The sequence below is a fragment of the Phocoena phocoena genome, chromosome 4 (assembly GCF_963924675.1).
Source record: "Phocoena phocoena chromosome 4, mPhoPho1.1, whole genome shotgun sequence".
In the NCBI taxonomy this organism is placed as follows: Eukaryota; Metazoa; Chordata; class Mammalia; order Artiodactyla; family Phocoenidae; genus Phocoena; species Phocoena phocoena.
The window spans coordinates 89094457-89382814 of record NC_089222.1 but is presented as its reverse complement, the minus strand read 5'-3'; positions in this window follow the sequence as shown (position 1 = coordinate 89382814).

The window sequence follows — 288358 nt, the reverse complement described above, 5'->3', positions numbered from 1 at the left end:
CCCCATGTTTGGAATCCTGACGTGGGTCTCAGAACCTTCACTCCAGTGGGTGGACTTCTGTGGTATAAGTGTTCTCCAGTTTGTGGGTCACCCACCCAGCAGTTATGGGATTTGATTTAATTGTGATTGCACCCCTCCTTCCATCTCATTGTGGCTTCTCCTTTGTCTTTGGATGTGGGGTATCTTTTTTGGTGAGTTCTAGTGTCTTCCTGTCAATGATTGTTCAGCAGTTATTTGTGATTCTGGTGTTCTTGCAAGAGGGAGTGAGAGCACGTTGTTCTACTCCACCATCTTGGTTCAGGGACCCCTGGTGATCTCTTAAGTTTGAGTATATTCTAACAACCCTGCATTTTTACTCTCCCCACCAATGTTTAATGTTTTTGACATTGTATATTGTATTTTTTTATTTTGCCTATTCCATCAGTACTTATTGTGGATACAGATGATTTCACTGCTTTCTTCATTTAACCTTTCTACTAGCTTTATAAGCAGTTGATCTGTTTTTACTCTATATTTGCCTTTACCAAAATTTTCTTCATAATTTTCAAATTTCTAGTTGTGGCCTTTTCTTTTCTGCTGAGAAAAGTCCCTTTAACATTTCTTGTAGAACTGATTTAGTGGTGCTGAACTCTTTTATCTTTAGCTTGTCTGTAAAACTCTCTATCTGTCCTTGAAATCTGAATTACAGCCTTGTCTGGTAGTATACTCTTGACTCTAGGTTATTTCCTTTCATTACTTTGAATATATATTTCCATTCCTTTCTGGCCAGAAAACTTTCTGCTGAGAAGTAAGCTAGTTGTGTTCTGGGAGTCCCCTTATGTGTAACTAGTTGTTTTTCTCTTGCTCTTTTTAGGATTCTCTCTTTATCTTTAATTTTTGCCATTTTAATTGTAATCTGTATTGGTTTAGACCTCTTGGGTTTGTCTCATTTGGAACTCTCTGTGCTTCCTGGACCTGAATGTCTGTTTCATTTCCCAGATTAGGGAATTCCTTTACATCTTATTTCTTCAAATAATTTATCTGCCCTTTCCTTTCTCTCTTTTCCTTCTTGGACCCCTATAGTATGGAAATTAGTATATTAGATATTGTCCTTGAGGTCTCATGAGGTATACTCATTTATTTTCATTCTGTTTTCTTTTTTCTGTTCATCTTGGGTGATTCCCACTACTCTGTCTTATAGATCACTGATTTGGTCTTCTGTGTTGTCTACTCTGTTGATCCCTTCTAGTGTACATTTTATTTCAGTTATTGTATTTTTACCTCTGTTTGCTGCTGCTTTATATTTCTTCTTTATATTTATGTTCATACATTCTTCTCCTGAGCTCAGTGAGCACCTTTATGATTATTACTTTGAACTCTCTACTTTTTAGATTGCTTGTCTCCACTTCGTTTAGTTCTTCTGAGGATTTGCCTTGTTTTTTCATTTGGAACATATTCCTCTGTCTCCTTATTTTGCCTAGTTCTCTGTGTTTATTTCTATGCATTAGATAGGTTGGTAATGTTTCCCAAATCTTGGAGTAGTGGCCTTATGTAGGAGACATCCTCTGGGACCCAGGAGCATCCCCTCCTCTGGTCACTAGAGCTGTATGCTCTAGGGGTGCCCCCTGTGTAGCCTGTGTAGGCCCTTATAGTGTGGCCTGTGTAGGCCCTTCCATTATGATAGGGTCAACTACTGTGGGTGCGCTGGTAGGTGGGGCTGGCCGCCGGCCCAGTTGGCTGCAAGGCCTCGCCTTGTGTGGTGGCTGTTGGTCTGCTGGGTGGTGGGGCTAGGTGCCTGTGTACCTGATTGCACAGGTTGAGGGACCAAAGAGCCACGGGGTTGGTGTCCACCTCCTGGGTGAGGGGGCCAAGTCCTTGTGGCTGGCTCTGTGGCCAGAGGGCTGCAGTGCTGGTGCCAGTCTGCTGGTAGGTGGTTAAGCGTCCAGCACTAATAGGCTAGAAGGAGGACTGCAGAATGGCACTTGTCATGTTCATGTGGTTGAACAAGCTTTTAAAAATGGCTGCTGCCAATGTCTCTGTCCCCAGGCAGAATACCAGTTGCCTCCTAACTCTCTGGGAAGCTCTCCAAATCAGCAAGTGGGTCTGACCTAGGTTTCTTTCAGACGACTGCCTCTTCACTGAGACTTGGAATGTGTGAGATTTCGCACATGTTCTTTAAGAGCAAAGTCTCTGTTCCTATAGCCCTCTCGCTCTCTCCGACATAAGCCCCACTAGTTTTCAAGCCAGACATTCTATGGGCTCATCTCCCTGGTGTAACACCCCAAGGATGGGGAGCCTGATGTGGGGCTCAGAACCCTTGCTTCTTGGGGAGGACCTCTGCAATTGTGATTATCTTCCCATTTGTGGGTTGCTGACCCAGGGGTGTGAATCCTTACTATACTATGTCTCTGCCCCTCTTACCCATCTTGTTGTGGTTCCTTCTTTTTAAGTTGTGGAAACTCTTTTCTGCTAGTCTTTGGGTTGTACTCATAGATAGTTGCTCTGTGAGTAGCTGTGATTTTGGTGTTCCTGTGGGAGAAGTTGAGTTCAAGGTATTTCTAGTCTGCCATCTTGGCCATGCCCCTTAGCCAGTCTGTGTTTTTGTTTTTGTTTTGTTTGTATGTTTGTTACGGCAGCCTGAATGAGCTAAGAAACTAAGACAAAAAGTGGGGATATTACTGTAACAAATGCCATGGCAGAGGCTTTGGAAATGGGTATTGGGAAGAGGATGGAAGAGTTTTGAGATGCATACTAGAAAAAAACCCACATTACTGTGAACCAACCATTAAGCGCAATTTTGGTGAGAGCTCAGAAAGAAAAGAGTAGAGTTGGAAAGAAAGTCTCTGTTTTCTTAGAGAATAGCTAAGTAATCCAGAACATGACTTGGTAGAAATATGACGGTTAAAGATCATTTTGGTGATATGTCAGTTAGAAATGAGGAACATGTTATTGGAAACAGAAGGAAAGGCCATCCTTGTTACAAAGTAGCAAAGAACTTGGCTGAATTATGTTCCTATTCTAGTATTTTTTAGAAGGTAGAACTTGCAATTGATGAAATTGGTTATTTACCTAAAGCTATTTCTGAGCAAATTGTTGAAGATGTGCCTTGGCTCCACCTGACTGCATATAGTAAAACATGAGCAGAGAGAAATAACTTATAGACAGAATTGTTAAGCAAAAAAGCAACCAAAACTTAAGGACTTGGAAAATTCTCAGCCTATCCATATTATAAAAAATTAGAATGCTGTGGGTGTGGCCAGGTGACCACTCGATAAGAAGATTAGTATGTATCAGCCATCTCAACAGAAGCTAGGAGCTATTCTCCAAGACAATGAAAGAATGCCACCAAAGGTGATTTGGAGATCATCAGAGCTGCCACTCATGTCACAGGCCCAGAGTGCAAGGGCCCAGAGGGCAGAGCAATTTCAAAAGAGGGCTTGTGGGTATCTGTGGGACCTAGGCTTGCACTGCCTGATACTATGTAATTCACCAGTTCCTCTCCCTACACCTCAGTGCTGCACTCCTCATCTGCCCCAGGTTTGGTTCTGGTGGGCTCTAGGTATAGCACACAGCCCCTCCCCAGGCTGCAGGCAGCTAACTTTGTCAGCATCTGTGTGGAGCAATCTCTGCCAATGACAGAGTGCACAGGCTCACGGGGCATGACTACCTCTACCTAGATTTCAAAGAATAGAGCTGCCTGGAACCAAGGTGGGTACAGGACCCCTACCCTGGAGAACCACAGGCACAGCCCCTATAGGGAGCCACCCCAGGGTAGGGCCCAAGCAGATTTGACATGAAGCTGTTCTGCTGAGCCTTGGGGAGGATGTTGCCACTCCACTAGGCCTGGTGGGCCTAATGGAATTTGCCTTATTAAGTTTTGGACTTACTTGGGACCTGTCATTTATAAAAGAGACCCCAGACCCTTATCCCAGCCACCATGTGAGGACACAGGGAGAAGATAGCAATTTATGAAGTGAGCTCTCTCAACTGGCACTAAATTTGCAGATGCCTTGATCTTGGACTTCTTAGCCTCCAGAACTGTGAGAAATGTTTGTTGTTTAAGCTACCCAGTGTTTGATATTTTTGTTATAGCAACCTGAGCAGAGTAAGACAGCTACCCAGATAGTAAGTTTTAGAGGCTAGGCCCCAAAGTAAGTCTGAGGATAAAGTATACCTTACTGGCTCATTTTAAAATAATTATCAAATTTGTTCCAAGGTTGGTTTTTTCAACACTTAACTATTAGAATATAATGGTGAGTGAAATAAATTTCATAGTTATGAGCCCAATTTTACTTTATTTCTACCACTTTTTGTTTAAAATTTATGTGTATAAGTATATACACGCACATTAATATATACACATATATGTTTATAAGTACATACATACATTCAAAATATGTATATACACCACACAAATACACACATACATGTATAGAAAAGTTTTAAAATTTACCTTCTGTCATTTAAAGGATTTTATCCTAGGCATTGCTACGACTTGTAAGTATATAAATTATTTTTTTATTCTTATAAAGATGTTTGTCTAAAGACAGCATTCAAAACTCTCAAAATGAAGAGGCAGCCTGTCTTCTTTTTTTCTTCTAAATGAAAATGTGCTTCTATTTTCCAGTTATCAATTTTGTAGGATTATGGCATGACTACCAGCTATGAACTAGGAGCTTTCTTGAGTGATGATTGTCTCTGACAATTATTTTGGTACTCATTGAAATAATATGGTATACTGTTATTTTTATGTGTGTAAGTTCTGTCTTTCAAGCAGATTCTAAGTTTCTTGATAATGTATCCCCTCATCAACCCCCCTTCCCAGAGACTATTATGGGAACGGGCTCATTGTCTTCACTGGGTAATGTTTGAGCATAAGAACAGAAGGTCACAGAAATTGGTAAAGTAAGTAGTTGGTTTATTTTAATACTATGTCTCACAGAAACCAAGGACAAGAAATAAAGCCGGTTCTCATAAGAAAAGAAGCTTAAACAGTAGAGTCAGTGTAAATGATATAGAATGAGACATTTTCTGATATTTTGGAGTTGCAGTTAAAGCTAATTGTAAATTAAGCTTACAACAGACTCCTAGTGCTTTATATTCTAAAGAGAATTCCAATGAACAACTCATAAGGGTGGCCAGATTTCTCTCCACAGAGCTTACCAATGATTACTCCACCACGCTCTCCCTAGAGAAGAAAAAGAGAGACTTGAGGGTATATAGAAGAGTCAGATTGTCTTGGCACTGCAAGTGGGCAGAGTGTACAAAAAATGGTAAGAGGCTGTTAAGTATCCTCTTGCATCTCTCCCTTCTTCTCAACTACGGAAGAGAGAAAGTAAGAGCCACTTACCAGTAACATAGCCAAGTTTGAGGGATGGTCGAAGAGAATCACTAGGAGAGACTGGGTATACCTCTAACAAACGGAATTGGGCATCTCATTACCTGAGTGGTTGTTGGTCAAATTGTAGAACTTGAAAGTCCATTCTTGTGATCACGAGAGAAGAGAATAATGAGGCAGCTCTTGAAGACCTTGATTTGTATGCTCTGAATTTGGGGTGATGTGCATTTATTGTCTACAGCTTTTGGCAGGCTGAGGATCATCTGGAGAATCCCATGCTATTAGGACTTGGAGAAAGCATGATGAAAGGTATTGGGAAGAACATGGAGGCAACCTCTATTCCATCCTTATTGTCTTTGACCCTCAGTTGATGAGAGAGAAAATCTCAGCAGTCACTGGGTGTTTGATTGAAGGAGAAAGGGAATTAATGAAGGGACAGAAGACAGAGCTGACCAGACAGCTGCCAGGCAAAACAGTGGGATGCCTAACATTACAAAAAAAGGATCAGAAATTGGACTTCAAGCAGGATCACTTAGGGACAAAGCTGCCTCTGTCTGAGAGGGTAATCTACAGTGGAATGGTCTAGGATCGAGGTGATGCCCATTCCAGAAAATCACACTTATCATCTCCTTGGGGACATCCAGAATCAGATAGAACCAGATTGAACCAAAATGTCCAGGGATATTTATCCCCAGAGATAACCTTACCAAGTTAAGTATGGGAACATTTTCTCATGTCTTTCCACCCACAAGCTATTAAAAGAACAAGTGACTAGAAGGTGTGAATGGGAGTGGGGCAGTGTGGGGAGTAAGTTCTTTGGATCAGATGTGTGACTGGAATATTAAACTAGACTGAATTAAATTTTAATGACGGACAGTGACCAAAGCATCTTTCTAAGGCAAAGGAAAGGGACCTAGTAGAGCACATTTGAAAGGAATAATTAGGGCTTCCCTGGTGGCGCAGTGGTTGAGAGTCCGCCTGCTGATGCAGGGGATACAGGTTCGTGCCCCGGTCCAGGAGGATCCCACATGCTGCGGAGCGGCTGGGTGCGTGAGCCATGGCCGCTGAGCCTGCGCGTCCAGAGCCTGTGCTCTGCAACGGGAGAGGCCACACCAGTGAGAGGCCCGCATACCGAAAAAAAAAAAAAAAGAAAGAAAGTGAATGAAAGGAATAATTAAAAACTAAAACCAACCAATGTTAATGAAATCTAATCTTTTTAAAGTCAATGTCTACTTCTCTCATGGGTTGTTTACCTTTTGCCTCTTTCAATTACAGGTGTGATACAGTCTCTCATTTTCTTCTTTTCTTTACCTTTATCTCCTCTTTATCTACATAAGTTTGTCCTGCCTGAATATAACTTAACATGGCCCCAAGGTTATATGACCCCAGTGCAAATCACCATCTGACTATGTGTCTTCTAATATGCATTTTCAAGAGAAGATATTAACTTGCTTAACTCATCTAGCAAATTGATTCTCCTTAGGTGTGTCATTGGTCCAATTAGCTTTGGATATGATGTGGACATATGGTACAAATGGCAGAAAAAATTGAGGATCCTTGTAAATTTTCTTAGGAAGGGACGTAGCAAGTAGGTAGTCATTACTTAGAGTGTTCACTTAATGTTTTGTGGATTGTGATGAGTCAATGACTTGAACATATATCTGTAACTTTCTCAAATCACAGAGTGGCTCTCTGGTATTATGTCAGAGTAAATCATAATAGATCTATTTACCTACCTATTGCTTATGAACAAAGAGGAAGTTTTGTTAAGCAGGTCAAATCTGACATCTGTTCTCCAACAGGAAGAAGAAATGAAACAAGCAAGATAATCTTCCTTCAGATTACTTGCTCACGATTAAGCACAGAGCTTCAAGTAAATGAAAAGTGCAGTTGCATTAGTAATGTACTTGTTTCTCAAAGTGGAGTATAAAAAATTATATATACAGCTGAATATCACAGTTAGAGAAGCACTGAACTTCATGGGGTCAGACGGGCTTGGAACTCCTGTATCGCAGTGTTCTGAATATCTCACACCATGTCCTTGAGAGCAGCAGAGGGTTTTGCATTTGATATGCAACTGAGGAGACACACGTATATGCTGGACAATGTATTTTCTTGTTATATACAAGAAACCTTATATATATATTTGTTATATATAAACTTGGCAACAGTTTCTTTTTCCTCTTAGCAACAGTAGAGAGAAGAGCTTTTAGAAAACTTACAAAAAAGAGAAAACAGAAGAAGTCAAAGCCTTTCATATTTCCTTTGGCTGTAGGGCATATTAGAAGGAAGTGGATTCAGCTGTGGATAAAATGAAGTATATTTGTTACCTAGTTATGGTTATGTCCCTATTGAAATGTAACCAAAAGTTTTAATATCTTAGTCATATAATTAGTTCACTCCTATACTACAGTTCGTTAAGTATTATAAATCATAGCCCTCTTAGTCAATTTATATTCATGTCGGTTTTCCCACTATGTGTTACTCACACTGAAAAGAAACTTATCAGGAAAGGTAATGATTTTCAGGTGACCTGTTATTATTGGTTAACCAGCCACTGCCTGGATTTCTCACTTATACTACAATTCTTTCTTTTATATTTATAGAAACCTTGTTTCTACTTATATGTTAAAAAGGTGACTTTTTAATTACTGAATTTGAGTTATGTAATGTTTACACATATACCTGTATGTGTATATGCACATATACACATACATGTGCCTTGACAATGCCCATTTTTTTCAGCTTTTCAAATGCCTCATTCTCCCTTCATGCCACTTCATATTCTGTAAAAACCACCATCACCTCTTCTTAAAAGGAAGTATAGTATTGTAGAAGACCATGGACTCTAGGAGCAGACAGCTGAGTTCAAACACTAATTCTGCTCCTTACTGGCCCTGTGCCTCAGTTTCCTCACTTGTAAAACGGAGATGATGATAACATCTTTAGGGTTAATATAAAGATTAAATGAGTTAAAGTATGTAAAACATTTAGAACAAATTGTACCACATTATGAGCACATATGTACTAACTACACCATATTATGTTTCCAGGCTCTGCTCCAGTAACACCTCCACTAGGAAGCCTTTTTTTAGTGCTTCCTATCTGGGTAAGAGTCACCTCCAAAATTTGCATATGGTACTCCTCTTCTACGCCCAGTGTGCTAGCATACATCTACCATTTCCCCTAACTTAAAACAGATATAAAATACAAAACCCTGAGACCAATCTCAGCAGCACTAGTGAAAGAGATATACAATTCAATATTTGAGTCTCAGCAGTAGGTATAACTTTTGCTTAATCTCTGCCCTCACCCTCCACAAACTGGCATTGCCTTTTATTAGTGTGTATGTGAGGAAGATCTCTGCTCCCTCTCTGCTTCTTGCTTCTATTATCCTCTTTTATTCTTTTTCTCCCCAAGCACACAAAAGGAGCAATTAATAAAATTGTTGGTCAGATGCACAAAAAATTGATTAGACCACTTTCTCTAATGGGCAACTCTGTGTAAAAGCTCACTGTGTGTGCACCCACTCTTCTACTCCAGGCAATGGTGAACCAATTCAGAATCCTCTTAAGACTCATCCATCTTGCTCTCCACTCTTCCTTCCAACTGACTCGAAGAACGTTCATGAATACTTACACCTCCTCTACTAACAAACAATTCAACCCAAGATTGGTAAAATGCCAGAATTTAATTTTGTGCACTTAGTTTTGTACATCTCTTGGGCATCTATGCTTGCCCATAGTTTCTAACTGGGCTTTACCAGGCCTCTGCTTTAAGCATCTCAAACATGAGACTAATTAATGTCAAATTGACATTTTATACTTATTCCTTATATATGGAATGAGTCTTATAGTAAATTTATAAGAAAGGTTGCCTTGTCAAGACAGGGTTAGTGTATTCCTAGATTTCTTTAGGATATTGGGATGAGGCTTTATTCACAGCTTTTCTTTTAAGTTAAATTTTATCTTGAATTCATTGTGATACAGAAATTACTATTTTGTAAAATAGGGGTAAATGCAGTTAGCATTCACAAATCAAATTTGTAGAATCATATAATTCTCTGTCGGAGACCTGGGCTGTAAATTCAACTCCACAAGCAAGAACCTAGTATTGTGTGACATTAGGCAAATCATTTAACCTGTGACATATTTCCCTCAAAGAAAGAGGTATAAAATACATTCTACTTACTTTAGTATGTTATAGTGGTTGTTTAAATATACATATATGTAATATATATATATACATATATATATATAATAAATGTTTATGGCATTATTTTCTAAATGAAGAAACTGCAAAGTTAACTAAATTGTTTAAAGGCACACGGTTTTTCAGTGGAAGGAACTAAATTTCAGGCCATTACTCCTTGCATCCATTTCCTTATCCTTCTTCAAAATGAAGAAAATTCCATAATGTGAGGGAATTCAGGGCAGCCAGGAATTCTGTCTTGTAATTCTCTATCATCTTAAGTGTGGGAACCATAGTATACAACAGTTTTCGACAGAAGGTTTTTACTTCCAGAGTTAGATAAACACCCAAGCAACACCACTGATGAGTCTGAGTACCAGTTATATCACCTACTCACCTACACAGTGATGTATCTGGTTGGCTGTGTTATGGGTTGCCCTAATCTCTCAATCTCATGACTTCCTTCTTGTGTCCTCCCCAGAACAACTATCTCCTCTGCACCTGTACCAGTACTCCCATGACTATGCTCTGGACTTTTGAGGTGAGTGAGTTCTGACATGGAACAGTCCTCAGTGATGAATGTGGCCTCTGGACTCCAGGCCCTTTGCCTGTTAATCTCATTATATACAGGTCAGGCCTCTCACCACACTTGAGAGTCAGTGGAATAGCAACCTCAAAGCCAGAGCCACACAGTCTGTCTAGACAGAAAGGGACCCCTTCCAGAGAGGATAGAGTCTCATCCATTAGAGCCCCCAAATTCCTCAAAACTGGAATCCACGCAGGCTATGGCAGTCTTGTAATATTCTCTTTCCATCAAACAGAAAACAGCCCGGGCTATTTTGGCAGCTTGTCAGGACCTCACTGTCCTGGCTAATCCGTCCATCCTTACCCTCATTCCATTTGTATCTTTTCTCTGGAAAACTCACTCACCACTTCTTCCAAAACTTTTTCCAAGCTTATGTCCCCCAGATTCCATGTTTTACATTTTATAATCTCCTTTGTAATACTTAATCATCAAAGTGGCTGATATTTACAAACTTCTTGGTCTCACATCATTATTCTTGAATTTTATCATCATCCTGGCTAATTTTCACGTTTGTGTGAAAGACTTGTATAAAACCCTAACCTCTCAATTTCTCGACCTCCTTTTCTCCTGGATTATTACCTTCCCTTCATTTGTATTAGTACTCCCACAGCTGCTCTCTGCATCTCTTGATCAAATGTTGAAACATTTAGCTTTCAGAGCTCTGAGATGGAACAGTTGTCAATGATGAAAGCTCCTATACTTCCAATTATCTAACTCAGCTATGCTCATTTTACATGTTTAAGGTAAGTCAGAAGGAGGTGAGAAAAAGGTAAATAAAGGACACCAGGGATTAGAGGCTTTACTGAACTCAACTTTCATGGTTTAGCATCTCTTAGACTATATTGTAGACTTAAATAAATATATGTTCAAATATATTTTACCTGGGTTTCACACTGCTTTCAGAAAGCCATTTTTGAATGCTTACCCTCTTCCCTCTCTCTCTCTCTATATATATGTAAATATATAAAATACAATAATAAAGTAACATAATATTAGTTTTAACTTATTTCATTAAGTAATTAAATATATTAAATAATTATTTAAATTACTTTAAAATAATTGGAAAATTGGTAAGATAAAATTTATAAAAAGTACAAATTTAAAAATTTTCTTGTGACACCACAATAAATCAATCCCTACTTTGGAGACAGTGCTCTACTTTTTGTCCCATTTTCCTTACATAAAACCCATCTAGAAAACTCTGATTCTGAATCTGATCACCAGGCAGTTGAGCTCTCCTAGAGTAAGAACCACAAATGCCAATCTTGCTCTCTGTTATAGGCCTGCTCTCCATTTTAACTGAGCGCTCAATACCACCAATTAATGTTTACATTCTAGTTAGCGTTCTCTCATTTCACACAGCTGGCAGTTCAGTGCTTTTCTGCTCTCTGAACTCTGCCCTAGCTACTCACCTTTCTTTTCACTAAATGACTTTATCTCAGCTTTCAATCTCACTAGATGACTATATACTTCACAGAAGGTATAGAAACCATCAAGTAAATTCTCTCAGCTTTCTGCCACCTTATCCACAACATGTCTCTGCAATCATTTTTTTCTTTCTCTTTATTAGGAAAGCCCCAGTTTTCCTAGAACAATCTCATTTTATGCAGGTCATCCCAGGATAAATATTAATAGTGCCTCCTTACATTATGGAAATGTTACCCTAACTATACTGGAAGCTCCCCTCCCCTCTACTTCTGTCTTAATATCAGGATATTATCACCTTTTCCTTATCGGTTAATTATACCATCCTTTTCTTGTATCTTCCACATTTGAGTATCCTCTGGCTTTCTTCCATCAGTATTAATGTTTTTCCCATAGTAAAAGTCAAAACTCTTTTTTTTTATTGGAGTGTAATTGCTTTACAATGTTGTGTTAGTTTCTTCCATGGTTTCTTTAGCTGCTTCTCTTTCTCAGCTCACACCTCTTGAAAGAGTCTTCAGATTAAATATAAACTGCTTATAGTTTACAGTATATAAACTGCTTGAAAAAGCTTCCCTGATAGAGAAGTTTGGGCATCCTCCCTATGTACTTTTCTTATAATACTTTTTCCAGGGAAACAGAGATATTAAGATATATATATATATATATATATATATATATATATATACACATACACACACACACATGTAAAAAAATAAGGCATTGGCTCATGCAGTTATGGAGGCTGAGAAGTTCCAAGATCTGCAGGAGGCAACCTGGAGACTCTGGAAAGATGATGATACAGCCCTAGTCTTAGTCTGAAAGCCTGAGAACCAGGAGAGCAAATAGTGTAAGTTCCAATCCAAGTCCGAGTCTGAGGGCAGAAGAAGACTAATGTCCCAGCTTGAAGGCAGTCATGCAGAGAGAATGAGTTCTCCCTTAGCATTTTTGCACTATTCAGGCCTTCCATGGAGTGAATGAGGCTCACTCACATTGGGGAGAGCAACCTGCTTTCCTCAAGTCTACTGATTCAAATGTTAATCTCATCTAGAAACACCTTCACAGACACACTCAGATTAACGTTTAAGCAAATATCTGGGCCACCCATGACCTAGTAAATTTGACATATAAAGTTAACCATCACAAGTCTATTCCTTGTCAACATGGCATCCATATACATCCCCTTTAGCTATACGTAATTTCCAAATAAAAAAATAACAAGGCCACAGTTCTACCTAACATGATACAACTATGCTATATATAACCAAACATGCACTAACCTCTTCCCCAGAAGATTGATGTTTACTTTTCTCCTTGATATCCCATAACTTAAATACTATGATGTAAAGTTAACAATACTTAAATACTGTGATATAAAGTCAGGACATCTTATGTTCCATGATAAGGAAATAAGACAGAGAAGAAAACAAAGACATTTGCTGTACATTCACACAGACATATGACAAAAGAAGGAGGAAATACTCATGACAGTTGCAGTCTTCATTTTTCTAACAGGTCATGTGGTTGAAGCTGATATTTATAACTACCTTCTTCCACTATTCATTCTGCATTCCCTTTGCTTCAGCAAGTACCTCAACTGGTTGTGCTTCTTTGCCTGGTGGGGTGGGTAACTAGTAGTCCTGTCTGGATTGGATTATTATAGTTTAACATTGACCTTAATCACAAGTCATGGTATTACTAAGAGATGCCCTATGGGATCTCCTGTATTCCAGACATACTCTTCCTTACCTCCATTGTGGAGGAGCAGTCCAGTTTCCCCTTTGTAGCCACAATCAATCACTCCAGTCAACACAGTAACAACCTTTGTTGATTCAGAAGCACGGGAGTCCGAAGTGTGTGGGGAGCCTTAACTTCCAGTTCAATACAGTTATTGTTGTGTCTCCAGGTTGAAGCATTCCTCCCTTTGGAACCAATACCTCTGGGTCAGCAGAGCGTAAGATTACGGTAACAGCAAGCAAAACTTTTGCTAGAGCATCATTAGGGGTAGTAGGGAGTGGTGCCACTCCCATTTTTACACCTTTATTCCTGGACACGTGAATCCTGGCTATGGTAGAAATAGCACCAAGTATTGGATGCTGATTCAGCTAAGAAGATTGTCCCAACCCTGCAAGGCATTGTCACCTAGCTGGCACTGGATCTTCAAAGGGCCATTCTACTATTCTGTCAAACCAGCTGCTTCAGGATTGTGGGAAACATCGAAAGACCAGTGAATTCCATGAGCGTATAGCCATTGCACTCACTTCATTTGCTGTGAAGTGAGTTCCTTGATCAGAAACAATGCTGTGTAGAATAACATGATGGTGGATAAGGCATTCTGTAAGTCCACAGATGATATTTTGGCAGAAGCATTATATGCAGGGAAGTCAAGTCCATATCCAGAGTAAGTGTCTACTCCAATAACAACAAAACATTGCCTCTTCCATGATGGAAGTTGTTCAATATAATCAACCTGCCATTAGGTAGTTGGCAAATCAACCCATAGAACTGTACCATATTTTAGACTTAGTGTTGATGTCTGCTGTTGGCTGATTGGGCACTTAGAATTAGCATATAGTCTGCTGTTGGCTGATTGGGCACTTAGAATTAGCATATAGTCTGCTGTTGGCTGATTGGGCACTTAGAATTAGCATATAGTCAGGTGAGTTTTGGTGAGTGAAAGTCTATGCTGCTGAGCTCCTGTGTAGCCTCCATCTTTGCCACTGTGGTCACTTTGATAAGGAACCCCCATTGGGCAATGACAGGGATGGCTCAGGAGAAAGGCTGATAGGTATACACAGAACAGGTTATCCTATCCACTTGATAATTAAATTGTCTTCTGCTGAGGTCACCTTTTGGTGAGTATTCATGTCGGAGACAAATATCTTCATGTTTTTTACCCATTTATGATACTTCTTCCCCAAATGTGCTTGTCATCAATTTTCTAATCATGTTCCATTTAGTTCCCTTACCATACAGCCAAACCATTGGCTACAGCCCATGAATTCAGAATATTATTGCACATCTGGCCATTTATCCTTCTGAGCAAAGTGAATAACCAGGTATACTGCTTGACATTCTGCCCACTGGGAGAATTTCCTTTCACTACTGACATTCAGGGATGTCCTATAAAGTTGCTACAGTGCTATAGCTGTCCACTTTCTGCTGGTTCATGTTTATTGTGCAGAACCATCTGTAAACCAGGCCTGAGTCTGCTCTTCCTTGGTCCAGTGATCATTGGGAACTACCTATGAGGCAATAGGTTCAGGCTGGGAGAGAGACCCCTGTGTGGCAGTGTAGCAGGAGTGGGGACCATGGACATTTAGGCTACTTCTCCATGTAACTTGCATGAGCCTTCAGGGCCTTCTTAGGCCTAATCACTTATATCCCACTTCCATTTCATGATGACATGCTGCTGTACAATCCACCTTTACGGGTTGATGGGTCACGTAGTATCTAGTTCATGATGGGCAGCTCAAGACACATGGTAACTAAGTGGCCTGTCATTAATCATTCAGTTTTTACTAGGGCCTGACAGGAGGAAAGGAGCTACTTCTCAAAAGGAGAGTAGTCATCCACAGAGAATGACAGGGCTTTTCTCCAAAATCCTAAGGATCTGCACTGTGATTCATCTAAAGAGACCTGCCAAAGATAGCAAACACTATCCATATCTGCCACTGACACTTCAAACACCACCGGATCTGCTGGATCATTTGACCAAGCAGCAGAGCAATTTGTATGGAAACATGCACCTGTTATTGAGTCTTCTCTTGTTTTGGACCCCATTCAAAACTAGCAGCTTTTTGGGACACTTGGTAAATGAGCCAGAGTAACACACCCTAGTGATTAATCGGTTGCCTCCAAAATCCAAGGAGGTCTACTAGGTATTGTGCCTTTTTTTTTCTGGAGGACGGGACTGATGCAACAACTTAATCTTCACCTTAAAAAGGATATCTCAGCATGTCTCACATCACTGGACCCTAGACATTTTACTGAGGTAGAAGGCTTCCTAAATTTTTGTTGCATTTATTTCCCATCCTCTGACACAAAAATGTCTTACCAATAAGTCTAGAGTAGTTGCTACTTCTGCTCAGTAGGCCCAATCAGCATAAGTAATGTAATGGACCAGTGTAGTGTCATGTGGAAAGGAAGGATGATCAAGATCTCTGGAAGCTAAATTATGACACATCAGTTTGGAGAGCTTGTACACCCCTGAGGTAGGACAGTGAAAGTGTATTTCTGGCCCTGCCAGCTGAAATCAAACTGCTTCTGATGGGCCTCATTGGCAGGAATGGGGGAGGGAAGGCATTTGCCAGACCAGTAGCTACTTACCAGGTACCGGGGGTTTGTTGATTTGCTCAAGCAATGAAACTACATTGGATACAGTAGCTGAAATTGCTGCAGTTGGGGTCAACACCTAATTAAGTTTACAGTAATACACTGTCACTCTCCAAGATCCTTCTGTATTTTACACAAGCCAAATGGGAGACTTGGATCAATTTATTGATAGTAAACCAAAAGCAAAACTGAAATCCCCTGAAGAGATTGCAAGTACTGGAGGCAGAAGACTAACACCGCAACTCAAAGACAGGTAGAGACAGCAAATTCTTCCTTATTCAGTTTTTGTTCTATTCAGGCCTCCAATGGATTGGATGAGGCACACAGACATTGGGGAGGGCAATCTTCTTTACTCAGTCTACCAATTTCAATGTTAATGTCATCTAGAAACATCCTCATGGATCCACCCAAAATGTTTGACCAAATATCTGGGCACCCTGTGGCCTGATCAAACTGACACATAAAATTAACTGTCTCAACATTAAACTGTATTGATGGGTAACATGCGATTCACATACATGATGAGAAAACCAATATCCATTCCAGTATACATATCTCCACTAAATGGTTGATGCTGATTTTGTGCGTTGGCTCTTTGATGTGTGGTTCTTTTTTCTCCAGCATTGCACTGCTGGAAACCACCTAAGTCCTGTATATGTGATTATATATGCATTCCCCAACTTTTCTTCCTGATATATCACTGATTCAAGACTGTATGACTGAATTACGATATGAAGAAACTAAGTGAATTTAAATTATAGCCAGCACAGAACAGCACCAAATTAAAAATCATAGACATTCCTGAATGTTAAAGTCCCTCACTATACACATTTCTAGAGAAACTGACTGGTCTAAAGTTCTAGTCCCCTCTCATATTCTCAAACCCTTCCTCAATCCCATCTCCTTTCTATTCTTTCTTCATCCTTCTAACTGTCCAGTGTTTAACATTTCAACTATCTCTGATGCCTAGCCAATTCCAATTATGATTTGAAGGTTATTTCTCCGTAAGGTATTTTGCTAAGCAAAATAGTCTGCTTTTTAAAAAGGAATTCTAATGAAAAAAAAAAGAAAAGAAAAAATGAATTTTGTTGCCAATAGTAATTTAGACTAGTTTTTTTTTTTTTTTTTTTTCTAAACCACTCGTCTATATTTTCCACATCAACATAAGCTATTTCAGAGCTGGGTCCGTATCCTGCTTTGCCATTGGTTTCGCCAACAGCTTTCCTAGTGTCTGGCCTGTTTTAAACAGTAAATAAATATGTGCACAGTGAGTGTAGAAACCTGAAAAATCTTAATACTAAGGCAATATGACTACAGCAAAATACACACATATATACATATGTAAGTGGGTTATTTCTTAAGTTTATTTTAATTATTTCTTGGATAACACAACTTAGACCACCTGACATTTTCAAGCAGTCACCTCATGGAGTCACCTTTAAGGTTAAATGAGAACCATAAAAGGGCAAGAGTTCTCATATGGAGCTCTGGTGACATAGAAGAATGGCAGCACATGTCTAAGCATGATCCTTATTGGTTAGCCCTAGACTAAGGTTGCATGAACTTAAATATTTTTGATTTACTCTATTAAGAGTAGTCATGCTTACTCAAGTCTGAGTACTCTGCAGCCAATACTGACTTCCATGATCCGTTTCCCCCAATTGTTACTTCTTCCTACCTTTACAGTTAGTAGCATGTCTATCAACCACAGCTCAGCGAATCCCTTCTACTCAAAATAACAAGCTTATCAAAGATGTAAATAGCTAATTATAATTTATAAACATGGCCTGAGTTTATAGGCACACACACATGGCCTGAGTGTTTGAGCTGGAAATATAGGTATTCTTACATCTGATCTAAAAGAGTTCTTGGACTATCATTACATTTTGTATATCTTAAATGTTGCATATAATGGCCTATTCTCTTGTTATCTCAATTATATAAAATACAGTAATTAGAATTTTGGTTTTACATTTACTTAGGTTTTATATTACATTTTTGTGTTATGTAGGTTGTCATATGTCTATTCATTTTTCACTATGTTCTTATATATTCTGTAGATTTAAAACAGAAAAACTTCTTAATTTAATGTTTTCAAATATCCCTTTATTTTAATTTTTATTTATACTTTGGTTTAATATTAATGACAGCAACTTCTAAATATTTCCTGAAAAGGAAAATCTGAAATACATCTGCAAACTGCAGTATGGAATGATTAACACAATGAAACTGCATAGTTTGTACATTACAGTGTTTCCTCTCCTACCAAGAGAATCTCTCAACGTTTTTGGAGAGCAGTGACATTTACGATAAAGACATTTCTCAAAAAAAGTGATCCCAATAGTCTTCTGTCAAACAAACCAATAATGTTTCAGAAATTTGGTAACTTCATCAAAGTTTACAAACTTTTTTTAGTGGTTATTTTTATGTACGTTTTTATGTAGTTCTGCACGGAAACATCCTGTTGCAGTGAGAAAAGTAAGGTCTTAAAAATTAGTTGGATTCAATCAGTTGAAATCCCAACATTAAACTCTCTGGCTATAAGAATTTGTACAAGTAACTTATGCAGAAGTTTTCAGATATATAAAGTTAGAATATCTCACCTTGTTGTCTTAAACGTTTGGAAATAATACATGTAAAACATTTACCAAGTGTCCAGGACTGAGTATATTATTACATTCTTGCCAAAATATAACTACTTTTTCTCCTATAGCATGTTCTTTTGCCTGTGGTGGCCTCCAGTAACTGCCTGGTTTAATCAGGCAGTAGCTCTCAGAGGTCTGTAGCTCTCAGAGCTGCATGCGTAACACTGGCCATGCAGCCCTCACAGCAACTGTCTTCCAGAATTATAACCAAGGTGTTGCTTTGAATACGAAGAGACCCTTTTCATTCAGCAGCCATGCCTCCCTCTATCAGCTGAAGCTAATTCAAGTAGTATTTCTTCTCTTTGCACTTGTTTCTTTTATCCATCCATCAGGATATTGAAGGTCAATTTAGCATTCAGTAAAATCAGGAATGCTGATTTTACTAAATGCTAAATTGACCTTCAATATCCTCAAGCTCAAATTTGGTATCTTATATCTGGCCTCCAATTTCAGGATGAAGTGCTTCATGAAACATTGACCTTAAATTCTAAATGAGGATTCTTAGTTTGGCATCCTTGGACACATCTTCAATATCTATGAAAGTGTGTTTTAAATAGTATTAGAAAATAGAATGTTGAAGGAAACAGAATTTCTGTGTTCAATGTTATCACATGTTGCGTTAGTGAAATTTTTAATTTCAATTTATTTTATTTAATTTCTAATATAAAGTTTATTTTTAAATCTAAAGTTTATTTTTATTTCAATTTATTTTATTTCATTTTTAATTAAGAAACACTTTTATTGAAGTATAATTTACCCACAACAAAGTATACCCATTTAAAACATACAGTTTAGTGAGTTTCTACAGATGTATAACCTCATGAAATCATCACCACAATCAAGATACAGACTATTTCCATCGTTCAAAAGTTTGAGTGAAACACCTCTAAGAGTTTTCTTGTGCTACTTTGCAGGTCCTCCTTTTCTCCTTCCCTCCCCTGTCCCAGGCAACCACTGATCTGCTTTCCATCATTATAGATTAGGTTGTATTTTCTAGAATTTTATGTAAATTAAATCATAGGGTATATACTCTTTTGCCTCTGGCTTCTTTCTCTCAGCATAATATTTTTGAGATCCATATTGTTTTATCAGTAGTTCATGTCTTTTTATTGCTGGGTAATATTTCACTGAATACTAAGGCAATATGCCACGACTGAATACAAAGGACATATCATAATTTATCATTTCACCTGTTGATAGACATTTGAGTAGTTTCCAGGTTTTGGCTTTGTGAAATAACTTACTGTGAACATTTGTGTACAAGTCTTTGTATGGATACATGATTTGGGGCTTAAATACTTAGGAGTATAATCGCTGAGTTATATGGTAAGTATATGTATATGTTTAACTCACAGAAACTGCTAGTTTGCCAGAGTGGTTGTAGTATTTTAAGTTCCCACCAGCAGTGTGTGAGAGTTCTAGTTGTTCCACATCCTTGTCAACATTTTGAATTTCTAAACTTCAGCTAATCTGGTAAGTGTGCAGTGGTATTTCATTGTGTGTGTGTTTTTCCCCGTTTTTTTTTTTTTTTTGCTTTTGATTTTTGAGGTATAATTTACATACACTAAAATTCATCCTTTAGTTTAGCATATAGTTTTTAAAAAAGAGATAGCATTTTTTAATCATTAAAAAGTGAATTAGATAACCAAAGTTTTAACTCTTGATCAGCCAATTAAAACATTGATTAATTCCATATCAACATATATGATTCAACATCACACTTTAATGTTTGCTTTTAGTTATATGGTGGATAAAAAAGTTTATTTGCCCTTTCAAATACTGATTTTTTTTAAAGCACTTTACTGAAGTATGAATGACAAACAAAAAGCTGTACACATTTAAAACTTGATGAATTTGGAGATAAGTAGATACCTATGAAACCATCACCACAATCTATGCCATAAATATATCTATCATCTCCAAAAGTTTTTACTCACCCTATTTATTATTATTATTAATTTTTCTAATAAGAACACAAGATCTACACTTTTAGCAGTTTTTAAGTATACAATACAGTATTGTTAACTATAAGCACAGTGCTGTACAGTATATCTATAAGACTTATTTACCTTGTATAACTGAAACATTGTGCTCTTTGATTGATAATCTCTCCATTTTTCCTCTCCTCTGCACCTGGCAACTACCATTCTACTCTCTGCTTCTAAAAGTTTGACTGTTTTAGATGGCTCATGTGAGTGTTGTCATGTAGTATTTCTCCTTCAGTATTTGCTCATTTCATTTAGCTTAATGCCCTCCAGGTTTATCCATATTGTCACATACAGCAGGATTTCCTTCTTTTTTAAGGCTGAATAATATTCCATTGGTTGTATATACCACATTTTCTTTATCTGTTTATCCATCAGTGTACATTTATGTTGCTTCCTCCATGTCTCAGCTGTTGTGAATAATTCTGCAGTTAACATGGTTGTGCAGATATCTTTTAGAGGTTCTTATTTCAATTCCTTTGGATTATATACTCAGAAATGGGATTTCTGGATTATATGGTAATTCTATTTTTAATTTTTAAAGGAACCTTCATACTGTTTTCTATAGCAGCTCCACCAATTTACACTCCTACCAAGGAATGTAAAAGGGTTCCCTTTTCTCTACATCCTCACCAGCATTTGTTATCTTTTTGAAAAATACGTCATTCTAATAAGTATGATTTTGGCTCACTGTGGTTTTGATTTGCATTTCCCTGGTGTTTAGTGATGTTGAGCACCTTTTCATAAACCTGTTGGTATATCTTCTTTGGAGAAATGTTTATTCAAGTTCTTTGCCATTTTTAGTTATTTGTTTTTTGCTATTGAGTTATAGGAGTTCCTTATATATTTAAGGTATTAACCCTTTATCAAATATATGGTTTGCAGATATTTCACCTGTTCTCTAAGTTTCCTTTTCAGTTTGATTGATTTTATTCTTTACTGTGCAGAATCTTTTTACTTTAATGTAATCCTACTTGTCTATTTTTGCTTTTGTTGCCTGTGCTTTTGGTATCATAGCCAAGAAATCATTATCAAGGCCAATGTCAAGAAGCTTTTTCCTGTTTTCTTCTAGAAGTTTTATGGTTTCAGTTGTCAACATTTAAGTCTTTAATCTCTTTCGAATTGTTTTTGTGTATGGTGTAAAATAAGAGTCCCATTTTATTATTTTGCATATGGATATTCAGTTTTCCCAACACCATTTATTAAAGGGAATATCCTTCCCCATTGTCTATGCTTACAATCCTTGTTGAAGATCAGTTGACTGTGTATGTGTGGTTTATTTCTGGGCTCTCTGTTCTGTTCCATGGTTTGCATGTCTGTTTTTATGCCAGTTCCATACTGTTCTGACTACTGTAGTTTTGTAATATATTTATAAGTCATGTATTATTTTCCTGATTTCATTTAGTTGCTCATGTTCTCTTGTAGTTCACTGAGCATCTTTAAGATGATTACTTAAATTCTCTGTCAGGCAGTTTGTAGATCTCTGTTTCTTTAGGGTTGGTTATAGGAATTTTATTTTGTTCCTTTGGTGATGTCATGTTTCCCTAACTCTTTGCAATTCTTGTAGCCATGCATTGATATCTCTACATTTGAAGAAGCAATCGAGCTCTTCTAGTCTTTATAGACTGGCTTCAGCAGGGAAAGCCCGTCACCAATCAGCCTGGCCAGAGCATGGTGTGTGGGTGGGCTCACTCCCAGGATCTAGATGTGGGCAGGCCCAGTGCCAGACTCCCAGAATGGATGGGCCTGCTTCCTGCAGGGGTTGAGGGTGGAGGAGGGATAGGCCAGCTGTTGAGATCCTCACTCTAGCCATTGAGAGGGCCCCCCCTCTTTCCTTTGTTCTTAGATAACCCCAAGTGATTTAGTCATGCTGATTCCCTCAGTGTCCTGGGTGAGGCTTTGAGAGAAGCAGGTCTTGGAAGGTCTGGGATAGTTAGATGCTAATTTTACTCTCTCTTTCCCTCATGGGGCTGTGCTCTGCTGCCTTAGGGGAGGGGTAAAGCAATACTGTTTTTCTTACCCTTTTCGAAGCATCTTTTCTTATTTCTGTGCTACTCCAGGGTGCTGTAGTCTCACCTGGATTCTGGAGCTTTCATTAAGGCATTATTGTCCAAGGACGATTGTTAAATAGGTGTTTCTGTGGGAAGGGCTGGAACTTCCTATTATTCTATCTTGCTGACATCACTCTCTCCGGTCAATTTAATATATATATATATATATTTATTTATTTTACATCTTTATTGGAGTATAATTACTTTACAATGGTGTGTTAGTTCCTGCTTTATAACAAAGTGAATCAATTATACATATACATATGTTCCCATATCTCTTCCCTCTTGCGTCTCCCTCCCTCCCACCCTCCCTATCCCACCCCTCTAGGTGGTCACAAAGCACCGAGCTGATCTCCCTGTGACATGCGGCTGTTTCCCATTACCTATCTATTTTACGTTTGGTAGTGTATATATGTCCATGCCACTCTCTCGCTTTGTCACAGCTTACCCATCCCCCTCCCCATATCCTCAAGTCCATTCTCTAGTAGGTCTGTGTCTTTAGACCTGTCTTACCCCTAGGTTCTTCATGACAATTTTTTTCCTTAAATTCCATATATATGTGTTAGCATACGGTATTTGTCTTTCTCTTTCTGACTTACTTCACTCTGTATGACAGACTCTAGGTCCATCCACCTCATTACAAATAGCTCAATTTCATTTCTTTTTATGGCTGAGTAATATCCCATTGTATATATGCGCCACATCTTCTTTATCCATTCATCCGATGATGGACACTTACGTTGTTTCATTTTCTGGCTATTGTAAATAGAGCTGCAATGAACATTTTGGTACATGACTCTTTTTAAATTATGGATTTCTCAGGGTATATGCCCAGTAGTGGGATTGCTGGGTCATATGGTAGTTCTATTTGTAGTTTTTAAAGGACCCTCCATAGTGTTCTCCATAGTGGATGTACCAAATCACATTTCCAACAGCAGTGCAAGAGTATTCCCTTTTCTCCACACTCTCTCCAGCATTTATTGTTTCTAGATTTTTTGATGATGGTCATTCTGACTGGTGTGAGATGATATCTCATTGTAGTTTTGATTTGCATTTCTCTAATGATTAATGATGCTGAGCATTCTTTCATCTGTTTGTTGGCAGTCTGTATATATTCTTTGGAGAAATGTCTAGGTCTTCTGCCCATTTTTGGATTGGGTTGCTTGTTTTTTTGTTATTGAGCTACATGAGCTGCTTATAAATTTTGGAGATTAATCCTTTGTCAGTTTCTTCATTTGCAAATATTTTCTCCCATTCTGAGGGTTGTCTTTTGGTCTTGTTTATGGTTTCCTTTGTTGTGCAAAAGCTTTTAAGTTTCATTAGGTCCCATTTGTTTACTTTTGTTTTTATTTCCATTTCTCTAGGAGGTGGGTCAAGAAGGATCTTGCTGTGATTTATGTCATAGAGTGTTCTGCCTATGTTTTCCTCTAAGAGTTTGATAGTTTCTGGCCTTACATTTAGGTCTTTAATCCATTTTGAGCTTATTTTTGTGTATGGTGTTAGGGAGTGATCTAACCTCATACATTTACATGTACCTGTCCAGTTTTCCCAGCACCACTTATTGAAGAGGCTGTCCATTCTCCACTGTACATTCCTGCCTCCTTTATCAAAGATAACGTGACCATATGTGCATGGGTTTATCTCTGGGCTTTCTATCCTGTTCCATTGATCTATCTTTCTGTTTTTGTGCCAGTACCATACTGTCTTGATTACTGTAGCTTTGTAGTATGGTCTGAAGTCAGGGAGCCTGATTCCTCCAGCTCCGTTTTTCATTCTCAAGATTGCTTTGGCTATTCGGCGTCTTTTGTGTTTCCATACAAATTGTGAACGTTTTTGTTCTAGTTCTATGAAAAATGCTAGTGGTAGTTTGATAGGGATTTCATTGAATCACAGATTAGATTGCTGTGGGTAATAGAGTCATTTTCACAGTGTTGAATCTTCCAATCCAAGAACATGGTATATCTCTCCATCTATTTGTATCATCTTTAATTACTTTCATCAGTGTGTTATAGTTATCTGCATACAGGCCTTTTGTCTCCTTAGGTAGGTTTATTCCTTGATATTTTATTCTTTTTATTGCAATGGTAAATGGGAGTATTTTCTTGATTTCACTTCCAGATTTTTCATCATTGATATATAGGAATGCCAGAGATTTCTGTGCATTAATTTTGTATCCTGCTACTTTACCAAATACATTGATTTGCTCTACTAGTTTAATGGTAGCATCTTTAGAATTCTCTATGTATACCATCATGTCATCTGCAAACAGTGACAGCTCTACTTCTTCTTTTCCGATTTGGATTCCTTTTATTTCCTTTTCTTCTCTGATTGCTGTGGCTAAAACTTCCAAAACTATGTTGAATAAGAGTGGTGAGAGTGGGCAACCTTGTCTTGTTCCTGATCTTAGTGGAAATGCTTTCAGTTTTTCACCATTGAGGATGATGTTGCTTGGGTTTGTCATATATGGCCTTTATTATGTTGAGGAAAGTTCTCTCTATGCCTAGTTTCTGCAGGGTGTTTATCATAAATGGGTGTTGAATTTTGTCAAAAGCTTTCTCTGCATCTATTGAGATGATCATGTGGTTTTTCCCCTTCAATTTGTTAATATGGTGTATCTCGTTGATTTATTTGCGTATATTGAAGAATCCTTGCATTCCTGGAATAAACCCCAGTAGATCATGGTGTATGTTCTTTTTAATGTGCTGTTGGATTCTGTTTGCTAGTATTTTGTTGAGGATTTTTGCATCTATGTTCATCAGTGATATTGGCCTGTAGTATTCTTTCTTTGTGACATCCTTGTCTGATTTTAGCATCAGGGTGATGGTGGCCTCGTAGAATGAGTTTGGGTGTGTTCCTCCCTCTGCTATATTTTGGAAGGGTTTGAGAAGGATAGGTGTTAGCTCTTCTCTAAATGTTTGATAGAATTCGCCTGTGAGGCCATCTGGTCCTGGGCTTTTGTTTGTTGGAAGATTTTTAATCACAGTTTTAATTTCAGTGCTTGTGTTTGTTCTGTTCATATTTTCTATTCCGTCCTGATTCAGTCTTGGCAGCTTGTGCATTTCTAAGAATTTGTCCATTTCTTCCAGGTTGGCCATTTTATTGGCATAGAGTTGCTTGTAGTAATCTCTCATGATATCTTGTATTTCTGCAGTGTCAGTTGTTACTTCTCCTTTTTCATTTCTAATTCTATTGATTTGAGTCTTCTCCCTTTTTTTCTTGATGAGACTGGCTAATGGTTTATCAATTTTGTTTATCTTCTCAAAGAACCAGCTTTTAGTTGATCTTTGCTATTGTTTCCTTCATTTTTTTTTTCATTTATTTCTGATCTGATTTTTTTTTTTTTTAATTTATTTATTTATTTTTGGCTGCGTTGGGTCTTCGTTTCTGTGCGAGGGCTTTCTCCAATTGCGGCGAGTGGGGGCCACTCTTCATCGCGGTGCGCGGGCCTCTCACTGTCGCGGCCTCTCTTGTTGAGGAGCACAGGCTCCAGATGCGCAGGCTCAGTAGTTGTGGCTCACGGGCCCAGTCGCTCCGCGGCATGCGGGATCCCCCCAGACCAGGGCCCGAACCCGTGTCCCCCACATCAGCAGGCAGACTCCCAACCACTGCGCCACCAGGGAAGCCTCTCTGATCTGATTTTTATGATTTCTTTCCTTCTGCTAACTTTGGGGTTTTTTTGTTCTTCTTTCTCTAATTGCTTGAGGTGCAAGGTTAGGTTGTTTATTCGAGATGTTTCCTGAATCTTAAGGTAGGATTGTATTGCTATAAACTTCCCTCTTAGAACTGCTTTTGCTCCATCCCATAGGTTTTGGGTCGTTGTGTCTCCATTGTCATTTGTTTCTAGGGTTTTTTAATTTCCTCTTTGATTTCTTCAGTGATCACTTCGTTATTAACTAGTGTATTATTTAGCCTCCATGTGTTTATATTTTTTACAGATCTTTTCCTGTAATTGATATCTAGTCTCATAGTGTTGTGGTCGGAAAAATACAATTTTAATTTTCTTTAATTTACCAAGGCTTGATTTGTGACCCAAGATATGATCTATCCTGGAGAATGTTCCATGAGCACTTGAGAAAAATGTGCATTCTGTTGCTTTTGGATGGAATGTCCTATAAATATCAATTAAGTCCATCTTGTTTAATGTATCATTTAAAGCTTGTGTTTCCTTATTTATTTTAATTTTGGATGATCTGTCCAATGGTTAAAATGGGGTGTTAAAGTCCCCTACTATGAATGTGTTACTGTCGATTTCCCCTTTTATGGCTGTTAGTATTTGCCTTATGTATTGAGGTGCTCCTATGTTGGGTGCATAAATATTTACAATTGTTATATCTTCTTCTTGGATCGATCCCTTGATCATTATGTAGTGTCCTTCTTTGTCCCTTTTAATAGTCCTTATTTTAAAGTCTATTTTGTCTGATATGAGAATTGCTACTCCACCTTTCTTTTGGTTTCCATTTGCATGGAATATCTTTTTCCATCCCCTTACTTTCAGTCTGTATGTGTCTCTAGGTCTGAAGTGGGTCTCTTGTAGACAGCATATATATGGGTCTTGTTTTTGTATCCATTCAGCCAGTCTATGTCTTTTGGTGGGAGCATTAATCCATTTACATTTAAGGTAATTATCGATATGTATGTTCCTATTCCCATTTTTGTAATTGTTTTGGGTTTGTTATTGTAGGTCTTTTCCTTCTCTTGTGTTTCTTGCCTAGAGAAGTTCCTTTAGCATTCGTTGTAAAGCTGGTTTGGTGTTGCTGAACTCTCTCAGCTTTTGCTTGTCTGTAAAGATTTTAATTTCTCCATCAAATCTGGATGAGATTCTTGCTGGGTAGAGTAATCTTGGTTGTAGGTTTTTCTCCTTCATCAGTTTAAATATGTCCTGCCAGTCCCTTCTGGCTTGCAGAGTTTCTGCTGAAAGATCAGCTGTTAACCTTATGGGGATTCCCTTGTGTGTTATTTGTTGTTTTTCCCTTCCTGCTTTTAATATATTTTCTTTGTATTTAATTTTTGACAGTTTGATTAATATGTGTCTTGGCGTATTTCTCCTTGGATTTATCCTGTATGGGACTCTCTGTGCTTTCTGGACTTGATTAACAATTTCCCTTCCCATGTTAGGGAAGTTTTCAACTATAATCTCTTCAAATATTTTCTCAGTCCCTTTCTTTTTCTCTTCTTCTGGAACTGCTGTGATTTGAATGTTGGTGCATTTAATGTTGTCCCAGAGGTCTCTGAGACTGTCCTTAGTTTTTTTCGTTCTTTTTTCTTTATTCTGCTCTGCAGTAGTTATTTCCACTATTTTATCTTCCAGGTCACTTATCCATTCTTCTGCCTCAGTTATTCTGCTATTGACCCCATCTAGAGTATTTTTAATTTCATTTATTTTGTTGTTCATCATTGCTTGTTTCATCTTTAGTTCTTCTAGTGCCTTGTTAAATGTTTCTTGCTTTTTTCTATTCTATTTCCAAGATTTTGGATTATCTTTACTATCATTATTCTGAATTCTTTTTCAGGTAGACTGCCTATTCCTCTTCATTTTTTAGGTCTGGTGGGTTTTTATCTTGCTCCTTCTTCTGCTGTGTGTTTTTCTGTCTTCTCATTTTGCTTATCTTACTGTGTTTGGGTTCTCCTTTTTGCAGGCTGCAGGTTCGTAGTTCCCTTTGTTTTTGGTGTCTGTCCCCAGTGGCTAAAGTTGGTTCAGTGGGTTGTGTAGGCTTCCTGGTGGAGGGGACTAGTGCCTGTGTTCTGGTGGATGAGGCTGGATCTTGTCTTTCTGGTGGGCAGGTCCACGTCTGGTGGTGTGTTTTGGGGTGTCTGTGGACTTATTATGATTTTAGGCAGCCTCTCTGCTAATGGGTGGGGTTATGTTCCTGTCTTGCTAGTTGTTTGGCATAGGGTGTCCAGCACTGTAGCTTGCTGGTCGTTGAGTGAAGCTGGGTGCTGGTGTTGAGATGGAGATCTCTGGGAGATTTTCGCCATTTGATATTATGTGGAGCTGGGAGGTCTCTTGTGGATCAGTGTCCTGAAGTTGGCTCTCCCACCTCAGAGGTACAGCAGTGACTCCTGACTGCAGCACCAAGAGCCTTTCATCCACACGGCTCAGAATAAAAGGGATAAAAAGTAGAAAAATAATTAGTAGAAGTAGAAAGAAGGGAAGGAGGGAGGGAGGAAGGAAGGAAGGAAGGAGGGAAGGAAGGAAAAAAGAAAGAAAGAAGATAAAGTAAAATAAAATAAAGTAAGGTAAAATATAATAAAGTTATTAAAATAAAAAAAAATTATGAAGAAAAAAAACGTACGGCTAGAACCCTAGGACAAATGGTGGAAGCAAAGCTATACAGACAAAATCTCACACAGAAGCATACACATACACACTCACAAAAAGAGGAAAAGGGAAAAAAACCATAAATCTTGCTCTCAAAGTCCACCGACTCAATTTGGGATGATTCGTTGTTTAAAGGAGGGAAAGAAGGAAGGAAGGAAAGAAGAGAGGGAGGGAGGGAGGAAGGAAGGATGGAAAGAAAGAAAGAAAAAGACAGAAGATAAAGTAAAATAGAATTATTAAAATAAAAATAATTATTAAGTAAAAAAAATTAAAAAATCAAAAACAATCAAAAAAAAAAAAAGAAGGATAGAACCCTAGGTTAAATGGTGGAAGCAAAGCTGTACAGACAAAATCTCATACAGAAGCATACACATACAGACTCACAAAAAGAGGAAAAGGGGAAGAAATCATAAATCTTGCTCTCAAAGCCCACCTCCTCAATTTCAGATGATTCGTTGTGTATTCATGTATTCCACAGATGCAGGGTACATCAAGTTGATTGTGGAGCTTTAATCCGCTGCTTCTGAGGCTGCTGTGAGAGATTTCCCTTTCTCTTCTTTGGTCTCACAGCTCCCAGGCGCTCAGCTTTGGATTCGGCCCCGCCTCTGCGTGCAGGTCTCCGGAGGGCGTCTGTTCTTCGCTCAGACAAGACGGGGTTAAAGGAGCTGCTGATTCGGGTGCTCTGGCTCACTCAGGCCGGGGGCGAGGGAGGGGCACGGAGGGCGGGGCGGGCCTGCGGCGGCAGAGGCCGGCGTGACGTCGCACCAGCCTGAGGCGCGTGCGCTCTCCCGGGAGAGCCTTCCCTGGATCCCGGGACGCTGGCAGTGGCAGGCCGCACAGGCTCCCTGGAAGGAGGGAGTGGACAGTAACCCGCGCTCACACAAAGCCCTCCTGGTGGCAGCAGCAGCAGCCTTAGCGTCTTCTGCCTGTCTGTGGCCTCCGCGCTTTTAGACGCGGCTCGTGCCCGTCTCTGGAGCTCCTTTAAGCAGCGCTCTTAATCCCCTTTCCTCGCGCACCAGGAAACAAAGAGGGAAGAAAAAGTCTCTTGCCTCTTCGGCAGGTCCAGACTTTTCCCCGGACTCTCTCCCGGCTAGCCGTGGAGCACCAAACCTCTGCAGGCTGTGTTCACGCTGCCGACCCCAGTCCTCTCCCGGTGCTCCGACCGAAGCCCGAGCCTCAACTCCCCGCCCCGCCCGCGCCGGCGGGTGAGCAGACGAGCCTTTCGAGCTGGTGAGTGCCGGTTGGCCCTGATCGTCTGTGCGGGATTCTCTCCGCTTTGCCCCCCGCACCCCTGTTGCTGTGCTCTCTTCCGCGGCCCCGAAGCTTTCCCCCTCCACCACCCGCAGTCTCCGCCCACGAAGGGGCTTCCTAGTGTGTGGAAACCGTTCGTCCTTCACAGCTCCCTCCCACTGGTGCAGGTTCCAACCCTATCCTTTTGTCTCTGTTTATTCTTTTTTCTTTTGCCCTACCCTGGTACGTGGGGGGTTTCTTGCCTTTTGGAAGGTCTGTGGTCTTCTGCCAGCGTTCAGTAGTTGTTCTGTAGGAGTTGTTCTACGTGTAGATGTATTTCTGGTGTATCTGTGGGGAGGAAGGTGATCTCCGCGTCTTACTCTTTCGCCATCTTCCCCAAAGACTCAATTTAATATATATTAATCAGAGATGACTATGTGATCAACTGAACCACTCATGATTAATATCAGTTTAACTATATTCAGTAGTTAAGTATTACAAGTAAAGCTATGATGAATCTTTTGCTAAATTAGTAGTCATTTTAAACATAAGTAAAATTTTAGTTATCTGATATATGGATATTTGCAGATTAGATATTATTAAAGTGATCTTAAACCTGAATTTTGAGTAGCTCTATCCATTTCCAGATATTTGTTGTTTCTTGAAGCAAACTGCATTGCTTTGCTATCTACTCACGTTCCTCTTTGAAAGTAAACAACTAAAAACTTGGAACTTACCCATGGGGTAAAGGGTTAATTAACAATATAGATTTACATTTCTCTTTGATTGCATAAAGTTCTTATTTTACCTGGCTTACATCAAAGATAAAGTGTTTATGTTCATTTATGTTAATTGTTGACCTTTTCTTTTGATTAACTAAGCCTGTAACCAATTAGAATTGGAGACATATTTCATGTTCACCTAACATGGTGTATATCTAGTCTAAATGTGGAAATGAATGTCTTATGTAGGTAGCATAAAACAGGCACATAAAGGAGAGATTTTCAACAAACAGTTCTTCATTGTGAGAGCAATTGTTTTAGCATTCTAATTCACTACAAAATAAAACTGTGAGAATTTTGAGAAACAAACAAAAATTAACATTGATCAAGTGTTCCAGGCGTACTCAACCAAAGGACTAACAATCTAATTGTTGAATATGCAATTCTAAGACCCCTTAGGACCAAATTGTGAAAATATAGAATTGTCATAGTTTAGGAAGATGATCTTCTCAGTATATTTAATACCATAAAGGCCAAACTGTAAGCGTTGTGTTTAGTTCTGGACATAACTCTGGAGAGGGGTTATTCATATGCTGGAGGTTGTCTAAACAATACATGGATTGTTGGGACCTCAGACCACGTGATTAACTATTGGAGTAACTGGGGTATTTAACTTGGAAAAAAAACCAGTCAAAAAACAAAACAAAAAAATAAACAAACTTGATAGTGGTCTTCAAATATTTGAGAGACTTTTATGTTACACATCAATTAGGATTTTTTTTCAGGGTTTCATGGGGTGAGGGGTAGGTAAAAATGAAGACTATAAACTTCACTTTAACATTAAAAAAAGAACTTAATATTCAGAACCACTTAAAAAGCTATAATGGTTTGCTTTAACAAGAAGGATGTTATCATTGGAAATGGTCAAGGATACTAAACTGTCATTGAGTTGTGAGGATATAGAGTAGATTCGAAGATCTAATAGATACTTGGCTTAACTCTGTAATTGGGTTAGGCCTATCAATGTCCCCTCTAAATTAGATTATTTCTGAATATATGGTATAAAAATGATTGTAGAACCTAATTTAAAAAGGAATTACACAGTAAAAAGCATGAAATAGATAGGGAAACATTTATCAAAATAGACGTTAGTCCTACACACAATAAAATACAAAATAATGCTGAGAGAAACAAAAGGAGCCATAAATAAATGGTGAGATATGTCAAGTTCATGTATTGGGAGATTCAGTGTTGTTAATTAAAGTGTTAATTTCCCCTGAAGTTATTTATTAATTCATTGCAATCTAAGTAAAAATGCCAATGGATATATTCTGATAGAAATTGACATGCTTGATTGTAAAATGTATATGAAAACCCAAGCAACCTAAAATAGTTAAACAGTTTTGTAAAGTAAGAACAAAGCTGGAGAACTAGCACTGTCATGATTTCAAAACTTGACATAGATATATTTATATAATCTATATGTATATTATATAATCTATATGTATATAATCTATATGATATGTATACATATCTATATGTATACATATAGATATGTATATGTATATAATATTTATATATAGATATATATGTCTATATATACAGATATATAGATGTAGAGCTATCACAGAATGAAAAATAAATCAATGCAGTGGTAAATGGGCAAAATCAAAATAGTGGAACAGACATTTCACAAAATAAGGTATATGAATATTAAGTAAGTATTGAAAGTATGCTCAGCATCAGTAGTTATTAGGAAAATCCAGTTAAAATCACAATTAGGTGCAATGCCCCACCTAATAGGATGACTACCATTGAAAAGAAAACCAATGTTGGCAAGGTTGCAGAGCAACTTGAACACTTATACACTGTAGGTGAGAATGTAAAATGATAGAGCCACTTTTGAAAACTATTTGGCAGTATCTTATAAATGTAAACGTATACCTGTTATTCCATCCAACATTTTCACTGTTATCAAAGAGATGTAAAAATATTTGTCCATTAAAAAGACTTGTACAGTAATATTCATGGAAGGTTTATTCATAAGGGTCAAGAACTGAAAGCAACCCAAATATTTATTAGCAAGTAAATTAACATATTTTCATAAATTCATACAATGGGATACTTCTAAACGATAAAAAGAAACTACTGACATAGGTGATAACATGGATGAATATAAAAAATAATATTTTGTAGGAAATAAGCCATATGAATATAAGTTCATACTGTATGAATCCATTTATGTGAAATGTTAGAAAGTCAAAATAATCTTTAGTAACAGAAAGTAAGTCAGTGATTTTCAGGGATGCATTGCACTGGCTGCAAAGAGGCACTCAGGAAACTTTGGGGGTGACAGAAATGCTTTATATCTTAATTTTGATGGTGGTTAAACAGGTTTATTTATTATGCAAATTCATTAATTGTATGCTTAAAAAGAAAGATGGTGAAAAAACATACATGTTAAAAGTAATCAGAGTGTAAAGAGCTAAATATTATAGAAACATCTTAAGAGTGATTGTTTTAGGAATAAGCACAATAAAAACATTGCCCAAAAGACTATTGAACGATCAAAAGTCACTAAAGAAAAAGAAGATACTCACAGAATAGAAAAAGAAAAAAAAGGAGGTGGAAAAGAAAGGATAGAACCGTTTATATTAATTGATACTTTTCCATGTAAACAATGACTAAATATGTTAATGTAGACATAAAATCTGATTATAAAGGAAAAGAGTAATATTCTCCTGGTGGTTTCAGGAAATGATGTTTTTGTAAGTAATACAATTTAGAACAGGCTTGAAAGGATGTTCTCCTTCTACATCATCCCAAACTGCCTTTTCAATAAAAAAGACATATGGTATTAATTATAGGATGGCAATGTGGAAGGCACATGTTAATTTTCATGTGAAAGAAATTGCATAAAATATTTTTATGACTATCATCATCATTATAATAACACTTCCAAAATACTTGCCCAGCCCTGAGAAGAATATTTGAATTTTATGTCAATTGCAGCAGGCTAAATCAAAGATGTTGCTGTTATCATATTAAGAATAATAGTCCTGGGCTTCCCTGGTGGCGCAGTGGTTGACAGTCCGCCTGCCAATGCAGGGGACGCGGGTTCGTGCCCCGGTCCGGGAGGATCGCACATACCGTGGAGCGGCTGGGCCCATGAGCCATGGCCGCTGAGCCTGTGCGTCCGGAGCCCGTGCTCCACAACCGGAGAGGCCACAGCAGTGGGAAGCCTGCGTACTGCAAAAAAAAAAAAAAAAAAAGATAATAGTCCTTTTTCTTTAATATTTGCATAGAAAATAACAGGGAAATGAAATGCACCTACTGATATTTTTGAATTTTTCTAGGTTACACACACACCGGAGTGTGTGGGTATATAGCAGATCTTCATTTTATATATATATATGAATATATGTATGTATATATACACAGTAGATCTTCATTATTTACAGATTTCATATTTAGGAATTCATCTACTTGCTAAACTTTATTTGTAAACCCCAAAATCAATATTCATAGCATTTTTGCAGTCGTTCGTGAGCATGTGCAGAGAGGCAAAGGTCTTAGTTCATGCGTTGTGCACGTTTCCATCTAAGGTCAAAGCACATTCTCAGCTGACTTGGAACAAAGTGATTCTCTGCCTTCTTGTTTCAGCTCTCATACTGTGAACAAATGTCCTTTCTAGTGCCACATTTCTCACATTTTCGTGCTTTTGGTTGGTGATTTCATTGTTTAAAATGACTTCTAAGCATAGTGCAAGTGTGTTCTAGTGTCCCTAACTGCAAAAAAGCTGTGATGTGCCTTACAGAGAAAGTACATATGTTAGATAAGCTTCATTCAGGTGCGAGTTAACAGTTCTGTTGGCCATGAGTTCATTGTTATGAATCAACAATGTCTACTCAATAAGGTGTCTGTAAATAGAAATACGTATAAAACAAGACTATATATCAATCTGTTGATGAAAATGTTGTGACCAGAGGCTCCTAAGAACCTAACCCTGTATTTCTCCTGGTAGCAATGGTTCAGTATTTGCTAATGCAGTGTTAATGGTGACTCTATAGAGCATAACAACTATGAATAATGGGAATGGACTATACAGATTAAGGAAGTAGACACTGACTTCTTTTCAGTAATCTCTCATTCAGATTACTTAAAGCAGTGACCATGGAATTGTCAGGCAAGAATCATTTGGTGGACTTTCTGGGGATCTCATTATTATTGTCCCTGTCTTTAACTGGGTGCAATATTTCCCTGCTCAGTAGTGGCAACAGTTAGCTCTTGAGGATCCAATGAGTAGATAGAAGCTTCAGATATAGGTTCAGACTGACTTATCAGTGTTCTTTTCTTTCATAGCTGTATTTTGTGAGCACTTGCTTTTTGCTAAAAAAGGCTCTACCTTTCTCTATGAATTTCTAATACCTACTAGTTCTCTGCGACTTTGGCGGTTTTCTCTAAACTCCAACTCGAGCTTTATAGTTAAGGTACCCACCATGGCTGAGTAGCTCCTAAGACTCCTGCTCTGGTTTTTTCCTAGATAACTTACACCATGGCTAGAGAAGGTATCAAGGCAAGATGTTTTTATATAACTATCTGAGAAAGAGACTGCCCTATTTGGTATAACAAAGTTACACATGCACATGGTAATACATAAATAAAACAACAGAAAGCCTACAATAAAAATCTAGCCACGTCCAGCTCCAGCTTATTCCTTTAACCTCCCACTGCCTTCCCCTGGAAGAAATCATTTTTTACCATTTCTATTTTTATTCCTATTGCTGACTATTCCTCAAAAAATAAGTCATAGGCATATAACATTATTACCCAGACATTATTTATTGACTCTGAAAAATGAAGATTTTGCATTCATATACTCTCTTACCTACCATTCTCACCCCTCCATTATTTATACTTATGTGATTATTTTTAATTTATTCTTTCATATCCTTGGTTGACTTCCAATAATTAATAGTTATTTTAACGTTTGACTTTGTACCATGTCTCTTTTCCTTCTTAAACTTTACAACTCTGTTAGCTGTGTTTTACTTTATGAATTCCACCTTTTCCTCCATATCTCTTTCTTTTCTAAACCTTCCAACTTCTGTCAGCTGTTTTACTAAATTTTCAGAATAGATAATATTTATATTTTGTCTTAAAACGTTATTTATTTATTTATTATTTTACCTTTTTTTCCCTTCCAGCATTACTGAGACGTAATTGACACACAACACTGTACAAGTTTGTGTACAGCATAATGATTTAACTTACAAACATCATGAAATGATTATCACAATAAGTTTAGTGAACATCCATCATCTCACAGAGATACAAAGTTAAAGAAATAGGAAAAAGAATTTTTTCCTTGTGGTGAGAACTCTTAGGATTAACTCTCTTAACAACTGTCATATATTACCTACAACAGTGTTAATTATGTTTATCATGTTGTACATTATATCCCTAGAACTGATTTATTTTACAACTGGAAGTTTGTACCTTTTGACTCCCTTCATCCAATCCCCCCTCCTCCCACTCCCTGCCTCTGGTAACTGCAAATTTTTTTCTATGAGTCTGTTTGTTGAACCCTATTTAAACTTCCTTGTTTGATCTCAAGGTCAATTCTAAATGTTTACAAGCAAATAGCTGGATTTACTTTACTGTAATATTACTCAGTACAGAGGCAAGCTGAGTGATAGGGTTTTGTTTCTTTCTAATAGATTCATTATAACCTTGTGCCATTGAAAACACATGGTCCTGGAGTAAAATTTAATCTTTTCCTACATCCTGTCAGTGGTTTAAGATTAGGGAAATCACTTTACTTTATATTTGGACCACAACTCTGTTGTAGTTTTTCTTTCCACTGATTATTATTATACTATATATAATAATATATATTATATATACAATAATATATATTATATATACTTTTATATTATTGAGATTTTAAATTGCTTTTGGTTTTTTGTTAGAAAAAATACAAATGTCTTCTTTAAGTTGTGGCTAATGGATTTTAGGTTTTTATTCTGTTACTTGAATTTAGAGGGTATTGATTTCCTGATTTATTTTGGATGGTTTCTCTTCAGGTCTATCACAAACTGTCATTCTGAGTTTTATTTGTATCAAAGTTTTGGAGTAATTCCATTGTTTTCCTCTTTTTAGACTTCACACTTACTTCACTAAAGTACATTCTCAGGTAACTTCCTTAGAATAGGTGTATTGAATGTGAACTTTCTGAATCTTTGCCTGTCTAAAATTACCAATTCAGTCAGGTACAGAAATTTCATAGGCTGAAATTGTTTTCTCAGAACTTGTAAGTTATTGAACCCCATACCACTGCTGCTGCTGAAAAGATGACATGGATCCTTGTTTCTAGCCTTTCCTTCCTCCCTCTCTTCCTTCCTTCCTTCTCTAAATATATATATCTGAACACCCAAGAGCCAGGGGCTCTGATATCTGAGGGCAGGAGTAGAAGGATGTATTAGCTCAAGAAGAGAAAGAAAATTCACCTCCACTTTTGTGTTCTTTTGGGTCCCTCAGCAGTTTGGATGATGCCCGCCCACACTGGTGAGGGTGGATCTTCTTTACTCAGTCTACTGATTCAAATGTATATCTCTTCCAGAAACACCCTAATAGACACACCCAGAAATAATGTTTTACCAGCTATCTGAGCATCCTTTAGCCTAGTGAAGTTGACATATAAAATTAGCCATCACATCTGTGTTTTCTTGGTTTATATTTTCAGACCATCCTAGATTTTACTCTGTTGACAGTATCTTCAACTCACCTTTTCTGTTGTCTTTCTGTGGTAAATCCAGGTGGGAAAAAATCAACCCTGGATGATTTCAACTGGCTAGCTTCAGTTCTCTATTCCCAGGTAGCTAAATTGAGCTGGAGAAAATTCAACAAACCACCCAGACTAATGCTAATACAAAAGTATGATCCACAAATTGAAACAGGATTTAAATTGTCTTATATTACTTATACATTTCCCTGCTCTATTATTTTGCCCATTCTCCATAGCTATTATTTAAAATTTTATTATCTTATATTTCACACCCTCACATCTTCCCTTGACTTTCTTAGGCAAATGACTTCCTAACCTATTTGCAAAGACACTAGAAGTCACAAACAAGGACTTGTCTCAACTCCTATATTACTGACTATACACTTACCTACATTTTTACTCACCCGTGGTTTCTTTCCTTCTGTACAACAGAAAAGGGTTCTCTGTAGATACCTTTTCGAAGGCTTGCTTTGATTCCTGTGTTGAGACTACACAGCAGCGAAGAGATGCTAACATAGAAACCCACTAGGGGACTATAGTTTAGGTGACAAATTACGGTAGCTTGGTCTGGGGGGATAGCAGTAGAAATTATATGAGAAATGACCAAATTCTTGATGTAAAGGTAAAGCTAGTTATATTTGCTTAAGGAATAGATGGAGTGTGTGAGAAAAAGGGGAGTCAAGGACATCTCCAAGATTTTTTAACAATTGAAGAATAGAGTTACCAGTTGCTGAGCTGGATAGGACTGGAGAAGTAGAAGGATTTGGGATAAAGATCAAATCAATTTGACACATTAAGTTTGAGACATTAGTTAGACATCCAAGTGGATGTGTTAAGTAGGGGATTGTATCTATAATTCTGAAATTCAGGGAAAACTCCAGGTTGGGGATTTACATTTGCAATCCGTAAGCATGCACATGTACTGAAAACATATGGCCAAGTGAGGCCACCAAGGAAATATGTGTAAGAAGTTATTCAGTTATTCACCCAATAACTGAATTCTGGGGCATTTTGGTTAGGAAGTTTTGTTTTGGTTAGGAAGATGAGGAAGAGCTATAAAGTGAGACTGAGAATGAGATGGGATGAGTTACTGTCCTGGGAGCCAAGTGAAGGAATTGTTTCCAGCAGACAAGAGTGCTAAAAACAGTGTTAAATTTACAGAGAGATGAAAAAGATGAGAATTTTAAATTGTCTGTTAGGTTTAACAGTGTAGATGGATATTATTTGTGACCTTGTCAAGAGCAGTTTCAGTGGAACAAACGTGAGAAATGGAATTAGAGAAAACACATTGCCACGTATTTTTAAAAGATATAAAACATTATATAGAAACATTAACATGTTTGTATTGTGATAACAGTAATGTTGTACAGAGACAAAAATTGTTACTGTACTTGCAATGAGACAATTGCTGGGTCAAATATCCTTGAGCAAGTGATTGGCCTTTGTTAGGAGCAAGGAAAGTTTTGTCTGTCTGTCTGTCTATCTATCCATCTATCTATTGGTCATATTGTAGAAGAGAAGCCAGAATATATAGACAGGTAGATGGTAGACATTTTGGAGACTTGTAAAATGATATTTTAATTACATCTATTTTCTCAGAGAAATGTGAAGCAAGGTCATCAGTCAAGAGGTCAAATGGTGGAGGAAGTTTTTTGATATTTGAGGAGAGGTGACATGAAGTAATCATTTAGGAAAGTGGGAGAGCAGTTCTAGAAGCAAATAATTAGTTACACAATGTTAAGTTTATATATTTTGTCATTTCTCATAGATCTGTTTTTCAAATCATATTTTATTACTACAAGTACTTATACATGCAAATGAATTAAGTACTCAAGCAATTTCCTTTTCTTCTGGAAACTCTGAGAAACATTGTTTTGCTGATTTGTGTTTCAATGGTAGTTCTAAAACCTTTAAGTTAAATTCTAAAACTAAGCTATGGGCATGCTTCATTCAATGTCACTTCCACCAAAAGGAAGACACAGGCATATGGGAAATCATGGGCAAAGTGTGCTGCTATGAGAAATATGCAATTTCTATTTAAGTTCAGTCAACAATGGCTGAAAATCATAGTTTTTGTTTGGTTTGTCTTTTTTAAACAATCTGTTTTTTTCTGCCCTCATTATTTCTCACTCATTTCTTTAATATTTTCTTGCTGACTAATTAGTCACATCTCTTATTAAGCCCATTGTGGCTATAAAGTTGGACCTATGGGATTAAAAGAAAATTTGAAGTGTGAAACCATTTAAATTTAATTCTTTTAATAAAGTGTAATCCATGGTTTGTCAAAATCCATAGAACTATATACCACAAAAATAATTTTATGGTATATAAATTTTTAAAAGCCAACCTGAATATGGGAAACCCAAAAGGGAATACAACCTGTAACAAAAATTTTATCACAAATAACTTATTACAAATGAATGACAAGTTATTAAATAACTGATTACAAATGAATGACATAACAATAATGATAGAGAAGAAAAGGACAAACCTAACAAAGTTTGGAAAACAGTATTATGACTGGATACAGGTAAAAAACAAGAGGAATGGTACACAAACACTGTGCTGTATTTGGGTTTCTCATGGAGGCATGGGTTAGCCACTCAAAAACTACTTTATTTGTGTACCATGGTGGAACAAAGAAGTGCATATATTGTAGATAATGAGAGCCAGTTTCTCCTTGTCAGAAAAATAAGTTACAAATAAATAAGGAAAGGGTAAAGACTAGAATAGACCCTGTGGTATGAGATTAGAATCAGAAGTACCAGTAAGAGCCATGGTTTTAAAAATACATATGCAGATAGATAGACAAAGAAATCAGTGTAGATGGTATGTCATTGTAGGAAGGATGTTTGTGTGTGTGTGTTTGTGTGTGTGTGTGAGTGTGATCTTCTAGCACTGTCCCCAGAGAGGGCTTAAAATAATTGGCATCCTAGTAGGAATGAACACACCTATCATTCTGATATTGGTTTCTAAAGGCCATGTTCCAATAAAAGGAACCCAGGCTCCTTGGAGAAGTAGTTGATACCAGAGCTGGAGCAGGGAAAATACAGGATGAGCCTATAGAGCATTTTGTAATTCCAGAAAGTAAAGAAGTGCTCATAAAAAGAAAGGGACACATTAAAAGGGCAAAGGAGCCAACCTGAAAGATGATTTAATTGTAAAGTTGGAGCAGATTGAGTAACAAAATAAATAACAATAGTATTCAGTTATAACCTCTACAGTATAATAATACTCATGATATAAATAAATAATGAATAAATAAATACATGGAGAAGGGACAATGTTTTCTTTCTTTTTTTTTTTTTTTTTTTTAAACATCTTTATTGGGGTATAATTGCTTTACAATGGTGTGTTAGTTTCTGCTTTATGGGACAATGTTTTCTTACCAAATTGTAATAAATGTAGAAGAAACAAGAGATATAGAAAATCACCATTAGTAAAACACAGTAATTGTTGTTGCATGATGGATGCTAGAAGCAGTGGGTGAACGTTTGCAGAAATACAGGATATTAACATAGTCCCAAAGGATGCCCCCCAAGATATTTTTTAATGACAAAGGGAAAATAGTAATTTTACAGTAGAAAACCTGGTGACTCTACTTTGACCAAGTAGTTAAGGACAGCATCACCAATAAAAAGATATATCAGCGTCATGTACTCCTAATACGACACTCTTATGATACTCTTGCTTAAAATGCATAAACTCAGTCTACTCGTGAGAAAACATCAGACAAACCCAAAATGAGGGGCATTACAAAATATTTTATCAGTACTCTTCAAGAATGTCAAGGTTATGAAAGACCAAGTGAGATAGAACTGTTGAAAATTGGAGGAGGCTGAGGAGACACAAGAACTAAATGCATTATGGGATTCTGGATTGGATTGGATAATAGAAAAGGACCTGAACAGAAAAACTAATAAAATTCAAGTATGTCTGCAGTTTAGTTTAAAAAAATAATAAATCAAAAAATTAAATCTTTATTTTTAGGCAGAGCACACAATGTTTGAGCTGTCTTCTCTGCCCCACTCTAAGCCCCAGAAGGTCAAGGCCTGTGCACACTGTAGTGGATCATGAAGTTTGTGTTGAATGACTACATCAAAATTGAATTTTGTCTGTGACACTGTGTTATAATGATCTGTTATGAATTTTAAGTTCCCTCTCTACTGTGAGGGTCTTAAAGCCAATGATCTTATATGTAAAAACTAGATCTGGGACACAAAGATAAATGTTTGCTAAATGTGTAAGTGAATATTGCTGAATATCTAAATTTAAATAGGACCCCTCCCTGTAAGAATAACTATAAGCTATTAAAAATTTCCTGAATTGTGATAAGTACTTCTGAGTGCAAATATATTGTGGTCATATGATTTAAATATGTGCGTGCATGTTTTGTTGTGTTTTATTTTTCATCATACTCTGGCACAGAAAAATGGAGAAGGATAGAAGAATGCCCTTTAGTAGTATAAATGATATATAATTCTTATTAACAAAATAACAACACAAATAGAGATTTGATGATATTTTTATAATTTTGTGTTCTCCCGCAATATGATCAGCAGCAACAGTAATTCTTAACTTTGAAAGAGTAAGAACTTTATTCTCTTGCTGTTTTGGTATTTTATATATAATATTTGTGATGGGCTGAGAATTAACACAAAAGGTAGTAGCAATTGACAGTGAAATTTAGAATTGACTTTCATGCTTACATGCTTACTCATAGATTGTTACAACAAACAAAAAAGAACAAATAAAATTTTAATAATGCTTTTACTGGAATACATTGAAATATGTAAATTAAGATAAAACTGTATTTGTTAACATTTACATTCTCTAAAATAAATCGTTTTGATTATTAATTTCCTTTAAATAAGAATGAAAATGGTATCCTAAAAAAGTATCAAGATTTAAATTAATTTTAATTTGAAAAAATGAAGTTCATAGGAGGAAAATAGTTAACATTTATAAATAAAAACACTGAAGATGGCATTTTCAACCTAACATCATTTTAATGGAAAATTCCCATATTACTTTAATTTTAAAGAGGGATAATATCATCACAATTTATTATAAACCTATTTTATAAAAGGAGTAAGAGCATTAAACAATGGAAATGAAATGAATTTTCTAAAAATTAATGGATCAATTCTTTCTAGTTAATGAAAACCATTTAATCTGGTTTTTACATGTCAGGTAAAAGAATCATGGGTAATACATAACACTAGGTGCTCAAAAATCTAATCAAAATCTCTAAAAATGAGTTATTTACCAATACTGGAGTATTCAATAACAGAAAATGAGATATATTGAATAGATTTTTGTGGTTTTTTTTACCATTAAGTTTCTTTATTTCCTCAAAGCACAAACTTCATTTTCTTTCTGTATGCCTCAAAGCCATTGCATGGATAATATTTTGTTAAATTATAGACAATGAAATAGATTTCTAGATTACTCATAGGTTTTCTTTTCAAAACTTAGCAGTATTTCCTGAGCAAGTTCTGAATTAGATTTTGCCTCTAAATGAAACCAACACACATTGGAAAAGAAAAAGCCATTTTATCAACAAAGAGTAAGAAGAAGAGACTGGCATAACTTGTGATTTCTAGAGGTAAAAGTACTTTTAGGGTCTCTGGCATATTGGTGACCAAAAAAAGCAATAAAAAATGGTAAAACATGGTAGGTTAATTGGTAGGAGAATTTAAATGGCAGTGAGATGAATATCCATAGGGTTAGGGAGTGAACTGAATTTAGAAATTTATTATCAGCAAATGAAACACTTATTCAGAAGGCCTGGATCTGTGTGATTGCATGGTCTTTTCTTGAGATATGTCACTGAAGGCTAATGGACCTGCCTCAAAGGGGTTGAGTTATGCGGTAATGGGAGCTCAACTTCAATAGAAAGAAAGCTTTAGAAAACAAGGGGAAATGGAGGATGTTAATCCCATAAATGTTATTCATTGATTTATGCATTAATATATTCAGCAAACAAATATATTACTTTTCCTGGCAGTATGATCTAAGACAGTGTGATTTTAATTCTAAGATTTAAAAAAAATCTCCCTTAAATTATTATCCCAAATGTAAAATTAAGGTTTCGGGGACTATTTTGGAGATGGAAATTGCATACATTCTAATTACATGAAAATATAAATGATAAAACATTGCTAAAAACCCATTCATAGGAAAAAACATAATTAACTGTAGGGGTTATTTTAAGATGAAAAGTATAAACGAATGACTTTTTTCTTTAAATTTCTCCCTTTCTTTATTCTTACCTATTGCTGCTCTTTCCTGCCTTCCAGCACTACCACCACTCCCTCCTCCAGCCTCAATTACTCTAAAAGTAACCACCTGTTAGATCCTTGGTTCTCAACCCTCACTGTACATTAGAATCACCTGAGGTGTGCACCCACCCAGGCACATTAAATCAGATTCTCAAGGAGAGTGAAGTCTTGCTGTTTGCTTTTTAAGGAGCTCCCGTGTTGATCTTAATGTACAGCCAAGTTTGAAAAACTGTCTTCTTAGGTGAATTAACAAGGTAAGTCAGAAAGTTTTCACCAATTAAACACTTATCAGTACTCAGCAACTGCCCTAGCGTAATGGGCATATGATGGCATAAACACTAGGCTGTGTATCCACGTTGTTTACAAATTTACTGCGGTGAATAGTCATTTCTAAATTTAAGTTAGTAACTCTGGGCTTATATGTCTTAATTTATTAGTTACATGCTGTATGTAAGAAAGTTTTTATTAATAATTAAATTCTCTAAGGCTTTGAATTATTTATTTCATATATTAAAATCTTTACAATAATATTATCTCATTTGTAATCTGATATGCTTTCTGATGGGAAAGAAACATTTGCAGTTACAGCTGGCAAGGCCTAGAAATTATGCTCACAATGTAAAAGTGAACTCAGTTAAAACCATGGGCTAAGGAGTCAGGTTGCATAAATTCAAGTCTTAGCTTTGTGGTTTACTAGTTCTGTTTTCTTGGGCCAGTCATTTAACTTATTTGTACTTTTATTTTCTCATCTGTAAAATAGGGATAATACTATTCCTACTTTATCAAGTTGTTGTGAGGAATAAACAGCTTAGAGTTCTTGACATATGGCAAGTACTATGGAAGTGTTAGCTATGACTATATGTTTCAGGCTTCCATGTTTTACCATTTTGAGAGGCTATTACTATTTATTCATATGTTGTAGATATTCTTACGCATTCTATGTCCAAAATGTTTGTAATCTTTTGCTTTATATTGTTGAAAAATATTTTGGGGATATTAAAATATGAGTATATCTAGGGGGGAATAGGTTGTAAATGCAGATGTCTGTTATTTCTTGGATAAAAATAGACTGAGAATCATTGGCTCAGACCTAAAGACATTTGAGAAAGGAGAAATTGGTATGGGTTGGCAAACTCCATTGAATACTAATCAAAGAAGCAAAGAGTTGAGCAAGACATTGAAAGTATGTGGAATTTGAATAGTCAAGGAGGAAGTGGGAAGGGGGTTGCTGATGAGTCTCAGAAGTAGACTTGAGTATGAAACATGATATGAATTAGACCAGGTGTCATAGTTGTCCCTATTACCTTAGCCTAAGATTCTGTTTTTGTTTTTACCTTGGATAATATAGAAAATATCCACATTACCTATTCATCTGCAAAGACACAGAGTTCTTCAGCATATGCGCAAATTTTTCTTTACACCCCAGGATACTGCAATGGGCAAAACATCAACATATTTGGAGTCAGTCAGCCATATTGTTATGAAATGAATTACTACTAATAGATTTCCTATATTATGACATTCAAAAGAGCATTCTTTATAATTAAAAAAAAATATGTGAGCATCGTGATCATTATCATCATTTTCTACCATAATGAGGAAAGTAGCCTTTGTTTAGCAGCCTAGAAGCTTGAATTTTCTGTTATCCTAAAACGTTATTTATTTTTTACTGCAGTGAAGTTTATGGAGAAGAGCCTACTGCAGGAACCAGGGGTTCTACCTGGCCACAACTCCTCTATCTCCAAATAGATATGTAATTTTGAATAAATTGCTAATGTCAGTACCCTTATTTGAAAAATGGAGGAAATAAAATTTACAAACAACTCACAGGGTTGTTAGAAAGGACCACATATATAGTGCTGTAAGATGCTCTGTAAAAACTAATAAGTATTTACATATGTATATATTTCTGTTGAGTTTAGAGAGAGTCATATTCTATTATTTCTAGTTTTGGTAACATTTTGTATGCAGTGAATGCATTCTTTATTGTAAGCATCTATTTGAAATGGTCTGTGCCTTTACTCTCTGAATCCCTAGCACCTAGGACAGTGTGTAGTATACACCATTTTTTTTTAAGCTGCTATTTGAATAAATGTTAAAACATGTACTGTAGTATATTAGATTTTTCCTGCAGTTGGAAGCAGAAAGACTAGGTTTAAACCCTAGTCTGTCTACTTACTGCCTCAATGACTTGGAGAAGAATCTTAAACCCTCTGAATCTTCATTGTCCTCAATCTATATTTTTAAAACATTGGTGCACATTTAACAGAAACTATTGATTCTTTTCTCTTAAAATATACTCACACACAACTGCATGAAATTTAAATAGGTTCATTGACTCAATGAAGCCCATTCATTAACTTATTTTGCATAAATATCTTTTTTAATTCACATGATAAATATATATTAAGTACCTACTGTGTGGCCAGAACTCTGCTAGGCAATGGATTCCAGCTGGGAAAAGTAAAGACATGCTTTATGCTTTTGTGATGTTTATAATCTGTGGAGGGTAAATAACCACTAATAACTAATGGATAAGAATTGTTATGAGGGAAAGGAACATAAGGTCTTTGAGAGTACTGAAAAATTGATGATCAGGCAAGATTTCCTTGAGAACATAATAATTGAACCGAAATTTTAGGAATGAGTTATAGTTAATAGGCAATGAGATACGAGTGGGAAGAAAGGAGTCTAGGAGAAGGGAATAAGATGTTCAAAGGACTAATGGCTAGAGAGGGTATGATCTACAAGAGGAAATGTTAAAAGGCTGCTTTCCTGGAGAGGAGAAAGGAAAGAAGACTGAGAGACGAGGATGGACCAGCAAGAATGTCCTTGTATGATGCATTAAGGATTTTAGTCTCTATCCTAAGAGAACTGGAAAAAAAAAAAATCTCTAAAGCTTTTCCTCATGCCAAATTTACATAGTAAATGAGATTTTAAAAATTAATGAAGCTGGGCTTCCCTGGTGGCGCAGTGGTTGAGTCCATGCCCCGGGTTCGTGCCCCGGTCCGGGAAGATCCCACATGCCGTGGAGCAGCTGGGCCCGTGAGCCATGGCCGCTGAGCCTGCGCATCCGGAGCCTGTGCTCCACAACGGGAGAGGCCACAGCAGTGAGAGGCCTGTATACCGCAAAAAAAAAAAAAAAAAAATTAAGCTGTCTGAGACCCTCAAAAAATTTATGTATTGTTTCATTAAAGAATATTTCCTATGCTGTTTTCAACATCTTTCATGATAGTAATACTTAAAACGAAGTTTATCTGAATGAATATTATTTTTATCAGCTATTTGCAAGCTCCAAAATAGAAAGAAAAGATTTTTACTTTCTAGAATAGTCATTTTCAAGCCAGTAACTACAGGAGAATAGATTAGAAAGTTTTAAAAAATTAAAAATACAACTTTGGTCCAGAATCCATCTCTTCTACCACTTACTTCTTATTTTATATAACTGATTTTCTTTTACATAAATCCACTAGAGAAATGCATACAAATGTAGTCATAGTATAAAAATATTAACTAATTAAGCCACCACTTATTTAATTATTCCCCACTCAGACATCCCTCTTAGTTCAGCATAACATTTATCTTAACCTATTACACCAATTAATTTGTCAACATCTGAATACATTTCTTGCTAACGTGCATGCACACATATCTATCATTATCATCTATCCATTTACCCTGAAAAACCAAAATATTATTAAAAATGCAACTCAACTGCAAATTTAAACTGTAAAATTTGCAACTGATGCATGGTTTCAAGTAGTCCAAGGAAATGATATTAGGGATATTCTGACACCTCAGACAAAGTATTATCAAATAAAAATTATGATAGCAGTTTACACTTATTGAACACTTGCTATGTGTTAGGCACTGTTCCAAGATATATACATATTTAGTCCTCTCAACAAACTTATGAAGGGGGTTCTTTATTTATCTTCATTTTTAGGTGGAGAAAAAAATTCACACAGAGTAACTAGTCTCTGCAACTTAGCTCAAAGGTGATGAGCTAGCAAGGGCAACAAGTGCAAGCAGTCTGAATCAGAGCTCAGAGCACTCTGTCTCTTGGATTGGTGAAGTTAAACCAGTTAAAATTAAAGTAAAAGAATAATGATATGATTGGCATTTCAAAGAGGATGACTCGAATATCAAAGGATTAAAGGAAGCTATTAGGAAAATTGACAAGATCCTTGAATAATTTGCAGATGTGACTATTTTTATTGTGTTTTAAAAGTTAAATTTTACAAATACTACATCGGGCTAATATGAAATTTGGCTGGAATAATCACAGATAAACAGTTCATGATTTCTAAAGATTAATGTACAACCTACTTTCTGTCAAATATACAACAGATATATTAGCTCTTTTTAAAATAAAATTTAGTAAAATTTTTGAAGTCCTTATTAAAGCATGTTTTCATTATTTACCAAAAAATTTTGGTCTGTACTTGCTATGAATGTTTTTGTGAAATATTCATGAAATATTTGTGGAATGCAATACATGAAATATTTGTGAAATATTGAAATATTTGTGGAATGTAATGCACTGCCTTCCTCTAGAATAATCTAAAGAACAACATTTCCTTTTTCTTTCACTGGCAGCCCAGACACATATTCAGGCTCAGCTAATCATTCACTACTTCCTGGGACTTTGAATCTTTGAGGGAGTCATGTAAAATACAAGTACAATTGAGAAAATATTTATTATGATGTGGATGGTTGCAGGAGAGACAGGAGTCTGGCCGCAGTACTGGTGACTGTTTCTGATGATGATATAGGGCAAAGCAGTGACAGTGTTTGACCTGGCTGTTCCTCTGGGGTGAACATGGTGGTGGTTTTGTGGTTCAGTCCCTCTCGCTTGGTTTTTGTCCATTTTAAAAACCTTGGTAGCCTCCAAAAAGCATACACCAGATGGATTAAGATGAGGAAAAGCTTTAATAGGGGGAAATGTGTGAAGAGGATGAAGAAAGGGGAGGAAGCAGCAATAAACCAGGAAAGCCTTCAGACTGTGTTGCAGGTCTGACACCCATGAAAGGAGAGGGATAAGAAGGACAGGACTGCATTTTTGAGAGTTTTGGTCAGGTCACTGGGATGTCTCTAAGAAAAAGTTGCACATTAGTGAAATCGCACATTGGGCAGAAGTAGCCCAGCTTATCTGTAGTACTTTGCTGTGCTCAGTCATTGGCTGGGAGTGGCTTGGAGAAAGCAGTATCTGATGTGAATATTGGGGTGTCTCCAAAGGTACATTTTCATGGCCATCACATTGAGTCTCTAGAATTTTCAATTCTATAAATTGTTGATATTATTCCAAAGATATTGTTTTCCTGCTTAATTTAGTCAAGGTGATTATATTTTCTTGCTACTAGGAAGATCAACCTGTACCATTTTTTTTTTTTTTTTTTGTGGTACATGGGCCTCTCACTGTTGTGGCCTCTCCCGTTGTGGAGCACAGGCTCCAGACGTGCAGGCTCAGCGGCCATGGCTCACGGTCCCAGCCACTCCGTGGCATGTGGGATCTTCCCAGACCGGGATACGAACCCGTGTCCCCTGCATCGGCAAGCAGACTCTCAACCACTGCGCCACCAGGGAAGCCCTAACCTATACCATTTTAAGAAGTCTTTCTTTAACTGGCTTTTTAATGACACAGGTTGTTATTGGAGTTTGGTGACTTGTTATGTTTATGGACTTAGAAGCTCAGGTTTGCTGTTGTATTTCCCTATAGTTCATTGTAGAAACTCTAGCTGAAGAAAAATATACAAATGTATGCTTCTTGCCAGTGTTTATTTACATTCAAACAATCCTGAAGAGTTCATATTTCAAGTAAACATTTCATTACAGGGTTTCCTTTGCATTGTCTTCTTAGAGAGGTTTCTCAGTTTTCTTACGGTAAAGATCAAAATACAAAACAGAAATCCTTACATAGTCTAGTGATCTGGGTCTACTTGCATCTGCGGTCTAATCTGGCACCATGCCTCCCCTCACTCTTTTCCCACCGCATTGTTTCAGTTTCTTTCAAGTGCTGTGTTAGCTCACGTCCTCCAGGAAGCAGCTGCCAAGACAGGAGTAAATGTGCAAGTCATGCTTACACTTGCAAAGGTTAAAGGACAGGAGGCCAGACAAGAAAAAGAGAGCCTTCGGGTTGCAATGTAGGTGTGATAATCTGTGAAGGAAAGGCAGAGGAAGGAAGAGTCAACTGCCGAACAATTACAAGGTTTCAGCCAGGTTAATAAGGAATTCTTGAGCCAGTTTCCTGTTAAAAGAGTTCTATGTCTTGCAGGAAATGGGTCTGTGTTAGTACTCCCAACTGTGCTTAGATCTTGGCCAGGATCAAGAAGAGAAGGTAGTAGACCTAAGATGCTCTTTTTTTATAGCTACCATGTCCACCCCTTGCTCCAAACATCTATTTCTTCATGCAGGTTTGGAGAACAGCTTCTTCATAGTTCCTTTGGCTTTTATTTCTGAGGGATAACATAAAAGAGGGAGTTTAGTGGGAAGAACTATAGCCCATGCTTCTTAGTTGGTCTCAGGGATTTAGTTGGTACTTAGCCTCTCCTTGCTGTTCTCCATTCTATATTCTTCTCACCTTCAACTATCACTTGGGCATGTGATTGAGACTTACCTGGTAGTGTGATCCAAACTTTTCTTCTTCAGCAGTCTGAACCTTTGGCAGTCACACTATTTTCAAGCCAGAGTTGCTACACATGTTCATTCACAGGCAACATGGGCAAAGCACTACCAGGAGATGCCCAAGTGGGTGACCTGGATCTATACAGAGACCTCCATGACTAAACTGTGTAAAGGCATTCCTCCCTCCTCCGACTAATGATGTTTAATTACTCAGGATGGTGACGACTCTTCCTACTTGTTGGTCCATGTATACAAGGAGCCTCAAAAACTTGGTGGCAGACTTCGATAGTCCTGGTGCCCCTCTTCCATAGCCATTATATCCTAGAATTCCAGACACAGATTCTTTCTCTATCCCATGCTGTCACAACTTGATACCAACACACTTGACTCAGTTCTTTTCCACTTATTAATTGTATTGGTGGGATGACTAATTCCTGCAGCTTCATACACTTTCATCCTGTGATGTCCTATATGTCTATCTTGATGAATGAACTGTGTGTTTTTGAAAAGACTTTTATATAATTTGTGAATGCAGCATTATACAAATGTTAATAGATCATGGGAGATCAGAGCATCCAACCTACTATTGACTATTCAGTTAACTGCTACACTATGGGGACCAGTACCACCGACCATGCAGATCCCAGAGGTATGGCGCTGGGAAGTCCAAAATTTCCCAGTGGGTCATTGAGAGTGATGGCCAATGGAGTCAGTCTTCCTATTCATAGTTTCCTATGGATGTCATGACAAAGTACCACAAACTGAGTGTCTTAAAACAGCAGAAATGTATTATCTCACAGGTCTAGATGCTAGAAGTCTGATATCAAGGTGTCAGCAGGATCAGTTCCTTCTAGAGGCTCTGAGGGAGAAACCATCCCATGCCTTTTCCTTCATGTCTGCTGGTGGCCAGCAGTCCTTAGCATTTTTTGGCCTTTGGACACATGAATCCAATCTCTGCCTCTGTCTTCATATTACCTTCTCTCTATATATCTTCACATCATCTTCCTTCTGTGTGCATCTTTGTGTTCCATTTCTCTCTTCTTATAAGGACACTGGTCATCAGATCAAGGCCCATCCTAATACAGTATAGTCTCAAGTTCATTACATTTATAGAGACCCTGTTTTCAAGTAATGTCACATTCTAAGGTTCTAGGTAGGCATGAATTTTGGTGGGACAGTATTCAACCCAGTATATACCCCTTTCTCCCTCTGGCCTAGCCAACTCCCAGTCTTTCTCAGATTTAGGCTGTTGTCACTTCCATTTTTCCTGTTTATACAGCTTCATAACATTATATACTCTTTGTAGCACTTATCTCAGGACAGTATTATTGAATATGTTTATGTGTGTGATTCTTTTCTTGATGTCCATCTTCCCATGCTAAGCTAGCTGTATGCTTAAAGGGCACAAAGAATTTCTCTTATTTTTTACTCATTACTGTATCCCTAGAATCTAGCACATTTCCTAACACATATAATATGTACAAAGAATAAAATATGAATAAGTAAACAAATAGCTCAGATTCTGAAATAAAGAACAAAAGAGGGATGGTGGAGGAGGGTGGTAATGAACACTTCTGCCCTCAGTTGTGAGAAAAAGGAGCACCGAGTAAGTAACCCTTCATCTGTTCACAATTCACATGGGAATTCTGCTGCGAAAGATTCTGCCCTAGATTGGCCTTGAACTTTATGAGAGAAGTTAGAAAACTGATTATTGGAGATATGAAGGCTCTTAAGGCAAAAGGGAGCGAAGAAGAAGAGGAGGAGAAATTGCAGGGAGAAACAGTGCACTGGCTAAAGGTGGACTGGACTGCCCTTCAGAGTGATGATTACAGTGGTGGCAACCGTAAGTTAGGCGTAAATAAGGCGGGCCTTGACTGCATCACAGTAAGGACGGGTTAATGTCTACCTATAATCAAAAATAGATTACAAGTTTCTTTTTCCAAACAACATAAAGCTGCACACTATTAGCCCCACAGTATAATGAAGTATACTTCTTGTTCTGTGTAGAAGTCTCTATTTTGTCAGTGTGAAAAAAAAAGTGACACTGGTGAAATTGTATGAAACCAGAATGGGAGAGGAACAAAGGGAATTTTCAGTGGCAGTGTTAGCAGACAGAAGGCGCTATCCACGGGTGGCGTCTCCAGTTAGAGACTTAAAAATATGATCCAACCAAGAAACAGGTACAAAGAAATAACGTTGGAAGAAAACGGAGGAAATAGATAACCAAATGGAACATAGATGAAGGAAGCTGATGATGCACCAAAAAAAAAAAAAAATTGTTTTATAAATTCACCCACTAGCCAAGCTGTGTCTGTTTCAAACTCATGGAATTTTTTCAAAGTTCAAACCTCTATGGTTTCATTGTTTTAAGTGTGAAGTCATTCTTGCTAGTACAGATACAAGAGCACAGGAGGTCACATAACTCCTTCCTTAGCAGAACTGGGTGGGGAGGGGAAGCAGTGGACGCTCATTCAAATCTGAGTTCAGTGTCCTGAAGAATTCAGAAGGCTTTGCAAACCAGGTAGGACTTGAAAGGGATAAATAAATTTACTTTAAGCTCCTGTTCTCTTGCAAACGTTAAACTTCTGATAAAATTCAGTTGAAATCCTCCCAGTCTCACATGTTTTCAATTAAGAAAAGCTGATAAAGAGGGAGAACCTTTTGACAGTTATCCTTGTGACCACTAATACTTACCATTCTCTTATTGGCAAGTTTTGGTGATATTTGATTCGGAAAGTGCTAAAAAAGCACAGTTCTTATCCTTAGGAGTTTTGAATGTAAATGAATGTTACACATCTATGCCCAAATCTCCACTCTGAAAATGGTTTGGGGAGTTAGTTTAAGCTTTAAGAAGGCTTAGAAATAGTTGGTTAAAATATTCATAACACTACCAAGGGGAAAGCAGTTATTTTTGCCACTCAGACTTTAGAAATGCTTCCATTTAGGGTATATTTGGTATGCAATTTTAAATTTATTTTATACCAGCTCAGTGGTTCTCAGGTATCATTATATTTTGTACCGCTCAAGTAATCAATTAGAAAACATCTTTCTAAATCAGAACATCTAGATCCGTGTTTTGAAATCTTTAGTGCTATATGTAGCTTGTTGGTCAGATATTCCATGTTGCGTATATGTGGATTAATGGTTCAGTAACTTGTTCTTTTACTAAACTCTCACATGGTTTGGAATGTGTTGTTTTGATTAACTTTTAGTAAGTGTTCAGTGTTGTGTATCAGAAAGGCATGGTCTTGGGCATCAGATAGAAGTGGCTGCAAATACCAAGTCTGCATTTTTACTAGCTGTGTAAACGTGGGTGAGGCACTTTGCATTTCTAAACCTCAGTTACCTTATTTTGAAAGATGCTTTAGCATTGTTCAAGCATTACTGAGAATACACTATTATGAAATAGATGAATGTAAAATAAGCAATCAATACATTTGTTTCCTTCCTTCCTATTTCTAAGTGTTCAGCCTATAGTTCTTCAAACACTACTCAACAATTATTTGTTGATGATATCACAGAATTTCAGATAAGAGTGGTATTGGTAGCTGGATTCCTACTGCTGCCTGTTTCCACTTGTCCTTTGTCAGTAACCCTGATATTAACACCATCATTGTATTTCCCATTGGCACATATTTATTGGCTTTTGCATGAAGGAAATAGTCTAAGCAACTATTCTCTGATTTTCATTGACAGTTCCTTAACTTGCTTTTGAATCTTTGTACCCTTTTGCTCCTGGGGGCCAGGAGTCAGAATCTATGAAAAAAGACAAAATCTAGAAGAAATATTCTAGCCACCAAAAATTATTGAATGAGAAACTCAAATAAATAGAAAGAGTGAAACTAGTATAGAAAATGAGAATATCCAAACACAGCTTCAAGCAGAGAAATTGATTAGTTTAACCTATAGGGATAATGATACATTAGCTTCTTAGAAAAGAAAAAGAGGCATCTTACTATGCTAGTTATGAAGAATGGACGTTATTAAAGAGCTAAAGAACTACAGGGATGTAATTATGAGGAAGGGCTAACCCAGTAGATCAATAATAAACCTTAATAAAAAAAAATCTAAAGGAAGGGTTAAGAAAATTGGATGACACTTAAATACTAGGAATAGTCCTAGTATTTAACTTTAACAAAGGAAAAGACAATATATCATGAAAGTGCACACACACACACACACACACACACACACACACATCAAATGAAGTGGGGGAAAATGGAAAGAGAAAGAAGAAAACATCTAAAGCAAACTTGAAGTATCCACATATGTCTTAGAAAATTGATCTTATAGTCCATCTCAATAGTTCATCAGCAAATATTCCCATCCTATTAACATCCCTCTCTTGACTGAAGCACTACAATGTCAGTGGATGAAATGCTGTCTTTTCAAACTGCGTTGAATGTTGTGTAGGGTTAGTTTCTTATTGCCATGAGTCATTTACTTAGAAGCACAGAGACCTTGGTTTCAGTGATCACATACACGCACACAGACACACTCACACAGCATGGATTAACTTTGTACATGTGATGTTTAGAGGATCCAGGAAGAAATAACATGAAGAGGTAAGGAACTCACAAAGATTTAAAGTCAAGTGCTGAGCTGTTGCCATTGTGGATTTTTAAACTTTGAGCACAAGAGCAATTAGTAGCCTTGATGTTATCACAAAGGACAGTTCCCAAACCATATGATAATAAAGCCTCAGCAGAAATAGTCTCTTCAGAAATGGCTGCCACTAATTCAAGGTCTTCTCTAGCAATAAATGATGTGTTGATTTGAGTTGTGTTAGCAAAATAAATAAAAATAGATACAAAACAAGAAGCAAATATTTCCGTGGAAGTTCACTGAAATATAACTAATGAGACCCTGTAAATTATTGCTTAAAGAGATGATGAAATATATCATTTTTTTTGGCAAGTGGTTTTTAATCCAAACATTATCTAAGAGGAACACTAATATAAAAAAATAGCCATGGTAAGATGATCAGAGGCTTAATCAGCTATCTTTCTATAGTCCGTTTCTATTCTAACTATTAAAAGGGGGTGATTTTAAATTTGCATACTTAGAATGCTGATGGAAGGATCAGCCACACTTTTTTTTCTCCTATCTCTGAGTTAACAGAGAGGAAGAAAGGAAAATGGTTAGAGCATTGTAATTATTAGTAACTTTGCCAGTAAAAAAAATAAATAAATTACTCCTAAAAAGGAAAAAAAAAATAGGTAGAAAAGTGTAAGAAAATAAGATAACTTTAAGCCATAACTCTTCTTAAGACATAGCTAGTACAAGCCCTCTCTCAGGTAGGTGTAGAGATATAAATATGATATGTGAATGTACCTGGCTTCCATGGAAAAATGTATTTTATAAATCCAAGAATGGAGATTGACTAAAATATCTTAACCAGTCCACCCTTTAAGGAAACTATCAGTTTTAAAAGCCAGAGACCTTAAGGCATAGAATAAAACAGGCTCAGGATCATAATGGAAAGAAGGCATAGAATAAAGCAGGCTCAGAATCATAATGAAAAGTACATAAAAGTTCCTTCTTTTCTTGAGGTGCCACACTGACATGACCATCTTTTATATTTTCTGAAGAAATAGAATTGTATAAAGTGCCAGGCTCATAGCAATTTAACACTCTTCCTGAAGCCCTAGAAAAATTAGAATAATATTAAGAGGAAAGAAACACAAAACTCACCCAGTGCTACAGCAAACTTGCTTCACTGAAGCTGATAATGTTCAGCATGAATGGACTCGAGAAGCAGTTTTACCAAACTTTTCAGAGCACGTTTTCTAATAACTAAATTCCTCATTCTTTGAAAATTAGTAAGATACTGGACTAATTATCACAATCATAGAATTTCACCACCTTCGATCAGTTCTAGGTGGAAGTTCTAGGTGGCACCTCTTCCCTCTTGGCCATAAGCCATTTTTAACAAACCCATGGATGTTTCTCTCCAGGATTATGGATCTAAGTAGAGAAATATTATTATCAAGAAATCATTTTCTGTTTAAGAAAGATGTCTCAAAATTCACTTCCTGTGTGCTGTATTATGATTATTTCTCTTTTGCCTTTGAGCATATTTGTGTGGCTGGTCTTTCTAATATTGCTGTTTTTGAGTTTCCACTTCCTTGAACTTCTGTGTTACAAATTATATACAACATCACCTGTCTAGCCTGCGGCTCATTTGTGATTTATTAATTAGTGCCCATGAGTTCTAAGGGATTAATGGCTTAGTATATCTCTTGTCTCCTGAGGTATCCTCAGTTCTTTGTAATTGATCACTAAATGTTTGCCAAACCCTTGCTTATCACCACTTCTACATCCAGCAGATGTTCATTACTTAACTTGTCGAAATGTTTATATTACTTCACTAGTTAAATATCTCTGTACCATTTCATCTTAAGAAATGATGAAGAAAAAATTTGAGACAGAAATAATTTAATACTTAACCTCAAAACGATCTCTCATCACCTAAAATGAGGTACAGGACATTTTAGTTTTAAATATCATTTTTTAACCCCTTGGAAATTAGAAACAGGTGTAATCTGAATCAAGCCAATTTAGTTAATTAACTACAGTATCCTCTCACACAACTGTGGCTATAAGCAAGTCTTATGATTCAAGTCACATGTTATAATCTACAGCAAGAAGAACCATTTATGAAATTAACTGACTACATGAAGAATACCACTACAGCTTCATAGAGATATTTAAAATGCTTTTTATTTATTTGTGTACTTAGACATTTTAAAAAAGTGAAATTCATCACCTAATTGTAATTGTGGATTCATAGATACTTTCTAGAATTTTAGAACAATAACTAAGTGCTTCCTATGTGCTATGAACTGTTGTAAGATCTGAGAATTCAGCAGTAGAGAAGATACACATAGTTATTATTCTCAAGAGCTTACATTCTAGAAAGGAAACACACAATACATAAGCAAACAACTGGACAAGGAAATTTCAGAGGCTGGTAAATGTTATTAATTAGTTAATACAATGAAGATTTATTAAACTTCAAACATGAACTAGGTTCTAGATGCTAGGGACATAGCTATGAAAAAAAAAAGTCCAACTCTCTTCTCAAATTTTTATTTTGTGAGAGAGGCAGATAATAAACATCATACTTCTATGTGTATATTGCTATAGATAGTAATGAGTATTTTTAAAGTAAAAATGAAACGGGAAGTTGTGATTGAGAGAGTGGAGAAGAGTAAAAGAGGTTTCTTTAGATATATGGTGGCCAAGTAAAGGTCAAATTTGATGTGAGACCTGCTGAAAGTGAGGCAGAGAGCTTTGAGAGTATCTGGGAGAGAAGAGTTCATGTCAAATACAAAGGAATCCATATTTCATATGATCTGTTGTTCAACATTAGGAAATCAAATGATTCAACCAGTATAGGTTATTTTTACCACCAGTTTATTGGAAAACTAATTTCATTGGGAATGTATGTAACAGAATATAAAAATGGGCATCTTCCTTAACTTCCATTCTGAAGATTTCACAGGGTGTATGTGACATCAGATATCAAGTTGAGTGTGAAACTAAACTCCATATGATAATTTATTTAAAACAAAAGAGTTAGCTCTATGGCTTTTCACTAACTTTGAGAATATAAAGGGTTCTTGAGAGGGAAGAGCATGTGTGAGATCTTCCTGAGAAAGGAAGAGCTGTTGCTATTTCATGGGATCCAGTTTCCTGGGAAGTTTTTTTTGTTTGTTTAAAACTTTAATTTACAAATTTTCAACATATACAAACATTATTGATTTTATTATATCAACCTTATATCCTGTGACCTTTGTAGATTTCTTGGGATTTTTAATGTAGATGATTATATTGTCTACAAATAGAGATCTTTATCCATTACTTTGCAATTTTTAGTGTTTTTGGTGTTTTTTTCTTGCCTTATTACATGGACTAGGACCACCAGTATAATGTGAAATAGTTATTTATGTTGTGTTAAGGACCTTTTGTCTCTAAGTTCATAAAAGATATTGGTCTGTAGTTTTTCTTCTCTTTCTTCTTCTTTTGAGTAATGTCTGCCTGCTTTTTTTTTCAGGGTAATGCTGAACTTAAAAAATAAGTTGGAAAATATTTTCTCTTTTCTATTTTTTGGTAATATTAGTGTAGAAATTGTATTGCTTCTTCCTTGAATATTCTGTAGAATTCACAAGCAATGCAATCTGGGTCTGCCCTTTTAAACTTTGTGTAAGGTTATTAACCTTAATTTCTATTTCATTAAGAGGTATAGGAACATAAATCATAGTATGTATTTATTTACTGATGAATTTTATCAGTTGGTTCTTTTGAAGAATTTATTTTCATCTGTATTATCAAATTTATCGGCACATTTGTTTATAATATTCCCTTATCATACTTTTACTGTCTGTCATCTCTAGTGATGTACCCTCATTTGTGCTTCTTCCCTTCTTTCTTTTTTCTTGACCACTATGACTAGGAGTTTATTAATTTTATTGATCTTTTCCTAGTGTCATTAATTTTCCTGTGTTAAATGTCATTGGTTTCTGCTCTTATTTTTGTTTGTTTTTTTCTTCTGCCAACTTTGGGTTTTAATTTGCTCTTTTTTAAAAAGATTAATGGTATGAAATTAGATCACAGATTTAGGATCTTTCATCTTTTCTAACATAAGCATTGAACACTATAAATTTCCCAATAATAACTGTATCTCACAAATTTTCATATGTTCATAATTTTCATATGAATCCTTTGTTTTCAATGTATTTGTTTACAATTCAAAGTACTTTCTATTTTTCCTTGTTATTTTTTTTTATTTAACCAAAGGATTATTTAGAAGTATATTGTTTAATTTATAAATATTTAGGAATTTTCATAGATCTTTTATTATTGATTTCTAGTTTAATTCTATTATGATCAGAGAACATTTTATTTGATTTCAATCTTTTGAATTTGTTGAGATTTCTTAATTCAGAATATGATCTACTATGGTATATGTTCTATGTGCACTTGAGAAGGATGTGTATTTCCTAGTACTGGATGGGATATTCTAAATGGCAATTAGGTCAATTATATTGATAGTGTTGTTCAAATCCTTTATATTCTTACTGCTTTAATATCTATCTGTTCTATCAGTTCCTGAGAGAGGAGTGTTGAAGATTCTAACAATAAATGTGAATTAGTCTATTTCTCTTTTCAGTTGTATCAGTTTTTTCTTCATGTGTTAAAGCCCTGTCATTAGCTGTATACACATTTAGGATTGTTATAACTTCTTGACTAATCCAATTGTTGTGTGTGTGTGTGTGTGTGTGTGTGTGTGTGTGTGTGTGTATGTGTGTGTGTGTCTCCATATCTATATATCTATATTTTCTTTACCTCTGGTATTAACTCTTGTTCTGAAGCCTACTTTGTCACAATAACATAGCTTCTCCTGATCTCTTTTGATCAATATTTGCACTGTATATAATTTTCCATTCTTTTACTTTTAACTTATGTCTTTACATTTAAACTGTATTTTTTTTTTTTACATAGCATACAGTTTGGGTCTTTATTTATTATACAGACTGACAATCTCTGTCTTTTTATTGACTATTTACAACATTTCATGTAATTTTTATATAGTTGGGTTTAAAGTTACCATCTTACATTTTGTTTTTCAGTTGGGGAATCTGTTTCTTGTTCTCTTTATTCTTCTTTTTCTGACTTCTTTTAAATTACTTGAATTTTTATTATTTTATATCTATTATTGACTTATTAGTTATAATTATTTTATTTTTTATTGGTTTCTAGGGTTTATATTATACAACTTTAACTTGTCATTTTCTACCTCCCAATCATTTCAGTTCACATATATAGTATAAATAGATGCAACCTTACCTTATATTGTTATACACTTTAATTCTACATATGTTATAAACTACATAGTGCAATGTTTCTATATTTACCTTAGACATTCAATTATCTTATAAAGAGATTAAATTTTTTTTAAAAAATTGCTGTTCACACTTGCCCACAATTTTACCATTTCCAGTGCTCTTTATTTTTTTTTAATTTTTAATTAGTTAATGAATTTATTTTTGGCTGTGTTGGGTCTTTATTAGAATCAGCTAAGTGATTATATGCTAATCAGCAAAACATTCTTAACTGTCCTTCTGAAAGGACAGTTAACTCTTTTTTTAAAAGTTAAATTTGAGCACACTGAACAGAGATCGTAAGGAATCTCATGTGCTATGTAGAAACTCACGGTTTTTTTTTTAATTAATTAATTAATTTTATTTTTGGCTGCGTTGGGTCTTTGTTGCTGCGCACAGGCTTTTCTCTAGTTGCATTGAGCGGGGGCTACTCTTTGTTGCAGTGCGTGGGCTTCTCATTGTGGTGGCTTCTCTTTGTTTTTAAGCACAGGCTCTAGGCGCGCGGCCTTCAGTAGTAGCAGCACATGTGGCTCACAGGCTCCAGAGCGCAGGCACAGGCTCCAGAGCGCAGGCTCAGTAGTTGTGCCGCATGTGGCATGTGGGATCTTCCTGGGCCAGGGCTTGAACCCGTGTCTCCTGCATTGGCAGGCAGATTCCTAACCACTGTGCCGCCAGAGAAGCCCTCCAGTGCTCTTTATTATATACATCTTTGTATTGTGTGTGTGAGTGTGTGTATGTGTGTGTGTGCTTGTGTTTTTGCATGCATGTATGGTATCTAAGTTTCTGTCTGGTGTCATACTCCTTCTGTTTAAAGAACTTCTTTATGTATTTCTCATCTTCCAGCAGGGAATTCTTGTCAGTTTTTGACCAAAAAGGTCTTTATTTTATCTGCATTTTGAAAGTGTGTTTTTTGGCTTTCAGTACCATAAATGTGTCATTGTATTATCTTCTGGCTTGCATAATTTCTGATTAGAAGTCTGCTGTAATTCTTATCTTTGTTCCTCTATACGTTATAGTTCCTCCTGCATTCTCCTGGCTGCTTTTAGAGTTTATCTTTCATTTTCAGCAGTCCAGCCATCATGTATATAGAGGGATTTTTGTTTGATTTTTATCCTGCTGAGCTTCCTGAATTGGTGACTAGTTTTTGTAGTGGGTTGAATGGTGCCCCTCCCCTGAGGAGATATGTCCATTCTAATCTTTGAGACCTTTGAACGTGACCATATTTGGAAGGAAAGTCTTTGCAAGTGTAATTAAATAACAGATTTCAAGATATGATCATCTTGGATTATCTGGTGTCCTTATAAGTGTCTTTATAAGAGACACACAGAAGAGAGACACAGAGATTAGGCCAGGTGAAAATGTAGACAGAGATTTAGGTTGTTCAACCACAAGCAAAGGAACACCTGGAGCTACAAGAAACTGGAAGAGGCAAGGAAGTATTCTCTCTTAGAACACATAGAAAGAGTGTGACCCTGGATACACCTTGATTTCAGACTTCTGGCCTCTAGAACTGTGATAGAATGAATTTCTATAAAAACAGAAAGCCACAAAATTTGCGGTAATTTATTACATCAGCACAAGAAAACTAATGCAGCTGTTTTTTATTCTTTTGCGGAAACTCTGCTTTCATATTTCCTGAGCTAATATGCTCATGAATGGAATGCATCATCGATCCATTTTTTGTTTTTTTATAGCATTTCTACATATTTTACATGTTATCCTCTCTGCTGAAATTGTCCAGTTTCCTGTATTTTGTCTATTCCAATAGATGGGTTTTGCTTATACCTTGCTGCATGAACAATTGATCCTAGACTGAGTCCTGTGGGTGAGAGAGTTTGTTGACCTTCTTTCAGAGGCTTAAGTTTTATTCTCTGTAGGAGAGAAAGATCCAGGGAAGCATATGGGGTTTTGTTCTGTCCTTCATCAGTCATTGATCACCTCCTAAATGCCTATGCCACCAAGTAGGTCTCTCTTTATCTTCTGTTCAGGTCTTGATCTTTCTCATAAGCACCTGATCTTTCTCATTGGCCTGTAAAAAGAGCCAGTGAGTGTGTACAGATTCACCTTGACATGCTAGCACACATGACCTTTAAGAATTTGTTAAACATTTAATTGTTCTTATTTACTTTAATGAGTGCCGCTTTTTCTTCCTGTGTCCTTCCAAATATGAAACAGTCCATTGGTCTTATCTCTCCCCAGAGAGACTTGTAATTTTTACAGTTCAGTTTTCTTACAACTTCAGGCGTATTTTTGGCTCAAATAAAAAAAGTAATATTTTGTAAATTATTTGACTCTTTATTGTTAGGTGGAAGCACTGTTCTGTTGTGACTTTCTGCATCCTAAGGAGAAACAAAACTCTTTTATTACTTTTTCAATCATGATGAGATTTTTGCCACTATTTCTCCTTTTTATTCTACTCAGTATTTTGTTGGTTTACTTTTCTTTCAGTCATGATTTTTTTTGCCATAGATTTCTCTATGTTATTTGTATTTTCAAGGAACCAATTTTTGGTGTTGTTAATGTTGATTTTATTATTAGTTTTTTCTATCTCATTGATTTCTGCCCTCATCTATATTATTTATTTTCTTATTTTTTATTTATAGTTATTAGATTGCTACCCGCCCAAGTTTTAATTTTTATTGTTTTCTAATAAATGTATTTTAGTAAAGTTCTAAGTATTGCTTCAGCTGTTTACCACAAATTTTGACATACGTTTGCACTATTTTCAGTTTCATTTAAAAATATTTTTATTGTCCATGTGACTTTTTTTGTCTTAAAGATAATGGGCTTGTGGTACTTATCTGAACTATTTGGAAATTACTAACTTGAGATATCTGTTCTTTGTGATTAGCAGTACTCTTTTCCCAAGGTGTATGCATGACAACATATATTTCTTAGTCAGAAAAATCACATATATATATATATATATATATATATATATACTAGATTCTTCCCATACTTCTATGCACCAGTTTACTCAGAGCTTCTGAGTAAACCTAATCTCACAACTCTCATGTTGTACATTTTTCTTTGACAGTTTTGGCAACCATGAAGGGACCCAGAGCAGACTGCTCTCCTTCTCCTAAGCTCTACAGGGATCTAGAGCCTAGTGCCCCTTGTGCCTGTCCACCTCCTCAGTGAGTCCAGATGACTAAGTCTCTTCAGGAAGGGATATCAGTTGAAAGACACTGAGAAGGTTGCTCAGTTGAAAGACACTGGGGAGCTTTGGACTCTGGGTAATTAGGTAAGGGGTGACCTGGCATCTTTTCCTTGACTTGACTATTTTAACAGAGTTTGTCAGAATAAAAGTAAAGATACCAAATGAAAGCTTTCAATTCCAAAGATAAGGGACACTGTTCCCCCTAGCCTGTTACAGCTTTCTTAGACAACTGAGAAATTTACAGGAGTGGTAGAGGCAAGTCCTCATACCATGTAGCAGTCTCATAGGGAAGCCTCATTAATTTAGAAAAATCACTCATCCAAGGATACACATGTATGAATTGGCCATACAGTTTTCTGAGAGCCCATGAGGTTTTAGAGGGAGAAACCGAGATAGTAAAAGAGCTGAAACTCTAGCATGATACTGAGAAGAGTTAAGCTCATAAACAGCCCACCACACACTTTTTAATAGTAATTTTATCCCGACAAACCAACTTTAAAATGGGAAATAAAGCCTCCCAAACAGAAGAAAAAAGGCCACCAGATAACCTACCTCTAACTAACACCCCAGCTGGGTTTATGTTTGTATGGAGATTATGCTTGCAAGTACTTGCTTAAATGGGAACTGAAGGAGATCTCACCCTGAAATGGCGAAGATGGGGCTCTTTTGACATTCCAATTTTTTTTCCTACACAGCTAGAGAAAGCTGGCTATAAGATCAGACAGATTGAATGAAAAACTTATTTTGATTGGTATTTAGGTGCTTCTAAAAGAGGAAATAGTAACTTCTTTACAGGAAATCAATAAAAATTTGGTTGAAACCATATCAAAATTTTAAAATGCCACTGATGCTGGTCCAGTCTTTCCCTCTACTCCTCCCTGTTTCTCTAAATGTGCACCACAATGCTCTCCTCCTTGCTATCTGTCTCTCTCTGAACTTCCTCTTATAACACCAAAATTGATTTCCCACAGAAGGCAACAGTAATTCTAAAAGCTGATAAAAATGTGTTTCATTATTATGGCCATTTTGAAAAAACATTTTTTTTTTTTTTTTTCAAAATTCTGATCTTAAGGGAACCAAAGCTTTTCTAGGGGCAACTTGCATTACCTTTTCATGCCTTCGATATAAATGTTCTGCCTGTTCTTCTTAGGTATCTTGTTCTGGGTCTTGAGAGCTTGGTGTATTGACCAGTGAGAAAACTCTCTCTGGTCCCTGCCATCTGGAAGATGCACATATGGTATTTGGCAGCCAGCCAAATACCTCTGTCTGGCCATGCCAGTTCTCAGTGAAATTTGTTATAAGGGGTCCCAGTCCATATGGGACGTTTATCATCTCAAACTTCATTGTGTCTGCCTGGACAATGAAGGCTTTTACTTTCTGGACTTTTTTTGGTGGGGAGCAAACTTTCAAGATCTTGTGAGGACTGCATCCTTTGCACTCTCTTGTGGGGATGTGTCTTGCATTTTATTGGTTTGAGCTGCTATTAAGATCCTACTTGTCAATGGCCAGATGATGGATCCTTTAAATAGGAAAATCTTCAAAATTGGTAAATTTTTTTAGAAAGCTCTCATCATAAACAGCTATTTTATTGGCACCTATGGAAAGACTAAATTGGGAGCGAGAGCTGGGAGGGATCAGGGTGAGCTGGTTCCCACCACTGCTTGAATAAGCACGGACAGTGGCCACCACTCTCTCTGCTTAGCTAGACCAGAGTCTTTTCCCAGGTTCTGGCTGGCCCAGATACTGTGCCAAGCTGTGGTGTGTAGTGAGCAGGGCCGAGGTGTTTGCTCCACTCAGACTGGGGAGTGTGGCAAGATGGCAGCTGCCAGTGCAGAGCTTTCTCTGTCCCGATTGTTGTCGAACCAGCACCATGTACTCTCTGTGAGTAGAGCCTAGGCTTCTCCAGCCTTATATCTGTCCCACCAGTTCTCCCATCAGGCAAGAGGGCTTGTCTTCTCTGCGTAGGACCCCAGAACTAGGATGCCCAGTCTGTGGCTGGATCTGCTCACTCCTTAGGATGAGGGTCCACCCATGTGGACCTTCTCTTCCTTTCAGATGCCTCCCAGGGGCTCAGGTCCCGACCTGATGCCTTTTTTCCATCCTACTCAGTTACACGGAAATCTTTCTTGCAGCTTTGGTTGTATAGGAGTTATTCTGCTGTTTTCCAGTTAGTCTTCTGTGAGAATTGTTCCACATATAGTTGTATTTTTGATGTGTTCGTGGGGAGGAGGTGAGCTCCAAGTCCTACTCTGCCATCTTGATCTGATCTCCTATTGACTTTTAATCTTTGTCTTCCAAGATACAAGGAAACCTTCCCTCCTATGCTAACTATGACTTAAAATATGTTGGTAAAGTATACCTTTTAAACAGAGATGAAACATTTATCTTTTTCTTTCTATCTGGTCACTCCAGAATTTGGTTTCTTCATCTGGCTCCCCTCTTAGACTTGGTGTCTTATTACAATCCAGATTGAAACTAGTTATACTCATCATTGTCCTAATTTGTTCTTTCTTTTTCGTGTTTAAACTGTTTACGTTTTGTGTCTTTTGCTGCTGTATCATGACCTTATTAATGTTGTTACTGATATTACTGTTGTTTCTTGCATTACCCAATGTATAACCAGATCTGTGACAAAGTTAATGATCGCTAAATGTCTTGAGACAATCAATCACATATATTGTTCTATATAAAATTATTTTTAATAATGCAACTCTAGATATTGGAAGAAGCAACAAGAGAAAAATATTTCCTGGATCATAATAGACCAGTAAGACAGATGATCTAGAGAATTTTTAGCGCATGAAAGGCCTATCAAGAACCTTACCTGACTTAGGAATGAGCCTTCATAGTGCTGTGAGACAAATTGGTCATAAAATGCCTCCCAAATCTTGGTTGGATTTATGACCAAAACAGGGGAGACGGTGAACAAAAAAGAGCAAAGAATATTCCGCACAGACCAGTTATACAAGGGGTGAATTGCAACTCACTGCAATTGCCTACCAACAACACACCCTGCGAGGAATGCAGCATGAAAAACAGGATGAAGCACTCTGTGCTTTGGATAAATGCACCGCTAGATAGTTAAATACATATCTTAGGAAGAGTTTCAGTGACCCCAGATTCTTGCATCTTCCCATACATAGAAAAGCACTCAAATCATTAACTTGAGATAGCTTTTTTTTGTGATTAGCAATAATCTTTTACCAAGATATATGCTTGACTACATGTATTTCCTAGCCAAAAAAAGTCATATATATATCTGGCTTCTGCCCTACCTCTGTGGAGCAGTTTACTTGGAGCTACTGATTGTCTGTCTCCCAGGCTATAGTTCTCAGTAAGACTCTGAGTAAACCTTAAACTCACAACTCTCATGTTGTGCATCTTTCTTTAAGTTGACAAGGTATAACAGTAAAAATGCTGAAATCCAAAGACAAGGAGAAAGTTGGGGTTTTTTGTTTGTTTGTTTTTGTTTCTGCTTTTTTTTTCTTATGTGCAATGCCCAGGGAAGGCAAGACAGAAAATAGATTAGTGGTTGTTTAGGGTTGGAAAGGTATAAACAGAGATAGAGAGGTGATAGCTAACGGGAGCAGCGTTTCTTTTTCAAGGTGATGAAAATGTTCTAAATTGCTGTGATGGTTGAACATATCTGTGAATATGCTAAATAATACTGTACCCTTTAAATGGTTACATTGTACATTTTATGGATTATATCTAAATAAATGGTTTAAAAGGAATTACATTTATAGAAGACCTATACATAAATGTCCATATGAACTTTGTAATTTACAATATTGAAATATTCTGAAGGAGTGAATCCATATGTTATTGAACAAGATTAGTTTACACTGTACCTGCAGGACTGCCTCATATCAGAAGCAAAATGCCAAATATTTCAGGACTATGTCAGGAGTTCCAGGTGCATTATAGGACTAAGAGAACTGGACATACAGGAAACTGCTGATTTACACCAAATTGAGAAAGGCTGTTCCTGCTTGTCAGAGGTCACACTTCAGTGAAGTGTATTGTTAATCAGAAGGCCACCTGCACCCATCAGTGAGTCGTCAGTGAGGATAGATATACTTGTGGGTGGAAACATCTTAATTTTATAAGTACTCATTGAAATTTTCTAAGACATTTTCAGCCTCTTGTGAACAGGCACAGTTTCTCTTGAAGAGCAAAGCATACACAGTTAATAATAGAAGAAAAGCAAATAACACTTAAGAATCAATGTTCTACATTCAAGGTGCCATATTTCCATCCCCCTTTCAACTTAATTCTCTTGGAATTATAGAGCTCTTGTGAATATCAAAAGGGCCATTCACTGTCTTTGAGGAGAAATTTGCTCAGTTGAAGCATTACACTTAGGTACAAAAAATCAACGCCTTTTTTATGCTTCAACTTTCCCATCAAGAAAATAGAAACAGCTGAGAAAATTGTTGTCTTCTGGGGTCTTATTAGTAAAGTGTAAAATTCTTTGACCCTTATAGAAGGAAATATGCACATTATTGTATGAATAAAAGGAGGACAAGCTAGCCATTTATGCAGTGTACCCAGAGCACATCCACCAACCTCACTAGCTAGAGTTAAATAAAATGCTCTCAGGAAGTTATCATCACAGGATCTACAGAGTAGATGTACTATGGCTTAGAAAAGGTTTGTGCCCCTAGACATTGAAGAGATACAATTTAATTCTGAAGTACTGAAGTGGTCAGGAAATGGAGTTAATAGATGTTACCTTAATGAATTATTTTTCATTTGTACTTTTCAAATCCTGTTGAACAACAAAAATTCCCCACCACACATTTAGTTGTATCTTCCTGATGCTCAGACCATGGGTATAAATGTTACTGCAAGTTATTTCTTTAATCCACTGTCCCAGAGGTAGAAGCACAAAAAAGACAAGGCTGTAAAAAGTTGGATCAGATCTAATAGTCTGCAATGCTGTTTTGTGTTTCATGCCAAAAGCTGGAATTGTTGCTGCTATTATAAGAAAGGGGAAAACAAGTGGCAAAGAGCTTTCTTTGGAAATGAATACACCACTGGCCCCAGGGTGGGTGTGAAATCACCACCATCAACAGACAGTATTACACAAAGAAAGCATATTGAATGAGCCCACCTTTGTAATAGGAAGTAAGAAGCCATGTGGAAAAGGCTTTTCAACTGTGGATTACAACTATATTGAAATCAAGAACTTAAAGTGTAAGAGAATCATATCTGTCTGGGGGAAAGAGTTCCTGTTGCTTGCTGGGATGCAGGGCCAGGATGTGCTAGGTTGAGTCATCTTTCCAGCAAAAGAAACTTGGAGTAAAATAGTGGGACTAATTTTTTTTTTTGTATTTTACTTAACATATATTTTTATTACAAATGATATCCATCCTCTTTTAGAATTCTTTAAGCAAGCATGGAAAGAGGCCACTGGTTATGGCTAAGGCCTGACAGAAACCAGAGATCTAAAAGAGCAAGCAGTAAAGCAGAATAAAGTCCTGTATCTTTTCTTCCTAAAACTTTCTCACCATGTGTCTATAGTGTGGCTGTGTTACAAACAAGAAGCTCATGTCTATTTGGGGCTTTTGCCTGAGCCTAACACTGACAGGCACATTTATAACAGAATACTAAGTAAAATTCAGATCTAAATTTAGAGAATCTAAAGCATAGATTGAATGGAATGTCATTCTTATTGATCTGTATCAACTTTTACTCTGTTGCCCCATATATATTTTATAGCTCTCGTTTCTCTTTTTTTTTCCCCACATCTTATTTTATTTTACTCCTTTTATGTGACCCAAATTGAACCTCTGTATCATTTGTTATATTGGTTAGGATTGCCTTCAATTGCCTGAAATGACAGTGACTTCACCAAATAAGAGTTTACTTTTGAAGTCTGAAGATAAACTCTGCTGGGCCTGTAAAATGGTGCTCATGATGTCAAAAATGTCTCATCCAGCTGCAATTTTTCTTCCACACCAGCCTCAGCACAAAGCTTTCATTGTCATAGTTCCAAGATATTGCTGTACCTATAGGCAACCTATCTACATGCCAGGGGAGAAAAAGGAAGAAGGAGGGAATAAAAAGTAAAAACAGAAAAGCAAAGCAAACAAAAAAATATGTCAGCTGAATCTTTATGCTTTTAAAAATGTTTACATCTGTTTATATCACATTGGCCAGAACTGGTTAATATGGCCACCCTCTATGATGGACTGAAAAAAAAAAAAAAGGGATTCTCTTTAGTATAGATGAATGGATTTGGAGTAGACAACTAATGTTTACTGCAGTGGCCCTACTGCAGTTAATACTGTTTTCTACCTCCTGTTTTAACAGTAATTGTACAGTAAGATTGCAATCTCTTAATTAATTAAATCGATTTGTTATAAAGCTGCTTTCTGATACTAACTCATTAAAACGGTGATTTTCAACGTTTAGTGGATATTGGCACCACCTAGAGAGCTTGTTAAAACACAGATTGCTGGGCCCCACCCTCAGAGTTTCTGATCCAGGAAGTTTGGGATGGAGTCTAGGAATTGAGATAATTAAAAGTTCCCTGGTGATGATTATGCAGCTCATCCAAGGGCCACACTTTAAAGGAAGCAGTTTGGTAATTTTGTAGGGAGAATTTTACAGAGTTCTCATAGTTTCTCAAAGCCAAACTTGCTTTTTGAAAATGCATTTAATCTCTTGTCAGTGAGAGGATTTATGAGCTGTCATGACCTTTACAGAATAAAAAGCACACAGTTTGAGGCTCAGAGAAAGGAAAAGAAATGATGAATGAAGACATAAACATCACTTAGATTTATAGGCTTGTATAGGGGCATGTCTTTATGTTTACTTAGCAATATTTGAAGATAAATTATCCTATACATTTGAATAATAAGACTAAAAGATGGCAAGATGCAAGTTATTAAAATTTCAAAATGAGATGTGCTAAAGAGCACTTCAGAATGCATCCTTCCTTTGCCCAAGTTTTGCTTTATTTAGTTACTAACAAAATATCTTTTTTTATTTGTGTGTGGTGCCCATTCCACCAAAGCAATGACATTAAAGGCAAATTTTTGAATTTTTTACCTAAATATAACATGTAGAAAAACACTTCATAATTATACAGCTTAATGTTTTACAAAGTGAATATGCCCATGTTACCAGCATGCAGATCAAGAAATATTACATTATCAACACCACGCAGACCTCCAATGCCCCTCTTCAGTCACTACCCTCAAAAGCAAACAGTAACCTGACTCCTAGCACCATAGATCTTTTTTTTTTCTTTTTTACACTTCATACACATTAAATCATATACATACTATATATTTTTTAATACCAGACTTCTTTTCCTCAGTGTTATTTATATCCATGAGATTCATCTATTTTGTTTTGCACATTTATAGTTCCTGTATTAAAACTGTCACATAATATTCTATTTGGGAATACACTACAATTAACTTATTCATCCTATTGTTGGATATTTGGGTAGATTCCAGTATTGGGAGAGTATGAGTTGTGCTGCTATGAACATTACTGTATGTATCTTCTGGTGAATATATATATATATATAGCACATGTATGAAGGAGTTGAATTGTTGGATCGTACAGTAAACCTATGTTCACCTTTAGAAGATATTGCCAAACAATTTCCCAAAATAGTTGTATCAATTTGCCCTATCATGAGCAGTGTAGGAGAGTGAATTCTGACTGCTCCACATTCCTACCAACAATTTTGGGGGGGGGGTCTTTTTCAATTTTGCAATTCTTGTTTATATATAGGGGTATATTATTGTTTTAATCTGTAGTTCCTCACTAAATAACAGAATTGAATAATACTTTTAAATAAATTCATTGAACATTTGGATATCCTCTTCTGTGAAAAATCTGTATATGTCTTTTGCTGAATTTTCTTAAAAAGTTACCTTTTTCTTACTGATTTATAGAAGTTTTAAAAATATATTTTGGATGAAAGTCCATTGTTGGACATAAATGTATTGCAAATGTCTTCTTCCAGTGAGTAGGTTAATTTAATGGTGTCTTTTAATAAAGAGAAGTTTTAAGTCTTAATATAGATGTGTGTACGTGTGCACGCATATACACGCACATTTGCTTTATGTTGGTGTTTCTTTATGCCTTCTTAAGAAATCTTTGCTTACACATAGGTCAAGAAAATGTTTTTCTCCACTTCCTTCTAAATCCTTATAGTTTAAATTCTGTATTTATATCTACAATCTATCTGGAACTGTGTTTTGTGTTGGATGTGAAAGAGAGGTCAAGGTCCTTTTTTCCCTTTATGGACATTTAGTCAACCCAGCATCACTTTTTAAAAAATGATCATCCTTTCACAACTGCACTGAAGTGATCTTGCATATGTTAATTTTATTTGTCTATAGTTATATCAATTTGGCACTATAATAATATAGCTTTATTCTAAGGCAGTATGGTACTGATATTTAGTAGTTTAAGTCTTCCAGCATTGTGTGTCTTTAAGATTGCTGTGGCTATTCTTGGACCTTTGTCTTTTCATGTAAAATCAGCTTATCAGGTCACACATATGCATGCCTGCATGTATACACACACACACATAAAGCTTCTGAGATATTGATTAGGATTACAATGAATTATGAAGATGAATTTGGAAAGAATCACTACATTTGCAATATTAAATTTTGCAACCCATTACCATGACATATTCCTCCATTTATTTAGAAAAATGGCATATCTATCATTTATTCAAAGATTTAAAGTCTTTCTCTAATTCTTTATTTATGTTTATTTACACACACATTTGTAATTTCCATACATAAATAAAAAATATATAATAAATTACATTTTATATAAATATGATATATAAACTTATATATGTATCTGTGTTACTTAGAATTTTTACACACATTTTATTAAATTTATTTATTAGATTACTTCTAATAAATCTATTAAATTTATTGCACATTATTAGATTTATTCCTAGGCATTTGATGTTTTCTGATACAATCATAAATAGTGTCTTTCATAAATTTTATTTTCTATACATTAATATTGATATATAGAAATAAACATACATTAAATTAAACCATATAAAATATTCAATATTAATTACTTTTGACCTATGAAATTATTGATTTTGTATTATTGAACATAATACATTTACCTTGAATCCAGTGACCTGGTTATATTTGCATACTAATTTTAATAGTTGATGTGTTAATTTTTTGGATTTTCTTTATAATCATTTTCTCTATAACAATTCTATTTTTCTAGTTTTTTATTTTTTTCTATTTTTCTTGCCTTGTTGCATTGGCTAGGATCTTAATGCTACTTTTAAGAGTCGCTATATTTACTCAGCTACTGCCAATGAGCTGTGAGTCTATTTAAGTATTCAGTGTTAGGATTTTGACTATATGCACGCAAAGATATAGCCAGCTAATGATTTTTATCAGGAGCCATTTAGAGCTTCTGATTTCTTATACAGTAAATAATATTGTGTACTATTCAAAAGAGCAGTGCTGTGAAATGACTATAACATCACCACAGTGATGAATAGTTTATATAACTTTATATAATATATATGCATATTTAATTGTATTCTCTCTTTCTTATCTGTACCTGCTCAATAATGTGTGTTAGTTTTAGCATCTCAGTTAGACTAACTCTATTTGTGGGTAGGAAATATGTCTTACTTTTTTCATTCCCTTCAGTTCTAATTGGGTAAAAACAAATCAGACCCTTGTAAGCATATTAATTGGCTAATTGTGCTGTACTAATTTCAATAACTTGAGTGTTCTTTTGCCTTTAGATATGGAAGAAACAATGTATAATGTAAGTACTATTAGAACTTCTAGTATCACCTCACAGCTGGAGAACACTTAAGATTATTCACAAAACAATTTCAATGTTATCTCACTTTAACCTTACATTTTTGAGGTAAGATTTTCAAAAGCTTTAGTAAATAAACGTATGATATGCACATAATATTTCATGCAATGACATATAATTTTAACTTTACTGCCATCTGCTGGGACAGCCTACTTGACACAGTAATAAAACAAGCTATATTGAGCACCTACCGTTTACCAGGCATTGTGTAAACTACTGTACCTTAAAGAGATTTGAAGAGATCACAATCTGATCATTCAAAGGATTCTGGTGGCTGACTTGAGAAGAGAAACCAAATTCCCACTTGGCAGAAGAGGGAGAATCCCATGGGTTAAAATTTTCTTTACAGAGATTTTTTATCCAGATGGTTTCAACCTAACTTTATGCCTCAGTGCACTGGAAAGAAAACAACACATGGCATAATCTATACAGATTATTGTAAGAGCTTCCTAGTTGGGTACTCTGCCCTGGAACCTCACCCTATAATCCCTCTGGCACAGTGCTCTTAGATCAGATTAATGTTTCCCAAACACAAAATATGACTTTTTTTCTCAAAGCTTCCAGCTTTACCCCATCCCATCCCTGCCTACATTATACCCCCTTTTCCTCTTTCTTTTTCTGGATAAAATGAAAATTCTTCAATCTAGCTATTCATAGTCACCTTTATTAATTTCTACCATACCTACCCAGTTACTTCCATGATGCATACCCTCAATTCCTCCACATGCATCACTAAATATGGACATGTTCATGATAAATCTGAAACTTCGGCTTAAAAAGCCCCAATTTCCCAATTGAAATAACCTTTTAAATCCTTTTCAATCTATTCCAGTGATTCCTTAGTTCTTCATCATTATGAACTTTTCTAAGATTTTGACTAAAGCTATGTACTCCCCTGAAATTCATCTGTGCACTAGTCAGTAAGAAACCTTGATATAGTCTAACCCTAATTACCAAAATGCCCAACTTTTCTTGTTATTAATGAGTGTTTTTGACCCAGGACCATTTTACTTTTTTTTCTATGTTAGTCCAAATGTTTGTAGCCTTCTGCTCATAGGCATATTTAATCTCATCATATTTACATTATTTGTTAGAAATTATCATTAGGGGAATTATAGAGCAGGTTATTTTTTATAAGCAGAGCTATCTTTTCTGTCTTCCCCTCTACCTCTGTACCTTCTTTCCCTCTGTCTTAGTGTGACCCTACATCACAAAGGTATAATTTATAAGGTCATGCAGATTAATTCCAACCAACATTTGGCAAATAGCTTTGTCATCCATCACTAATGGGTATACACATGTGAAATTCAGTGGAAGGCAACAATTTATGTGAACACTAAAATGAGTTACATGCAATACTATTAATTCTGGCAGGCAAGAAAAGAAAAAGAAGCCTTAGTAAGAACTTTAGATTCCTTGTCCATGGTGAATAGATCACTGTGATATCTGTTTAATAGCTCTTAAATTCTGTCTCCTTGTAGGTGAGCCTTGGCGTATTTTTTTTTTTTTTTAAATATTTATTTATTTATTTATGGCTGTGTTGGGTCTTCGTTTCTGTGTGAGGGCTTTCTCCAGTTGTGGCAAGCGGGGGCCACTCTTCATCGCGGTGCGCGGGCCTCTCACTATTGCGGCCTCTCTTGTTGCGGAGCACAGGCTCCAGACGCGCAGGCTCAGTAGCTGTGGCTCACGGGCCCAGTTGCTCCGCGGCATGTGGGATCCTCCCAGACTGGGCTCGAACCCGTGTCCCCTGCATTGGCAGGCAGACTCCCAACCACTGCGCCACCAGGGAAGCCCCTATTGGCGTATTTTTATACAAGGGAACTTTCACCTTATTAGATTTCATTGGCTTCATCAGCATCTGTTTTTGAACTGATACTCAAACTAAACCCAAGTGTATTTTTGAACAGTTTAGGTATTTTTTGCATTAATTTTTTACTGTTAGATTTTACTGGTTTACCTAAATTGAATTCAGGGCTCTTAGGTACAGGTAGAACATTTCCCCATATAACAAGCAGGAAACTCAATCTTGGAACTTTGGCTGATATTGGATAGGCTAATGTGCAAACTGGATCTCAGACCCCCCACTATTCATTTACATGAATCTATAGCTCCATGGAAACTTCTGAGTCTTTAATTACTTTGTATTTGCTCATACCAGCACCTTTGTTCATGCTTACTTCACCTAAAACTCGTTCTCTTCTACTTAGTATTTAAGACCTGACTCAAATCTCAGGTCATCCAAGAAGATGCCTGTGATCACACTTACTCAGTGAACTTTTATTCCTATTAATTCCTATAGTCCTTACTCTTGACATAACATAATCAGAAATTGTATACAGATTTTGCTCAATTTACGTTACATCCAGATAAACCCATCTTAAATTGAAAATACTGCAATTTGAAAATGCACTTAATACACCTACCTTACTGAACATCATAGCTTAGCCTGGCCTACCTTGAACATGTTCAGAATACTTCTTTTAGCCTTAAGTTGGGCAAAATCATCTAACACAAAGACACTTTTTATAATAAAGTGTTGAATATCTCATGTGATTTATTGAATACTGTACTGAAAGTGAAAAACAGAATGGTTGCGTGGGTACAAAGTGGTTGTGAATGTATTGGTTGTTCACCCTCATGATCAAGTGGCTGACTGGGAGCTACCCAGTGTCACCAGAGAGTATCATACCACATATTTCTAGCCAGGGGAAAAAATCAAAAATTCAAAATTGGAAGTATGGTTTCTTCTGAATGTGTATAGCTTTCATATCATTGTAAAGTTGAAAACTTCTAGGTCAAATCAGTATAAGTCGGGGCAATCTGTACTCTAATACTGAAGTTATCTTTACCTTTTTGCTTACACTGCTTTGCTGTTTCTATTTCTAGTCTTTGAGCACAAGGTTTTTTATAGTTAACATTTCTTTGGATTCTTCTTAATATCAGGCACAGTATCATTCCCATGAAGGTTAATTAACATGTGTTGGATGGTCCACATTTGATGGTAAATAACATCAAGTTCAGTTTGTAACTTCTGGATCAAAACTGCCCAATATTTACATGGTCTAATGCTTGAGAAACATTTCTGCAATTCTAAATGTAAGCAGATCCTCTGTTCTGATCCCCTTTACTGTGAAAACCCTGAGTGGTTCATTACCCACAAGCTGTAGTGTAATAATAATATGTTCTATAACAAAAGTAGGATCCAGTTATGGAAATTAGAATTGGCAAAAAATTGTGGTTCTGCAAATATGTGTTCATTATACCCATTAAAATTTCAACAGTGATTTAGTTAGAATTTTCTAACTAGCTAAAAGTAATTTACATTCCCATTTCCAAAAATAGCCTTGAAATGGTATGTGTTGGAACTATCTAATATCAAGAAACCAACTTGTGTTAATGAATTAAGTTGTATCAAATTACTGTGATCCAAGCATCAATCAGTCATTTTCCAGATTTTGTGAATTTGGCATCGTCAGAATTTGGCTGAAGGCACCCAAATCATAAAGACAAAGCAATTTGCTGCCAGAGTTGTAATTTAAACTTACTATCATGCCACTAATTTCTTTTAGAACAAGTTACCCTGTTAGTTACTCCCACATACATAAATAAACTTTGATATTTTAAAAGATCACAGCTATGAGGTAAAGGTTCATTGTAGACAATGTATCATTTATATCACTGAGTAGGCTTAGGGGAAAAAAATGGTTGAGGAAAACAGTCTTAGCAAGAGTAAAATTAAATCATGGATTAGTTCTCTGGTTTACTAATATACTTAAACCCTGACAGTGTTTATGATTTTGAGTTTAAAATAATCCTAACATCACCATATTATATTGTTTAAAGTTAGAAGAGAATGTCCTTTTCAGTAGTGATAAAAATCATATTGAAACTCTAGGAAATGGTAAGAATAATGACTGAAAAACGGACATGTTCTCATCAGATCCAAAGTCATTGCCTTTATATATCTTTAGTGCTTTCTATTAAAGATCTGGCTATTTTCAACATGAAACAGCGTCTTTGGACTCATGTACAAACAGTGGGCTTCTTAAGTATCTCATGCCAACACCAGCATGAAGCATTAAAAAAAAAAAATCTAAGTGTAGTGGGAGTGGCAAAACCTCCAAGATTCAAATGTACATATATGGCCTGTGTCTGAGACTGTGAATGAAGCCCCCATATAATTTATCTTACCAAATTTCCACAGTCTGGAATAGCTGCATTTTAAGATCTAGAATGAAAGGCTCTTTCAATAATTGTTGGTGAAAATTAAGGCATGATCATTATACTGAAAAATCACTTAACTGGTTAAAACACTTGCGAAGATGTAAAACATTCTACAAAGCATAAATCTAGAACTGATATTCTAAAACCAGTTTACATAAACCAAGTAGTTTTTATGTTTCTGTCATTCATTGTCCTTTAAAGTTAACTGTTTATATTTTTATTAGCAATAGAATTAGCAAATTTAAAGAAATATAACAAAATCAAACTTGATTTTAGAGGTACAAATTACAGATATTTCAAGAGTATACATTTGTATAAAAGACCAATGTTACATGTTGTAATAATGTCACTTCAAGGTAAAATAATATTTTGGAAACATAAGTAATGTACAGTGAGTTTTTCTTTTTGCTTTTGGTCTCTATATTTTGGTGGTGTTTCATAGAAAGTTTAAGTGACTTGCTCCAGGACTCACAAAATATTCAAACTGATGCTTATAGCAGTTAGCAATACTAAATCGTTTTGAGCAAAGAATATTTTTATAGAAGGAACCTGTGGTGCTTGGTTCAAGCTCTTGCATAACGAGGACTTGCCATGTTCCAAGACATGTTTATTTAATATGACAAACTTAAATTGAACCATCACATACTCTTCAATAGCTTTCCATTTGGAATATATCCAGTAGCCACCCAGAAAGCTGCCATACATATCTAGATTGGCATATATCTCACTACAACACAGTGAACTCTAACAGGATAAGCATATCACAGTACTGCTGCAGTAGGTCATCAGTGAAGCATGTACTGGAAAAGCAATGAGAAAATCCAGTTATGAAAACAATACAATAAAATAATTTAGACCAAGTTAGTCCCTAAAAAATGTTGAGAAATGGGCTTCACGTCCTTTGGGTACGTATATTTTCAGGCTTTGCAGTTTAGTAGCAGAACATCCTAGCTGTGAAAGTGGTGCTTTAAAAAAATATAGAGTATAATGGTTAAGAACTCAGGCTCTGCAGTGAGACAAACTTCACTTTGGTTCTTAGTGGCGACTTAAAATCTCCATGAGTTTGGGCAAATTACTTAAACTTGATAAGTCTTCATTTCTTTTGATAAATTGATAAATTTAGTAATGATATCAATCTCACAGAGGGGTTCTAAGACTTAAGAGGACTAAGTAATGTAAAGTGCTTCACACAACATCTGGAGAACAGTATGTGTTTGATAAGTGCTAAATATTTTTAAGACAGTCCATGAAAAGAAGTTCACAATTGGCATAGTGGTAGAACCAGCATAATGATACTAACTCACTGAAGTCAGTCTTCTTGATTCAGTAATGTTATGTTTGACTCTGCTTATTACAATAGAAACAAGCAAATTATAGGTTATTTTCAATCATTATTGATGTACGTAGGTGTTTTTCACAGCTCACCAAGTAAAATGTGTGGTGATTTAAGCATAAATACTTCCAAGAAGACCATATTAAGTTCATTTTTAGGACTGCCCCAAAATATTAACTTATGTTATAGACCATTTGTACTAAAGTAATTTAACCATCTTGATTTGGTTTCTTGTATGAGGAAAAAAAGATATACGTTTGTTTCAGCATGCAAATATACCTAAAATTATATCAGATATTGCTTTGAAGAAAAGATTTAGTTTATTAATATTTTAAATGGTTTAAAGTATTTGTTGTTACACACCACATTTCTATGGAACTACACATAGTAAAAATACAATCTAAGGAGTGTCATATGTTAATGAAGAAAATGAATTAGTGAAAATTAAGGAATCAAGTTCGAGTAAAGTTGTGTCACAAGTTAGTGTATTTGGTGGCTATGATAAAAATTGTATGAGATTTTAATTCTTAAATATTGGTAATTTTTTAGAAATGTGAATAATACTAAGACTCATATAATAAGATGATTTTTGATAATGTTCCATAATGAGAGTCCAGTTGCAACCTATTTATTTCGAGGTAGATATTTTTGGTAGAAAATAAGAATGCCTGTAATTTCCTCTGCAAACAGTTGCTAATTTGAGAGGAAGAGTGGTGGTTAGACTTTATAGTCATGTTATCAGATGATGCATTTTAATGAAAATGATTTAAGTGGATAAAACATTTAATCTGAATAAATTGGCTTAGACTGTTGGAGACCAAATGCATTGGAGTTGGAACTGACTCTAGAGAAAAGCGTGCATAAGGACGTCTGAGGAGAGTGTGTGGGTCATGTCAGAGACATATCCAGGCTCTCACTGGAAGTGAGTGATTGAATCTGTGTTTGGGAGCTGTGCTGGGAGAATAGAGCCTGTACCACAGGTTGCTGGGGTAGGAAATCTTATAGAAAATGTATCTTCTTATGATTCACTTGTGTGTCTAATAGTCATGTTTTCTCCAATGTCTTTTTATTTTGTTAAAGCAATAATCAAGTGAATATCTGATCTATTTCTTTACAATATTTTTAGGTGTATTTTTTAGTGTGAGCATATGCTCCCCCTGTTCACCTCATTTTTGGTTGGTTTTGGGGCATAGGTGCATGTCATTTAATGCCAGTCTAAATAACCAAGATATATTTTATACCTGTATTTTTTTTTACCTCTTGTATCTAGAATGGGATTATAGATTACTAATAATCCTTGATTCAAAGCATATACTCATCATTGGCACATGCATGGCCTATTTCTATTTGTTCATTTAACTATTTAGTAATTAATTTTATGTAATGCTTATCTATAAAGTATTTATCCAAAGAAAGAACTACAACTCTGAAAATAATTTATAGGAAGCTGTATCTCTCCCTATCTTCTCTCCCTCTCTCCTTTACCCCAAGTAACCATAGTTTGAATCTTGTGTTCGTAATTCTCTTAATTTTGCATTAAAATGAACTTTATTTTTACCCTAATAGCATTTAGGAAACATGACCATTCAAAATGTCAGAACATTAGTATTTCCTTTTTCTTGAAGACTTTTTTTTTAAAAAAACAGTTTTAGTATCACAGCAAAATGAAGAGGAAGACACAGAGATTGCCCATGTAACCCCTGCCCCACCATATGCATGACTTTCCCCAGTATCAACAGACTCCAGAGTGGTACATTTGTTACAATTGATAAAGCTCTATCATAATTGCCCAAATCCTGTAGTTTACATTAGGGTTCACTCTTGGGATTGTACAGTCTATGGATTTGGATAAATGTATAATGCCAAATTATCCATCATTAATTACCACACAGAGTATTTTCACTGCCCTAAAAATCCTGTGTGGTGCTTCGGTTCATCCATTCCCATCTGCCCACACCCTGGTAACCACAGATCTTTATACTATCTCCATAGTTTTGCCTTTTCCAGTATGTCCTAGAGTTGGAATCATACAGTATTTAGCCTTTTCAGATTGACTTCTTTCACTTAGTAATATGCATTTATACGTCCTCTGTGTCTTTTCATGGCTTCATAGCTCTTTTTTCAGCTTTACTGAGGTATAATTGACAAATAAAATTGTTATATATTTAATGTGTACAGTGTGATAATTTGATGTACATATAAATTGGGAACAGATTCCTGCATCTAGTTAATAAGCATAGCCATCACCTAACATATTTACCTTTCTGTTTTTTTCTTTTACATAGAGAACCCTTAAGTTCTACTCTCTTAGCAGATTTCAAATATACAATATAATGTTAAAAACTTTAGTCATCATATTATATATTAGATCCTCAGAACTTATTCATCTTATAAATGAAAACTTGTACTCTTTCACCAGCTTCTCTGTATTTCCCTTGCTGCCCAGCTGTTGGCAACAACCATTCTACTCTCTGTTGTTTCTATGAGTTTGACTCCTACTACTTCTGCTCCCCCTCCCCTCCCCCTTCTCCTCATCCTTCTCCTTCAACTCCTCCTTCTTCTTCTTATTTTAGATTACACATGTAAGTGATACCATGCAGTATTTGTCTTTCTCTTTCTGGCTTATTTTACTCAGTATAATGCCCTCCATATTCTTCCATATTGTAGGAAAATGGCAGGATTTCCTTCTTTTTAAAGTCTGAATAAATAATATTCCTTTGTGTAAATATGTGTATATGTAATAATCATTTATATAAAATAACATTGTTAAGATGTCCTATCTTGTTCTGTACTACTATTTCAAAAACATAGTATTTCAGCAAAGTTTGATCCCAACAGGAGGATAATTTATGAACCTCACATGAAAAGACAGCTCTTTATGCAACTGTGCTAAAAATGTCACCTCTTTTCATATTCATATAAATATGAAGTTCATCTGTCACTTACACTTTTTAAGGATTCTGCATTTTCCAGATGTTCATGTTTGTGATTTTAGTAATATGCTTAGTAATTCTGTGTATGTTTCTTTCGGAGTTTGATAACATTGCTTGCAGTGGATTTTTTTTTTTTTTTTAAAGAATGAACAGTGACAAGCCTACATAAGAAAAAAAAAACATGTATAACATTTTCTTTATCCATTCATCTATTGACAGATACTTGGTTGTTTCCATACCTTGGCTATTGTGAATAATACTGCAGTGAACATGACAGTACAGATACATTTTCCAGATAATAGTTTCTTTTCCTTTGGATATATACACGGAAGTGGGATTGCTAGTTCTATTTTTAATTCCTTGAGGAACCTCCATACTGTTTTCCATAGTGAGTGGCTGTACCAGTTTACATTCCAACCAACGGTGTACAAGTGTTCTCTTTTTTCCACATCTTTGCCAGCATTTCTTATCTCTTGCCTTTTTGATAATAGCCATCCTAACAGATGTGAGGTGATATTTCATTGTGGTTTTGATTTTAATTTCCCTTATGATTAGTGATGTTGAGCACCTTTTCATGTTTTTCCACTCTGTATTATTGGGTGTCCTGTCAAAAATTAATTGATCATATATGCATGGGTTTATTTCTGGGCTTTCTACTCTGTCCACTGATCTATGTGTTTGTTTTTATACTGATACCATATGGTTTTTATTACTATAGCTTTGTAATGTAGTGTGAAATCAGGAACTGTTATGCCTCCAACTTTGTTCTTCTTTCTCAAGAATGTTGGCTATTTGGAGTTGTTTGTGGTTCCATACAAATTTTAGATATGTTAATTCTATTCGTGGAAAATGCCCGTGGAATTTTGATAGAGATTGCATTGAATTTTACATCACATTGGGTAGCATAGAAATTTTAACAATATTAAGTTTTCCTGTTCATGGACATGGAATATATTTTCATTTATTTGTGTCTTCTTCAATTTCTTTCATCAGTGTCCTGTAGTTTTCAGTGTACAAATTTTTTACCTTCTTTTAAAATTTATTCCTCAGTATTTTATTATCCAGAACACTGACATCATCAAATACTGGTAAGGATGTGGAGGAATGAATGAGAGTTCCAATTGTTCTACAACCTTACCAGCATTTGATGTTGTCATTGTTCTGGATTTTGACTGTTCTAATAGGTGTGTGGTGATATTTCATTGTTGTATTAATTTGCATTTCCCTGATGACATATGTGTTTTTTTTGTTTTTTTTTTTTGGCAGTACGCGGGCCTCTCACTGTTGTGGCCTCTCCTGTAGTGGAGCACAGGCTCAGCAGCCGTGGCTCACGGGCCTAGCTGCTCCGTGGACTATGGGATCTTCCCAGACCGGGGCACGAACCCGTGTCCCCTGCATCGACAGGCGGACTCTCAACCACTGCACCACTAGGGAAACCCCATGACATATGATTTGAAGCATCTTTTAAAATACTTGTTTGCTATCTCTGTGTCTTCTTTCATGAGTTGACGTCTTTGATGAGATGACATTTTAGATACAATAACAAAGATACAGTCAATACAAGAAGGAATAGATAAGCTTTGGTGAGATACAGTCTTTGGCCCTTTTCAAATTGGGTTGCTTGTTTTCTTTTTTTTAAATTCAATTTAATTTATTTTTTTATAAAGCAAGTTCTTATTAGTTATCGATTTTATACATATTAGTGTATACATGTCAATCCCAATCTCCCAATTCATCCCACCCCCCCACACCCCACCCCCTGCTTTACCCCCCTTGGTGTCCATACGTTTGTTCTCTACATCTGTGTTTCAATTTCTGCCCTGAAAACTGGTTCATCTGTACCATTTTTCTAGAATCCATATATATGCGTTAATATACGATATTTGTTTTTCTCTTTCTGACTTACTTCACTCTGTCTGACAGTCTCTAGGTCCATCCATGTCTCTAAAAATGACCCAGTTTCATTCTTTTTATGGCTGAGTAATATTCCATTGTATATATGTATCACATTTTCTTTATCCATTCGTCAGTCAACGGGCATTTAGGTTGCTTCCATGACCTGGCTATTGTAAATATTGCTGCTATGAACATTGGGGTGCATGTGTCTTTTTGAATTATGGTTTCCTCTGGGTATATGCCCAGTAGTGGGATTGCTGGGTCTTATGGTAATTCTATTTTTATTTTTTTAAGGAACCTCCATACTGTTCTCCATAATGGCTGTATCAATTTACATTCCCACCAACAGTGCAAGAGGGTTCCCTTTTCTCCACACCCTCTCCTGCATTTGTTGTTTTTAGATTTTCTGATGATGCCATTCTATGTGGTGTGAGTTGATACCTCATTGTAGTTTTGATTTACATTTCTCTAATAATTGGTGATGTTGAACAGCTTTTCATGTGCCTCCTGGAGATCAGTACGTCTTCTTTGGAGAAATGTCTGTTTAGGTCTTCTGCCCATTTTTGGATTCGGTTGTTTGTTTTTTGATATTGAGCTACATGAGCTATTTATATATTTTGAAGATTAATCCTTTGTCCTTTGATTTGTTTGCAAATATTTTCTCCCATTCTGAGGGTTGTCTTTAGGGTTTTTTATAGTTTCCTTTGCTGGGCAAAAGATTTAAAGTTTCATTAGGTCCCATTTGTTTATTTTTGTTTTTATTTCCGTCACTCTGGGAGGTGGGTCAAAAAAGATCTTGCTGTGATATATTTCAAAGAGTGTTCTTCCTATGTTTACCTCTAAGAGTTTTATAGTGTCTGGTCTTACATTTAGGTCTTTAATCCATTTTGAGTTTATATTTGTGTATGATGTTAGGGAGTGTTCTAATTTCATTCTTTTACATGTAGCTGTCCAGTTTTCCCAGCACCACTTATTGAAGAGGCTGTCTTTTCTCTGTTGTATATTCTTGTCTCCCTTATCAAAAATAAGGTGACCATATGTGCGTGGGTTTATCTCTGGACTGTCTATCCTGTTCCATTAATCTATATTTCTGTTTTTGTGCCAGTACCATATTGTCTTGACTACTGTAGCTTTGTAGTATAGTCTGAAGTCAGGGAGTCTGATTCCTCCAGCTCTGTTTTTTTCCCTCAAGACTGCTTTGGCTATTCGGGGTCTTTTCTGTCTGCATACAAATTTTAAGATTTTTTTGTTGTAGTTCTATAAAAAATGCCACTGGTAATTTGATAGGGATTGCATTGAATCTGTAGATTGCTTTGGGTAGTATAGTCATTTTAACAATATTGATTCTTCCAATCCAAGAACATGGTATATCTCTCCATCTGTTTCTTTCATCCGAGTCTTACAGTTTTCTGAGTACAGGTCTTTTACCTCCTTATGTAGGTTTATTTGTAGGTATTTTATTATTTTTGTTGCAATGGTAAATAGGAGTGTTTCCTTAATTTCTCTTTAAGAGTTTTCCTCATTATTGTATAGGAATGCAAGAGATTTCTGTGCATTAATTTTGTATCCTGCAACTTTACCAAATTCACTGATTAGCTCTAGTAGTTTTCTGGTGGCACTTTAGGATACTCTATGTATAGTATCACGTCACCTGCAAACAGTGACAGTTTTACGTCTTTTTTTCCAATTTGTATTCCTTTTATTTCTTTTTCTTCTTTGATTGTTGTGACTAGGACTTCCAAAACTATGTTGAATAATAGTGGTGAGAGTGGTCATCCTTGTCTTGTTCCTGATCTTAGAGGAAATGCTTTCAGTTTTTCACCATTGAGAATGTTTGCTGTGGGTTTGTCATTTATGGCGTTCATTATGTTGAGGTAGGTTCCCTCTATGCCAACTTTCTGGAGAGTTTTTTTCATAAATAGGTGTTGAATTTTGTCAAAAGCTTTTTCTGCGTCTATTGAGATAATCCTAAGGTTTTTATTCTTCAGTTTTTAATATGGTGTTTCACATTGATTGATTTGTGTATATTGAAGCATCTTTCATCTCTTGGATCAATCCCACTTGATCATGGTGTATGATCCTTTTAATGTGTTGTTGGATTCTGTTTGCTAGTATTTTGTTGAGGATTTTTGCATCTATATTCATCAGTGATATTGGTCTGTAATTTCTTCTTTTGTAGTATCTTTGGTTTTGGTATCAATGTGATGGTGGCCTCGTAGAATGAGTTTGGGAGTGTTCCTTCCTCTGCAATTTTTTGGAAGAGTTTCAGAATCATGTGCGTTAGCTCTTCTCTAAATGTTTGATAGAATTCACCTGTGAAGCCAACTGATCCTGGACTTTTGTTTGTTGGAAAATTTTTAATCACAGTTTCAATTTCATTACTTGGGATTGGTGTGTTCATATTTTCTGTTTCTTCTTGGTTCAGTCTTGGAAGGTTTTACCTTTCTAAGAATTTGTCCATTTCTTCCAGGTTGTCCATTTTATTGGCATAGAGTTTCTTGTAGTAGTCTCTTAGGATGCTTTGTATTTCTGCAGTGTCCATTGTAACTTCTCCTTTTTCATTTCTAATTTTATTCATTTGAGTCCTCTCCCTCTTTCTCTTGATGAGTCTGGCTAAAGGTTTATCAATTTTGTTTATCTTCTCAAAGAGCCAGCTTCTAGTTTTATTGGTCTTTGCTATTTTTTCTTTGTTTCTGTTTCATTTATTTCGGCTCTGATCTTTATGATTTCTTTCCTCCTACTAACTTTGGGTTCTGTTTGTTCTTCTTTCTCTAGTTCCTTTAGGTGTAACTTTAGATTGTTTATTTGAGATTTTTCTTGTTTCTTGAGATAGGATTGTATTGCTGTAAACTTCCCTCTTAGAACTGCTTTTGCTACATACCATAGGTTCTGGATCATCGTGTTTTCGTTGTCATTTGTCTCTAGGTATTTTTTGATTTCCTCTTTGATTTCTTCAGTGGTCTCTTGGTTATTTAGTAACGTATTGTGTGCCTTCATGTGTTTGTGTTTTTACGTTTTTTCCCTGTAATTTATTTCTAATTTCATAGCATTGTGGTTGGAAAAGATGCTTGATATGATGTCAGTTTTCTTAAAATTACTGAGGGGCTTCCCTGGTGGCGCAGTGGTTGAGAGTCCGCCTGCCGATGCAGGGGACGCGGGTTCGTGCCCCGGTCTGGGAGGATCCCACATGCCGCGGAGCGGCTGGGCCCGTGAGCCATGGCCGCTGAGCCTGCGCGTCCGGAGCCTGTCCTCCGCAACGGGAGAGGCCACGACAGTGAGAGGCCCGCGTAACGCATAAAAAAAAAAAAAAAAAAAAAAATTACTGAGGCTTGGTCTGTGACCCAAGATGTGATCTATCCTGGAGAATGTTCCACGTGCACTTGTGAAGAAAGTGTTTTTGGATGGAATGTCCTATAAATATCAATTAAATCTGTCTGGTCTATTGTGTCATTTAAAGCTTGTGTTTCCTTATTAATTTTCTGTCTGATGATCTGTCCATTGGTGTAAGTGAGATGTTTTGAAGTCCCCCACTATTACTGTGTTACTTTTGTTTTTCTCTTTTTTTAGCTGTTAGTATTTGCCTTATGTATTGAGGTACTCCTATGTTGGGTGCATACATATTTGCAATTGTTATATCTTCTTCTTGGATTGATCCCTTGATCATTATGTAGTGTTCTTCCTTCTCTCTTGTAACATTCTTTATTTTAAAGTCATTTTATCTGATATGAGTATTGCTACTCCAGCTTTCTTTTGATTTCCAGTTGCATGGAATATCTTTTTCCATCCCCTCACTTTTAGTCTGTATGTGTCCTAGGTGTGAAGTGGGTCTCTTGTAGATAACGTGTATATGGGTCTTGTTTTTGTATCTGTTCAGCGAGCCTGTGTCTTTTTGTTGGAGCAGTTCATGCATTCATATTTAAGGTAATTATCGATATGTATGTTCCTATTACCATTTTCTTAATTGTGTTGGGGGTTTTTTGTAGATCCTTTTCTTTTCTTGTGTTTTCCACTTAGAAAATTTCCTTTAGCGTTTGTTGCGGAGCTCGTTTGTTGGTGCTGAATTATCTTAGCTCTTGCTTGTCTGTAAACCTTTTGATTTCTCCATCAAATCTGAATGAGATCCTTGCTGGGTAGAGTAATCTTGGTTGTAGATTCTTCCCTTTCATCACTCTAAATATATCATGCCACTCTCTTCTGGTTTGTAGGGTTTCTGCTGAGAAATCAGCTGTTAACCTTATGAGAGTTCCCTTATGTTATTTGTTGCTTTTCCCTTGTTGCTTTTAATAATTTTTCTCTGTCTTTAATTTTTGTCAGTTTGATTATGATGCATCTCGGTGTATTTCTTCTTGGGTTTATCCTGACTGGGGCTCTCTGGGCTTCCTGGACTTGGGTGGCTATTTTCTTTCCCATGTTTGGGAAGTTTTCCACTATAATGTCTTCAAATATTTTCTCAGGTCCTTTCTCTCTCTCTTCCCCTTCAGAGAACCCTATAGTGTGAATGTTGGTGTGTTTAATGTTGTCCCAGAGGTCCCTTAGGCTGTCTTCATTTCTTTTCATTCTTTTCTCTTTATTCTGTTCCATGGCAGTGAATTCTACCATTCTGTCTTCGAGGTTATTTATCTGTTCTTCTGCCTCAGTTATTCTGCTATTGATTCTTTCTAGTGTGTTTTTATTTCAGTTATTGTATTGTTCATCTCTGCTTGTTTGTTCTTCAGTTCATCTAGGTGTTTGTTCTTTAATTCTTCTATGTCTTTGTTAAACATTTTTTGCATCTTCTTGATCTTTGCCTCTATTCTTTTTCTGAGGTCCCAGATCAACTTCACTATCATTATTCTGAATTCTTTTTGTGGAAGGTTGCCTATCCCCACTTCATTTAATTGTTTTTCTTGGGTTTTATGTTGTTCCTTCACCTGGTACATAGCCCTCTGCCTTTCATCTTGTCTTTCTGTGAATGTGGTTTTCGTTCCACAGGCTCTATGATTCAGCATATAATTTTACATGATATTGCCACTCTCATTTGAATAAAGGATGCAGCAAGTTTACAATTTCCTGTTCCAGAGACGATAATAATAGTGAAAGCTTCAGAAATAAATATCCTCAAATTCACCATGAATGATTTGATTTGCAATTTCTGGAAGGCTTTCAACAATGGAAGAAGACAAACCTTGCATGTGAAATTTCACTTGTCCCAGAAGCCCTGCTCTTAGTTCTCACACATCTTCTGACGTATGTCACAGTATCCTAGGATTGATGGTGATTTGTGAAGGTCGTCTCTTCAATCCATTTCTGCTATTGTTGGAGGGTCTCCTGCAGAGCTGGGGGGTTGCTGTGGCTCACCACAAGGACAAGGACACTGGCAGCAGAAGTTCTGGGACGTACTCCTTGGTGTGAGCCCTCCCAGATTCCGCCATTAGCCCCACCCTGGGTTGCTTGTTTTCTTATTATTGAGTTTAAGAATTATTTTTCTTTTTTGGATAAGAGTTCTTTATCAGATGTGTCTTTTGCAAATATTTTCTCCCAGTCTGTGGTTTGTCGTCTAATTCTCTTAATATTGCTTTCAACAATGCAGAAATTTTTAATTTTAATGAAGTTCAGCTTATCCATTCTTACTCATTTGGACTGTGTCTTTAAATAAAACTGATGTTTTATTTAAAATGTCACTGCTATACCCAAGTTTATCTACGTTTTCTCCTATGTTATCTTCTAGGAATTTTACTGTTTTGTGTTTTACCCTTACATATGATTCATTGCAAGTTAGTTTTTGTGAAGGGTGTAAGGTCTGTGTCTACACTCATTTTTTTCCATGGGGATGTCCAGTTTTTCCAGCACCATTTGTTGAAGAGAATATCTTTGTTCCATTATATTTTCTTTACTATTTTGTAAAGGTCAGTTGACTATATTTAGTGTAGGTCTATTTCTGGGCTGTCTATTCTATTCTGTTCCATTGATCTATTTGTCTATTATTTTGCCACTACATATTGTGTTGATTACTGTAGCTTTATACTAAGTCTTGAAGTCATGTAGGGCAGTGCAGTCCTCCAACTGTTTTGTTCTCTTTCAATATTGTCTTGGCCACTGAGTCTTTTGTTTTTTCACATAAAATTTAGAATCAGTTTGTCAATATCCACAAAATAACTTGTTGAGATTTTGATTGGGATTGCATTGATTCTTTAGATCAAGTTGGGAAGAGAACTGGCATCTTTTTTTTTTTTTTTTTTGAGAACTGGCATCTTGAAAATATTTAGTTTTCCTATCCATGAACATGGATGGAATACATTTCCATTTACTTAGTTCTTTTATTTCTTTCATCAGAGTTCTGTAGTTTTCCTCATGTAGATTTTATATATATTTTGTTATGTTTATACATAAATAGTTCCTTTTTTGGTGCTAATGTAAATGGTATTATGTTTTTAATTTAAAATTCCACTTGTTTGTTGATGGTATATAGGAACGTGATTGACTTTTGTATATTAACCTTCTATTCCACAATCTTGATTCAATCACTTTTAGTTCCAGGAATTTTTTTTGTCTATTCTTTTGGATTTTCTACATATATCATCATGTCACCTGCAAACAAGTCAGTTTAAGTTCTTTCTTCTCAATATATATACCTTCTATATTATTTTTTTGTCTTGTTTCATTAGCTTGTATTTCCAGTACAGTGTTGAAAAAGAAAGATGAAGGGAGACGTTCTTGACTTGTTCTTGATCTTAGCAGGGAAGCTTCTAGTTTCTCACACTATTAAGTATGATGTTAGCTGTGGGATTTTGTGGATATTCATTATCAAGTTGAGGAAGTTCCCCTCTATTCCTAGTTTACTGAGAATTCAAGTGATCTTTTAAACTCCAACACCATCACATCTCTTTATGTCTGTAGATATATCACTGGAATATAAAATGTTAAGCTAATTGAATTATTCATAATATTATTTAAATCTCAGGAACTGGTACATAATGGGTACTAAAAATAAAATTTTTGAGTGACTGACAGTTCATCTTACAAAAAAATAATGTTAAAATACATTAAAAATATGCTTCAGTCCACTTGCAATTACAATAAAAAATTGGAAAACTCTACCCTAATGGCAAAGTTAAGTTTACTTATAATTCAAATTATGTGTAAATGATATCAAATTACTCCATGGAGCAACTTTATTCAGTGTAATAGTATTGTAATAAATTTTAATCTGCATATTTGAAATAACTTCTTCTCAAAGCAGATGACTTTGATAGCAATAATTATTAATTTTTATAATGTGCTAATAGTGAACTTCTAAAAATATTATTAAATTGTGAAATTTTAAAACATTTTAACTACTGAAAATTGAAAACTATTTAAATGGTAACATGGCCAAGTGAAACAAGATTTATCTTTAGGAATAAAAAATATATAGGCTCCAGTCCAGATGCTATGAAGAAACAGTCATTTAACAAATAATCATCATTATATGTAGGATATTTAATCTAGTTCTTTAACAGTGCAAATTTAGTGTTAAATACTGCATAGTATTTTTAAGTTATAGGAAGTTAAGAGATTTTCCTGGGGAAGCACTATGCAATAGAACTGCCTGTAATGATGGAAATGTGCTGTATTTCACTGCCCACCATGGTAATGCCTAGTGACGTGTCAATTAAACACTTGAAATTTGTCAAGGGTGACTGAAAAAGTAAAATTTTAAATTGTATTTGATTTTTATTTATTTAAATTTTAATTCAGATAGCCACATATGGCTAAAGTTGAATCCAGGAGATTGAATTTCCTCAATTGATAGATATTAAATTAATGGACAGGAAAAATTAACTCTCTCAGAGTCTTACAATGAAGCCAAAAATTCAGCCATTTGGTATTTGAAAATTTCTCATTAATTTAAGTAACTTTTATGAAATTTGAGATATTTTGTGGTACTGTTAAAACAATGGGAATTCATAGAAGGGAAAAACTGTGTCAATTGTGAAAAATTATGGTTAAGTGAGGGATTCACAGAATTTTGAAGAATGTCTGAGCAGAATGAATCTTGGATCATTTAGGAAAGATTTATTAAAATAATTTTTGTGGGTATTTCGTTGCTCTTGTTGAAAGTGGCTACTTTGGAGATGAGCTCCATTTTTAAAAAGTGATAGCATTCTGACAAACCAAGAACTAAATAAACATATTTCTTGTATTAGCCAAAATGTTAATGGCTTAAAACAACATTTATTTATTATTGATACTTCACAGTTTCTGTAGGTCAGGAATCTGAGCATGACTTAGCTGAGTCCTCTGCTTCAGGGTCTCTCACAGGGCTGCAGTAATGGTGTTGGAGGGAGAAGCAATCTCATCTAAGGGCTCAATCAGGGGTGGATCCAAGGATCTGCCTCTAAGCTCAGTCATGTGATTATTTCCAGTATTCAGTTTCTCAAGAACTGTTGGAATGGTGGTTTCCATTTCTTGCTGACTGTTGGCTAGATGCCACCCTTAGTGTCTTCCCTTCTGGGTCCCTCCCTTGGGAAGCTCACAACATGGCATCTTGCTTCATTAGATCAAAAGCTCAAAATGCCAAAGAGATAACAATTGCAAGCAAGATGGGTATTACATATTTAGTGGCCTAATTTCAGAAGTGGCATCCTTAACTTTTATTTTACAAGCAAGTCATTAGGTCCAGTGCACACAAAAACAGAGAGGAATTACAAAAGGGCATAAATATCAGTAGAGGGGGATGAATGAGTGTCATTTCATAAGCTTCCCATCACATTAATTAACCAAAATATCAAAAAAAATTTTTAAGGAATGTGATACTTTCCAATACCATTTATCAGAAGTCCTACAAAGAAACCTCTGCCTTAAATACTAAAAATAAATGGAAGACTATGAAGCCATGAGTAGGATTTTTTTTATAGTATATTCACGCTAACAACCTAAATTTTGCAAATATAAGTTCTTAATACTGTCAACTGTGTTTAGTGTCACTTGCTGAATGAAAAGTGAAAGCTGGGAAAGTTCTACTAGACAAAGTTTTAGTTATTTAGTCCTGAGCACCATTTTTACTTAGCATTGTCATGTAACTCCATTGTTTGCAAACTTTACTTATTGCTATGGTGATGGTATGTGGTCTTTACCACAAATTGCACACAATCCTGTAAAGACTCCTTGTCTCAAAAGAAGACTAGCTTCTAAGTTAAGAATGGACAAGGTAATCTAGTATGAGGAAAGTAATTTATCATAATCCAATAGCCTAGGAGACTGCTCATACATACAAAGTGGTCATTAATTACAAAAGGCATCCATACATTCTATTCCTGTGAATTACAGTTAGGGATTTTCTAAAGTGTTAAAGACTATGCATCCCCAAAATGGTAAAATTTGACTCTGATTACGGGCTACTAACTCTATGTTTTATTATTCTAAAAAGATGACAGAGAGATTTAAGTAGAAAATGTGTGTGACGTAAGATGCCAATCTTGTATCAGTTTCTACAGGATAGAATTGTAATTAAAATCAAACACCTGAAGAGACATAATTCTAATACCACTCATGCCCTCTTTCTCTTAAAGCCAGTCATTTCCCTTAGAGTTTTCAGTTTCCTTAATCTCTCTGCAGCATTTCAGCCTAGTTTACACATTATCTTGTTTTTTTTTTTCCTTCTGTTTACAGTAAACTTCCATCAACAGTGGTGAAAGCTTGTCATCTTCTTTTCCTCATTAGACACTTACTCTTAACCTTCCACGTCCCATATAAACATGCTATGCCAAAGGTTACCAATAATATACAAATAAAATTAAATCCCCTGAATATTTACCTTTTCTAGTGTTGAATCCCTCTTATCTTTTAGCCCTTCTTGCAGCTCTTCCACTTCTTCTGCCTCAGGCTCATCTCTCCACGACCAATGTATATTCCTTGATCTTGATTCTTTCTCTGGCTTCTTAAATTTAGGAGTGTCTTGAGATTAAGACTTCAGCTTTTTGCTCTTCTTTGTCTAGACTCTGTTTAGTCACTGACTCTTGAAGAAATTATCCACTTGAGCGGCCATATCTGAGCTGGTGACTCCTACCTCTACATCTCCAGCATCTTTCCTGAGTATAAGTTCTGCTTGTGCAGCTGCTTGCTGAGCATTTGCACTTGGACAAACCTGTGTTACCTCAATTAAAATATAATTGCACTGAATTATATTATATCCTAAGATAAACAAACTTTTCTTTAACCTTTTATATTCTCTGTCAAATTTAGCAATTTTCTCTCAGTTAGCCAGGCTTAAAATAAAAGTTATCTTTGACTTTTGACTTGAAATATTGAGATTATTTGACCTTTCTAATTTCAACTTTTCTCACCTGAAAATGAGTATGATCATAAGTCCTACCTCAGAGTGTTGTTCTAATGATTAAGTTATATAAAGCATTCATAGTACTTAACACAGTGCCTGACATGTAAAAAGCCCCTTTTGTTGTTATTATATCATATTCTAGAATGGAATGATTTAGTATTTGAATACATATTTCTTTAAAATTTTATAGTATTACTGAAATTACAATCAAAATATCTATGAAATATTTTTCAGAGCTTGACAAAGTGTATCTAAGTAGACAAGATTAGCCTAGCAAATTCTGAAATAGAGTAATGATAGGGACATGCCATATATGCTGTTGTAGCTGTTTTTATAGTTTAGTTTTATATATGATAAACACCTATTTATATAATAAGAAAACAACTTATATATAAATAAAATAACTAATTGAGGAAATCGTAAAAGCATGTATTGCCTGGATTACAAGAAAATTTAGAATTTTGTCCATAAAAAATTAAGACCAAATTAAAAAGGCAAATAATTTACTAAAAATGAAAAATTTTCACTGGTAGTTTAAATACTATACAAAACTATATACACTGTATAATAATCAAAGTGTGTAGATACTGTATATAAAATGCTGGTGAAATATTTTTCAATAGTATTTTAAATGCTATATCAACAACATATAAGGGTGCCTCCTTTATAGCAACATCACCAGTATTGATTATGGCCATTAATAAAAAGTAAGAAAAGACAAACTAGATAGTTTGATGAGTAAAACTTAGGATCTCATTGACGTTTAAATTCCAGTTTCTGTTACATGTAATTTGAATGTTTTTCCTTTCTGTTTATCATCTTTATTTTTTGTAAAAGTCACTTTTAAAAACCATTGAGAAAATGCAATGATGATGGAAGACTGTAGTTTGAGCAAATCTACCTCCTGCTTAAACACTTAGAGCAGATGGTGTATTTTAAAGGTGCACTGTTGATAAGTAGATTGAGAAAAGATTACTCCATGCCCAGTTAAGTTCTCACCTGCAGAAATGTCTAAAGAAAGTTGAACAACTTAGAGACAAACATACTCTATATTTTTTCTGGAATAGAATAGAGCTGTGATGAGAGAGCTGGGTTTTCTAACATGGTCCAGAATTTAACCACATCTTGTAAACTAATATGCGCAATAGTAATACTCTGAATAAGCTGTATTAACTCGGAGAAGCACAGAGGCTCAGTAGAGAAAGACTATCTCAACGTATTTGCTGTTTATAGGAAAAGAACCCAAGGGGATTCAGAAATGACATAAGGGAAAATAGATATGAAATAAAATGTGACTGTCATGTATATATTGTTGAGCAACAACTAATATTTTCATATATAAGCACAATTAGGGCTTTCTAAGAAAAAATTAATGGCAACCAGGATTAGAGGATATTTGTCTGGTGAACATGCCTTGAATGTTGGAGACCTCCGAAGAGATTTACAGCCCTGTCTCCCCTGGAGCCTTTTATTTCATTCCAAAGGGTTGCAAACATCCAAGGACCTTCCTGTCTTCTCCAAGAGAGGATTTGTTTATGTTAGAAACTTAATGTCTTTTCCTCTCTCTGGAGGGAAAGGGGGGCTGCTGTGCAGCCGTTTCTGTGTAAACTCCAAAATTCTTAATCTCTGGGTTCTTCTTCTGTCATAGAGACTCTCCATTTTCCCTCATCACATCACCTCAAGGAAGAGAAGGGGGCATGAAGAACTATATGGTTATTGCTTTAAATAGTAATGATCTCTGACCCAGAAACCTTGAATTTTCTTACCTTGTATTGAAAACATATCATTGTTTGTCATTTGTGGCTATTAAAAGCTACACAGATCTAAAGAGGGGAGTTGGATTCTCTCTCTTGTTAATAACTGTGTTCTAAATAATTATTGTATTCTTGTAGCCACAGAGTGTGTAAATAGTACTAGTTATTTGCTTAGCACTGTGGGCACTCTGGGGCTCATATGTCTTTAGGGACCATGGAGTTTTGAGAAAGGGGAATTGCTAGCAAATGTGCAGGCAAATGAGACCAAATAAGACAACAAAAACAGTAACAATATGTCTGAGTCTTGAATCCATGATACTTACCAACATTTAATGAGCTGAATTTTCAAAGTCCACAGAGGGGTGGTTCCTAAATAGAGTTTAAAAACCGTTCAGAGATAAAAAGAGAGAGATAAAGGCAAATGCATTATAATGAGTTTTTTTCCATAATGAGAAATTCACTCGCTCTAAAGGACTGGCCTTCTTTTCTGAGATTTGCTTCCTACCTTTTGAAGTTAAAATATTATTTTAAACAGTAATGATAATGGCAAATTATATTTCATCTGTTGGTTCATTACATGATGGTAAAATGTCTCTATTATTGTTTTGAAATTGTATTAACAATGAAAGTGCAATCTTAGAACCATGGCTTTAAATGATTTGTATTTCTTACTGGTTATGAAATCTATAGTTCTACCACCAGCTTTGGATTAAAGTGGTTGCCTTGAGTTAGGATGTGGTAGGTTGCCTTGAGTTAGGATGTGGTAGGATGAACTTTGAGTTTGGATAACTCAAAGATACAAACAACTAAGTCATTAAATTTTAAACTAGAAAATGTGTTGCTTTATTATTTGCATATATATTTAAATATACATATTTAATATATATGCATATATATTTAATATTTCTCTAAGAAGTGAGAGACAGGAAAAGTTTTATATATATACAACATCAAGACAAATCAAATTACTTCCTCTGTAAGTTTCTTCATAAGAGGTATTACTCATTTCCTCCTAAAATTGTAAAACCCACTTAAACAGATGGTATTATTACTGAACATAGTTTTATGAAAATTCCTAAGAAAACCTCAAACTTTAAATTAGTTCTATGCTGAATTTTCCAGGATTGATAAACATCAGTCCCAGATGCAGATGCCTGGGAGCACAGGACTTTGGAATATTTAACTATTAACCAAATCTTATCTGTTGAGTTTACTATCTTTGTGACTCTTCACTGAGGTGGAGGGAAACGTAGTTTAATTTTGATACGGGATTCTACTTTTACTATTTTACTCATTAATTAACCTCTATTCTAGGGGGCATGGACTATGTTTATTCATATTGTATCTCTCTTAAGCAATCCTGCTCTGCTCGGTGTATGTGCTCAACAGGGAGAACAACTGTCCACCCTATTAATGGTGGTACACATGTCAAACCATAAGGTTCTGGATTTGAGGCCACATTTCTAGTTCCAATTGTGGTCCACATGGATACTGCTGTCTTGGGATTCACCCCAGTCAGTAATGGAAAAATCATGAGACGATAGTAAAATAATTCCAGAGTTCATTTTAAAAGGCTCAAGACAGAGATCATAATATGAGGATAATATCATCCAGAATGTTTCCATCCTTTTAAATTTTTATCAGTTTTAATTACATTCCCAACAGCTTCTCTCAATATGGGTCCCTGACCTGTGAGAGATCTCTTGTAGCTCTCAAAGGATAGCTATTAATATAAAGAAAAGGGCATAAGTGCTATCCTAATAATAATGGCAAATGTTAAACTTTTGTAGGTGTGTGTAGAAGTCTATGAAAGATGCCTGCTGACTACTATAGGTATAAAAAGTGTATAAATGGTGATTTAATCTTGTAAAATATTATTTAAATATATACACCTGTGTACATGTACATGTATATCAAAGCAATGCACTAAACATTCAACAAAATGATATTCTAAATCATTTTAATTTTGTTCTTTTAACTTTATAAATGAATTTGGTTTTAAGATATACAAATAAACCTTTAACAATTCTGAAGACACATTGTTCTAATTATATCTGGGATTAGTTCAATATCATGAACTTGACAAAATGGATTGCAAGGGGGAACAATTGAGATAAATAATGTACAAACAAGGTAATAAGAAGGACAATCAAGATACAAGGAGAACTGGAGAAATATTGGAGAAGACCAGGTGTGTGAGACAGTATATATAGTGAAATGCTGTTCTAAAAAGCTATCTTCAAATTTCAGAAGGGCTATCATATTAAATATATCTATATTTGTATCTATGCTTATGTACATGTGTCTTGGGTTACTTCAGAGGACAAAGACCAAGGTCAACGGGGGAAGATAGAGGAAAGTAAATTTCTGTATAATTCAATTAAAAATCTAAAAATGTCAACTGTTTAAAATTTGAATAGGTGATGTTATGAAGTAGTAATACTCGTTCCTTTCTCTCTACTCCCTCCAAAAATTTCAAGCAGAGGCCAGAACATTTGAGTAACTGTATATTCCAAATCAGAGATTCTAGGACAGTAAGAATTAAACATAATTATTTTCCTGGTTATGTGTCTATCATAAATTCTTATAGAATTTTCCAATATTTTGTTTATCATTAAGTTAGAACACTGATTTTAATAGTTACAAAATTTGGATTATTTTAAAAACTGTTCAAGGTAGGGGATGCAAATAGGAAACTAAATTTCTTCAAAATTATTCATTAGTCTGGCCTTTGAAGGAATTATCCCAAGTCCTAGTATAATAAAACCTAAACTTTTGTTTGATCATTCCTCAACCTCCACCAAAACTTGAGTGACTTATTTCATTGCTTCTTAAAACTTACCTCTGACTCTTTCCAATTTTCTTCATACAGAGATAGTAGAATATAAAAATATATTTAAAAACAAAGGTTAGCGTCTGGCTTGGCAACTTACTAGCTTTGTAACCATGAATAAACTCATAACCTCACTGAGATATTAATGCTTACCCCATTCACTTACTTACTATGAGTATTAAATGGTATAATGTAGAATATGTAATGTGTACCAAGGAGCCTGGCCTGGAATATTACCTACTAATATTTTCAAAATTCAAAGCAATTGATTTCCCTCAGAACAAGTATTGTATATACTCTCTAAGTATTGCATAACTTTTGGGATTTCAAGTCTTGAATATTTTCTGAGTTTTCAGTGTGTGTTTTTCATTGGAAGATCTATTTACCCATCCTACAAATATTCATTCAATACATATAATGTGCCATTCTGTCAGGTACTATTATCAATAAATACAAAAATATGATAAAAATAAACACAATGTATTTTATTTATTTTAAATAAAATAAATGAGGACCTAGCCTTCCTAGAGTTTATAGACAAAGACAGATAAACAATTATGATAAATATTAGTATTACTGTGATAAGGAGGGTGATCATATAGTTTACTGTCCCACTATGATAATAAACAAACACAGTATAAATAAATATTATTGAACTTAAAGGAGCATTTCACTTTAGGTATTTTCTTAACCCATAAATACAAGAAATACAATCACCATAATATCAGGAGGGGGAGGAGTCCATGTAATTTCTTAACTTTAATAAATTGGTTTCAAGGATCTATAGTATAAAACTTTAATGAAGGGCTTCCCTGGTGGTGCAGTAGTTGAGAGTCCGCCTGGTGATGCAGGGGACACGGGTTCGCGCCCCGGTCCGGGAAGGTCCCACATGCCGCGGAGTGGCCGGGCCCGTGAGCCATGGCCGCTGAGCCTGCGCGTCCGGAGCAACGGGAGAGGCCACAACAGTGAGAGGCCCGCATACTGAAAAAACAAAAACAAAACAAAAACTTTAATTAGAGTAGGTAATTCTATATAATACATAAACATATATCAAAAAACCCTATCAATTTCCAGTATTCATATAACTGTGTGAATAATGATATTCAGAAATAGTGTGTAATGGTCATTTAAAGATGAATATTGTTCCAAGTTTCTTTTCACATTTTGAGGGTAGGTAAAACCAGAAATAAAAAAGAGAGGGGAACCCTTCCCAGGACCTCATTAGTCTCTGCATAATCCTTAATATCTACCTGTCTTCTCTCCACTGTAATTGAGTCATTTCAGTCAAACTCAATCAGCTAATAATGTTTTTATATTTCTGTATCACGATTTTGGTTTGATTTAGTATCCTTACATATTTGGGAGGAAAGCAGATTGAGTTTGTGCAGAAATCCAGTGCACTTGTAGCTATTTCCTCCTCTTCCAGTATTTCTACTTTTATTCCTTGCATTGACTCCAGTGATCTTACACTTGAAGTTGAATTTATAGCACTCTCTGAGGAAATTTTTTACAACTATGTTCTGAAGCAGGCAGCACATGAAGAAAATAGTTGCTCAGGTATGTGTGAAAAGAAATAGATATGCCAAGATAGTTGGGGGAAAATGTGTGAAAGCTGAATTTCTTTAGATGGAACATGAGTTAGGTCAACTATGTTTAGGATTTCACCTGATTGTACCTATTTCATTCAGTTAAACTGAAATCAAAGTCTTATTTATCCAAAAGAAGTTTGGGTGAATTAGATGAACTCTTTACAGCCACTAAGGTGATATTTACTTCCCAAAGTAAAAGGCAGTGTAGATTTGTTATATAAAGACACCATGTCTAGCACTAAATTTCTGCTCACAAGTTTAGCCAAATGAAAAGAAGAATGTAGTCATCCTTATTAGTTATATGTCAAAGACTCAAATACATTTATGTTCTATTGTAGAATAGGAATAAATAAGAAAAAAAAGGAGCTTAACTTGAGAAGTAGATTTGCTTGGATTTCAGTCTGTTTCGTCACTCGCTGGTTAGTGAGATATTGGACTAAGCATGTGAATTCCTGTCTGCTTTATTAAAATAGCTAGGAGTCTTCTGGTTGCAAGTGACCAAAAGCCAATAAAAATTGTTTTTTGGCTGCTAAGATAATGTATTGGCTGACATAATCAAATTGAATCAAAGGCAGTGATGAAGCTCAGATATGCTCAGAACCAGACTTCAATCCCATCAGGATTTCTCTCTTCATTTCCCTTTATTTCCTTTCTCTTACATCAGCTTTCTCAGCTTTTCCACTAGAAAGCACAGACCTGTGTCTCTTGGATCTAACTGGAAACATCTCACGGAAGAACTTTGATTAAACTGGCCTATATCAATTGTTTACATATAAATACAGGGAGATGGAATAGCGTAATTGACAGCAGCCACTGGAGTGTCATGCCTGATGTGAGAAAAGGAACAGGTCCCTAAATAGTGGATGCTACTCAAATAGGGAGAAGTGATGAGCATAGGAAAAAGTAGATGTCAACTATGGTAACAAGGTCATTGTAGGAATTACAAATATAAAGCCAAGCCTGGCACATATTAATTACTTAATACGTATAGATTTTCTTTGCCTTTCATTCCCTCCCTTAGAGATGGCAGAATGGCTGAAATGACTCCAACATCTTAGTTCTACTGGATCTCCTGTTTCTGTAATCAAACTGGATTTATTTTATCTCTTAAAGAATTCCTTTGAAATCCAAGTGTCTCTAAGGAAAAATATAGCATGATGTTGTGCTAAATAAGCACACATTTTTAGGGACTTCCCTGGCGGTCCAGTGGTTAAGACTCTGTACTTCTAGTGCAGGGGTCCACGGGTTCGAGCTCTGGTCGGGGAACTAAGATCCAGCATGCCACATGGTGCAGCCAAAAAAAAAAAAAAGCACACATTTTTAGTCATACAGACTTGGGTTCTAATCTCACTTCTGCCACTCGCTAGTTCTGTGCCCTTGGGCAATTAATTTTACTCTAGCCCGGTTTCCTCATCTATGAAATAGGGATGAGGTCATTTTAAGAATGTGATAATATTTATGAATTGCTTAGCAGAATATTTGGAAACCAATAAGTAAAATGATAGTTACTGTTAGGGTTGTTCTGGAATTCCTTTATTTTCCAAGTGATCCTTGTCCCATCCAGGAGAACCCGATGCCGTGAAGATTACCAGCAGATATTCATTGAGCATCACCACTTAGTGTTTTTGATCTTTAAATATTTTTTGTATACAGAAACCCAGAATTTTTTTTTAAGAAAGAAAGACAGCAGCAGTGTAAATCAATGAGAAGAGCAAATGAAAAGTTCATCAGCTGTGAGTCCTAATTTCAGTTTTTCCATTCATGTATTTTGTGATTTTCAAGAAGTCCTTAGCTTCTTCCTTCAACTCTGTCTGGCTCAATCTTCTATTTGTAAATCTGAAATGAAATGCTATATCTCAATATCATAGCTTGCTTTCAAAGAAGTAAATAATAAAAGATACTATAAAAAGTCAATGTTTAATAGTGACCTATAATTAACCTGTGGAACAAGGTTATATAGTATACTGAATGTTTTCATTACTCATATAAGCTAAATGAGGTCTTAAATGTTTCAATGAACCTGAAAATTCTGATGCACATTAAATTTTAAAACTACAGAAACTATTTTCATTGTGAGGAAATCACCGACTGCTACAACAAGGCAGCTCATAAATATAACCTTTTTACATGTGTAGAACCTTTTAACCACTATATCCCCTACTTTAGGTGAGGCATATGCAGGAAAGAACAAAGGTGTGTATGTTACTTGATTTTGTGGTGTTTATAGTCTATTGGGGAGAAGATATTAAAGAGAACAGTAAGAGTCAGTGGCAGAGGCAATCATGAGAATGTACTGTTCAGATCTTCTCTGATGAGAGAACTTACTAAAAGGAGTAGCTAAGTGACAGCCTGCATTGCAGTGTACATGCTGAGGCTACTGTCTCCTCAAGATCCTATCAGGGAATGTACAGTGGAGAAAGGAGAGCCTCTTCAATAAGTGGTGCTGGGAAAATTGGACAGGTACATGTAAAAGTATGAGATTAGATCACTCCCTAACACCATACACAAAAATAAGCTCAAAATGGATTAAAGACCTAAATGTAAGGCCAGAAACTATCAAACTCTTAGAGGAAAACATAGGCAGAACACTCTGTGACATAAATCACAGCAAGATCCTTTTTGACCCACCTCCTAGAGAAATGGAAATAAAAACAAAAATAAACAAATGGGACCTAATAAAACTTCAAAGCTTTTGCACAACAAAGGAAACCATAAACAAGACCAAAAGACAACCCTCAGAATGGGAGAAAATATTTGCAAACAAAGCAACTGACAAAGGATTAATCTCCAAAATTTATAAGCAGCTCATGTAGCTCAATAACAAAAAAACAAACAACCCAATCAAAAAATGGGCAGAAGACCTAAATAGACATTTTTCCAAAGAAGATATACAGACTGCCAACAAACAGATGAAAGAATGCACACCATCATTAATCATTAGAGAAATGCAAATCAAAACTACAATGAGATATCATCTCACACCACTCAGAATGGTCATCATCAAAAAATCTAGAAACAATAAATGCTGGAGAGGGTGTGGAGAAAAGGGAACACTCTTGCACTGCTGGTGGAAATGTGAATCGGTACAGCCACTATGGAGAACAGTATGGAGGTTCCTTATAAAACTACAAATAGAACTACCATATGACCCAGCAATCCCACTACTGGGCGTATACCCTGAGAAAACCATAATTCAAAACGAGTCATGTACCAAAACGTTCATTGCAGCTCTATTTACAGTAGCCCGGAGATGGAAACAACCTAAGTGTCCATCATCGGATGAATGGATAAAGAAGATGTGGCACATATATACAATGGAATATTAGCCATAAAAAGAAATGAAATTGAGCTATTTGTAATGAGGTGGACAGACCTAGAGTCTGTCATACAGAGTGAAGTAAGTCAGAAAGAGAAAAATAAATACCGTATGCTAACACATACATATGGAATTTAAGAAAAAAAATGTCATGAAGAACCTAGGGGTAAGACAGGAATAAAGACACAGACCTAGAGAATGGACTTGAGGATATGGGGAGGGGGAAGGGTAAGCTGTGACAAAGCGAGAGAGAGGCATGGACATATATACACTACCAAACATAAGGTAGATAGCTAGTGGGAAGCAGCCGCATAGCACAGGGAGATCAGCTCGGTGCTTTGTGACCACCTAGAGGGGTGGGATAGGGAGGGTGGGAGGGAGGGAGACGCAAGAGGGAAGAGATATGGGAACATATGTATATGTATAACTGATTCATTTTGATATAAAGCAGAAACTAACACACCATTGTAAAGCAATTATACTCCAATAAAGATGTAAAAAAAAAAAAAAAAAGCAGAAAAAAGATCCTATCAGGTAATAACTGTGCATGGTAGGGGTACTCCAACCATTGCATTGCCCAGTGAGTGAGTTTTCTAATGGAAAATTTTGTTCTGGGGCTCCCCATCAGCCAGAGAAAACCATCAGGGCATTTTCAGAGCTGCACTATAGTCTGAGGCTCTTCTTACACAATCTTCCTTTCTTCTTATTTTCTTTAACAGGAGTCAAACCTGCATTGAGGTCGGTAGGCTCCTCCCACTCTCCTGCTCCTTCCCCATTTATTTTTTTATTTTAAAATTTTATTTATTTATTTATGGCTGCATTGGGTCTTTGTTGCTGCATGCTGGCTTTCTCTAGTTGCGGCGGCGGGGGGCTACTCTTCGTTGCGGTGTGTGGGTTTCTTGTTGCAGTGGCTTCTCTTTGTTGCAGAGCACGGACTCTAGGCACGCATGCTTCAGTAGTTGTGGTACACGGGTTCAGTAGTTGTGGCTCACGGGCTCTAGAGCACAGGCTCAGTAGTTGTGGTGCACGGGCTTAGTTGCTCCGCGGCATGTGGGATCTTCCTGTACCAGGGCTTGAACCCATGTCCCCTGCATTGGTAGGCAGGTTCTTTAACCACTGTGCCACCAGGGAAATCCCCCCTTTATTTTTCACAAGTGTTTCATCCAATAAATCTCTTGAATGACGAATTTCATTCTGGTATCTGCTTCTCAGAGGAAATACACAGACACAGTATCCAAATGAGCATTACTATCAATGATTTTAAAATTATAGACCTAGTTGTATAGGGATACTAAAATCATAATAGGGTCATTTAGTTCTTTTCAAAAAGCCTAATGTAACTATATGTTTAACCTAACTAGTTCTGCATACATTATGTACTAGTCAAAATTAGTTTGCTAGAAAAAAAATGAAGTAGTCTGTTTTTTGCTGCCTTCCTGTTCACAATCTTGTTTTTGGAATGGATTTTCACCTTCAGCTCCACAACCTCTTGTCCCAGCGAAAGGTGATTTGATCAAGGGACCTCCAGTCCTTGGAAAGGCAGTCCTTGCCCATGGCTAAGATAATAAAATTTCCTTTAGGAAGATTATGTACAGTAAACATAAAGTTTGTAGTCCATGCATGGTATATCCTAGAGCTGGAAGAATATATAGACATGTGTTGGGTAGTTGGCTTGAGTTCTCTAGAAAAGGATGGCAATCATGAGTGGGAAAGATAAAAGCAAAGAAGAGATCATAAAGCCCCTGAGAGATGGCGAGAACAACCTTGTTTTCATTTTCCATTTTTGTCTCAGGTCACTAAGTTGTCATCAATCAGAAAAAGGAAGGAAACTAATTTATTTATTCTACCAATATTTATTAAATATTTGCTATGACCAGGCATTCTTCCAGGTGATGGGGATACAATAATGAAAAAAAAAAAATGCATTCCCCTGTGAATTTTACATTCAAGGAGAGAGCCAGACAACAAAAAAATGTGCATTAATAAGCAATTAATGCATACATTCATAAATATATAAATAATTTTATTTGAAATTGGTAAGTACAATGTACAGCAGGGGAAGAGGGGTGGAAAGACTGGAGAACAGGAAGACATTGTTCTTTTAGATAAAGAGGAAGGCACCATTAAGAAGATAACATTTGAGCATATGTGAATGGAGTGTAGGAATGAACCATGTGAACATCTAGAAAAAATGCATTCTAGCAGAGAAAATGCCAATGTTGCCACCAGAGTGACAGCTAGACAAAGAGGTGAAGTGAAAGAGAGTAATCCCTATTGCTCCCGCTGGTCCTAAGATTATAATAGGTATTCATTTCCCTTCTCCACCACACATTCTGTATATCCCCCACCTTAGACCAGTACCACAGCTAGCCTGGGTTGCTTGTGTGCCTTCTGGTGTGACCTAGACCATCCCCAAGAGTTTAAATCCTTAATTATCATTCTTTCTTGGGCCATGCTTGCTGCAACTGCCCATTTACTGTTATCACTGGGCACAGATACACCAAGCAATTCCGCAGTAAAGCCTCTGTCTTACTGGCATCATCCCCCCTACTCCCATTGCGTAGGAGCTACCCTTGCTCTTGAGGATGACTAGAAGCAGTAACCCTCTTTTCCTGATAGTGCAGTTGGTTTCAGTGGCATGAAGAAGCCAGAGAGACGAGGGGCTAATTGTAGCTTCACGTTCATTGGGACCCTTGCTATGTCTCCTAGCTGAATTATTCCTGCTAAAAACCAGTACTTCTAACCAACCACGGCCTAAGGTCTGTCTTGGGAATGGAAAGACAAATTCTGTAATCAGTTCACTGGAAGTGAAAGTAAAAGAATCAATTTACTTGTACCTCTTGGTTCCCGGATTTATGTATTCAATCTATAGATGGCCAAGTACCATGTATCAGTTGGTAGTCCAAAGTAAATACATACTTTATCCTGGAAGACAGGACTCCAGTCTGGAGAGTGTTGTCCCTAATCTGGTACATTCCCTAAGCCTTTAACAGACCATTCTACTGTGCACTTTAGTCAACTGCTTCTGAGCAGTGGGTTATAGAAGACGGGTGTATCCCATGCTGTGCACCCAGTATTGCCCCAATATGCTTTAAAATGTATGCAGTGCTCTGCAGCAATATTGTACGGAATGCCATGTTAATAGATCGGCTGTTCTATAAACCCTCAGTTAGTGGTGCTGTCAGTGGCATTGTGGACAGAAAAGCAAACCCATAGCCATGGTATGAATCAATTCAAATAGGAACAAATCACTATTACCTCTAGGAAATGATCCAGTATCATTCACCTTCCACCAAAAAAAAAAAAAAAAAAAAAAAAAAAGCTGTGTGTAATGGTGCTGTGTCAGTTACTCAGCATCAGTCTCTTGGGTGGCAGGCGGGGCATTCTACAGTGTCATTAGCTAAACAAGGATTTGAAGTAAGAGGCACTAATGGTGTTGGGTCCATATATATTCTTCACCTCTATCTTCATGGTTGCTTTCCCCTCTGTACCAGCATCAGGTGACTGAAGAGAAATAGGCTGACATCCATTGGATGAGTTATTCTTTTCATCTAAATTTTTTTTTAGAATTTCTTCTGTGTACATACTCATTAGTAGCCATATGCTCTGTATCTTTTCTCACAGATATATGTATACATCTTTTCTCCAGAGCTTTTTTGTTTCTCATTTTCAAATCTTGTTCTTTCCAGAGCATTAATTAATCAGCAAAAGCTGTTCTCCCACAGCTGAGGAGTCCATGTGTTGATATACCCATACTTCAAACAACTTTTCTCCTTGTAATAATTGCTTGCCTACTGGAACACTATTCTCTTATGACTGTCATTAAAGCAACAACTGAGTAGCTTTATAATGACAGTTACAACAGCTAGAATAACAGTGCCCCTATATACTAATTATTTCTCTTGTTTTCTCCTGCCTTGTCAGTTGATAATATGAATTTCTTCATAAGGTTATAGTTTACCATGAGGAAGAAGCACAGGTACAATAGAAGCAGATAACATGAGTTTGAGTCACCTGCATATATAATTTATTCATGCTTTTTGGAGCTTCTTGGGCCCAATACAAAGTATACCTATTTGCATTATCCAGTGGGTACTGTGTCTATCTGACTGCATGATTCAGTGGCTCTGATAATATCAAGCTCATGGTGGATAACTTCAATTCCATAGTCATTTGATGTTCTTGATAAGACATTAGCAATGTTGAACTCCATCCAAGCCCTTTGCTCCAAGAAAATATCAACGGTTAAGAAATCTTACCCTCCTTTTGTGTCTAGGATATATCTAATGACCTTGGATTGTCCTGCTCTTGTATAGTCTAAGACTCATCTTCCCCTTTCCTGAATTTCTTGGGTAAGACCTATCTTTAAACTTTATCATGACGATCTTAAGACCCACACATAACTCATTTGTCTACCTGTATTTATCTAATCTCAGGTTCCTTCCATTTCTTCAAGACATTTCTGATTAACGAATATCTCCCCACTGCAATCACCTGAATAAAACCATCTCCTTAATTGTTGCATTTTGTCTTCTAGGGCTTTCTAGCTTTTTCGGACCCCATGATATGCCAGCAGCTGTTTTACAAATGGTGAGTAGTTTCTGTTGTACTCTAAAAATGTTGTATTATTACTTTAAATTATTTTTAATTTTTAGATTATCGGTTGGTTTTGATATTAAGAATGATGCCAAATTACATTTGAAAAATCTTTTCTACATCTATCAAGATATTGGTTTTCTACTGCTAATGTGATATATAGTACATGAAAACAATTTCTAATATTAAACCAATAAAATATAAGGATATATTTTACTTGATTGTGTAGATTAACCTTTCATGATATTTTTTTGAAATTTTTATTGAAGTATAGTTGATTTACAATGTTGTATTAGCTTCAGCTGTACAGCAAAGTGAATCCGTTATACATATACATATATCCACTCTTTTTTTAGATTCTTTTCCCTATAGGCCATTACAGAGTATTGAGTAGAGTTCCCTGCTCTATACAGTAGGTCCTTATTAGTTATCTATTTTATATATAGTAATGTGTATATGTCAATCCCAATCTCCCAATTTATCCCTGCCCCTCCTTATCCCCTGGTAACCATAAGTTTATTTTCTATATCTGTGGCTCTACTTCTGTTTTGTAAATAAGTTCATTTGTACCCTTTTTTTAGCTTCTACATATAAGCGAAATCATATGATATTTGTCTTTCTGTATCTGACTGACTTCACTTAGTATGTGATGATATCATTTAATTTGAATGCTTATTCTTATGTTCTTGCATTCATGCATCTGTCAGTAATTTTTTGGTAAACTTAGCAGAATTTTTTGTCAGATAAATGCATTAGATTCATTTCACTAGATTCATAAAGTGAATTTTGAAGTGTACCATGTTTTTTATGCTCTAAAATATCTTTATAATGTGGAAATTATCAATTTCCTAATATTTTGAAAGAATTATTCAGTAAAAGTGAATCTTACTTATTCTTTTTTATTGGTAAATATATCTTTAATATCAGTAATACATTTTAATTATACTACTTGCCTAGCTATTACATATTGTGTAAATTTTGAACATTTATTTTATAGAAAATAAGATATTTTGGTGAAATTTAAAAAAATTGTTAGTAATCATTTGCATACTATTTTATTATAATTAATAACTATATATATATTTGTATTTTCTTCTCCATCTCAAGAAATTATAGTTACAAAACACAGTGCAAATATTATGGATCATACAAAGTAATGATCATAATACAGCTAACACTTTGGCCAGTTCAGAGAGAGAAAGGGAGAAAGTGTTAGGCTATTTTTAAGAAATACTTCATAGATTTTACAGATTTTTCATATTTCATAGATTTTATAGATTTGGCGTAAGATATTTTAAGTAATTTAAAAATACAAATTCAAATGCTTAATGCTCTACATAAATTTTATTATAAGAGTTTGAAAGCAGATGCATCTGATATTTATCAAGTTTTTCAAAGAGAGAAGAAAATTTTACTTACTCTTACCTAAATCCTATCTCCTGAGTTCTCTTACCCACCCCCTTGGGGGGAAGGAGAAGATTATTCGAATTATCCTAGGATAATTGACAGTGGAACAGTCCATTGCACTGAGAGGCCAAGCCTGCTCTTGTACAGGACTGCAGCCTGATCTTTTGACCTCAACCACAATCATACAAGAGTGTGGCAGCAGTATAGCTTCCATAACTGTGGCAGCAACAGTGCAATCTCAATGGGTCAGACAAAAGTCGGTTCATCTTTTTTATACTCCCAATCAAGATTCAAATAACATGGGTGTTCAATCTCATTCCAAGGTCATTTTGTTATAGAAAAAGAGACACCAGCGTGTTAACAGTGGTTATATCTTGATTTGGGGTTTCCAGATTGTTTTATTGATTTTTGTTTTCATTATTTCTATCTTCTATATTTCTATGATGATTGTATATTAAAACTGTAAGGAGAGATATAAAATAAGCAAAATACTACTGGAAGTATATCTGCTAAAATATTTATGGAGATTTAATCTGAAAATTGAGTTATTGGTGATTTTTTCCTTTCTTCTAAAAATAGTAGTTAGGAAAAAAGTTAGGTTTTAAAAAGAGCTTTAAAAAAAAAAAGCTACCAAAGGTGGAATGAATGTGATAAATTTGTTGTGAACAGAAAGAGAAAAATGTCCCACTCTACTCTTGACATTTGGGAGCAACCTTCCTACGCTGAGAATTTCTAAGCTTTCTCTATCCTGGGTTTTTGCTCGTGATTTCAAGTATTAATGCCCCCTTTTATTTTGGCTTTGAATGTTATTTTTCTTTTTCCTAAGCCCCTCTTTTTATTTGTATTCAACTTTCAGTATATCTAGCTCCCAAACTCTCTATAACCACTGCTCACTTGATGGATGTTCCCCTTTCCTAATTTATTCATCACTGTCACTTTACGATCATTTAAAATAAGACATAGTCTTTCACACTCTCAAAGTAGAGTGTCTCTGGGGATTACTGCAACTAATCAATTAGCAGTTGAGCAATCTTGTTATAAATAATCTCAAATGCATTATAAAATATGAGCTAATTGAAATAAATGGTAGAGTTTAAACCAATGAATACAATAATGCATCAGAGTAAACAACTGGTGAAATCACTAATACAGGACTAGGAAGGGCAAGCTGCTTCTTTCAATTTGTATTTAAAAAGTGGTTAACCAGGCTGTTTCCATGAATTGAGAAATGTAGGTCATTTAAAGAGTAATGAACTGTTTTCTAAAATCAATAAATTATGGAATGATGAGAAAATATTTTGAGGTGTCCTCTGTGGGCACATTAATGCTTTTCTAGAGACTGCATAATTGCTTTGCTCAATTATTTGAAGAAAAGATTGGAATGCCTCCTTTGAAAGGAAACCAAATTAGAACTATGTCAAACTCCACAGCAGCCAATCTCCAGGGGCTCTTGTGCAGTAGTCACTCCTTGGATTCTTAGAATGTTCCTTGAGCAGCAGTTAAATTGATTCCATTGCATCTTTCAGAAATCAAAGATGAGTGCTCATGTATTTCTGTAATTTTGACCACTGGATTGTCTAGATACAGGTATGGATTAGACATTGTCACCAGATTCTCTATCTATATTTTACTCATTTTCTTTTATGTGGATTGGGCAGCATATAAATGCAAGTGAATATATATAGACAAATTATTTATTTATGTGTGTGTGTGTGTGTGTGTGTGTGTGTGTGTGTGTAATTTGTAGGTCAAATGAGAATGCCAGACAAACACAAGGACTTTATAAAATGGAGCTGCTCCAAGGTTTATTTATTTTACTCTGACCACTAGAATCATGAATGTAAGAGACAGAAATAAGCACCTTGTCCAGGTTCCTAGTTATTGTAACAAGACCAGCCATGTTTTTGGTTGCTTGTTTTTACCCAAGACTTACTAAAAATAGCAGAGACTTTTGGTGGAAATAGGTGAAACCCATCCTATACTGTTGTACAGTTAACTTTACACAGCTATGAGCTACAGAGTATAAACCGTGGGCTGGTTACTTTCTACTTTCTATTTCATCTTATGATATGTTTGGTGAGAGTATCAAGGAAGAGGAGCTAATGGATGTGAGATACCTGAATCCTTCATAACACTGTTTCTCAGGGATAGAGTTTCTCACAGATTCATGCCCAGTAGAATCACCTGGTCGAGAAAGCTTTTACAGTCAGGAGGAATAAGAGGCTACTAGGCTAGGGCCACCTTAACAAAGATCATAATTTAATTATTTATGGTGGTATCTTGTTAATGGTATGTTTTTAAAACCACCTTATAGTAGAGAATCATTGTATTGGAGTTCAGACTTACAAAGTTCCTCTTGCATTTGCCAAATCCAATTTGACCCCATTTCCCTGGCACCCATGAAACACCTGTACAGTGACTTGCACTCATTATTTTCTTCCTGTAGCTGATGGTGCATATACAGTTTTTTTGTGTGTGTTTGGCATATTTAGGAGTTCTGCAGTGAAATTAGTTAAAAACAAAAAAAAGACGACATCAGAATCGATTTTTACTGTATGTTTTAGGAAACTCAGTATACTTCATTTCATTTTTAACTGGACCAGCTGACTTTACCATTCCCACTTTCCTTTTCCCCTGAAAAAAGGAAATATATTTTACATTAATATGGCAAATTGAATTTTTGACCCTTTCTTTTATTTTGTCTTAATATCCTAATTCTAAATGGTTTGGCTGTCAGCTGGTATCTGTTTATAAATGTGAAAATGCCACCAGTCACATTACTCAGGTTGCACCATGGTATGCCTTTTTAAGTAAGAGTAATAGTTGTAAAAGTTTTACTTCTTACTAATTACATATAGATAACTCCAATGGTCCAAAATTTATTTCAGAGTCCAGAAACTGGATTGAATCAATTTACCATTACTAGCACCTAGAATCCTCATCTATACTTGTGAGTCAGTAATGCCTAATGGTTAAGGAGATAAGCTCTTACGTTGGGTATGTGTGACCAGCTCTTAGCTCTGTCACATACTTGCTTTTGTCCCTGGGTGTTTTTATTCTCTCTGTGCTTCTCATTCCTCACCTATAAAGTTAGGATAAATATAATCATCTCATGCACAGGATTGATCCTATGCACACGACACATAATGAGTGCTCAGTGAGTTAGCTGTTATTTAATATTTTTGATGTGGGCTCCTTTCTTATTCAGGTTAGACTTACGTGAAATACCCTAACTGCCTAACTGAAAGGCCACCTCCAATGCCTCTCCTGTATCCCAAAGTCAAGTGTGATCTATAATATAAATATTGATACATCTATATTATGCACCTTCAATGTGTGACTTTCTAATATCATCAGAGACCCTGTGCCTATTTTACCTAAATTATCTTAATATGAAAAAAATACCCAAATTGCAGCTTTAACTCTCCAAATCGAAATGCCTACACTGAAATATATTGAAATTATTTAAATAGATTTAAGTCAGGAACACATTTTTCTTTGGAAAGATTTATATCAATGTATTATAAATGGTTATCTCTGGGTGAATATTATGGACATTAAAATTTTTCTTCTTTTATCGTATTCATTTTCTGATTATTCTAAACTAAATAGTTATTTTTAAATAAAATTGATTTTTAGTTAGTAACACACCACTTTCATATTGATATTGTAACTTCATTTATTATACCATTAAATCTGCTTTATATAGTGATTAAACCACATAATTTTGAAAGGTAGAAAGTACTTCAGTAAGTCAGTTTTAGACTAATAGAAAATATTACATAAATCCAAGCAAGTATGCCTAGCTAGGTGAAACATGATTGATGGAAAATGAAAATATTATGTCTAGCTGTCTGTCTAGAACATAGCCTTATGATTTACTATAAAATATATAAAGCACCTCCTCATCCAAATCTCACTTTCTCTGTCTCTCAAAAAATGAATGAAACATAGCTTATGTAATTTCTTTTCTTTGGGCACTGATATATATTTTCTGAAATTCTGTTGAGAAAAGTCAAAACTACTGTTTTAGAGCTTATAGATCTTCTTGATGTTAATTTGGTATGTATTAAGTGAACATACCTTGGGTAAATTTAATGTTCAAATTTTGAAAGGAAAATTTTTCTTGAGTCTGAAACCTTTAAATACTAAACAAAAGACTTAAAAACGATTTTATTCCTGGAGGGAAAAATATAATACCTAGAAGCTGCCACTAGGCTTTTTTTTAAGGCTTTATTTAATCACATGAGTGGGACATTTGTTCCAAATTAATTGCTTCTTTTCAGTTTTTATACAATCCCTGTGTATTTTATGTCTCCCTTGCTTTGAGGGTTTTAAAACGGATGAATGTAATAGACTGCTTTGGATAAGATTCAAACTTTTTGGCAGCCTCCTAAGTAACAGAAGCCAGTACTTAATCAAATAGTATGTTTTAGTCTCTTAGTTTTTTTTTCAAGGTTTGAACCAATGCTCTTTATTTTTTTTTATTTTTTTCAACATCTTTATTGGAGTATAATTGCTCTACAATGGTGCATTAGCTTCTGCTTTATAACAAAGTGAATCAGCCATATGTATACACATATCCCCGTATCCCCTGCCTCTTGAGTCTCCCTCCTACCCTCCCTAGCCCACCCCTCTAGGTGGTCACAAAGCACTGAGCTGATATCCCTGTGCTATGCAGCTACTTCGCACCAGCCATCCATTCTACATTTGGTATGTATGTCCATGCCACTCTCCCACCTCGTCCCAGCCCCCCTCCCCCTCCCGTGTCCTCAAGTCCACTCTCCATGTCTGCGTCTTTATTCCTGTCCTGCCCTTAGGTTCTTCAGAAACTTTTTTTTTTTGTAGATCCCATATATATGTCTTAGCATATGGTATTTGCTTTTCTCTTTCTGACTTACTTCACTATGTATGACAGACTCTAGGTCCATCCACCTCACTACAAATAACTCAGTTTCATTTCTTTTTATGGCTGAGTAATATTCCATTGTAAATACGTGCCATATCTTCTTTATCCATTCATCTGTCGATGGACACTTAGGTGGCTTCCACGTCCTGGCTATTGTAAATAGAGCTGCAATGAACACTGTGGTACATGACTCTTTTTGAATTATGGTTTTCTCAGGGTATATGCCCAGTAGTGGGATTGCTGTGTCATATGGTAGTTCTGTTTTTAGTTTTTCAAGGAACCTCCATACTGTTCTCCATAGTGGCTGTATCAATTTACATTCCCACCAACAGTGCAAGAGAGTTCCCTTTTCTCCATACCCTCTCCAGCATTTATTTTTTTGTAGACTTTTTGATGATGGCCATTCTGACTGGGGTGAGGTGATACCTCTTGTAGTTTTGATTTGCTTTTCTCTTAATGATTAGTGATGCTGAGCAAACTTTCATGTGTTTATTGGCGATCTGTATATCTTCCTTGGAGAAATGTCTATTTAGGTCTTCTGCCCAGTTTTGGATTGGGTTGTTTCTTTTGTGATCTTGAGTTGCATGACCTGCTTATATATTTTGAGATTAATCCTTTGTCAGTTGCGTCATTTGCAAATGTTTTCTCTCATTCTGAGGGCTGTCTTTTCATCTTGTTTATGGTTCCGTTTGCTCTGCAAAAGTTCTTAAGTCTCATTAGGTCCCATTTGTTTATTTCTGTTTTTATTTCCCTTTCTCTAGGAGGCGGGTCAAAAAAGATCTTACTGTGATTTATGTCATAGAGTGTTCTGCTTATGTTTTCCTCTAAGAGTTTTATACTGTCTGGCCTTACATTTAGGTCTTTAATCCATTTTGACTTTATTTTTGTGTATAAATAAAATAATGTGCTCTAATTTTATTGTGTGCTCTAATTTTATTATTTTATAATAAAATTATTATTTTATAATAATTAATAAAATAATGTGTGTTCTAATTTTATTATTTTACATGTAACTGTCCAGTTTTCCCAGCATCACTTATTGAAAAGGCTGTCTTTTCACCATTGTATATTCTTGCCTCCCTTATCAAAGATAAGGTGACCATATGTATGTGGGTTTAACTCTGGACTCTCTATCCTGTTCCATTGATCTATATTTGTTTTTGTGCCAGTACCATACTGTCTTGATTATTGTAACTTTGTAATATAGTCTGAAGTCAGGGAGCCTGATTCCTCCAGCTCCATATTTCCTTCTCAAGATTCCTTTGGCTATTCGGGGTCCTTTGTGGTTTCGTACAAATTGTGAAATTTTTAGTGCTAGTTTTGTTAAAAATGCCATTGGTAGTTTGATAGGGACTGCATTGAATCTGTAGATTGCTTTGGGTAGTATAGTCATTTTCACAATGTTGATTCTTCCAATCCAAGAACATGGTAAGTCTCTCCATCTGTTTGTATCATCTTTAATTTTTTCATCAGTGTCTTATAGTTTTCTGCATACAGGCCTTTTGTCTCCTTAGGTAAGTTTATTCCTAGGTATTTAATTTTTTTTTTTTTTTTTTGGTATTTAATTTTTTTGTTGTTGCAGTGGTAAATGGCAGTGTTTCCTTAATTTCTCTTTCAGATTTTTCATCATTAGTGTATAAGAATGCAAGAGATTTCTGTGCATTAATTTTGTATCCTGCTACTTGACCACATTCATTGATTAGCTCTAGTAGTTTTCTGGTAGCATCTTGAGGATTCTCTATGTATAATATGTCATCTGCATACAGCAACAGTTTTACTTCTTCTTTTCCAATTTGAATTACTTTTATTTCTTTTTCTTTTCTGATTGCCGTGGCTAAAACTTCCAAAGCTATGTTGAACAATCATGGTGAGAGTAGGCAACCTTCTCTTGTTCCTGATCTTAGAGGAAATGATTTGTTTTTTACCATTGAGAACGTTGTTGGCTGTGGGTTTGTCATATACAGCCTTTATTATGTTGAGGTAAGTTTCCTCTATGCCTACTTTCTGCAGGGTTTTTATCATGAATGGGTGTTGAATTTTGTCGAAAGCTTTTTCTGCATCTATTGAGATGATCATATGGTTTTTCTCCTTCAATTTGTTAATATGGTTTATCACATTGATTTGCACATATTGAAAACCCTTGCATTCCTGGGATAAACCCCACTTGATCATGGTGTATGATCCTTTTAATGTGCTGTTGGATTCTGTTTGCTAATATTTTGTTGAGGATTTTTGCACCTTCGTTCATCAGTGATATTGGCCTGTAGTTTTCTTTTTTGTGACATCTTTGTCTGGTTTTGGTATCAGGGTGATGGTGGCCTAGTAGAATGAGTTTGGGAGTGTTCCTCCCTCTGGTATATTTTGGAAGAGCTTGAGAAGGATAGGTGTTAGCTCTTCTCTAACTGTTTGATGGAGTTCGCCTGTGAAGCCATGTGGTCCTGGGCTTTTGTTTGTTGGAACATTTTTAATCACAGTTTGAATTTCAGTGCTTGTGATTGGTCTTTTTTTATTTTCTATTTCTTCCTGGTTCAATCGCAGAATGTTATGCTTTTCTAAGAATTTGTCCATTTCTTCCAGGTTGTCCATTTTATTGGCATAAAGTTGCTTGTAGTTATCTCTCATGATCCTTTGTATTTCTGCAGTGTCAGTTGTTACTTCTCCTTTTTCATTTCTAATTCTATTGATTTGAGTCTTCTCCCTTTTTTGCTTGATGAGTCTGGCTAATGGTTTATCAATTTTGTTTATCTTCTCAAAGAACCAGCTTTTAGTTTTATTGATCTTTACTATTGTTTCCTTCATTTCTGTTTCATTTATTTTTGATCTGATCTTTATGATTTCTTTCCTTCTGCTAACTTCAGGGGGTTTTTTTGTTCTTCTCTCTCTAATTGTTTTAGGTGTTAGGTTAGGTTGTTTATTTGAGATATTTCTTGTTTCTTGAGGTAGGATTTTATTGCTATAAATTTCCTCTTAGAACTGCTTTAGCTGCATCCTATAGGTTTTGGGTCATTGTATTTTCATTGTCATTTGTTTCTAGGTATTTTTTGATTTCCTCTTTGATTTCTTCAGTGATCTCTTGGTTATTAAGTAGTGTATTGTTTAGCCTCCATGTGTTTATATTTTTTACAGATTTTATTTCCTGTAATTGATATCTAGTCTCATAGCGTTGTGGTCGGAAACGGTACTTGATATGATTTCAATTTTCTTAAATTTACCAAGCCTTGATTTGTGACCCAAGATATGATCTATCCTGGAGAATGTTCCATGAGCACTTGAGAAGAAATTATAATCTTCTTTTTTTGGATGGAATGTCCTATAAATATCAATTAAGTCCATCTTGTTTAATGTGTCATTTAAAGCTTGTGTTTCTTTACTTTCATTTTGCATGATCTGTCCATTGGTGAAATTGGGCTGTTGAAGTCCCCTACTGTTATTGTGTTACTGTCGATTTCCCCTTTTATGGCTGTTAACACTTGCCTTATGTATTGAGGTGCTCCTATGTTGGATGCATAAATATTTACAATTGTTGTATCTTCTTCTTGGATTGATCCCTTGATCATTATGTCATGTCCTTCTGTGTCTCTTGTAATAGTTCTTATTTTAACATCTATTCTCTCTGATATGAGAATTGCTGTTCCAGCTTTCTTGTGATTTCCATTTGCGTGAAACGTCTTATTCTATCCCCTCACTTTCAGTTTGTGTGCGTCCCTAGATCTAAAGTGGGTCTCTTGTAGACAGCATATATACAGGTCTTGTTTTTGTATCCATTCAGCCAGTCTATGTTTTTTGGCTGGAGCATTTAATCCTTTTACATTTGAGGTAATTATCGATATGTATGTTCCTATTACCATTTTCTTAATTGTTCTGGGTTTGTTATTGTAGGTCTTTACCTTCTCTTGTGTTTACTGCCTAGAGAAGTTCCTTTCGCAGTTGTTGTAAAGCTGGTTTGGTGGTGCTGAATTCTCTTAGCTTTTGCTTCTCTGTAAACGTTTTAATTTCTCCGTTGAGTCTGAATGAGCTCCTTTCTGGGTAGAGTAATCTTCATTGTAGGTTTTTCTCCTTCATCACTTTAAATATGTCCTGCCACACCCTTCTGGCTTGCAGAGTTTCTGCTGAAAGATCAGCTGTTAACCTTATGAGGATTTCCTTGTGTCTTAATTGTTGCTTTTCCCTTGCTGCTTTTAATTTTTTTCTTTGTATTTAATTTTTGATAGCTTGATTTATATGTGTCTTGGTGTGTTTCTCCTTGGATTTATCCTGTATGGGACTCTGTGCTTCATGGACTTGATTGACTATTTCCTTTCCCATGTTAGGGAAGTTTTCAACTATAATCTCTTGAAATATTTTCTCCGACCCTTTCTTTTTCTCTTCTTCTGGGACCCCTATAATTCGAATGTTGGTGCATTCAGTGTTGTCCCAGAGGTATATGAGACTGTTCTCAAATCTTTTCATTCTTTTTTCTTTAATTAGCTCTGTGGTAGTTATTTCCATTATTTTATCTTCCAGGTCACTTCTCCATTCTTCTGCCTCAGTTATTCTGCTATTGATTCCTTCTAGAGAATTTTAATTTTCATTTATTGTGTTGTTCATCATTGTTTATTTGTTCTTTAGTTGTTCTAGGTCCTCGTTAAACACTTCTATATTTTCTCCATTCTATTTCCAAGATTTTGGATCATCTTTACTGTCATTACTCTGAATTCTTTTTCAGGTAGACTGCCTATTTCCTCTTTGTTTGGTCTTGTGTGTTTTTACCTTGCTCCTTCACCTGCTGTGTATTTCTCTGTCTTCTTATTTTGCTTAACTTACTGTGTTTGGGGTCTCCTTTTTTCAAGCTGCATGTTTGTAATTCCCGTTGATTTTGGTGTCTGCCCCCGTGGGTATGTTTGCTTCAGTGGGTTGTGTAGGCTTCCTGATAGATGGGACTGGTGCCTCTGTTCTCGTCAATGAGGCTGGATCTTTTCTTTCTGGTGGGCAGGACTGCATCCAGTTGTGTGTTTTGGGCTGTCTGTGAACCTATTATGATTTTTGGCATCCTCTCTGCTAATGGGTGGTGTTGTGTTCCTGTCTCGCTAGGTGTTTGGCATGGGGTGTCCAGCACTGGAGCTTGCTGGTCGTTGAGTGGGGCTGGGTCTTAGTGTTCTGACGGAGATCTATGGGAGATTTCTCGCCAATTGATATTAAGTGTGCCTGGGTGGTACCTGGTACACCAGTGTCCTGAATTTAGCTCTCCCACCTCAGAGGCTGGCCAGAGCACCAAGACCCTGTCAGTCACATGGCTGGAGAAGATGGGCTATGAGTTGGGTGTCAGCCACTGCCCTATTGTAGCTCTCTCTCAGCTGTCTGTTGGATGAAATGATGCTCCAACTCATGTATCCACAGAGATTTCAAACTTCTGCTTGCCTAGTAAACTGTTTGTGCCCAAGCTTGGCTAAACTAATTACCTCTAAGTAATTTCTAAAAGAAATAATCAAAACCCCTCTGAATCTTTGAGAAATTAAAGTTGAGAATGTAATCTTTCATTTGTAATGTACCAAATATTTTTACGTCCTAAATATTTCTAAATCAACCACAACTGAACTAAACATACAAGACACAAATAACCTCAGAAGTTAAATGCAATTAATATATTAAAACTACCTGTGGGGCTTCCTTGGTGGCACAGTGGTTGAGAGTCCACCTGCTGATGCAGGGGACACGGATTCGTGCCCCGGTCTGGGAAGATCCCACATGCCACGGAGCGGCTGGGCCCGTGAGCCATGGCTGCTGGGCCTGCGCCTCCGGAGACTGTGCTCCACAACAGGAGGCCACAACAGTGAGAGGCCCGTGTACCGCAAAAAAAAAAAAAAAAAAAAAAAAAAAACTACCTGTGAACACAATGCACTTACAATTAATATATATTTTAAAAATTAGAATCTACCTTCTATAAAAATTGAGGCCAGTGTAATTTAACTTTCTTTCTGTTAAATTACATGAAGATAATATATTTCGTGACTGCTCTATTGCTGCAAAATCATTTGGATGCTCTTACATGTTTGTAAACAGATAGAACTTTTTAAAATCTCTGTAAAAAGAACAAATCATATACTCTTTTCTTAAATTTTGTCATTTAAAATGAATATAAAATGAATTTTAACTCTTTAGTAATTCCTTCTCCTGAGTTATTTCCAAAGTATTAAAGTGAAATATGAAAATGATATTTGCTAACTACTTTTATGCATTATGACAGGTACTGGGCTCTAGGTGCTTTCTGTACTCTAATCCTCACAAAGAACAAGTAGTAAACATTTTGATCTGAAGAATTGGTATCATTTCCTTTCTTAGAAGTATGATAGACTATTCCAGTAAAAACATATGTGTCTGTGCTCTACCATTTTGGAATATTATTAATTATTGATTCAGTTTCTCTTAATAGATATTGACCTATGCAGATAATCTATTTTTCCTTCTGTGAATTTCGGTAGTTTGTGTCTTTTAAGGAATTAGTCCTTTTTGTCTAGGTTATAATACTTGTGGGAATATGGTTTTTCACACTATTCCTTTATTATCCTTTAATGTCTACAGGACCTGTAGTGATGGTCCCTTTTTCATTTCTAATATATATAATTTTGTCTTCTCTCTTTTTATTGTTTAGCTGGCTACAGTTTTATCCATTTTATTTCAAAGAACCAATTTATCAATTCTTTTCAAAGGACCAGTTCAGGTTTCGTTGATTTTTCTCTATTTATTTCCTGTTTTCAATTTCATTGTTTTCTGCTCTGATTTTCATTATTTCTTCTGCTTGCTTTAGACCTAAATTGTTCCTCTTTCTCTAGTTTCCATGCATAGAAGCTGAGATTATTGATTTTAGAGCTTTCTTCTTTTCTCATATATGCGTTTAATATTATAAATTTCCTTGTAAGCACTGCATTTGCTGCTATCACCAATTTTGATAAACTGTATTTAAATTTTTATTTAGTACAAGGTTTGTTAAATTTATTTTGAGACTTTTTTGACCTAGTGTCATATAAAAGTGTGTTGTTTTATCTCCAAATAATTGAGAATTTTCCAACTATCTTTCCGTTGCTAATATCTAGTATTTAATTCTGATTTAATTCCATTGTGGTCTGAGAACATATTTTGTATGATTTCTATTCTTTCAAATTGCTAAGGTGTGTTTTATGACCTACAGTGTGGTTTATTAAATTTCCACTGAGCCTGTGAAAAATGTGTTCTGTTGCTTGATGAAATATCAATATATTGTAAGTATCAGTTAGATTGAGTTGATTGAGAGTGCTCTTCAGGTCAACTTTATTCTGACTGATTACCTACCTGCTTAGTCTATCAATTAGTAAAAGATTAGTCTTGAAGTCATCAACTATAGTTATATATTTGTTGATTTATCTTTTCAACTCTAGCAAATTTTGTAGCCCTGCATTCTAATTATCTGTTGTTATGTGCATACATGTTATGGATCATTGTCTTGTTGAGAACTGACACCTTTATCATTATATAATGTCTCTCTACCCCTGATAATTTTCTTTGTTCTTCAGTTGGCTTTGTGTAAAATTAATATAGCTACTCTTTCGTTTTACTAGTATTATCATAGTATATCTCCTCCAGTTCCTTTACTTTTAAACTATTGGAATCCATTTATATTAAAATAGATTTCTTATAGATAACATATAGCTGCATATAGCTGGGACATTTTTATTTATTCATTCTGATAAGTTCTGTATATCTATACTATTGACATTTAAAGTGATCAGTGATACAGTTATATTCACTTCCACCAAGTTTGTAAGTGTTTTCTATTTGTTGAGCTTTCTTTGCTTTTTTCTCCTGCCTTTTATGGTTTTAATAGAGCACTTTTTGTGATTTCATTTTATTTATTTTCTTAGCACATAAATTATACTTCTATTTCATTTTTTTAGAGGTTGTTCTAGAGTTTGCAATATACATTTCAAACTAATCTAAGTCAACCTTCTAATAACTCTGTATCACTTCATGTATAGTGCAGATACTTCATAACAGTATTTCCACTTCCTTACCTCCCTTATGACACATGTCATTCATTTCCTTTATCCATATGCTATACCACTAAATACTTCAAACAAAAATTATCTTTTAGATAAATTAACAATAAGAAAAACAGATTTTATTTTACCTTTTTTAAAAAATTTGTTTATCCTATGCTCATTTTTTCTGTATATATATCTGAATTCATGTCCTATATCATTTTCCTTCTCCCTTAAGAACTCTTTATCATATTTGGCAGTATGGATGTGCTGATGATTAAGTTTTTTAATTTTGCTTTTATGAGAAAGTATTTCTCCTTTATTTTTGGAAGATAATCTCACTGGATATAGAATTCCAAGTTTGTTTGTTTTCTTTCAATACTTTAAATATCTTACTCCACTCTCTTCTTGCTTACATGGTTTCTGACAAGAAGTCCACTGTAATTCTTATATTTGTTCTTCTTTTGTTTGGCCTTTTTCAAATTTTTCTCTCTTTATCTTTAATTTGCTGCCAATTGAGTATGATATATCTAGGTGTATTTTTTTATCCTGCTTAGTATTCTCTGAGCTTCCTGGATCTGTGGTTTGTATATGTCATTAATTTTGGAAAATTATTATTATTTGTTCAATTATTTATTCATTATTTATTCAATTACTTCTGATCCATTCAATCTTTTTTTCTCTTTCTGATATTCCAATTCACGTATAATACACCTCTTGAAATTGTTCCATAGTTCATAGATGAGCCAGTCCATCTTCTTAAATTCTTCTTTTCTTCTTACTTTAGTTGGAGAAATTTCAATTGACATATCTTTAAGCAAACTGATTCTTTCCTTGGCTATGTCCAGTCTACTGATGAGTCCATCAAAGATACACTTCCCTTTCTTTTACAGTGTTTTGAATTTCTAGCATTTCCTTTTGATTCTTTCTTAGAACCTGAATCTTTCTTCTTACAATGCTAATTCTTTCTTCCGTGTTGTCTGCTATTTCCATTAGAGCTCTTTAACATTTTAACCATAGCTATTTTAAATTATCTGTCTGATAATTCCAAAATGTATTTCATATCACAGTTTGGTTCTATTTCCTGCTTTGTTTTTTAGGCTGTGATTTGTTGTTGTTTGTTTGTTTGTTTTAGCATGACTTGTACTTTTTACTTAAAAGCCAGGCATGATGTATTAGATAATAGGAACTGAGGTACCAGGGCTTTAATATGAGGTTTATATCAATCTGGATAGGAGTCAGGCTGTATTTAGTGCTTACTGTAACTTTGGGTGCCAGTTTTATTCTAGCTTCAATTTGTGCCACCTTCAAATTGCTCTGGTATCCTTTAATTCACCTTCCCCTGTTGTCTTTAGGCTACCCCAAGAGCTCCTCCTTAAGCAGAGTCAATGTCTTGCAGTTCTTTCAGCTGTAAGCCATTGTTGTTATATTTGATGTGATGGTAAGATGTAGAAAGAGGAAGTGTTCTATAATTGTACAATTAAATCTCTTTCTTTTAGTGTGCCTATGTCCCTGGGCTGTGTTCTTCACAACAGTTTCTTAGCTCTACCTGGCACCCCCTTCAGTGAGACAGGAAGGCTGGAAAGCACTAGTTGTATAAATTCCCTTTCTCCTATGTGGGATAAGGCTCTGGTAGAGTCTTTTCCCCTAGAGAATCTTTTCCCCTGATTAGTCTTTTCCACTGGTGCATAGACATTTGTTATTAAGAACACTTATTTTAAAATTGGTTATTTTAGATTCTTCATATAAGTGGTATCATGTAGTATTATCCTTCTGTGTCTGGCTTATTCCACTTAGCATTTATTTCTTTCAGGTTCAACAATGTTGTCACAAATGGCAAGATCTTATTCTTTTTTAGGCTGAAGAATATTCCATTGTGTATTTGTATGTGTATACACAATATATATGGGATATATATGTATAACTCCCATATCTTCTTTATCCATTCATCCATCAATGGACATTTTAGGTTGCTTCCATGTCTTGGTTATTGTGTATAATGCTACAATGAGGGTGTAGATATCTCTTCAATTCTGATTTAAATTCCTTTAAATATACACATGAAGTGGGATTGCTAGGTTATATAGTAATTATATCTTTATTTTTTTAAAGAAGCTCTATACTGTTTAATAGTGGCTGTATCCATTTACATTTCCACCAACAGTGAACAAAGGTTCTCTTTTCTCCACATCCTCACTAACAATTGTTCTTTTATTTTTTTGATAATGGCCATCTTAACTGGTAAGAGGTGATATTTCATTATGTTTTTAATCTGCATTTCCCTGATGATTAGTAATGTTGAACACCTTTTCGTTTACCTGTTGACAATTTTATATGTCTTCTTTGGAGAAATGTCTGGTCAGTTCCTTTGCCTATTTTTTAATCAGTTATTAGTTATTTTTATATTGAGCTGAATGGTGGTTGCCAGGGACTAAGGGGAGGAGGACATGGGGAGGTAGTAAAGGAGGGTACAGAGTTTTAGTTATCCAAGATGAATAAGTCCTAAAGATTTACTATACAGCATAGAGCCTCTGTAACAATACTGCTTTGTATACTTAAAATTTTTCTAAGAGGATAGATCTTGTGTTATTGTTCTAATGATAGTAATAGTAGTAATAGTAGTAATAACAACAATAATAGCAATAAATAGAGGGCGGGAGGAAACTTTTGAAAGTGTTAGATATGTTTATGGTATAGAATGTGGTGATGGTTTTATGGATATACACTTACCTCAAAACTCATCAAGTTGTATACATTAAATATGTACAACTTTTTAAAAACATCAATCATGCCTCAAAAAAGTGGTTGAAAAAAGAACATTGGTTATGAAAAGTAACCTGCTCCAGAGCCACGGGGGGATTTTTCTTAGCTCTGTACCTTAAGAATCTTGGTGAGTTTCAGGGAGGTAAAACCCACAAGAGTATAGGGTCACCCTAAGGCTGTGGCCCCCAGGAATTTTTCATCTTCAAGCTTTTCCACACTCAGTCTCCAGCAATTCGTCTATGTTATTATTTAAGTGTTCCTATCACTTATGGCTCTAGCAGCATCTGCTCCAAGCAGATCTTAGCTGTGTTTCTCTTGATGAATGACCCTTTTATTATTATGTGGTATCCCTATTTTTCTCTTAGTAATTTTCTTTGTTCTGAAGTCCACTTTGTCTGAAAATAATATAGCCAGCGTTCTCTTGATTATTTTCTGCATGGTGTATTTTTTCCATTACTTTTACTTTTAACCAACTAAATATTGGAAGTAATTTTTTTTTACAGATTTCAAATAATTAGGGCAATTTTTAAAATCTGCTTTGCCAATCTCTGTCTTTAAAGTGATATATTTAGACCATTTATATATTTAAGGTAATTCTTGATATTTTAGGGTTTAAATCTGCCATTATATTACTTGTTTTCTGTTTATTCCTTCTGTATTTCATTTCTTTGTTTCCCATTTCACTCTTTTGTTTCTCTCTCTCCTGTGGGTTACTTTTATTTTGAACTATCTGCCGTATCTGAGGATTTTTTTTATAGTTTTTAAATTTATTGGTTTCCCTAGGAATTATGAGACACATATATAGCTTATCACTTTTTACTGTCAACATTTTATTAGTACAAGAGGAATGTAGAAACCTTACTACATTTGAACTCATTTTTACCTTCTACCTTTTATGACATAGTTATCTTTAATGTTACTTTCATATATATTTAGATCCACATCAGATAATGTTATAACTCTTCTCTCATTAAAAAGAAAAAAAAAACCTCGAGGGGATAATTATAGCCTATTATGTTTGACCTTATATTTACTCTTTCCATTCCATTATTTTTTCTTGATGGTCCAAGTTTCCTTCTATTATTATTTCCTTTCTCTCTATAGAACTTTCTTTAGCATTTTGTTTATAGCAGGTCTGCTTGTGGTACTCTCTTAGTTTTTATGGTCAGTCTTTTTTATGGAGATTGTTACTATTTCTCCTATGTTATGAAGGCTATTTTATCTAGATAAAGGATTTGAGGTTGTCAGTTCTTCTTTTTGGCACTTGAAAAAAGTTGGGCAACTTTCTTCTGTCCTCCGTGGTTTCTAATGAAATACTCTGCTGCCATTCAAATTGTTATTTCTGTAGAAGTAACACATTACATCTTTTTGAATACTTTCAAGATTTTTTTCTGTCTTTTGTTTAGAGGTAAAATATTTCATTTTGATACGTTGGTGTGTGTATTTCTTTAGATTTAGCTTCTTGGTTAGATTTGGAAAGATTTCAGTCTTTATTTCTTCAAGTATTTTTTTTTTCAACCATCTGCTCTTTCTCTTCTTCTGAGACTCCAATGATACAAATATTATATCTTTTATAATTGTCCAAAAATTCTTGAGTCTCTGTTCACTTTTTTTAAAATGTATGTTCTCTTTGATGTTCAAATTAGATAGTTTCTATTGATCTGTTGTCAAGCTCAGTGACAATTTCCAGTCATCTCCATTTTTTTAATTCAACCCATCTAGTGAGTTGTTTTCTTTCTGTTATTTTATTTGAAGTTTTAAATTTTGATTTGGTTCTTTATATTTTCTATTTATTTTTTGAGATGTTTTATTTTTTAACTGTTCCAAAAGGGTCTGTAATTTCTTGTTGGAACATTTTTATCATAGATGCTTTAAAATTCTTCCCAGATAATTTTGTCATCTGTATCACTGCAATATTGACAGCTGTTGATTGCTTTTCTCATTGAACTTGAGGTGTTCCTGAGTCTTAGTATAACAGATAATTTGGGTTGCATTCTGAGCCTTTTATGAGTTATTTATATTATACTTTTTAGCAGACAGTACACCTGTTTAAGTTCAAAATTTATGTCCTGAGCTAATTTTACAGCCCACGATTCAAATAGCAAACTGGTTTCAAAGCCCTTTCAGTGCTATTTTGGTATATACCACTTGTGGGCTGCCTGCAATTCAAAATCTGGGCAATGTTACACACAGTGGTCCAGTTTTCATAACGTGTATTGTGTTGATTCTGTTCGTTTCATGAATGTCCCAGACTTTATACATAGATTCGTTTGGCCTATCTGTATGATTCCTTCCTGGATATGTCTTAATTGTTTAGTTAGTGAGAATCCCAGTTCTTAACCTTATACACATTGCCCCACAGTGCATTGACAGCCATAAAAGCTCATATCCTTTTATTACACTGTAAAGGGACTCAACCCAGCTTATCTTTATCTATGGAAGTGAGATCAATAAAATATGTCAGGAAAAGCTTTAAGGAGAAAGTAGAGTTATTATTATTTAGATATGGAGAAGGAAGTGATGTTTAAGGACCCTAGGGGGATTCTTAAAATGTGGATGTAGCTGATCCACAGAATGGTGTTTTGAAGCACTGGGAGTGAAAGAGAGGGAGAGAGAGATTATCTAATTTAATCTTTACAACTCTGTGAGAATACTATAATTATGGCTATTATTATAATTACAATTATGATCTTCCCATTTTGTAGATGACAAAAATATTGCTGCAAACAATAAGTAATGGCTAGGTTGTAACAGAACACAGACATACACTATTAGTTCCAAATCCCATACTTTCTTAAGGTTTGTTGGACTTGGGGAGTTGATCAAGCATTCAGGCATTGCAACTGTAGCTTTTATTTACAATAATAGAAAAAATAAGTCTGGAACAGAGGCAGGGCCTGATTTTCCAAAATTTTGGAATTCCAGAATAAGAAGTGTGGACTTCATTGAATCCAAACTTGGATCCGCTGAGACATTTTAAACACGAAAGTGACTCAAAGCATCTCCTTAGCAAGACTGATCTGAAAACAGAGTATAAGATAGATGTGAGCACTGACACAGTCAGACATGAGTGAAGTTTGTGAAATATTGCAGGCATCATTGGAATGTAGCTTTTGATATGCTATCAGTATGTGGAATCCATTGGAATAGAACACTATTTTAGAAACGGATTATAGATTTTATATAAGGCAAACTACCTGTAATTATATAAATAGACATTAAAATGATATGGATCACAAGTTCCCATTCTCTAGGACATATGATCATGTCCAGATGGTATCAGAAATGCCCTCCTAAGATAATCCAGAGATTAATTAACAGCTTTTTGGAGGATTTTTCTTTCATCCATAGAAATATCTGGTATTGGTCAAGGTTAGAGAGAAATCACAGTGATAAATAGTGATTTGCTACAATAAGTACAACTGGATATTTCTGATCCTAACATATGTTGCATTCCTAATTTCTTAATTCATTAATAATTGGGCTTAAATATCTGTTTTAAAGAAAATTAGCAAACACGCTGTGATTTTTTTGTCATCACCTATCATATAAGGACATTACCTGATGCAATGATTGCCTCTGAGCACATTAATAGACAAACTACACCAGAGATCACAGAACAGAAAGTCATAGTTAATTACAGACAAAGTCACAGTTTATTAAATAAATTTAACACTCAAAGCAAGAGGCAATAGAGAGAGATGAGACAGGATAATAGAATTAGAATAAGTTAGAATAGGTTGTACATGGGAGAAAGGACCTGCTAATGGGTCCTGGGTTTTATAATGTTCAAATGTTCTTTCTGTCTTTCTCTTGGCCACCATGTCCTTCCATGCTGATGATACGATTTTGAGAAACAGACTTGAAGTATGTGCAAAGGGCTCATAGACAAAAGGTGCCAGGGCCAATGACACACAATACTCTGTCAGACAAATGCAGAGGCAGAGAGCTTTCCAGTTACTCTGCTGAATGACTGTGGGTGTTATCTGTCTTTTTTGGGTAGAACATATCTGGGGCCATAATGGAACTATATTAGGTGTCACCAATGGGTTGTGGATGTAAGAATGAGAGAGCTCTTAGCCCACAAGACACATTTTTAATATATAAGCTTTCTATCCCTTTTTATCTTTATGAGACACTTTTGTTTATTTCAGGATACGTTATAATTAATTTTGCCATTTTTAGCATGTCCTATTAGATTATTATTTACTATTTATATTTAGCTCAGCTTAAGGATTCTGCCTGTATCTCACATTCTACTTGTTTACTCATTATATATATTTAACATATAGTGAGTTTTACCTATGTCTCGTAGTATATCAGCTTATTATCTTGGCTTATCACTTTTTTGTTTTTGTCCAAATTATTTTATTTATTTATTTTAACATCTTTATTGGAGTATAATTGCTTTACAATGGTGTGTTAGTTTCTGCTTTATATCAAAGTGAATCAGTTATACATATATCCCCATGTCTCTTCCCTCTTGCATCTCCCTCCCTCCCACCCTCCCTATCCCACCCCTCTAGGTGGTCACAAATCACCGAGCTGATCTCCCTGTGCTATGCGGCTGCTTCCCACTAGCTATCTATTTTACCTTTGGTAGTGTATATATATCCATGCCACTCTCTCACTTTGTCCCAGCTTACCCTTACCCCTCCCTGTATCCTCACGTCCATTCTCTGGTAGGTCTGCGTCTTTATCCCCGTCTTGCCCCTTGGTTCTTCATGACCATTTTTTTTTTTTTTTAGGTTCCATATATATGTGTTAGCGAATGGTGTTTGTTTTTCTCTTTCTGACTTACTTCACTCTGTATGACAGACTCTAGGTCCATCCACCTCACTACAAATAACTCAATTTCGTTTCTTTTTATGGCTGAGTAATATTCCATTGTATATATGTGCCACATCTTCCTTCTCCATTCATCTGTTGATAGACACTTAGGTTGCTCCCATGTCCTGACTATTGTAAATAGAGCTGCAATGAACATTTTGGTACATGACTCTGAATTATGGTTTTCTCAGGGTATATGCCCAGTAGTGGGATTACTGGGTCATATGGTAGTTTTTCTTTCGTTTTTAAGGAACCTCCATACTGTTCTCCATAGTGGCAGTATCAGATTACATTCCGACCAACAGTGCAAGAGGGTTCCCTGCTCTCCACACCCTCTCCAGCATTTATTGCTTGTAGATTTTTTGATGATGGCCATTCTGACTGGTGTGAGATGATATCGCATCGTAGTTTTGATTTGCATTTCTCTAATGATTAATGATGTTGAGCATTCTTTCATGTGATTGTTGGCAATCTGTATATCTCCTTGGAGAAATGTCTGTTTAGGTCTTCTGCCCATTTTTGAATTGGGCTGTTTGTTTTATTGATATTGAGCTGCTTGTAAATTTTGGAGATTAATCCTTTGTCACTTGCTTCATCTGAAAATATTTTCTCACATTCTGAGGGCTGTCTTTTTGTCTTCTTTATGGTTTCCTATGCTGTGCAAAAGCTTTTAACTTTCATTAGGGCCCATTTGGTTATTTGTGTTTTTATTTCCGTTTCTCTAGCAGGTGAGTCAAAAAGAATCTTGTTGTGATATATGTCATAGTGTGTTCTGCCTATGTTTAGTTTGATAGTTTCTGCCCTTATATTTAGGTCTTTAATCCATTTTGAGTTTACTTTTGTGTATGGTGTTATGGAGTGTTCCAATTTCATTCTTTTACATGCAGCTGTCCAGTTTTCCCAGCACAACTTATTGAAGGAGCTGTCTTTTCTCCACTGTATCTTCTTGCCTCCTTTATCAAAGATAAGGTGACCATATGTGCATGGGTTTATCTCTGAGCTTTCTATCCTGGTCCATTGATCTATATTTCTATTTTTCTGTCAGTACCATACTGTTGTGATTACTGTACCTTTGTAGTATAGTCTGAAGTCAGGAAGCCTGATTCCTCCAGCTCCATTTTTCGTTCTCAAGATTGCTTTGGCTCTTCGGGGTCTTTTATGTCTCCATACAAATTGTGAACTTTTTTGTTCTATTTCTTTGAAAAATGCCAGTGGTTATTTGATAGGGATTGCATTGAATCTGTAGATTGTGTTGGTCAGTATAGTCATTTTTGCAATGTTGATTCTTCCAATCCAAGAACATGGTATATCTCTCCATCTATTTGTATCATCTTTAATTTCTTTCATCAGTGTCTTACAATTTTCTGCATATAGGTCTTTTGTCTCCTTAGGTAGGTTTATTCCTAGATATATGATTCTCTTTGTTGCAGAGGTAAATGGGAGTGTTTTCTTAATTTCACTTTCAGATTTTTCATCATTAGTGTATAGGAATGCAAGAGACTTCTATGCATTAATTTTGTATCCCACTACATTACCAATTCATTGATTAGCTCTAGTAGTTTTCTGGTAGCATCTTAGGATTCTCTATTTATAGCATCGTGTCATCTGCAAACAGAGACAGCTTTACTTCTTCTTTTCCAATTTGGATTCCTTTTATGGAATCTGACTGCTATGGATAAAATTTCTGAAACTATGTTGAATAATAGTGGTGAGGGTGGGCAACCTTGTTTTGTTCCTGTTCTTAGTGGAAACGGTTTTAGTTTTCCACCATTGAGGATAATGTTGGCTGTGGATTTGTCATATAGGACTTTATTATGTTGAGGAAAGTTCCCTCTATGCCTACTTTCTGCAGGGTTTTTATCATAAATGGGTGTTGAATTTTGTTGAAAGTTTTTTCTGCATCTATTGAGATGATCATATGGTTTTTCTCCTTCAATTTGTTAATATGGTGTATCACATTGCTTGATATGCATTTATTGACGAATCCTTGCATTCCTGGGATAAACCCCAGTTGATCACAGTGTATGATCCTTTTAATATGCTGTTGGATTCTGTTTGCTGGTATTTTGTTGAGGATTTTTGCTAGTTGTTCATCAGTGATATTGGCCTGTAGTTTTCTTTCTTTGTGACATCTTTGTCTCGCTTTGGTATCAGGGTGATTGTGGCCTTGTAGAATGAGTTTGGGAGTGTTCCTCCCTCAGCTATATTTTGGAAGAGTTTGAGAAGGATAGGTGGTAGCTCTTTCTAAATATATGATAGAATTTGCCTGTGAAGCCATCTGGTCCTGGGCTTTTATTTGTTGGAACATATTTTATCACAGTTTCAATTTAAGTGCTTGTGATTGGTGTGTTCATGTTTTCTATTTCTTCCTGGTTCAGTCTCAGAAGTTTGAGTTTTTCTAAGAATTTGTCCATTTCTTCCAGGTTGTCCATTTTATTGGCGTATAGTTGCTTGTAGTAATCTCTCATGATACTCTGTATTTCTGCAGTGTCAGTTGTTACTTCTCCTTTTTCATTTCTAATTCTATTGATCTGAGTCTTCTCCCTTTTTTGCTTGATGGGTCTGGCTAATGGTTTATCAATTTTGTTTATCTTCTCAAAGAACCAGCTTTTAGTTTTATTGATCTTTACTATTGTTTCCTTCATTTCTTTTTCATTTATTTCTGATCTGATCTTTATGATTTCTTTCCTTCTGCGAACTTTGGGGTTTTTTTGTTCTTTTTTCTCTAATTGCTAAAACAACAAGTTTTGGTTGTTTATTTGAGATGTTTCTTGTTTTTTTGTTTTTTTGCGGTACGCGGCCCTTTCACTGTTGTAGCCTCTCCCATTGCGGAGCACACAGCCTCAGCGGCCATGGCTCACGGGCCCAGCCACTCCGCGGCATGTGGGATCCTCCCGGACCGGGGCATGAGCCCGTGTCCCCTGCATCGGCAGGTGGACTTTCAACCACTGCGCCACCAGGGAAGCCCTTTTTCTTAAGGTAGGATTGTATTGCTGTAAACTTCCCTCTTTGAACTGCTTTTGCTGCATCCCACAGGTTTTGGGTCATCGTGTTTTCACTGTCATCTGTTTCTAGGTATTTTTTGATTTTCCCTTTCATTTTTTCAGTGATATCTTGGATATTAAATAGTGTATTGTTTAGTCTTCATGTGTTTGTATTTTTTACAGATTTTTTCCTGTAATTGATATCTAGTCTTATAGAGTTCTGTTTAGAAAAGAAACTTCATACGATTTCAATTTTCTTAAATTTACCAAGGCTTGATTTGTGACCCAAGATATGATCTATCCTGGAGAATGTTCCAAGAGCACTTGAAAAGAATGTGTGTTCTGTTGTTTTTGGATGGAATGTCCTTTAAATATCAATTAAGTCCTTCTTGTTTAACGTGCCATTTAAAGCTTGTGTTTCCTTATTTATTTTCATATTGGATGATCTGTCCATTAGTGAAAGTGGGGTGTTAAAGTCCCCTACTATGATGGTGTTACTGTCGATTTCCCTTTTATAGCTGTTAGTATTTGCCTTATATATTGAGGTGCTCCTTTGTTGGGTGCATAAATATTTACAATTGTTATATCTTCTTCTTGGATTGATCCCTTGTTCATTATTTAGTGTCCTTCTTTGTCTCTTGTAATAGTCTTTGTTTTAAAGTCTATTTTGTCTGATACAAGAATTGCTACTCCAGCTTTCTTTTGGTTTGCATTTGCATGAAATATCTTTTTCCATCCCCTCACTTTCAGTCTGTATGTGTCCCTACGTCTGAAGTGGGTTTCTTGTAGACAGCATATATATGGGTCTTGTTTTTGTATCCATTCAGCCAGTCTGTGTCTTTTGGTTGGACCATTTAATCCATTTACATTTAAGGTAATTATGTATGTTCCTATTACCATTTTCTTAATTGTTTTGGGTTTGTTATTGTAGGTCTTTTCCTTCTCTTGTGTTTCCTGCCTAGAGAAATTCCTTTAGCATTTGTTGTAAAGCTAGTTTAGTGGTGTGCTGAATTCTCTTAGCTTTTGCTTGTCTCTAAAGGTTGTAATTTCTCCATCAAATCTGAATGAGATCCTTGCTGGGTAGAGTAATCTTGGTTGTAGGTTTTTCTCCTTCATCACTTTAAATATGTCCTGCCACTCCCTACTGGCTTGCAGAGTTTCTGCTGAAAGATCAGCTGTTAACCTCATGGGGATTCCCTTGTGTGTTATTTGTTGTTTTTCCCTTGCTGCTTTTAATATTTTTTTCTTTGTATTTAATTTTTAATAGTTTCATTAATATATGTTTTGTCATGTTTCTCCTTGGATTTTTCCTGTATGGGACTCTCTGTGCTTCCTGGACTTGATTAATTATTTCCTTTCCCATGTTAGGGAAGTTTTGAACTATAATCTCTTCAAATATTTTCTCAGTCCCTTTCTTTATCTCTTCTTCCTCTGGGATCCCTTTAATTCAAATGGTATGTTTAATGTTGTCCCAGAGGTCTCTGAGACTGTCCTCAATTCTTTTCATTCTCTTTTCTTTATTCTGCTCCACAGTAGTTATTTCCACTATTTTATCTTCCAGTTCACTTATCCGTTCTCCCTCAGTTATTCTGCTATTGATCCCTTCTAGGGAACTTTAAATTTCATTTATTGTGTTGTTCATCACTGTTTCTTTGCTCTTTAGTTCTTCTAGGTCCTTGTTAAACCTTTTTGTAGTTTCTCCATTCTATTTCCAAGATTTTGGATCACCTTTACTATCATTATTCTGAATTCTTTTTCAGGTAGACTGCTTATTTCCTCTTCATTTGTTAGGTCCAGTGAGTTTTTGCCTTGCTCCAAGTGCTGTGTGTTTCTCTGTGTTCTAATTTTCCTTAACTTACTGTGTTTGGGGTCTCCTTTTTTCAGGCTGCAGGTTCGTAGTTCCCATTGTTTTTGGTGTCTGTCCCCAGTGGCTAAGGTTGGTTCAGTGAGTTGTGTAGGCTTCCTCGTGGAGGGGACTAGTGCCTGTGTTCTGGTGGGTGAGGCTGGATCTTGTCTTTCTGGTGGGCAGGTCCACGTCTGGTGGTGTGTTTTGGGGCATCTGTGGCCTTACTATGATTTTAGGCAGCCTCTCTGCTAATGGGTGGGGTTGTGTTCCTGTCTTGCTTGTTGTTTGGCATAGCATGTCCAGCACTGTAGCTTGGTGGTCCTTGAGTGAAGCTGGGTCTTGGCGTTGAGATGGAGATCTCTGGGAGATTTTTGTCATTTGATATTACGTGGAGCTGAGAAGTTTCTTGTGGACCAGTGTCCTGAACTTGGCTTTCCCACCTCAGAGGCACAGCTCTGATGCCTGGCTGGAGCACCGCGAGCCTGTTATCCACATGGCTCAGAATAAAAGGTAGAAAAGATAGAAAGAAAGAAAGAGAGAGAGAGAGAGGGAGGGAGGGAGGGAGAGAGAGAGAGAGAGAGAGGAAGGAAGGAAGGGGAAGGTAAAATAAAATAAATAAAGTAAAATGAAATAAATTTATTAAAATAAAGAATAAAAAATAATTATGAAGGAAAATTTTTTTAAATTAATTTAAAAAAACAGACAGAACCCTAGGACAAATGGTAAAAGCAAAGCTATATAGAGAAAATCACACACAGAAGCATACACATACACACTCAGAGAAAGAAAAAACGGGAAAAAAAAAATATATATATGTATATATATCGTTGCTCCCAAAGTCCACCTCCTCAGTTTGGGATGATTCGTTGTCTATTCATGTATTCCACAGATGCAGGGTGCATCAAGTTGATTGTGGAGCTTTAATCCGCTGCTTCTGAGGCTGCTGGGAGAAATTTCCCTTTCTCTTCTGTGATCACACAGCTCCCGGGGTTCAGCTTTGGATTTGGACCCGCCTCTGTTTGTAGGTTGTCTGAGGGCAGACAGGACGGAGTTAAAGGAGCAGCTGATTTGGCGGCTCTGGCTCACTCAGGCCAGGGGCATGGAGTCGAGCCTCGCATCCGTCTCTGGATCTCCTTTAAGCAGCGGTCCTAATGCCTCCTCCTCACGCACCTGGAAAAAAGAGGCAAGAAAAAGTCTCTTGCCTCTTCAGCAGCTCCAGACTCTTTCCCGGACTCCCTCCTGGCTAGCCGTGGCGCACTAGCCTCCTTCAGGCTGTGTTCACGCTGCCAACCCCAGTCCTCTCTCCCTGGGATCCAACTGAAGCCTGAGCCTCAGCTCCCAGCTTCCACCCACCCCGGCGGGCAAGCAGACAAGCCTCTCGGGCTGGTGCATGCTGGTCGGCACTGATCCTCTATGCGGGAATCTCTGCGGTTGGTCCTAAGCACCCCTGTTGCTGCGCTCTCCTCCGTGGCTCCGAAGCTTCCCCCCCTCCGCCCCCTGCAGTCTCCACCGCGAAGGGGCTTCCTAGTGTGTGGAAACCTTTCCTCCTTCACAGCTCCCTCCCACTCGTGCAGGCCCATCCCTATTGTTTTGTCTGTTTTTTCTTTTTTCTTTTGCCCTACCCAGGTACGTGGGGACTTTCTTGCCTTTTGGGAGGTCTGAGGTCTTCTGCCAGCGTTCAGTAGGTGTTCTGTAGGAGTTGTTCCACATGTAGATGTATTTCTGATGTATTTGTGAGGGGGAAAGTGATCTCCGTGTCTTACTCTTCCGCTATCTTGAAGCTCCTCTGTCCTAGTGAATTTTATCAAACATTTATGGAAGAAATATCACCAGACTTTCACCAATTCTTTCAGAATATAGAGGAGCATTAATGAGTCCGGAATAACTCTAACACCAAAACATATTAATGTCATTATAATATTATGAAGACACAGTGAGGTTTTGGTGATCCTAATGTTTTGTTAAATTTTTGTATAGTAAACATAGTGGTCAACTTAAGATGTGGATAGGTAAATAATCAAGTTAAAGGTTTAAGTTTAACCCTTGTAATAATAGAAATAAAAAGATGAAAATACCACCCAAGCTAGTAAAGAAGGAAAAATAGTGAGAAAAAAATTTTTTTAAAGAATTGCAAACAATTCCAGAAGAATTTAAAAGATAGATAGATAGGCATAAAGTAAAAAATTAGAAAACATAAATTAGCATTGTAGAAACAAATCCAAATACATCAATAATCATAATCAATAAAAAATAGACCAACTCATCAAAGAGACTAAATATTGTCAGATAAATTCAAATACTTAGTAATATGAAGTTTATATGAAATATATCTAAATTTAAGGTAGAGAAAGTTTACAAATAAAAGGATAAAAAATACTGAGAAAATACTAAACGAAAGAAGGCAAGTAAACAAAAGAAAAATTTGGCAAAACATAATTTAGAATAGGATTTTAGTCAAAAAGCACTGATAGAAATATAGAGTTTTACTATTTATGGATAAAATAATTTCATTTACTAGGAAGAAATTCTGAAGTCAAACAGCTGCTAACAAATCTCTAAGATAAAGAAAAATTGAAATCAGCAAAATCCCCTAAAACTGAATGAGACTGCAACATACCTTTCTCAGCAATTGATAGCTCCAGTACACAAAAAGACAGTAGGATCTAGACTATTTAAACAACATAACTAACAAGAGTTGTCTAATCTGTATACGTGTAATACCATAATTTTAAAAATACATACTCTTTTCAAAACAAAGCCATTTCAGATCTTGGTGATGTTTAAATAATTTATAGCATAGTGTATTCTCTGACTACAGTGCACTTAACCTGTAAATCAATAATAGAATAGCAAAACCCAGCAAGTTAGAAAAATTTGAAAATCAGAAAAACGCAATTAGAAAATTTAACAGAATCACCTTAGTAGCTCATATGTGAAAAAATAAATCAAAATGGACATTTTTAAGTGCTTAGATTTAGTGATAACAAAAATATTATATCTAAATTTGTATAAAGCTAAAGTTGCCTACTTAACGGCAACTCTGTAGCATTAAACATTTTATGTTAGGAAAGAAGAAAGGCTAAAAAATGGGTGTCTGACATCTGAAGTCAGCAAAATAAAAACAAAAACAAAATAAAATTATAATTAAGTGAAATAATAGACATGAGTTAATATTAGTGAAACAGGAAAAGTAAAAGCTACTTTAGAAAGATCAATAAAGATTTGTTCTTTTGCAAAATGATAAAATTAGCAAAGCGCTGGCAAAATTTATCAGACAAAAACAAACAAAAACAGAGAGAGAGAAGACATGAATAACAGTAGGAGTGAAAAATGGAAATGAGACTATAGTAGCATAAATGAGTAAAAAGATAAGAAAAATTAACATTATGCCAATCAATTTGAAAATGTGGGAAATGTTACTTTTCTATATAAATATAACATACTGAAACTGAATTAAGAGAGAAATCTCTTTATCTTTCTTTACCTTACATGGTCAGTCAGTAGTTGAACACCTTCTCATAATAAAAAGACCAAGCCTAAGTGAATTTATAGAACGTTCTGTTAAACATTCACATGGGAGATATTTCTAAATTATACAGGTATCTTCAGAGAAGAGAAATATTAGCTATCTGAATGCATCAGTGTATAAAAAAGTACTGTATCATGGACAATGTTGGCTTATTCTAGGAATATGTTTTTTATATTCCAAATATTTTAAAATATTTTAATGTAATTAATCTCATAAAATAAGGGACAAAAACTATGTCATCTAAGTAGTTACAGAAAATACCATATTTGATAGTAGATGTTACCTTTTCATGAAATAAAAAATTAGCTTTTTGGTAAGGAGCCATTAGGACAGAGGAAAACAGGCCTATGGAGTCTTAGCTGGGAGGAAGCCCAAACATATATGCTAAAAATTCTGGCCATAATGCCTCATAACTGCTACCTTCTTCCTGGCAAGGGGAGAAGACACACCACTGAAACACAGATGTACACCAGAGAAGAGTAAGAGTCTGAAAAGTGATGTTCCTGGAGGCCTAAAAGAGGAACAAAAGAAAAAGCTGCGAAGGGAAGACAAGTGATTCATGTTAGAAAAGAAAAAAAAACGCAAAAGGAAACAACCTGATCATGAAGAAGGCAGAATGTAGGAAGAAATGAAAGCCCTGAGGTTGAAGAGTGAAAGAAACTTGGGGAGGGGGGAAAGGTATACTGTTAAAGCAGTGACTTGCTTAGCTTATACACATGAGGGGTGGCAGTGTAGGTAATACATCACACTGAATATACTGGAATGGTAGTGATGGTGGCTGGAGTCATGCTTCTCAAGGTGTGACCCACAAAAGACCTACATCAGATTTACCTGGAGGCAGCATTCAACACACATATACCCTTCCCATTCCCTCCAATGTGACTGAGTCTGAACCCTGGGCAAGAAGGATCTCAGGGAATGTGCTTATTTAACAGATACCCAGGGTAGTGCTGAGATTGATAAAATTTTGATAAGCCCTGACCTAAATATATTCCCAATGAAAGCATGTCTCTTCTTATCATCCATCCACATTTGAGATGATAACATGGACAATAAATGTCAGGAACTTGAGAAAGGATAAATGGAGGTTATCCAGTTTCCTATGTTATCCATTGACTTAAAGTTAAAATTTTTATTTTCTATTTATTAAATCTGTTAACTTTCCTCTAGAGCTTAAAAAATATACATGGTTTGATATCGCACTTCGGTTTTATTTTTTTAACAATTTTTCACAGGTACAGGACATAGAAATGTAGAATATTTATATAATTCATATTCTATAACATCTGGCCTGATGTTTTAAAAAGGGGGAAAGTTAATACAATAAAGATTCAGTAGCTATTATAAATTGCTGTGTATACTATATTTATATACTATTTAATAATGAAGAAAGCCTGAAGTTAAATGTTATTGTTTATATAATATTTTGCTTTATAAAACATCCTTTAAGATTAATAGAAGTACAAATAGACAAAAGTGATAGAGGTCTTTTTATTGGGAAGATAATTATTGCCCAGGAAAAAAATATATGGTTTTAAAATTAAAGAGAGTGTGTAAACATATACCAGAGCAAGAGGAGGAATGAAAAATAGCTATAGATATTAGTTAAAAACATATTTAATAAGTTGTTACAGGGTAATGTATTAGCATTTATGGAAATTTAAAATACAGGCAAGAAAGTATGATGATATCCTTGTTCCGTTTCTGTCCTGGTCAGATTACACCGGAGTGTTATATGTGGATCCTAGAGCTTTGGAATGGGCATACACAAATCAGGTGTTAAGGGCTATTTGATGATACATTCCAGGAATATTCCATATTATAGTTAGGGTTTTAGGCAGAATAAGAACAGAGACATAGTGTTTATTTTCAAGTAGCTTGAAAGCCACTGTACGGAGTTTATCCTATGTACACTCAAGGTGTAGAACCAGGTCCTACCGTGTAGCACAGGGGACTATATTCAATATCCTGCGATAAACTATAATGGAAAAGAATATTAAAAAATGTATATATATGTATAACTGAATCACTTTGCTGTAGAGCAGAAATTATGCAACATTGTAAAACAACTATACTTCAATAAAATAAATTTTTAAAAGATGTAGTCCAGAGATAAGGTGAAGAAGTAATAAGAACACAAGAACACAGATTACAGGACAGTTAGCAAGGTGGAATGATTTATGTTGGTCAATATAGTCACCACTGAAAGTCTTCAAATATAGGCTAGATGACCTTGACAATTTTAAAATATGACCCAAAAATCTATTGAGAGGTGGGTCATGACTCCTTCCCCTTGAATCTGGGCTTTGTGACTGCTTGACTAGTGGAATATGGAGAAAGTGATGCTATGGCAGTCTTTAGGCCCTGGCCCTTAAATCTCTTGTTACACTTGCTTTTGTAACTCAACTACCATGCGGTGCAGGAGCTGAAGCCATCTGTGGGGAGCACTATGCAGAGAAGAATTGACAGCTGGCAGCAACTTTTAAGCCTTGTAATTGAACCATCTTGGAAGTGGATCCTCCAGCCCCAATCTAGGTGCCCAAGAATCCCCTCGTATACTTTCTCCTAGTATCCCTGTCACCAAAAAAATCGAGTTTTCTTTATGATTTATTTCAGTCTTAACCATTATTTCATCTCAGGCTGCATCCTACACTAAGGCTGTCTCCTGTCATCTCCTAGGAGGTCTGAGGCAATTCCTAACATTTCTTTCTTGGATGAGCAGCACTTACTCAAAATGTCCTTCTCTCATGTGTTTCCTTGTTACTATTTAAACCTTGATGAAATTATGCTGTTTTTCTTTATTATTCTTAGTGTCTTCCAAGGCACTATCACATGCCTGTTATTTTCAGCTTTTCCATAACTCAATTTAAAAGTTTCCTTTTTTCATTTTATACCTCTTCCTTTTTTATAGAAAGAGCAGCAGAAAAAAAAAAAAATGTAGTGGGAAACTGTAAAAAAAAAAAAAAGAGCAGGCCCTCGGTTTGCTTAACCAAAATCCAACCTGTCAAAAATTCCGTTTAGTACGAATATTGGCAGATCAAGATCTTACATCTCTCTTTACAATTACTACTGTTATAACATCTAAGGCTTTGCCTTAGAGAAAGGGAGATATTTCTTCTGATGGTTTTAATTTTCTTATAAAGAAACACTTCTTATATAGAGGTAGCATGGTTATGGTACTGTAATTGGTAGTTTATTCACTTAGAAAGCTAATATGGTATTGTGGGAAGAAAATAGCCTCTGATTCAGACAGAGCTTGGTTTAATTCTAGCTTTTCCACTAACTAGCTATATTGTTTCTGGATTTCTGTTAAGTCTCTGTTGCCTCCTACATAAATTGTGGATAACATAATCACTTTGTCAGATAAATGAAAACTGATTGAGGTAATGTATCTAAAGCTCCAAGTGCAGTTTTTAAGTCAGTTGATATTTTAACTATCACAATAAGCCTGTCACCGTTTGATAAAGCTGGGACAGTTTGATATGGAAAGTTATGAGAACATCATATGTGCTCAAAATAAAGTTATTAATTTCAATATAGAATGTTGAGATGTCTAAGAGACGGGTAGAGAATGACAAAGATTAAGGAACTTCTCATTTTAACACTTTTATAAGGGAATTTTGGACTCCTGGAATTTTGTGTATAGAACAATGAGTGTTAGAAAATTACTGATATAAAGATTAGACTTATGGGATCTCTTAAAAGAAAAAATATGTGAAATGATGCAGAATACATTGAGAGAGAATCTTGAGGGATGTGAGAATTAAATAGGTATAAAAGCAACAAGCCAATCAACAAGAAAGATGCCACACAATTTAGAATAAGGAAGAAAAAAAGAATAAGAAGGAGAAAGAATGAGTTTTGGTTTAAGGGAGACATTCTCGAGAAAAAATATTACTTGCAATGAAAAATATATTAACTTTCTTATTTTGACAGAATTAAACATTTTCATTCATCTTTGACCAAAGAATAACTTCTTGTAGCTAATTAGCCAGTCCAATATCTATTAAATGAAATGTGGATTTAAATATTATTTTGAGTAACTTTGGAATTGGCTATTAATTCCAGAGTGTTTGTGAATTACTTTGAAATTAAGTTTTATTTTATGGGTATTACTTTGAGGAAGAGCAAACATTTTGCAAGAGCAAACACAGGTGGACTCATAACTCACATTTAGTGTCACCCTTATTGTAATCACCTGTGAACAGCAGAAGCCCCCCACAGTGCCTCCTACATATATGTAGACTGTCTTGCTTATAATTAATAAGTACCAGAATGAAGCACACTCGTGAAAAATGAAGTACTAGCAAAATTATACCATCTGGTATAATGACTCAGTTCAATGGATGGGTAATGAACTGTGAAATATATAGTAAAACATACATTGATCATCTATAACAGATTACGATAGGAATAAAGATGTAAAATTTTGAGGACAAATATAAGAAACCTTTCAAAACACATCTTTATTATAAAATTAAAAACTTTATATTAAAGTTTTATACCTTCAGATGTTTTCTGATAGAAATTTGAACTAGAATTCATAAAATGGAATCAACAACGGAAATTCATACTGTATCTTTAGTCTACATAGTGGGTGCAGTGCTATAATATAGTCAAACAATTGTTAAAGTTTTTAGGAATTTTGTGAGCTGATGAACATCACTTTAGTAGCTTGAAATGAGCCATAGAGGGAGTATTTACACCACAGACATTGGTAAAACACTACAAATGAGAACTTGTGCTTCCCTGGAGAGCCAGTTATCAAATATTTACCAGCACTTGATTGGTTATGGAAATAATACTTTCTGTGCTTTAACTGATTAACATTTTCAGAGTTTCCTGTTGGGAAAGTCCTTCAGCATGTATGTTAATTTTTAGGTGCTGTTTTATGAGTGATTGATTACTATTATTAATATTTCAAATAAAATATTAAAAAGAGACTGCCTTTTAAGAAAATCAGTGACAGTTTGTCCCATTTTCTTTCTCTCAAACTATCAGATGGGGAAATTAATATCTGAGAGACTTTTGGCAGAAGTGGCCCTAAATTTTATTTTCTAAAAAGTTCAACTTAAAAAAATAATAATTTCCACAGAAATCTTGTACTTAGAAGCATAACATTTTGTTCTAAAAACAAATGTTGACTATTCCTTTAATATAAGGAGCTGTTTTCATTAGGAAAACAGTGTAAGGTAGAATTGTTTTGGTTGACATACATTTATATGTGTTAAAAATTTAAAAAGGAAACAGTTACTGCTTCATATAAATTTTATTGATATTCTGGTACCTAAAAAGTAATTTTAATTTTAGCTAAATGGTATTAACTGCATCTATTTATATAAGAACCAAAAAATGTTTCCAAGAAGGAAATAATGATCCAAAATCCTGTGTGTCCATGAGAAACATTTACTGTTAGCCTCAGTAGAATTTGACCACTTTTCTATTTGACAACTTAGCACTTAAAAAATCTAAGCAAATTTTCTTTTGACCTGGGTTTTGGGAATTAACACCTGATTTGACTGATGGGTGGATTGATTGGCATCTGATTAAATACAAAAATTCAGAGAATGCATGTGGCCAAAGCAGCAATTACTTGTGTAGGAATGACACTTTGTCTGAAACTCTGTAATTTAGAGGATGGAAAAAGTTAAATTATGTTTTTTTACCAATTTCCTCCTTACCCTGACTGCACCCATTCCTCAATAATGTGTTAACATCATCTGCTCTGCTATGCTATGATAGAAAACTTTCTGCTAGATTCTTCAGCAGCCTTCTTGAGTTCATGGCAGACATTGACAGACTCATGTCTTCGGCCCCTTTCTTCTCTCTTCCTTCTCTCTCCTCTTCTGTAATTCAAGGTGCATATACATTATCTTAGGAGCACATTGTTTCTTGATTCCTACTCAACCAAAATCATTAATTATAACTCCATTTATAGGTATGCTGTTGGTGGCAATTTTATGCTAAATATTCATTTAAAAGTTTTAAGATATTTTTATAAGACTATAAGTTACTCCGATAAATCTACGAAGCCAAAGTCAGCATCTCTTACCAATTGGAGAAGTTATGGACAAAATCACTAACTTAGAAAACAATATTGGTTCTATTGTAAAAATGAATCTTTAATATTTATTGCATATTGTCCTAAGTGTTTTATATATTTAAATTAATCAGATTTTCATAACATCTCTATCGAGAAATTTTCAGTGGCATTCCTGAAATGAGGAATGATGAACTTGAGGCACAGAGAAGACAAATACTTGCTTTAGTTATTAAACAGATGTGCGAGAATGCAAAACTAGGAATCTAGCTTTATACTCATGCTCTTAACCACTATGTTATATAGTTTATCTCAAAAGGGCAGATTATCTCAATGAATTTTAGAGAAAGAACATTTCATAAGCACAAACTAAACAATCTAAACTGACATATTTTGATTAAAATATACTTCCTATGGCAGTTATTCAAGCTGAATCTGTGCTTTTGTAGCTCTTCTAGGGAGGCCAACCTGTTTTATTCTAATATGAGCTATAGTTATCCCAATATTCTGCTCTTACTTGGAAGCTGGACAAGTTATAGTCATAGCAAAAATCCTTAGTATGTCCAGAGAAACAGGTGCAAATGAGAGAAAAAGAACAAAAGCCCAATGCAGTGCTAGATTCTAAGGAAAATTACTGCTTATTAGGTTTCCTTTTAGTGCTTCGTATTCTTTAGTGAGAGACTGTAGTACCCATTGTATTTTCTGTTGCTACTTATGGGGAATTAGATGTTTAGATAAGAGGCTGACCGAAGACTAGTTAGATATCTATCTCTAAATTTTAATTTAAAGTTGGCAAAATAAAGAAGTTTCTTCCTTCTCCTCCCATAAACTAATATCCCCCAGTTCCTCACTTCCAACCTGTGACTGTTACCTGGTAATTCACAAAAACAATAACTGAACCAGAATGTTTCCAGACTCGGAGACGCAAAAAAAGGGATGAGCAGCTGGGGACACCTGATAAGCAGGGAGTTTTGGAGAAACTTTACATTGATTAGAGTGACCTTATCACCTTATCCAAAAAGCCAGAAAACAAGCTTATAACCACACAGGCAGGAGAGAAGAGCATCTTTATTTCTGGAGAAATGAAAATGTCCTAGAGTAGAGCAAAATAAAATTTGAAGCATCCCAAGTACAAAATATATCTCACTGCCTGATTGATCACTCTGCAGTGAACTCTAGCAACTGATGAATTGTACCTATTCAGAAAGACCAGCAAATCAGCTTTTCAATGCCTCACTACTAAGTATAAATACATAGCCAAGAATAAACAGACATTTATGGAAAACCTCTAATAGAAGATTAGAGAGCAAAACCAATAAGCTTAAAGTGGAAACTTAAAAGAAACAGAGATAATGTAGGAAAAAACCCTCTACATAGGAAGCATAACTCATATTCTCAGTGAAATAAAAGAATGTGTTTCAACCTTGAAATGCAAACATGATGTGAGAATTAAGGGACAGTTAGGCAACAATGAAAGCTTTTAGAAATTAGAAATGTGATGGCTAAAAAAGTTAGTAATAGGATTGGGAGATATGATTAAAGAAATTTCATAGGAAATAAGGAGATGAACAAGCAAAGAAACAAAACTGTGGGTCAGTCCAGTGGGTCCAATATCTGACAAATAGGCATTCCAGGAAGAGAGGAGAAAACAGGAGAAAAATGATCAAAAGCATTATGAGAAAATCAGATATATGTTTCCATTTGAAATGTCTTAATGAGAACACAATGAATAAACAAGATAGATATTGGGTGAAATTTCAGGATATACAGGATAAAACAAAGATCCTAAAAGCATCAAGGGAGAAAAAGAAGCACATAAAATGAAATAGGAATCGTAATAGAATTGTAATGGAATCAGACTTCTCAATGGTTTCAGTAGCAGTTTGAGATTAGAGAGGACAGTGGAACAATACCTTGAAAGTTTTGTAAATAGAATTTGATAATTGGCCAACCCATGTGTGGACAGGTAGAGTATAACATTTTAGGGGAGGAAAGGACTGAAAATATTTCTGTATCTTGCATACCTTCTCAGAAAGCTACCAGGGAATGGGTTCTGCCAAAGCAAATAAGACGACCAAGAAAGAGGGAAAAATAGGATCCATGGTAAAGCACCTTAAACACAACAGAAAAGAGGAGACAATTTCCAATATGTCATCTGTCTAGAGAATAAAGATCCAGATTGGTTCATGAGAGAATATTCTTTGGGAGGGAGGTCTCTACAAAACCAATAGAATGAGTACATTCAACATAGTTTGTTCATGTGGAAAATTATATGACTGTGGAATGACTTAGATATAGCATATGGAAATGTAAGCAATTATTAGTTTAGGGAAAATAGAAAGGCACATGGGTAAAGAAATGTAATCACAGACATTACTTGGTTATAAATTATAATTATATATACACTGATTATAATTTAAAACTACTACGTTGAGAGAATGGGAGAGGAGAAGAGGTATGTAAGAGAGCTAAGGGTGCATATACCATAATAGGAAGTCAAAAGAGAAAAATACTGATAATCAAAGGAGATCTTGGTTTCCAGTCATCAGTTTTTACTTGTCAGAAGTGATAAACCTTGTTTGGATCTTGCTAATAACATATTCAGTGTTTGTGCCTCCAATGGTGGAACAGATATGTTACTTCCTTCCCTTTCCTCCATGTTGATACCACCAGCCCTGAGCTGAATCTACTTCTTTTCTTTCAATAGACCCAGGTGAAAGGCTCATTTTAGGACCAGTGATGGGGCTGTCCTGTCAAATAGTACCTGCTTTTGATGATGCTATAGGCAGCAAGTTCCATACAAATTTCTCTGTCTTACAGTATGACAGATCTAGTCAAGGAGCTATAATAGTATGTAATACACTTCAGTTATTTATTATGATTGCTGACACAAACTTCAGTAATTAAAGGAGCTTCAGTGGAGGGAAAGTAATTTCCAAATAGAATGAGTGCTAGTTGAGGATGAAAAGAGAAATCTGAAGTGGTATATTTTGCATCACACTCAAGAACCACAGTAGTGCTCAGTAGTAGAGGAAGGAAAATAAATTGTGGATGCCACCAAGACCAGCAGGATAATAGATTGAGGATAAATACAAGAGGGAGGTATATGTGTTTTGAAGTGTCCTTAGTTAAAGGAATCTAGGGAGCATCTGTCAGGATTAAATATTTTTAAGTCTTTTCCTAGAACGGTCATCATTACAATTACTATTATTGTTATTAGGCAAGGCTGAAACAGGAATGTTAATATTGTATGCTGAGAAGTTCCTATAATGGGAGCTGGAAAGCTAAGTTTGGCTTGATCACCAATCAATGAAAAATTTTTAGCTGATAAACTTGCTTCACTATGCCTTATTTTTCCCTCTTCAAATAATCGAGAGCACCATATAGAAGAAGGTGTTTGGAATCAACATTTAAATCACAGATCCATAAGAATCTAAAGTATATCAATGATAAATGAGTATATAACTGTATTCAAAACTATTCCTCAGTAATATCTTCCTTTGTAAAATAATTACAACAGAAATTATTTGTGATTCTCACTTAAAGCTATTCTTATTTATACTGAATAGCTTTCATTTCAGAACAGGTTCCCCGGAAGATTTATTAGTCAGAACTCAGTCCATTCTATTCCACTATATTGAAGGATTCCGGCCTCAAATCCATTTTTTGGAATAAAGGAAGATGGCAATAAAATATTTCAGGATTCAGCAAATCCCTTAAAATAATGATGAATAAAACAAGAAAAACCTTTAGATTATATATTATTGATGGTTTACCAAATATTAGCAATAATAAAACATTTAAAAATCTGTTTTTGTAAAAAATGAATCACATAATAAAGTCAGTGGAACTGAAGGCTTTATTAAAAATATTCTCTCAGGGCTTCCCTGGTGGCACAGTGGTTGAGAGTCCGCCTGCCGATGCAGGGGACACGGGTTCGTGCCCTGGTCCGGGAAGATCCTACATGCTGCAGAGCGGCTGGACCTGTGAGCCATGGCCGCTGAGCCTGCGTGTCCGGAGCCTGTGCTCCGCACCGGGAGAGGCCACAACAGTGAGAAGCCCACGTACTGCAAAAAAAAAAAAAAAATTCCTCTCAGCATGACATTTCTAAGTTTGGTTGCTCTCATATTCCTCCAGTGGAGATTAACAGTCCCTAAAGCTTTAACAATTCTGCTTTTGTTCTTAATTATTTTAGACAATCTTAAAATCTTTAACTTTTTGGCCAAGGGCAGCCTTTTATGATTTTTTTCCCAATTCAGTTAAATTTACTGAAGTTCAATGAATATGTACATATATACATTTAAGTATCCATATACATACATATTATAAATTTGTATATGTGTGTATTTAGAGACTGAGCAGGCATGTGTGTCTGGAAGGGAGGATTCATCCTGCAATGTAGTAGGAAATGTGATTCAAGTTATATTTGTTCGTTAGTATTAATAACTCATTGTTTCGTCAGTTAATGTGTGGGAGGCATTCTACCAAGAACTTTACTTACATTATCTATTTGAGTTTTTATAACAAGGCTAGGGACTATGTATTTTTTTAAATATTTAAGCATGGAGTGGGAAGAATCTTATTCATGATCTCACTTAGCATTAAATGTCATAGGGGTTTTAAAGCCAGTCTATCTGATCAAAAACTGACTTCTTTAGCACTTCAATATACTGCTTTATTCAAGGTGAAGCAGCAATAAAACAAGTGAATATGGAGTCTTAAAAAAATTTATGTCTGTGAAAAAGGAAAATAGGAAAGGAAGTATCATATATCTATTAAACATTGTTATTATAAGATTTGGACTACCTTCCTGAAAAACATCTGGATCATTTCCCACAAGGGAAGAATTTGTTATGAGGAATTAAAGTATAGCAATATTACAGTGACTTCCTTTGAATACAACAAATCAAGAAGCCCTGTGATGATACAACCAAATTAAATATGAAAAATAAGAAAACAGGTTGACTCAATGCTACTGTCACTTATCTATGACAGCCATGGCAATGCTGTTTTAGAATATAAAATGGAGTTTTTTGCTATATGGGGGAAATTCTTTGCTGTCTTTGTTGCATCTGCTTCAACTTACATTGCTTATTTCTTATCGCTATCATGATAAAGATTATAAAATATTTCAAAATCTTTAGCCATATAAGTTCCTAGGTGAATTTAGGAAAGCTTTCCAATTGCCCCTCATGCTATAGCCTAAAAATATACACTTCGCTCTTAATGAGGAAATGTATCATTTTTCTATAGCTTCACAGATTGAAGGACAGCAACAGATAAAGACCTCAGGTGCCATTTTGGTCATCTTCCTTTCACTGTGATCATCATACAAAATCCTTCTATGGCCCGAAAACTAACTTAGGTACTTAAAAATCAAAAAGTGGTGAAAGAATTATCAAGTAAAATGGAAACTAATAATAATTGGGACAGATGTTCTCAATTATATGTCTACCCTCAACTAGGAAAACTCTTATAGAAAAGGTTGAGAATGTGATACTTTTATGACTAATTACTAATTTTAGATTAAACCTGAGACTTCCATTTATGAACATTATTGATGAGCTGGTATCAGATGAATTATTCTGCCAAAAACAATTAGAAAAGTTGAATAAAATGCAAAATACGTTTGAAGATATTGAAGACCTACCTGAACAAATAGGACTTGAAGAAGCCAGAGCTTTGAGTGTAGTGTTACGAGTTGAATGGTGCCCCCCCATTCATATTTTAAAATCTTAACCCTCAGTGCCTCAGAATATGACCTTATTTGGACATAAGGTCATTGCAGGTGTAATTAAGTTAGGAGGAGTTCATATTGGAGTAGGTGGGCCCCTAATCCAATATAACTGGTGTCCTTTTGGAAAAGGGGAAACTTGGGGACAGATGCACACAAAGAGGATGACTTGTGAAAATGAAGGCAGAGATTAGGGTGATACATTTACACACCAGGAACATCAAAGATTTCCAGCAGACAATAAGAAGTTAAGAGAGAGGTCTGGAGTGAATCCTTTCCTCACAGTTCTCAGAAGGAACCAACCCTGCCAACACCTTGATTTTGGACTACTAGTCTCCAAAATTGTAAGACAATAAATTTCTGTTTTTTAGGCCACCCAATTTGTGGCACTTTGTTACAGAAGTCCTAACAAACTAATACAAGTAGGGAAACACATTGAGGTATCATGTTTTGCCTCAAAGCATTTTCTGATAAATAAATACTGTAAAGCCAAAAAGGTAAATAAAAAGCTAAGCAGAAAACAGAAAATAGGAGATTGGAAAACTGAGCCAAGTGTTTGATACATTCATGTGACTAGGGAGACAAACTTTGGTATTCAGGTCTTCCAAATGAGCCAAGCTTGATGGGCCAAAATTCAGGAGAGAAAGGAAAATCATTGATCTTACCTAATGCTTTTCCTTCAAAGGCAGTTTGAGATTTGTAAATGGGGCAAGAGAAAAGAAGAAAGAGGCAGCACAGTTGCTAGAATCCAAGCAGGACTATTGACAATCTTACAGTGCTGGAGAGATCTAAAAAATGGAGTTTAGGATCCTCAGTGGAGAAGTACTGTGGAAAACGCACCGAATTTTCAATTAGAGATGTAGCACAGAAATAAGTTGAACAGGAACTAGAAAAGTCCTCAAGTTTCACATTAGCTCAATTCCAGATGAAAATTACTGTGATTTCCCCTATTTCAATTATCTGTCAAAAATAAAAGTACATCCTCTGTGGAAGTTCAATTCCTTACAGCCAGAATTATAAACACTGTTTTCTAATATACCAAAGAAACAACTTTCCATAGTTTTATGAGAAGAAATTTATAAATGTTTTTTTCCTCAGAAGTCAAGTTCTCTTTAGGAAATTAAGGCAACTATGATATACCACAAGTTAGATATCAAGGAAGCATATATATAATTTTCTTCTTATTCTAAAAAGGATATTTTTTAGTGGTCTAAAGGATATTTTTTAGTGCTCTAAAATACCTTTGTAATATTACAAATTGGGGCATTAATACTAACTTTATTGAAATATAATTCACGTTTTAATCTTCTCTTTTTGTTGCTGATTATTTGAATTTTACCTCATCTTCCTTTTTTTTCATCTTTCCCCAAGAGAAAAAAATAAAGCAAACAATATTATTTGATAAAGAAAAGAGAAAGATAAAACAATCTGCCTAAATTCTTCCAGGTTTATTTGGGAAGCATGAAATAAGCTTATCAAATACTAAAGTTTATAATTTCAACTTTATAAAAGAAATTTTTCAGAGACAACACATATATGTGTTTTGTTATATAAGTATAGGACCATTATTTTATTTTATAAAGAATAGAGTGAGGTACATTTGTTTAAATTATACTTTTCTTTTTCAAGCATTTCTTTAGCTATATCTCTATTGAGGTATATCAGAAACATTAGATACTCAATACATACATGCCAAATTAATGAATGGATGAATGACATTACACTGTAATATTTGTCAAGGTTCAGAATAATTAATGGTATTGGAAACCATCTTTTAAAAGGGAAAGAGGAGGGCTTCCCTGGTGGCACAGTGGTTGAGAGTCCACCTGCCAATGCAGGGGACACGGGTTCGTGCCCGGTCCGGGAGGACCCCACATGCTGTGGAGCGGCTGGGCCCGTGAGCCATGGCCACTGAGCCTGCGCGTCCGGAGCCTGTGCTCCGCAACGGGAGAGGCCGCAACAGTGAGAGGCCCGCGTACAGCAAAAATAAATAAATAAATAAATAAAAGGGAAAGAGGAGAAAATCTCTACCTAAAGAAAGTATGAAGGAAATGGCGAGTTTCCAAGAAAATGCATTTTAATTCCATCTTAGGCCTAAATTAAGACAAGAGCTGCCTGCAGTCTCGAAAAGTCACTTGTAGATTATAGCAACCAGAATTTATTTGTTAGTCTGGGCATTCTGAACAGGACTGTTGGTTAACATTTTGCACCCTATGCTTTGTTCCCCCTGTTTACCCTTGTGTCCATTTCTCTCAAAGAGTGCCATTCCTGTTAGCAGCTTCACGAAACCTGGAACTGACCACTTAAACAACCCATTCATCAATGACCAAACCAAAATGCAGGTCCATCAGGAAGCTCTTCTTGATCTTCCCAACTACAACTGACCTCTCCTTCATCTGAATATTCCTGGCACTTTGTTCCTCTATCGAGCTGCTGAATCCATTGCCATTTCCTCCACTTCCCTTTCTAGTTGTGATCTCAGAGAGACAACAGTGAGCGGTCCTGAAGAGAGATCTTAGTTCCCTGCCCAGGAATTAGACCTGGGTAGCCTGGATGAAAACCAGGAATCCTAACCACTAGATCCCCAGGGGCTAGAGGCTAGAAGCAAAGTGGCCCTGGCTCTTTACCCCGTTTGAAACCAAGAATATTTCAAGGAGGCAAAAACTGTAAAAACAGGTACAAAATTTATTATGAGAGACACAGCATAGCATGTGAGAGAGCACACAGAGAAACAGTTTATTTATTTAAGTCAGAAGCTAGGTAGAAACACACAACCAGAGAGAAGGGGTATGGGTGTCCCTTCTAATGAAGAGCAGTGTGGGCGTCCTGAATGAGGAGCACAGTAAAGAGGTGATTTAAATCACTTATATAGGACAGTCCTTCTGGGTCTTTGTCTACATTTGGCCAGTTGTCTTGTTTCTTTTATTTACACCTGAATAGTCCCAGGACCCTCCCCAAGATGTGTGCGCAACTTTTCTGCTAAGATGGATCCCACCCCAGCAGCCTGTGGGTGCATGTCCACACTTCTTATGCGGTGGCGCGCCCCCCCTCCCTTTTTTTGACCCCCAATGCGACTTTCTGTGCATGTGCAGACAAGGAAGTTTTCCTTGGCCTCAGGAGTGGGCACCATATCTCTTTACTTCAGCAGAGCTCAGCTTCTGCCACTAGCTTTGTCCTTGGAGTGTCTGGATGAGAACAAAGCTTCGGTTTTACTCCAGCTGACAAACACTAGCTGTCCAGCCCAGCGACCCATCTATCTCCTACCTCAGTTCAACCTTAAAAAGGACCACTGCTTCAGAAGAAATGTCACTCTTTGGTATCTAACTTGTAATATTTCAGAGTTAGAGAGGAAAGAATTTTGCTAGTGAAGAATATTTTAGTATTCTTAATTTAATTCTAAAACTATTTTTAGAGCAGTGCATACAAAGCTAGAAATGGAGAATTGCAAGGACAGGGATATGCATTTGCTTTTCATTGGAAAGTTGATCAATTTGTTAATTTAGTGCAAGAGCCTCAAGAGTTCAAAAGTGTGAACAAGATAAAAATTATGAGAAGAAGAGATATATACAAAGAATAAGAGAAATTTGGGAGGTTGTGGGAATGGTGGTGAAGGTAGTGATGTAGTAGGTCATTCAAGAAAGAGAGTAAGTACATTCATGGAATGGTAAGTGTGTGATTAATAAGAGAAGGCTGAGTATTCAAAATATATCCAAGTTGAGTCTTTTGTGGTCTAGCCCTTTCTTTTCTACATTCAGTATATTGATAATTTCTAAAGGCAGAGGCAACTAAGAAAAGCAGATGTTAGAACAGAATGGCAAAACAGAATAATACACACAACTCTTCAGAGGAAAAATAAAAAGGGAGAAATATTACTGTTTCATAAGAAGTCTTCTCAAACTTTAATCTATTTAGTTTTTAGTTCTTTGTTCTGTCAGTTATTTTTATGGATCAGGAAAAAGCTGAGCAAAGAAGCATGGAAACAAGATCAAAGCTTCTCATTTTAAAGTCAGGAAAATAGCTGATTTTGACCCAAATCCTGGCAGATGCTGCACGGGAGCAGGACTTTATCCCTCAGGGAGCAAAGGTCTTGCTCTGAGTCTGAAGGCCTAAAAAATTCATCCTATATGATGGACAATGAATATGGCTTCATCCTTCTCCCAGAAATTCAGGACACATCCGTGCTATTTTTAATATAAATTAGACTAATCAGAGATTCATTTATTCCAAGTAAACTGTTCTGAGGCCCTGTGAAGGAGCAACTACCTGGGGATCTGAAGGTCTTCAGTTCAAATCCCAGCAGAGGGAAATCTGTTTCCTTTTAAACAGTGAAAAGTGTTCCTTTCTAGGAAAAAAAAAAAAAAAAAAAAGCGCAGAATTCTCAGTCTCCATCATTACAAGGTATGGACTGGTATTTGAATATTTTCAGTTTTCTCCACTCTCAAGTAAATTTTAATAAATGGTTCTGGAAGTTACAACTATTATAAAGAAGAGCACAAAAGCATAGCTAAAAACAAAATTCAAAACATAAAGACAGACAAAACTTGACAGAAATTAAAAATATACAATATATGGGATTTGTTTAAGGGGGCTTCTCCTGTTTTTACTCCCTACCTCTACTGCCATGCACATGTTAATATATAAATTGTTTTGTACTTTTAAGATGCCTGTGTGGGAAGAATGATTCTCTAAGGTAAGCACCTTGGCCCTTTCATACATGCCTTCCTGCTCCATCATTTTCAGTCTACCATAAGTCCATCCCTGCCTGACTTCCCAATCAGGAAACTCGGAAGACATGTTGAAATGCTCAGTGAGAACCTAGCTCTTGAACCTGGTGTTTACAGATCATACACTGCTGTGTAAACCTCTCTGCTCCAGTGCTCATCTTTCCTCTGAGGAAACTTAAGACCTGTCCCTTTGTTTCGCCTTCCCTAGGCTCTGGGCCACCCATCACCTGGTACCATGAAGTGAAACATCAGAAATCACTTGCTTCATTCAGACTTCCTACTGATTTTGTTTTAGAGATGGGGGTACAGTTGTCTCTGAGTCATTAAGTAAGAATGTTAAGGGTATGTGTGTCTGCCCTCCCAAAGCATGTTCCAGTGATGACAGAAAATCAGGAGGGCCAAGCCCAGAAGTTAGTTTTCGAAGTCTAGCAGGTTGTTATTGGAACAAAGTCTCTCATTCCACCCCAAAAACTGGTAATCATAGCAGTTAAAGGGAGTGTTCACAGCTTTGAGAGTGCAGAGCCCATTTTCAGAGGAAACCAAAAGAAATAACAAAACTGAGTCCCAGTTTGTGCTCTCAGTCAGATTGCCACAGCCAGGGTGTCACCAGGGCTACTTTCAAAAGGTTTACAAAGAGTATTTAGAACACTTTTGCATGTGCCTCTTGCTGTCTTTCAGGGGAAACAGTCATTTCCAATTGAACCCATAAAGTACCTGTCAAAACCTGATTTTCTGTAGAACATTGATAAACACTGGAGCACAGATGCAGCAACGAATATTCTACCAACATATCCATATGTGAACTACTTTGGAATTATTCTTGTTCAGAGGTAAAAATGTTTCTCGTTGGAAAAGAGCATACAATGAAATGGGCTGAGTCTCACATTCTTAGTGAGAAATACACAGCATGACGAGCTTATGGGGATGAGAAAGTGATAAGGCACTATGGTCGAGTGTCATTTGTGAGGAAGAAAAGTGCCCTTAGCCTTTCATTATCTTTTCTTCAACCATGGTTAGGAATTCTGATGGATGTTGGGTACATGGACTTTTTCTTTGGTGCAAGAGAGAAAAAGCAACAAGTATAAACAAACTGGCAAAAAAAAATCAAGGAAATAAAATAGCAATGGGACTTAGAAAGTTGCTTGCCACTACTACTTAGCATAGAAGCAAGTGGTGGCTCACAGGTCATGATGATATTTGCAACCAAAAATTTCAGCTCTGTGTCCCCATGTTGTCATGTTGTCCCTTTTCCCAAAGTGTTTTATCTCTCCACCTGTGACATCCGTGGGCATGCACTTCTCAGATCTCCCTTGAAGAGAGAACTTGAGGTTCTCTCTGGCTGTCACAGCTTTGGGAACCAGCACAACACTCACCAAGCCATACTCTTCTTGGGCTGCTCCCAGCCAGTGCCTGATTGCAGCTTCCTGTAATGAACAGTCTTTGCTCTGAACCTTCCCTTTCAGCCTGACTGAGACTTTCTCAGGGCTTCACTGCAATTTGTAGCTCTTCCTACTCAATCCTCTGATGTACCCTCTCTCCTTTCATAGGTATCTTCTCTGAATCACTTTCTAGAGCTTCTTTCTACCTACTCTTGCTACCTTTCCCTCTATCCTTCATAGGCATTCGCCCAATAAATCTCTCGCACATTTAATTCCTTCTTGATGTTGCTTCTCAGAGTAGCACACACTCTGAACTGGCACACACTCTATAACAGATCGCGTTACTCATGAAAAGTCAAGGCCAAGCTCAAATGCCACTACTACCTTCATGAACTTTCTTTTAATCCTTCTAATTGGTTCTAATATCTTATTCCTTGAAACCCTTCCCACAAGAAAAATTTATATTTTTTTATGTGTTATAAAACTATCTTAATTTATCCATTGCTTTATTTCTCTGATTAGAAGATAGACCCTGTTGTGCCACTTTTAAAATATTTATTCTTTCACACTGTTTACCACACTACCTGACATATGGGAGGCATTCATCACCTCTTTGTTCAATTTAATCAAATGGATTTTTATCTTACTTAATATGGTGCTTACACTACTGGAAAGTAACTTGGATGGCCTGCTGGTTTTCTTCAATTCACATCATTTTCAAAAGGCAAACTCTCTCCCTTTATTACTTCTGTGGTATCTCCTTAATATCCCAACTTAATTGTTTTTCAGTAAGGATTAGAAGATTCAGAATTATTTTTTGCAATATGTCCATTCATCCTTCTATGTGCTTGGTCCTGTGCTAGGTAAAAACACCAAGATGAAAAAGACATGGTCCCTATCTTCAAATAGCTTAGAGTATAGTAGTAAAGACTAGTATGCAAAGAAATATGATAATAAAAAACTTGAAGTTTCATGACATGTCTGTAAAAAAATCAGCAGTTGCATAAATAGGGGATGGCCAATCCTACATGTGAAATGAGAAAAGTCTTCATAGATATGATAATATTTTACATGAGTCAGAAAATCTGTGGGAACTCATAGAAAAGAGGAGCATTATGCAGTGAATGCTGGGAATCGCCCCATCTCCTCATACCCCCTTGAATAAGGTAGGACTTGCTCCCCCCACTGCTAAGAGTTCTGCAAGATGGCCCTCAGCTGACAGTCCTGTTTGCAATGACTTCCAATTAAAAACATAAAGAAAACCCAAAAACTGCCTTGCTTAAAGTTGTGTCTCCTGTAGGGATAACCTAGAGCGGACAGCTGTTCAGTGTGTGGGTTTAAAAGCCTAGACTTCTCACCCTTAGCTCGGGACAACTCTGAAGATCCGTTCCAACTAAAGAAATCCCTGTGGGGTTGTCTGACAACTTTGCCGGGACTGAATCACAAACTATTTCCCTCTTCCCAGTCCTTCCTTCCATAGGTTTTAAAACCAAGAAGAATCCTGCATGCTAATTGCATCTCAGAATCTGCTTTTCAGAGAACCCAAACCACAACAAGTACATTCAGTCCAGGCAGGGGCCAGCAGGGCAAGCCGAAGCATGGTTATAAAATGGTAGTTTGGAATACCACAGTATTCTGGAAATGGCCTCCCAGCTCCCTGCATGTTTTATATATATATATATATATTTTTTTTTTGCTTTGTTTGTTTTTAACTTTTTTTCTGAGATAATAAACACATATACAGAAAAGTGTCTTTATCAGCATTAAAATCTTTTCCTTTTCATATGTATTTTTTCCTACTGTTATGTGGCAAGGAATATTCTAGGAAGGTCCTGCGAATCATCTAGTATTTTGTATTGTCCATACTACTTTCACATTCTGTGAATGGAACATTTGAGTAAGTAGGAAATGATGCAGCAAAACTTCTTCCTTTGATTTTAGTAACATCCCAATAGAACTAAATACATAATTGCTCCATTGGTTTTTATTCTCTCAATGATTCATTAAAAAAAAAAAAAGATCCCTGTAATGCAAACAATTAAACTGAATTAGAGTTGTCCAGCTAGACATATGGTCATAGATCAGCTCAGCCCACCAACCTCATGAAACTGTAACCTCAGAGAAGAGAATTCCCCTACTTGGAACACTACTATAGTGTGTTCATCTGTACTTTGTACCTCAGCACTCATTTTAGTAAAAATACAACTCTAGGAAGACCACACATCAAAAGTTGCAGCAGTCCAACTTGGGGCAATGCTGACATAAAATTCCTGAGTAGAAGAGGCACATGGATCACAGGACAATATAACGTAACATACCATTTTTTTTAATCCCTCCTATGTTATAATGTCTTATGCTAACATCATTATTTGAAGTTGCACCTATTGAAACAGGAAGAGCATTGCTTTTCAAAGCAAGGTGAAAATCGAGCAAGTGATTATACCGAAAGCTGGTGGGAGGCTAATTTTGGCTGAAACAGGAGAAATAGGAGAGTCGGTCACTTTATTGGACTCTGAAAGTCACAAAGATGTCCTCAAATAACCATATATTTTTATTTCCTTTAAAAAAAAGCCTCAATTTATTATTTTTAATTACTACAACTATTTGAAGGTGATGAAGTACAATAAATAAAAAATACATTCAATGCATTTTCTGAAAACCAGTGAGGTCAGCAAAATATATTTTCAGGGAAATTACATATATGAGTAATTTCTATACCTATTTTTGTTATCATTATGAGTCCTAGGTTATAAGAACTGAGACCTATAGCCTATCACTGTCTGAATATTTCCTAAAAGTGCTATTTTTCAATTTCAGAAAATATAACCAGATACACCCCCAGATTTACATATGTAAAATAACATATCCTTAGGGAAATTCTCTAGTATATTTCCCCTCTCATCCTTTTTGCTTCTTTTAAGAAAAAAAATTTCCTCTCTGAATTCTATAGAAGTTTTTTGGCTAGTTTTTTTACTCAAAAGTAGATTTCAATCTACTATTAGAATTTTTCCCCTTGAAATCCATTCTTTTTTTTTTTTTTAACAGCTTTACTGGAGTATAATTGCTTTACATTGTTGTTAGTTTCTGCTGTATAACAAAGTGAATCAGCTATACATATACATATATTAATTGTAGGTTATCTTTTTGTTCCCATTTTTCTTTTTTGTCTTCCTCTCAACTATATTTATATATCTTTAAATCAGCAACATCCTTGAATTGTGTTCATTTCCTACAGTTGGGATTTGATTCTTGAAAATCAAACTGATTGCAGGCTCAGCCCTGGAGATGTATTCTGGCATCATCATTTTACATAATGTTAGAGAAATGTGGGAGAGAAAGATGCATTTTGGGGGTGGTATGTACACAAGATGCAAATGAAGGAGTTCTAGGCAAAGCAAAACAGGGTGATTCTAATTTAGTGCTCCAATTAGTTTTGCAGATAGCTAGACACTTGTCTCTCATTTTCAATCACTCCTCTGTTTGTAGAGCACTTTGATGGGCTGTCTTGATAGCAAAATTATAGGCAATTAAATTTAGAGGGCTAATTTTTCCAATGATTTCAACTTCAGAAAAATAAAATGGGAGATCACTTAAATATATCTTATAAAATGAAACAGTATTGTTTCAATGGATCAAAAGCTTTGTCTGTTAGAGAGTAAAAGGGCCAGCCTTCGGCATCAATCACATTTTTCTTGAGAAACAGAACTTTTCAGCTCTTGAGGCTTCATCACAGAAAAATGATTCCACCTCTCTGCTGTAATGCTTGCTTCAAGATGTGAGGATGGAGAGGTATTTGGCAGCAGCTGTTAACCCACCTGCAGAGAAAACTTCTGTCTCATTTCATCTATTGAATTGTTCACACGATCTAGACTAGTGTTTAGTTGTTCACAATTAAAGAGCGCCTGGCCTTCAGAGACTGTTCCAAAAAATATGGTCAGAGAGCCTGCAGGGTCTGGATGTTAAGCTGTTCTCCCTGATTGAATACTATCTCACCATATACAAGATGCTCTTCCAAGAACATTCAGTTGGCTAATGGAGGCAAAGTTAAAAGCTCGAGTTAAGAAAACTTGGCCATCTTCCCACACGTGTCTCTGTAGCGGCAGCCCTAAATCCTGTATTTATTTGCATTTCATTGTCTATACATTTTCCAGTGCTGGGAAACCAGCACTGCGGCATTTGAGGTGTACATCTAAATCTGTACTTTCATGGGTTTCATCTGTCCTAAGGAATGTGGATCATAATACCTGCTTATACTAAAATGTTTTGGAAAGAGGCTCTTTTATCCTAGGAATTAATTGCATCTCCTTAGAATGCATGGATGCCAATAACGTATTCTGGCTTTTACACCAGAAAGTAATACGATTGAAATGACTGAAAGTAAAGCATATTAGAGAACAGCACATGTTTGAAAACTGAAATATAGCAATACCAGCACAAATCAATGTCTGGATGGCCATAGTAGCCAATACTATGGCTTACAATTATTTAAACTATAAGGGAGAGGAAATAGGTTTTTAATCATAAAGGAATTCATTTAAATAAGCTTTTTAAGGGAGTGCTTAAAGTAAAGATATCTTAGAAATTCCAAGTTAAGTTTCCTGGCAGATACCCTGGTTGGAATCATGAGTAATTTTACTCTGAGAGACATAAGAAAATCTTAATACTAGGTTTCTTAGTTATTTTAGTGGAAGTTGAATTTTTAAGGGGGTTGAAGTGCATTTTTGACATTTAGTACCTATTACAGTTCTCTATAAAAGAATATAATTCTCTTGTGTCAGGATGGTAAAGATTACACTGTTTGCTTGAGAGGCACCTGTTTAGCCTCTTAGGTAAATATAGTATAAGAAAAACTTGGATTTGTACACATCCAGTTATGTTTGTAACCATTCATTTCAGTCTGGGAAAGGTATATTTTCATGATTTTATGTTTAAAGCATGCATAAAAGGGACAAATTATTGATAAAATAAAAACATGCAGTATTTAGAAATGTGACTTAAGAATAAGCAAGGTAACAGAAATACAACCAGTAATAGCCTTGAATTTAAGTACTCAATAAGCATTCACATTCCAACAACACAGAGAGATTGAGTTAACAAAAATCACAATGACATAAAATAAGGTTAAAAATACAAATTGAAATGTAATATAACCACAACACTAGTCCTCCATGATTTTAAGCTACAAAATGAACTTTGCCACCGGATTCATCATTAAAATGTGGCAGATGTGGGAGAAATGGGTTATTTTGCCAGGCAGAGGATGTTTGAACCTCTTCTTGTTTAATATACTAAAGGCACATGATCTTGACTTATTGATTCCTTTGTTACATATAATATGATTTGAAATTGTGTCAGTCTTGACAAATGCTTAATGCATTGAAAATATTAAAACTAATAGGATGAATGTATGGGGAGTAAATTATTCTTTTCTCTTAGTTGTATGGACATGGACAGGCCATTTTATAGCTTTCTATCTTGCTTTTCTCATCTGCATTTAGTAATAGTTGGATTTAGCTGATTGCCAGGGTTCTTTCCAACCCTAAAAATTTATCACTCAGTAAGTTCACATTACTTTTTCAGGGAGTTCACAAATATGTCATTCTGATTAATAATTTACAAAATAATATATATGCTGATATATTATCTTTTTTTACAAAGTGGAAGGTATATCCTATGTGATGGAATTAGCAACAATAGTCAAATGGTCATGTACATGACAATGTGCAAGTTCTGTCAATTGCTTAAACCACTGCTTTGGGAAGGATGGGACAGAAGTAAAGGGACAGAAACCCTAGGAGTTATGCCAGCCTAACTCAAAATATAAGCTGGAACCACAAAAGCTCAGTCTCAACCCTGATTCTTCTATTTAGTAACCTGTGACCTTAGGCAAGTTATATAACCCATCTGTGCTTGAGTTTCCTTATCTGTTCAATGGACCAATAGTAGTTCCTATTTTTACTCGGTTGATGTGCAGAATAAAAAACTTTCCAAATAAAATGCATTTAAAACAGCATCTGTCATATAATAGGGCAGTCAATTAGTATTAGCAACAATATTATTATTATTTATTATTGTTTAGAATCTACTTCTGTGCTTATTCATGTGTCTCTAGTAGCAACTCAGTGAGGAAATTTTTACTATCCACATTATGTAGATAAAGAAACTGAGAACTTTTATGTGGAATCTAAAATATGACACAAATGAACCTATCTATGAAACAGAAGCAAAATCAGGGACATAGAGAATAGACTGGTGGTTGCCAAGGAGGAGGCAGGTGGGAGAGGGTAGGACTGGGGAGTTTGGCATTAGCAGAAGCAAAGTGGTATATATAGAAAGGATAAACAACAAGACAACAAGGTCCTACTATAGCACAGGGAACTATATTCAATATCGTGTGATAAACTATAATGGAAAAGAATATGAAAAAGAATGTGTGTGTGTGTCTGTATGTGTGTGTGTTTGTGTGTATATATATATATATAAAGCTGAGTCACTTTGCTGTACAGCAGTAATTAACATTGTAATTCAACTTTACTTCAGTGAACAATAAAAAAAAAAAAAGAAAGTGAGAATCAGATACCTTATGTAACTTACCCAAAGGTTACACAAATTGTAAGTGGCAGAGTGAAGGTTTAAACCCAGTCCTTTTTGGCTCAAATCTTCTTTTCCCTCCATCAAGTGGAACATACTGCCTGCCATATTTTCTCTAGTTATCCTACCTGCCTATCACCCTTCCCCCTCCTCTAATCTGTGTAGAATTTTCCACCAGTAGTTGTGCTGCTAATTATTTAAACCTGTGGACTTTCCTTCATGAATTTGAAATTTGAATCTTTATAAGAGATTTAAGGATTATTCTTTCCTCGGGACATTTGACCCTGAATCCTCCAGACCTTCTTTCTGGAGTCCACAGCCTCTCGAAATCATGGCAGCACATAAGATCTTCACAAAATCCTTGATATCTCAACATGTTTGACTTACTTAGATTCAGTAATTAAGTAGCTAGTTAACACTATTAAATAGTGTTATGTGGGAACACATTTTTATCAGCAATTCCTCTGAGATGATTGCATTAAGCAAATAATAGTCCAACACTATGACTATCTATAAAACTAAAGGAAAAGAATTTAATAATGTGTACCCCACATCAAGCCTCATTAACCTATTTACAGTGTAATTATACATTGTATCCTAAAAGATACACTTCTAACCGTAAGTATAAAAGGGATGCAGTATCATGAGAAACTAGATCTTCTGGTTATGAAGAAAAAGAATCAAGGCTGGAAAAGGAAAATGATTGATATTATGCAATTAAGGGTCAGTATTGGAAATAAAAGAAAGAAGCATGTTAGATATTTAGGTATTGAGTCTTTTCAATTAAAAACATTAAACAAATTCCTTGCTCTTCATGACTAGTTCCAAAAAATCAAACAGAACCTATTTTGGCTTTAACTGACATCTAAGCTTCTTTTATTCCCGCCCACATTAACCAATATTTTCAAGCAGAAACATTTGCAAGTCAGAAATGTAGAGTCATATTTCATCCTTCAACTTTTTCCCTTATTTACACCCCACCCCCATCAAATCCCCCAGAAACTCCTCTTTTTCGTCTCATACACTCTTCTTCATCCCCATTGCTTATACTCTCCTCCAAGCTACCATTTTATTTCCTTTGGATATTCTAATGTTTTCCTAAATGGTTTTTTTAGTCTCACCCTTGCCCATATATAAAGAATCTATCCTCCTCACAGCAACCAGACTGATTAAAAAAATCAGTTCCCTGGTGTAAACATACATTGAACAAACATGTCTCATGCTTTCTCTGTGGGATGGCAAAACCAAGAGCCTGTAGTGCCAAGAAGGAAGTGTAAATGAGTGAAGTAGATTGGAACTGAGACACTATGGGATAGTAGGTACTGTGGCAAAGTGGAATGTGACTTCCCTATCTAAATGGCATGATTTTTGTGGATAAAAGTGGGGTCATTGTTTCCAGATGATCTGATTTTTGAAGAGGAACTTTAAACCCACAGTTTTATGTAAAATCTTCTAATCTTTGAATATTGAAAAGCATTTAAATTTATTTTCCAAAATACTACGCAAACCAAATAAAACACAAATATAGACCAGCTCTAATCCCTAAGCCAAGCTTAGCACCTCTACCCTATACGTGATTGGGATCACACCTAGGTCAGTAGTAGTTTACCGAGGGTGATGTTTATATGTATATGTGACTGTGTAAGGGGAGGCAATCCAGTCCCCCCACCCCCTGTCCCTGCCCCTGCCAGGTGCAGGCAGCAAGGGGCTGTATTGTCTGTAGATAACTTAATAATGAAACCAACTAAAAGTCTATCTACTTTTTGTTATCATCATGCACCAGCAATGCTAAACCATGTCCTCTGCTCCAGGACAGACCAATCCCACACCTTTCCACCTTGGTGTCCCCCTGTTCCATACCTCTCCTCATACCTTTCCACTGCTCACTCATGCTCCAGTCTCCTGGTCTTCTTTCTGTTCCTGAAAGAAACCAAATGTCTTCTTTCATAGGGACTTTTAAATTGTGTTAACATGTCAATTAGAATGTTCTTCTTTTGTTTCTTCCAATTATTGACTTATCCTCATTTTTCAGATTGCAGCTTAAATTTATTTTCTTCAGTAAGACCTTTCTGAATCTCACAGTAACCCCCGCAATCATTCTCTTTACATCACCCCGTTTTATCTTGTCACATCTGACATTGTTTGAAATTATTTTGTTTGCTTGTTGTATTTTGTATTGTCTCCCTCACCATCTCTCCTACCCCCCAGTCATGCTGGAATGTAAATTCAATGAGAATAGGAATGTTGTCTTTTTAAATATTCACTGATTAATCCCCAGTGACTAATGCATTGCCTGGTACACAGTTGGCCAATAAATATTTCTTAAATGAATGCAAATGTTAACATTCCCAAAGATCAATCTAAACTATATGTAAAAACACATGTACTAGAGAAAGCAACTTTGGTACAGTTTACCATATAGCCTGGATGAGTCTCCCTGGAAGTAACTACATTTTATTCTGATGAATGTCTCCCATGCTGGTTTCACATATGAAAAAGGTTAATATACAGTAAATAACACTATCAAGAAGTGAAAACTCATGTACATATTTGGTCTCAGAGCATGCAAATCCATAGGATCTGAGTAATATTGGAACAGTTGCACCATTATCCATCAGAGTTAATAGGGTTAAGTAAAGGTATTATTTGCCGAAAAATGATAATGACATTTTTCAGATTTTTAAAAAATTTTAAGTGATTACCGCCACCTTGACTGTTCCTTTTTGATTTCTATAAAATGTAGATGTGAATAATATAGCAAATTTAATCATCTCCACAGTATTAGTGTTTAACATTGAAATTTAATTTTTTTTGGTTTCATACCTGTTTTTATTGGAAATCAATAATAAATGTCAAAAATAATCGAAATTCTAAATATGTTAGCTAGGCATCAAAGACACTTTTATTATATCTTAACATATTAGAAATGCTATATATTGCAAAAATAGTTTCTGCAGGGTAATGATAATAATAAATATATTCACAGGCAAAATGTCAATACTAGGTACAACTGTGAGAATTCCAGTGTAGTTTCATTAATAATATTTTTATTACAGTAATGATGAGTCCCTAGTGAAGCTATCTTATAATACAGAAGATACCTACAATGACACCTAGGCAGGAGCCATGTTTGACACTTGGTGCCTCTCTGGTCTAGCCCAAATTCTCAGAAATAGCCTGAAGATGATATTTCACAAGAAAATGTGGAAGAGTATGAAAGATGCAGGAGGACAGGAGTTCATCTGGCATGTTTCTAATTGGCATCAGGATCCCTATTCTCGTGTCTCCTTTTTGAACCCAAGCCACTTTGTAATTGTTCTTCTGTGTTTCAGTGCTTTATTTGTATTCCATTGTTTACTCTCTCTTTAGGTCCTTCCTGCCCCTCCTTTAATACTAGTGCTGTTTTGTTATTGTATTTAATAAAAGCTTTGCTTTACACATGTGTTTTAAATACAACAAATATAAACTCTTCAAAAATATTTAATGCACCAAAATTATTACATTTCGTTCATATACATATAATATTTGTGCAAATGTATATATTTTCTGAATTGCACAAAATATAGCTCTGAGACCTCACTAGTGTCATCAAAAAATGTGGCCAGACATTTTTTGGTGAAGGTCTTCCCTGCTCAGTGCAAGAATGTGGAGACAAGGCCTGTGGTCAGCAGTCTGCCATAGTCTTGGCTAAAATTCTTATTTTCCAGGTCTAGGTTCAAATATCCTACAACTGAGCATGGTAGATTTTGCTGGCTGTTTTCACGCAGTCCATGCCAAGCACAGCAACAGGGACCATTGCCTTTGGGTCCCAAAGTGTAGCTCAAACGCAGGTCTGCCTCTCTAAATTCTGTTGTTTTTCCTATAGCATGCTGTGCACCTGCTCCTGACCCCCTATAATCTAGGGAATTTGAAAAACAAAACAGTACAAAAATGAATATCAGTTCTAAACAGCATTTCTAAAGTGTGTTCCATGGAGACTGCTTCTTCACCGTTACAGATGTTATCTTTAAAAAATGTTTTGTATACCAAATAAGTGCAGGAAATATCGAATTGAACAAATGTAAAGAGATTTCTTTATGGTAGGATTTCTTTTATCCTTTGTATGGTAATATTGTATTTGAAATCTCCAAGAGGAGAAAATAATGAACATTTCCAGAAATTTTGTGACAACCAAAACCTTTTTTTGTAAACCAAATTTAACTAGATTTTATAGAATCCTCTTTAGGACTCTTTAAAATAGGATGATTGCTTAATTCTGAAATCTAAGAATAATTGCACATTTAAAAAAAATTTAACATTTAATTGAAGTATAGTTCATCTACAATATTATGTTAGTTTCAGATGTACAGCAAAGTGATTCATTTATACACATATGTATGTCTATTCTTTTTCAGATTCTTTTTCACTATAGGTATTACAAGATATTAAATATAGTTCCCTGTGCTATACAGGTCCTTGTTTATCTATTTCATATATAGTAGTGTATATATGTTAATATTAAACTTGCACATTTTTCTAAGGAGCACATATGGTCTGTTACCTTGCTACTCAAAGTCTTGTCTGAGGACCAGAACTGAAAAAGTCCCAGAGTGATTCCTATGCCTGTTCAGCTTGAGGCACTCTTCTATAATCCTATGTCATTATTTTCCAGTGGGACTTTAATCTGTGGTAAGTAGAAGTCTTTCCTTGGGGCACATCCCTCATACCTGTTTGTATAAGATGCCTCACTCTGAGGAAAGAGAGGGAAGATTTATGTACCTTACCTCCTGATCTCTCATCTTCAATAGAACTCAACTCCAGCAAACACACACACACACACACACACACACACACACACACACACACACTCAGAGTCCAAACACTCCTTTATTGGGGGCTGGAGAGAAGTGAAAGTTGGATCCAAACTGAGACTTATTTCCTCTGGAGATGAGAGAAAAAAATGGGCCACAATAGCATCAACAGAGGGTAGGGTTGGGGAACTAATTCATCAATTCATTAAGTAAGTGACTTCATTCCTAGAAGGCAGACTAGGAGATTGACACTATATATTTCAGTAGACTAGATAATCAGCAATTATATTTTTCCTTTTTAAGGAGGTTGGTAGAGATGTGTGCATTTGCGTTTAAGGGTTATGCTGGGTCAGTAACAAGGGGTAGAAACAATAATATAATCTCATAGCAACTCAAAAAATACTCAACATCACTTTACTTGTTATACCTCACCTTCTTCATTTCCCATAAGAAAAATGAAAATTATGGCATTCACACCAGTCCTGATGAGGACTGCAATCAAGACAAACATGTATTTTCTGACACCTTTGAAATATGATACATGAGCTCACAGCTTTCTCTTGAGAAAAATTCCTTCTTAGAAGTTGAAACTTCAATAAGTGATGCATTTTAACCTTTTAAAATGGTGAGCTATAAAAATCAAGGTTTTCTACCAACCTTTTCAACCAAGTTGGACTGCTTCCCAGTGTATTTCCCCTGTTGGAAGAGCAGAGGAGGCCAGTTGTACCTATGTGCTTTTCAGATACCAGAATACTCCCTCTGACTTGGAGATGTCTGTTCTTGCGTTTACGGGAGTGGTATTTTCTGGGTCATCTAGCGTGCCCTTCAAATTTGCTGAAATGTCAGCTCTTTGTTGGGCCTCCTCCAGCGCTACTTTGCTTCCCTAGCCACCTTGTTGGGAAACAGCTGGGCAATGTTGGATTTATCCAAATGTGTCAAACTGAATATTGAATCAACAAGGTCTGCAAATGTTTATTATTGAATTGCAGCATATCTCACAGGATTTGATTTTGTATCCAGGGTAGGGATTCCTCACCACATTGCTTAGATCGAGCATGTAGGATTTTGTGTCACTGCATAATATAAGCCAGAAGACTGCTATGCACACAAGATTAAGTTGTGGCCCCTTGATATACAGGTTTTGTTTTTTTTTCCTGAATACTACATATTCTGGGATTGTGACATTACATCCCTCCCAAGGCATATGAAAATGTTCAAGGGCATCATAAAATCCCTGCATAGCAGAAACAAAGCATCTTTCTGATTCATGATTGATCTGACAGTGTCACATTGCTTGCTTGCTCTTCTCTGAGAATATCTTCAATGTGGCAGAACTTCCTCGTTCATATCAAAACTGTGAAAGGGGTTAGTAAAAAGTTCTTTGACAAAACAAATTATAGTAAACGTGCATCAAATCAGATCATTAATTGTACCGTTGTTCTCTATGACAAATATTTAGCAAATAGAGTTTTTAATTAAAAAGTTTCTTGAGAACCCAGTGCTTATCATGTTCCTATTTGTTTTCTTTGAATCGGTTCCTGCAATTTCCACTGAACAGTGCTAGAAAAAGTAGAGATGAGTCAGTGAATAAGGATAAATCTTTCTAAGAGAGGCTTATGTGAAATCTTTTCAAGAATCACTAAAACAGAAGGTCATCTTGCTTTACACAAAAGCACATTTTTGTTTTTCATCTGCTTTATCAAGGAAGCAAAGAGCTTTGGAAGTGATTTGCAGTATGCTTTTGGTGAATAATAAAACCTTTCTCTTTTCTCTCTTTTTCTCTGTCATGGTGACAAACATTTTGACACCATTCTTCAAATTATGGAAAATAATCAGAAAGGGAAAAAAGAGACGCTGTGTCACACTGTCAGAAATCCCTGGGCATTTCAAATTTTAGCTCTGCATGAAGGAGTGTGTATTTATCTAATTTCACACTTGGGTAGTGAATCATTAATCCAGAATGAAAATGGACATTTCACTTTTCCGGATTCCTCTTCCCATTTAAAGTAGCCAATCAAACAGCTTAATTTTTCATTACTTAAACAAAGAAAGAATATTTGGAAATTATTTCTTGTGCATCTCATTTATCCACAAGCACTCTAATTAGCCCGCATGAAATTTGAAGCTATTTACATACCTGCCTAATACAACTGTTTTTATTCTCCTATTTGACCTTACTTCTGTTTCCATTGCTATTTACTCCCTACTGCCCCTGGCTTTTTTCTTTTTTTCCTTGTGGATTTCACTACTATGTTGCTTTCAGGTCTTCTAGATTTATACTTACTTGTAATAAGGGGAGCAAGTTTGGTGTTGCTTCCTTTAAATGATGAGAATATGTATAACCAGACGATGGCATGATATATGCTAATAACTATCCTTTCGTAAGTACTTATTTTTTTATATTATTACATTTATCCTTACAACAAATCCTTAAATAATAAAATTACTATTTTTCAAATGAATAAAATGATGTTTGCATAACTTCCCCAAGATCAAAGAGCTAAAACATGTTGTATAAGGATTCAAACCCAGTGTTAGCCACACATATTGTCTTTGAAGTAAGATAGATTTCATTTAATAATGACTTGTGAGCCCAGAGTTGTTCATTCACCTAAGCCCTGAAGACCAGCCATCCTGATGTTTCCTATCATGCTCCCCCAGCCTGTTGCTTTTAGTCAGACTCCCTCTTCCTCATTACTTTTCCCTATCTCCTCTATTTTAAAATGTTTCTCAATCTTAAAACCTGCTAGAAGAATCTCTTATTCAGATTTTCACTGTTCACTTCCCCTGGAATTCACCTCTCTCACCTCAAACAGCTATAGAATTTTACTTTGTGATGCTATTCTGGTGGCCTAAGTCTGTCCTTTCCTCTTCTGTGGTCCTTATCTTTCATATGTATTGTAGTTGCTGCAGTACTTAAGAGACTTTGCCTACCGTATATTAAATTCTTTGAGATCAGGTATTTACCCTTATATCTTGAATGTATGAGTGCTCAATTAATGTTTGCTTGAGACTAAAGGTTGGTAAAAGATATCAGCCATTGAGTACAGAATCAAGCCATGACTTATTCTTCTGGCCTGACTAGTTGCCTACACTCACTTTCTAATGTAATATCTGCAATGGGGGTGGGTGAAATAATGAAGAGGGGTCAAAAGGTACAAATTTCCAATTATAAAATAAATAAGTCATGGGAATGTAATGTACAGCATGGTGACAGTTAATAATACTGTATTTGAAAGTTACTAAGAGAGTAGATCTTGAAAGTGCTCATCACAGGAAAAAAAAGTTTTGTAACTATATATGGTAACAGGTGTTAACTAAATTTATTGTGCTGATCATTTTGCAAAAGATGCAAATATCAAATCATCAAACTGTATACCTGAAACTAATATGTCAATTATGCCTCAGTAAAAAAAAAAAAAATTTTAAAGAGTAAGAATGGGTAATTTTAACCAAGAGCAGTCTTTGCCGCTGAATCTGATTCATTCATGGGTCATCTTGATGCTCCCTTGGATCCAGGTGTCAATCTTCTAATTTTTGGTTTCTGGATCAGACACATCTTTACAGACTTTTCAAAATAAAATTACCTCCATCGGTGTGTACTGTTCAAATGACATCCTTTTACAGCCAGCATTTTCTCTGGGTCGTGTCATTGACATAAGCCACTGGTTGAGTCATCACCTCTCGTTATCAGGGGCCTGGCCTCTTTTAGACCCTGGGACACTGTTGGAAGGAACCTCAGAGACAAAATCATAATCCTTCCTCCTCACTTTAAAATAATGATTGTACTAAGGCCCAGAATCCATACCCTTTATATTCACTCAGAGAAAGTGAGAGTAACCTCACACACTGACACTTCATGTCTGACAGAAGTACCTCTAGACTAGAGCAAATGTCTCCGCCACCTGAAATGCCAAGGAAGCCTTTGGGTGCCTTTGAACTTTCAGGGCCGGGTGATTGCAAGGAATGCCTCCCTCACAGAGGGGGGTGGCACCGCTGTTCACCGTACTGGTGACGGGTACGGCTGAGGGTGAGGTCCCTTTTGTCTCTTGAACAACCTGCCCAGATAGTCAGCCTTTTAAGCTTGTATGAAAAATAAATTCAAAGGTCACCTTCAGAATACATGGTTAAGAGAATCTCCACCCCAATCACTCATAAATCTCAGCTCATAAATTTATGAGACACAGAGCATGTTCACACTGCAGCACCTGGGTGTCTTGCTTTTAGACACAATTCTTGGCTGATAACTCATGAGAAAGAGCTTTCCTCTAATAAGGGAAAAAGGAAAGAAGTCTCTCTTGGGCTTAAGATTGGAGCCACAAATACATTTATATGCTATTTAAGAGGAGTCAGCTAATTCATTTCAATAATCATTTATTGAAACCCTAACATAAGTTACACACTATGCTAGGACCCAGAGTCACAAAGATGATTGAGACCCAGTTCCCTGACTTGAAGAAGTTAACTGTATGATTCAATATATAACTTGTAATCTTAGTAACTACCGTCTGCACCAATGATGAAACTGCATTATAAAAAACACCACTTGTTTACCCTCAGCTTTCATTCAATAATTTCACACTCTGTGTTCTTTGGAAAAAATAAGAAAAAGATTACTTTGTATATTTTATGGCATTTGTTAGACATGTATTTGTTCATCGAATGTTTATTGAATGTTAGTTATGCACTAGGTCCTATTCTAGGTGCTATGATTACAGCAGTGACCATAGTTATATAGTTTGTGCCTTCACAGAGATTTCACTTGAATAGGGAAGAGAGAGTTGGGGGGGGAAAAGTAATAAAATTTCAGATAGGAATGCTTGCTATGAAGAAGAACAAGTAGGCAAGAGAATGGTTAGGGGCTAGGAAGGATGGATATCTGATCCTAAGGAAAGTAAATTTGCAGGTCCAGGTGATATGACTAATTGAAAGAAATTTCTCTCTGAGTTGGCATTTATGTGATCAGCCATGCTGCTTGCTTTGCTCCATCCTTATGCAGGTTAATCAGTTGGGAGAGATTCTTGACAGACGTTCGGCTGTGAATGTTTGCGTTCATTTATTACTCTTATTTTTAAGAGGAAAATGAGGATTGCACTCCTTAGATGAAGGGTTGAGTCAAGTAAGTTTTCATCTATTTCAGATGGATATTTCTGTCTTGCTCTAGGTTCAGTAGAGATTTGGAAAGCATTTTCATGGACAATAGAGAAAGGAGATTTAGCTCTGCCTTTGGAACCCGGGTTTCTCAATTGAAAAAATCTAAAAGTTCCTTTTCTGTGAGACAAAATGTGTAATTTCATGAAGGTCACCGTAATTCTCATCTACCTCCTGGAGAAAATTCTTGACATCAGCTTGAAGGTGCTTTTATAAGAGACTCACTATAGAAACGTTCATTTCTTTTCAGTGTGTTTAATTCCCTACTCTGACACTGGCTAGATAAGTGACCTTGGGCAAATTTCTTTCTCTCACAAAACTTTTGATTCTCCCTGACAAATTCCCTTTTCTTCATCACTCACACAGGTCTTGAAATCTCATCTCCCGCAGGAAGCAGTTCTAATAAATTAGAGAAGAAATGATTAATTCCACTATGTCACTTCCATTGTGTTCTTCTTCTATTCTGTGTCCCTACTAAATGCACTCATCCCCTATCCCAGTTTATAGCTAATAAAAAGACACTTTGGTTTTAATTTTATTATTTATTTAAAACTAATTACTTATGTTGTCATCCCATCTACATACTTACCTATTTCGTAGGTTATATTCTAAAGTAATTAACTTATCCTTTCAGCTTCATTGAAAATGGTCTTTACCCTTTACCTTCAATTCTGCTTAACAGAAGAGGATATTTTTTTCAGGAGTGCAACTTCTTCCAGACACATCTGAAAATATCAGATGGCCCTGGGTGTCAGAGTATGGCCTAACGTAGAGACTACTCTGAACACAGAGCCTCAATATGACTTTTATATCTGTATTCCTAGTCTTACATCCAGTGTCTTGCACACTGTAAGTGGTCAGTATTAGCTGGTCAAACGTTGGTAGCAAAACACATCTTAGTACTGCCTAAGAAACCAGGACGCATCTCTTAGGATCTACGGTTTCCACAGAGTTTAGTCATGGCTTTGACAGCCTGGTCTCTGGAAAGGTTGGGGGGGGTGGGGTAAAGGGGCAGAGAATTCTGGAAATCCAGCTTGCCACCATCTCTGATACTAATTAGCTGGATGATCTTGGGCAAATCACCTACTCTCCTTAGCACTCATATACGTATATGAAATTGAATGAGATTATCTCTAGAGTAATTTAGATGTATCATTATAGGAGTCCATGATTCTATTCATAATATCTCAAATAAACGAAAGCTTCTCCTAGGGACTATAGCTAAAAGTATGTTATGCTGTGGTCAGAAGTAATGTCTGGGTGATTGTGATCCTTCCCAATAAGAGGTAGGTATAATGGTTATGCTTGCAAGTGTATCAAGGAAGGAGTTATCTTCTAAGCATTGGCATGTCCAGTGTAGAAGGAAACTAACACTGGAATTCAATCAACTGGGAGCCTGAGATGAGAGAATTTTGATGTCGCCAACAGGCACATGAAAAATGCTCAATTATCAGAGAAACTGTTAGAGAATTTTGCAAATCAGAACTACAATGAGGTATCAGAATGGGCATCATCAAAAAATCTACAAATAATAAATGCTGGAGAGGGTGTGAAGAAAACGGAAGCTTCCTACACTGTTGGTGGGAATGTAAATCGGTGCAGCAACTATGGCGAACAGTATGGAGGTTCCTTAAAAAACTAAAAATAGAGCTACAATATGATCCAGCAATTCCACTCCTGGGCTTCCAGAGAAAACTCTAATTCAAAAAGATACATGAACCCCAATGTTCATAGCAGCACTATTTACAATAGCCAAGACATGGAAGCAACCTAAATGTCCATCAACAGATGGATAAAGAAGATGTGATATATTTATACAATGTAATATTACTTAACCATAAAAAAGAATGAAATAATGCCATTTGCAGCAACACGGATGGACCTAGAGATTACCATACTAAGTGAGGTAAGTCAGACAGAGAATGACAAATATCATATGGTATCGCTTATATGTGGAATCTAAAAGAAGGAAATAAATGAAATTATTCACAAAACATAAATAGATCCACAGACATAGAAAACAAATTTATGGTTACCAAAGGGGAAAGGAGGGGAGGGATAAATTTGGAATTTAGGATTAAAAGATACATACTACTATATATAAAATAGATAAACAACAGGGACCTACCATATAGCACAGGGAACTGTGTTCAATATCTTGTAATAATCTATAATGGAAAAGAATCTGAAAAAGAATGCATATATATATATATGTATAACTGAATCACTTTGCTGTACACCTGAAACATTGTAAATCAACTATACTTTAATAAAAATTAAGAAAAAAGAAGTTTGATGTCTAGCAGGTAACTGGATCTTTTATTTAGCAAAGAAGGCTACACACATAGCAGGGTACTGGGAAATACTACTTCTAGTACTGCTGCTGCAGCTATGAATATAATCTGCTTCACACGCAAGAGCACTGTAAGAATTAATGAGTGCGAAGTGCTATTGTGAAGGAGTGAAACTTCCAGAGCCTGGTCTATGCCTGTGAAATGGGCTGACACTAAATAATCCAAAGGTCCCCTAAGCAGGGTGCCATAAGTATTAACATATGTATTACAGTGCATTAACAGTAGGGGCAATTAAAGTAACTCTGACCTAAACATAACAATGGCTAAATCATCCCTACTAGGCAGAGCAGAAAATTGTACACAGCTTTTGGGTATGGGGCAGTGAATAAGATCACAGCACCTCAGTGATAGTGAGGCAGGGGCAGCACTAAACGGAAGCTGTGGAATTCACAAGATACCCTGGCTCATTTCCAGGGAACACTTCCCCTGCAATTAAACATCGAGAGGACATTCATGCACCCTGCGCTAACTCAGTGCTGTGGTGTTTATTTATCCCTTTGAAGACACATATAGGAAAAAAGAACACTATTATCACACGTGGACATAGGGGCAACATCTCAGCTGAATAATAAACTCTATCTTTTCCTTTACATTGCAAGTCTCCAGCTTTGAGGGTCTCCCTGCTGCTCGCATAAGAGCGCAGAGAGATGTCACCACCAGTGCTGTCTCGAGCATCATTCATGGGGATTACAGCATGACTTTACGGGGTAGCAGCACAAGTGGTTATATCGGGCATTCATTAGAGGAAAGAAAACTTCTGTGAGAACTGACAGAGCACATTGTAGTCTTAACAGCTCCTTATTCAATGGCCTGTACTAATCATTGCTGGGGAAAAATAATCTTTTTATTTTTTGCTCAAATAATAAGAACTCCTGAGCCACTCTTCGGTTATCAAAGGCTTACTATGTGGTCTTTGTTCTCTTTGGCCACTGTGTCTGCTCCCAAAGACGCCTGTGATTTTGAAGTTACCCTCACCTTCTCCTACTTGAGCTTTCTCTTTCCCCGTCTCTCCTCTGTTAAACGGGAGCTTTGTGTGAGCAAGTTGCTATGGATGTTGCTGCTGCTTCAATGAAAAGTGTTATGAATAAAGCCACATTTTCCTAAAGGCTTCAAAAAACAAAACAGCTGGTTGTTAACAACCATCCTTTCCAAGAGTTTTCTGCATGATTAGGAATATAAGAATACTGCTTATAATCTGAGAACTCCCCTCTTTCCTTCAGAAAATAGAACAAAACAAAACAAAACTTTTTTGCTGCTTCCTGAAAAATAGCTACTTGATAAGAAACAAGTACAAATTGTGAGACTATTTCTCAAAGCCTGGCTCTGTTTGGGGTTCTGAGGCCGTAGAACCAGGCTATATCTTCACTCATGGATTTCAACTTTCCATGTGTTGCAGTGGGAATCTGGCCTATAGGACACAGTTACACATGCTTATAAATTACAGTCCTCTGTTCTGTTCTCACACTGGTAGAGGACAGATTCTTAAAGGTACAGAGGTTAAGCAGTGGAGTCATTAACATCAAGATGGTTAATTCTCAGAATTACCTTCTGCATTATGAAAATTTATAAATACTCTGTTTTACAATGTGACTTATAATGTGACTTTTTCTTTACTGTTTTAGTTTTGGTTTCGTTTGGCTTTGATTTTTAACAGTAATTTGCTGGGGATTCTGTCTGGTTAGGAAATAATCTTTGGGAAAAACGATGTATGAAACCCTTCTATTTCAAAAAAGTTATAAATAAGATTTATTTGTGTTGAAAAACATCAGAATTACTTAACAATTAATCCTTTTACTTGCACATTTCCTCCTTTTTCTATCCAGATTCCATCAACCCACGCCTGGCTTATGTGACCTATGTGACCCTGTTAAAATGCTTAAATGTTAAAAAATGATTAAAGAGGATAGTCAAGGTGATAAAAACAAACTTTATCTAACATTTCATGAAGCAGTCAGTCTCTATTCCCAAGGGTCCAGAGAATTGCAAAATGGGGCGGAAGGCAGGAAGCTTTTATAGGATAAAGGATAAGGAACAAAGAAGAGAGAAATACAAAATGAATAAGGAACAGGAAATATGTAACAGAGCCCATATGCAATGGCTCATTCTTTTCCTGCTCCTGAGTTGACTCTGTACCACTTATTTCCTATCTCAAAGACCTCATCTTTCCAGTTGCTCAAGGAGACACATAAGAATGTTCATCCTCTTCCCTTTCCCTCCTGCATCACATCTAGTGGCTCCTGGATTTCTCTTTTCACAGTTTGTGACTGATTTCAGAATAAAATAAATTCTCTGTAATATGGCGTGAAAGATCTTCCTGATCTGGCCCCTAATTATTTTCCAAATTCATTCTCTGTTGTCTTTACTGTTTCCCAGCCCCCAAATCACTTTAAAACTACTTACAGTTCCTCAAATGAAATGTCCTCTTTCTCATTTTCATAGTCCCCCACATTCTACTCTTCTTCTGTAACACAAACACATTGTATTTGCCTTCCTAGTAACATTTATCACAAAGCATTGCTGTTGTTTATTTGCGTGGTTTTTCCAATAGGTTTTGAACTTCTTGAAGGCAGACACCATGTTCCAGTTTTTTGTATCCCCTATAACTAGCAGAGAATTTAGTATAAGATATATATTAAATATAATACATGGATATAAGCACGTGCCCCATATTTTAAAAGTTTCAATGACCTCGCATTGTTTTCAGTATAAAGTACACACTCTTCAGCACCTCTCCTGTATCATCTTTTCCCACTTTTCTATTTATGTTTCAACAATAAGGAAGTACTTCTGGCTAGTCATTGTCTCATACTGATTTACATCTCTTTGCTTCTGTATACGATGTTACTCATGCCCAGAACAGCTTCCCCTCCCCATTTTCTGCCCAGTGAACTTCTACTCATTCTCAAAAATTTAACTCAAGCATCAGCTTTCTTTGGAAGTCGCTGTGCTCTCTCTCCTTTCCCTTTCCTGCAGTTTAGGCTCCCTCTCCTTTAGCATCTTAGAACTTCTTTCTCCATTATTGTACTTTTCATATTATATTATACCTTTTGCTTTTATTGTCTTGCTCTTCAGAGAAAGGAAACAGATCCTTTTTACATCCTCAGTATGTAACAAGACACATGGTGGGGGGCTCAATAAATATTGAAAAAGGGGAAACATTATATATCTAGAACTAAGTCCTAGATATCTGTCCTGCTTTTCTGAATAATTTACGTTGCATCATGACATTTTCCATGAAAAGAGTTCCCTCCGAGATAGATCACACAGTATTTCAATGACGCAATCATTGCATAACACATTATTAGTTCTATATTAGATAGGAAACAGATTAAGAGGCTGTAAGAAAGACACTAAAGTATAAAGTAAAGTTAAAGCTTCTGGCCCTCTCTTGTAACATTCTAGAGATACTTGGCTTTAGGCTGCTATTATTTCCCCACACGCCCCCCCCCCACCACCACCAACAACCAGTTCTCCAATTATCTGACACCAACCTGGTGTCCTACAATTCAATTCAGTTCTGACTCTGACTAACCAGAATTAGTGTCAGACTCCACAGATTAAGGGCTTAATCCCACAAGACTGTCCTCACTTCAGATGCCAATCTCAAGTAACAGGTCCACAGGTTACCCACACTTCTGTTTGACATGGTTTTAAAATTGGGGGTTCCCATAAGCTGTTCTCCATGCTTGATAATTTGCTGGAACTACTCACAGAACTCTGAAAAATGCTATACACTCTGTTATAGTTTATTACAAAGGCTATAAATGAACAGCCAGATGAAGAGTGAAAGAACAACCTAACTAACCAATAAGTGTACTCTATATATTAAACAACTCAAGAAATAAATATTTTTATATCCTATGTTCAGTTTTCATAAATGTTTGCCTTTATCCTCACTTTGAGATTCTCAATTATTACTTTTTATGCTATCAGTGTATCTTCCTCTAGAAGGCTTCTCTTTCTAATTTACGGATTATAGTATCTGTAAGTTTTTCCACCAGGTAATTGAACTTACTAAGGCTGTGTGTGAAATAGAATTAAATAGGCTCTCGGAGATAACCTAAGGGACATTTTTATGATGTAAAGTAAGCATACATTTTAGTGCCTTGTCCTTGCAAATCTTTTTTTTATTATTCAAGTATATTTTTGTTTATTTCCTATGTTGATAGATAGCTTCAGCAAATAAGTATCTCTGGAGAAGTTAGTTAGGAAGTTTCATTTACTCATCCACATAGAGATAATTACCAAAAACTTAATAAAGTTTTGAAATGTGAAGTATAAAGGGAATTTTTAAAAACAGTAAGTATCACAACATGTCGAATTGAATGAAAAGTTATTTTACTCTCTGAAAAACACAAAACAGAAACCTCATTACAGTTTATTGGTAAAAGTATGCATGATAAGGTCATCCTCTGGTTTATAGACTGCAAGAAATTAGAGGATTCCCAAGTAACTATGTGGCATGTACTAAGAGACACCTTTTTGAAGTCAGTTCCTCTGATGCTGTCTGAGTGAGAAGAATCTCTCTCCTATATCTTTTTTTAAATCCCCTGGTCTGTATTCTGGCCAGAGCTAAGCCATTTTTTATCCTTAGTCTGCTTTATTGCAATTGGGAAGCAAAACAGTGATAGTGACACTATTAGGGAAGACAGGAAATTTTGGAAGCAGCTAAAATTGAAGTGCAGTAGGATGTGTGTGTGTGTGTGTGTGTGTGTGTGTGTGTGTGTGTGTGTGGTTTGATGTTGCATTTATACCTGTTGCCTGCCCAGCCCCCAACATCTCCCAGACATCCAAGAAGCCAGAGATCCTGGTTATTGAACATGAACAATTGTATGACAGTTGGGTAGTGAAATACCAGTTGGCTTAACTGCTGCTTTTTTCTAACTTGCTGAGATAACCATAAATAAAGGCAGTGGCCCTGATTGGATAAGATAAAACCACATCTTTCTTCAGAATTTTTTTGGTGGAAGTCAGTATATCTGAGTATGAAGGTGCTAAGCTTCTTAGGATGGAAAAAATGATGGAACAGCCTGTCACCTCTATGTCATTCATTTCACCCCATTTCCCCAAACAAATACCTCCAGTCATGAACAGCAGCAACTCTTTAGATGGTGATTGAATTCTAAACACTCATCACACAAGGAATAGTCTACAGATTTAAGGATATCAAATTCCTAATTTGATTTCTATGTGTGGCTGAATAATCTTAGCAAAGGGCTAGTGGAACCTTTTTTCTTTTTTTTTAATCATTTTGTAAAATCTTTAAAATGGATGATTAACAACATAATGATTATTAAAAATATTCAGAGATCCTAATACCCATAGTCTTCTTTTTTATCTGCCAGGAGAGCACAAAGTGTTGTCCCTTGGCCCCCTTCAAAGATTTTCTTCCTTGTTTTTTACACAATGTAAAGTCCCCTTCCTTCTCTCACTACAGTTGTTATATAATAGAGAAATGACACAGAGGTGTTAGTCTGTGAGGTTAAAGTTAGAGCCAAGAGACAAAATAAAGCATATAATGCAGAAAACAAAAAGGTTAGTCCATTGTGCCTCAGCAATATCTGTCGTCTATGGATAAAGAACTGGAATTCTCTACATCTACCATGAGTGACCAGAACAAGAGCAAGTTTTGTGTTGTACTTCCTATTACATACCACATACTGTGTTTCTTTATTATGAATGCTAATGAACCAACCAAAAGAATAAAAAGAGGCCAAAGGAATAAGGAAAAAATAAGATTTGAGTCATAAAAATGCAGTATTTTTTTTCCTTTTCATAGAATCTTAGGCAAAGGCATTTCTTAGTAGATCTAGCGTCTTGAAATAAAAAGAAATACTAATGAAATGCAAAAAAAACCCAGAAAAAATCAAACTTAATTTTATGTTCTGTATTCACACTTTATTTAACAAACTTTCTTATGGAGTAATTTATTATTGTATGTATCATTGAAATGTTAAAAAAAGATAAATCAAGCTCTCTCTTTCTCTCTCTAAACATCTACCTCTGTATCTGTATATCTCTATCTATATCTTCAGCCGTAGCCAATGTGAACTTTTTTTTGCATGCTGAATACACCTTCTGGCTCTTAGAGTTCCACACCCCAGAGTATGCAGTGCAGTCATTTTTGTTTATTCTACTCTAAGCTCTTCTGCCATTTATTTTGTGTTCTCATGAATAATTTTGGACTCATATAAGCATGTTAGTGGTGGTAATGTACCTCCCAAAAGAAACAAAGGGAAAATACCATGCAAGCTCAAGACTTGAAGCAACTTCAAGGAGAGGGTCAAGGAAGCAGAGTGTGAATGCGAGTGTGAAGGTAGAGAATGACATTGTAAAGGATGTCATAACAACCTCTGTGGCAAGGAAGGACTGACCCACGATCACAGGAGCTGGAGCTGGAAGACACTAAGGCCTGAGGCAAATCACATCTTTAAGGAATATGAGAACCACAATCATCACCACTCTAAAATTCAATAATGCAAATCCTTAAAATTTTTGCACTAAGAAATTTGTATTTGTGCTCGTCCAACTCAATATGTTCCTGTATTAGTCTACCTGGGCTGCCATAACGAAATACCATAAACTAGGTGACTTAAACAACAGAAATTTATTTGCTCACAGTTCTGGAGGCCAGAAGTCCTACATCAGTGTTCCAGCATGGCTGGGTTCTGGTGAGGGCTATCTTTCTGACTCACAAACATCCTCCTTACCGTGTCCTTACATCATGGAGATAGAGTGAGGTCTCTGGTTTCTCTTCTTAGGGCACAAATCCTGTCAGGGCCCCATCCTATGACCTTTTCAAATCTTAATTACTTCCTTACACCAAGTACTGTCACACTGAAAGCTAGAGCTTCAAAATATGAATTTTGGGGGGACAAGTTTCCATCCACAGCAATGACGTTTCTAGAAATTTTTCTTGCACTCTCCAACAATGTGTGCATATGCAACTGTACTGGCATATTCTTTAATAGCCAGACTGCCAAGAGTACAATAAGCAGAAACAAAATCCAAGCAGGACTTCCTTATCTAAACATAATTGGCAATGTTCAACTCTTTTTCACATTTCATCACTCTGGAATAACTTTTCTCCTTCTATCTTCCATCTCTTAAAATCCTTTGTGATTATGTTGGACCCACTAAGATAATTGGGGGAAATCTCCCAATTTAAAGTCATCTGATAAGAAGCATTAATTTCATCTGCAACCTTAACTTCCCTATCCATGTAACACAACATTGTCACAGGTTCCAGGGATTAGCATGTAGACATCTTCGGAGGACCATTCTTCTTTTTGTTCCTGTCTACCACCATAGTCATATAATTATATTAGAACACGTAATTTCTTGTACCTGTAATCTGACAAGGTAAAGGACAAGTAAATTAAATAATTAAGTTTGGAACTGGGATTTCACCTAAATACTATGATTCTCCTGGGCATTTTAATTTCTGGCTTCCTAAAAACGGGCCTTTTAACATTGGATAATACTCAAATCAGATTATGGATTAAATAAGTGCATTTAATCAACAGCACACAATTCAATTGTCCTCCAGTCCTCTTTAGCATTCAGTCAACTGACACTCGCAAATTTTCAAACAGTTTAATAAAGAGAAACACATAAACTTTGCTATAGGGAATACACTGAATTTGAAATTAAGATTTAACGTATTCCAATTTCAAACTATAAAAGATTTTAGAAAGTATGAACAAAGAATTGCCCACATTTACAATGGATTTGGAAATATAAAATTGTTTTATTACTGTCAACGTACAATATCAGTTTTACAAACAATTAGTATTTCAATTATGTTTTATACAGGGAGAACATTAAAAAAATAACAGTGTTAATTTGATGATCTTGGAAAATGTTCAAATGTCAGTTACTTGAAACGATAATGCACTCTTTCCAAGTAGTATGGAAAGTAATATGAAAGATATTAAAGTAATATCTTTAATTAAGATATTTACTAAGTGCTTATTTTATACAAAATTTGGAAGAATACAAAATTTTAAAAGGATACAGACTCCTACAATTTACATATCTGGTAGAGGAGAGAATAAAAACAAAATTATATAAAATATTACCTTTATATCACCTTATGTTTTACTTTAATACAAATAATATAAAATATAACTTTCTTTTTTTTATTTTTGTAAACCAATGCAATTTGGTCAATTGGACTAGCGTCTTCTTGAGAGAACAGGACAGGTAGTGAAAAAACTCTATTTTTGTTTCAGTTATTTTAGTTGAATCAACATAGCTGATTGTTCGCTTTGAGTTCTGTACACAAACTTACAGTGATCAAAAGTCAGAGTAAAAAATTAAAGCACCAAAAGAGTCAGCACATGCTCGCTACACACACACACACACACACACACACACATACACAACTTGTCCTTTTTATGCATCAAGTTAAAAGAACCAAGATAATAAAGCCATGTTGTGCATATATTTCATATTTCTCCTGCCATATACAAATACCAAATAAATACTTGCCAAATGAATGAGCGAACAGTTGTCCTCAATGAATTTATTCAACATATTAAAGTCTTTAAGGTTGCAAAGAAGAGACAGACTCATTCAAAATTGAAATGTATTGAAAAAGAAAATGGGAATTTAGGAATAGAAAATTTCATCTTTTAACTATATGGCCACTCTGGGTCCTAGGATTTCTCACCCTGGATATAGCAGAGCTTCCATGGAGTACTAGAGCATTATTTCAGTACCTTGTAAGCTATGTCCTGATTTTCTTAACTGAAGATTTTTCTTTATTTCTTTAATACTTATCATGGAAAATTTTAATACACAAAACTAGTTCAGTGGCCCCATATCTCCATCACACAGCTGCAACAGTCATCATATCATTGCCACTCTTCTTTAATTTCTGTTACCTCTACTGGCCCTTACCTCACTGCATTATTTTGAAGCAAATCCCAGACATCATGTCATTTCATCTGTACATATTTATAGATGTGCCACATTTTGAAGTTGACAGGTTGGATGTAATGTTTTGAAAGTGCCACATTAAATCAATATATTGCCAATTTCTTTCTACTGGGTTCTCTTTTATAATGGAATTACAGGAATACATTATACGCTGTATGTATGAGTCCTTTGTTTTTACGTGTTTGTGTCTATATTTAAACAATATGTTCTCCCACTCTATGTCTTTTGAGTTACTTCATGGTGTATTTGGAGAAGTAGAATTTCTTATTTTTATTGTAGGCTGTTTAACATCTTTATTGGAGTATAATTGCTTTACAATCCTGTGTTAGTTTCTGCTGTATAACAAAGTGAATCAGCTGTACGTATACATATATCCCCAAATACCCTTGCTCTTATACCGTCTCCCTCCCATCCTCCCTATCCCACCCCTCTAGGTAGTCGCAAAGGACAGAGCTGATCTCCCTGTGCTATGCAGCTGCTTCCCACTAGCTATCTATTTTACATTTGGTAGTGTTTATATGTCCATGCCACTCTCTTACTTTGTCCCAGCTTACCCTTCCCCGTCCCCGTGTCCTCAAGTCCGTTCTCTACGTCTGCGTCTTTATTCCTGTCCTGCCCCTAGGATCTTCAGAACTTTTTTTTTGTTTGTTTTTTTAGATTCCACATATATGTGTTAGCATACGGTATTTGTTTTTCTCTTTCTGACTTACCTCACTCTGTATGACAGACTCTACGTCCATCCACCTCACTACAAATAACTCAATTTCGTTTCTTTTTATGGCTGAGGAATATTCCATTGTATATATGGGCCACATCTTCTTTATCCATTCATCTGTCATTGGACACTTAGGTTGCTTCTATGCCCTGGCTATTGTAAATAGAGCTTGCAATGAACATTGTGGTACATGACTCTTTTTGAATTATGGTTTTCTCAGGGTATATGCCCAGTAGTGGGATTGCTGGGTTGTATGGTAGTTCTATTTTTAGTTTTTTAAGGAACCTCCAGAGTGTTCTCCATAGTGGCTGTATCATTTTACATTCCCACCAACAGGGCAAGAGGGTTCCCTTTTCTCCAAACCCTCTCCAGCATTTGTTGTTTATAGATTTTTTGATGATGGCCATTCTGACTGGTGTTGAGTAGTTTTGAGTGTCATTGTAGTTTTGATTTGCATTTCTCTAATATTAGTGATATTGGACATCCTTTCATGTGTTTATTGGCAATCTGTATATCTTCTTTGGAGAAATGTCTATTTAAGTCTTGCCCATTTTTGGATTGGGGTTGTTTGTTTTATTGATATTGAGCTGCATGAGCTGCTTGTAAATTTTGGAAATTAATCCTTTGTCAGTTGCTTCATTTGCAAATATTTTCTCCCATTCTGAGGGTGGTCTTTTCGTCTTGTTTATGTTTTCCTTTGCTGTGCAAAAGCTTTTAATTATCATTAAGTCCCATTTATTTATTTTTGGTTTTATTTCCATTTCTCTAGCAGGTGGGTCAAAAAGGATCTTGCTGTGATGTATGTCATGGAGTGTTGTGCCTATGTTTTCCTCTATGTGTTTGATAGTGTCTGGCCTTACACTTAGGTCTTTAATCCATTTTGAGTTTATTTTTGTGTATGCTGTTAAGGAGTGTTCTAATTTCATTCTTTTACATGTAGCTGTCCAGTTTTCGCAGCACCACGTATTGAAGAGGCTGTCTTTTCTTCATTGTATATTCATGCCTCCTTTATCAAAAATAAGGTGACCATATGTGTGTGGGTTTACCTCTGGGCTTTCTATCCTGTTCCATTGATCTGTATGTCTGGTTTTATGCCAGTATCATACTATCTTGATTACTGTAGCTTTGCAGTTTTGTCTGAAGTCCGGAATCCTGATTCCTCCAGCTCCATTTTTCTTTCTCAAGATTGCTTTGGCTATTCGGGGTCTTAAGTGTCTCCATACAGATTGTGAAATTTTATGTTCTACTTCTGTGAAAAATGCCACTGGTAGTTTGATAGGGATTGCATTGAATCGGTAGATTGCTTTGGGTAGTATAGTCATTTTCGCAATGTTGATTCTTCCAATCCAAGAACATGGTATATCTCTCCATCTGTTTGTATCATCTTTAATTTCTTCCATCAGTGTCTAATAGTTTTCTGCATACAGGTCTTTTGTCTCCGTAAGTAGGTTTATTCCTAGGTATTTTATTCTGTTTGTTGCAATGGTAAGTGGGAGTGTTTCTTTAATTTGTCTTTCAGATATTTGATCATTGGTGCATAGGAATGCAAGAGATTTCTGTGCATTAATTTTGTATCCTGCTACTTTACCAAATTCATTGATTAGCTCTAGTAGTTTTCTGGTAGCATCTTTAGGATTCTCTATGTATACTGTTATGTCATCGGCAAACAGTGACAGCTTTACTTCTTTTCTGATTTGGATTCCTTTTAATTCTTTTTCTTCTCTGATGCTGTGGCTCAAACTTCCAAAACTATGTTGAATAATAGTGGTGAGAGTGGACAACCTTGTCTTGCTCCTGATCTTAGAGGAAATAGTTTCAGTTTTTCCCTATTGAGAATGATATTGGCTGTGGGTTTGTCATACATGGCCTTTAATATGTTGAAGTAAGTTCCCTCTATGCCTACTATCTGGACAGTTTTTACCATAAATGGCCTTTAATATGTTGATGTAAGTTCCCTCTATGCCTACTATCTGGACAGTTTTTATCATAAATGGATGTTGAATTTCGTTGAAAGCTTTTCCTGCAGCTATTGAGATGATAATATGGTTTTTCTCCTTCAGTTTGTTAATATGGGATATCACATTGATTGATTTGCCTATATTGAAGAATCCTTGCATTCCTGGGATAAACTCCTCTTGATCATGGTGTATGATCCTTTTAATGTGCTGTTGGATTCTGTTTGCTAGTATTTTGTTGAGGATTTTTGCATCTATGTTCATCAGTGATTTTGGCCTGTAGTTTTCTTTCTTTGTGACATCTTTTTCTGGTTTTTCTATGAGGGTGATGATGGGCTCCTAGAGTGAGTTTGGGAGTGTTCCTCCCTCTGCTGTATTTTGGAAGACTTTGAGAAGGATAGGTAGTAGCTCTTTCTAAATGTTTGATAGAATTTGCCTGTGAAGCCATCTGGTCATGGGCTTTTGTTTGTTGGAAGATTTTAAATCACAGTCTCAATTTCAGTGCTTGTGATTGGTCTGTTCATATTTTCTAATTCTTCCTGGTTCAGTCTCAGAAGGTTGTGCTTTTCTAAGAATTTGTCCGTTTCTTCCAGGTTTCTATTTTATTGGCCTAAAGTTGCTTGTAATAATCTCTCATGATCCTTTGTATTTCTGCAGTGTCAATTGTTACTTCTCCTTTTTCATTTCTAATTCTGTTGATTTGTCTTCTCCCATTTTTTCTTGATGAGTCTGGCTAATGGTTTATCAATTTTGTTTATCTTCTCAGAGAACCAGCTTTTAGTTTTATTGCTCTTTGCTATTGTTTCCTTCATTTCTTTTTCATTTATTTCTCATCTGATCTTTATGATTTCTTTCCTTCTGCTAATTTTGGGATTTTCATTTTCTTCTTTATCTAATTGCTTTAGGTGTAAGGTTAAGTTGTTTATTTGAGATGTTTCTTGTTTTTTGAGTTAGGGTTTTATTGCTATAAACTTCCCTCTGAGAACTGCTTTTGCTGCATCCTATAAGGTTTGGGTTGTTGTGTTTTCATTGTCATTTATTTCTAGGTATATTTTGATTTCCTCTTTGATTTCTTCAGTGATCTCTTGGTTATTTAGTAGTGTATTGTTTAGCCTCCATGTCTTTGTATTTTTTACAGATTTTTTCCTGTAATTGATATCTAGGCTCATAGCATTGTGGTCGGAAAAGATATTTGATACGATTTCAATTTTCTTAAATTTACCAAGGCTTGCTTTGTGACCCAAGATATGATCTATCCTCAAGAATGTTCCATGAGTACTTGAGAAGAAAGTGTATTCTGTTGTTTTTTGTCTTACCAATTATTGACCTTTATGTATTTAGTAATTTTTATGTCCAGTGGAAGAAAGTTTCACCTACACCAAGGTCATGGATATGTTACTGTATGTTGCTATGGTCTGAATGCTTGTGTCCCCCCAAAACTCATATGTTAAAATCCTGATGCTCCATATGATGGTATTAAAAGGTGGTGTTTCTGGGAGGTGCTTAGGTCATAAGCATTGAGGTCTCATGAATGGGATTAGTGCTTATGTAGAAGAGACCCCTCAGAGCTCCCTATCCCCTTCCACCACGTGAGGACACAGCGAGAAGTCAGCTGTCTGCAACCTTGGAAGAGGGCCACTGCCATAAACTGAACATGCTGACACCCTGATATAGTTCTTCCAGCCTTCAGACCTGTGAGAAATAAATTTCTGTTCCTTATAAGCTACCCAGTCTGTGACATTATGTTATAGCAGCCCAAGCAGATTAAGACATATGTTGTTTTCTTTTTTAAAAAATTTTATTTATTGTATTTATTTGTTATTTTTGGCTGTGTTGGGTCTTCATTGCTGCGCACAGGCTTTCTCTAGTTGCGGCGAACGGGGCTACTCTTTGTTGTGGTGCGTGGGCTTCTCTTGTTATGGAGCATGAACTCTAGGTCTGTGGGCTTCAGCAGTTGTGGCACGCGGGCTTCAGTAGTTGTGGCTCATGGGCTCTAGAGCACAGGCTCAGTAGTTGTGGCACACAGGCTTTGTTGCCTCGCGGCATGTGGGATCTTCCCGGATCAGGGCTCAAACGTGTGTCCCCTGCTTTGGCAGGCGGATTCTTAAGCACTGTGCCACCATTGAAGCCTGACATATATTTTTTAATAAAAACTTTAGTTTTTAACTTTCACATTTATCTTCACTCTAACTGAAATTTAAATTTGTGTACTATGAAAGGCAGGGGCCAAGTTTCACTTTTTTAATGTGGGCATTTAATTGTTCCAGCACCATGTATTAACTACAGCATCCTCCTTCACAATGCAATGGTACCGTTGTCTTTTATTAAGTGGACTGTGTGTGTATGGGTCTTCATCAGCACTATGGTATTGTAAAATTGTAAGTTCTCTGGAAATTTTCTTCTAGTTTGTTTTGGCTTGGTCCTTTGCCTTTCCATATACATTTTAGAATATACTTGTCAAATTCCACTAGAAATTAAAAAGCAAAAGGCTGCTGGGACTTCCCTGGCATTCCAGTGGTTGGGACTTTGCCTTCCAATGCAGGTGGTGGGGGTTCAATCCCTGGTCAGGGAGGTAGTATCCCACATGCCTCATGGACAAAAAAACCAAGGCATAAAACAGGAGCAATATTGTGACAAATTCATTGGAGACTTTAAAAATGTTCCACATCAAAAAATCTTTAAAGAAAAAAAGATATCTTTACAATAGTGAATCTTCTAATCCAAGAATATAGTATATCTCTCCATTTATTTAATTACTCTCAATAATGTTTTGTACTATTTTTATAGAGATTTCCTCTGAAGAAATTTAACATCATTCATTAGTTTACCCCCTCCTATTTTTTATTATTTTATTTCTTTGTAAATGGTATGAGTTTTAAATTTAATTTCCTATTTGCTGTTGGTAGATAGAAATGCAATTGATATTTGGTATTAAATTTGTACCTTGTGACCTTGCTAAATTTATTTATTAATTCTAATATGTATATGTGGACTCTTGAATTTTATATTTTACAAATGATAGTTCTATTTTTTTCTCCAAAGACATGTATTTTTAATTTATTTTCCTTGCTTTACTGCATTGGTTAGAATGTCTAGTGTGGGGTTGAATAAAAGTAATACTAGCGTCTTAATCTTGTTCTCAATCTCAATAAGAAAGCTCTCCATATCCACTTCTAAGTTTGATGGTGTTTTTGGGTTTTTGTAGATGCTTTTTATCATAATAAAAAATTATTCTACCCCTAGTTTTATTATGAATGGATTATTGACATGATCAATGATGACTGTCCTTCTTTCTGTTAATGTGGTGAGTTGTATAGATTTTCTAATGTGGAACCAACTTAGCATTCTTGAAATAAGCCCAGTTTGGTCAAAGTAGAACTATTTTTCATAATAAAGGATGTGGTTTCCTAGTTGTTTATTTAGAATCTTTGCATCTATGTTTATAATGCATACTGTCCAGTAATGATTTTTTTCCTTATATTTTAGTGACTTTTTCAACTTTTGATACCAAGTTTATGCTGGCCTCATAAAATGAATTAGAAAGTCTGCCTTTTTTCTTAATTTCTTGGGTCATTTTGTATATTATTGGGATTTTTTTCCAGTAAAGTCTTTGGAAGAACATTAGGAAAATTATCTAAGCCTAAAGTTTTCTTTGTGGAAAGATCTATAAATTAAGGATCAAATTACTTTAATAGATGTAAGATTATTTAGATTTTCTATTTCTATTGGATTCAGTTTTGCTAAGTTGTATTTTCCCAGTTCATCTCCATTTTCAAATTTACTTGCACACATCTTGTTTATAATATCTATTTATTAATATTTTATTAAGTTTAAGATCTCTTGCTGTTGCCTTTTTCATTGCTGATACTAGAAATGTATTTCTACTTTTTTATTTATTATTGATCAATCTTAATAGAAATGTTTAATTTTTATTAGTTTTGTCAAAAGACCCAAATTTGCTGTTTTCTTTTTATATAAATAATATTTCTATTTAATTTTGTACCTGTTCTTTGTATTTTTATTATCTGTATTTTACTCTGGGTTTAGTTTGTTCCTTTGTTAATTCCTTGAGATGGAATTTTAGGTCATTAAATATCAGATTTTTTAGTTTTCTAATCTATGCATTTTGTATTATAGATTTCTCTTTAAGCATATCTTTCACTGTATCCCATATTTTTTTCATTATCACATTTATTTCAAATTAAATTCTAATTTCCTTTGTGATATCTACTCTTATTCATGTTTCATTTTAGAATAATATTGTTTAGCTTCCAACATTTGGGTGTTGTTTAGACTTTTCTTTATTTAAATTGATTTCTAGCATAATTCCTTTCTGGTCAAAAAAAATGCTTTGAAATAATTTAAAACTTTGGAAATTGGGGGGCCTTACTTTAGGGTTCAACATATCATCATTTTGATAAATATTGCATATGCACTTGAAGAAAATGTCTTTTTAGGTCATTAGTGGGTTTAGTGTTCTTTATATGACAGGTTAATTTTATTAATTTAGTTTAGATCTTCTGTCTTTCTGATGTTTTTGTTTGTATACACCATCAGCTATGAAGAAAGGTTTGTTTTAAAGTCTCATATGCAACGTGGATTTTCTGTTCCTTTTTTTAGTTCTGTCAATTTTTGCTTCATGTACTTTGAAGCTCTGATATGGGAACATGGATTGTACATTGTGATATCTTTCTTTTGGGTTGACCCTTTTATTATCATAAAATATATCTCTTTATTTCTTATAAGTCTTTTGCATTTAAAGTCAAATTTGTCTGTTTTTGGTATAGTTTCACCAATTTTATTTTGTTTACTGTGTATATGATATATCTTTCTGTACTTCTAATTCCAACCTTTCTTATATTTTTATTTCAGATGTGTTCTTATATTTAAGGTGGATCTCTGGTAAGCAGAATATACTTCAATTATTTTATGAAATTATTGATACGTTTAGGTTTATATTTACAGTCTCATGATTTGTTTTCTGTTTGCCTCATCTTTTTCATAGTCCCTTTTCCTCTTCATTTTGCCTGCTTTTGAATTAAACTACTTTTATTATGTGGCTTTTTCCTTTAAAGGGAAAGTTAAGTGACACTCCTTTACTCTTCTCATTAGTGTGTATTCTAAAGAATATAAAATGTATTTTTGAGTCAGAATAATAAAATCTAAGATAAATTATATATTTTTAAATGAATATAAAATATGAAGTCTAGTATAAAATATTACTTTTCCCACTTTCATTGAAATGTTCAACTGTTAAGTTTCTATAGGTTGCTTCACACTTTTGTTGAAGCAAAACTCTTTGTTCACTTCACTATAGAGTTTCTTTTAAGCATTTTGCAGATTGCACTCTGTGTTGTCATTTAATATGTTCTGCTATCCCCTGTGTTACTTTTCAATTAGTAATTGAATCTAGAGGCTTGATCTACTACAGTCTTGATATTTCTTTATCAGGTACACTTCATAAATGGTGTTATGTACTTCCATTAGATGGTATGTAGTGTATAATTATCTCTTTTTTAATGATATAAGTGGCCATTGGAGTAATTTCAAACATGATAATATGTAGAATACCTAAAAAAAAATTAATGGGAAACTTACCTCAAATAATATGAGAATAAAAATATGATGTTATAAAAATCCCATATATAAAAATTGAGAGCTTTCACATATACATACAAATATAAATTCAGTGATATAATGGAAGAAAAGATTCCATTGCTATAGCAATAAATAAATGGATAGAAAAATAAGTAAATATAAAATACCTAGATGAAATTTAACAAAACACAGAATTGACTTGAATGAATGGAACGGCATATTGCTTCTTGAGTAAGGAATCTCAATATTATAAAGAAGTCAATATCCCCATGATAAAATATAAAATTAAAGCAATTGCAGTGTAAACCCCATCAGTTTCTCCCTTCTCCTTTGTCTCCCTAAATTTAATAAATTGATTGTAAAGTTTGGTTGGAAAACCAAACTCGAATGAATAGCCAGGAAACAAAAAAACTGAAAAATAAAAGCAGTGGTTTGTGGGGATGAGGGGATTGAGGGGTGGATTGTCTCTGCAGATTTTAGAACATATTGTGAAACCTCTGCAAATAAAATAGAATTGTGTTAGCTCATGAATAGAAAGATAAATTAATAGAGGAGGAAAAAAGCCCATTTGAATATGGACATTTAATATTTGATAAAGGTGACAAATTAGGGGGGAAAAGATGGAAGTTTTAATAAGTGATACTGTTCCAACTGAATAACTTTATGGAAAACAATAAAATTGAAACCTGATCTTAAATCACCTGTGTGTGTGTGTGTGTGTGTGTGTGTGTGTGTGTGTGTGTGTTTAGTGATTAGATCTGTTGGCCATCATCCAACATGTTCTACTATATGAACTGTCATGTCCAGCTCTCCCTGATGTAGCCAGCCAGTTTTTGTCCAATCTTATTGAGTCTGTCTAGCTCTGGTACTGATTCCTACCTGAGTCTATTAGAGCAGATGTATATATGTTTACATCCAGTTATCCATTTACATTTCACTGTAAAATATGTACAAAAAATATTTTAAGTCACTTTCTTTAAAAGGCATCTACATTTATTATAGCCACAATAGCTTCAACATTTTATTATAGTCAGTCAAGTACAGTGTAATGAAATTATATGATTATTAATGTATATTATACATAATGCACGTATTCAAAAGCAGTAGTGTGACTGATTATTCAAAAAACTAAGTGTTCATTGTTTCAGACTTTCTATTTCTCAACTAAATGATTTCCTCTGAAGTCTTTTGCAACTGACTTTCCTTTGCATAGTTCATTTGGCTTGGAATCTGATGAAAGTATTCTGACTTCTTGGTAAGCTCTTGGAACAATTCTCTATTGCTATGGGAAGGTATCCAAAATTTATGGATCAGTAATCTAATCCAGACTGGCAACTCCTATGGAATGAACTGAATTTCCCTTTTACTGTGTTCGCCCTCTCACGTGGAGCACCTGGTCACAAGCCCTATTCATCACCTCACCCCAGTTCTCAAAATCACCTTCACAAGCCATGTTCCTGCCTTTTATGTAGCATCCAAGTTTCCATGCCTGTGCTAATAAATTGGATGACATGAATGATTGTGTAAATGCCATGTCTGACAGTTTGTAGTTCAATGTATTCCTTCTGTACCATAGATTTTAGGCTTTCTGAGTAGATAAAACTCAATATAGAATGTCATTTTATGCCACAGGAAGTGGTAAGTCCCATCCCTAATATGATCATATATATATATAGAGGAGTCTTGGTTGGGAACAAACAGTGTAATAAATTCCAAAAGGGGTGTAACATTGGGAAGAATAGCATAAATGTTCTTTCAGTCATTCAGGAAAATATATTGAGAAAAACGTAGAGAGTGTGATAGTACCAGATAAAAACTGAACTTTTGAGATCATAGGAAGATTTTCAGGGTAATGGAAAGAGTCACAATGGTACTTAGATTCTAGTCTCAGCTTTTTCAGTTTTGTGACTTTGAACAATACTTCAGTTTAAGATCCCTGTCTATATCATTGAAGGATTGGTGCAAGTAACCATTAATAGCCTTTCAAAGTTTGACTTTGGTGAATCTGAACCTTGATACCTTGATATCTATACTTTGAGACATAGATAGGACTGGATTTTCAAGTGACTAAACCTAACTACTTCGACTTGAGGTACATGGAGACTCCCTTTGAAGAAAACATCTACCTACTCTATGCTCTGGATCTGAAAATAAATGTATGGCACCTCTTTTTCATCATGAAAGCTTTTTAGTTATCAGGAGAAATGATTTCTTAGGGCTTACCAACCTATGAATCTTGACTTCTTAGAATAAATGTTATTCTCTATGAATAGAGTACAAGAAAGGGACACAGATGGAGGAGGAAAGTACTTTAAAAAAGAAGAAAAAGAAACCTTACTTTGAAACCAACCTTCAGTCAACTTTTTTGATAAATAGCAGTTAACCTCCAGTGAATTTTGAATAGGCTTTGCCCTTTGGTTCCCACAGGTATGCTAAACAGAAGCCCAGGAAGGAAAAAATCCACTTGATTAAAAATTGTCTATGAGAGGAGATATGACAGAAACATCATCCTTTTTAGATTTCTGATCTTCAGAGATAATTGTATTATATAAAGCTCATAAGATGTTCAGATCAATACCAGACATTGATAGAAGATATACATGCTGTGGTGAAGGAATATATGTGTTAATATATACAAATATATCTTACAGAAGTATAAAACAAATGGATCAATGAACAGCCCATTGTGATGTAATATTTGTGTATCCATCTATCCTGACATTCCTACATAAGTGTCAACAAAGTTATGCAAAAAAAAGCTGTAAAATGCTGAACACATACCCATTTATTACATGTAATGTAATAAATTCCAAAGGAGGCATAACTTTAAGAAAATAGTATACATGATCCTCCAATAATTCTAGAACATTTACTGATGAAGCGGCAGAGGTTGGGATTATATAACGTAAAAGCTTCAAAGTTCTGGGGTCCAAGGAGAATTCTCAGCGTAGTAGATAATGTTCTTAAAAACTGATCCCACAAGGAGCACATAGCATTTGACCTCTTGAAATTAGCGCCAGTCTCACAACAGATGTGAACTGAAAGTGGGGACAATAAATACGTAAATAAAGGCCCTAGCCAACTCCAACTGCAGGGGGATCATTTTTACAGGCAGAAAGTAATTATCCTGCTGGAAGTTAGCCAGAACACCAGAGAGAGTGAACATCCTTATCTCATCTCAAAATTCTGTGGGATTTTTAATGAACACAAATGGTCATGACCTTGAGTTTTATGCTCCATCCACAGAAAGAACTTCTTAACAGCAATGCCTGTGTGTTTCGTCCGTCAACTCAAGCTGCAGGGCACTGATTCAGAACCAAAGATTAAGTCTGTGAATGCTGGGAAGATAATGAGGACCCCTACAAAAATTACTCAGTTCAATTAAATGACTAATTTTACAAAATAGTAACAGTAATGTTTGGCTGCCAGTAGCAAACTGCAAAACTGCTTAATAAATTTCTATAGAGGAATTTAGTATTTTAATGACAAAGTGGAAATCATCTATAAGGGCTTAATGCTACTTCTGCTGCCATGTAGAACAGCTCTCTTATCCTCCCCAACACCAGTTTTACTTTTGTTCATTAGTCATGGTTTCCCGGTCTTGGACTAATTTTGCACACATGTATTTGATTTGCAGTGAATGGATGACAGATTAGCCAGATTGCAAATCATAATTGAGCAGAGATCCATGTAATGTAAATCACATAGCCCAGCATCCACTTCTGTTTGCCAAGACAGCATTCTTGGAAGTTGCCAGATAAAATGACAGCCCTCAGGTTGAATACCAAGCATCATTTATGAGATGGTAGACTTTTTGAGAGCTTCTTAACATGAACCAAGCTCTGACTTTGTAGCTACAGCCCATGAATAACCACAAAGAGAAAGCCTCTAGGAGGATATTGGCATAATGGGATCACAAGTTAAAAATGGGAAAGTATCACTTTTGATCACTTATTATGTGCCAGACCTTGTACTAGGAATTTTACACATAGTACTTCATTAAATTTTCTCAATATGGAATGGGTACTATTAATGGCGTTTAACACATAAGGCGGCGAGATATTATTTCTGTAGAGGAATGTAAGCAACTAACACCTCTCTCTTTACCTCCCTGAGCTTCTTTGCAAATAAAAATAATTTAGTCCTTTAAAAATGCAAAACACACACACACACACACAAACACAGGCTAGAAGTTCATGTTATTTACATAGATCTGGGAAGAGAAACATTATGGCATGAATAGTCCATATAATCATATTGTGTCTGTTGTAAAACCATGACAATTAAATTGTAGTTTATATGCCTAACACTAGAAGATGATGTTGTATTGTGCCAGGCATTTATTTTCCCATTTCCTCTTAAATGCATCCCCTCACACTTCATGTGTTGCAATCTATTGGAGGGAACCAGTCTTTCAAACCATTTCCTAGGTTCACTTGCTGCTATGGGAGTACAGCTAATGGGAGGGAACTGGTATAACATTGCAGGACAGGAAAAATAAAAAGCCAAGGTACGTGTCCTCTTCTCTCTGCCTCAAGCAGTGAGCAGTGGCTTTGTTCTTCCCTGGCTTCAGCTCCTACCAAACTTGTCCTTCCTCCCTGGTCCCAGATGCTGTTATCAGTTACATTATTTTCTTAATTTCGTTTTCAAGTTGTTTACTGTTGCTTTACAGAAATAAAATGGATTTTTCTATTGATCTGGTATCCTGCAACCCTCATGAACTCTTTTACTATTTATAATAATTGTTATTTGTGGTTTCCTTAAGATTTCTGTTTACAAGATCATATCTTCTGCAAACAGAAGTGGCTTCTTTCTTCCTTTCCAATCTGGTTGCCTTTTATTTCTTTTCCTTGCCTAATTACCCAGGCTAGAACTACAGTACAATGTTGAATAGATGTAGTGAGAGCAAAGATCATTGTTCTGTCACTAATTTTAAGGTGCAAACATTGCCTTTGTCATTACATATGAGGTTAGCTGTGTGTTTTTTGTAGGTGCACTTTATCAGGTTAAGGCATTCTTTTCTATTTCTAATCTGTTCGTTTTTATGTAGAAGGGTGTTGGATATGTTCAATTGCTTTTTCTGTGCTTTTTGAGATAATCATGTGTTTTAGTCCTTTAGTCTTTAATATGATGTATTACATTAAATGAATTTTGGATGTTAAACAAATGTGTGTTCCTGGCTAAATTCCACTTGGCCAGGGGGTATAATCCTTTCCATATTTTGTGGATTCAGTTTGCTAGTATTTCGTTAAGAATTTTTGCATCTATTGGGTGGGCCAAAATGTTCGTTTGTTTTTTTCTGTAAGATGGCTCTAGTAGCACTTATATGCTTTTAACTTCATTCGAAACAATTTTGTTAGATTGTGTGTGACATCTGTCATATCAGCGTGCATTTAAAAAGACTTATCAATTCTTTTTCATTTATTTCTGATCTGATCTTTATGATTTCTTTCCTTCCGCTAACATTGGGGTTTTTTATCCTTCTTTCTCTAATTGCATTAGGTGTAAGGTTAGGTTATTTATTTGAGATGTTTCTTGTTTCTTGAGGTAGGATTCTATTGCTATAAAATGAAGGAAACAATATAAAAATCAATAAAACTAAAATCTGGTTCTTTTAGAAGATAAAATTGATAAACCATTAGTCAGACTCATCAAGAAAAGAAGGTAGAAGACTCAAATCAATAGAAATGAAAAAGGAGAAGTAACAATTGACACTGCAGAAATACAAAGGATCATGAGAGATTACTACAAGCAACTTTATGCCAATAAAATAGAAACCTGGAAGAAATGGACAAATCCTTAGAAGAGCACAACCTTCTGAGACTGAACCAGGAAGAAATAGAAAACATAAACAGACCAATCACAAGCAATGAAATTGAGACTGTGATTAAAAATCTTCCAACAAACAAAAAGCCCATGACCAGATGGCTTCACAGGCAAATTCTATCAAACATTTAGAAAAAGCTACCACCTATCCTTCTCAAACTCTTCCAAAATATAGCAGGAGGAGGAACACTCCCAAACTCATTCTACGAGGCCACCATCACCCTGATACCAAAACCAGAAAAAGATGTCACAAAGAAAGAAAACTACAAGCCAAAATCACTGATGAACATAGATGCAAAAATCCTCAACAAAATACTAGCAAACAGAATCCAACAGCACATTAAAAGGATCATACACCATGATCAAGTAGGGTTTACCCCAGGAATGCAAGGATTCTTCAATATACACAAATCAATCAATGTGATAAACCATATTAAAAAAGTGAAGGAGAAAAACCATATGATCATCTCAATAGATGCAGAAAAAGCTTTCAACAAAATTCAACACCCATTTATGATAAAAACCCTCTAGAAAGTAGGCATAGAGGGAACTTGCCTCAACATAATAAAGGCCATACATAACAAATCCACAGCCAACATCGTTCTCAATGGTGAAACACTGAAACCATTTCCACTAGATCAGGAACAAGACAAGGTTGCCCACTCTCACCACTATTATTCAACATAGTTTTGGAAGTTTTAGCCACAGCAATCAGAAAAGGAAAAGAGATAAAAGGAATCCAAGTCGGAAAAGAAGAAGTAAAGATGTCACTGTTTGCCAATGACATGATAGTATACATAGAGAATCCTAAAGATGCTACCAGAAAACTACTAGAGCTAATCAATGAATTTGGTAAAGTAGCAGGATACAAAATTAATGCACAGAAGTCTCTTGCATTCCTATACATTAATGAATAAATATCTGAAAGAGAAATTAAGGGAACACTCCCACTTACCATTGCAACAAACAGAATAAAATAACTAGGAATAAAACTACCTAAGGAGACAAAAGACCTGTATGCAGAAAACTATAAGACACTGATGAAAGAAATTAAAGATGACACAAACAGATGGAGAGATATACCATGTTCCTGGATTGGAAGAATCAACATTGCAAAAATGACTGTACTACCCAAAGCAATCTACAGATTCGATTCAGTCCCTATCAAACTACCAATGGCATTTTTCACAATTTTTATGGAAGCACAAAGGACATGGAACAGCCAAAGCAATCTTGAGAAAGAAAAACGGAGCTGGAGGAATCAGGCTCCTGGACTTCAGACTATACTACAAAGCTACAGTAATCAAGACAGTATGTTACTGGCACAAAAAGAGAAATATAGATCAATGGAACAGGATAGAAAACTCAGAGATAAATCCATACACATATGGTCACCTTATTTTTGATAAAGGAGGCAAGAATATATAATAGAGAAAAGACAGCCTCTTCAATAAGTGGTGCTGGGAAAACTGGACAGCTACATATAAAAGAATGAAATTAGAACACTCCCTAACACCATACACAAAAATAAACTCAAAATGGATTAAAGACCTAAATGTAAGGCCAGATACTATCAAACTCATAGAGGAAAACGTAGTCAGAACACTCTATGACATACATCACAGCAAGATCCTTTTTGACCCACCTGCTAGAGAAATGGAAATAAAAACAAAAATAAACAAATGGGACCTATTGAAACTTAAAAGCTTTTGCACAGCAAAGGAAAACATTACCAAGACGAAAAGACAACCCTCAGATTGGGAGAAAATATTTGTAAATGAAGCAACTGACAAAGGATTAATCTCCAAAGTTTACAAGCAGCTCATGCAGTTCAATATCAGAAAAAGAAATAACCCAATCCAAAAATGGGAAGAAGACCTAAATAGACATTTCTCCAAAGAAGATATACAGATAGCCAACAAACACATGAGAGAATGCCCAACATCACTAATCATTAGAGAAATGCAAATCAAAACTACCTCACACCAGTCAGAATGGCCATCATCAAAATCTACAAACAATAAATGTTGGAGAGGGTGTGGAGAAAAGGGAAACCTCTTGGACTGTTTGGGGGAATGTAAATTGATACAGCCACCATGGAGAACAGTATGGAGGTTCCTTAAAATCTAAAAACGGAACTACCATATGACCCAGCAATCCCACTACTGGGCATATAACCTGAGAAAACCATAATTCAAAAAGAGTCATGTACCCACAATGTTCATTGCAGCTCTATTTACAATAGGACATGGAAGCAACCTAAGTGTCCATCGACAGATGAATGGATAAAGAAGATGTGGCATACATATACAGTGGAATATTACTCAGCCATAAAAAGAAGTGAAATTGAGGTATTTGTAGTGAGGTAGATGGACCTACAGTCTGTCATACAGAGTGAAGTAAGAGAAAAACAAATACCGTATGCTAACGCATATATGTGGAATCTAAAAAAAAAAAAAAGGTTATGAAGAACCTAGGGGAAGGACAGGTAGGGGGAAGGGTAAGCTGGGACGAAGTGAGAGAGTGAGAGAGTGGCATGGACTAATATATACTACCAAATGTAAAATAGATAGCTAGTGGGAAGCAGCTCCATAGCACAGGGAGATCAGCTCAGTGCTTTGTGACCACCTAGAGGGGTGGGATAGGGAGGGTGGGAGGGAGGGAGACACATGAGGGAAGAGATATGGGAACATATGTATAACTGATTCACTTTGTTATAAAGCAGAAACTAACACACCATTGTAAAGCAATTATACTCCAATAAAGATGTTAAAAAAAAAAGATCAAAATTGGTGTATTTTTAATGTAGCCATTTTAATATTGAAGATGGAAGAAAAAAGCTACATTTTTGTTATTTTATGTTTTATTATTTCAAGGAAGGTAAGAACGCAACTGAAACGCAAAAAAAAGATTTGTGGAGTGTATGGAGAAGGTGCTGTGACCGATCGAATATGTCAAAAGTGGTTTGCGAAATTTCGTGCTGGAGTTTCTCGCTGGATGATGCCCCACAGTCGGGTAGACCAATTGAAGTTGATGGCGATCAAATCAAGACATTCATTGGGAATCAACGTTATACCAAGTGGGAGAGAGCCGATATATTCAAAATATCCAAATCAAGCGTTAAAAATCATTTGCACTAGCTTGGTTATGTTAATCGCTTTGATGTTTGGGTTACACACAAGTTAAGTGAAAAATCCTTCTTGACCATATTTCCACATGCTGTTCTCTACTGAAATGTAATGAAAATGTTCCGTTTTCAAAACAAATTGTGATGGGCAATGAAACATGGGTACCGTACAATAAGGTGGAATGGAAAAGATCGTGGGGCAAGTGAAATGAACCGCCGCTAACCACACCAAAGGCCGGTCTTCATCCAAAGAAGGTGATATTGTGTATATGGTAGGATTGGAAGGGAGTTCTCTATCATGAGCTCTTTCCGGAAAACCAAACGATTAATTCCAACAAGTACTGCTCCCAATTAGACCAACTGAGAGCGGCACTAGACCAAAAGCATCTGGAATTAGTCGACAGAAAACGCACAATCTTCCAGCAGGATAACGCAAGACCGCATGTTTCTTTGATGACCAGGCAAAAACTGTTACAGCTTGTCTGGGAATTTCTGATTCATCCACCGTAACTCACTAGACATTGCACCTTCAGATTTCCATTTATTTCGGTCTTTACAAAATCCTCTTAATGGAAAAAATTTCAATTCCCTGGAAGACTGTAAAAGGCACCTGGAACAGTTCTTTGCTTTAAAAGATAAAAAGTTTTGGGAAGATGGAATTATGAAGTTGCCTGATAAATGGCAGAAGGTAGTGGAACAAAAGGGTGAATATGTTGTTCAATAAAGTTCTTGGTGAAAATTAAAAATCTATCTTTTAGGGCTTCCCTGGTGGCGCAGTGGTTGAGAGTCCGCCTGCCGATGCAGGGGACACGGGTTCGGTTCGTGCCTCAGTCCAGGAAGGTCCCACATGCCGCGGTGCGGCTAGGCCTGTGAGCCATGGCTGCTGGGCCTGCGCGTCCGGAGCCTGTGCTCCACAACGGGAGAGGCCACAACAGTGAGAGGCCCGCGTATCTTTTATAAATAAAAGTATCTTTTATTTTTGCTTAAAAAACTGAAGGCATTCTTTGGCCCACCCAGTATATTCATAAGGGATATTAGTGTGTAGTTTTCTTTCTTGTTTTATCTTTGTCTGGTTTTGTTATCAAGGTATTATTAGCCTCATAGAAAGAAATGAAAAGAGATTTTCCTCTTCATTGTTTTATAAGATTTTGTGAAAGATGTGCTCTAAATATTGGTAGAATCCAACAATGAAACCATCTTACCTGGAATTTCTTCGTGGGAAATTTTAAAATTACTAATTCTATCTCTTTATATGTTTTGAATATTCAGATTTTTTATTCCTTCTTGTATCAGTATCAGTAATTTGTGTCTTTCTTGGATTTATTCATCTAGGTTTTCTAATTTTTTGGTGTACAATTACTTATAGTATTTTTTATAATCGTTTTTATTCCTGTAAATTCAATAGTAATATTCTCTCTCATTCCTGATTTTGGTTATTGTGTCTTCTCTCTTTTTTTCTTGGTCATTCTAACTAAAGGTTTTTCAATTTTATTGATCTTTTCAAAGAACTAACTTTTGGTATCATTGATATTTCTCTATTGCTTTTAAATTATCTATATCACCTATTTTTGCTCTAATCTTTATTATTTTTTCTTTTGTTTGATTTAGATATGCTTTGTTCTTTCATTTCTAGTTTCTTATGGTGGAATGTTAGATTATTTCAGACATTTCTACTTTATAGGCTTTTATAGGTAAAAATATCCCTCTAAGGGCCGTTTTAGCTCATTCTACAAGTTTTGGTATGTTAAAATTATTATTTTTTTCATCTTAAAGCATTTTCTAATTTTCCTTGTGATTTTTCTTTGACCCACTGGTTATTCAAGACAGTATTTTTTAAATTTTCACATATTTGTGAATTCCTAAATTTTCTTCTTTATTTCTAACACTATTCAATTTTGGTCAATAACATACTTTGTATGATCTTAATCCTTTTAAATTTATTGAGACTTGTTTTATGTTCTAATGTATAGTATGTCTTGGATAATGTCCTATATGCACTTGAGAAGAATGCATATTCTGCTGTTAATAGGTGAAGGAGTCTATAACTGTAGAGTTTATAGAATTATAGTTGTATATTAGATATAGATGTAGATATAGATATAGATGTAATTGGTTAATGATGTTACCCAAGTCTTCTATTCACTTGTTGCTTTTTTGCCTGGTTGTTCTATACATTATTGAAAGTTGGGTAGTGAAATCTACTATGATTGTGAATTATATATTTCTCCCTTCAATACTGTCAGTTTTTGCTTCATCTTTTTGATATTATGTTATTAGATATATGTTTATAATTGTTATGCCTTGCTTGTGGAATGACCCTTACCATATAAATTGTCCTCCTTCGTAGGTATTAAAATTTTTGCTTTAAAGTCATTTTGCCTGACATTAATCATGCCAATCCAGACCTCTTTTGGTCACTGTTTGCATAGTATATCTCTTTTTTCATCCTTTTCTTTCAACATATTTGTTTCTTTTAATCTGAAGTATGTTTTTTATAGCTCGCATATGGTTGTATCATTTTTTAAACTATTCTGCCAATTGCTGCCCTTTGATTCTCAGATTAGTGTATTCATTTATATTTAATGCAATTACTGGTAAGGTAGGACTTACATCTGTCATTTTACTATTATTTTCTATATGTCTTATATCTTTGTTTCTCTCTTCCTCCATTACTGCTTTATTTTGTGTTAAATAGATCTTTCCTAGTGTACCATTTTAATCATCTTGTGTTTGTTTGCTATGTTTTTTAGTTATTTTTTTAATGGCAACCCTAGAGATTAAAATTATTATCTTAATTTAAAGCAACCTAGTTTGGATTTGGATTAGTGCTAACTTTGTTTCAATAGTATATAGGAACTTTGTTCCATAATACATCCATTCCCTCCACCATCTTTTGTACATATGTATGTATGTATATAATATGTGTGTGTATGTATTTTCACTGTTTCCATCCTTTATTATTAGTTGGAAACAAACCTAACAAACTGGAGGTGATGACATTCCACAATCCCAAGAGGTAAGGGAAGTAGCTTTGCATTTTGTCCCTGTTTTAAAAAATTAAATACATCTTAGCAAAAGTAGATTAAAAAAGAAAAGGTGAAAGCCCCAGATGTCAGTAGGGAGAGAGAGGAGATCCAGGGGAGCAACAGGCCCCCTGTACCACAGTCTTCCTTGAATAAATGTTCCTCAAATTTTTGCAAGCAAGTGTTTGCTAATTTGCAGAATTCCAAAAAAGCTGTGTTTTTGTTGCTTTTTCACATGAGAAGATATATGAGGGACCTCATTCTGCCCTTCCAGAAGTCCTACCCCTAGAGACATTTTAGGGAATATTTTAATGTAACCTCTTCTTATATATGTATAAAGGCAGTTGTTAGGAACAGTTTAATGTCCAATACAGTATGAGTCACAAATACAAGCCACATATATTAATTTAAATATTTAGTGGCTATATTAACATAAGTAAAAAGAAACAAGTGAACTAAATTTTAATAAGCTATTTAACCCTATATATCCAAATTATTATCTGTTCAACATGCAGTCATTAGAAAACATTGAGATACTTCATGTTCTTTTTTTCATACTAAGTCTTTGAAATCTGGTGTGTATTTTAACTTATATCATAATTTAATTCAGACTAGCCATATTTAAAGTACTCAAGAGCCACATAAATCTAGCGACTACCATGTTTTAGAGCACAGTTATGGAACATACTACTTGGGTTAATCACCATTCTGCCAGTTGCAAGCTGAATTACCTGTGCTGTTTACTTGTGTCTCCTTTAAATTTTCTCAACTTGTAAAATATGAACTTAAAATGACTTTTACTTTACAGTTTGCTTGTCAAACTAGGGCTTGTTAGCCAAGCCTAATTCACTGTGTGTTTTCATAAAAACAGTTTTATTGGAATTCATCCATATTCATTCATTTATGTGTTGCCTATGGCTGCATTTGAGCTACAATGGCAGAATTCAATAGTTGAGAAAGAGGCTATATGGCTTGCAAAGCCTAGGATATTTATCATCCAGCCCTTTATATAAACAGTGTGCTGGATCTTGCTTTATACAGTTGTAAGGATTAAGTGATTTAACACATGTAAAATACTTATAATAGAGGCCAATATGTAAGTATTTCTCATATATTAGCTAAAATTATTATGAATAGACATAGCCTAAGAAGAAATGTATCTAATACGCTAATACTTTGCACCTGAAAATACTGACAATAACAGAAAAGAACAGTTTTTCCCAATTAACATAGTTTGCCAAAGTATGTTGTTCTTAACTTTTCATGAATTTTAAGATAAAAACAGATACAATAGTTTTTATTTGGGGGCACAATAATCCTCATCGTGTAAAGCATATTAAGAAACTATATTATGCCAATACATTCCAAATTATGGTTCTTTTTACCTAAAACAATTTTTTGGCATTTTCTTCACACCTGATTTTTTTCAATGATAAAATGAAAGGCTAGCTATAGGAGCATCTTACCAAATTTTCCATCCAAATCCTTGATCCATGAGATGCTACATATGGCTGACCCAATGGACTATTTTTGTGCTATCTCGATTGTTGGCAAATATGCCATCGAGTTGTTATCTAAGCTAATAGTTTTCTCACAGCAGCCTGTTCTTAAAGGGGGAAGAGGAGTCTAGAGGAAACTTGTCATGAGGGAATTTCCAGTCTTGATTCCATGCAGTACTTATTGTCATTAACTCCCAGTAGTTGTTAGTCACAGAAGGTGACTTGTTTAACTAAAACAAACATCATGTGAAATACATGTTAGAACTACATTAACAAGTAGCTACTTCCTTCTCCCTTCTCATTAGGACAATTTATTTATTTTTTAAAATAAATTTATGTTTTATTTATTTATTTTTGGCTGAGTTGGGTCTTCGTTGCTGCATGCGGGCTTTCTCTAGTTGCGGCGGGGGGGGGGGTAATCTTTGTTGCGGTGCACGGGCTTCTCATTGAGGTGGCTTCTCTTGTTGTGCAGCACGGGCTCTAGGCACGTGGGCTTCAGTAGTTGTGGCATGCAATCTCAGTAGTTGTGGCTCACGGGCTGTAGAGTGCAGGCTCAATAGTTGTGGCGCATGGGCTTAGTTGCTTCATGGCATACAGGATCTTCCCGGACCAGAGCTTGAGCCCATGTCCCCTGCATTGGCAGGTGGATTCTTAACCACTGTGCCACCAGGGAAGCCCAGGACAATTTATTTTTATGTAAGTTCCAAACTGATAGAAAACTTAATTGAAGTCCACTGGTTGTTTGTATCCTCTCCTATTTCTGTTATATACGTCCAATGTTTAACCAACGTTAGAGAGTACGTACTCTGCCAGATGCTGTGGCACGCACAAATTAACAACTGAGACTTTGTTCTCTAGGAGTTAACATTAAACAATGGAGTATAATACAAAGCAGTACCAGTATTCAGTACCAAGTTAAAGCAGTCATATCGTGCTGTGGGACAACAGAAGGAAAAGAGGCCAGTCTGATCGACAGGGCCTGAAAATTCTGCACGGACATGATGCCCTTTGATTTGAGCCTTGACTGATGACTTGGCATTTCCTGGCTTCAAAACAATCCCAGGTGAATTAAACCTTAAGAAAACTGTATCAACATATAATATACCCAGGAAAAGTCTGTAAGTTTAGTATGAATGAGTGATGGAATAGCCAAATACAGGTAACAGTCAATGAGTTTAAAGAAATAAGATGGGGACTTCCCTGGTAGCACAGTGGATAAGACTCCATGCTGCCAATGCAGGGGGCCTGGGTTCAATCCCTGGTCAGGGAACTAGATCCCACATGCATGCTGCAACTAAGAGTTCACATGCTGCAACTAAGACCTGGTGCAGCAGAATAAATAAATAGATAAATATTAAAAAAAAAGAGAGAGAGAAGATGGTACAAATGAACCTATTTACTAAACAGAAATAGAGTCACAGATGTAGAAAACAAGCTTATGGTTACCAAGGGGAAAGTTGGGGGGAGGGATAAATTGGGAGACTGGGATTGACATATACACACTACTGTATATAAAATAGATAACTAATAAGAACCTACTGTATAGCACAGGGAACTCTACTCAATACTCTGTAATGACCTATATGAGAACAGAATCTAAAAAAGAGTGGATATGTGTATATGTATAACTGCTTCACTTTGCTGTACAGCAGAAACTAACACAACATTGTAAATCAACTATACTCCAATAAAAATTAGTTATAAAAAAAGAAATAAGAAAGGATTGTTTATGGAATATTTCTCATACTGTATTAAAGAGTTTTGATCATATACCATAGGAAAACATGAATCAAGAACAGGTTTTCAGCTAGGAATAAAATATATTTAAATCCTCAAAATTCTTTCCAATGGGTAATTTTTTAAAAAGGTACAAATTGATCTTTTGGGAGAGGTAAATTTTCCTTTACTTCATCTTTAGGTCTTAGTTAAAGGGATAGATATTTCTGTATTTTTAGGAAAGAGGAAAAAATTCTGAGTCTTCATAGGAGTAAACTCTCTCCCTTTATTGTCCTGTTTAATATTCTCTATAATGATTCTGTCTCTGATTGAGTCTTTGTCTCCCGAAGCTGGTACAATAAGACAGGCTGAGGTGACCTAGTAGAGGAAGCTTAAACCTCTTGCTGTGGGGCTTAGGGTAAAAACAGACCCCTCTTTTCTTGTCCTATTTGTTCTTGAACTTATTGGAGCAGCTAGTATTTCAGTGTGAGCTTGGAAAAGAATTTCTCAAACTCACCATTATTGATATTTTGGCCAGATAATTCTTTGCTGTGGGGAGTCTGTCCTATGCATTATAGGATGTCTAGCAACTTCTATGACCTCTATCCACTAGATGCCAAAGCTCTCCCCAGTTGTGATAACTAAAATATCTTCAGGCATTGCCAGATATCCCCTGGGAAAGAAAAATTGTTCCCAGCTGAGAACCACTGGCTTAGAGACAAAGCAGGACAAGGAGGCTTTCAGTCTGTTGGGTTCTAAATACGAGTCCTGTCTCTTAATGGTTCCTCATAATCCAATTAAGTACACAATGCATATACATTAATGAATGTGGTTTTAAAACTTATCATAAAGATTATAAATTTTCCTACAGCATCCTCTCTTCAATTCCCATTAGAAACCTTACACTAAGTAGCCCTTCAAGAATTCAGATGTTGCTCTTTTATTTAGTGTAATTTGTTTTTTTTTTTTTATTTTTTTCGGTACGCGGGCCTCTCACTGTTGTGACCTCTCCCGTTGCGGAGCACAGGCTCCAGACGCGCAGGCGCAGCGGCCATGGCTCACGGGCCCAGCCGCTCCGTGGCATGCGGGATCCTCCCGGACCGGGGCACGAACCCGCGTCCCCTGCATCGGCAGGTGGACTCTCAACCACTGCGCCACCAGGGAAGCCCTGTGTAATTTGTTTTTTAGTGCAGTGTTTTTGAGATTCAAGGATTTTTTGAATGTTCCATTTACACACACATCTTCATGGACACTATTTTGATTCATTGAGCTGTATGTCTATCGGTAAGCCACTACCATACTGTTTTGATAACTATAGCTTTTTAGTAAGTCTTGAAATCAGGTAGTGTAGATCTTCCAATCTTGTTCTTCTTTTCCAGAGTTGTTTTAACTATTTTAGATTTCAAATTTTTCAATAGAAGTTTTCATCATTAACTTGTCAGTTTCTTCAAAAAGACTGTTAGGATTTTAATTGCGATTGCATTGAATCTATAGTACAATTTGGGGAGAATTGTCATTTTAATAATATTGAATCTTCTAATCTATTAACAAGGTATATATATCTCTATTATTTAATTTCTTTTTGCAATGTTTTATAGTTTTCAGTGTACAGGTATTCCGTATCTTTGGTTAAATTTATTCATAAATATATATTTTTTTGATTTGTGTGTAAATGGAACATTGAAAAATTCATTTTCTAATTGTTTATTGCTGATATGGAAGAAAAAAAAGAATTCAGATGTTGAGAATGCTAAGGTCATAGGTTACTGCCAAATATAATAATCTTATTTCAATTCAATTTATAATTTTAACTCTGTTTATTTCAATAATACAACAGACTTATGGTTTAAAATAGTTTCTGGTTCCCTGTCACCAAAATAAATAAATAAATAAAATTGGAAACAATTTTCACTTACCAATAATTCAAGTTGGATTGAGAGAAAATGTAGATTTAACTTATGGCATAGAGTGACTGTTGTTCCTGAACAAGAGGACAATAAGAAACTTTAAAAACCTGGGGTATATGGCATCACAAGAAGTTGCTCTCTGAGGGGAACAAAGTAGTATTTTCATCCTCCTGATCCATCTAAAGCAATTTTCTTTCTTTTACCGAGAGAGAACTGTAGAAAATAACTGAGTAGAAAAAGGCTAATTCAGGGTAAAAATAATGCTCTTGGGGGATGAAGGAGGGTAGTGTGTAAATAAGAGCCCTAGTAATTGGGTATGGTAGAAATTATATTATTTAATGTACAAATCTAAGCTAAAAGTGTATGTTTTCATAATTCAGCATATCAGAGAGCCAACCTTCGAAACAGAAGGAGATGTCATGTCATTATAGCAGACACATGTTAGTTTCTGGGAATTGAATGGGCTGCTGTACACAGCACCAACCTCCACTGGTAGATTTTAAAAGGAGATTTGGCCATGACAGACATGAACAGAAAGCTAGGCCAGGATCAAGCTGTACACCCTGTACTTGTATGCTGACCTAATGAAATCTCACTTTACCAATATCAAGCCAGGGTCATAAAAAATTGAACAGAACAAAGGGAAGAAGAGAGCATCCACTAGAGCTGAATGCAGAATATGCTGCTGAAAATGATCTAATGCACAATTCATAACATTGACTGACTACTTCAATAGAATTCAGTGAGGTGAGGCCACTAAGAATTAATGCAGGAATCCATACGGAGAGACAAGACTAAGCTGAAAAGACAACAAAGTAAGAAGAAAACCAGGTGTATTAGAAAGGATGATAGCCTAGATAATAAAGAATACCACTGGGGGACTCCAGCTCCTGCTTACAATGTAGAAATCTGGAAAGAGCATCATTCCCACCCTAACAGCATGAAAAACCTGGATACTATACAAAATCACATTTTCTTTAAAGAATTGATGTCACAAAGTAACGAAATACCCTGAATCCTATGTAAAAACGGGTGTCTTCATGGAGAGACAGAACACCAGTGGTGGCTCAACACCAGAAAAGTGAGTAAGAAGAACTCAACTGATGTAAAATTTTTTAATTATTTCTGAAAAAACTGAGACTGGGCTACCATTGTGTGATTGGCACCCCTAGAAGCCACAGACATAAGGAGAGTTTGCACCTGTTCACAAACTGCTGCGCAGACCTCCACTAGGTAGTCACAAGGAAGATTGGGGTTGTTGTGGAAGACTGGAGAAAGCTCCCCTCAGTGGTGCAGGCCTGGTAGAGGGGAGTGGCTGCTGCTATAGAAAAGGCAGAAAGCACTACAGAGAGCATTGTCCCCAAAGAACAGCAAGCCCTGTCATCCCTGGGGGCACAGGAGGAAAACCTTTGTGCCTGGGGGAAGGGAAATGAAAAAAAACCTTTATCCTTAGAGGAGTGGCAGGATTATGAAATTTACATAGAAAGATAAAGAAACTAGAATAGCCAGAACAGCTTTGAAAGAAGGACAACAAAGGAGCTTTCAATCTACTTGATATCAGAGTTTACTGTAAAGCAGCATTACTCAAGATAGTGTGGTATTGGCAAAGGATTGGAATAGATTAGAATAGAATATTGGGATAGAATAGGAAGTTCAGAAATAGGCCCACACTGAATAGGGTTAATTTTCAACAAAGGTTCAAAATAAACTCAGTGGAGAAAGGATAATCTTTAAACTGTTACTGCTACTACCACTGCCAGTATTGTCTAACATTTATTGATTTTTGATTTGCACTACGGTAAATCATTTACCTGAGTTATTTGACTTAATCTTAAAACTTGTTTTCTTTATTTAATAGATAAGAAAACTAAAGTTTAGAAAGGTCATATTATATGATAAAATCATAAAAATAGTAATTGGCAGAGTTAGAAAATATATGGACATATATTCTTACCAAGTAAGAATTGAAAGAAAAAGAAGAGCTTTAAGAAAGATGGTCATGGTGCAAATAGTTGGGTGATTAGTACTAAAATCAGTAATATTATAACAAATTTCAACCCCAAACTAGTTTTAAATTTAAAAATAAATTTTATAATAGAAAATATCTAATGTAAAATGTGCTAACACTAGATGTAAATAGACTAAGCATTCAAATGAAAGGAAAATGACAGTAGAAAATAAATAACCACTCCAAATTAAAATCTCACTTTCTCTAGTTTAGATTATGACCTTGTAATATATATTTAATATGTACTTCCAGTGGGGTTATTGGAGTTAATTTCCTTTTTAGTATTCTTCCATTTCACATTTTTCTTAGCTATTTCCTCATGTATTTTTTCAGTATACTGTTTCAAAAATTTAACAATTTCCAGAACAAAAGATCATTGAGATTCTTATTAGAAGCATATTTAATTTATCATTCAATTTGGAAAGAATTGGCCTTCTTATTTTTTGGTGTTTCCACTTAAAACAAGTTTTGATTTCTCTTTAGTGTGTGTTGCACAGTTCTAGCTACTGATATTTCTTGTGTTTTCTCTTGTTTTAGGTTTTTATTATTATTGTTGTCATTGAAAAAAATTTATATCCTAATTTCTGTGCTGTTACAGAACTATTATTGTATTAAAGACCTCTAGAAAATGGTTCCGTTATTAAAATATTTTAGTGTTATACTTCAATAGCACATTGGTTTCATTTTACCATAAAGTCTACCACCAAGAGCCAGCACATACTGATGACATTCGAACCTACATCAACTACTGACTGAATTCTCTGATGCTACCTTTGACTAGTATTTAACTCCATTTTCAGTGAGAACGTATTTTAAATTCTTAAAGAAAGATAATGAGTATGTTTTAAATTCTGAGAAATCTCTTCCTACACTCCTTACACAGTACTTGAGAATATACAGAAAACAACTTTTGAAAACATTTTCCAAGTGTGTGCCTTTTATATTTTTTCAGATGGATTTCTTAGGTTGGCTTTTGTGTGGCATTTGAATACTGAGCAACATGTTCTTTACATTTTCCTTTACATAGAGCAGTGGAGTTTTCTCTCAATAGCATTAAGTCAGCAAGAGCGAAAACTACAGTCCATGGAAGTACTTATAAGACTGCAAGGGAAGTTCAGTCAAATGAAATGTGACCCTTGAAAAGCTTGAATATTCTGAGCTTTCATCTAAAAAACAAAGTAGATGAAATTCACAGTGACACAGCAAGTTGAATCCCAGGGAAAGAGAATAATTCAGAGTTCCCTATTCCTGCCAAAGGCATTCTTAAAGAGCTGTTTCCTATCTTTTAATATTTTGTTGTTTTCAGGGACATCGATCTTTACCCCAAAATGAGGTCACTTAATGACTATTTATTTAGTCACCCAGATTCAAATACAGGTTTCTTTGAAAGAAGATATGTTTTGCCTTATTGTGCTGTTTAGGATGGCAGCAGCCAGACTTTGAAAATCTCCAGCTCTGAGCCACTTTCACAAGGCTACCAACTGCTCATCCAGAATGGGGTTCCTGCTTCTTCCAAAGAGTGGGGTTAGGGAACTGAGCAGGAATCACTAAAGATAATTACCATAGTTCTACTACAAAGACCCAATTGTGTAGGTGTAGAGTGTGTGTGTGTGTGTGTGTGTGTGTGTGTGTGTGTGTGTGAGAGAGAGAGAGAGAGAGAGAGAGAGAGAGAGAGAAAGGGAATAAGAAAGTGATTGGATTCAACTGTAGTTAGGAATTACAAGCCTTGCACCATAAAGTCAATTTTTGCCTTCTAGAGTGAAACTGATTATTTTATTTAGCTATCCAAACAGGAAATATTTTTCTTCAGTGTGTTTAATCATGCTTCAAGAATAGTTGACAAAAAGATACTATGTACGATCAGTGAGGTCCATGAATAAAGAAAGGGTGTTCACTTTATTTAATTACTCAACCAATATTTTGAACATCTGTGAAATACAAAACATGATGCTAGCTGTTGTCCATACAGGTGTGAACATGACAGGAGGTCAGACACTAAACAAATAATTCAAAAGTGAATTATGCATTTGCAATTTTGGTAAGAGTCATAGGGAGGAGAAAGACAACAAGGGGATCTGTTACAGGAGGCATCTTTTATTCCCTCTTAATAACTCTTGTGTGTGTGTGTGTGTGTGTGTGTGTGTGTGTGTGTGTGTTATCCCAGATGCCAATCAATAACAAGCATCTTGTTTACCATGCCAGGGGTATGGCATCTGACATGTTAGAGGAAAGAGCAGAAAAAAACATCAGCTTGTCTCTTTTTCTGCACTTCTAGGATTATTGTGTTACTTCTTGTGCTATTTACTGTTGGATGATTAAGAACTGCTTTAAAGTTTGGAGTCTCTATCAGAATTCCTAATTCTGCACTAATCTGGCAGTTAGTCAATGATTTCTCTAACTTGGGATGCAATTATTAAAAATAAATAGAAACTGTGGTAAATAGGGATTAAGAGGTATAAACTACTAGGTATAAAATAACTAAGTTACAAGGATATAATACAGCACAGGGAATATAGTCAATATTTTATAATAACCTTAGAGTATAATCTATAAAAATATCAAATTACTATGCTGTACACCTGAAACTGATGTAATATTGGAAGTCAACTATACCTCGATAAAAAAATTAAAATGGAAAATAAATAGAAACTGTGAAACAACTAATCTGTGTCCTGGTTCTGGAGACTAACCGTGAAGTTTTGCTGGCACACTCTGTTCTCCCTTAGAATGACTGAAAGTAGAACGGCCTCTGTGGTCCGTCATCCCACAGAGCAGCTTATTATACTGTTCCCAGAATCATGGCATTTAGAACAATGGGCAAAGTAATTTTGTATGTTAGATATAATTTGGGCATGATATTTTAGGATGTACATACCCATGTGGGTTGCTTAAAATGCTGAAGTAAGTCAATGTAGCGTTATTTCTCAGGACCTGAGAGATTATCTGGTAAATATGACCTTTTTTTCCTAGAAAAAAAAAGACGATAGCTATTAGACAGATTAAATGACTGACTTGACATCAAAATTGTGTCATTTACAAGGACAACTTGATTTTTTGGTTTGTATTTTTTTTCGGACTAAATAAGCTCAGTCCTTTCCAACATTTCTCATTGGATTTTTTTTCAATTCTCTTACTAACTCAAAAACATCCTTTGATAAGAATAAAATGCTAATGTATAAAATCAACGTAAGTAAGGAGAAGCAAACATTCCGTTGGAAATAATCAATTTTGCTTGCTTTTTTTTTTCCCTCGCTGCTGCTTAGGGCTGCAGCCATCAAAATTTCCTCCTGGAAAAGTGAATTCTGCAGCTTTCGGCCTCTGCTCATTTTCTGAGTGTTGCTGTTCTTGGTTTCATTAGGGAGCATTTGGGGAGAGAAGCATATCTGGCAGTGGCCATTAGGCTATCACTAGCAGAGTGGTTAGAGACGACAGATGAAATGTTCTTATTAGCATTACAGCAGCTGCACATCATACCATCTAAGCCTAAACTGGAAGTCTACAATTCATCCTTCCGGAAAACACACATGCACATGATTGCTGAAGTGACAGATACAATTAAATCTCCAACAGCAGGTGTCTGGTGGGAAGGGGCTGGAAAGTGAGAACATGGCTGTGGCCAATGATGCTGGGTTGGACGTTGTAGTTTAAAAAAAACAACTAATCTTTATCTGATTTTCTGTGTCAACTCTTTTGTTCCTATGGTACCAGAGATGAAGGTTCAGTTTCTCTCACATTAGCTCTTACAGAATTTTACGTTTTCTTTGAAAGGGTCAAATGTCCTAGGAATGACCAAACTTGGGATGGACGTAACTGCCTTAAATTTGGAGTTTTTATACATCCTGTCATTGTCTAACCTACCGTGGCTGCAAAATATGATTTGGCCATGCAGTTACCTCATTTTATTTCTTTTTCAAGTCCACTGCCCTCTTCCTAATCCTGGTATATGAATTAAATATAAAGCTAAACATTCTCTGTAATAGATAGGTTCAAAACCTCCCATGAAAAGTTGACATGTTTTTAGAAAACTCTTCCAGACTCTAAACCTACACTTTGACTTATTTTGAAATTTATTCACAGGTAACCATTGTTTTTTTTCTTACTCTGTTAATAATTCCCTTAGGAGATTATTTGGTTTGTTTAGAAATTTATTTATTTATTTTATTTATTTTTTTGGCTGCGTTGGGTCTTTTTTGCTGTGCGCGGGCTTTCTCTAGTTGTGGCGAGCAGGGGCTACTCTTCATTGCAGTGCGCAGGCTTCTCATGGTGGTGGCTTCTCTTGTTGCGGAGCATGGGCTCTAGGTGCGCAGGCTTCAGTAGTTGTGGTACGTGGGCTCAGTAGCTGTGGCTCACGGGCTCTAGAGTGCAGGCTCAGTAGCTGTGGTGCACGGGCTTAGTTGCTCCACGGCATGTGGGATCTTCCTGGACCAGGGCTCGAACCCGTTTCCCTTGCATTGGCAGGCGGATTCTTAACCACTGCGCCACCAGGGAAGTCCCAGGAGATTATTTTGATAATTAAAGAAATATCTAAAAGAGTTCCCAGCATGTAGTAGGTGTTTGATGATTGACACCTGTTGCCTGGAAAATGTGGAAAGATCTGGATTTTACTTTAATGTAAACCTGGGTTGATAGTATATTTCCACGGCTTGTGAGCTATGCAGTTTTAGTGATATATCCTAGCCTCTTCAAGCATCAATTTCCTCTGTGAGTAGGAAGTAAAACCTAACTTGCCATGATAATTTGAGGATTGCTGGTAACATCTCCAGCAGAAATGGGGTGCTCTGTAAATCATAGTGATATCATCATCACCATCATCATTCTTAGCTGCTCACTTCAGGAGCCTGAAATCTTTGAATTGTCTGTTAAAATATGTTTTCTTAGTTTTCCACACAAGAAATTAGATGGTAAACTCAGAGCCTCATTTCGAGTTTGAAATAACTAAAATCAGTGGAAAACAACATGGTACAGGGATTATGGGCAGGACCCCTGGAGAGAGAAAACTTGGCATGAGTGTGAACTCTAGGCCCAGTGGTACAAACTTGAGCCGGAGGTATCAGGCTCTAAGTCTCTGCCCCTATTCTAAGAAAAAGAGAGTTTTTCTATATTAATTCACCAAATATTTAAGACTACTACACATGGGCCTGTTCCATGGCCTGGGGATATATGACATAAATTTCCCCTGTCCTCATGGACTTTACTTGGGGAGAAATGGACAATAAGCCATCAAATGCATGGTTAGCTTATTTGTTTTTTAATTGAAACTATGAATGCTACGAAGGAAAAGTACAGAATGCCGTGACAGCATTTAATGAGCACCCAACCTAGCCTAGGAGAGCACTGTGGAATATAACAGTACTTCCTGCAGTATAGTCACGAGGATTAACTGTTACAATGAGGGAGGATTAGTGAGGATTAGCTGTTACAAAGTGCCTAGCAAGATGACCTGGCACAGAATAAGGGCTCAGTAATTGTTTGCTATTAAAGCGATGCTTATTGAGGTCCTAATGGATAGTTTGCACAGGAATGAAAACTCTAAACAAAAAAGTGTGAGTTAGGTTGCAAAGCTTGTCCCCTATGGATTACACAATCCCACTGAAGACACAATAGGTCATATAAATATGGGACTAAATGCCCAAGCAATAACCCTCCAGCAATTCATATTAGGCAAATTATCAATGGGAGTGATTGAAAAATGATCCCAGAGGAGGTGGAACTTAATCTAGGTCTTAAAAAAAGAGTAAGTTTTGTAAAGTTGGAGAGTATAGAGAAGGGGTTAATATTAATGTGGGCCTTCACTCTTTATTTCCTATATAAGTGAGATCGATTTAGATATATCACTTGGTGGGTGATTCTGGATTGGTGCAGCAGTTCCATGACGTCATCAAGGACCAAGGTTCTTTCCATACTCCTCCATCACTCTCAGAGTGTTTGGGATATCTCCCAAACAACAAAGCAACAGCACCTTCAAACACACACAAGTAGCTTCAAAGCCAAAGCCAGGGGGAAAAAAAAAGGCTTTTATCCCGGCAGCCATATTTTTTTTAAGTCAAAGAGGAAAATGTTTTCCATAAGTACCCCCAACAGATTTCTTCTCACACATCATTGGATAGAAAGGATTGCATGATTGTCCCTAATCCAGCATTTGACAAAAAAAGAATGAGAGTACCATGAATGGATCAGATGGATCATGATTCATTCCTTTATAGGGCCTCTGGTGTTTAAGAACAACAGAAACAAAAAAGAGCTCTTCAATCCAAGGACCACAGGGAAAGTTGCCTCCTTGGGCAACTAACAGCCACCCTTCCTCTCCCTCATCCTTTATATGCAAATTCTCCTCTCATATTCGTCTCATTTAAGATCCCAAAGAAGAGCTCATTCGTAGTGTATTACACCCCTGTTCCCCACAAGCTGACTATATATGCTCCTCCAAGAAAGACGTGGGTTCTCCTCCTTCCTCTGTTACCCACAAGATATGATCAGCTAGAATTTCTTCTCAGAGAGCTTTCGGGTACATGATGTTACATAGGAGAAGTCTGAGAGATGGAACACATGGGTGGAGCCGAGGAAATCTTTTACAGAGGCATGTGATAAAGTCAAGGACAAGAGTGCCTGACTGTTGTAGACTTAGATCCAGAAATTTTCTTGGAGGAGTGATAATTAAATAGCCTATGGCATCAGGAGGACTGGTGAGACAGTGAGCACAGACTAAAAATTAACATAGTGATGGGCTTCCCTGGTGGTGCAGTGGTTGAGAGTCTGCCTGCCGATGCAGGGGACACAGGTTCGTGCCCCGGTCCGGGAAGATCCCACATGCCGCGGAGCGGCTGGGCCCGTGAGCCATGGCCGCTGAGCCTGTGCGTCCGGAGCCTGTGCTTCCGGAGCCTGTGCTCCGCAACGGAAGAGGCCACAACAGTGAGAGGCCCGCGTACCGCAAAAAAAAAAAAAAAAAAAAAAAAAAAAAAAAAAAAATTTAACATAGTGAGACACAAAGAAACAAAAACGTACACTTATTGTGTAAAAACATTGGTAATTAGCCAGGTGTGCACACCCCTTCCACTGATCACAGATTACCACTCAGTACAATATTTGTGCATGTCATGAAATATGATTTTGATTATCTTCTTTGCAAGTCTCCTAGTCTTATCATAGGAAATTCCGCATACCTCTGTGTTTTGTCTTCGTGGTGAGCTGCCTACACAGCAAGTCCATCTGTTCACAGCATTAAACGTTTAGAAGGTATATTTGTAAAACAAGAACGGTTATTCCCCTGACCCTCTAAACTGAGGTTGTTCTAGCACAGCACAGCATATGGTCCAGAAAGGCCCTGATCGATTGAATCCAGTAGGGGGCATGGAAGCTGGGAGTTCACAGGCAACATGTAAGCATAACTATGATGCAAGAAGCGAAAAAACAGAAATGGGAAATTTTGAACATTTTCCAGAGAAAAGAGAACTAAAAGTTGTCAGGAAGAAAGATTTAAGAAGTTAAAGACAGAAGAAGAAGGAAAAAAAGTTCAGGAATTTGTAGAAACTGAATGAATTCTGGCCTCGCCGAGTAGTTTCATTTCTGTAGCTGTCATGCTCTTCTGTGGCCGCCCCCTACCAACTAGAGAAAAGCTCCAGTTACTTCTCATTTTAATATTTTCTATTTTTCATAAGTTGCCATATATTTAGCATCTAAAACAATGGCCAGTCTTTTGTGTCTGAATTTGTGCCCGAGGGCTAAAGAAAAGGAATGGCGGAGGGAATCCCCGGTATCTGCAGTAGAAGGAGGGCTGGGGGGCATGTGAGTTTCATAAAGACAGTTGAGTCCCAACATCCTAGGCAAATTGGAATAGTCTTTGTTTTGGTCCTTCTTCTTTGAAGTGTTTAATCTGCCCTTGTGCTGTCTTCTCCTCTTCATCAAATACACGCAAGAGTCAATTGCTCAGGACTATGATCTCTGCAGTACAATGTTTGGTTCCGCTGAGAGAAATTAGAGGATCAAAAGTAATGGGACAGGTATTTTATAAAGGGGAGCAGAAAGCAAACGAGGCCACTAGAAATCAAGAAGCATCACGTCTTTCCCAGTGCTTTGTGGAGATTTGAAATTTTAATCCAGGGTGACTTGTTCCAAAACACTTGGGCACCCTGCATAGCCCAGGGATGGTGGTGGAGAAAGAGAAGGGCAGGATCTAGAGACTGGAGCAGTCCCCACTGCCCAGTGACGCCAGTCCCTCAGGGACAGCGGTCACCACCGCGCTGCCCTTATGAGCTGGACTTGCCACAGCGATGTAGCCTCACTTCCCTGAGACTGGGCACTGGGTACCTAGGGGTGAGACAATGAAAGTATGGAAGTAAGAGTGACTTCTCTGACTTCTGAAAGTGTGTTTGACCCTGCATGAGAAAAAGCAAATGGGTAGCATGTTTTAAACAAGAGTACAGAAATCACCTTCAGGCACTCAGGTAAGAAGGAATCAAGGAGGAAAACCAAAAAGGCAGAAACCTAACTATTGCAGGCTCTCTTCTGTCTGCCCAAACAGTGAGCACCTGTTGTTTATTTGAATGCCGATGTTTGAACTTGCCGATGTTTTTATAAAACTCATGCTAAGATTTGATGGCACATTTTAGTGTCAGAGTAAATTCTGGGAAGTAGACTTTGTTATGATTTGAGCTATACAGGTGTGGTTTGCTTTTTGAAGCATTCTGTCTAGCACCTCGCATGTTGGTACTTCATATTTACATGTTAAAAATCTGTTGCCATGTACCTGGTCTAAATTCAGACTGATATCCATGAATGCACAAGGACGGATGGAATCGATTTTAAATCAGTGAGCCAAATTGCAGGAATGTAAACTAAATATGAGCTGTCATCCTGCAGAGTTGGCTCAAGAAAACCAGGTCCTTAAGAAACAGTGTGTGATTTCAGTGGGTCTTCTGGTGAATAAATAAGCTACTGCTGCTTAAATACGCCTTTACAATACACCTGACAGTAAAGGGGAGAGAGACAACTGATGCTTTTACAAATAAAAACAGCTACTATCAGAAAAGGTGAGATATCCTGGCAAGTCAGTGTCCGTTCTGCATCCTCACATAGAGCATATATAGCAGTAGTTTGCTAATAATAATAGTTAGTGTGTATTGAGCAATTACTTTGTGCCAAGAAGTTTACATTGATTATCTGGTAGAATCCTCAAAACATACCTGTGGTATTAGTACTATTAATGTCATCATTTTACATATAAGATAACTTATAAGGGTGTCCAAGGTCACAGAGTCCTTCAATGATAGAGCTGGAATTTGAATGCAGATATGTCTAACCTGGAGCCAACAGTCTCAACCACTAGGGTAGGTGAAATATCTAGAACATCTCCTGGCTTTTGCTGAATAGTAATAAATGTATAATCTGTAGTGCCTTTGTTTCTTCTGTACATATCACCTGCACTTATCCATACCAGAGTCCTGACAGATGGGTGAAAAGATTTATTGACTGTAGTCATTTAGTGAGTGTCACCAAAGCAGATTTCTAGGTCCTCTTGACTCTGTATCCATGGTCATGCCTATATTTCACTCTGTATGTTAGTCTGTTCAGGCTGCTATAACAAAATACCACAGACTGGGCAGCTTATAAACAACAGAATTTTTTTCTCATAGTGCTGGAGGCTGGATAGTCCAAGATCAAGATACCAACATGGCTGAGTGAGAGCCCTCTCCTTGGTTCATAGCCAGCAACTTCTCACTGTGTCTTCACTTGGTGAAAAGAGCTGTAGAACTCTCTGGAGCCTCTTTTATTAGACACTAATCTCATTCATGAAAGTTCCACCTCATAATGTGAGCGCCTCCCAAAGTCCCCATCTGCTAAATCCCATCACCTTGCAGATTAGGATTTGAACATAAGAATTTTGGTGAGACACAAACATTCAGACCACAGCACTCCTTAACAGACCTAACCAATGTTTGTAACAATTCTGGCAATTTAGAATAATATTTAATATGATCTTCTACCCTTTCTTCATTCCAACTGGAACACACTGTAACTCACACTTTCTTACTAATATAAAGCAAGGTATATTCTCTTTGGTCTGGAACATTCACGCTGCTTGCTGACTTTTCAGAATTTCAGAATCAAACACCTCTACTCTATCCTTTCTAACGGAAGCAAGTTAAAAGTATTCAATTTAAGTAGTTTAAAGATAATACTGACTTTCAGATGGATTGCCAAGCTCTTTGAGGGCCAGGAAAATGTCAGAGAAATCCTTTGTGCCCTAGTCCCCTTCCCCAAGTTTGATTAGATAAAAGCAGAGGCAACTGCCCTTTCAGTTACTATTCCCACCGTAGCCACTTGAGATATTCTTCAAATGCTCTGTTGTTATATCTAAAATAGCTACCATGTCTGCTAACCAATAATTCATTTTAACGACGTGGACTAAATACTAAACGACTGTCTTGAGGGTCTGAGAGCAAACTACTAGATCAGGCTCAACCAATTCCAATTTATTTTTCCAAAGGTCACAAGATTTTTCCACCAATAATAAAAGTAAAGCTGCCAATGTGGTTCTATGGCAGTAACAAAGAGCATGGTGATTTAGGAAAATAAGTAAAATTAGTATTTCCGAATGGCCAAGGTATGGCCAGGTATGGAGGGAGAGGAAAGAAAGGGGTAGATCATGAAGGGCCTTATGTGCCAAGATTTTGGATTTTAATATTCAAAATAAATTTACAGAGAGTTCAAAACATAAAAAAATTTTTTTAATTCAAGAAAAAATAAATAAATTTTCAGAGTGCCAGTTCTGCTCTAGGGTACCATTTGAAGCATGGAATACACACCAATTACCATGACAGGAATGATTCCTGCCCTCATGGAGATTAGTGTCTCACAGACAAGCTATACAATAATCCCCAAAGGGGAGGCATTGGCAGAGTTTCACATAGGTAAGTCATGGTATCAGTTTTACTCTAATTTTTCAAAAATCAGCTCTCCAAGCCTAATTTTTTTTCTTGAATGGAGAAGTGAAGATGCATGAAAAACTTCTAACAAAACTTCTGGATGTTAGAAAGCATAATCAAAAATCATCTTTCCCTGTACTTGTGACACACAAACAAGAGGTGGCTGGTGGCAGTGACCCTGTGGGTGGTGTTTGCATGCCATACGCCAAGCTCTTCCAGGCTCAATTGGGTCAGCCTCCTAGGGGGAGCCATGAAGTCCTTGGGCTTTTTGTTTAGAAACAAATGCAACAGAATCTACAGAATATTTACCTATATAAAACAGTGGCTTTCAGAGGTTTTAACCTTTTTCTAAATGCTGACATTGGGGGATGCTTTGGAACTACTTTTAAAACCAGTTTTGGAATACAAAATAAAATCAGGACAATTATTTTAAGATTGTATATTATTTCAGTGATTCTCAAAATGCAGTCCCTAGACTAGCAACATCAATATCACTTGGAAACTTGTTAGAAATGCCAGTTTTTAGGTCCTTCCCCAGACCGACTGAATCAGAACCTCTGAGGGTGAGACCACCTACCCTCCAGGTGATTCTGATGCTACTTATCTTGGAATCACACTTTGAGAATCACTACTATTTGACCAAATCAATATTATTCAGTTTAATCATTTTTTCATCGTATCCTCTAACCATCCTTAAATGACTGGGATAGCTTCTAGAAAGCCACCCTCAGAAGATGAAATACCCTCATCATTGAGGTTTTCCAAGGAAACATGCTGAAGGACGTTAAGGTAACTATAAAAACAAAATACAACAAAAAAGTGCAAGAACAACACAAGATTCTATAACAAGGTTGTTGAGAAGGAGATAACACTTCTTTGAATAAATATATACTCAATCTGTCTGACAATATGCTTAGGGAGAAATCTGTTACCTTATAATTCAAACTTAACAGAATTGAAGTCATATTCTCTCTTCTGACTTATTTTCTGTCATCTCTCCATGATATGTGTACTAATCAAGCCATCAACTGGAGCATGTAAGCAGCAGGAATGTTCCATTTTGCACTTCATCATTGGGCCTAAGAACACTCTTTCACCCCCATTATCTTATCAGTTTACCTCCTTAATAACGTTGCTAATCACAGAACCTGATAGGCACACATTCCTTAAATGCTTCACCAGCTGGTGGGTGACATTTCTATCTTCCACAGCACAGGGGGCCTCCAGTGGGGAGTACTACAGGTTTGCATGGCTGTAACTTGAAGAGAGTAGTGCCGGCTCTTGTAGGCTTTAATTTGCCAATTCTGTTAAAATGCTCTTTTACTAGTGAAGAAACTCATAAGCATTTTTCTTTTTTACTACCTAATATAAATGTACATTTTCTCTGTAGAAAGGTGAAATTGTTTTTTTTTTTAAAAATTTTATTGAAATATAGTTGATTTACAATGTTGGGTTAGTTTCAAATGTACAGCAAAGTGATTCAATTATACATGTAAATCTATATATTCTTTTTTTACATTCTCTTCCATTATAGGTTATGACAAGACACTGAGTATAGTTCTCTGTGCTATACAGTAGGTCCTCGCTGGTTATCTATTTTATATGTAGTAGTGAGTATATTTTAATCCCACACTCTTAATTTATCCCTCCCCCACCCCTTTGGTAACCATGTTTGTTTTCTAGGTCTGTGAGTCTGTTTCTGTTTTGTAAATAAATTCATTTGTATTATTTGTTTAGATCCTACATATAAGCAATATCATATGGTATTTGTCTTTCTCTGTCTGGCTTACTTCACTTAGTATGATAATCTCTAGGTCCATCCATGTTGCTGCAAATCTGAGTAGTACTCCACTGTGTATATGTACCACATCTTCTTTATCCATTCATCTATCAGTGGACACTTAGGTTGCTTCTATATCTTGGCTATTGTAAATAGTGCTGCTATGAACATGGGGGTGCATGTATCTTTTCAAATTATGTTTTTCTCCAGAAACTCATAGGCATTTGTAGAATGATAATTTTTTTTTTTAAAGAAACGACTGACTTATTTTGAAATCCATTTTTAGGTACATTGCTCCTTTTTTCAGACACACAAATTCAGGATAATACAAAGGAAGACAGTTGTGGTTTTACTAAATGAGTGAATTCATGGCAACATTACATAGTCAAAGGGGTTTCTGTCTTAACACAAGTGGTTAGAATTCTAAATAGCTCTAAAGCTTTCTTTCTGTTGATTTATATTCAGACCAAAAAACCCAAAAAACCAAGAAAACGAAACAAAGAAACCCTACTCTATAAACCAGGGAAGAACAGCATGTAGACAGATTATACAGGTATCTTAGCGGCTGTGTCAGCAGTTTTCCATACTCAGATTAACAGACAAAGAGACTCTCTCCTGACATCTGAGTTTATGCGCAGCAAGACAGACAGACAAAGACAATCCCACTAACTAGCATGAGTTGTATGTACATTTCTTGTCACTTATTACCAAATGGATTATTGCCACCCTCAGAGAAATGCAAAAGCTTTTTTCTTTAATGGAACAAAAGTCTGGACACACTTAATAAACTCCTTTTGAAATGAAGAAGTGATGTATTTTATAGCATGTCTTTTAGACTTTATTTCAATTATTTCTTTTTAAATGCCCTACTCTCTGGTGTCTTGGTGCCAGGGGAGACATTTACCATGACCTCTCACTTACCCTTCGTTAAATTCTAGTAGATTGTAGAAGAGTGTGCAAGACACAGAGCTTTAATTGGTAAAAGAGAATCAGACCTCTGTTCTCCTCCCTCCAACAATCAAAGTGTTTTCTCATTAGGAAATCAGAAGGGTAGGCCTCTCACATCAGACATGCTTTATTGCTGGTAAAATCCACGGTACCTGTTCTACTTTCTCTCACCCTACAAATGAAAAAAAAAAAAAATTGCCAAAGAGAATAGGATGACAGCTACAAAGCAGTCAGGAAAAGTCTGTCTGCTGTCAGGGCTGAGTCAGATTTCTAGGGCACTGCATTGTTCCTTCCCATCCTAGGAAAATGTGGAAGGCCACAGTTATTCCACAGGGAAACACTAAGTTACCAGCTCGAATAACCTGGGTTTCATGCCAAGCCTGCCCCCCATTTGGATATTGATAACATATATATTTAAAAGAGCTCTTTGGCTACAGTAACCAGATGACTTGGAGGAATCTGGTTGTCTTTAGATATAGCCTAGCAAGAAACCCACTAGGGTTAATTTTACTTTCAAACTTCAGTCAGGAAGTATTGAGTATCTGGGTCCCTGTGTTAAGAAAGAGCCTGAGCTTCATTAAGCTAGGAGGAACGAAGGACATTTTGATTGAGATGTCTGTCTTGGATGGGAGAAGGGGAGGGTGGTCTTGGACCAGAGGTTCCCATTCCTTACGGGAAGAGAGGATTGTATCCAAGTGCCACGCAGGTGTCCAATGAGCATCTCAAACTCATCTTTCCCATTGCTGAAGTTCTCATCCTCTCCCCACCCCCTCTGCCTCACACACTTTTCCCTATACCAGCTGAAGACAGCCTCATCCTTCCGGCTGCTCAGGCCAAAGACCCTAGAGGCATCTCTGGCCCCTCTCTTCCTTCCACCCCTTTCATCCAGTCTCTCAGAGTATCCAGTTGACTCAACCTTCAAAATAAACTCAGGGTCCACTGATATCATTCTGGTAGTAGCTACCACCATCTCTTCTAGGAAACCTAGACACTCCACCCATCCCACGCACACATGCAGTCTATTTGCAACATAAAAATCAAAGTGAATCTTTTAAAAACTTAAGTCAGATTATGTCATATGCTTTGTCCTTCTGCCTATGGCAGCCTTTGCATGGGCTGTTCCCTCATCTGCTCCAGGAATATGCAAGGAAATACCCTTTGCTCCTTCAAGTCTTTTTCAAATTTTACTCTCGCAATCAGGCTTACTCTGGCCTCATGACAATTGTCCTCAGTACTCCTGAATCCTCTTTAACCTGATCTATTCTTCAATGGTATTTATATATTAACACACCATGTCTTTTACTTATCCATTACAGTTTTTTGTTTGTTGCCTTTCTTCTTTCACTAGAATATATACTTCACAGTGACTGGGATTTGGGGCTGTTGTGTTTACTAATGGATCCCAAGTGCCTGGAATAGTGCCTAGCATATATTAAGCTTTTAATAAATACCATTGAATGAATGAATAAATTATGTTCACATGTGAATGTGGAGGACTATATTCAAGTGTTACTATGGATATTAAAACTCTGAAAACAAAACATCAAATACACACACATACAGAAATCTAGATTTTCATGATAATTATTTTTTAGGTGTTTCTCCCTACTCAGTTTAGCATGGAGAAATGAAACCTTAATAGGCTTATATGGAATGATCTATGTAAGTACCTAAAATGGGAAAAAAAAAAAGAGATTACATTAAACCCTTGAATTTCTACAGCTGTCTAAGATGAATTCTTCTCCTTGTTAGGAGTTTATTAAATAATGAGTCAATTTCCTTTTTTTCTATAAAGCTTTCTCTCAAATTTTTGTTGTGGCATATGTTTTTAATCCACAGTTACAATAATATAGTTATTAAATTAACTGAGTGCATTTAGCATAATTTTCTTAAGTCGATGAAAACTGTATTTTCAGCCACTTGGTTCCAAACTGCATTCTTTATTCAATTTCATGTTGATGATCAAATTCCTCTTTGCTGTGAGCAAAAGCTCTTGACCCATCCATCTTCCAGCTCTACAGAACTTGCTGGCAGACTCTAGGAAAAAGCTACTAAAAAAGAAAGAGTCTCATTTAAAAGTAGCTAAACTGTATTGTTAGACGATTATGGTGTTTTTTAGTACCCACCCTGGAAACAGCCTTTCTAAAACCATGTTATTTTCGTGGAATGTGCCAGTGATGCAATTAAGCATAACGAGCAGAGAACTGAACTGTCGGAAGACCTTTGTAACACACTGGAAAAGTTGCAGCGAGGTTAAACTCCCAAATCCAGCCATCACTCTAGACCAAGCAACACATTTCAAACAAAGTAAGACACTTTCCCCACGGAAAAAGAAAGGTGCAGCCTCCTTTGTCTTTAGCGTGCGCCCCCTTGTGGCCATGCTGTGAATAACCACTTGGACCGTGGTTCTGGTGGACTAGAACTTGCTCAAGGTCCAATAGCAATACCTGTACCTAATTGGTCATGAGCTCCTCCACGCAGGGTAACCTGAGTGCGGGGAAATCTTAATTTACATAATCAGTAAATTTTAATCACAATTTTTAACAATAATGTGTGCCCATCCCACAGCTAATTGGAATAGCTTTTAAGAGACCAGCGTCTGGAGGCAGGCTTCTCCCGCAGCTACCAGTCATTTGAAGTGAGGCTAAGAATCACACCTGTCTCAGAGAATGATGTGAGGATTAAATGTGAAGCACCCAGCACAGTGCAGGATGTATCAATGCTTAACAAATGTTCACTGTTAATATTATCTCATTCCTACATCCAGCTTGTAAGAAAAGTGCCTTCTTAGAAAACCCTCTGGACTGGCACCTACTCATCAAAAAAACAGAAAGTTTCAAACTAACTGAAATTCGTGGAAAACAGCCTTCTGATACAGAAACAAGAAAAATGTATTTACTTTGGGGTAAAATCCATTAAAATTTTCTGCAAATGAAATCTTATCTGGATCAGGCAAAGTTGCTGGAACCCCAAAGACAGTAAAAGTCTGTAACATTAGCTGGTGCTATCAAAAATGTATGCGTCAGATCATAGGGAGGTATATTGCTCTTTTATCTCGCTGAAATTTATTAGGCACAAATCATAACTAAATATCCAGGCCTACTTAGCAATTTCATTTGCTTTATTTTAAGATTATACTGATTTAAATACAAGTCAAGTCTGCTGCATTGTTTGATGAACTAATAAAAATCTATCTGGACTTCAGGCATGATAAGAAAATAAAGGATACATATCAATGTTGGAATGAGCACCTAGGTACCAGAAGATTAATATCTTCCAATTCCTGACATATCAAATTGTTCACAACTCTGTTGTCTTTTCTTATAATTCCTTAAAGCCTTAAACATGTTTAATAGTTGAGAATAATACATGTGATGTATTGAAATAATTCAAATGTGCATCTCTCACTTTATAGCCAACAATCCTGCTATGTTCAATTCACCAAACTTTTACGACAGAATACTATGCACTAAGCTCTATGCTAAAGGGACAACTGGGAACACAGAGATGAATAGGAGATGGTCCCTGCCTTCAAGGAGATGAGAGAAACATGCAAAGATATCATTAAATTTGCAAGTGGCATATGCAGTCAGAGAAATATTTGCAAGGTGCATAAGCTGTAAAATGGTTGGGTGAGAAGGAACACACATTTGGGCAGAAGAAAGGTGGTTCATGGTAAGAATAAAACAATTTTAGAACGATAAAGGGAAAAGAGCTTTCTAGGAAATGAGACTAACACGTGGGGAAGTGCAGGTACATTCAGAAATCCTGCATGTTCCGTTCAGTTATGACATAGCTTGGTGTTTTTGCCATTATCATACCTTTGGATGTTGGCCTAACTGAAATCATTCTTTTTATTCTTAGTTCTGGCGTTTTTCCAGAATATTGCTTCATTAAGTCCTGTTACTTTATACCCAAAATAAAGCATAAAAAGATTCTACTGTTCAACCCCAAACAGTCCAAAAACAAATAAACACATGACTATTGCACAATATTGCCCAAATCCTTTAAATTTGAATAGTCATTTGTTCTTTTTTCTCTGATAAATACTATGAAATTTGGACTTTTTAATAAGATTTTTTTCTATATCGCCCATTCTACATCTACATAGAATTCTACATTGAATTCATCCCACTGAATACTGAATGAGTCCAGTGGTTGTCGGCAAAGGAATAGGATATTCTGGATGGGGAAAGCAGTTTGCCATGGGGTTCTTTTCTCTATAAATAAATCCTCTTATCTTCAGGGCAACTCCATAGGACCTGAACTTCACTTTTATAGAAAGAGAAGAAAAAAATAAAGGAAAGGAGGGAGGGAGGGCAGGAAGGAAGAAGGAGAGTAGGATAGGCTAATATGAAGGTTGGGCCCCAAAAAGAGCTCTTTTACAAGGAGAATTGTGAAATAGGGGAACGTTAGCACTTCAGATACCCTAAATGCCAAGGTGGAAAAAAAGAACTCTCCCCACGAGTCTTCAGAACTCGGTTTGACCCTGGGGCTGACAAAAACTAGAGTAAATGTAGTATACTTGTATACCCCACAAGGCTTTACAGCTTTGGAAGAACAAGGAATTAATACCTGACTGAAAAGATCAACAGTCCCAAGGATTTCAAAAACTGCGAGGATGATAAATATTCCTGAAATGCCTCATGGGCAACAGATAAATATAGGTTGGAAGCAACGAAGATGTCCTTCTGAAGGTGAATGGATAAGCTGTCGTCCCTCCAGACTATGGAATTTTATTCAGTGTTAAAAAGAAATGGGCTATCAAGCCATGAAAAGGCATGTAGAAACCTTAAATGCATGTAAACAAGTGAAAGAAGACAATCTGAAAGGCTACACACTGTATAATTCCAACTATATGACATTCTGGAAAAGACAAAACTATATAGAGAGTAGAAAGATCACTGATTGTGGGGGAGTAGGGGTGGAGATGAATAGGCAAAGCACACAGAATATTTAAGGTAGTGATAATATTCTGTGTGATATTACAGTGATGGATGGATGTCATTATACATTTGTCCAAACCCATGGAATGTACAGCACCAAGAGTGAATCCTGATGTAAACTATGGACTTTGGTTGGTTATGGTGCTTTAATGCAGGTTCATCCTTGGTAAAAATTGTACCACTCTGACATATAAACAATGGAATATTACTCAGCAATAAAAAGGAACAAGATTGTGCCATTTGCAGAGATGTGGAAGGACCTAGAGACTGTCATACAGAGTGAAGTTAAGCCAGAAAGACAAAAACAAATATGGTGTATTAATGCATATATGTGGAATCTAGAAAAATGGTATAGATGAACTTATTTGCAAAGCAGAAATAGAGACACCGACGTAGAGAACAAATGTATGGATACCAAGGAAGGAAGGGAGGGGGTGGAATGGATTGGGAAATTGGGATTGACATATATACTCTACTATGTATCAAACAGATAACCAATGAGAACCAACTGTATAGCACAGGGAACTCTACTCAGTGCGCTGTGGTGACCTAAGTGTGAAGGAAACCCAAAAAAGAGGGGATTATATGTATATGTATAGCTGATTCACTTTGCGGTACAGCAGAAACTAACACACACTGTAAAGCAACTGTACTCCAATTTAAAAAAAAAGTACCACTCTGATGAGTGATGTTGATAATTGGGAAGGTTATGTATGTGTGTGGGCAATGGGTAAATGGGAAATCTCTGTTCCTCCCTTTCAATTTATTGTAAACCTAAAACTGCTTTAAAAATATCAAATCCTAAAAAGTAGGCTGGAGAGGGAAAATATAAGGGAACAATTTTCAAGAACATGTGAGTACTTTGCTCCTGGTCATACAGATAGTAAATAGTAGAGCTAAGTTGGAAACTAGTCTATTTTACCTCAAAGCCTCTCCTTATTTTCATAAGATAAGGAAGCTCAGTTGTTACTTAGTTTACACTTTAAAGTGGAGTCCAAAGAAGTGAGGCCTCCATTCCCCAAAACAATAGGGAAGAGAATATTCTCAATTCTTCTCAAGGCCCCCAAATTAAGTTTGCCAGATTTAGCAAATGAAAATACAGATGCCCAGTTAAGTTTGAATTTCATATAAGGAGCAAATATTTTTTAGTTTAAATAGGTACCAGATATTTTACACTAAATATTTATTTGTTGTTCATCTGAAATGCAAATTTAACTCAGTCCTGTATTTTATCTAGCCAGCCATATTCAGTACACTGCATTGTGGCACTCCCAGCATTAGTTTGTATTAAACAAATTAAAAATGAAGAGAACTCAAGAGTTAGTATTCTAGTGCATATGATTATTTCCTCAAAGCATTAGAGAAAAGCTATGTGCTCTATGCTGTTTTCACTGAAGCAGCCAGCAGATATGCTCGGAATTTTCTCTGAATTGTTGAGTAGATCTGCAAAACAACAAATACTGACAAAAAGCCTTCAGGGAAGCTTTAGTTATCCTGTGTACCTCATTGTAAGCGATTCCGGGGATTCTCTAGCATGTGATTCACTCTGGAAACAAAAACAAGAGAAATAAATTGTGTTTACTGAGACTAGTGTCTGTCAACTCATACCTAGCTACCATTGTCACTTTATTCCCACACGGAAACCCAGTTCCTTTTAAACATACTGGACAAAAGATGAAATCATCTAACTGACACTATAGCCACAGGGAAACTTTATGCTTTTGGAATGTAAAATTACTAACTTTGACATGTAATTAAGAAATTGGGGCTCACATTGACTTCCTAAAATTTAAGAATGTCTAATGTACGCAGAACCCTAATTCAGATCCCATGCAGTCAGCCTCTTTATTTGCCTGCAGTTTTGGGGTCTGAACACACTTAAGGAAGAGTTGAGTCATTCCAGAACCAGGACAACATCTGCCACGAGTGTGAGTTCCCTGGGTATGTGATTGTAAGCTGCATTCCCTACTTGAATTTGCTTTATGATCATGTGCAAGTTCTGTGGCCTCTCTGTACCAGACTGTCTGGTATGAAGCCTGACTACGCCGTGCCATGTTTGTGTGACCAAAGCAAATTTTGGTTCTACCTCACCAGGATTGTTGGGAGGTTTCAAACAACACATAGAAGAGTGCTAGGCACTTAGTAATTCTCAACACATGCTATTTATTTCATTCTTTTAGCAAAAGTAGTCCTATTACATACACTATTGTACAAAGATAAATGCCAGTCATTGGCATAGCAGCATATGAAACAAGTCTGGATCTCAGTGTCCTTAAAGATGAGATGAGGAAATCTGAGAAACCATCGTTAAATAGTGATGTGTAAAATAATATACGATAATTACTTACAAGTGGTACTGATCACTGTTACACGGCACCTTTGGCAGGTGTTTCAGATGGCCCAAAACAAAAACAATTCAGCGGTCCCTTTTGGGTAGTAAAGTCAAATTTTCCCATTCACTGACTATACTTCTGTCCAAGTCCTCCAGTATCTAATCATTCTCCATTATATTATCATTGGTGAGAGCCCAAATTGGTGTAGAAGGAGTTATACGGGAAAATCCCTAAACTTGAAAGAAAAGGAAAACTCCAAGAGGCATAGTCCCTTGCTCACGTTCAGTCAGCAAGTTGTGGCTGTGATAAGCACCACCCCAAATGGCCCTTATTGATCCCTGCCTCCTGGTATTCGTACCCTTACATGAGCCCCGCTTGTGGTGTGGGTTGGACTTAGTGATTTGCTTCTATGAATTTAGTAAGCAGGAGTGATGGTGTGTGACTCTGAGATGTAGGTCATAACAGGCCGCATTTCCTTTCTCAATCTCTCTCTCTCTCCCTCTCTGTCTCTCTCTGGTCTCTGTCTCTCCCCACAATCACTCTGTTGGAAGCCAGCTTCCAAGTCACGAGCTGCCAAATAGAGAGGCTCACTTGGCAAGGAAGTGAAGTCTTCTGCCAACAGCCATGTGAGTGAGTTTGAGGGTAGAATCTCCATCCACAGTCAAGTCTTTGTATGAATGGTGCCCTGAGCAACAGCTTGACCACAGCCTCATGAGTGACTGAGTCAGAACCATCCAGCTAAGCTTCCAGGACCTGGCCCTTAGAAACGGGCTGAGATAATAATTTGTTGTTTTAAGCTGCTAATATTTGAGCAAACATGTTCTGCATCAACAGATAAATAATAGAGACAGAGATATTACCAGAGCATAATGTTCTTGCCGAGCAGATAGCAATTTTATCTGAGTAAAGTGTGGAATAAGCATCATTTGTTCCTAAATTTTCACAACAGACCTCAGCAATCATATAAAAGGAGTTGAAATGATTAGTTTAAGCAATGCTATTATTAGTTCAAAGTTGAAATTATGTTTCAAATGGGCTCATTATTCAGCTATAAAGAATTGAAAGTATTATAGCATTCTTTTTTTTTTTTTTTCCTGTACACGGGCCTCTCACTGTTGTGGCCTCTCCCGTCGCGGAGCACAGGCTCCGGACGCACAGGCTCAGCGGCCACGGCTCACGGGCCCAGCCACTCTGCCGCATGTGGGATCTTCCCGGACCAGGGCACAAACCTGTGTCCCCTGCGTCGGCAGACAGGCTCTCAACCACTGCGCCACCAGGGAAGCCCTATAACATTCTTTATTTAAAACCATCCTTGGCCTCAGTTAGCATTTCTGGCTTTTTACTCTGGCTCAACCTAACCAGGGCAGACCTCAAATCCGCCTCTCCTGTTTAAGGTGGATAAACATTTCTTACAATTCCTGCAGGTGATGACAACTCTTGCAAACACAGTGAGCACAGGTGGATTGGATTTTTTATATTGCAACAACAAAACCAAGAACCGAGGACTTAAAATAGATTATATTTTTCAGATACAACACTATTTACATAGCAATCATTTCAAGTAGTTTAATCCTGGCTTTACTCCATGAGGAAAACATACTAAACAGTCGCTCCCAGGTCATTAAAAATGTATCAGGCTTAGGTAAGCATAAAAGTGGAGGTAAAGCTGAATCCATGCTAACTCCAAGAGGCATTATGTCATAACTGTCAGTTATCTCTAGTTGCTTTTAAGGTTCTCTTTTTATCCTTAACTTTCACCATTTTAATGATAATGTGTCTTGGTGTGTTTGTCTGAATTCATCTTATTTGGAACTTTTCTGGGCTTCCTGGAGCTGGATGTCTGTTTCCTTCCCCAGATTAGGGAATTTTTCAGCCATTAGTTATTCAAATAATTTTTCTGGCCCTTTCTCTTTCTCTTCTCCTTCTGGGACCCCTATAATGTGAACGTTATTCTGTTTGGTGTTTTCCCAGAGATCCTTTAGAGTATCCTCACTTTTTAAAGTTCTTTTTTCATTGTGCTGCTCCATCCAGTCTGGGTATTTTCATCGCTTTGTTTTTCAGCTCACTGATTCACGCTTCTCTTTCACCCATTCTGCTGTTGAACCCCTCTCTTGTATTTCTGAGTTCAGTTATAATTTCTGTTTGGTACTTTCTTGTATTTTCTGTCTCTTTGTTGAGGTTTTCACTGTGTTCATCTATTCTTCTCCTGAGATCAGTGAGCATTCTTATGACCATTACTTTTAACTCTATCAGATAGCTTCTTTCTCTCTGTTTCATTAAGGTCTCTTTGTGGGATTTGCCTTGGTTTGGAACATATTCGTCTGTCTGCTCATCTTGCCTGTCTCTCTGTGTTTGTCTATATGTATTGGACAAAATCGCTACCTCCCTCCGTGTTGAAAGAGCGGGCATGTGTAGGAGCTGATCCCTGTGGCCCACAAGCACAATCCCCCCTGGCCACCAGCGACAGGCTTTCCATGCACACCCCTTGTTCACTGTGTGTGCCCACTGGCTGGTGTAGGGCCCAGGCTGCTGTTAAGGGGAGAGGGGTTTGAATGCATTGCTAGTCCCAGTTGTGGCTTGGTTTCTGTGCAGAGTGGGCAAAGTTCAGAGAGCTGACTTGGCCTGGTTATGGGTCGGCTGCTACGCAGGGATGGCTGGGCTCAAAGTGCTTGCCCAGCCTGGTGGTGGCTCAGGAGCCGTGAGGGGTGGGTGGGACTCAGGGCACCCACAAATGTCTATTATGACTCAGCTGCTGTGAGGCTAGGGTGAGGCTTAGGGGACTCACCCGTCTCAGCTCTGTGTGGGGAGCGCAGGGCTCAGGGCACTTGCCCAGTCCAGCCGTGGTTCAGTTTCTTCACAAGGTGGGTGGGGTTGTGGTGCTCACCCAGCCTGGTGTGGCACGAATGCTGTGTGGGGTGGGTGGGATGCAAGGTGCTCACCCAGCCCAGTTATGGCACAAGGTAAGCAGAGCATGCCCTTTGGTGCTAGAAGGCTTGGGGCGGGGGCACCGAAAATGGTGGCCATCAGTGCCATCACCAGCAAGTTAGGATGAGGTAGCAAAAATGGTGTGCATCAGTGTTTCCATCCCTGGATAAAGTTCCTGCAGATTCCTGCCTCTCTAGCAGCTGCTTTAAAATTAGTAAACGGGTCTCCTTCACTTACGGTCTAGGTGCATTTCAATCGGTTGCTTTTGCACTGGATCTCAGGGCCAGTGTGTTTGCACTCGAGCACATTAAGGGCAGGAGTTCCATTTCCTACATTTCTATGATTGGCCTGGTCTTAAACTCCATTGATTTTCAAAGCCACGTGTCTTGGGGACTTGTCTTTCCAGTCCAGCACCCAGGGGAGAGTTCTGTATTTTGGAATTTCTCATGACTGTGGGGTCACTACATCTGGAATGGGGTCCCAGGCAGGGCTATGTCTCTGCCTCTCCTACTCTTCTGGATGTGTCATTTTTTGTCCTTTGTTGTGGAGGCACTGTTCATCTAGTTCTTGGGTCCTTTTCCAAGGAAAAGTATTCTCTGTGTAGCTGTAAATGTATGTCCATGGGAGGAGGTGAATTCAGGGTTTTCCTACTCCACCATCTTGAACCCTTCCAAATCTCAAGATTCTTAACCTAGTCACATCTGCAAAGTTCCTTTTACCATGTAAGATAACATGTTCACAGGTTCCAGGGATTAGGACATTAACATCTTTGGGGGTCATTATTCAGCCTACCACATGCATGTATAGGAGCCATAAATTTATACCTCGTAACAAATTCTTTCTCTTCCATTTTCGTCTCTTTTCCAGGGTAAAAATTTTCGTGTCCTTTTATCTTACTTTGCTTTAAATACTTGGACTTTTTATAGAAATTTCACGAAGTTCAAAGTTGTCATATCTGGATTTTTCTTACACAGAAAGAGATTTGTTAAGCTGGCCCCTGGTGAGAGTATTCAACAGCATTCGTTCAATAAGCAACTTTTGATTACATTTTGTATAGCAGACAAAGTGCTCAGCCTTAGAGATACAGAACGTAAATGCTAGGATTCTCCATCTCCTGGAGGCTTATCAGGCTCAGAGCACCAAGGAGAACATCTGAGAGAACAAGAAGAATCATTAGATGAAGATGATGATCACAAATGTAATAACAATAAAAGTACACACTTATATGGCATCTTCTATGTGTCGGGCACTATTCTATGTGCTTATGTGTTAGTTCATTTAATAGAAAAGATGATAATCCTGAGATTGTGAATTTAATTCTCTGAAGCTACCCATCTGGACATCTTGTAGACTTTATTGCAGACTGTCTTTGCGTAGTATCTCTACCTCATGACGTGGATAGCCTGGAATTTTCCAGGTCTTTAAAAGTAAGTTGTGCAATTTTAGTAATAGACCTGATTCCTAAACATCTTGAGTTTTTAAAACTACACTCATTCCTCTCTATTTACAGGCAGTGCTAGCAAGTTCAAGGAAAGGATAATCCTTAGATAACAAATTAGAGGACCACTGCTACTTCATAAGGAAAACTAATATTGTTTTTCCCCAATGGGACGTCTAAAAAAAAGTTTTCCCTTTATTTCACCTAAAAATTCTTAAAAGTCGTTACCTTAAAAAGCCAGTTTGAATGATCCCTGATCTGTGCAACTAGAACCTTGGGATTTAGCTCTCTTTTACTAACTAGCTATTGTGATCTTGGATGAGTAACCACTGTGGGTTTGACTCTCTTCGTTGGAAATATCCAAATGGTCTCTTTTAGCTCTAAATCAGTCATTGGCCTATTTCTTGCTACTGCCTATATAGTCTGGCTGAGAATTTCAAGTTAAAGCTTGTTCTTAACCACTATACCTGATTTAACTTCTAGCTCAGTGATTTTCTGACGGTTTTCACTGGTATAGAAAAAAAGAATAATTCTGAGTTATGAAATGCCATGAGAATCATCTATATCAAATCAATGAGTACACAACTGTATGGCTCCCACTGATGAGACAACATTTCAAACTCGCCATGATTGCTCTTGTTTAATGTGGCTTCCCTGTATCACTGCTTTCTGAATATAATAACATCATCATCATTAATTATAATTATACCTAATCTGCCAGCTGGTGATTATTTTTCATTCTTGACTTTTTATATTTTGGATTTTTTTCTTTTTAAATTAACCTTCCCATCTGCAGTATATTTAAAACTTATAATTGCCTTCTTACTGCAAAAAGTCTCTACAGGTGCCACTTTCAAAGAGACACATATGTAAGACGAAAGAAAATCAAAATCTCATGTTTTTACTACTTGAATCTCATTGTAGCACTTCCACTTCTGTTCAAGCCAACCAGTCCTTAAAGCATTTCTATCTCTCTCATCCCAATAAAGCCATACAAAAGGAATCCCCTCTTTAGACATCTGGCTGTGCTTCATAAACTTTTTACAAAACATCACGCTCGAATCTGCTATCACTAAGGTAACTACATAACATTACTGTGGATGAGAATCTGGCCAATTACACAATTTCACAGTCCTGCTATTAAGTTTCAAGTAATTGCTCAACTCTTGCATAACATGAGCTATTAACATAGCTTATCATGTAGCATGCCAGTATTGAATTTCCATCTGAGGGGTTATTTAATAATGGCATTGAAATAAAAAATGAAATCTGTAGACTCTGAGCAACCGCACTGCTTTTACATGATCTGCAGTCTGTAATAGGCTATTAGATAAAAGACAGTAATGTATTCTGGAAGAGCAGGCCCACTGACAATGAATAAAGGGCATGATTTTATTCTTGCTTCACAAAGAATGATGTCTGTATCTTTCTTAAAAGAATTATAGTGTTCAAAATCTCCCAGACGTATATTCTTCTGCAGCTGGTATAGAGCTCTTGTTCTATACAATATGTTAAGAAGGAAAGCCAGGAATATTTTAGAATATATAGAAAGATATCTAAGAACATAGATGTTTTGAAATGTTAAAGTCACTGAAAATTTTAATATCAACATCTACATATCTAATGAAGAATAAGGAAAGTATTTCTTTAATAACATTTGTAAGAGTTAGTATATATAATTTTAAAAATATATTTTCCACTAATAAAACAAATATTTATAATGTGGATGTTTTAAATTCTTAGCCTTATATACGTGTATATTTCTTAGTTTCTCAAATATTTAACACTGGGACAATGTCTACATAAATATTGATAACTTTTACTGTTTTAAATGCTTAAAAAAATACATGAATAATTCTCAAAGGAGTTGATGATCTCTGATTTTTCTGTGATCAGCCAAGCACTCCAGGGCACTGCAAATGGAATTTTCAAAACCTCCAAGAGCCAGAGCCATCAGAACTCAAGCCGAGCATACTCCAGTTCTGTGGCTGTTTTTACCCTACAGCAACTCTGTATAAGGGGGAATTGGAAAAAGACACAACTTTTGTTTAAAAATAGTAATGTAACCTTAAGTTACTCTAGTGATACTCTGGTGACTTGTAAGGATTTCAAAGTATCGTGAGCTCCCTTCTTAATGCTGTTTATACTGATCCTTTAAAATTCCTATCTGATAAGGGAAAATCATTGAACACAGTTGAAAAATTTGGCAAGTATTTGAAATATTGAGCAAAATGGAAAAAAAAAAGTGAAGAAACTTTCCATGCCCTTTACAGGTCAGGAAACAGTTCTGAGTGTGATATTCCCCTTTGATTTGCAAAAAGCATTTAGAATTCTAAATATTGAATTACACTACAGCTTAGTGATGTTTTTCAGTTTATGCTATTATAGGGCAAACTGCCTTTGACAGTTTGAAGCAGCAAGTATTGGCAAGTCAATATTTTTAACTGGATCTAAAGAAGAAACATATGTATTGAAAGGAAAAAGAACTATCTTGCTTATTTGAAGAGAGATCATTGGGGCCATCAGAACACAGTCCACTAGTTTGAGAACTAAACCTCATTAAAAAACAAAGAAAGGCATTGTTACAGCAACTGTTTTAAAACAAAAGAAAGGTCTCTTTTATTAAGGCATCATACAGACTACAAAATAAGGAAACCCACTGACCGAAAAAAAGAGGATCTGTCTGAATCTTAAAAGGAAAATTAAGCACAGGATCATGGTTTGCCCATCTATTATAGCAAAAATGTTATTTTAGCACTGTAATGGAGGCAATGACCTTGTTTCCATGCAAAACCTGGAGTGAGTTACTTTGTAAATTCAGTCAGCTCCATTAACTGCAGCAACTACAAAAAGTTTGAAAATGTATTCAACAAACTTCTTGAAGTTGACTCATCCATCTTATACATAAACAGTGTATTTGGCTTGGAAATATATGTATTATGGATGCAAGGACAGAGCAAAAGCAATTTTTAAAAAGTTGGAAATTAAGATCTATTCATTCTTTTGCAGTTTTAGCCTATAGCGGGGATATCCTAAAGCTCTTGATTTATAGCATTTGTTCCAAGAGACTGTTTGTATGGAAGGTAAGGAGCTATCAATTTCCTTTTGCTTTTTTTTCCTTTTGGATCCACATAAAGGGCATTATCATTGCAACCAGCAAACTCACTGTGAAGGCTCATTTCAGATATAAAGAACCAATTTAAAAAAATGTAAATATATATATATATATATATATATATATATATATATTTATGTATCACTCATCACATGATGTGCCCCATGTGTTCATAATAGAATACTTCATTATTATTATTCAGAAAGGAGTATTTTTATTTTATAATGAGACAGTTGTTAGAAATGACAATTGGCACAGACCTAATTCTGGGCACTAATCCCAGCACTGGTACCAGCTTGTTTCATTATATGGGAGAAAGTCATTCTGCCTCTCTAGGGTTTAATTTCTTCATCTGTAAAAAACAAATTTAGCAGGGTGTTTTATCTTAGAAGAAACCAAATTTAGAATTTTGTATTTTTTTGTTTATGGAACAAGAGGCCAATAACCCCTGTGGACATCTACTATATAAGTGGTTATGGCTGGGGGCTTTGTGTTTGGTGGTTTCACTAAAGGGAGAAAGAGCTGTTGATTTTTTATTATGTTTTATTTGATCCCACCCCACACGGGCATCTGACAGCTGAGTTTTCACTTGCCCTTCACCCTCACCATCTTCCCCTAGTCTGCCCTACCAGGCTTGAGTGACTGATCTGGAGCTCCTTCGAGTTCCAAAAGAGAGAAGGAAAGATCAACAGCTAAATCCGATGTGTCCTAAAATGCTAGGTACACCTGACATAGGACATACCATGGGAAAGTTCTCCTTTGATGAGAGGGAGACTTCGCCACCTTACTGCCAGCACCGCACTGTGAGCTCCATGCTCACAAGCCCACTCACACCTTCCCCCACAGACCTCAGTGCAACAGGAGTGAGCAGGACAAGAGCAGTCACGTCAGATGGGAGCGCATGGCCTGGAAAACGCCCGAAGAAAGATACCCTGATGAGGAACAGTGAAGAACATGAGTGTCCCGCAATGTGTGTCTATGGGAATGCTCCAAGTAACTGAAGCATGTGTTGAGGAAGGAGAGAGGGTAGACTAAGGTCTTGCATCAGGAGCTAGGGGTCAAATAACCAATCTTAATGATCAGTTTAATGAGACCTCCTTTGTACCTCAGAGAGCAATGGGATACAGTACAGATTATAAAATTATGCTCAATTGGCCATGCAAAAGCTCATGACTCACCAACACAATGATCCTAAAGGTGTCAGAACAGAGGGATACTAGTTTTAGAGCATGTCACAGAGTGCAGGACAATGTCCTGCTCTGATAATGTTAGTTATCTAGTGCTTGTGGAGAGAGGGAGTCCTGGATGACATGGAGACCTGAGCTGTGGCTTTGAGTCTGTCATTGGGTGAGATCAGAACTGTCCCTTCCTCCCTGTGGGCCTCCTCCCACACTGCCTCAAGACCTTAGCTTCCTTCTGTGTTAAATGAGCAGCCAAATAAAGGTAAAATATAGATCCTTTCATTGCTGTAATTTTATTACTTCACTGAATACATAAGACCTCATAGAATAGAACAGCATTTTTTTAATAGACAGAATATAGCAAGCAGCAATGCAAAGCTGCATATGATGGATGTTAAATTGTGTGCTGAAGACTAAGAGTGTTTATAAGAATTCAAATCAGTTTACCGGGTTAGGAGCTCTTTGAAGGCAGGAACTATGTCGAAGTTATCTTTCTATCACTACTACCTGACCCTGGTACCCGGCACGTAGCATCTACTTAATTAAATTATTTTAGGAACACAGGTGGATCAATGAGATTAATGTGTTCTCATAATTATTTTTAACAAAGTAAATTTAAAAATTAAATCCAATAAAAACACACTAACATATACTAAGTACTTACCGTGTTCCAGGCACTGTGCTAATTTTTTTTTTTTTTTTTGCGGTACACTGGCCTCTCACTGTTGTGGCCTCTCCCGTTGCGGAGCACAGGCTCCGGATGCGCAGGCTCAGCGGCCTTGGCTCACGGGCCCAGCCGCTCCGCGGCATGTGGGATCTTCCCAGACCGGGGCACGAACCCGGGTCCCCTGCATCGGCAGGCGGACTGTCAACCACTGCGCCACCAGGGAAGCCCTGTGCTAAATATTTTTACGTAAGTTGAAGCTTCACAGCTTCCTTAAAAGTTAGGTACTATTGTTAGTATCTTTATTAGGTTCTCCAGAGAAACAGAATCAACAGAATATATATATATATATATATATATATATATATATATATAAGGAGATTTATTTTAGGAACTAGCTCACGTACTTACAGAGGCCAAGTCCTACAATCTGTTGTTTGCAAGCTGGAGAACCAGGGAAGCCAGTGGTGCAATTGCAGTTCGAGTCCAAAGGCCTGAGAATGAAGGTAGCTGATGGTGTGACTCCCAGTCCAAAGCCAAAGGCCTGAGAACCAGGAGTTCCAATGTCCAAATGTTATCGAATGAATTGGGTCCCGTTGCTCACGACTTAAAAAATCAATTACATACTTACAAATGTCAGTAGAAAGGAAAGGTGACTTTAATCAGAATGCTGGCAATCTGGGGAGATGGTGGACTCAGCATCCCCCAAAAACCACCTTCAAAGATTATGCTCGGGTCTTCCCTGGTGGTACAGTGGTTGAGAGTCCGCCTGCCGATGCAGGGGACACGGGTTCGTGCCCCGGTACGGGAAGATCCCACATGCCACGGAGCGGCTGGGCCCTGAGCCATGGCCGCTGAGCCTGTGCGTCCGGAGCCTGTGCTCCGCAACGGGAGAGGCCACAACAGTGAGAGGCCCGCGTACCGCAAAAAAAAAAAAAAAAAAAAAAAAAAAAAAAAAAAGATTCTGCTCGGCCAAGAAAGCTTTTAAAGAGAAACAGAGAAGTAATCTCAGTTAATGACTGAGATAAGGGATCAGAGTCATCACCATCCCCGACTTCATCCAGGCTTGTTGACTCCTAGTGGTCTACCTCTAGCTGGTGTCTTGTTCACGCAATTTAGTCACATGGTTTGTTCAGGAGATTAGTGAAGGGGAAGTTAGGGAAGAGATCTGGTCATCTGTTAATTACTTATTCTTCATTTCTACTTCTTTGATCTACGGAAAGAACCGACAAGTTAGGCAAGGTATTGTGTGATTAAAAGATTTGAAAGGTGTGCTTGGGCCTGAGATGAGTAGAACGTGGGGAGTGCCTGGTTTACCGTATGCTAACACATATATATGGAATCTAAGAAAAAAAAAAATAAGAAAAAAAAAGGTCATGAAGAACCTAGGGGTAAGATGGGAATAAAAACACAGACCTACTAGAGAATGGACGTGAGGATATGGGGAGGGGGAAGGGTAAGCTGAGACGAAGTGAGAGAGTGGCATGGACATATATACACTACCAAACGTAAAATAGCTAGGTAGTGGGAAGCAGCCGCATAGCACAGGGAGATCAGCTCCGGGCTTTGTGGCCACCTAGAAGGGTGGGATGTGGGGTGGGAGAGAGACGCAAGAGGGAGGAGATATGGGAACATATGTATGTGTATAACCGATACACTTTGTTATAAAGCAGAAACTAACATACCAGTGTAAAGCAATTATACTCCAATAAAGATGTTAAAAAATTAAAAATTAAAAAAATTAAAAGTTAGTTACAAGATAGCTCTGCTAAAGTGATAAGAAAAGGGGCTTCCTGCAGAGGGCGGTATCCTGCAGAGAGCTGCTTACAAATCCCCACTTGTCAGAATTCATTCCATTTCTATGGGATTAGGGGCAAAGGTCTATCTTCTGTAACTTCTACTTGTTGACATAAGGCACTGTGGAAGATGTCAACGTGGGTCTGTAGAATATCTTTGCTAACAATTTTAGTTGTCTGCTTATACATACAGCCAGAACAAGCCGCGATAATCTTGATGCCCACAAAGATATAGATTACCATTATCCCATTCTCTTGAGGCCAGTTCTTGGAATTGTGCTAGCCATAGATGTAGTACTGCTTAAGTTGGAGCAGCTTATGTCATGGCTGCAGTCTTTCATCATGCAGTTAGCTTTTTTCCTCTGGTGGCAGTTATAGGATCTGTAAAACAACTCAGGAATGTGCATCAGACACTGAGTCTGTGACTCTATTGTCCTAATCATTAGCTGCTCAGTTTTGTACTTGGTGGGGGTAGGCCTGTAGGGTTCTGTCCATTTCCAAAATATTCACATGTAGTCCTATCCTTTGAACCTGAGCTTGACAAGAAAGTACAATTAAAGAAGAAAAATAAACAGTGTTCATTCATTTTCATGTTTCAGCATTTACATTGCTGTAGCAGCTGAAAAAGGAGATTGTTTTCTGTGTCACATCAATTAACTCCAATATCTGCTTATGGAATGCATCACCTGCTTACTGACAGGTATTATCTCCTTAGCTGCAGTTGTAGGAGAATGTGCTTATAAGGGAAGAAATGGGGAAGACATTTGTTAGCTGTAATCAGCCAATGAGAAAAAAATGAATATGTTCACAGTATAATTATGCTTTTAAAATAGAGAACTTAGCTTTTAAAATAGAGAACTTAAGATACGCCATGTTCTGTAAAGACTGCTACCCAAAAACCATCTCCATTCCTACAGAAACAAAACTCCTTTAGAAATGGTCTTCAATAGGCAAAACTTTGGCAGCTTGGTGAACAAAAAATTATAAATTTTTTGAAATGATTTCAGAAAAAGAAATGGAAAGAAAGCCTACAGATATTTATCTTAATTTGATTTCATTTGTCCTCCTTTTCCTGAATTGTCCTCATATCTGTTAAAGTGGTTGACCAGAGGTAAAGCAACTTAAAATACACTAGGCAACAATAATCTTATATTAATCTCTAATTAATCTGGTCTCTTTATACTCATACAAAATGAAATGACTTGATTGACTTATTAAAAAAATTATGATTAAAATATGTATGAACACCCTGACAAGGGTCTTGTATGGAAACATCTTTTTTACACAGCTAGGAATTCACTTATACTGTTACAGCATATATAGAGGGATGTAACCATTCTCAAAATTATATCCAATGCTTGAAGTATCTTTAAATTACTAATATTCCCAGAAGTATTCACAGATCATTTCTATTTTTAAAATATGTGGACTAAGGAAATAATCAGAGATTAGGTCAATCAATTATGTACACATGTATATCTTCAATGGGGATCATGCTTAAAGACATTTAGCTTCATAAATCCACTTACCTTTGCATCAATTTTGCTTAGATGTCTCACAGGTTTCTCAAATTTATTATGTTCAAAACTTGACTTTTGATATTTCCCTTACAAATTTCTCTTCCTTTAACATTTTTATCTTACTCCTAACACATTGTTTTCTTACTTTCTTAAGATAGTAAACTGGAAAGTTTCCTTTCACTTCTCTCACCCTCACTCTCTACATCTGATACAAGTACTGTTGTTTCTGTCTTAAGGTTGGCTCTGTCTGTTTCTTTCCATCTCCACTGCCACTACTCTAGTGTAAGCTGATGTCATTTTTCTACCTATGACCTGACTTCTATTGCCCTCCTCAAAGTTATTTTCCACTTAGAAGCCAGAGCAGACTTTCACAGTTTGCAGAGTACCTTCTTATATAAGTTTCTTTACATTTAATAAAATATGCAAAATCTTAAAAAAAAAAAAAGTAAAAAAAAGCTTAAGAAGTCCTGTAGGAACTGCTATCTGCTGACCTTTCTGAGCTTATCTGATGCCAGTCCCCACTACCAACTCCTGCAGCATGTCAACCACATGTCTTCTTTTGGTTACAGAAATGTTTTTTCCTGCCCCAGGGCCATTGTACTTGCTGTTTTCTCTCCCTGAGATTCCTTTTCCTTCCTTTTTTCCTGTTAATTTTTTAAAATCCCTTTTAGAATATTTTCATTTATATATATTTATTTGTTGAAATTAATAAAATTAAAATTTTATATTAAAAATTTAAATTAAAAAATGATATCTTGTTATTTTAGATTCACTAATTTTTTTCAGCTTTGTTGAAGTATGATTGAAATACAATAAACCACACATATTTAAAGATACATGCACCCCAATGTTCATTGCAGCATTATTTATAATAGCCAAGACATAAAAGCAACCTAAATGTCCATGGACAGATGAATGGATAAAGAAGATGTGGTATACATATATATATACACACTCAATGGAATATTACTCAGCCATAAAAGAATGAAACAATGCTATTTGCAGCAACATGGATGGACATAAAGATTATCATAGTAAGTGAAGTAAGCCAGACAAAGACAAATGTCATATGATATCACTTATATGCAGAATCTAAAAAAAAAAAATGATACAAATGAACTTATATACAAAACAGAAATAGACCCACAAATATAAAAAACAAACTTTATGGTCACCAGAGGGGAAAGGAGGGGAGGATAAATTAGGAGTTGGGGATTAACATATACACACTACCATGTATAAAATAAACCAGTGAGGAACTATTGTATAACACAAGGAACTCTACTCAATAATTTGTAATAAGCTATAAGGGAAAAGAATCTGAAAAAAACCCATATATTTATATGTATGTAAAACTGAATCACTTTGCTGTACACCTGAAACTAACACAACATTGTAAATCAACTACACTTCAGTAAAAAAGAAGATATGCAAACAAATAAATAAATAAATAAATAAAATGTCCAAAAAATAAAGTGAACATCATGATGAGTTTTGACATGTGTATTCACTCATGAAACCATCACCATCACTGCATAATGCACATATCCGTTACTTCCAGAAGTCTCCTTGCGGCCGTCTGTAATCCCTCCCTTTCTCTTCTCTTTGCCCTTATCACTCTCGTCCTCAGGCAACCCATGTTCTGCTTTCTGTAGTTATAGATTCATTTGCAGTTTTTAGAATTTTATATACATGAAATCTTACAGTATATACATTTGGTAACAGGGGTGGGAGGGTTCAGGCTTCTCTCCCTCAGTGTAACTTACATCCGTGTTGTTGCATACAAGAAAAGTTCATTCCTTTTTATTGCTGAGTGCCATCCCATTGTATGGATGCACCAGAATTTGTTTATTCATTTATGTGTCGATAGATATGTGAACTGTTTCCTGGTTTTGGCTATTAAAAATAAAGTTGCAAAAAAAAGTTACCACGAACATTTATTTACAAGTCTTTTTTTCCAGCTGTATTGAGATAAAATTGGTATACACATAATCTGCACAAAATTAATTTATATATTTGATGATTTTGCACATATATACACTCATGTTACCATCACCGCAGTCAAGGTAATAAACATAGACATTACCTCCAGAAGTTTCCTTTTGCCCTTTGCTGTTTGTGAGTATGTGTACATGTGTGTGTGTACTTTTTTGTGGTGAGAAAACTTAACATAAGATTTACTCTTTTAACAAATTTTTAAGTACACAATACCTTATCATTAACTACAAACCGTATGTTGCACTGCACGTCTTTGGAATTTACTAGGCTTGTATAACTGTACCTTTATACCCATTCAACAACTATCTTCCTCATATCTTCCTCATCCCATCCCCACGTATCATCATTCTATTGTTTGCTTCTATACATTTGACTATTTTAGGTCTTCGTAGAAGAATCATGTAGTATTTGTCCTTGTGACCGACTTATTTCTTTTGTGCGGGGGAGGCAGGTTCAGCATTGACAGTATACGATTTATTGTGGTTTAAAGAGCATCATTCAATGAATCAGTGAGTGGTTACAAGCTTTTTAATTTAAAAATTCTGATACTGGTTGTCCTTCCTTCTTCGATCTCTTTCAAGATTATATGTAGCTCCTCCAATGATATTGGTGTCCAGATTTGTCAATTTGTTTAAGCAATTTAACCAGACTAGTGTAGGCTTTTCCACTGAGTCAGACAACAGACCTCATTTGTGCCTTGGACATAAATCCTGATAAAAGGGGTTTCAGAGCAAAAGCAAATTTGATATCTAATATTTAAGAAGTAGTCTGGGAAGGCTTTTACTTAGAAATCAAAATTTTAATGAACTATTTCAATTCACTATTGCATTTCTGAAGATGAACTAGTCTGATGTAATTCTCTTCTTTCAAAGTTCTTTACTGAACTTTCGGTAATTGCTTTTCATGCAAGATTTCAAACATTTGGCCAGATATACATACTGACACAGAAACTAGCATTTTGAAATTGATATGCATATACATAGTGGACAACCTCCCTGATTAACATTTAGGATATAGAATTCTCCCAAAATAGAGCTGAAAATACCATAGTGTTTTTTGTTTTCAAATACTCCACTTGTGGCCCTTCACTTCCTCATTTATTCCCTTTCTTTCTTCTGCCAACCAGGTGTGAGTACTGGCTAGGAATCTGTCTTGGCCTTCTGTATTTTTTTTCTTCTTGTTTTTCTCTTCCAAGAGCTTTTTCCTTATATAGGTTCAGTTCTCACCTTTATGTGTGTAACATTTCAATCTATGGTGACTGACTTATTTCACTTCACTTCTTCCTTCCAGATGCTTAATGTCTTCTAGGACCATCCATGTTGTCACAAATGGTAGGATTTCCTTCCTTATTAAGTATTTCATTGCATGTATATACACCGCTTTTTCTTAATCCATTCATCTGTTGATGGGCATTTGGGTTGTTTCCATATCTTGCCTATTGTGATGCCAAAAAATAAAAATAATGCTGTAACATGGGAAGGCAGATAGCTCTTTGAGATTCTGATTTCAGTACTTTTGGATATAAAACCAGAAGTGGGATTGTTGGATCATGTAGCATTTCTATTTTTAATCTTTTGAGGAGCCTCTATACTGTTTTCTGTGTCAACTACATCAATCTACACTCCCACCACCCATGCACAGGGATTCCAGTTTCTCTACAACCTATCCAGTACACACACACAAACAAACACACACACACACATATATAAAAGCTATCCTAATAGATGTGAGGTGATATCTTTTTGTGATTTTGATTTGCATTTCCCTGATGATTAGTTATATTCAGCACCTTTTTGTATACCTACTGGACATTTGTATTTCTTTGAAAAAATATTTATTCAGGTCCTTTGCCCATTTTTTTTTTTTTTTTTTTTTTTTTTTTTTTTTGTGGTACGCGGGCCTCTCACTGTTGTAGCCTCTTCCATTGCGGAGCACAGGCTCCAGATGGCGTAGGCTCAGCGGCCATGGCTCACGGGCCCAGCTGCTCCGCGGCATGTGGGATCCTCCCAGACCGGGGCACGAACCCGTGTCCCCTGCATCGGCAGGCGGACTCTCAACCACTGCGCCACCAGGGAAGCCCCTTTGTCCATTTTTTAAAGAAAGGTTGAGCTCTGAATTTTTAAAAACTAAACAATATTTTTAGAATAGTTTTAGGTTTACAATAAAATTGAGAGAAAGAAACAGATTTCCCATATATCCCAGCCCCACACATGCATACCACACAGCACATTACCGCCAGAATGGTACTATTTTTTTTTTTTTAAAACAAAGGAAGAACCTACGTTGACACATCATAATTACCCAAAGTCCATAGTTTACCTTAGGGTTCACTCTTGATGTTGTACAGTCTGTGGGTTTGGAAAAATTTATAATGACATCTATCCATTATTGTAATATCATACAGAGTATTTTCACTGCCCTAAAATTCCTCTGTATTCAGCTTATTCATAACTCCCCCACTCTTACCCCTGGCAACCACTGATCTTTTTACTATCTCCATAGTTTTGTCTTTGTCAGATCTCCATATAATTGGAATAATGCAGTATGTAGCCTTTTAACACTGGCTTCTTTAACGTAGAAGCAGGCATTTAAGTTTCCGTCATGTCTTATCCTGGCTTGATAGCTCACTTTTTTAGCACTGAATAGTATTCCATTGTCTGGATATACCACAGTTTACTTGTCCATTCGCCTACTAAAAGACATTTTGGTTGCTTCCAGATTTTAGCAATTATGAATAAAGCTGCTATAAACTTATCTGTATGCATGTTTTTGTCTGGCCATAGTTTTCAATTCCTTTGCTCCTAAACATCACGAAGCACAATTTCTGGATCATATGATAAGATTAAGTTTAGTTTTGTAAGAATCTGCCAAACTCTCTTTCAAAGTGGCAGTTCCATTTTGCATTCCCACCAACAATGAATGAGAGTTCCTGTTGCTCCATATCCTTTTCAAAATTTGGTGTTATCAGCATTCTGGATTTTGGCCATTCTAATATGTGTGTAGTGGCATCTTATTGTTTTAATTTTTTTGCCCATTTTTCATCAGATTATTTTGTATTTTATTATTGAATTGTAGGAATTCCTTATAATAAAACCCAATCTGAGGGTTGCATTCTACAAGATAACTGGCCTGTACTCTAAAAATACCAGGGCTGAGAAATACAAAGATGGACTAAAATGCTGTTCAAGTTTAAAGGATTAAAGACTAGGGAGAACTAAACAATATATGAACCTGAATGAAATCCAGAGCAGAGTTTCTTCTGGAATTTCTTCTACAATTTTTGCTATAAATGACATTATTGGGGCAATATGCAAAATTTGAATATGATCTGTACATTAGATAATAGTACTGTATCAATGTTAGTTTCTTAATTTTCATAATTTACTATGGATAAGCATTCAATTTCCTTGTTCTCAGAAAACACATACACACTCACAGAAAAGCAACAGTAAGACAAATGTGGTTAAATATTAACAATTGAGGAATCTAGTGAATAACTAGAGTACTTTGTAGTATTTTTATAACTTTTCTATAGACTGGAAATTATTTCAGTGTACGAACTTATAGGAAAATGTCATAGGAAAACTTATAGGAAAATGTCATAGGAAAACTTATAGGAAGAAGAAAGATTAATTATATACTACTTTTAGTTTAAAAAAAGGTTTAAAACTATATATAATGTATCAGTATATATTTACTTAAAATGCTAGAAAGAAAGAAAAATATTGATAATATTTAGCTCTAAAGGATGGGATTGTGTGTGATTATAACTTTTCTTCTTTGTATATTTCAATATTATCCAACTAGTACAATAGATATTCATTATTTTTATCATTGGGAAAAAAGTTAAACATATTTTATAAGTAATTATATAGCTTAAGGCCAAATATCCGTCTCTTGAAAGTTAACATACATTGTATTCTTTTTATCACTTTTCCTCTGATAACATATACTTGAGTTCCACAGAAGACTGTTTTAACTCTTAAAATAACTTACTTCTTTGACTATAGTCATAGGCAGTGAAGCTTTTAGTTTCTTATAACTAATTGTCTGAAAGCGAGAATAGCTAATAAGAGTAGGGACTACAAGTAAAATGGACTTGGGTTCTAATCTTTTTACTGGCCATATGATCCAAGATAAATCATCTCATTTTTTAATTTCTTTATTTTTCAAATAGGGAAAATACTAGTGAAGTATTTCATGAGGTTTGCTATGGGCTGAATTGTGTCCTTACCTAATTCATATGTTGAAATCCTAATTCTCAGTACCTTAGAATATTTGGAGACAGGGTTTTTACAGAGGTGTAATTAAATTAAAATAAGATTATTAAGGTTGGCCCTAATACAATATGACTGGTGTTTCTGTAAGAGGCAATTTGAACACAGACAGATACAGAGAGAATTCAATGGCAAGAAGCACAGGGAGAAGACGGCCATCTACAAGTTACAGAAAGAAGCTTAGAACAGATCCTTCCCTCAGGGCTCTCAGAAGGAACCAGTATTACCAATATCTTAATCTTGTACTTCCAGCCTCCGGAACTGTGAGAAAATGAATTTCTCTTGTTTAAGCCCTTCATTCTTTGTTATGGCAGTGCTAGCAAACTAATACAAGGTTATAAGGAGCATTAAAAGAGACCATATGAGTAAAATTTTAACAAGTGCCTGGTACAAAATAAACTTAATAAATGGGATTTATCATTATTGTTTTTAAAATATAAAAGTTCTCATGATTAACTACAGATTTTTTTCTGTATAGTTAATCCTAAAATAAAATGCAATTGCGATTCTTTCATCAATTCTTAAATCAGAGACTGTGACCTGAAAAATAATTATTATAAGTATATATTAAAAGTGACTTCGGAGTTAAACGAGTCTAGCTCTTTCCCTTTTATTTAACTGAGAGCAGAGAGATTATATAATTTTTGTCCAGGTAGAAAGCAAGTCAGAGGCAAAAGTATTTTTACTGTATAAACCTCCAGACTTTTATGCAAGAATTAGTTTATTCCACAGTATGTTACTTATAACTATGTTTGTTTTATCTTATAAAATTGTCACTTTTCTATATAAAAGATATATTTTCTCTTTCTCCTGTTTTCTACTCTTCAAAATTAATTTGTGTTTCCCTGTTTCTGTGTAACAGGATATAACTTAATTGTCCAAATTACTTTTTATTATATAGGGACTATTTCTGTCTTTTGACTAGGAAGATCATATCCATGAGACCTCTTTATATTCCAGGAAGCATTAGGATCCACCCTATAAAGCTGGCATCATTACTTTTATTGCCATGGAGTCTGTTGGAATCCTATTTGGAAAGCTGGGGTAAAAGCAGTTGGCCACATTGGAGGAGTACTGAAGTAAAGGTTCATGAGCCCAGACCAACTATGAGGCTGAAGCTGTGCATGGGGGTGGGGGTATACTCAAAGTAGTTGGGAGACAGCCAAGGTCATACATATCTGGGAACAATGCATTGTTTGTGGGTCACTCAGAAACAGGCACTTAAAGAACCATATAGGGTTGGAGAGAACCATACATATCAGGATGAACAAGTGAGGATCTGGTCAAGCTATAGTTGGAATATAGATACACTTTCCTTTCACATCTGCGGAAGGAGGAGAGAGATGTGAACTCAGAAAATTGCATGTGGAGTGATTTTTGCCTCAAGAGTTGAGAGATGGTTTAGAATTCTGGAATTTCTGCTTCCCCTTTCCAGTGTTAATGGATCATTATTTTCAAAGTCACCTTAGAACACCCTGACCAGGAAATACTGAGTGGCCAAAACTTCCACAGCATGCCTATAGTATGTCTGAGAGTCTGTCTTTGAAAAATATTCCATTTTAGAGGCTTTATTAAATTCCAGTTGGATGACTTCTTAACTTCTGAGATGATACAGTCTTCAATAGTTTGATGGACTTTATGAACATCATATGAGGAAGCTTTAACTTCTTGTTTAGGTAAACTTGAAAAATAGATGATTTAGTATGGAATCACATCTAAAGATTTCAAACTAAATTGGAAATAGGTAATCAAATCTTAATAAGTCCTTATTTAATTACAATAAGATAACAACCACCCCATGATGGTTATTTCTGTTTTTTGGACCTTCAGCCCTTGAGCCTACAGATATCCATAAATCTCCTTTCTCCATGAAAACATCTTCACAATATAGGTTTGGAGTGAAAGAAAAGCAAGATACAGGAAAGGGTGATGAGTATATTAACCTATTAAGTAAAAAAGGGGTGAAAGCTAATATGTATTGCTACTTACTTGTACATGTATGAAATAGTTGGAAGGATATAAAAATGGAACAACAGTGTTCATTTGTTGGCGGTGGCAGGGGCACTGTGGAATGGGAACTTGGAAGATGGTGTAAGGGATTGGAAAGAAAAATAATTTTTCTAGTAAACACACACACATGCACATACACACATGTATATACACATACACACAAATATATGTGTATATATATAAATATGTAATTTTAGCTTCATAAATATCTTACCTATTCAAAAAATTTTAAAAGTAGTGTTTAACAGTAATGTGAATTACTCCTTAATTAAAATTAAAGTGAAGTAACTGTGAAAACCAAGTAGTGAAACAAGTATAAGGTTGGGTGTTGAGATATTTGGATATAATAATAATTGTTTTTTGTTTTTGTTTTTTTTTGCTGTACGCGGGCCTCTCACTATTGTGGCTTCACCCGTTCCGGAGCACAGGCTCCGGACACGCAGGCTCAGTGGCCATGGCTCACGGGCCCAGCCGTTCCGCGGCATGTGGGATCTTCCCGGACCAGGGCACAAACCCGTGTCCCCTGCATCGGCAGGCGGACTCTCAACAACTGCACCACCAGGGAAGCCCTATAATAAATTTTAAACATGATGATTGAAAGCCCAGAAACATTGAAAAAATACAGTATTTGCCTAAAATCCCCATCAGGTTTTAAGTACCTAATTCTAATGGTATGGAGTTTAATACATAAGACAAATCAGAAATGCAAATATGTTAGTGTACATCAAATTTATCTTTTCATTTTTGCAAGAGTAATTTTGAAGACTTTCCAAGAATCAGAAAACCACATGTTAGAGCTTTGCAATTTCTCTGTACTTTGACAAATTCGACAAATAGAGTAAATGGAGAATTAGCCACTCAATGCTGAATTATATTGGTGCAGCTCCTTAAGAAAAGCTGTGGTTTACCTGAGCCATAGTTTATCGAAATGAATCTAACATTATAAATCCTCTTTGTGATGAATTCTTTGCTTAATACCATGTTTAAAAGAGACGTGAAGGACAATAAAACAACCCACCATCCTGAAACTCTGATGTGTTTCTCACTGTTTAGACCCTTTTTCTATGTATCATCCCAGGTACCTCACATTCCCAGTACATTTGTACCACATTACTTGTGTATGCAGTATTGCCATCATCCCCCCGCCCCCCTCAGAATACCTCTTCTCCATTTCTTCAATCATTTAAGTCTTTCCTTCACAGCTCACATAAAATTCTAATTACTCCCGGGAATTCCCTGGCAGTCCAGTGGTTAGGACTCAGTGCTTTCACTGCGGCAACCTGGGTTCAGTCCCTTGTCGGGGAACTAAGATGCCACAAGCCATGCGGGGCACAGTCAGAAAAAATTATATTGCTCTCATTGTTTTCCACTACCAGCCCCAACAATCTGAACTTTCTGAAGAGCTCTTATCAAGGTCATTGATGGACCCAGATACTACTTATTTCATCTATGCTATGGCATCCATCATTTGCCAAAGGACCTTAAAGTCACAAAGGGATTAATGAGTAAGATACTAGCTTCATTCAAGAGATTGAGTTCAGGCATTGAAATTATGGAGCCCATCAACATGGGCAACTAGACTTCAAAACCAGCAGGCTGTAAAGTTGAGAGGCCGCTAAAATATCCATGCCCATAGGGGAGAAATGTGCTTGATACCTATTTCTTAGTATAATGTCTAGTATATAATATATGCTCTCTACTCAATGAATATTTGTTGAACAATAGAATCAACTCCATTAGTTTCTATACAAAAATTCCATTAAAATGCAAATTTACTGAGAACATTTCATCGAAACTAAATTTAAGATGGCTTCTTTATTTGGTAAATCAGTAATAACTCCTTCTGGCAAACTTAACACTGTGTGAACACCAAATTGTAGTGAATGTAGACTGATTGTATGTGGAAAATTAGAATGTTGTGATTAACAAATCAGTTAAATGCACATTCTGTGTGTATGGGTGATTTGCCTTAAATGTCTTACGTGAGATTTCCTGATTACAAAGTAGTTTATCAATTATCTTCTCCACTAGATTGGAACCAGTAAGGTGAGAACTTCATCTTCTCTCCCCTGGAATGCCCAATTCCACACATGGAATTGGTTGTTGATGAAAAATGTGAGACGTAGAGAGAAGCAAGTTGCCATAAAGCAACTCCATGATTGCCCATGATTGAAAGGACTTAGAAAAGTTTGATCAATCATAGTAACATCAAGGGACAATTTTGAAGCAAGAATCTTTCTCTTGCCAGTTCTCTAGGGGTACTTTCCATTCCTTGCTTTGAATTTGGAGATGAGTCAGTAGAGCAAAAGAAATCAGAGTATTTGGGCAAGGCTCCAACCAAACCACCTTCTCCTCATTGATTTTTCCAAAGCCAACCCCTAGAGGCTAGCCTACTGGCACTCATGACTAGCTCCATGTTATCATCCATTTAGGGCCCTACAGTCCAGCAGTTTGGCCACATATTATTACCAACCATCATTCTGCTGTAACAATCCTTCATTCTGCTGAGTAGAGTAGACTGTACTTTGTTTTCACCTGGCAAGAGTTAACCTAATTTGTTTCTATTCTAGTTATGTTTAATGATATAGTCACATTACATGCAGAAGTTCAATGGGGGAAATTTATTACTTGTTAATAATGTCGAATCATAACCAAATCAGTTTCAAGTAGCAATGCCTGATAGGAGGAAAGGTCCCTTTCATTTCAGTCATTGCTGAGTAAAAATTTGACAGTGGTTTAAATTCATACTGTTAGTGCAAAAATGGTTTTTAGAGAATATCTGGTCCAGATTTCTCATTTTCAAACAAGAGATGAGCAGCTTGGGGAAGTTGAGCTCCCTCGGTGCATTTATGACTCTGTGATAGAAGTAAAAATAGAAGGTAGGTCTCCCAACTCCTTCAGTTCTACAAATACTGATTTTTTTCCTATACTATACTATACCATACTTTCTAGCAACAAAATCTAAAATAAGCAACAAAATTAAATGGCACAATTGTGATCATTTAAAGAAGAAAATGTGTGAACACATGATTTTAATTTGCTTAAGTATACCATTTCCAGTTATACTGAAAAGTAAAATGCAAGCATATTAAGAGAAAAATGAAACAATGTTTTTCGCTTTCATGATAATGTTTACTGTTGCATAATTTTGATATTACTGTTTCAAAAAGAATTTAAGGGGGGCTTATTCTTAAACTGTCAGTTATTAAAATGTGTATACAATTTCTATTACAGCATTAATAGAAAAGGCTGGTCTCTAAATGTTGGTGATAAAGATGAATAATTCTCATAACTAATTTCTGAACCATGTGTTTCTTTCAGGTTTCATGGGTGTACTAATATAGTTCTCTGCATGTTATATTTCAGAGGTGTATCTTAGAATAATTGTTTCATGTATGTTCAAGACACACAAGCAAAATTCAGTATAATAAAGAGATTCTTATAGCACAGTTACATTAGACAAGGAAGTCTCTTATAGGTAAGGACAGGGTAAATTCAGTTGAAATTATGATTCACCATTCCATTCATAAACACTTATCAGTGCTAACGTGCTTTCTAAGCTTCAGTAGTCTGAATAGTTTATACCAGTCATTGCAAAAGAATCATTTCTTCTTTAAATGGAGAAATATTGCAGACTCAAGAGTTCTTTTCCTTCTGGAACTGTTACTCTTACGAGATAAATATAAGTGTGTTTCTTTAATGATGCACGCAAGAAATTTCAAATAAAATGAGAGATATGCAGAGAGATTGAACAGAAAGTAGACCCTATCATGGTTTAACTAAATGGAGCTCAGTATCTGAAAAGATGTCACTCTTATGATCAGTATGAACTTGAACAGATATTCAACTTTTGCAAAATAATATAACCCAAGATATTACCCAGTTAACAGGGAGTTTTCTAGCAGTCAGTATATACACCATAATAATTTTGTATCTCTACTCAAAGATGGAAGATGGTCCCTGTTCCCATGCCTGATGTAAACTGCAGAAAATAAGATCAGTCACTATGAAGAGAAGTTTGGTGATATGTTAGGAAGAAAAAGCCATGTTGGGTAAAATTAACTCTGACAAATAATAGAAATAACTTCTATCAGGAGACTAATCAGGGCAAAGTGCCAATGAAGAAAAAATTTTAACTAGAAAAACATTTCTTATTATAGCAACAAAGAAGAGAGATAATTTTCACCTGCTGTGAAAATACAAAGTTAAAGAACTCTGTTAAGACATAGCATGTGTAATGTAGTGGTTCACATCCATTAAGTCTGGACTCCCAATCATTGTAGTATGATTATCATACTTAGTTCCTAGACATAAAATATTTTGAGGATATTATTATCCTCTTTTATTGAGATTAGAAATCTGAGTCGTAGGCAGTGTAAATCATTTACTTAAGGCCATGCAGCTATTGACTGGAAGAGGTGAGGTTCAAATCCAGAGAATCAGATGCCACTGCCAACCACTTGGTCTCTAAAATATACTGGTTTCTGCAATTTTTAAATGATTAAATAGAGACCCATATGCTAAAAATGTTGGGAACTACAGACTGGGAAGAAAACCCTTACAGTCAGAGAAACCTGGGCTTGAATTCCATTTCCGTCACTTGCTAGAACATATTGAGGAACTTAATTAATTATTGGACTCTCAGTTTCTTCCTGTATGGATTAACTCCTGGTTATCAATATTTATTCTCAGTGCACTCTAGGAAAGGTGAATGATCACTTTTAGATTCAAGAAAGGAAGTAGACACAAATGTTGAAGCTGCAAAAATATGTTTCAGAGCATGAAAGATGTAGGTAGTGTTGAATTTATATTTCACAAGGATTAAAAAAAATTGGCTATGGACTAGATTTTCATTCTTCTCTCCTGCTTACATTTATATTTTATATTAAAATAATTCTGTATTAACTTTTTATATGAAAGGTTTTTTAATTCTGATTTCTTAACTGCCTTCTTAGGATTTTGCCCTGTTACATTATTTTTTATCTTCATTTTATTGAATATAGACAAAATAAAATTACAGTTAATATATTTTAACATCTTTATTGGAGTATAATTGCTTTACAATTGTGTGTTAGTTTCTGCTGTATAACAAAGTGAATCAGCTATATATCCCCATATCTCCTCCCTCTTGCGTCTCCCTCCCACCTTCCCTATCCCACCTCTCCAGGTGGACACAAAGCACCGAGCTGACATCCCTGTGCTATGCGGCTGCTTCCCACTAGATATCTATTTTATATTTGGTGTGTATATATGTCCATGCCACTCTTTCACTTCGTCCCAGCTTACCCTTCCCCGTCCCCGTGCCCTGAAGTCCATTCTCTATGTCTGTGTCTATACTCCTGTCCTGCCCCTCGGTTCTTCAGAACCTTGTTTTTTTCTTTAGATTCCATATATATGTGTTAGCATATGGTATTTGTTTTTCTCTTTCTGACTTACTTCACTCTGTATGACAGACTCTAGGTCCATCCACCTCACTACAAAAAATTCAGTTTCATTTCCTTTTAAGGCTGAGTAATATTCCATTGTATATAGGTGTCACATCTTTATCCATTCTTCTGTCGATGGACATTTAGGTACCTTCCATGTCCTGGTTATTGTAAATAGAGCTACAGTGAACATTGCAGTACATGACTCTTTTTGAATTATGGTTTTCTCTGGGTATATGCCCAGTAGTGGGATTGCTGGGTTGTATGGTAGCTCTATTTTTAGTTTTCTGAGGAACCTCCATACTGTTCTCCATACTGGCTGTATCAATTTACATTCACACCAACAGTGCAAGAGGGTTCCCTTTTCCCCACACCCTCTCCAGCATTTATCGTTTGTAAATTTTTTTGATGATGGCCATTCTGACTGGTGTGAGATGATAATTCATTGTAGTTTTGGTTTGCATTTCTCTAATAATTAGTGATGTTGAGCATCCTTTCATGTGTTGCTTGACAATCAGTATATCTTTGGAGAAATATCTATTTAGGTCTTCTGCCCATTTTTTGAGTGGGTTGTTTTGTTTTTTTGATATTGAGCTGCATGAGCTGCTTGTATATTTTGGAGACTAATCCTTTGTCAGTTGCTTTGTTTGCAAATATTTTCTCCCATTCTGAGGGTTGTCTTTTCATCTTGTTTATGGTTTCCTTTGCTGTGCAAAAGCTTTTAAGTTTCATCAGGTCCCATTTGTTTATTTTTGTTTTTATTTCCATTTCTCTAGGAGGCCGGGTCAAAAAGGATCTTGCTGTGGTTTATGTAAGAGTGTTCTGCCTATGTTTTTCACTAAGAGTTTTATAGTGTTTGGCCTTACATTTAGGTCTCTAATCCATTTTAAGTTTATTTTTGTGTATGGTGTTAGGGAGTGTTCTAATTTCATTCATTTACATGTAGCTGTCCAGTTTTCCCAGCACTACTTATTGAAGACACTGTCTTTCCTCCATTGTATATCCTTGCCTCCTTTGTCATAGATTAGTAGACCATAGGTGTGTGGGCTTATCTCTGGGCTTTCTATCCTGTTCCATTGACCTATATTTCTGTTTTTGTGCCAGTACCATGCTTTCTTGATTACTGTAGCTTTGTAGTACAGTCTGAATTCAGGGAGTCTGATTCCTCCAGATCCATTTTTTTCCCTCAATATTACTTTGGCTATTTGGGGTCTTTAGTGTCTCCATACAAATTTTAAGATTTTTTGTTCTAGCTCTGTAAAACAATGCTATTGGTAATTTGATAGGGATTGCATTGAATCTATAGATTGTTTGGGTAGTATAGTCATTTCCACGATATTGATTCTTTCAGTCCAAGAACATGGTATATCTCTCCGTCTGTTTGTATCATCCTTAATTATCTTCATCAGTGTCTTATAGTTTTCTTCATACAGGTCTTTTGTCTCTTTATGTAGGTTTATTTCTAGGTATTTGATTCTCTTTCTTGCAATGGTAAGTGGGAGTGTTTCCTTAATTTCTCCTTCAGATATTTAACCATTAGTGTATAGGAATGCAAGAGACTTCTGTGCATTAATTTTGTATCCTGCTACTTTACCAAATTCATTGATTAGCTCTAGTAGTTTTCTGGTAGCGTCTTTAGGATTCTCTATGTATAGTATCATGTCATCTGCAAACAGTGACAGCTTTATTTCTCTTTTCCAATTTGAATTCCCTTTATTCCTCTTTCTTCTCTGACTCCTGTGGCTAAAACTTCCCAAAGTGTGTTGACTGTTAGTGGTGAGAGTGGGCAGCCTTGTCTTGTTCCTGATCTTAGTGGAACTGGTTTCAGTTTTTCACTGCGAACGATGTTGGCTGTGGGTTTGTCATATATGGCCTTTATTACGTTGAGGTAAGTTCCCTTTATGCCTACTTTCTGGAGGATTTTTATCATAAATGGGTGTTGAATTTTGTCAAAAGCTTTTTCTGCATTTGGGATGATCATTTGGTTTTTATCATTCGATTTGTTAATGTGGTGTGTCACATTGTTTTGCGTATATTGAAGAATTCTTGCATTCCTGGGATAAACCCCACTTGATCATGGTGTATGATCCTTTTAATGTGCTGTTGGATTCTGTTTGCTAGTATTTTGTTGACGATATTTGCATCTATGTTCATCAGTGATTTTGGCCTGTAGATTTCTTTTTTTGTGGCATCTTTTCTGGTTTTGGTATCAGGGTGATGATGGCCTCATAAAATGAGTTTGGGAGTGTTCCTCCCTCTGCTATATTTTGGAAGAGTTTGAGAAGGATAGGTGTTAGCTCTTCTCTAAATGTTTGATAGAATTCGCCTGTGGAGCCACCTGGTCCTGAGCTTTTGTTTGTTGGAAGATTTTTAATCCCAGTTTCAATTTCAGTGCTTGTGATTGGTCTGTTTATATTTTCTAATTTTTCCTGGTTCACTCTTGGAAGGTTGTGCTTTTCTAAGAATTTGTCCATTTCTTCCAAGTTGTCCATTTTATTGGCATAGAGTTGCTTGTAGTAAGGATGTCTCATGATCCTTTGTATTTTTGCAGTGTCAGTTGTTACTTTTCCTTTTTCATTTCTAATTCTGTTGGTTTCAGTCTTCTTTTTTTCTTGATGAGTCCTCCTAGTGGTTTATCAATTTTGTTTATCTTCTCAAAGAACTTTTAGTTTTATTGATCTTTGCTATCATTTCCTTCCTTTCTTTTTCATTTATTTCTGATCTGATCTTAATGATTTCTTTCCTTCTGCTAACTTTGCGGGTTTTTTGTTATTCTTTCTCTAATTGCTTTAGGTGTAAGTTTAGGTTGTTTATTTGAGTTGTTTCTTGTTTCTTGAGTTAGGATTATATTGCTATGAACTTCCCTCTTAGAACTGCTTTTTCTGAATTGCATAGGTTTGGGGTTGTTGTGTTTTCACTGTCATTTGTTTCTAGGTATTTTTTAATTTCCTCTTTAATTTCTTCATTGATCTCTTGGTTATTTAGTAGCATATTGTTTAGCCTCCATGTGTTTGTATTTTTTACAGATTTTTTCCTGTAATTGATATCTAGTCTCATAGCATTGTGGTCGGAAAATGTACTTGCTATGATTTCAATTTTAAATTTACCAAGGCTTGATTTGTGACCCAAGATATGATCTATCCTGGAGAATGTTCCATGAGCACTTGAGAAGAAAGTATAATCTGCTGTTTTTGGATGTAGTGTCCTATAAATATCAATTAAGTCCATCATGTTTAATGTATCATTTAAAGCTGGTGTTTCCTTATTTATTTTCATTTTGGATGATCTGTTCATTGGTGAAAGTGGGGTGTTAAAGTCCCCTACTATAATTGTGTTACTGTCAATTTCCCCTTTTATGGCTCTTAGCCTTTGCCTTATGTATTGAGGTGCTCCTCTGTTGGGTGCATAAATATTTACAATTGTTATATCTTCTTTTTGGATTGATCCCTTGATCATTATGTCATGTCCTTCTTTGACTCTTGTAATAGTCTTTGCTTTTGTTTTTTTTTTGCGGTACACGGGCCTCTCACTGTTGCGGCCTCTCCAGCACAGGCTCCGGACGCGCAGGCTCAGCGGCCATGGTTCACGGGCCCAGCCGCTCCGCGGCATGTGGGATCTTCCCGGACCGGGGCACGAACCCGTGTCCCCTGCATCGGCAGGCGGACTCTCATCCACTGCGCCAGCAGGGAAGCCCAATAGTCTTTGTTTTAAAGTCTATTTTGTCTTATATGAGAATTGCTACTCCAGCTCTCTTTTGATTTCCATTTGCATGGAATATCTTTTTCCATCCCCTCACCTTCAGTATGTATGTGTCCCTAGGTGTGAAGTGGGTCTCCTGTACAGAGCATATGTATGGGTCTTTTTTTTGTATCCATTCAGCCAGTCTATGTCTTTTGGTTGGAGCATTTCATCCATTTACATTTAAAGTCTTTATCAATATGTATGTTCCCATTACCATTTTCTTAATTGCTTTGCGTTTGTTATTATCAGTCTTTTTCTCCTCTTGTGTTTCCTGCCTAGAGAAGTGCCTTTAGCATTTGTTGTAAAGCTGGTTTGGTGGTGCTGAATTCTCTTAGCTTTTACTTGCCTGTAAAGGTTTTAATTTCTCCATGGAATCTGAATGAGATCCTTTCTGGGTAGAGTAATCTTGATTGTAGGTTTTTCCCTTTCATCATTTTAAATATGTCCTGCCACTCCCTTCTGACTTGCAGAGTTTCTGCTGAAAGATCAGCTGTTAACCTTATGCGGATTCCCTTGTATGTGAATTGTCCTTTTCCCTTGCTGCTTTTAATATGTTTTCTTTGTATATAATATTTGATAGTTTGATTAATATGTTTCTTGGTGTGTTTCTCCTTGGATTTATCCTGTATGGAACTCTGCGCTTCCTGGACTTGATTGACTATTTCCTTATCCATATTAGGGCAGTTTTCAACTATAATCTCTTCAAATATTTTCTCAGTCCCTTTTTTTTTCTCTTCTTTTCCAGGACCCCTATAATTCAGATGTTGGTGTGTTTAATGTTGTCCCAGAGGTCTCTGAGATAGTCCTCAATTCTTTTGATTCTTTTTTCTTTATTCTGCTCTGCGGTAGTTATTTTCACTATTTTATCTTCCAGGTCACTTATCAGTTCTTCTGACTCAGTTATTTTGTTATTGATTCCTTCTAGGGAATTTTTAATTTCATTTATTGTGTTTTTCATCGTTTGTTTGCTCTTTAATTCTTCTAGGTCCTTGTTAAACGTTTCTTATATTTTCTCCATTCTATTTCCAAGATTTCGATCATTTTTACTATTATTACTCTGAATTCTTTTTCAGGTAGACTGCCTATTTCCTCTTCATTTGTTTGGCCTGGTGGGGTTTTACCTTGCTCCTTCATCCACTGTGTATTCCTCTGTCTTCTCATTTTACTTAACTTACTGTGTTTGGGGTCTCCTTTTCACAAGCTGCAGGTCCGTAGTTCCCGTTGTTTTTGGTGTCTGCTCCCAGTGGGTAAGGTTGGTTCAGTGGGTTGTCTAGGCTTCCTGGTGGAGGGGACTGGGCATGTGTTCTGATGGATGAGACTGGATCTTGTCTTTCTGGTGGACAGCACCAGGTCTGGTGGTGTGTTTTAGGTGTCTGTGAATTTATTATGATTTTAGGCAGCCTCTCTGCTAATGGGTATGGTTTTGTTCCTGTCTTGTTAGTTGTTTGGCATAGGGTGTGCAGCACTGTAGCTTGCTGGTCATTGAGTGGAGCTGGGTCTTAGCATTGAGTTGGAGATCTGTGGGCAAGCTTTCGCCATTTGATATTATGTGGGACTGGGATGTCTCATGTGGACAAATGTCCTGATGTCGACTCTCCCACATGAGAGGCTCAGGCCTGACACCCGGCCAGAGCAACAAGACCCTGTCCGCCACATGGCTCAGAAGCAAAGGGAGAAAAAAATGAAAGAAAGAAAAAAATAAATAAATAAATTGAAGTTATTAAAATGGAAAGAGTTATTAAAAATTTAAAAATTAAAAAGTAATAAAAAAAGAAAGAGAGAAAGAAAGAAGAGAGCAACTAAACCCAAAAATAAATACACCAGTGATAAGAAGTGCTAAAAACTATATTAAAAAAAAACAAACAAAACTACAGTCAGAACCCTGGGACAAATGGTAAAAGCATAGCTATACAGACAGAATCACACAATGAAGCATACACATACACACTCCCAAAAAGAGGAAAAGGAAAAAAAATGTATATATATATATATATATATACACACACACACATATACATAAAAGGAAGAGAGCAACCAAATCAGTAAACAATTCTACCAATGATAATAAGCTCTAAATACTAAACTAAGATAAACATAAAACCAAAAGCAAATTAGATGCAGAAAAGGAACCCCAAGTCTGCAGTTGCTCCCAAAGTCCACTGCCTCAATTTTGGGATGATTCGCTGTCTGTTCAAGTATTCCACGGATGCAGGGTACATCAAGTTGACTGTGGAGATTTAATCTGCTGCTCCTGAGGCTGCTGGGAGACATTTTCCTTTCTCTTCTTTGTTTGCACAGCTCCCGGGGTTCAGCTTTGGATTTGGCCCCACCTCTGCATGTAGGTCGCCTGACGGTGTCTGTTTCCTGCCCAGACAGGATGGGATTAAAGGAGCAGATGATTAGGGGGCTCTGGCTCTCTCAGGCCGGGGGAGGGAGGGGTGTGGACTGTAGGGAGAGCCTCCGATGGCAGAGGCCGGCATGATGTTGCAACAGCCTGATGCATGCCATGTGTTCTCCGGGGGAAGTTGTCCCTGGATCCCGGGACCCTGGCAGTGGTGGGCTGCACAGGCTCCCGGGAGGGAAGGTGTGGATAGTGACCTGTGCTTGCATACAGGCTTCTTGGTGGCAGCAGCAGCAGCCTTAGCATCTCGTGCCCGTCTCTGGTGTCCACACTGATAGCCGCGGCTCGTGCCCGTCTCTGGAGCTCATTTCGGTGGTGCTCAGAATCCCCTCTCCTCGCGCACCTGAAACAATGGTCTCTTGCCTCTTCAGCAGCTCCAGACTTTTTCCCGGACTCCCTCCTGGCTAGCCGTGGCGCACTAGCCCCCTTCAGGCTGTGTTCACGCAGCCAACCCCAGTCCGCTCCCTGTGATCCGACCTCCGAAGCCCGAGCCTCAGCTCCCAGCCCCCGCCCACCCCTGCGGGTGAGCAGACAAGCCTCTCGGGCTGGTGAGTGCCAGTCGGCACCGATCCTCTGTGCGGGAATCTCTCCACTTTGCCCTCCGCACCCCTGTTGCTGTGTTCTCCTCCGTGGCTCCGAAGCTTCCCCCCTCCGCCACCCGCAGTCTCCACCAGTGAAGGGGCTTCCTAGTGTGTGGAAACTTTTCCTCCCTCACAGCTCCCTTGCTGAGGTGCAGGTCCCATCCCTATTCTTTTGTCTCTGTTTTTCCTTTTTTCTTTTACCCTACCCTGGTACGTGGGGAGTTTATTGCCTTTGGGGCAGTCTGAGGTCTTCTGCCAGCATTCAGTAGGTGCTCTGTAGGTGTTGTTCCACACGTAGATGTATTTCTGATGTATTTGTGGAGAGGAAGGTGATCTCCATGTCTTACTCCTCCGCCATCTTGAAGGCGTCCCCTGACGGTTAATTATTATAGATGTGAAACTGCTAAGTGTCCATGAAGCAATCTCTTTTTATTATTTACATTATAGTGTAAGGAAAAATGTTCATATATAACCTGAGTTTAAGCCAATGACATGCAAGCTTATTACAGTAGAGTCAACAAACTAAAAATTTGCTTCCATATATACTTTAATTTTGTTTTGGTTCCATCTGTTTTGTCTCATGATGTATAAATGACTTAATTTTATCCCAAATCTAAGAAAAACTTTTTCAGAATTTTTTTTATGATCATAAGAGAACAGTGGTTTGAATATCTAATTTTGCTTGTTAAATTACAAAACTTGCAAAATTAAATCAAATGTCTCACATCTAAATAAATATTTGTGATTTTACTTTATAAACACAATAAATTTTTTAAAATTGTGACTCTTTGTAAGTCACAATAAGATGCAAAAATCTTTGAAATTATTTTGGAAGGTTAAATATAACTTTATTGAAATAAAATGACAGAAATAAAATAAATGATTTTTCCCAGATCAGGAAATTTTCTAATATAATTTTAATTGGCTTGACATTGAATTCTGCCAGTGAAAGTCTTATATTAAAGAATTTTATTTCTTTCAAATTTTTTCTAAACTTTTATATATGCATATACCAAACATACACAAACATATGCATATATATATATTTTTTCCCTTGGAGAAAATATATTTATTTCCATGATATAGATATTATATATATATATATATATATATATATATATAGAATAGTTGCCCAGTTCTGATCTGAAAATAAATTGAAAAGAAAATGGTGAAAACTTTCAGAAATCTGTAACTAGGCTTTGAACAGCTCTTCCATAGCTGCTCAAGGCAAATAATGCTTGTGTTAGTATCTAAGTCAGATGTAACAAAGAAGAAATGCTCAAAATACTATGATGTTGTTACAATTTGTTACAACAAAAGGGAAATTTCACATCTTCTTAGCTTTACGATAAAAGCCAAATAAAACAAAAATGCTGAAGTTGGACTTAAAAACAAGAACACAGCCCTTCCCTACAATCATATAAGAGAGGCATTATGAGAGCAGGTGTTCAGTGGCTTGGATTTAGCTAAATTTGGTTCAGTCAATGACTCACTGTTGAGAAAAGTTGACCTAGTCAGTTTTAAAAATAGTGGTTTTTGAATACTAGCACCCAGGGTGAAGTTGACCATATAGCACACATTAATGGCATCGTTTTTTATTTAAGTATTTTTTCTATGACTTGCTCAATTATTGCAAAAAGCAGCAAATACATCTAAATTTTACTTATCCACCCTCCTTTATCCACAACTTCTCTAACGTTTTCTGTGCTTATTCAGTTGGCTACAAGACCGTGTGTGTCCGTCTGGCTGCATGATGATAGCAGATTGGTTGTTGCATTCATCACCTTTGTTTTCTCAGTGATTTCAGTGTTTAAGCCACCAGTGATTTCCACTGTCTCCCCATGGTCATGTGTTGGAGTGGTAACCAGAATAGCTGATTTGTATTAACTGCAACAAAGGATGTTTTCCAGAACATACTTGGTGGCCTTTCAGTTGTTTTATTGGCTGGACTTCGTAATGTTTTCTTCTAGCACAGAGTGCACAGTTTCTCACCATCCCGGACCACTGTACATATAAACAACAGACTGATCTATGGTCATCCGTAGAGCAGCCAAAGTACATCTATGCATTACACCAACTGTTTCACCACCCTTAATTCTAACCCATCTGCCTTTCATTACTTTTGCTCTGAGTCCACACCTACTTGGTTTCTTGCTTCTCCTCCCTTTCAGGATGGATTGATATTCCTCCTCTTCTAAGGTGTTTCTCATTTCTAACCCAGTGATTAGCATTTTAATACCTGTCCCCTTGATGCATTCATTTCTTGTACAACTCTGCCTCTCAATTTATTAATCTGTTCTCTGAAACATTTCTTTTCTCTTTATTGGGTGTGTGCTCTTCAAGTTCATTAAGTTATATCCAGAGCCATGAAAATAGACTCTCACTCTTCTTCCAGAGAACATTCTGGAAAAGGGTGTGTCCTTTTTTTTTAATAGGAACCACAGCCCACTAGACTGCAATACCAGGGTCTATTTCTCACTGATCTCTTCAGCTTTCCTACATTAGGCTAATAAGGGAATTCTGCCTGTAAGATCATCTAAATCTACAAATTGTGCTCCTCTTTCCTCTGTAAATATCTACAATTATTTAACAAAAACCAAACTGCCAATTCATAAAATATTCATTAGCAACTTCCACACAGTCCAACATCCTTCAATTCTCTTTTGTAGACACATATACAGTTATACTAATCATGTTCTTTTTATTAGTTGTTTCCATCAGTTCATTCAGGAAAAACCTATATTAAGCATACCCTTTTAGTTGCTATTGCTTTCTGAGCAATTGTATCATACCAGACATTTTGATAAGTGCTTTATAAAAATAATCATATTTAAATTTCTCAATAGTCCTACAAGATAGGTTGTAGTAGTAGTAGCAGTAGTAATTCCTTTTTCATGATATGAAGGCTGAAACTAACGTGATTAAATATTTTGTCCGAAGTTACACTACCAGTAAGGAGACATGCCAAGCCTCCAATTCAAGAGTGTATAATTCTGCAACATTAACCAATAATGTATGTGACCTAAATAATGTATGTGACCTAAATAATATATGTGACCTAAGCCCTATTTTGAAAGTGTAAAAACCTATCTGGGATTGTAAGAATGAATATCAGTAAGAATGAAAAAAGGAAAAGGCAGTTCTGCCATTAATCAGGATGGGTAGGAGGTTGGACACAGAAAAGCTAATCCCCAAATTAACAGAAAAATTATTTCCCCGAGGCCATGCAGTAAAATGCCATAACAAGGCTCTCTTTGTATAACTTTTGTTTGCGTACCAGTGATGCTCCCAGCGTTCTCTGTTTTCCTCATCTATTACTGAGGACATCTAATTGCTAAAATGCTGTCATCTCATAACAGCACCCAATCCCTAGTGAAGACTCGTTCTCTTAATCTCACCTAAAACCAGCAGCTAATCCGGAATTAATGCCCTCTTCCCTTAGACAGTTTTCAAAATAATTCAGCAGTAACCAAAACCTTTCAAAAGATGCTTCCTTGCTCCCTCTTGTCGTGTGGCATTTCAGAGCTCCTCTGGAGTGCCCTCCTTTGCTGCATCAAGTTAATACATCTGATTTTATCAGACTTCAAATTTGTGCCTGGTGGTCTTTGGCTGATTAAGCTTTTAACAATGCATAGTGAATTAATACGCATAAGTAATTCCCAGAGGAAGAAAAACAAATAGCGATTAAATATTAGAAAGAATGTGCCTCTTTTAATAAAAATACAAATTAAAATGGTATGCCACTCTATCAATTTGGTAAAGATACTTAAAACTCTTAAAGATTCTGTATTATCAAGAGAAGACAGGTATGTAGTACAAGTACAGGGTAGTAAAGGAGAGGAGGCCTGGATACTGTCACACAGGCAGGTGGAGTTATATGTTACTTCAAATTCCTTCAGAGTTTCTGGAATGAACTTTGGACTTAAAATATTCATTTGTAATCTAACTTTTAATAAGTTATTGAAAAAATAATAAAAGTACAGAAAAAATTTACTAGGATATTCATGGCAGCACTTGCAGAAAACAATGATATAAATGCCCCCAAAGAGACATTTAGTTAAACAAGTGATGGTACATGTATAAAACAGAATTCTGTGCCAACAAAAAGCCTTTTGTAAATTAATATTTAGTGACATAATATACTGCTACATTAAAAAGGTAATTTATTAAGCAATACATACAGGAGATCAAAATTTCATTAAAAATTTTAGATGTGTGCATGCATATATAGGTATTTATAGAAAAGATATTAATCAAAATGCTCTTAAAGGCTTGGGTGGCAGAATAATAGGTGTCATTCTCTTTCTTGTACTTTGTGCACACATATTCCTTTATAAAACAAAATATGAATATGGTGTGTAATGAATCTGAAATCCATAAACATTGTCATTGTTTCAGGCAAAAGAATGTTAGTAGCCATATTTTCACTATTTCTTATTGGCTTGCAATTGGCTATAGTTAATAATACTTGTATCATAAGCCTGATACTTCATTCCACAAATCCGATACCCTCGATACATCAGACTACATTTTTTATGTGAAAAGGAAAAAGAATGGAGTAAGTTAACAGACAAAGGTCAGTGAAGTTCAAGCCCTTTAACCCAAAGCTAATCCATAGATTAGAGCAAATACATTCCTTTCCATTGACTTGATTTAAGACCTCAGATGACCAGAGAAATGGGTTAAACATGGTATAAAACATACATTGCTGGAAAACTTCCTCCTGTTTACCCTCTCCACCTACACCCCCACTTCCCCAGGGGAGACCAGACCACCTAGACACAAGTTATCAGTAGAGGCTGACATGAAAGCTAAAGCCCTCTGTGTCTGCCTGTCCTATAACAACAAAGAATAACTGAAGTACCTTTGGTTAAATACAGGTGACTCTCCTCAATTTCTCATGAAAACATCCTTCTTGAGTTACCCCTTCACAAAGAAAGATGGCAGGTGTGGATGGCCTGAAGGTGACCCTGACAACTGAAGATATAGAATTTCTGACTGTCATTTAGCTACAACCCTTTAATGACTGCTAACTCAACCATGGCATTCAACAGTACTGAAGACATTTTAATATATTTCATCTCACTTTTGAGTATTTAATAGTATTAATATTGATTGAAGAATATAGTTATAAAATACTAGATAATAGATAAATAATATTTTTATGTTATTCCCTACCGAACTGTGTCCATGAGCCCATATTACTCACTGGATATGAATAAATATAGCCACGTGCCTATAATTACTACTCCTCCTATGTTAGCACATGAAAGCCACTCAATAAAGTTAATTTTAATGAATTTAGTTATGTTCATATCTCATGCATGATTTGTCATGGTAAATAATTTGTAATATATTTAATTTGTAGGCATGTCATTCTCAGTTTACAATAAATGCTTTTATTCTTATTATAATATATACATAATTGTATTGTTTAATACATGGAAAATATAGAAAATTATGAGACCAAAACTTTTCCACAATCCCATCAGCCCCTACTTCCCCCAAAATCTGCAATTAACTTTTGAAATATTTTCTCTTTGTATGCAGATTCTACCTAGTTGAGATGAATGTGAGTGTGTGTATTGGGTTGGCCAAAAAGGTCGTTCAGGTTTTTCGTAAGATGTTACAGAAAAACCCGAACCAATTTTTGGCCAACCCAATATGTATCCTTAATATATTTGTTGTCCCAGTTTTTCATTATAACATTATAACATAATTCTACGTAGGACACAAAAGTGTCTTAATAAGTCATTATGATTCATATGTACCCACTTAATTGATACATCTAGAGATAGTAACAAATTCTATTGAATTGTTAGAGCTACCCATTCCTCTTCCAGCAGAAGAGCCTCTAACAGCTCTTGGACCTCGAATATTTTATAAATTGTGTATAAAATGTGTATTCAGATCTCTCTCATGATATAGCCATGATTAAAAAGTATCTACATCAATGATTCCCTTTTTCTCACTGTACCTTCACAGCTGGAGGGAGCTTATAACTGTAGCCTCCTCTCTTTTTCCCCCATAAATCTGACTTTAAAGTGCTCCATTTTCATTTGACAATAGTAGGTGTATATTTCATAGATGTCATAGTGGAATTACAAAGCTAAACTCAGAAGTATTCTGTTTTTAACATGCAGCTTCCTTTTGTAATTCATATTTTTATTTTGAAAATGTCACAACTTATATACATATGGGAAAATATTTGATATGATTTCTCCCTCTGTTGAAATTCAACAATTTATATTGTTACAGATTGGAATAATATGGCAGGAACTGATGGCATAAATCTGAGTCTATTAGTTTTGCTAACAACTCAACCTGATTGCCAAGTCTTCAGAGCTGGTAATACTGATGATGAGGAAACCAAACACTCCACAGTGCAGATCTCTCATCTGAGGATAAACAGGTAAGAAGCAAAAATACTACATTATACTTTAACTTAAAATTCATTCATCATCTATATGATAGGCTCTAGGTTACAGTTCCCTTGACCTTGAGGACCTCACTGTTGAATGGGCATGTCAGATATGTCAAGAAATGACTGTAATGCAATAGTAAGTCATATAAGAGTTTTTCAAAGAGTATAATGGAAGTAGGTGTAAACTCCTTCCCTTAAGATTAGTAATCTCAGATGACACATAACAGAAGGAAGACGTTTAGTGATTTGAGGGCCTATCTGTTAATCTCTGAGATCCTTGACCAATCTTCAGGCAAAGTTGTTTTCTTTTCTTCTCTCTGTTTTGACCCACCAGCTGTCCCTTCAGCTAATCTTATAAGAACATTAGGGGGAGAGTGGAGTTTGAAGAGGGGGAGAGTGGAGATCAGAAAAAAAATGCACACATTCTCTAAACCATCCTCTCTTTCAAAAGAGGTACTTGGACATTTCAACAGGATATAACAAAATCTATACACTAACAATTTGTCATCTGAGAAAGGCATTTCAGTTCAAGTCCATTTGCTGCTAAGAATTCGTTCAGAAAGCAAAAATGTAAACCAGTATTTCTTGGGTAATGTTGTATTTTCAGTGAAAATGTGATATGCATACGTTTTTTATCCCCCCCAAAAAAGTCATTATGACTTTTCAACCTAAAATGAATGGAGACTTTACTCTTTAGAGACAAAAATAAACAGCAGATTAAACGAGGGAAAAAGAAAGAAAGAAAGGAAAGGAAATCATACTGCTTTGGGAGAAAAGATATTAAGAATCGTAGTTGTTTTTCTTTCCATTCTATGTCAATTCAAGCATATCCAACCAGAGATTAAAGATCTATCCTGACAATATATTCAGAAGGAGATAATGAAGCAAAGAACTGAGAGATACAACTTTGAATTACGTTATCGAGTCTATTTATGAATTTTACTTACTACTTCTGCAGTTCCAATATTTCTACTGAGTTCTTTATTTACATGGAAACTTTTTCATATAATAGAGCTTCATATAGAATAAATACAGAAGAATAATATAGAAGAAATAAACATATAAAATCATAAATAATCTCAGTAGTTGGAAGTGTCATGGAGAAAGTAAATCAGGATAATATGATAGGAAGTGATTTAGGCTTTATTGAAAGTTTCTCTGTGGCAGTGACATAAAATTTGAGCCTTAAATGAGAGAGAACTATTCATGTGACTAGAAAGAGTTTTTCATGCAGAGACAGCTAATTCAGAGGACCAGAGGAAAGTCCTTGCAAGTCATTCATAACCTGATTTGGAATAGCATAACCTGATTTACATTTTTTAAAAAGATCACTGTCTACTCTCTAGGAAACTGATTATCAAAGGACAACAGCTGAAGATGTGAGATCAGAAAAAGCGCTGTTGCATTGGTCAACATGAAAAGTGAGGGTGGTGTAAACTAAAGTGTTGATAGTAGAGGTGGAGAGAAGCAATAGTTGTCAGGGCATATTTGGAGAATTACTAGAAAGTAGAGTTGTTCAGAAATACAAATGCATTGTTTATGGGGTCAAAGGAGTAGAGGAATCAAGCATAATCTGTATTTGAAGACTTGAACCACTAGACAGAATCTGGTGTAATTTGCCGAGATGAGAAATTCTGGGGAAGAAACAGGTAAGAAGAGATGGGGGAGAGGATTAGTTAAGGGTAATCAAGAATTCTGTTGCAAACATGTTAAATTTGAAATGCCTATACAATACTCAAGTAGAGATGCTATGTAGGGGGTTATATATACATTTTGTGACCTAAGGGAAAAGCTACACTGAGCATAAAATTTTGAGTATCATAAGCATAAAGATGAATTTTAAAGCCAGAGCTTGAAGAATATCACTTTGTATCACTTTGAGAGAGAATGTGTAGATAGAAGAGAAAAGGCCCTGGGATTCTCCAAAAGGTAAAAGCTGAGAAGAATGAAAAGATTCAGGAAATGAGCCTGAGGAAGGCTAGCACACAGGGTAGGAGGAAGACAGACACTTATGCCATGGGAGCCTAGCAAAGTGTTTTAAAGTGAAGGAGAACAGTTTATACACACCGGCAATGTTGCCCAGAGAATGAGTAAGATGAAGACAGAGAAGTGACCAATAAAATTGGTAACATGGAGATCATTGGTTACCTGGAGAAGAGCAGCTTCAGAGGTACAGTAGAGAAGGAAGCTGGGTGAGAGGGAACAGAGGTATGACTGGAAGGTGAAGAAGTAGTGAAAGAAATGAGAGACGAAGATAGTAAAGGAAGAATAGGGACGACTATTTTTAAGTTTGTAATGAATTTGTGATGATTAACGGAAAAATGGTTTGCAACAGTGAGGTGAATGTGAGATAAAAGGGAGGTTTGTTTTTTATTATGTTGGACCACTTTTTGCACATCGATAGGAATGATTCACAGAAAGGAGTTAGGGAGAAATAAGATGCAGGTGGTGGTGGCAGGAACTACAAGAGCCAAGCCCTTAAAAAAGTTACAGGGAATGAGATGCAAGAGAAAACAGAGAGAATAGGTCTTCAATACAACCTATGATTTTTAATTGATAAGAATAAAGGAATAGAATACAGATATATATACAAGTAAGTTAGGGGATTTGGAGGCAAGATGAGGGAATTCCAGTCTAAATGGTCAATGACAGTGAAGTAATAGGTGTGACTGTTTGCTCTGTGTGTGTGTGTGTCTGTGTATGTGTGTGTGTTTAGGTATAAAGAGCGGAAGTTTGATGAGAAAGAAAGTAAGAGAATAGTAAATTAGTTATCTTGAGATTAGAGCAAATATAGGGTGGAAAAATCTCATTAAACCTCAGATTTAATTTTACAAATTGATTTAATTATAGGACTTATGAAGATAAAACAGGGTCAAGTATGTAAAGTCCTTGGATACAGTGTCTGAGATAAAATAGAAGCTCTAAAATGATCTTTATTACCCATACATTTTGTAGCCCTGGCCTTTTGATTAATTATTAGAAAAAAATAATTAGAAAAAATTAACAAAAATGGGAAGAAAGGGTAAATGAATATTCCTCTAAGTTCTTTTTTTTAAATGATTGAGGTATAATTAACATACAAAAAGCTTTACGTTTAAAGCATACACTTTGATAAATTATATATATGTATGTATGTATATACACACACACACACACACACACATATATATATATATATATATATAAAATCTGTAAAACCATTACCACAATCAGTCAAGGTAGTGAACATAAGTATCATCATCAAAATATTCTCTGTGCCCCTTTGTAAATTATCCCACCTGCTCCTCTCTGCCCCCCATCTCAAGGGAACCATGGATTCTATCAATAAAATTACTAGAATTTAATATAATTGGAATCATATAGTAGGCATTCTCTTTTAATCTGGCTTCTTTCACTCAGTGTAATTACTTGAGATTTTTTATGTTGTATGGATTGATAGTTTCTTCTTTTATTGCTGAGGAGTATATCACGGTTTTTCCATTCACCTGAAATGATCACACCTGAGATTGAGTTGTTTCCAGTTTGGGGCTGTTATAAAGAAAGTTTTTATGAACATCTGCCTACAAGACTTCATATGAGCATATGCTTTCATTTCTTTTGGGTCAATACTTAAGACTAAAATAGCTGAGTCCTATGGTAGGTGTATGTTTAACTTTTTAAGAAACTGTTGAACTGTTTTCCAAAGGGTTTGTACCATTTTACATTTTCGCCAGCAGTGTTTGAGAGTTCCTGTCATTCTACATCCTCACCAGTATTTGGAATACTCAGTAGTTTTCATATTAGACATTCCAATAGGTGTGAAATGGTTTCCACTTGTGATTTTAATTTTTACGTCCCCAGTAACTAATAATGTCGAGCATTTTTTCATGTTTATTTGTCATCAATGTATCTTCTTTGGTAAAGTTCAAATATTTTCCTCATTAAAAAAAATTGGGTTGTTTGTTTTCTTATTGTTGATTTTTGAGAGTTCTTTACATGTTCTAGATACAACTCCTTCATCATATGTGATCTGCATGTATTTATCCCCTGTCTGTGGCTTGTCTTTTCATTGTCTTCAGTGTCTTTTGAAGAGCAGAAATTCTTAAATTTGATGAAGTTCAATTTATCTTTCTTTTCTTTTTTTTTTTTTTTTTTTTTTTTTGCGGTATGCAGGCCTCTCACTGTTGTGGCCTCTCCTGTTGCGGAGCACAGGCTCCAGATGCGCAGGCTCAGCGGCCATGGCTCACGGGCCTAGCCGCTCCGCGGCATGTGGGATCTTCCGGGACTGGGGCACGAACCCGCACCCCCTGCATCGGCAGGTGGACTCTCAACCACTGCGCCACCAGGGAAGCCCTATCTTTCTTTTCTTTTATGGATCATACTTTGGCATGGAATCTAAAAAATAATTTCCCTAATTCCAGTTCATAAAACTTCTATCCTGGGCCTCCCTGGTGGTGCAGTGGTTGGGAGTCTGCCTGCCAGTGCAGGGGACACGGCTTTGAGCCCTGGTCTGGGAGGATCCCACATGCTGCGGAGCGACTAAGCCCTTGCACCACAGCTGCTGAGCCTGTGAGCCACAACTGCTGAGGCCCACGTGCCTGGAACCTGTGCTCTGTGGTGGGGGAGGCCACCACAATGAGGGGCCCACACCCCGCGGCAGGGAGTGTCCCCCACTTGCTGTAGCTGGAGGGGGCCCACGTGCAGCAGCGGCGACCCAACACAGCCAAAAATAAATAAAATAAATAAGTTTATAAAAAAAAGTATAAAAATTGTTTTTAAAAAGTTCTATATTTTTTCTAGAAGTTTTATAGTTTGGGAATCCCCTCTCATATTTATTGAATCAAGAAATGCAAGTCACATCGATATAATTTAAATATTTAGCAGTGGAAATCACAACAATAGTACATTGAATCAGCCCAATGGGCCATACTGAAAGGTTACTTCAGCTTCTGTTCCCCGCTTGGAAGCTTGTCCAAACCCCATCAGTTAAATCCAACATCTCCTCCTGCTATGGGACAGGGTAGAATGATGACTTCGGCTTGTATCCAAGAAAGGAGCTGCTCTTTCCCCCAAAGTTCTGCAGCACAACTGGACAGTTGCATATGGTCTTCACTTCTCTTGGGGACAGGCAGATGTTGGTCCCACCCCTCATCATCATCTTCTTTAAAACAACTGTGTTTGGGACAGCAGGGGCGGGAGGAATGACGTGGTGCGGAGTGAGCAGCTCCATAGCAGGCAGCAAGGCACATTTACTTTTGGATTCCTGTGGTGTAGCTCAACCAACTAACAGCATAATATTTTCACTCCACCTAAAGGTCTGTATGGAAGAACAAAGGTCTTATGGCAGATACCACTTACTTCAGCTTGGGAACCTCTCGATTCTGCGGCCACAGCCAGATGGCATTCAGTTTGGGGCTGAAGGTTTTGCTCCTTTGCCTGAGTCGATTTGATTTGCAGTGAGACAGCATTATAAAGGAGTTCAGTTTCATACCTGACTTCTACTACTCCATTCTCATGATAACATCTTAAGTTTTCACGTGATTTTATCATAAGACCTAAAAGAGTTTTCCGGGTGGTAGAGATAACAACAAGAATTTATCTAGATTCCTTTGAGTCAGTTTCTCCTTCTCCAGGGGACCACTCTCATGAGCAAACCTGATCTATAATGACGACTCAAACATTATTCAATGCCACATCCATGGCTCCCTGTGGAACTTTTTGTGTATTAGGGATATCTCCCCAAGAGGGCCAAAGTACCCATATAGCAGCCAGAATCCACTGGGAAAAACAACTCTGAGGCTTTCACTGTCATCCTTGAATGAATCTAAAGTTAGCACATAGACTGCAGAACAGGCTGAACCATAAAATGATGTATTTGTTGTCATTCTTCTTAACAAACGTTTATGAACATCACCCCCTCATGTCCCGATGGAACCAGCCAAGCTGTTAACCTTTTGCCTGTTTGAACCATACTGATGACTAATTTCCCTCCTTTTATCCTAAGTATAGCTGCCCATCTCTGTATCTCTTATCTAAAACAGGCTAAACCTTCTGTCTACTCAGAATGAATCTGAATACCAGTTACAATGTGTACACCTGAGGTTGGCTGTCAAGTTAACAAAGAAGTCACTTGGAGGAGAATTAGGGCACCATTTGGTCAGTATTTTTTGTTTTTGTTTTTTTATTTTTTTTTATTTTTGGCTGTGTTGAGTCTTCGTTTCTGTGCAAGGGCTTTCTCCAGTTGCGGCGAGTGGGGGCCACTCTTCATCACGGTGCACAGGCCTCTCACTATCGTGGCCTCTCTTGTTGCGGAGCACAGGCTCCAGACTCGCAGGCTCAGTAGTTGTGGCTCATGGGCCCAGTTGCTCCGCGGCATGTGGGATCTTCCCAGACCAGGGCTCAAACCCGTGTCCCCTGCATTGGCAGGCAGATTCTCAACCACTGCGCCACCAGGGAAGCCCTGGTCAGTGGTTTTTTAATCTAATTCCTGGTACTCAGTTTTCAACCACATCCTCAATCGCCCCCTCATTTAGCAGACATTAACATGGAGGAGCATTTATTGCCTAATACCCATGTAATTTGCTCAATACATTTGCTATTGATTCTATGGTCTTTCCTTAAATCTTGATAACTGGCATATGAAGCTGTCAAATTTCCTTTTTTGGAAAACCATGTCTTTTTGTCAACATCCCAGCCTTATCACAAAGTTGTCAAGAACTGTGAAGGGTCTGAGATTTTATCCAACTTACAAGCTCACATGTTAGCCTGCTATTTTTCATAGATATTGTTAGAAGCATGAGATTCATGGGTCAGAGACAAAGGACAATTTATTGCTTATACCAATAGCAGCATCCAGACTATCAGCATTTTTGTGCCAGTCCCTGAGCCTCGATTGTCACAAGGTGATGTGAAGAGTGAGAGGTAACAGCTTCACATGCTGTGCGTTGCATTATAGCAGAGGAACCCTGAGCTTAGGGAGTCCAAATCTTTGATAATGAGCATTAAACATGACTGCTCTTTGCTCCGGAGGGAGACAAAGCTGTTCACTATATGAACAGTTTTGAAAAAATAGTCCATAATAAAAGGGAATTAATACCTTGCTTATGAAATGTGAGAGACCCATTAAGAATTGTTTCCAAACAGTAAAGTGTTCTTTTACCTTGATTGCTTTTTTTTTTTTCCTTAATTGCTTTTTATCACTGGTTTTAAACAATTTGATCGTGATGTGCCTTGTAGTAATTTTCTTCATACCTCTTGTACTTGGATTTTGTTCAGTTTCTTGATCTATGAGTTTATAGTTTTCATTGAATTCGAAAACTATTTAGTTGTTATTTATTCAACTATTTTTTGCTGTCTCCCCTCCGTTCTCTTATCATTTGGAGACTCCAGTTCCATATATATTTGGCCATTTGAAGTTGTCTCAACGCTCACAGATGTTTTGCTTGTGTATTTGTTCTTTTCAGTCTTTTTTACCTCTGTGTCTCTTTTTGGATAGCTTTTATTACATCTTCAGATTCATGAGTTGTTTTTTCTGTAATGTCTAATTCAATGTTAATCGCAAATAGTGTATTTTTTATCTCCAACATTGAACTTTTCATCTCTAGAAGTTTTACTGAAGTTTTTGAAATACATATCTTCTGTGTCTCTCTAACAATATCAATCTTTCCTCTGTTTGCTTTCACACATAGTATATACCTTTAATGACTTTTTGCTGCTAATTCTCATATCTATGTCAGTTCTAGATTGGTTTTAATTAATTAATTAATTTGCAATTGAATTTTTTAAAAAAAATTAAGGCTATGTTTTAGAGCAGTTTAAGGTTCACAGCATAATTGAGGGGAAGGTACAGAGATTTCCCATGTATCTCCAGCTCTCACACATGCATAGCCTCCCCCATTATCGATACCCTCTACCAAAGTGCCATATTTGTTATAACTGATGAACCTAATATTGATACATCATAATCACTCGAAGTCCATAGTTTTCCTTATGGTTCATTCCTAGAGTTGTACATTCTGTGGGTTTGTACAAATGTATAATGGCATGTATCCACCATTATGGTATCATACAGAGTATGTCACTATCCTAAAAATCCTTTGTGCTCTGCCTGTTCATCCCACCTCTGGCCCCTGCCCCTGTAAATCACTGATCTATTTGTTGTCTCCATAGTTTTAACTTATCCAGAGTGTCATATAGTTAGAATTATACAATATGTTGATTGGCTTATTTCATTTAGTAATAGGCATTTAAGATTTCTCCATGTGTTTCTATGGCTCATTTAATTTTAGCTCTGAATAATATTCCATTGTCTGGATATTCCATAGCTTATGTACCCATTCATCTGCTGAAGGATATCTTGGTTGCTTTCAAGTTTTGGCAATTACAAATAAAGTTGCTGTAAATATCCATATTTAGGTTTTTGTGTTAACAAAATTTTTGAGTTCATATGGGTAAATACTAAGTAACATGACTGCTGGATCCTATGGTAAGTGTATGTTTAGTTTTGTAAGTAACCATCAAATTACCTTCCAAAGTGATTGTACCATTTTGCATTCCCACCAGCAATGAATAAGCATTCCTATTGCTCCACATTCTTATCAGCATTTAGTATCCTCAGTGTTCTGGATTTTGGCCATTCTTTGTAGTGCTTTCTTGTTTTAATTTGCATTTCCCCGATGACATATGATGTGGAGAGTCTCCATTCGTATACTTATCTGCCATCTACAGATCTTCTTCTATGAGATATCTGTTAAGGTCTTTGTTCCATTTTTTAATCATGTTATTTATTTTCTTACTGTTTTTAAGAGTTCTTTGTACATTTTGGATTGACAATCCTTTATCGGATGTGCTTTTTGCAAATATTTTTTCTCAGTCTGTGGCTGCTTCTTCTCATTCTCTTGACTTTGTCTTTCACATGGCAGAGATTTTTAATTTTAATAAAGTCCAGCTTATCAGTTATTTCTTTCATGGGTCGTGTCTCTGGTGCCTAAGAATTATAACTGCCCTCGCCTTCAGACTTCTAGCTTCATCGCCTCAAATCAGGGAGACCGTGGACTTTGCCTGGATGCTTTCTTACTCTGGTATAGCCTGGAAACTGTCTCCAGAGAGTTAGCTAAGGAAATTGTGGGGTTCACCTTATTTGTTTCTCATTTCTCAGGGATCACTGGATTTCATTGCTTTATGTCCAATATCTTCAAAATTATTGCTTCATAGATTGGGGGGGGCAGTTTTTCAGTGGAAGGGTAAATCTGGCTTCTATTAATCCATTTTGATCATAACTGATGTCAGTTTTGATCTTTAATATGAATAAGATGTTTCTCTTCACATTAACTCATATTTGGGTTCTATTGGCATTAAAATGCAATTTCTTGTGGCTAGGAGCCAAACATTTCTTTGAATCTACTTTCTCATATATATGTATATATGACATATAGAGAATACATATAGAATACATGTAAGAGATTGGAACTCTGGCATCTTGGAGAAAGAAGTTATTGAGAGCACCTATTCCACTCCCCACATTTGGAAAACTGAGACTGGAATAATTAAGGAAGTTAGCCTAGGAAGTTAGCCTATGGCTACCTAATTGATGGTAGTATGAAACTAGAACCTGTATCTTGCAACTACAGGTATACTGTATTTCATTACTTAAATCCTATAAGAAATGTTTTAGAAGTGAATTTCCTGGAATTCCAGCCCCATTCGTGGCCAGGCATATCTCCATCCTGTGGTTTCTTGATTTCATGCCTCTAACTCTATGTGCACTTGCCATCTGTCAACTACTTGAGACTTCAGTGAATTGACTAACATGTGTTTACAGAACACAGAAGCACAAATCACTATTAATAAGTCAAAGTTTGAATGTTAATACCTGCCAGTCAGTGCTATTGTGAGATTTAATTATGGTTTGTAAAACAATTTGTCATCGGCAGCTGAAAATCAATTGAGAAAGTTAGTGTTACAGTGATTACAGGGGAACCTCATAAATACAGCCATATCCTTAAAACATAAATCGCAATTTTATCCATTTAAAAACATACAATTAATGTCTCACTGGTATATTATGGCAGCATTTGAGCTCTCATTTAAGTATTTTAAATAATTGAGCATTAGATAACGATAAAAGCAAATTAGCAGTTTCACGGTGATGCTGATGCCAACAAAGTCTTAACTCAGGGTTTTGCTCCTTATGAAAGCGTGCCTTTCTTCCTCTTCTCAGCATTTACCAGCAAAATGTTCTTAATAACTGATGTAAATCCCACCGTCCATAATACTAAATTGCTATCACATAGATTCTACCATTCCTAGGGCAAGCTAACATTATCCACTTTTACTGGTGTCTGTTAAAGTGTCCTGGCTTTCCAGACCCTGTGAGATTTGCCAGTCATTTGTAGATCATAACTTTTTACAATGCCAAACTTGGTTGTCTCTGCATTGACATTGGGGATATTTGTTGAGATGGTGTGGAAAATATGTTAGAGAAAGAGAGATAATGAAGCCATCTGTTAAGCCAGATGATGAATTTTAAGTCATTGAACCATTCTTTTGTTTCAAGAACAACAGTTTCAGGATCACTCTAAATGTATGGCAACTCAGCAAGATGTTATATGGAGTTGTCTTGAAACCTCTGGGCTTCAAGCAGATATAAAATGAGGTCCTTTACAAATGTAAAGGCTGGGAAAATAAGAAATTATTATTGGCTCTTTAAAAAAAGAAATATATTATGTTCATGATATGATGCTTAAAATTAACCTTGTAATGCAGAGGTTTAAAAAAATTATAAAATTTCTAATCATAATTGCATAACTTTGTTAGCTGCAAAACTATTCATATAACTAAAGTTTATGATGCTGATTTTCTTTTTTCATTTCCTCTTCTCTGATCTTTGATAATATTCCTTCCTCAGAGAATGAATATTCAAAAGTAAAATACAAGGTTTTTACCCAGTGTAGGAACTGGGTTCTTCACAGATTATTTTTCTCATCACTTGGGGGTATGTTCTCACCTCTTCATCTTTACTTCTATTTAAGTTTGCTTTTTCATTTCTTTTTCTGTTTTTTTTTTTTTTTTTTTTTTTTTCTGCATTGGGTCTTTGTTGCTATGCACAGGCTTTGTCTAGTTGCGGCAAGCGGGGGCTACTCTTCATTGTGGTGCGTGGGCTTCTCATTGCGGTGGCTTCTCTTGTTGCAGAGCCCAGGCTCTAGGTGTGTGGGCTTCAGTAGTTGTGGCATGCAGGCTCAGTAGTTGTGGCTCACGGGCTCTAGGCTCGCTGGCTTCTGTAGTTGTGGCACATGGGCTTAGTTGCTCTGCGACATGCGGAGTCTTCCCGGACCAGGGATCGAACCCATGTCTCCTGCATTGGCAGGCAGATTCTTAACCACTGTGTCATCAGGGAAGTTCTCTTTTTCATTTCTATTTGCACTACTTCTCTCTCAAAAATGGTGTGGAATGAGATCTCACTGTCATAATTTTCTGGAAGGTGAAAAAAGGGAAAAAATAATAGGGAAGTCCATATCAATTAATTAAATAGAACATTGCTTTTTGTATTTTAATTATAACAATGATATAGTAATTTTCAAGCATTGTGTAAAATGTACCTTGTAGCTGCCAAAAAAGCTAATAAAATATGAAGCTGTCTTAACAGAATAGAAATACAATGTCTTAAAAAATAGGAGTTCCTTTTCCCTATGCGAGTCATACCTTGGAGCACTGTATTCAGTTCTGAAAGTTACACTTAGATAAAATTGACAAGTTGGAATGAAGTCAGAAGATAGTAACCAGTCTATGATGGCATTCAAACTAGACCACATAAACAGTAGTTGGAGTCAGGGGATGGGTGTGTGTGTGCACAATTTAAGAGTCACCTTTGTACGTCTGAAGCACTTTCATTAGAATTTGATCTATGTATATGATTCTTCATGTCAGAAGTAGGGGAAAATGTAAAAGTGACAGGAAGGCGGAGTCTGCTCAACAAGAAGGGAAATTTTTTCAAAACGATCAGACTACTGAAAGTGGAAATCAGTATTCCAACAGCGCACGTGTCCTGAGATGTGAGGAACATGCTATCAATAAGGTTCAAGGTTCTACTCAAGAATTTTACTAGATGATTTCTCAATCATTTCCAACTATAAGTAAGTCTATGACTTTTATTTGTCTTAAACATCGTTGGTATTTTCCCAAATAGAGACTCATTTGACCTAGTAAAATTTCCAGATTAGCCAAAAATTAGGTTTGGTAGAGGAGAAATCTCTACAATATTGATTCCAAACTTGGGAGGTTGTTATGGATCTGTCATGCACTATTCCCAGCTATCAACCTCTTTGAAAATTGCCTTTAATAAAAGAGATATACATTGTCCAAGATCATGCTGCCTCATCACCCAAAAAACCTGTGACTAAATTGAGGTTGCAAATACCCAGCCCTCTTGCCTCACCTCAGGACAACCCTAAAATGTCATTCCAGCTTCAGATTTCCTTGCAAAGTGAACTAAAGTTGTATTTTGGCTGTGCTGTAACCCACATTCACAAGTTGCCAGAACTTCTTTCTTGCCTTTACCCTAAAAGTATTGATCCTTAGTGCACTTCCTAATGAAAATTCCTGCAAGCTATTCTCCATCTCAGAGTCTGCTTTCTGGAGAGATTTGAGAAGAAAGAAGCTACAATTAAATTTTAGAGCTATCTACTCTCCTGGTAATAAGGACCCTATTGATGGTGGTGGGTGAATTTATAGTACAAGGTAGCTATGCAACTATAAAACATACAATGAGAACATCTGGGATTGATGCACTTGAAAATCTTGGCTCCCTAAATCCAGTGAATCCTGTGAGCCTGACAAGGTGAATTACTCTTTCTGGTTAAGGTCAGTGTTTCACCCTTTACAGAAAACATTTGGCTGTCCCCAGAAGATAACTCTTGCCCTCTCAAGAACTTCCTTAATTTTCCTTCCTGACCTTTAGACCAACAAGTAGATCAAATCACCATGTAACAAGTCCAGAGATGTCCTGGGCTTCCTGAGAGAGGAAAGAGATAATACCATGAAAGAACCATAGGACTTAGAATATATTTAATGGCAGAATTCAGGAGGAAATAGATAGAGGTAGATTTTGCAGTGTTGGATATTGGATGTTGGTTCTGCATCCAAAAGAACATCTCATTGGTCCACTATATTGATGGCATTATACTAATCAGACAAGATAAACAACAAATAGCAAGTACGTTGGAGTCCTTGGAAAGACCCATGAACTTCAGGGGGTGAGATATAAACTATAAAAAGTTAAGATAATTTTATTATGATGATTAAAATTTTTAGGGATCCAGTGGTTTGTGGCATTCCAAGAAATACCTTCCAAGATAAAGACCAATTAATGCATCTCATACCTCCTACCACAAAGGAGGAAGTTCCATGTCTGGTGGGTCATATCTGGAGAGTCTTAGCCATTATGCAGAGTGATACGAAAAGCTGTAAAATTTGAGAAACACAGAGCAGGAAAAGGCTTTGTAGCAGGTCTAGATTTCCAGATTTTGGTGTAAGAGGCCCTAATCTTTGGATCATTTAATCTGACAGACCCTATGGTCTTAAGTATATCTGTGATAAGAAAAGATGCTACGTAAGGTTTATGTAAAGCTTAGTGAGAAAATTATAATGAAGTCCCCTGGGGTTCTGGAGTAAGGCGATACCATCTGCAAAGACTTAAACATCTTTTAAATAATAGTTCCTGGTGTGATACTAGCCATGCTAGAGATGCATTATAAGATACCAAATGACATATAGCCAGAAATGCCCTACCAAATCTGGATTCTGTCAGACACACTATTTGAGGGCTATGGCAAAGGCAAGGATAGAAACAGGGAGTCCAGTTAGGAAGCAATTATAACTCATGGAGGTGGAACTGGTGGTGGTGAGCAGTGCTCAGATTCTGGATCCATCTTGAAGATAGAGTTGACACCATTTGTTGTTGGATTGGACATGGAGTGTGATGGAAAACAGAGGGACCAGGAATGACTAAAGACGTGGAGCCTGAGAAAAAGGGGGAAAATGGTTGGCCACTGAGAAGTCAAAGATTATGAAAGCAGGTTTTCAAAAGACCAGGGCCAGGGCGGGGTGAAGTTATTCAAAGCTCAGTTTTGGACATGTTAAATTTGAGATACATCTTAGACATTCAAGTAGAGATGTCAAATAGGCAGTTAACATACAAGTCTAGATTCCAGGGGAGAGGTCCAAGCTGGAGAAATACATTTGGGAATTATTAGCATATAGATGATATTTAAAGCCATGAGTCTATATGAGATCATTAAAGGAGGATATGTAGATGGAAAAGAGGGTCAATGACTGAATGCTGGAACACTCTCACATTTGGAAGTCAGGGAGATGAGGGAGAGCCAGCAATAGAACTAAGATAACATAGGCAGAGATGAAAGGAATACAACCAGGCAAACGTTTTCTCTTGAAATCAAAGGAAGGAAAGTGTTTTGAAGAGAGAGATGAACACCGTGCCATACATAGCTACTAACTAAGATGACCCTATCTCATTGTTCTGTTTCTTCAAATCTGCTTTACTTCGGTATTTTCTGCTTCCACTCTTTCTAATTAGGTCCCAGTGTTTCCCTCTTTCCATCAGTCCCTGTGTCTTTGTTCACTCCTCTTTCCTCATAACAATAACTCTTCAAATAACAGTAATGAGTTCTTGGCAACTCACACCCTATGAGGTAGAAAAGACATTTTTCTAGTTTATAAACATAAGCATAATTGCTGACACAACTTGGACTCTGACCTTGTATGTCCTCCAAAGAATTCACAGTTCTTTTTAGACATTACCTCATTAGTCCCAAGATAAACTATAAGTACGTAAACTATAAGACATTAAAATTTATTTGGAAGCACATGTGAAGAATTGCCTAAAATAGTCCATGCAGAACATTTAAATTAAATAAAATAAATTTATCTGTAGATAAGGTCTTATTTTTCTCATAAGTTCTTATAAGTAAATATTCATGGAAATCACATAGAATGGAGCATTGAAATACAAGTTCAGATAACACAACAAGAAAAAGATCCAAAATGTGCCTGATTTAAATAGGCACAATAGGGACTTCCCTGGTGGTCCAGTGGTTGGAACTTGGCCTTCCAATGCAGGAGGTGCGGGTTTGATCCCTGGTCAGGGAACTAAGATTCCACATGCTTCGAGGCCAAAGAACCAAAAAATAAAAGAGAAGTAATATTGTAACAAATTCAATAAAGACTTTAAAAATGTTCCACATCAAAAAAAAATTTAAATAGACACAATATCGTATCGTTTACATAATTATCAACTTCATCATCATCATCACCATTATATGAGAAACTTTTATCAGTGTCAGCACTGTGCTAGCACTTTAAATTATTATTTTAATTGTCATAGCCACTCTATAAGTACTAGAGTTATCTATCTTAAGATGAAGAGCTGTAGGCTTAGAGACTAAGAAGGTTGCCCAAGGTCACACAGATGAAAGTGATGGGCATAAAATGTGTGACTATAAAATATAATAATAATAATAATGGTGATACTTAAATCTTGGTTTTAAAGCGATAACTAAGATTATTGCCAACAGTATCATGGAAGCTGAACGAGAAACCTAGAGGATAGCTTAAGCATAGGGAACAGGAAACAGAACCCAACAAAAATTAACAAAATTAAAAGTTGGTTCTTTGGAAGAAAACTATAAAATTGATAAATGTCTAGCAAGACTAAGCAAGGTAATAAATTAGATAAAATATCTATATTTCTATTTTATCTATCTACCTAAACTAATATAAATTTAAAAAGGAAAACTGGCCCAGGGTAGGAAAAGAAAATTAAAGACCAATTTCAGTTGTTAAAATAGATGCAAAAATTCTACGAAAATAAAGATAAAATTAGTAAAATAAGTGATTAATTATTCATATTTGAATTAATGCCTTGAATTCATGGTGCTTGAGTCATTTTCACCCTGTTTTAATATGACTGAAAACAAGTCTTCTTGCCTGTTTCTTATTTCTAAGTAATATTTTGCTTTGGTTTTGTTTGGTTGGTTATTCCTTTGTTGAAAGCAGTTCACAGACAGTATTTTTTACATCAATGGCAAACCACAGAATGATGTTGAACAAGAGAGTGACTTGACCACATTTGAGCTTTACCAGGGTTATGCTGTCCTTGGTATGTACTTGGTATGTAGGATGTATTACACTAGAAGAAAACATAGAGGGAGCCAGCTGGAATGCTCTTACTATATACATGGATGGCTATAGTGTATGTGATTAAGCTGAAATAAGGTGAACTTTAGATTTAACTGTTTAGTTAAGATTAAAGCTCTCCTCTATGGTACAGATGTTTAAGGACCTATAAAAATAAATGTAATGCCCTAAATTAGAGAAATTGATTAAGCCAATAGTATTAATATTTTTGTGTTATAGAGCAATATTAATTGTGCT